At 40.2% G+C, this 248549-nt stretch overlaps 1 protein-coding gene, 1 non-coding gene and 2 pseudogenes across 3 annotated transcripts; 1 reads left to right on the top strand and 3 right to left on the bottom strand.

The window, feature by feature from the left end:
• Positions 1 to 24917: 24917 nt before the first annotated feature.
• Positions 24918 to 217504, top strand: GSK3B (glycogen synthase kinase 3 beta). Of its 2 annotated transcripts, XM_056109321.1 has the most exons (12): positions 24918 to 25859; positions 85789 to 85982; positions 117864 to 117947; positions 138962 to 139072; positions 151338 to 151468; positions 154286 to 154392; positions 159898 to 159995; positions 177227 to 177322; positions 186449 to 186487; positions 189097 to 189283; positions 201278 to 201376; positions 216721 to 217504. In XM_056109321.1, exons 1-12 carry the CDS (start codon positions 25772 to 25774, stop codon positions 216786 to 216788), a joined length of 1302 nt encoding a protein of 433 aa, XP_055965296.1. In that variant the 5' UTR covers positions 24918 to 25771; the 3' UTR covers positions 216789 to 217504. The 2 variants fall into 2 exon arrangements, with proteins under 2 accessions (XP_055965296.1, XP_055965297.1); XM_056109322.1 differs by lacking the exon at positions 186449 to 186487.
• LOC130018419 (keratinocyte-associated transmembrane protein 2-like) lies at positions 70571 to 76356 on the bottom strand (annotated as a pseudogene).
• On the bottom strand, positions 108087 to 108159 carry LOC130018746 (uncharacterized; annotated as a pseudogene).
• Positions 114119 to 114223, bottom strand: LOC130018727 (small nucleolar RNA U13). The gene has a single exon (XR_008791614.1). It is a non-coding gene; the product is annotated as a small nucleolar RNA U13 (small nucleolar RNA).
• Positions 217505 to 248549: the final 31045 nt, after the last annotated feature.

A 248549-nucleotide genomic window follows, 5' to 3' on the forward strand; every position in this document is an offset into this window, starting at 1 on the left:
CAGAGAGAAAGGGCTGCAAAGTTTAAGAAGAGAACTCCCAGAACGACCACAAATGGGGAGCTCTTTGGCACTATTGCGGCAACATGGGAAGATGCCATCTCGGCAAGGAATACGATAGACTGGTTCAGCACCTCCATGATTGTGCAAGGAACACCGAAAGAGAGAGAAAGCCACAAAAAGATGCCTATCTTCGGAAACTCTCAAGCTCATTCACCAACATGACTTGGCGCAAGTCTCAGGCAATCACAAGCTAATGTCTGTGCTCACAAAGGAGTGCAAAGAAGTGATAAAGGAAGACCTCAGAGAGAAGAGCAGCAGTGCTGGCCGATGCAGCAGAAGCCGGGAAAAGTATTCGCAGTGCCCACCTGTCCTTCTCCAACTACAAGACCAAGATGACTGCCCTCCAACATCCTGATGGATCTATCACATTTCCAGAAGGGCAATGGAGAATATTATCCATGACTTCTACTCTGATCTCTTTGATATCCATGTCCACCTGCCCACATACCAAATTCTGCAGGATGGATATGTCATTCCCAATGTTCTCCATTCCGAAATCCAACACACCATTTTGTTGGTAAACAAGCGAACAGCACCCAACCCAGACAAGGTCAGACCCGAATACCTGAAGAACCTACCATTAGTACTCATCAATACACTGGCTTGGCTCTTCACACACTACCTGTCTGAATGCAAAGTTCCGTCTCAATGGAAAACCAGCAGGACTGTACTACTGTGCAAGAAGGGAGACATCCACAACATTAGCAACTATCGCCTGATCTGCCTTGTTGTCTGTTGTCTACAAGCTGTTCACTCGAGCCATCCTGAATAGGATTGGCAGAACACTAGATGAAGGACAACCATGCGAGCAAGCGAGGTTCCAAAAAGGATTCAGCACAATCGACCATATCCACATGGTAACTATGCTCATTAAGATTTCTCAGGAGTTCAAGATGCCGCTCTGTCTAATGTTCATCGATTTAAAGAAGGCCTTTGATTCTGTTGAGACTGAAGTGGTCATTGAAACCCTAGCCAAACGGGGTGTTCAAACTCAATAAATCAGGATCCTCCATGAGCTGTATTATGGTTTCACTACCAGGATCTCACCATTCTACAAGGAAGTGATCATCAACATCAAGAGAGGGGTTTGGCGGGGTGATACCATTTCATAAAAACTCCTCAGTGCCACCCTCGAGAACGTCATGAGATGGCTTCAGACCCTAATTATTAAAATTTTAGAATTCCTGGAGTGCACAGCCACTCTTGTGGCCACACGACATTATATTATATCCATAAAAAGCAATAAAAATTACATCATCTAGTATTGCCTTTTCGGCAGGTATGAGTGGTGGTGGGACTGGTCTCAAAATATCAAAGGTAAGTAAAGTAGAGAAAGAGAGTATTGTGCAAATTCTCTGCCACGCAGATAGGGGGAGGTCTGGAATGGGAGGATGAGGGATACTGGAGAGTATGGTGATAGAAAGTGTGCATTGGTGAAGGGATGGGTGTTTGATGACTGGATGATCAAAGCTCAAACATGAAAGCTTTTTTACTGTACCTTACGGCGAATTAGTCAAAAAAAAAAAGAGGCAAGGAAGGGGTGGCATGGGAGGGGGTTCTGGGGACATTGATGGTGGAAAATGTTCATTGGTGGAGGAATGGTTTTTCGATCATTGTTTGACTGAAACTAAAACATGAAAGCTTTGTAACTGTATTTCACAATGATTCGATTAAAAAAAAGAAATTAATGAAAAAATAGTCAAATCACTAAAATAGAAATTGAAGTTTTAGATATACCTCATGAACATAGTGATGATGATCTTCAATAAAATTATAGACAAGCAAATAAACAACACATGAAATGAATCATATACTACAATGAAATGAGATTTATTGCAGAGATGCAAGGATGGTTCAATATACACAAATCAATTAACAAACGTACCACATCAAAAAAAGAAAAGCTAAAATCCACATGATCTCTATAGATGCAGAGAAACTTTTGATGAGAGTTGACACTCATTCATGATGAATACCTTCAAACACTATCTTATGCTTTACACAAAGTTTAATTTAAAATGGTTTCAAGATTTCAATATCAGACTTATTCCTGTGATTTTTACTAGGAAAACAAAGGCAGAACTCTCCACAATACTGACCTCAGAGGAATCTTTAATGAGGCTCAAAGGAGTCTTCACTGGCAAAGAAAACACAAATGAGGGGCTTGAGCAATAGCACAGCACGTAGGGCATTTGCCTTGCACATGGCTGACCCAGGATCGATTCACAAGAACCCATATGGTCCCCCAAGCACCTCCAAAAGTAATTCCTGAGTGCATGAGCCAGGAGTACCCCTATGCATCTTCAGGTGTGGCACAAAAAGCAAAAAAAGGAAAAAGAAAACAAAAGTGACATTCAAATCACAGCTTTTACATTATGAAATAAATAAAAATTAGAATAAAAGACATTATTGGTTTATAGGAAATATTAATGCATTATAAATTATACAAAGGTATAATACACAAGATATAAAAAGTATTTCCAAAACTCAACAAAAGAAAAAAAAGATCAATAAAAGCAGAAAGATGAAAACCTCCCTGAAGAAAACATAAAATGAACAACAGACATGTGAAAAAGTGCTCAGCATCACTGATTATCAGAGAAAGGCAAATCAAAGGCATACCATGAGATATCACCTCCCATCAGCAAGAATTTTTTCTACTAAAAAGAGTCCAGAAACAATAAGTTCTGGTGGGGATGTGATGAAAAAAGGAGCATTATTCACTGTGATCAAGTACCTATCCCTCCACCAGTGCGATTTCTCCACCACCAATGAACCTATTAGCCCTCCCACACCTCATCCCCTCCCAACCCCAACCTCACCTCTAAGGCAGGGCATTCCCTTTTGCGCTCTCTTTTCCTTTAGGGTGTCATGGTTTGAAATAGAGGTATGGAGTGACCATCGTGTTCAATCTATATTCTACTTTCAGTGCGCATCTCACATCCTGAGTGAGTCCTCCAAACACTCTTTACTTGGTGTTCCCTTCTCTATCTGATCTGTGTTTTCCTCGAGCATGTGCTGATGGCTTCCAAGCCGTGGAGCAGACCTCCTGGTACTTATCTCAATTATTCTTGGGTGTTTGTCTCCCATTCTGTTACTTTATATTCCCTAGATGAGTGCAGTGTTTCTATGTCTGTCCCTCTCTTTCTGATTCATTTCACTTAGCATGATACTTTCCATGTAGAACCACGTTTTGCAAATTTCATGACTTCATCCTTTCTAACTGCTGCATAGTATTCCATTGTGTAGATGTACCAAAGTTTCTTTAACCAGTTATCTGTTCTCGGGCACTCGGGGTTTTTTTTCCCAGATTTTGGCTATTGTGAACCAGGCAGCAATGAACATACAAGTTCAGATGTCATTTCTACTATACTTATTTACCTCCCTGGGATATATCCCCAGGAGTGGTATTGCAGGGTCAAATGGGAGGTCAATTTCTGATTTTTTGAGAATAATCCATTGATTTGTCAGTGGCATGTCATTTTTGAAGAAACCGTTAGCCTCAATATCGTGGAGGGTTTTGCCGACCTTGTCTTCAATGTACCTTATGGATTCTGGTCTGATGTTGAGGTCTTTAATTCATTTTGATCTGACTTTTGTGCATGGTGTTAAGTTGAGGTCTAAACCCATTTTTTTTTTGCATGTAGCTGTCCAGTTATGCCAGCACCATTTGTTAAAGAGGCTTTTCTTGCTCCACTTCATATTTCTTGCTCCCTTATCAAAGATTAGATGTTCATACATTTGGGGTTGTGTGTAGGGATATTCCACCCTGTTCCATTGGTCTGCGACTCTGCCTTTGTTCCAGTACCATGCTATTTTACTTGTTACCACTTTGTAGTAGAGTTTGAGGTTGAGGAGGGTGTAGCCTCCCATCATCTTTTTCCCCAAGAATTGCTTTAGCTATTCGTGAGCATTAGTTGTTCCAAATGAATTTTAGGAGTGCTTGATCCATTTCTTTGAAGTATTTCATGGGTATACTTATAGGGATCGCATTGAATCTGTATAGTGCGTTGGGGAGTATTGCCATTCTGACAATGTTAATTCTTCCTATCCATGAACATGGGATATGGTTCCATTTCCTCATATCCTCTTTTATTTAGTGGAGTAGAGTTTTGTAGTTTTCTTTGTAGAGGTCCTTTACCTCCTTAGTTAGGTTGATTCCGAGATACTTGATTTTCTGGGGCATGATTGTGAACGGGATTGCTTTTTTCATGTCTCTTTCTTCTGTCTCATTATTTGCGTACAGGAAGGCCATGGATTTTGGGGTATTTTATAGTTGATTTTTATAGTCTGCGACTTTATTGTACAGGTCTATTGTTTTAGGGCTGGAGCGATAGCACAGCAGTAGGGCGTTTGCCTTGCACGCAGCCAACATGGCCGACCCGAGTTCGATTCCTCTGCCCCTCTCGGAGAGCCCAGCAAGCTACCGAGAGTATCTCGCCCGCACAGCAGAGCCTGGCAAGCTCCCCATGATGTATTCGATATGCCAGACACAGTAACAACAAAGTCTCCAATGGAGACGTTACTGGGCCCGCTCGAGCAAATCGATGATCAACGGGAGGGCCTTTACTTTTTTTACTTTTTATTGTTTCTAGGAGTTTCTTGGCAGAGGCTTTAGGATTCTCTAAATATAGTCTCATATCATCTGCGAATAAAGAGAGCTTGCGTTCTTCCTTTCCTATCTGGATGCCCTTAATATCTTTTTCTTGCATAACTGCTATTGCAAGTACTTCCAGTACTATATTGAACAGAAGTGGTGATAGTGGGCATCTTTGTCTTGTCCCTGATCTTAGAGGGAAGGCCCTTAGTTTTTCCAAATTGAGGATAGTGCATGCCATAGGTTTGTCGTAGAAGGCTTTGACTATCTTGAGTAAAGTTTCTTCTAAGCCCATTTTGGTGAGAGTTTTCATCATAAACGGGTGTTGGATCTTGTCAAATGCTTTCTCTGCATCTATTGATATGAGCATATGGTTTTTATCTTTGCTTTTGTTGATATGATGGATTATGTTGATTGATTTCCAAATGTTAAACCATTCTTGCATCCCCCGGATAAATACCACTTGGTCGTGGTGTATGATCTTTTTGATGAGTTGTTGGATTCTATTTGCTAATATTTTGTTGAGGATCTTTGCATTCGTGTTCATCAGAAATATTGGCCTATAATTTCCTTTGTTAGTGGTGTCTTTGTTTACTTTTGGTATAAGGGAGATATGTGCCTCATAGAAACTGTTTGGGAGAGTTCCTGTTTTTTCAATTTCCTGGAAAAGCTTGAGGAGAACTGGCAACAGGTATTCTTTAAATGTGTGGAAGAATTTGCTAGAGAATCCATCTGGGCCTGGGCTTTTGTTTTTGGAAAGACTTTTAATCATGGTTTCTATTTCCTTGATATGAATGAGTCTATTCTGGTATTCCAAGTCTTCTTGGCTCAGTCTTGGTAGATAGCAGGAATCCAGGAATTTATCCATTTCTTCTAGGTTCTCTTGTTTTGTAGCATAGAGACTCTCAAAGTAGTCTCTGATGATCTTTTGAATTTCATTGGTTTCTGTTGTGATGTCCCCTTTTTCATTTCTGATTCGGTTTATTAGGGTTTTCTCTTTCTCTTTCTTTGTGAGTCTTGCTAGTGGTTTATCAATCTTGTTTATTTTCTCAAAGAATCAGCTCTTGGTTTCGTTGGCCTTTCAGATTATTTTTTGGGTTTCCATGTTGTTAATTTCTGCTCTAAGTATTATTATTTCTTTCCTTCGGCTGGGCTTGGGTTCCTTTTGTTGGTCTTTTTCTAAGCTCTTGAACTGTGAATTCAATTTCTCTATGTACGCCCTTTCTTCCTTTCTTAGGAATGCTTGCAACGCTATAAATTTTCCTCTTAACACTACTTTAGTTGCATCCCATTGGTTCTGGTACCTCGTGTCTTCATTCTCATTTGCTTCCAGATATCTTTTGATTTCTTCCTTGACTTCCTTCCTGATCCACTCATTGTTCAACACTGAGTTGTTTAATTTCCAGGTGTTTGATTTGGTTCTCTGTGACTGTGTGTGATTTGCTTCTATCTTTAGCGTATCATGGTGTGAAAAGATAGTTGATACAATTTCTATCTTCCTGATTCTATTGAGGTATGTTTTCTGACCCAGCACACGGTCTATTTTAGAGAATATTCCATGTGTACTGGAAAAGAATGTGTATTCTTTCTTTTTGGGGTGTAAAACCTTGTATAGTTCTGTTAGCCCTCTCCTATTTCTTCTTTCAAAGCCAGTGTTTCCTTGCTGAGTTTTGTTCTTGTTGATCTATCCAGAGGTGATAAGGCAATGTTGAAATCTCCGACTACTATTGTCTTGCTGGCAATGTCCTCCTTAAAACCTGTTAGCAGTTGTTTTAAGTATTTAGCTGGTCACTCATTAGGCGCATATACATTTAAGAGTGTGATTTCTTCCTGTTGTATATCCTTCAATAAATAGAAAATGGCCTTCTCTGTCCCTTCTAATCTTTATCTACCTGAAATCTATGTTGTCGGATACTAGCATGGCTACCCCAGCTTTCTTGAGGGAGTTGTATGCTTGCAGGATTGTTTTCCATCCTTTAACTTTGACTGACTATTTGTGTTTTCTTTGACTGACTGTTCAGATGAGTTTCTTGTAGGCAGCAGAATGTTGGTTTCAGTTTCCGGATCCATTTTGCCACTCAGTGTCTCTTGATTGGTGTATTTAGACCATTGACATTGACAGAGATTATTGTCATGGGATTTTGTGTCATCTTTCTGTAAGGGTTTGTTGTGCTTATGTGTATTTTCCTTCTTGAATTATAGGATCCCTTTTAGTCCTTCTTTTAGGTTTGGTTTTGAGTCTATGAAGTTCCTGAGTTGTTTTTTTATCTATAAAATGGTGTATTGTTCCATTGAGTTTGAGTGAGAGTTTAGCTGAATAAAGTATTCTTGGTGAGGCTTTCATTTCATTGACTTTTTTCACTATATCCCACCACTGTCTTCGGGTTTGAAGGGTTTCCTCTGATAGGTCTGCTGTAAATCTAAGGGGTTCTCCTTTGTATGTGATTTCCTTCTTTGACCTTGCTGCTTGCAGTATTGTGCTGCTTGCTCTATCCACAGCATCCATCATTCTGACTATGATATGCCTTGGAGTGTTTTTATTAGGGTCCCTTTTATCTGGTTCCCGTCTGGCTCCTTGGATCTGGATGTGTGCATTCTTTAACTCTGGGAACTTTTCAGCAAAGATTTCTTTCACTGTGGCTTTTTCATTGGGGTTGCCTCCCTGTCCTTCTATTGTATTGCTGGCAATGTCCTCCGATACTGATACTCCGATGAGTGTAATGTTGTTCCTCTTGGAGTCATCCCCTCGTTTTCTGATTCACCTTAGAGCTATTCTGAGGTCTTTTCCCATTGTTTGTTGTTGCCTGTACAATATCTCTTGCTCATCTTCAAGATCACTAATTCTGTCTTCAGCTTTAGACATTCTACTGCTGAGTTTTTAATTTCATCTACCAAATCCTTTATTTGGGACACTTCCTTTTGTAGCTTTCTTATTACTGCTCTCACTTCTTCCTGTATTTTCTTGACTATCCATTCCCCTGTTTCTTTCATTTCTTCCTTTAATTTTCTGGATGTCTGCTCCATTGATTCTTTGAGTAGATCCTTGAACATCTTCAGCATTTCATCTCGGAATTCTTTATTGGAGAGATCGTATTTGTGGGTAACCCCTGTTGAGGGTTCGGAACTCTTTTCTTCGTCCTCTCCTCATAGTGGAGATTTGTGCTGTTTCTTCACGCTGTTGTGGTTGTATGGAGGCAAAACCTTGAGGTTCAGTAGCAGTGTTCCCTCTCATTGTGGGAAAGGATTCTGAATAATGTCAGTCGATGGTGCTCAACCTTCTCCCCTTCTAAAATATGTCCTTCCTCTCAGACATTAATCTGCGGCTTATGATAGGCATCTAGTAAAATGCTCTTTTATATTGGGCTTGAAGGGCTTCTTGAGTACTGGTCTTCCATTGGTACTGGAGTAGGTCAGTGGATTATTATCGTATTGTGTTTGAGGTGGCCAGGACTTTTTCCAAAGAATTAGGTGATACAGGTTGGGATGAGAGTTGAGAGTGCTGGGAGTGGGAAATATAACTGTGAGCTGCATGAGAAGTCGCCCACCTCAGAGAAGTCCACGCCCACTTTGAGGGGTCCACGCCCCCTACATGGAGGCCACGCCCCCAGCCGGTCTATTACTAGTCCACAGATCTGGGCCTAAGGGCCTGTGAGGAGGAAAGGCCGGGGCTGGGTGGGCACACGCACTGGAATTCCGGGGAGTGGTGTATGATCTTTTTGAGGAGTCATTGGATTCTGTTTGCTAGGATTTTGTTGAGGATCTTTGTGTCTTATGTTCATCAGGGACTGTGTAATCATGAGACAACTAGGTAAAACCCGCGGCTCTTTCTCACCACCAGCGTCAATGGCCTTGGGCCACTTCCCCACCCAGGTTAGCTGATGCCATGGCTGGATGAAGGAGGAAACAAGGACCAGGCTTGTGGTGATCAGTTGCTGTTGATTCCATTCTCCCCACGCGCCTGTTCCAATCTCATTAAGCTCCCCATTCTAGTTCCACACTGCCTCTTATTCCCATCTCTTTCTGTCCCCCATGCTAGTCTCTGTGCTACAACTTGCTGCCTTGTTCTCTCTTTACTCTCTCACCAACCCCTTTCATTAGGGGTAGCACAATCAACATCTCAAAAGCCCTTCCTAATCACCAATCTGGCTCAAGGGTGGAAGTACCACCTAGCGGTGTTTCTCCTTTCCTTAGTCCAATAACTTAATTAACAGCATAATTCTACTTCTTAATATTAGTTATTTTTCATGGACACAGTAAGAAATCCATTAAGCTTGTAGGGTGGCTCTACTGGGGACATCTTGCTATAAATCTCAGACTACTGTGTTCAGGGCTGATTAATCTTTCCTAACCCTAGCAGGATCCTAATTCAGTTGTTACTTTTTGGATCATGATAGAATTTGTCCATTACGGTGCTCTTATAGTTAAGTATTATGGCACTTTGGCCTAGCCTGGACCATTTCTATGCCAGGGTAGCTCACAGTTTGCCCTGGGTCCATCCATGCAGTCCCTCATTGGGACCCTGCTTTTGGAATGCTAGGAAGTAAGGGTAACTGAGGCTTAACTTGAGAGGACAGATGCCCAGGAGTGAATATCAGCCAGAGTTAGTTAATTCCCAAGTTACAAAAGCATAGCATTAACTGTCTTCCTGTGTCCATATAAAAAGGACATTGTTCTTAATTAACTAAACAAAGGACTTAAGGAGAAGAGAAAAGCAATGTTACAAATTAACAGTCTGATTAGGAGATAAAGGTAATTAATCACTTGGAGAAGCAGAGCATAAAGAGGTTACAAATAAACACAGAGGAATGGGAGCACTGTGATGGGGGGAACTGAATAAACCTAAGCTCCCTGTGGCAAGGCAGAAAGGACAAACCTATGTTGTCCTACAAGGGACCTCAGCCTGTAATTATCTTTCTTTGTGGTATTTCTGTCTGCTTTGGGTATCAGGGTGATCTTTGCTTCATAAAAACTGTTTGTGAGTATTTCTGATTCTTCAATTTACTGGAAAAGCTTGGAAAGGATTGGGAATAAGTCCTCTTTAAAGATCTGGGAGATTCACTCGTGAATCAGTCTGGGCTAGGATTTTTTGTGGGGGATGCATTTTATTACTGTTTCAATTTCCTTGATGGTGATACATCTGTTCAGGTACTCCAGGTCCTCTTGATTCAGCCTTGGGCGGGGGAGGTATAGGAATCCAGGAATTTATTTATTTCCTCAAGATTTTCTTGTTTCGTGGCATAAAGATTCTCAAAGTAATCTTTGATGATTCTTTGATTTTCTGTAGTTTCTGTTTGTGATGTTCCTTTTCATTTCTTATTCTTTTTATTAGGGTTTTCTCTCTCCCTTCCTTTGTGAGTCTTGCTAAAGGTTTATTGATCTTGTTTATTTTCTCGAAGAAGCAGCTCTCAGTTTCATTTATCTTTTGGATTGTTTTTTTGGCTTCCACCTTGTTAATTTCTGCTCTAAGTTTTGTTATTTCCTTCCTCCTGCCTTGGTTGGGCTTCTTTTTTGGTCATTCTCCAAGCTCTTAAGCTGTGAGGTTAGGTTACTTATGTGAGCTCATTCTTCCCTCCTGAGGAATGCTTGTAGAGCTAAACTTTCCTCTTAACACAGCTTTTGCCATGTCCCATAAGTTATGGTAACTTGTGTCTTCATTCCCGTTTGTTTCCAGGAATCTTTTGCTTTCCTTTCTAAGACTTTTGTTTTTCACTGGTAAACTGCTTAATTTCCAGGTATTTGTTTGATTTGTTTTTCTGTTTGTGTGTGTGATTCACTTCTATTTTCAATACATCGTGGTCTGAGAAGATCGTGATACAATCTGTATCTTCTTAATTTTATGGAGATATATTCTGTGGTCCAGCATATGATCTCTCTTGAAAATGTCCCATGTGCACTTGAGAAGAATGTGTATTCAGCTTTCGAGGGATGAAATGTCCTGTATATCTACTAAGCCCCTTTTATTTCTTCCCTCAGATAAAATACGTCCTTTTAAAACTTGAGTCTGGTTGATCTATTGAGAGATGATAAAACGGTGTTGAAATCTCCAACTAGTATTGTGTTGCTATTGATATCTTTCTTCAAGTCAATGAGTGGTTGTTTTAAATATTTTGCTGTTCCCTCATTAGGTGCAGATACATTTAGGAGTGTGAGTTCTTCCTGATGTACAGATCCCTTGATCAATAAGTAATGACCCTCACTGTCTCCTGTGACTTTCTTCAGTCTGAAATCAATGTGGTCTGACACCAGAATGGCCACCCCAGCTTTTTTGAGGAAGTTGTTTGCCTAGAATTGTTTTCCAGCCTTTGATTTTGAGTCTGTGTTTGCTCTGACTGTTCAGGTGTGTTTTTTGAAGGCAGCAGAATGTTGGGTTCAATTTTCTGATCCATTTTGCTACCCTTTTAACTGGTGCATTTAGCCCATTGACACTGAGAGAGATTATTTTTGGAGAGAGATGGGTTTGCTCCATCTTTCTGCCGAAGTTTGGTGTATTTGAGGCACTTGTCTTGTCTTAAAGTAGCCTGTTCAGTTTTTCTTGTAACTATAGTTTTGAGTCTATGAAGTTCTTGAGTTGTTGTTTGTCTGTGAAGATGTGTTTTGTTCCTTCTGATCTGAATGAGAGTCTAGCCGGGTAAAGTATTTTTAGTGAGAAGTTTATTTCATTGAGTTTTTTCACTATATCCCACCACTGCCATCGGGTTCTGAGGGTTTCATCAGATATGTCTGCTGTAAATCTTAAGGATGTTCCTTTATAAGTAATTTCTTTGATCTTGCTGCTTTCAGAATTTTGTCTCTGTCTCTGGTTTTCATCATTCTGATCAGGATGTGTCTTGGAGTATTTTTATTTGGATTTCTTTTAGCCTCCTGAATTTGTTCACATGTGCTCTTCAGCTCTGGGAACATCTTAGCAATGATGGCTTTGACAATTTCTTCTTAATCAGGGTTCTATTCCTGGTCCTCTGGGACTCCAGTGATTCTTACGTTATTCCTCTTGGCATCATCCCGATTTTCTCTTGATATCTGTTGGTTTATTTTGAGGCTCTTTTCCATTTTCTGCTGTTATCTGGTGATTCTCTGCACCTCATCTTGGAGCTCACTGGTTCTGTCTGTAGCAGCTGTTACTCTGCTGCTGAGGCCTTCCACTGAGTTTTTCAATTCGACTACCAGATTTTTCAGATTTGTCATTTCTGTTTATAGTTTTGTTTGCATTTTCCACATTTCTACTCTTAAATCCTCTTATATTTTATTGGCGGTGTGTTCCATTGTTTCTTTTAGCTCCCTATGTATCCTTAATAGCTCCCCTCTAATTTCCTAGTTAGAGAGCTTGTATAGCTCACTATTACTGGTTGGGTCATCTGGGCTAGCTTCTTCATTCACAAAGCCTGGTGGGTTTCTACATTGCATTACCATTGTATCCTGTGAGGTTTCTACTTTAATACTCACCATTACTATTCTGATTTTGGTGTAGTATTAAATATTGAGGTAGGGGCTAATGAATTATTGGCCTAATGTGTTATGTTTCAATTTTAATGTAGGAACACTTCTAATTATTCAGCCATTGATTAAGCTGATTGAATTGACCATGAATACAACGTTACTTTTTAAAAAAAAATTTAATTGAATATTTGTGAGATGGGCTGGAGCGATAGCACAGCGGTAGGGCATTTGCCTTGCACGCAGCCAACATGGCCGACCAGAGTTCGATTCCTTCACCCCTCTCGGAAAACCTGGCAAGCTACAGAGAGTATCTCGCCCTCACAGCAAAGCCTGGCAAGCTACCCATGACGTATTCGATATGCCAAATACAGTAACAATTGTCACAATGGAGACGTTACTGGGCCTGCTCGAGTAAATTGATGAATAACGGGAGGACCGTGACCGTGATTTGTGAGATAGACCATTTTACAAAGCTGTTCAAAATTGGGTTTCAGTCATACAATGATCCAGCACTCATCCCTCCACCAGTGTATACATTTCCCACCACCAACGTCCCCTGTTTCCCTGCCACCATCCCCCAACACCTCACCCCCAAGCTCCAGTTTCTCTATGAGAGGCAATTTCCTTCTTGTTCTCTCTCTCTCCATTTCCTTTTGTGCATTATGGCTTGCAATGCAGCTGCTAAGAGGTCATGGTATTTGTTCAGGGCATTTGGTATTTTTATCGGTATGGTAAGGCTAGATTAGTTTTAAATTGGGTGGCAGAGTGTGGATATGACTGCTGAAGCTTCCAGAAGTACAGGGAAGTTGGGGGAGGTAGCCCATCCTGACCCTGAGAAAGCCTGGATATTTCAGTCACAAAACGCACATACCAGAATTTTCAGCAGATTATGTCTCAGTGTGATCCATCCTGAGGCAGTGGAATCAAGACAGGGGTATGGTGGCAATTTTGGATTGTGGATACAAGTGTCTGCTGGGGGCTCTGGTTAGTTGGGCACCAGGCCAACCTGCCTCCTTTGATTTACCCCAGTCTGTTCAGCCATCTGCAGGTCTGAGATTAACTGCGGCTCTTGATCTTTTTCGAGATTTATTTATGGGTTTCTGAAGCAAGGCTGGTAGTAGAGCTTACAGCTTACATGGTGATGCTGGACTTGGTTTGTGGGGGTGACTTTCAGTGCTTTCAGGAGTATTGGAAAGTGGGGGAAGGTAGCCCATCCCAACTCCGAGAAAGCCTGGTGATTTCAGTTGCAAAACCCTCATACCTGAATTTTAAGCAGGTTATATCTTGGGGAAATCCATCCTGAGACAGTGGGGTCAGGCTGGGGGTATGGTGGCGATTTTGGATCATGGAAGCAAGAGGCTGCCGGGAGCTCTGCTTAGGCAGGCTCCAGGCTGACACACCACTTTCCAAATTACCCTGCTCTGTTCAGCCATGCAAAGGTCTGAGATTAATTGTGACTTTTGTTATCTTTGGAGATTTATTTGTGGGTCTCTGAAATAAGGCCACTAAATGAGTTTGTATAGCTGAGCCAGAGGAGGTTTGTGGGAATGGTTCCCAATTACCTAAATTTTGGCCATTTAATCTTGGTAAATTTGGCCCCAAGTTGTTGGGGTCCAATAAAAGGCTCAGCGGCAATTTTGAGGTATCAGTAAGCCTGAAGGCTCCAGTAATCAGACTGCCCTAGTGAACGTTCCACATCAGATGCTAATTTATGTTTCTTATGAGGTATGGAGAGGGAGATTAACTCTAAGCCGCCTTAGCAGCTGTGACTCCAGAAGCCACTCCCATGGGGCCTCTTACCTGTATTTGGACGTTTTAGGTCCTTGCAGCTCGAACCCAGAATTTGGGATGTCTGCTGCCTGGCTCCCACTGGTCCCATGGAATTCTGACCTTGTTCACCACCCTGGCCTGTGCACAGCTGTGGTTCCAGAAGCCACTCCCACCCTCTCTGTGGTTTTATGATAAATGGATTTAACTCTACTGAGGAAAGCTCTTTCTCCATCCACTCTACTGAGAGTTTTTTTTTTACTTATTTTTTAAATTATAAATGGGTTTTGGATCTTGTCAGATGATTTCTCTGCATCTATTCTTATTATCTTATAATTTTTATTTTTATTTTAATTGAAATGGTGTATTTATACTACTTGACTTGCATATATTATATTATCCTTGCATCTCTGGGATAAATCTTACTTGATCTTGGTGTAAGATCCTTTTTTTAATGTATTGATGGATCTTATTTAACTTGCTAATATTTTGCTGAGGATCTTTGCTTATATAATCATCACGTACATAAGTCTATAGTTTTGGGTATTATCCAAAAATACTCTTGACTCTGTGTTCAGAACTACTTCTGACTCTGTGCTCAGGGATCACTCCTGCTGATGGTCAGGAACTGAACTGGGCTCAGTTGCATGCAAGTCAAATGTTTTAATCTCTGTATTATCTCTCACATCCTGAAGTCCCTTCTATTAACAAAACATTTACATCTCAATCATAGACAAAGTTTTGACTTTCACAGTAATGAATGGTAATTTCATATTTTAGAAGTTTTTTCATGGAAATTTCAAAATATTCAGACCTACTTTTTTATCATTTTGATTAGCTTAAATTTTTATCTAGTCATCTGATTGATGGAGAGGTCCCACTAAGCATAGTACATCAGCCCTGCCATGTTCATTGTCTTGTTCACTTATCCTTTCATTATTAATAACATTTGTAAATTATATTTTATTTTCTGGAATTATTTTAAATCCACGAGGGTCAATTTAGGTAAAAGTCAAGTAACATGATCATATTAAATAAAATTTATTTAATTGAACACAAGTAAAGAGTCACATGTTGATGAAAATTTTCAATGTAGTAAAAGTATTTTTTTTTTTGTTAAATGCATTTATTGAATCACCGTGAGAAAAGGCACAAAGTTTTCAGGTTTAAATCTCAGTCATAGAATGATCCAACACCCTTCCCTTCACCAGTAATTATTTTTCACCAACAGGAACCCAAATATACCCTCCCTCCCAACCCTCCCGAGGCCTGTGAGGTAGATGATTTCTAATGAACTCTCACTCTACTTTGATTATATTCATTATTTAGACAAAAGATGCACCATTATTGTTTGGAATTTCCCCCCAACAATTAAAACTGCTGCAAAGGCATTGTGAAATAATTTGTTTTCTATTGCTGGTTATGAAAACCATATGATATCATGCGGCCGCAATAGCGGCCACACAATTTTGGATTTCAGATATTTTACTAGTCAAGTCTGGAGGAATTTCTGCCAAGAGCCGGATAATTGGTTTCTGTGCATCTGGTGCCATGGCTGTGCCGGAGAGCGGCTCGTGGGGAGCAACTCGTGGCCTTGGTAGGGTAGGGTGTGAAGGACGAGCCGGTTCCAACCCCCACCCCATGAGGCCGCAGTTGCCCCATCCCTGCTGGCTCACACCTGGCTTTCCAATAAGCTCTGAGGCGGAGGCCACTGTTCTGCCGGAGGGGAAAAAGGCGGAAGAGACAGACACCCTTTCTCTCCCGGGGTGGGGGGGGGGGTGGGGGTGGTGGCATGGCTCCATAGTTTAAAGGATAGTCCATTCACATTTCTGCCTCAAGCTGCTGGGCTCTGGATTAGGTCCGTGTGCCTTTGGTGCCATGGCCGTGCCGGAGAGCCACTTGTGGAGGCCAATATAGTAAAAGTACTTGAGATCACAAGTCCTTAAGGGCAGAGGAGTTTTCCTCTTCCTTCAGGATTGCTGTATTGTGGACCACATAGACAACAACTCTTGTTGATATAGAGATGAAGCAGGGCACTATTGTATACTAGTATATTAATCATTGGAAAGGGAAGTTACTGGTTTTGAGACAAAAATAAGTTCTAATAGCTTCAGTACTACAAAGGATCATCTCATACCCCTTTGGGTACAGTCAATTTATTGATTTATTTATTATGTAGGAGTACTGCTATTTATTCAGCCACTGATTAGCTGATTGATTTGGGCATGAACTCCACCTTACTTTTTTTTTCATAGTTTTATTTATTTATCTTCTTATACTTATTTATTGAATCACTGTGGGAAAAGTCACTAAGCTTTCAGGTTTAAGTCTCTGTCATACAATGATCAAACACCAGTACTCATTTTCCATCTGGTGAGGCCCCGCGTGTCTTGTCACTGCAGGCCCAAACCTTCACCAGTACTCATTTTTCACCACCAAGAACCCCAATATACCCCCCTCCCACCCCTCCCAATGCCTGTGAGGCAGATGATTTTCACTTAACTCTTCTCTACATTGATTACATTCATTATTTCAACAAAATATGCACCACTATTGTTTAGAATTTCCCACCCAACAATCAGAATTGCTAAAAAGGCATTGTGAAATACTTTGTTTTCTATAGCTGGTTATGAGAATCATATAATGGTTTTGGATTTCTGCAAAGAGCCAGATAATTACGAGATTGATTTCTGTAGTCTAGTGTTATGGCTCTGCCAGAGAGCCGCTCATGGGGGGCAACTCCTGACCTCAGTAGGGCATGAAGGACGAGCCGGTACCGCCCCCCTTCCCATGAGACTGCAGTTGCCCCATCCCCGCTGGCTCATACCTGGCTTTCCAATAAGCTCTGAGACGGTGGCCACCTTGTATGCGGTCCAGAGGCATTTCTGCCAAAAGTCACTGGGTTTCGAGATTTGTTTCTGAGTCTCTGGAATCATGGCTGTTAATCAGCTTGATCAGGAGCCAGAGAGGCCGTTTGTAGGCGGCAACTCGGGATCTCGCTCGGATGGGGAGGAAGGGGGCCGGTTCCACCCCCATCTGGTGAGGCCCCGCGTGTCTCATCACTGCAGGCCCAAACCTGACTGTCCAGAGGCCTCTGGAGGATGGCGGTCACCGGGCCACCAAGGGAAACAGGCCAAGGCACGAAACCTATTCCTACCTGGAGTGGCCCAGCCCCAGCAACCTACTGCAGGAACAGGACACATTTCTACCAAAAGCCTTTGGGTTCCGAGATTTGTTTCTTAGTCTCTGAGATCATGGCCGTTAAGCAGTTTGATTAGGAACCAGAGAGACCATGCCTCCAATTATATAGCTGAGCCGGAGGTGGTTTGTGGGTGTGTCTCCCACATACCTAATTTTTGGCCGTTTACTTTCTTGGTAAACTTAGACCCAAGTTTTTGGGGTCTGGCCAAAGGCACAGCAGCAATTTTGGGGTATCTGAAGGTCTGACGGTGCCATCAGGCTGCTGATGCACTCTCCTCACAGGTACAGATTGACCTGTTGGCGGCACCATACCCCCAGGGTTCAGTAAATGCAAGGTCAGGGAGATAGTATCGTGGATAATCTACTTGCTTTTCCACCTGTCAACCTGGGTTCTATAGTTCCATATTTGGCACCATACATGGTCTCTAGCACTGCAAGGAGTGATCCCAGAGCATAGAGCCCAGAATGAGTCCTGAATACTCAATATAGATACAATAAAATTTAAGATAATAAAAATAATACACCTTGAGGGCAGAAGATACAGTACAGCATGTGCCTTGCATTCTGCCTTTGGTTTGACTTCTGGTACCACAAATGATTCCCAGAGCATTGCCAGGAGTCATTTCTGAGTAGAGAGCCAGGGGGGTTAGCCCCTAAACACTGCAGGGTGAGATTATCGCCCTCCCCTACCAACCCCCACAGCTCCAATTTTTGAAATAATTAAATACACTTTTGAAAATGACCTCTTGGGCACTTTGCCTTCTTCATGCTACATCTAGATCTGTCTAGATGACATGTTTTACGTATCTGCTTATAACCTTCTATAAGAACTTCTCCAGAACTGAAGCAGGACAGTAGTTACTTTTCAATGGCTTTTACTTATCTTTACCCTCCTGTATTACTATGTCTGGCAAAGGGATCAGAAGCTTGATAAATGCTTACTTGTGGATTTGAGTGGTTTTTACTGAATTGTTTCTTCTGAATAGTTTTCTATGGAGAAGATTCCAGGGGTAGGTCACCAAGTTAAGCTGTAGGTCTGAAAACCAATTTCTAGTTGTGTAAAATTGAGTAAGCTATAGATCTTGTTCCTCAGTTTTAACACCTATAAAACAGAGAGAAATTGTACTTGCTACGTAAGTGGTTATGTGCCTCAACCACCCAGCATTGTGCCTGAGATGAGTTAACCTTTATTATTGATCAAATGCTTCAATTTATAGGATGGCTCTTGTTACTAATGCCAAATTAATCTCCTACTGATGATTTCTAGTACAGGTAATAGGTCACTTTATCTTCTTTACTTTGACATAAATTGACCCTTTTACATGGTACACTGTCAGTAATGGCCAATTTCTTTAAGGTATCAAAGCTGACCTGTGAAGGGGCAAATTTGTATTGATGCTTCAGAGCTTTCAGGCTTAATATTTTTTAGTTCTTAGACACAGCTTTGAAATTACCTCCTTGAATCCCTCTGAAAGTGCTTGTCTAGCTTCTGCTCCTTACCTTTGTAGTTGATTATTTTTCTGTGTAATCTATATCTCTTATTGACAAAAGCTGCTTTTGTAAGTTTTGGTTGTGTTAACTTCTAATCAAATTAAGCAGTCTTACACAACTATCTCTTTTATTTAGTATTTCTGCAGTTGTACCTTTGTCGTTACTTCTTTTCTTTTTTTGGGGAGATCTGGTTGTCACAAATTGGGGTACTCAGGAATTACTCCTAATGGAGCTCAGGAGACCATATGTGTCCTAGAGATTAACAGGGTTTGCCACGTATAAGGCAAGGCAAGTATTTTACCCTGTACTATCTTTCTGACCCTTTTTTATTTTCTTATAGTTCTCTCTCTCTTTTTTTGGCCACACTGACTACACTCACATCATCTCTGTGCTCAGAGATCATTCGTGGATGGTGCTGAAGTGTTCATTTGTGGTGCTGGGAATGTAACTCAAGTCTGTTACATGTAAGGCATGTGCCTTACTCAGTATACTCTCTGGCCCCTTTGCTTTATTTCTAATTTAAAAATAGAAAATGAAGATGGTAATGAAAAATATAAAGGACAACAAGGATCATGCAAAATGCTATCAAATTTATTATTTCTAGAGAACAATGTGTGCTTAAACTCAAATATATGTATATTTTACAAAAATGAGATAAACATCTTAATAACATCACAAAAGCATAAACAATGGTTTTTGATGGGGGCAGAATGATCTAATAGAAAGGGGCTCATGTGTCAATAGTCTTATGTGTCAAGTACACCCCAGCTCAGACATTACTAATTGCATTGCACCCAGTGGGAAAGGGGAGGTGTTCTAGTACAAATACTTGCTACTTTGAACAAATAATTTAGCAAGACATACACATGAAGTGGTAGGCAGAGAATTTATTAGAAGATAATAGATACTCTGCAAAGTAGAGTAGGCTGAGAAGAGAGTGATTCAAGGCACAAAGAATATATTTCAGGCCTTTTTACTATGGCTGGTGGCAAAGGGCTGCTCTAGAGAGGGGTCAAGGTGGTGTGCTGGTTGGGTAGGGACTCTTGTTGAGTCTTGACTGGTGATAGAACTCCCAGAGGCTATTAGAAATCTCAGTTTCTCTACCTTCTGGCCATTAAATGCATGGGATGCTTGGGAGAGGTGTGTCAGCCACAGTATAGCAGGTTCAGAAGTCTGGGACTGACATTTGGTGGTCTTTCCATTGTCTTTGTTCCCTATCTATCCTGCCCACTACTGACCTTAAGCAAGAAACATTCCAAAATTCATTCTATGTTTCCTTACACATCTATTAAAAGGGGGCAATAATACTGATCTCCTGGGGTTTGGGTAAGCATGAATAAGTAACTTAATAAATGTAAATTAATTTTTCCTTCCTTTTTTTTGGGGGGGGAGGAGGAGGAGGGGCTGTTTGGACACATTCAACTTGGTTCTACACTTAGGGATCTTTCCTGGCAGTGCTAGGGATCCAACTTGTATCAGTTGTATGTAAGGCAAGTATCTCAAACCCTCCTTGCACTATCTCTCCAGCTCCTTCCTTTTTAATCTTAACTTTCACCTTGATATTGGGCTTTCCTGGGTTCATGACTAAATAATATATGAGTCAAAGAGACCAAAGACATTTAGGTGTTTAATATATGTTGTAGCACTGTCCTGCCGTTGCTCATCGATTTGCTTGAGCGGGCCCAGTAACGTCTCCATTTTGAGACTTGTCGTTACTGTGTTTGGCATATAGAATACGTCATGGGTAGCTTCCCAGACTTTGCCATGCGCGTGAGATACTCTCAGTAGTTTGACGGGCTCTCCAAGAGGGGCAGAGGAATTGAACTCGGGCAGGCTGGGCCGGCCGTGTGCAAGACAAACGCCCTACTGCTGTGCTATCGCCCTGGCCCTAATATTTAGTTAAGTAAATAAATTCCTAGGAAGAGTTTGTTTGAAACCACTGTCTCTAGATTCATTTTAGAAACCTTTTCTTGTTTGTATTTGGGCCACACCTGGTTGTGCTCGGGGTTACTTATGGCTCTGGGCTCAGAAATCACTCCTAGAGTGCTCAGGGGACCATATGGGATGCAGGAGATCAAACCTGGGTCAGCTGTGTGCAAGGCAAGCACGCTGCTCACTGTACTATAGCTCTGACTCTCTAGATTCATTTTAATAAACTGCATCTCCTGACTTTAACCAGACTTTCATATGTATAGTAAGAGTAAAATAATCAAAGCAGTGTAGTAGTATTAGAGGAATTCACACAGATAAGTAGGATAAAAATTATGTACTTATGTACAATTAAATTTAATTTTCTATTTGTTATCTTCATGAGTAATTTGACTATATTTTCTCTATTTTTTTTGGGGGGGGAGAGGGTGTTGTGTATTGAACACAGAAACCTTATCTGTGCAAGGCAAATGTTCTAACACTGGGTTATGTTCCTGGCTCCAAATTTCCCTAGTTTTAATTAATTTTTACCAGGTTCTGAACAATTACTCCAGTGAGTAGCTTCTTTATTTTGTAAAAAACACTATGTTCATAAGGTACTGCCTAAACTTCATAAACACAATAGTACTTCTAAGGTGCAAAATACTTCTCTAATCATACAATACCAGTTTATCCTGAACGTTAATTAAAAAATCTTTTATTTTAGTCACCGTTGTGACTACAATACTTATAGTATTATAGATTTGTAATACTTAAAATGATAGGGTTTCATGAATACAACATTTCAACACCACAACCCATCTCCAAAGCATCCATTTTCCTCTACCACTGTCTCAGAGCCTCCCTTCTTACCTTTCCTACATTTATTTTCTTTCCTTTTAAAATTTATTTGGCTTATTGTTAGTGTGATATTGAATCACTGATTTCTCCAAGGTATCACTTGATGAGTCTTAGAGAAAACAAGAGTGTTATAAACGAAATTAAAGGATATGTTCACAAGTACACACTCATTATTTAACATATTAGTATCAGAAGTAAGCAAGATATATTATACAGGTAGAGATAGAATTAGAGAAGCATGGAGTAGAGACTGAGAACTGGGTATCTGAGTTCTGGCTGTGGCTTCTTTATTTTTTTTTTTTTTCCTTTTGGCCACACCTGGTGGTACTCAGGGCTCTCTCCTGACTCTGAACTCAGGGAAGCTATAGGGGGTGCAGGAACCAAACCCTGGTCAGTGGTGTGTCAGACAAAATCCTGCCTGCTGTACTATCTCTCCTGGCCCCTAAGGCTTCTTTATCTAGGCAGATGTCAGGTTAAGTTAGATTTCCTTTCTGGGTTTCAGTTTACTCCTCTAAAAAAATGGAGGTAATTAACATTTTTTCATGGTATTGTTTATTTAGCAGTGCAAGTTAGTGTATATAATGTGCTAGACATGATTCTTAATTGTGAAGCAATTAAATTATTATAAGCAATTGGTGGTTGATAGTAGGTGGTGAAGTACAAATTTGAAAGTTCACAGAAACAATATTGTTAATTTCTACAGTTTAAAAAGATTTTCTCATAAACCTCTCTCCCCAAGTTCTAATTTTAGACTGAAATACATACTGCTTTTCCCTCGACTTCTCTCATAGACAGTTTTTTTTTTTAAATACCATAAATTCAAAGTATTTAAAAGGCAGTAACGGTACAGCTACTACCCATAACTTTAAGGCATACTTTTTGGGGGCTCGTGAGAGTGGTGGGGGAAGAGGGTTTGGTTCACATTCAAGTGTGGCTAGGGCTTACTCCTGACTTTATGCTCAAGTATCACTCCTGGTGGGGTTTGGGAGACCAAATGGGGTGCAGGGGAACCGAACTCAGGAGAGCCATATAAAAGGCAAGAACCTCTGTACTTTCAAGCCTCCAGTCTGTTGTATATACAAAAGAACAGCAGTGCTTCCAATTTGCATAACATAAGCGTTTGTTTTCCCAGCTAGTACAATCAGGAGTAGGATGGGGGAGTAAAGAGAAAAGTAGGATTTAAAGCTTTATCTCCGTTTACTTGTGGTAAAGGCCTTTGAAATTGGTTCTCAGGAAGAGGGAACGTCGGTGACGAAGTAGCCAGTACCGAGTTTGCTTTTAACATTCCTTACCCTCCTTCTCGATGTCCAGAGACTTCGTGTTCTCTTAATAGCAAAGAACAAGAGCCTCCACCGCTCTTGGGCTATACGGGCCATGCCCAACTGTAAACATTCAAAAAATCGAGAGGTTTCTCAAAAGTTTCCAGCGTTAGGGTTTTCCTGGAGGGGTGGGGGGGGGGGGAAGACTCCCAAACACTTGTACCAGCATTCCTTAGGCCAACATTTCACCCGAGCTGGCCAGCTGCTCCTTTCAGTTACTGCACCGAACAATCCGACTTGCCATGTTCCTTCCTTGTCATTCCCCATTGTCTTACACCAAGTCAGTTGCTTTAACTTTCCTGGTCCTCGCCGACATCTGAGTCTGCAATCCCTAACCTTTTCCTGTCTCCTAGGAAGGAATGCGTAATTCTCTTCCAAGTCCCTTACCAGTTTTTATCAAAGCAACTGTTAGGCAATCTGATGAGTATTTTTACACGTGCTTTCTGGATGGTGTCTTCAGGCATGACTGTGCAGGTGGAAGTTACCGGCCTCACGGGATCACAATTAGGACGGCAACCGTCCATTCTACTTTTTTTGCAGCGCTGACGAAGTCACACTCAAACGCCCTCACCCACCCCAGAGGATTGGTTCTCGGTCAAGCAAAGAAAAGCAGACCGGACTGGGTGTGAAAGCAAAAGCAGATAACATTTTTTGCAGATGACTCTGGTTCCAAAGGCCCGATCGCTACGAGAGAGGCTATTCCGACTCCCCGTTTCCTCGGAGGCTTCAGGATATCCGGCCTGACCGAATTTCCCCTCACCTGCTTTCGGGGCTGGCGTCGCGTCGGGCAGCCGCGGCCCCGGAGCGCGCGCGCCTCAAGCATGAGCTCATTGCTCAGGGGCGTTCCCAGAAGGCCGGGCCCGGTCGCGCGCAGCCGTCGCAATCGGCCCGACGCGAGGCTGCCGCACTAGGGTGGGGCGCTCCCTCCGTGGGAGCTTTGTTCCCGGCTTAGCCCGGGGAATGAATCTGCGCCCGGCTGGGGAGACGCCCTGGGCCCCTCTCGGGGAAGACACTGGGACAAGGGGGCGCGCGCGATCCCGGGCGAAGGGGAACCTCGGATATTCTGAACCAGTCGCGCCCCGCCGAGAGCTACTGGTGGGTGGGGGGAGCCCCTCAAACTCTGGACTCGGTTGAACGCGCAGGGCCCGGCCTCAGCAACCGCAGCGGTTTCGGACCGGCTGCACGGAGGGTCCGCTCTCGCCTGCGGTTTTCACACTGGTCGGGAGCAGCCACGGCGCGCCCGTCAGACAGGCTGCCACGACCCCAGCCGCGACCGCCCCCGTTCCCGGGACCGCCGCCGGAGGCCGGAGGCCAATCACTGGGCAGCGATGTCTTACGATTGGACGGTCCTGAGCGCTGATTGGCGACCGCTGAGTTTCGGGCTCCCCCTTTCCCTTCTGCCCCCACTTCAGCGCCACAGCGTCTGGCCAATGAGAAGGCACCTTATAGGCGCCCTCCCCGCACGTTCTCCTTCTCCCCACCGCGGCGGAGGAGGCGGCGTTCTGACTGGCCAGACTGTCCTCGGAAGCCCCCTGCTTTTCACCAATCAGCACGGGAGAGTCACGCCCAGCGGCGCTTTCGACCAATCACAAGGCTCCCGCGGCGCCCGGCCGCGCCGGTTCACCAGCGACGCCGCCGCCTTTCGCTGCCTCTCGACTCTCTTCAGGCGTTTTTTTTTTTTTTTCCCCCCCGTGAGGGCCCGCGACTCTGATTGGCCACTGCGACAATCGTCGACTTCTTTCCCTCTCGCCAGCCACCGGAGGAGGTGCGGCCCGGCCCGTCGCTCGGCCTTCTTCGGCTCTTTCCGCGCCTCGGGCGTGGCTTCCCAGCGGCGTCTTGCGATTGGTTCCTCGGGCCGCTCGGCTTTTTCCGGGCGCGGCCGCGAGCAGGCGGAGCCTGTGATTGGCTCCCCGGCGGGGCTTCGGCTCCTCCGCCGGAGCGGGGCGGGCTCGGGGCTCGGCCGGCGATTCCCAGACGCCTGTTACGCGGGCGGCGGGGCGCTGGGCGGTGGAGGCTGCGTGGGGGAGGCAGGAGGCGGAGGCCGCGGGGGAGGGGAGGGGGAGTGGACGAGAGCAGGGCGGCTGCGCAGAGCGCTCCTCGCACAGAGCAGCCCCCGACCCGGGCGAATGCAGGCTCGAGCCGCCGCCGCCGCCGCCGCCGCCGCCCGGGCCGAGTGACAAAGGAAGGCCGGCAGCAAGGCAGGGAGGCAGGAAGGGAGCGAGGAGGAGCCGGGCCGGAGCCGCTGACAGGGCTCTGGGCTGGGGGCGCCGCGCGGACGCTTCCCGAGCAGGCACCGAGCTGAGGCGAGCGAGGGGCGGGAGGCGGCCGCGCTGCTGCCGCGGACGGGGGAGGGGGCCCCGGGGACGGAGGCGGTTGCCGGGCTCCCATGTCCCCGGCGTATGGGGAGCAGCCGAGGAGCCGCCGCCTGGGGTCTGAAGGGAGCTGCCTTCGCCGCCACCGCCGCCGCCATGGCCGCTGGGTCCAGCCGCCGCCCGCAGCTGCCCCTGGCGCAATGAGGAGAGGAGCCGCCGCCGCCGCCCGCCGCTGACTGACTCGCGACTCCGCCGCCCTCCGCCGCGCCAGGCCGCGCCGCCAGCCCGCCGGAGCCCGCCGCTGCCCGAGCCGCAGCGTTTCCCGGCGCCTCCCGAGCCGCCCCTCCCTCCCTCCCATCCCCCCTCCTTGCGAGCGTGAGGCTCGTGATCCTTCCGCCGCTTCCCTTCTTCATTGACTCGGAAAAAAAATCCCTGAGGAAAAGATAATCTTCCGAATACTTCTTTTCAATCAAGTATCTGCCCCCGTCTCACGAGATCTCTCTATTTTTTAGGACCCTCTGCCCCCTCGTCTCCCCTCCAAGAAAACGGAGGGGGGGAAAGAATCGTATTTTTTTTCCCTCATCCCCAAATCATCTATGTGAAATATCCCCACTGATCTGTTTCGAAGGAGAACATACAGAGCTATTTTCTGAAAAAATAGCTATACAAAAGGAGTGCAAAGCCAAAAGGACGAAGCCTTTTTTTTTTTTTTGTGGGAGAACTTAATGCTGCATTTATCATTAACCTAACGTCCCAACCTAAAACAAAAGGAAGAGAAGGAGGAAGGAAGGAAAAGAAGGTGATTCGGAAAAAGAGTGACCATGTCAGGGCGGCCCAGAACCACCTCCTTTGCGGAGAGCTGCAAGCCAGTGCAGCAGCCTTCAGCTTTTGGCAGCATGAAAGTTAGCAGTGAGTATCGATTTTATTTTGCACCCCCTCTTTCGCCTCACCTGGAGACCGCGAATCCTTGAAGTGGCAGGATCCTAAGTTCGCTCCCCTCGTGAACAATCGGCTGTTAAAAAGCTGCCTTCAGTCAGGATGAGGCACTCCCTCTTGTCCCACACTCCCCCGTCTCATTAACCTTGAGTTGGGAGAACAGGATTTCTCTTGGGCAGATTTGATCGAAACATTTCTTTTCTTGCACTTTGCTCTTGGCAGATGGTCAAGTGCTTGAGGAATTTCCATGTTAAAGGTGGTAGTGCTCATCTTTTTGGTAAGAGGACAAGATTTGATTCGTAAACCATTCTATACGGAGTGTGTGTCTTTCGAAATAAGGGAATTCTCTTTTTTTTTTTAGTTAGCTCAGATCACAGGGTTATAATTTTTTGTATGCTTAACAGAGACAATGTCACACACTCTCCCCTCTCTCTTTCTCTCTCTCTCTCTTTCTCCCCTCCCCTCCCCTCCCCCCTCTCTCACTGTCTAAGTATTGGTTCTTTATCCAGAGAGATGAACTTACTCTGTAACCGGCAATCTCGTTCGGAGGCAATAAGATTCCCCTTTGGAAGGGGCTAGTGGGAGCTGATACCCAACAGTGCTACTATCTACATGCCTTGTCTTTAATTGGATAAGTGGTTTAATGTTATCTCCTAATCGTAACCGTTTTGACGTTACCAATCTAACACTGTATAATTTATATTTTAATCCAAAGGCAACTTGGAAGTTTGGGCCAAATTTTTATTGAGGTTTGTATAAGTCTGTGGGCAAATACCAAGTTAGTGGTAATGGTCACCGGCTTGTCTTTTAAGTTCATTTTTTGGTGTGCCATTGGACTTGGTCCGTTTGAAAAGATTCAGAGCTCAGGAATCCTGCCTTAGAACTGACGAGGCTTATATTGATTTCTTGGCAAATTTAGATAAAACTTGATTTGGTTGAAAATAATGCAGATTTAGACTTCACTTATGGTTTGCAGAAGTCTGTGGACTTGGTATATAATGATTTTTGGAGGAGGCAAAGAGTTGTTAGACTGCTCTAGTCCCAGATTTGTGCTTGAAGTTATGTTCTTAAGGAGATTGGTATACTGAATGTCCAGTGTTCCAGTCTATTTCTGTTTGTGGAACATGTTTTATGTCGTATATAGTAACAACTTATTTAAATAAATTTAACAATTAGAAAAAATTATACTTTATATTCTTAATTCTCAAAAAGAGTATAAAGGGCGAAGAGAAACTTTATTTTGTCTATAATGAGAGAACGAAATAACAGATTTTAGTGTGTAAAATTGGTTATATCCCTTAGCAATATAAAAGACTCACTTCTGATTGAACTCAGGATTTCATTTCATGTTGGCTTTGGAATTTGCCTAAAGCAGGGTAATAGTTGACTGGGAGATTATATTCGAAAAAAAATTTTTTTGGGGGGGAATTGATTAGCTTGTATAGAATGTTGGGTATGTGAAGAGTGAAACTTTTTTCAGGTAAAGGTCACGCTTTCTAAGCATTTAATGGGCCTATTTAAAAAGAGTATTTTAAATCTGGGATAATTTTCAGCTATGATGAAGCAAATCTTCTAAGCTGCTTTAGATCCTCTTGTACTGGAGTGTTTGTATGTTTTTTTTAATCTTGGTAATAAAGTTTAAAAGCCAATCGAAATCAATTTTAATTAATGCTATTCAGAGAACAGAATACAGTAGCTTATAATGCTAAATTTTTGAATATTTCATTTCATTTTGTTTCCAGATTTTCTTTGAAAATTGGTCCTTAGTTCTTGATAATAATGTGTCTGGAGTAGCTCTTAGAAAGTGTAGGTTAAAATGTTTAACGTTCTACCTTCTACCTTTAACTCTCTCTCTCTATATATATGCTATATATATGCTTTCTACCTTCTACCTTATAGGTTAAGGTAATGTTTAAAATGTTGAGTTCGGTGCTACTTATGTATTTGAGACATCCTTGACTGTAATAAGGTCACTTTCGAAGAGGAATGTAAGCATTTGTGAGTGTGCTAGTTTTCTTTGGGACCCCTGTTCACTTTAGAGATACACAAGTGATTATAGTTCTTGGCCTCAAAAGCTTGACATTTATTTGTAGAGGCAGATTATGGGACAACTATATAAATAATAGCTTGATGACTGTAAGATTGTAGATAAAAATAGAATACTTCATTTAGAGGGACAAAGAAGCGGAGGTGAAGCAGATGGGTTGGAAATGGAAGACTTCCTGCAGAGATGTTTTAAGACCATCAGTAACTGGATGGAGAAGCATTAAAAAGGTCTTAGAGGGAAGAAATGGATTGAAGCGTAGAAATGGAATTTTTGTATGACGGATATAAATGACTTTAATTTATCAAGTCGTTCAATAAAATATGAATGAATGGGGTATAAGTTGGAAAATAAGAAGAGATGGGATTTGAGAAATATGTTAACTGTTGCTGATGGGACTGTAGAAGGGGTCTGGTCTGTATAGTTCGGGTCAGGGATGTGGCTCAATATTAAAGTAAATGCCTTGTATGCATGAGACCTGTCTTCCATCCCCAGAACTACAAAAAAAAAAAAGTTTGGTTGAGATTTAAGAGAGATTGGAATTTGCTGTAGGTTACAAGATGATTTGTGCTGCTGAGTTGATGGATTAGAGACTTTGTATGTATATAGTAGTGTATGTGGCCCAGGGTGAGAGAACAAAGTGAAATGGGATGAAAGAAACACATTTGAGAAACAGTGTGAATCAAGAACTGGCAGAACTTCAGATTGGGTTGAAGGGGAATATTTGTGAAGGAGTCAGGAGTTAAAAATAAATTCTGATGCTATTAGTCTGGAAGATAGAGTTATATTGTTGATTGTAATGGGAATGTAGAGAAATGCTGAGATGAGCGGGTAGTTCACTTTTTAAAAGTTTACACACAATAGCTTCCCTTGAAATTCAGCAGATAGTGGTTGGTTACTGTCAATGATTGTAAATTCTCAGTCTGTTAATTATGCAGTTTCTAATATTTTTACATCTAGAATACTGTATTTGTTGTGGGGATCACAACTTAGGGTTTTTAAAAAAATGTGTTCTATTAAATTTCTAAAATAATGTTTTTATGTAGTTCAAAAAGCTCATGATTGAAACTTACAGTTCCAGAGTAATTTGAAATCAATGTAATAATTTCATAAAGATTTTTATGACTTAAATTTTGTTTGTTTTGGGACCATACCCGCCCTCACTCTGGGCTTTCTTCTGGCTCTGCACTCAGGGATCACTGCTAGATGGGCCAGGGCCTTGGGGAATGGACAATGGCAGACAATACAACATGATACCATTCTGTGGTGCTGGGGGATCAAACCTGGTTTCCACTGCATGCAGGGCAAGTGCCCTGCCTGTTTTTATTGCTCTGGCCTGTGATTTGAACTTTTTAGTATATATATGTATGTGTGTATATATATATATATATATATACATATATATACACACACACATACATATGAGCCTTTAATTTTTGGTGTTTGCTTAAAAAATTTAAAAATAAATTATTTAAAAAACTTATTATTATTATTATTTTGCATTTAAAGTAATTACATCTGGTACCACATGGTCACAAGAGTACTGCCAGGAGTAGTAACCCCTGAGCACCAGGGGGTGTGGCTCAACTTACCCTTCCCCAAGCTAGCAGTATGGAAATTAGCACAACTCAACAAAAAAGTAGTAATAATAGTAGCATTCTTTCCCTTGGTTTGTGAGGGAGCTCACACCCAATTTCCAGAAATAAATTGATTATAAAACACATTTTGTCCCTCTTTTTTAAGGCATTCTTTCTGTTTGAGTCACTGTATTTGAACTTATTTCTTTTTCTTTTGCTATGATGGAAACACATTTTTTCCCCCACATAGACTCAAGTGTTATTAGATAAGTAGTAATACCTATAAACTGTGAAACATGATTCTCAAAGTAGAGAAAGTAATGAACTATGGTAATTTTGGTTTCAAATATTAACAAAAAATCTTTAGTATACTATTAGTGAAAATTTAACTAATTGCCTAGGTCTAATGCCTAAGTATATGTTTCAGAAATGTATATAAGTTAATGAGTATCACATAAGTTACTTCCTTGTATGAACTTTCTAATTCTGTTTTGTTTTTCGGGGCTTCACTCTACTCCTGCCTCTATGCTCAGGGATTACTCCTGACAGTGGTGTCTTAGACTATATGCAGTGCTAGGATTGAACTGGGTTGACTGTATGCAAGTCAAGACTTTAACCCCCTCCCCCCCCCCCCCCCCCCCCGTACCATCTCTTCAACTCCTAAAATGTTTGACTAAAAATATTCTCAGTAAAGAGACTAATAGCATATGGTTTTGCAGTATTAGTTTATGGTGGTTAGAAATAGAATTCATGGTCATGGTCACGGTTCTCCCGTTGTCATCAATTTGCTCGAGCGGGCCCAGTAACGTCTCCATCATGAGACGTGTTGTTACTGTGTTTGGCATATCGAATACGTCTCTGATAGCTTGCTAGGCTTTGCCATGAGGGCGAGATACTCTCAGTAGCTTGCCGGGCTCTCCTAGAGGGGCGGAGGAATCAAACTCGGGTCAGCCATGTTGGCCTCTTGTAAGGCAAACGCCCTACCGCCGTGCTGAATGTAGGTGTCAATTTAGAATTCCTTTCCATCTGAGGGAGTTTAATCTCTTTGTAAAAATTTGCTTTTTAGAATTTAACAATTTCTGGATTAGAAGAAACTGAGAATTGGGACATTATTTTCATTCCTTACCAGATTTAGAGTTGTTAAAATACTAAGACCTTCATGTAAAAATTGTATGTCCTCTTATTGCATAGGTCCTTAGAGCTAATCATTAAATGATCTTAAGGCACAGGGAGTCTAGATTTCCTGAGATCAATTTATGATTGATTGAGAACTGCATTTTAAAAGTGAGATGATGTCTTATTTCACTGTTTGCATGTACACTCTGATGTTTGCCCTTTGTTAAAGATTTGAGTTGCAGGTATGAGATACACTATTTTGGAGAAATAGCAGAACTGGAGAAGCAAAAGATTTCTGTTGAAGTCCTGGAATAACTCTAGATCATGGAGTAACTTCTTGTGTATGCTTTATGCATAGAGAAAGCTGTGAAATAGGCATATATGCTCATTCTAGTGCCAAAGCTTCATACAGTTTGGTTTTTAATTAAAAGATTTTTTTGGGGGTTTGGGCCACATTTGTATGTGTATTTACTCCTCTGTGCTTAGAGTTACTTCCTGTGGGCTTGAGAGACCATGTGTAGTGCCCGGATCTAACAGGGTCGGCTGTGTGCAAGGCAGACACCCTACCTAGAGTACTATTGCTCCATCCCTTCGTGTGTGTATGTATGTGTGTGTTTGTCTGTGTGTATCCCATTCTCCCATACTCTCCCTTTTTCCTCCCACCCACTGGCTTCACTGTGGTTTTCAATACTGCTGTTGCCAGTATCCCCTGTATACTTAATAGGACTCCAAAGATTGGGAGACAGGGATGGGGAAAGCAGGATGTAAGACTAGTGTCTCCTGTGACACTCCAGTGAGGGGCAGAGCACAAGGGTGTGACAGGAGTGTATGCTCCTAATAACAGGACCAACCTGATTTCCCAGATACTGTCCTACTTCAAGAACATAATCACCATAAGTAAATGAATGTGTTGAAAAATTTGTTTTTTTCCCCGTCTTTTATTATTTTTGGTGTGTGTGTAAAGGGAATGATGCATTATTCCAGTGATAAAAATATTTTCACAGTTCTTTTTATTTTTTTGGGGGGAGAGGTTGTACGCCTGGTGATGCTCAGGGCTTACTCCTGTCTCTGCACTCAGGAATTACTCCTGGTGGTGCCCGGGATATATGGGATGTTGGGGATGAAACCTGGGTTGCTCTCATGCAAGGCAAGCACGCTACCTTCTATACTACCTCTCAGGCACCACAATTCTTTGATTTTTTTTCTTTCTTGGGGTCACACCCAGTGATGCTCAGGGGTTACTCTTGGCTCTACACTCAGAAGTTACTCCTGGTGGTGCTTGGGGGACCATATGGGATGCCGGGGATTGAACCCAAGTCGGCAGCTTGCAAGGCAAACAGCCTACCTGCTGGACTATTTCTCCGGCCCCCAATCGGCCCCCAATTCTTTGATTTTTAAATAGAGTTCCTTTGATTTGTTCCTCTCTCAGATTGTACAAATTTGTGTTACATAAATGGTTTTCGAAGTTGGTTAAATGTGAATGCGGAAATGTATGTATATATAAGGTCCTGTGTAAATATAACAGCAAAGTAAAAGTTAACATTAAAGGGGAAAAAATCTTTGTTATGCCAAAAATTTCCTACCACTTGGGGGCTGGAGAGATAGCACAGCGTGTAGGGCGTTTGCCTTGCACGCGGCCAACCCAGGTTCGATTCCCAGCATCCCATATGGTCCCCTGAGCACCGCCAGGAGGAACTCCTGAGTGCAGAGCCAGGAGTAATCCCTGTGCATCGCCAGGTGTGACCCAAAAAGCAAAAAAAAAAAAAAAAAAAAAAAAAATTAAAAGCTAAGTTTTTTTAAAAAAAAAATTTCCTGCCACTATATTGTAAAAGGTATTTATTATTTTATATTTGTTATTGGGTTTTTATTTTAGTTTCTAAAAAATGAATATACAGCACACCACATATCCATAAAATATTTTACTATATATTTGTCTGTAATATGCTTGGTGTAGTACAGCCATGTAAACTTACAACGTTGTAACTTTAGGTTTAGTTTCTCTTTAGTTTCTTAGTTTCTTAGTTTATAATCCCGTTCCCACTTTACATTTATGGGAGAAAGGTCTGCTTTTAAAGTGAATGAAAGTTAAAATTTCATGAATTTGAATCTTCAATTTGTATTGAATAGTTAATATTCTTGTTTGGGAGGCTAGAAATAGAGTGGGTAGGGAGCTTGCCTTACACATGTAGCTGACCTCAGTTTGTTCCCTGGTACTATATATATTCCTTAAGCCCACCAGGAATAATTTCTGAGCACAGAGCCAGGAGTAACCCCTGAACATCGCCAGGTGTGGCTCAAAAACCAAATAAAAACCCCAAAAAACAAATGCAACATTCTCATTTGTTAAGATTGAATTAATGATTTATTGTTCTTCCTCAAATGAAATCTGTCAGATTCAACTTTTTCTTTTATCTTCAGGGCACTATACCCTACAAAGGTACCAACAAGAGCTCTTACATATTTCCTTAGTAACTTGGAACTGTTACTTTTTTAACTTAGGATTGTTAATTTCTTGATGCATATATTTAATAATAAAATAGCTCTCATAAAGAAGAAATGTTCTAGAAATTTGTATTTTAGATGGTAATGTGCAATTTGAAAGAATTTATAGACCAAGTGTTAAAATAGACCTTAAAGCCAGAAATGTGGAAGGTAGGCAAAATATTAGTAACATTGGTATACAGCAGTGACATTAATACTCCATTTTAAAAATTGCCATTAATTGCTTATCAACATTCTTGGCTAATGAAGCTAAAAACAAATAGTTTGCTTTTATTAAAGTGACCATGAATAAGAGTGATTGACCTGTGATATGCCAGTTGAATGTTTATTGTGTACTAGGTAGTCTCCTAGATTTTTTATATGCAATGTCTCATTTTAATAGCAACTCTGTAAAATAGTTAATACAGTGCTCAATGCTCTTGGGTGAAATAAATGAAATTTAGATAGGTGTGAACAGTTTATCCATAATCGAGTCAGTGAGAAATTTGCTTTGCTAGGATTTAAACTCAGGAATTCTGATTCCAGAGTCTTATATTTATTATATATATATGTATATATATAGTTGACAATAAATTACTGTTATTGCAACACACAAAAAGATAAACTAAAGTGCCTTTTGCTGTGATAAATGATTATTCTTATTTTTTTTTGAGAATTTAGTAGTGTCTGTGTAAGACTTAATGTGAGCATGACTTTTTGGGTAGGGTGGTTTGGACCACACCCAGAGTGCTCAGTTGCTACTCAGATCTCACTCCTGGTGGTGCTAGGGGTTCAAATGCAGTGTCGGGAGTGAGCTCAGCTGCGTGCTAAGCAAGTGCCGTAACGTAATGCCTGTACTGTTTGGCTTAGAACTATTTTTGGAAAATAGCTTTAGGTATATCTGTCAGCAGAAACTATACTTAAATGCTTATAGTAAAATGAGGAGGAAAACCCTCGCTCGATTCTTTGAAGATTTTAGGGAAAGTTTTTTTTTGGTGGCGGGGGTTATGCTGAGAGGCTACTATATGGGATGCCAGATTGGACCTGGGTCAGCCACGTGCAAGGCAAATGCCCGACGTGCTGTATTATTGCTCCAGCCCCTGTTTTTGAAAAGATTTATAGAAGCATTCTTCAACATTTTACTTGTGTGGACTGATCTGATCTGCACACCACTCAATGGACTGGCAGTGAAAACCAAGGTGGTTAGATCAGTGGCTTTCAGCATTTTTGTGCTTGCTGACTTCTACCAATTTATACACAGGTTGTTGAAGAACGCTGATTTATATTGTCATAGTGTCAGTATATTATTTCCTTCTTGTTGGAAATAGTTACTTGATGGTAAAGGAAAAGACAAAGCAAGTAGATCTTTAACTTTCTATTTCCAATATCTCAGATGAGAAAACCTGTTCTCTTGAGAGATCAGAGGCGCAGAGTGCGTCAATGTCAATGAAGCCTGTGCCTTTTACCTCTTTAAGAGCGCACGGTTTCAGTCTACTCTTGATATAGGCATTCCTTAGTCTCAAAATTAAAGAAAATTATAAAGTAATACCTTGATAGGATTTAAATAAATCAAATGTTTTTCTTTTTTTTATGTTTTTGGGACATACCCAGTAGTGCTGAGAGGTTACCTTTGGCTATGCACTCAGGAATCACTCCTGGCTGTGCGGGGGGACCATGTGGGATACTGGGGATCAAACTTGGGTTTGCTGTGTGCGTGGAAAGCCGCCGTATCTGCTATCCTATCTCTCCAGTCCCAGCAATTAGATGTTAAAGAAAACATCATTTTGGAATCTAGTTTATCTCCCCTCATTTCTACTTCTCAGAGGCACCCTTAACTATGAGAGCTGTTTCCCTTAGCAGACTTCATTACATTTCAATACCAAACTTTTTGTCTATTTCTTGAAATTAATTTCAGATGTTATTACCTGTTTTTGTAGATGCTGTCATCTCCATCTTCCTTTTGCTATCATATTAGTATAATTTTAAGCCTTAAAACCATTACACCCGTAGTTAAGCCATTCCTTTATTTAAATTATCCAGTTGTTGGGGCCAGAGATATGATATAGCATCTAAAGACTCTTGCCTTGCATGCAGCCACCTTGGGTTCGATCCCTTGCACTAATTATGTTCCCTGAACACTGCCAGGAGCGACCTCTAAGCTCAGAGCCAGGAGTAAGCCCCAAACACAACCAGATGTAGCCCAACCTTCCACCTGCAAATAATTCAAATGAGTAAATAGTTATCTAGATACTGAATAGTATTCTTAGTATAAATAAGCAATGTACAGTAATTATCTTTAATTATTTAAAAATTTCCTCCCATTTTTATTTAGGCACAGTGATTTATAATACTATTAGTAATAGCTTTTTAGGCATATATTCCAACACCATAGTGTGAATGTCCCTCCACCATTGTCTAAAAGTCCCTTCCTAGCCCCTGTTGGTACAGTTCTGTGAGCTTCTTGTTCTCTTATCATTGGCCGTTTGTTATTCCTTACCATATTTCTTTATATTTCATGATCCTTTTGTATTTGTTCTACTCCCTCTGACTAACGTCACTCACCATGATACCCTTTATTTCCATTCATGTTCCAGCAAATTATATGGTTTCATCTTTACTTAAAGCTCAGTATTCCATTTTATATATTTATTACCACAGTTGCTTTACCTTCTCCTTTGTTCACAGGCACTTGGGTTGTTTCCAAATCTTGTCTACTGTGACTAGCATAGCATTGCAGTGAGCATAGGAGTGCAAATAGAGTAATGTCTGAGCATGACCGTGAGACAAAACCCAAAAATACTTTTTTTGTGTGGCATATTAATGAATAAAAAGATGGAATTCAATCCATCTGTGTGTTTTCTATCAATCTGTCTATTGTTTTTGGGCCACACTGGTGGTACTTAAGGATCACTTCTAGTTGATCCAAGTTCTGCAGCAAGCGAGGGAGCCTTACCTTGGTACTGTCTCTAATTTTAATAGCACCGTAGCACTGCCCTTCCCTTGTTCATCGATTTGCTCGAGCAGGCAGCAGTAATGTCTCCATTGTGAGACTTACTGTTACTGTTTTTGGCATATTGAATATGCCGTGGGGAGCTTGCCAGGCTCTGCCGTGTGGGCGGGATACTCGGTAGCCTGCTGGGCACTCCTAGAGGGGCGGAGGAATCAAACCAGGTTAGCCACGTGCAATGCAAATGCCCTACCCGCTGTGTTATCGCTCCAGCCCCTCTAATTTTAATAATATTTTAAATTTAACTCATTGTATTTAAAGAAATATTAATGTGACATGTAATGCAAAATTGTTTTCAATTATTTTTGGAGTTTTATAGCACAATTTAAAGGAAGTTGAGAGGGAACCGAGAGATAGTACAGTGCTTAGAGTGTATGTCTAGCATTCAGCCAACTGCTGCCAGCGTTACATAGTCCCCTGAAGGTTACTGGGTAAAGCTTTTGAGTCCTCAGCATTGTTGGGTGTGCCCTAGAGACCCCTAGCACTGCTGAATTGTCCTGGGTATACTGAGCATCACAGGATCCCCGCAACATCACATCCTTGCGTCCTTGGGCTTTTGGATTGAAACACTAGCACACTTGGCATAGAGTTGTCAGTGGAGCCCCTTGACTCTCCTGAGCACTGCTTGGGAAGTGCTTGTCATAGGAGGTAATGATTCCTTCTTCATATTACTTGTATTTTAGTCCAGCTGTTGAAATGCATATTTAAAATGATGATTGGCATCGGTGATTGTCATGGTGCTGATGGAATTTCTTGTCATATATTCTTACCTCTTGCTGATTCAAAGGCCTGTCCAGCTTTCTCTATTTCAGATGCCACCTCAACCCAATCTTGCATACCTTACCTCAGCGCTTGAGATTCATGGGCTTGTTACTACTTTAAGACTTACTCTCCGTTACTTACCCTTCTGATATTTTGCCTCTTATTCTAATTAATTAGCTTGCTCTCCAAAGGATATCAAAAACTCTAGTAATATACCGTTTTTTTACTCAACATTGTATTTCCTGCCTTATGGGTCACAGTGCTTTTTCCCTTGAGTCACTTAATATGTATTTGAGTTGAGGTGTTTTGTCATCATAGTTAAATGTGTTGAAGTTCCAAGGTTGCCAAACTATCACTGATGTTTCTAAAAGCCTTTAGCTTTTAATATAAGAAATTCATTGAAGAAGTTAAACTTGAGTCTTGTTAGACATAAAGGAGCAGAAACAGTAGGGAAAGATGTTAGACACTTTCACTATATGCTTTATTATTTAGCACGGAGTGGTTTTGAACTTTTTGAATGAATAGCTAAATAAGTGAAAAAACTCAGATGCTGCCCTGAACTGGGTAGTAAGCCTGTTATCTTTTAAACATTGAGCCTGTTAAATTACAATGGTAATCCTTTACTTTCTAGGATTTTCTATAAAGAAAGTAATTTAGGCTAGAAGAGATGTGACAGATCAAATTATTTTTACCAGTAATAGGAGTTTACCAGGAATGAGATTTTATTTATTGCTATACATCCTTCTTCATGTCTAATTGGTTTCATATCATTGTGTGCTATTAATTCAAGAGCTTTCCCAGAGAGAGGGTGGGGAGAGAAATAATATTAAATGAAAAAAGAGTCTCTTGCATAATAATCCAGCCTTCTAAATAAATGTAAAATATGGCTGTATTTGAGAATTCATGTTAGGATAATAGGTATTACTGATCAATATGGGTTGTGACTATGTATTATAAGATATCATGCTTGTCTTAGGACATGATGTTTAGACTGGAAAATATTTATTTTCTCTGTTAATAGCATATGCTTGCTTTGCCTTTCTTAAAATCCAAAAGATTGTACTGAAAAACAAATAGTTCCTTATAAATTTAGCTGAACATCTATCTTTATTTGTAGAGAAATTTTGGAGACTTTTCCATTGCATTTATGTGACATTTTTCTAGAAAATTAGAGAATGGGTCTCTATTTTTATAGGACAGAGAAAATGTTCTGGTGTTATATTTCTGCCCTACAGTGCAGAAGAATGCAAAGAAAAGTTATCTATGTCATGATTTCCAATGTGCAAGTGAGTATATTAATTTCTGGGGTTCTTTCGAAAAAAAGGGCTGGAGCGATAGCACAGCGGTAGGGCATTCGCCTTACAAGCGGCCAACATGGCCGACCCGAGTTCGATTCCTCCGCCCCTCTCGGAGAGCCCGGCAAGCTACCGAGAGTATTCGATATGCCAAACACAGTAACAACAATGTCTCCAATGGAGACGTTACTGGGCCCGCTTGTGCAAATCGATGATCAACGGGAGGGCCTTTACCTTTACCTTACCTTCGATAAAAAGAAGCAGAAAATGTTCCAGAAACACAAGATTCTCTGATCCTAGTGCCTTGTATATGTCATCAATTACACTTTTAGATGGTTGTTCAACTATCACGATTAATTTAGCAGTAAAATGCCTTTTTAAATGAACTTTCCTTTTTTTCCCTGAGTTTTGAAAATGTAAAAAATGTAAAAATAATTCGATTTGTTTTTCACATTTACCTGAGAAAGTCCATGTATTTCTAAAGTTTGGGGAAGAAGGAAACATTGCTACTATGGAGCAAAGGAGTGAGGGTCAGGAACAAAGTCTGTGGATGCGATGGATATTTCATTTCCCTGGATACTTATTTATAGTAACTCAGCTCTTAAAACTAGAGTGATTCAGGTTTGGCTATTCTTTGAGTATTAAGTGCCTGTAATTTTATTTTCATGCTTTTGAAACAGTGTTGGTACCATTTAATGGATGAAGAAACTAGGTAAAAGCTACTTGATTGATTTGCTGAGGCTCTAAGAGTTAGTGGGGAGGTCAGGCGTATAGAAAGACCACCAGGCCTCAAGTTAAAAAAAAACTGTCATTGTGCTGTATTAAGCAATTTATTTGTGTCCCTTTTAATCTTTACACAATCTGGCAGGGCAAATGTAATTTACAAATGACAAAAACAGACTTAGAGGATAGTAGCACTGTAGCACTGTCCTCCCATTGTTGATCGATTTGTTTGAGCGGGCACCAGTAATGTCTCCATTGTGAGACTTGTTACTATTCTTGGCATATCGAATACTCACAGGTAGCTTGCCAGGCTTTGCTGTGCGGGTGGGATACTTTCGGTAGCTTGCCGGGCTCTCCAAGAGGGACGGAGGAATCAAACCCAGGTTGGCCGTGTGCAATGCAAATACCTGCTGTGCTATGCTCCAGCCCTAGAGGATAGTATAGCTAGCAAATGTATATCTGAAATTGTTTTTTTTTGTTGCTATACTATACAGAAGCTTATGTAAAGAGAATAGGAAAATTCTATGTGAATTGGGTAAGTTAAGATTTCTATTGTAATAATGGTTTAGAAATTTTTACTTGATGTATTTTGAGACACCTTTCCATTTTCTGCTATTGTCTGGAGATTCTTTGCACCTCATTTTAGAGCTCACTGATTCTGTCCTCAGCAGCTGTTACTCTGTTGCTGAGTCCTTCCACTAGTTTTTCATTTTACCTACCAAGTTTTTTAGGTCTGTTATTTCTACTTGGATTTTTGTTTGCATTTTCCTTATTTCTGCTCTCATATCCTCTTGTATTTTATCAGCAGTGTGAGGAATTTTTACTTTTGTAGTGCTATTCTTAAGGAGAAAGTAATTGTCAATTATGTAAACTATCTGTTTTAAATAAATTTTTAGGGCAAATATCTTGCTTTTAAGATTAAGAACAGGCTGTCTATAAAACAGTGACTATAAGAGATGGATTTAAATACAGTTGAAATCATACTGAAAGTCCAGATGTTAGCCAGATCCTATTATCTTTAACTGAAGAAATTGAGACTTGAGGTAGGTGAATTGACATGTCAAGATTTCATAACCAACAGGTAAAGCCTGGATACCTACCCATGTAATTTAATCTAGAGACCTTTTTTTTTTTTTTTGGCTACACTCAGTTGTACTTGGGGTTTATTCCTGCCTCTGGATTTAGGGGTCACTCATGGCATGGAAGTACTCAGGAGAGCATATGTTGTTATGAAGTGCTTGAATTGAACCTGGTCTTAGCATCTTACCAACTGTACTTTTTTGTTCCCTTTTTGTTCTCTTTCTGTTCTCGTTCTTCTCCCTCCGTCCCTCCCTCCCTCCCTCCTTCCCTTCCACCCTCCCTCCCTCCCTCCCTCCCTCCCTCCTTCCTTCCCTTCCTCCCTCCCTTCCTCCCTCCCTCCCTCCCTTTTTCCCTTCCTTCCTTTCTTCCTTCTTTTTTGTAAAGCAAGATAGTTTTTATCGAAAGATTTTCCTTGGAAAGATGTGAGGGATTTACATGTTCAAGACAGAACATAGGCTTGGCCAGAGTGGGAAAACTTGGAGAGATGTAGGGTACATATTTGAGAAGGAACACGGGCATGAAAGAGCAAGCCTCAAAATGGCTTTTGGGGAGAGCTTAAATACAGTTCCTCCAAATGGTCGTGATATGGAATTCTCTGAATATGTAAATGTTATTTTGGGCCTAGTTAGAGGGAAAGCCTTGCACTGTTGATGTTCCTTTCATAATTTCATCATGTGCTTTAGATTCTTAATGTAGCTTCTCCCTTTCTGAGAGGCTAACCCTTCTCTGGATGGGGACTCAGAATTCTGCTCCCAGGAATTAAATCTGTCGTTATTTGGGAGACTATGTGTATGTCTGGAATAAGAGTTCTTTTTTTTTTTTTTTCCTTTTTGGGTCACACCTGGTGATGCACAGGGGCTACTCCTGGTTCTACTGTCAGGAATTACTCCTGGTGGTGTTCAGGGGACCAGATGAGATGCTGGGAATTGAACCCCGGTTGGCTGCTTGCAACGCAAATGCCCTGCCCATTGTACTATCGCTCCAGCCCCCTGGAATAAGAGTTCTTATCTCCTTTTTTTTTTCTTACGGTTTTTGGCTACACCTGGTGATACTCAGGGTTACTCCTGACTCTGCATTCAGGAATTACTCCTGGCAGTATACTGGGGACCACATAGGATGCCAGAGATTGAACTAAGGTCAGCTGTATGCAAGGCAGGCTCCCTACATGCTGTACTATCTCTCCAGCCCCAGAGAGCTTTTATTCTTACCTACTTTACTATTCTCAGAGAATGAAATAATGCAAAACTGGTGCCTTGCTACCTCTGGCAGCCTGATGGCACTGAATGTGAACCTGATTAACACATCTCAGCTTGATTTAAATATTGAATTGAAAGTGGTATACTGACAAATGTAAGAGAGCAAATCAAGACTTTTTTTGGCCACACCTGGCCTTACTCAGGGCATATTCCTGGCTCTACATTTGGGGATCACGAGGTTCTGGCGAACTTATGGGGTGCCAGAACTTGAACCTGGGATCTAGGCAAGTACAATTCCTTACCCCTGTTATATACCTCTCTGGTCCTTCGAGACTTTTTAGACGTTATTTTTGGTGCCCTTGAAGGTGAAGGTAAGGTAAAGGTAAAGGCCCTCCCATTGATCGTCGATTTGCTCGAGCGGGCCCAGTAACGTCTCCATTGGAGACTTTGTTACTGTGTCTGGCATATCGAATACTCTCGGTAGCTTGCCGGGCTCTCCGAGAGGGGCGGAGGAATCGAACTCGGGTCAGCCATGTTGGCCGCTTGTAAGGCGAACGCCCTACCCGCTGTGCTATCGTTAAATATTAATATAAAATGCTGATTTATAGTTTTCAGAATTTTCTGAGGAGAAAGAAACTTTTCTATGCCGTTGAAGAATTTTTTTTTAGTTAAGTAAGTCATTTTTTTAGTTGTTTTTCTTAGTTAAGTATTTCTTTTTAAAGTTTTATATTACAGTTTTTTTAAGTTTCATGTTAGAATTCTGTGATAATACAAAATTTAGATACAGTATACTTGACTTATGTTAAATCCTGTCTCACTGTCTATAGGCAAGGAGACAGGGACATATTTGTAATTGGTTTATTTTATAAAATTCCAATATTTGAAAATGATAATATTGACTTTTCCTTCACTATTCCTTCTACTATGTAATTGGTAGATTAGTAGGAATTAGTAGGAAAATAATGCTTTCTTTTTAAATTGACACGCAATAAATAGCTTTGTTTTCTACACAGTTGGATTTTTTTGAATCTATTTAAAGGGAATATCTGAGTTTTATTTTGAAATATTTAAATTGTGTATTGATAAATCTAGGAGGCACTTATTAGCCAGCATAGTTATACAGAATAAAAGTAAAGTAAAGTAAAGGCCCTCCCGTTGATCGTCGATTTGCTCGAGCGGGCCCAGTAATGTCTCCATTGGAGACTTTGTTGTTACTGTGTCTGGCATATCGAATACTCTCGGTAGCTTGCCGGGCTCTCCGAGAGGGGCAGAGGAATCGAACTCGGGTCAGCCGCTTGTAAGGCGAACGCCCTACCGCTGTGCTAGAGTATTCGATATGCCAGACACAGTAACAACAAAGTCTCCAATGGAGACGTTACTGGGCCCGCTCGAGCAAATCGATACAGAATAAAGTCAGTAATTACATAAAGCATGAAAATGAGTACAAATGAACCAAAAAGATAAAATAAAATCTGGAAACAAGTCTCGTTTTTAAACCTATATAAAAGTCCTTCCATTAGGATTTTCTATACTAGTCACTTTATAAACATTTGTTCTGTGTAATATATATATTCAGTTAGGAAGTTTAGGAAATGATGTTTTATAGCATCCTTTGAAGGACTGGCATTCCTTGAATGACACTTTGGAAATTCTGCCTGAAGTATTTGGACCTTGCTTGTATTTTCGAGGAGAAGGGAGCCAACATTTAAAGAGCATTCTTCCACAAGGTTAGGTGATAATCCTTTACAGATAGGGAACTAGGGGCCTCTCTGGAAAGATGAAGGACAGAAATTAAGTTACCTCATTACCTTTTATTAGTAAGGCAAACCTGGGAATGAATCCCTAAATCTGATTCCTAATTCTTTGCATTTTGACCTTTCTATTACTACTATGTGATTGTAATGAGCTATCTATTTGGGCTTTACTCCTTAGAACAGCAATTTAGCAGTAATATTAAGAGTTTGAACTTATCCTCCTTAGGGAAGAAGGAAAGTAAATAAATTGGTCAGTGGAAATCTGTGTCACATCCTTTACTTTGTATATATGAGCTTGTGAACTTCATGTTTACAAGAGATAAAATTAAAGTGGTTTTAAGTGAGATTTAATGACATCTTCAGGTACCTGTATTTTTGTTTTGTTTTATTTTGGTTTTGGTTTGGAGCCTGTAAGTGGTGGTCAGGGGCTATTCCAGCTCTATGCTCAGATGCTCAGGAGACCATGCGGTGTTGGGCATTGAACCTGGACCTTTTGTGTGCAAAACATGTGCTCAGATGTAACAAAGACCGGAAGCCTCTTTCTCATCAGAATAGAGAACTTAATAGATGAGTAACTTGTTTTTGCTTTAGTTTTCTTATCTAGAGATGGTGATAATACCTATCTCTATGGGGGATTGTACTGTTTTAAGGAGATAATTTAATGCATGTAAGATGCTTGCCACTTAGTGGTCTTAGCTACCGTTATATTATTATTATTAGTATTAAAAATAAAGTCTTTAATATGGGTTGTTACCTCACTATCCCCCCCCCCCCCCCCGTGTGTGTGTGTGTGTGTGTGTGTGTGTGTGTATTGGCTTATGAAACTACGTTATGTTTTAGGTAATGATATGTTTTAGCTTCACATTCAAGTGTATGTCCCACATTATGCCCACTATCCACCTTCTGTTATCATTCATGAGTTCTTAAATAGGCGTGTAGGATGCTTCTAAGGAAAGCTTTCCACTTCATCTATGTTTAAAGGAGGTTTTTATTAAAAAATTTTTTTCTTTGTTTTGTTTCAGACCATACTTGATAATGCTAGAGCTTCTCAGGGGGATAGAGCATGCAGGGAATTAAATCTAGACCTCCTACACCACATAGTAACACATCAGATCATATACTCATTTCATTGAGCCGTTTATCTGTATCACTTCCATCCCCATTTTAATTTTATTTTTTAAAAATTTATTTTCGGGGCTGGAGTGATAGCACGGCGGGTAGGGCATTTGCCTCACATGCGGCCCACCTGGGTTCGATTTCCAGCATCTCATATGGTCCCCTGAGCACTGCCAGAAGTAATTCCTGAGTGCAGAGCCAGGAGTAACCCCTGTGCATGGCCGGGTGAGACCCCCCCCCAAAAAAAAAAAAAAACCTAAGGAAAATTTATTTTCATGTAGGTGTTCACAATAATGGATTGCACTCTATTTTGACACCAATTCGGCCACCATTATTTTGAATTTTCTGGCCACCACTCAAACCTGCCAAAAGGCAGTGTTAGAAAAGTTATTTTGTGTTGCTTGTTATGAATAGTATAAGATGTTGCACAACCTGGAGAGCTTCCTCCTGGAATTCTAAAATTTTAGATAATTAGGGTCTGGAGAATTCTCTACAGTGAGCTGTGTTCCGATTCTTTTGTGTGTCTCTGGATCATCATTAAGGAGCTTAAAAGGCTGCTGGAGGCAGTTCATAGGTGTGAGCTCCAGGGTTCCAGAGGGATGAGGAGATAAGAAAGACCAGCCCATCCCCTTTCCCTTGAGGCCTGGAGTTTGCCTTCTTTGAACCCACATACCTGTGCTTCTCATTGGGTTCTGGAAGTTGGCAGCCCCGGGGATTCTTAGGGGGCAGGTGGAAGGATGATGCCTGCTTCTATCCGGGGCACTCTTGGTGAAATCTGCCTGGCTTAAAGTCCGGAGGTGTATCTGCAGTGAGCTGCTCAGATCTAAGATTCTTTACTGTGTCTCCAACCCCATTTTTAAAATAGGGGACATGTCCCAGTATTAAGTAATACAGGGGATTGAATTCAGGGACTAGCATAGTACTCGACATGCACTCTCTTGTTTCTTGAGCTTTGCTGCTTATTCTGCAAATCATATTTACTCATGGTTGAAGAATAAAAGTATACAGGCGCCTTTTAAAGTGACGGAAATTATTATTATTTTTTCCAGCCACACCTTGTGGTGCTCAGGGCTTACTTCTGGCTCTGTGCTCAGGAATCACTCCTTGGCTTGGCTCGGGGATCATAAGAGAGTGCTGGGATCAAATCTGGTTCACCTGTGTGCAAGGCAATAACTTTCTTTCTCCAGTCCCCAGAAATTCCATTTTATTTCATAGGGCATTAAGAAGTTTTTAGTTTCCTAGCGATTTATAATCATTAGCGATCTGGTACGTTGTCAGTGAATAATAATCATAATCACATCTTGGCTTAGTGCACCCATACGTTTTGTCTTGTTTTTAAAGCAAGAGGAGTATTTAAGTAGGTCTAATAATAGATTAGTCAATCTTTTTGAATACCTGTGTTTTTTTTTTTCTCCAGAAGCTCTTTTCAGGCTATTATGTAAGCAGTGACAGTTTGGTTTTTGTATTGACTCTAAAGTATTAAATGTTTAACTGTGATTGGCCATCCAGATTAGTATGAAATGTGAATCACCTATCTCCTCTCAATTAGGACTGTTTATTCAGAAGAGCTTAATGGTTTGAGATGCCCTCAAAAAACTGAATCTTAAAGACTACTCAAAAACAACTCAAGATAGGGCTGGAGCAAGAGTATAGTGGGTAGGGCGTTTGCCTTGTACGTGGCCTGTATGTTTGAACCCTGGCATCCCATATTGTTCCCTGAGCACTACCAGTAGTGATTCCTGAGTACAGAGCTAGGAGTAACCCCTGAGCACTGCTGGGTGTGACCCCAAAAGCCTAATAAACACCCCTCCCCCAAAAAAAACCCCACTAAGACTTTTTAAAAAATTTTTTATTAGTGAAACACCATGAGGTACAGTTGTAGACTTACAAATTTTTGTGCTTGTGTTTCAGTTATACAGTGATTGAGTACCCATCCCTTCACCAGTGCTCCCAACATCCCATCCCACCCCTGTGGCAGGGCATTCCCTTTTGTTCTCTCTCTCCTTTTGAGTGCTGTGGTTTGCAAAAGAGGTATTGCCCACTAAGACTATTAACTGTGAATTGAGCTAATCAGAATGTTCTATGGGTTCCCCTTCTTCCCCTGTTCACTTGGTTCTGCTCAGGGCTTACTCCTGGCTGGAGATAAAATTCAGGCCGGCTATGTGCAAGGCAAGCACTCTTATTGCTGTACTGTCTCTCCAATTTTGGGTGTTTATCAACACAGTTTTTGTGGTTGCTCCCAGTGGTGCTCCAGGGACCATACAATGCTAAGGACTTTTTATCTCTTGCCTGCAAATGGATATTCTAGCCCTTTGAATATCTCTGATCTCTAATGTTTAAGATTTTATTCCTCAGTTTTGAGGACTTAAGGGAAAGAAAGCTACATTTTGCTTCCAGAATTTTTTTTTTTTATCCTTTTTACATTTATTTCCTGCTTTGAAATCACCAACTTTCTTGAGATTCATTTTTCTCCCCTGAGGCATTTTGGTTTTCAGGGGAACCCTCCCCCCCTTTTTTCAACTGTGCTGGGGAATACAGGTGGTGCTCAAGGCCTACTCCTAGCTTAGTGCTTGGGGTTTGTTCCAAGCAGTGCTGGGTGGGGGTGGGGGATGGGTTTTTGTCTTCTTTAAACTTTTTAATTGAATCACTGTGAGATAGACTCTCACAAAGCTGTTCATGATTGGATTTCACTTATACAGTGTTCCAACACCCATCCCTCCACCAGAGTACATTTCCCAGCACCAGGGTCTCCAGTTTCCCTCTCATCACTCCCAAGCCTCCCAGTCTGCCTCTGTGGCAGGCTCTCTCTCTCTCTCTCTCTCTCTCTCTCTCTCTCTCTCTTCCCCTCCCCCCTCTCCTCTGCCACCCCTTTAGGGCATTGTGATTTGCATTATTGATGCTGAAAGGTTATCAAGAATAGGGGATGCCAGAGACCAAATTGGGCCTCACATGTTCTTAGAGCTACTTTCTGGCCCAAGACAAGTTTTGAGACATGGTTCTTCTTGGAAGATAATATATCTTTCTAAAAGATAAAGATGTTTAAATTAAACACAACAAGGGTGCTATCATTTTACTTTTGGGTAATACTCAGTGGTGCTCAGGGGTCACTTCTGACAATGTCCTAAGGATCATTTGTGGTACCAGGAAAGCAGCTTAACCTACTGTAGTATGGTCTCTCCAGACTTACTGTTTAAAATAATTTTATGTCTTTTTTTGGGAGCCATGGGAGCGGGGGGAGAGGGGGGTTTTACTACACTCAGCAATGCTCAGGGCTTAAAATTGTATCTTTTTTAATCTTCTTAAAAATGGTTTGAATCGTGATCCAAAATAGTTCCCTTGTGTTATATTTGTCTGCAGTTTTGTTTGATCAAACCGAGGTTCTCCTGGCTTTGCACTCAGGAATCACTCTGGTGATGCTCCGGGGTACCATATGGGATACTGAGGATTGAACCCATGTCTGTCGTATGAAGGCAAACACCCAACCTGCTGTACTATCATTCCACTCTCTTAAAATTCTTTAATAGCACAGATATTTTGTTGTGTTCAAGTATCCATGATTGTATCTTTTTTGCTCGATTTGCTCGAGCGGGCCCAGTAACATCTCCATTGGAGACTTTGTTGTTACTGTGTTTGGCATATCGAGTACTCTCGGTAGCTTGCCGGGCTCTCCGAGAGGGGCGGAGGAATCGAACTCGGGTTGGCCATGTTGGCCGCTTGTAAGGCGAATGCCCTACCCGCTGTGCTATCACTCCAGTATCTTTTTTAATCTCCTTAAAAATGGTTTGAACAATGGAGTACTATGTAGCTGTTAGAAAAGATGAATTCATGAAATTTACATACAAGTGGTCCAATATGGAAAGTATCATGCTAAGCGAAATGAGTCAGAAAGAGAGGGATAGACATAGAAATATTGCATTCATCTGGGGGATATAAAGCAACAAAATATGAGATTAATACCCAAGAATAGCTGAGATCAACACCAGGAGGATTACTCCATAGCTTAGAGGCCAGCCGGGTATTCTAGGGGAAAGGGCAGTTCAGATAGAGAAGGGAGCACCAAATAAAGGGTGTTTGGAGGATCCTCCCAGGAGGGGAAATGCATGTTAAAAGTAGACTATGGACTGATTATGTTTGCCACTCAATGCCTCTCTTGCAGACCACAACACCCAAAAGGAGAGGGAGAACAAAAGGGAATGCCCTGCCATAGAGGCAGGGCGGGGGGTGGGGGTGGGGGGGAATATTATCCATGGTGGTGGAAAATGGGCACTAGTGGAGGGATGGGTATTCGATCATTGTATGACTGAAACCCAAGCACAAAGATTTGTAAATCTACAACTGTACCTCATGGTGCTTCACTAATAAAAAAAAAAATGGTTTGAATCGTGATCCAAAACAGTGCCCTTGTGTTTTATTTGTCTGCAGTTTTGTTTGATCAAACTGAGGTTCTCCTTTATCTAGCACTGTAGCACTGTCCTCCCGTTGTTCATGGATTTGCTCGAGCAGGCCCAGTAACGTCTCCATTGTGAGACTTGTTGTTACTGTGTTTGGCATATCGAATACGTCACAGGTAGCTTGCCAGACTTTGCCGTGTGGGTGAGATACTCTCGGTAGCTTGCTGGGCTCTCCAAGAGGGGTAGAGGAATCGAACCTGGGCCAACCGGGTCGGCTGCATGCAAGGCAAATGCCTTACCTGCTATGCTATCGCTTCTCTATGTAAGGCTTGCAATCTACCTCTGACATACATTCTCACTGCAATTGCTGTTTTGTTTGTTTTAGGTTTTTTTTTCTTCCTGTTCTTTCTTATCTAAAATAATGGCTCTACTCAAGGAATGGAGTGATAGCACAGCAGGTAGGGTGTTTGCCTTGCACGTGGCTAACCTGGGATGAGACGTTTCTGGTGCCTGCTGGAGCAAATCGATGAATGGGAGGACAGTGCTTCAGTGCTAATCAAGGCCTATTCCAGGTTCTGGCCAGATATCATTTTCAGTGCTTAGGGAACAATATATGATGCCACTGAATGAAATAGGATACATCCTTAGATATTTTTCAGATTTATTACTTACTTTGGACCATATAGGCTGTGCTCAGGATTTATTCCTGATTTTGTGCTTAGGGCTTACTCCTGACTTTGTGCTCCAAAGTCACTCCTGTTTGTGCTCAGGGGACCATATGTGGTGTGTGGGGATTGGACCCACTCTTTCTGGCATTACGCTTTTTTTTTTTTAAACCATATTGTGTTTATAGCTGCTGCATGTATGTCACAACGATAAATTGTGCTGTTAAGACAGAAACTATTCTGTTATAGAATGAGTATTATTATATCGTTAGAGCCAGTGGTAATAGTCTATCATTCCTTCTGTTTTATTTGATAACATTCTATGAAAAGCACTTCATTCAGGGATAATCTGAGAAATAGATAAAAATGATTGATTCTTAGTAGCTGATTCTTTTCTGAATAGTAGTTGATATTGGTGGCAAGTGGCCTGGCCTGGGAACTGGTAGATTTATTTTTTATCCATATATATAACTCTTGGTTTTGGTTCTGCTTTATTTTTATTTTATTTATTTATTTTGCTTTTTTTGGGTCACACCCAGTGATGCTCAGGGGTTACTCCTGGCTCTACACTCAGGAGTTACTCCTGGTGGTGCTTGTGGGACCAAATGGGTTGCCTGGGATTGAACCCAGGTTGGCCGCTTGCCAGGCAAAAGCCCTACCTGCTATATTATCACTCTAGCCCCAATATGCTTTATTTTAAACCATTGTGACTATTGTTTTTAAACAGTCTCATAATTAAAAAGTAGAAGTTCGTTTACATGGTTTCTAAATCCTCTTTATCGTCTCAGTAGTTCTGGATTATAACAAGATGTTCAGGCTCATTTTTTTTTTTAAGTTTTATTAGTGAAACACCATGAGGTACAGTTGTAGACTTACACATTTTTGTGCTTGGGTTTCAGTTATACAATGATCGAGTACCCATCCCTCCACCAGTGCCCATTCTCTACCACCACTAATCTCAGCATCCCTCCTACCCCCCCAGCCCCCCATCCCACCCTGCCTCTGTGGTAGGGTATTCCCTTTTGTTCTCTCTCTCCTTTTGGGTGTCGGGGTTTGCAGAAGAGGCATTGAGTGGCTGTCATGTTTGGTCTATAGTTTACTTTCAGGATGCATCTCCCATCCTGGGGGAATCTTCCCAACACTCTTTATTTGGTGCTCTCTTCTCTATCTGAGCTGCCTTTACCCCTAGAGTGTGCGGCTGGCCTCCAAGCCATGGAGTAAACCTCTTGGTATTTATCTTGGCTATTCTTGGGTGTTAGTCTCCTATTTTGTTACTTTATGTTCCCCAGATGAATGCAGTCTTTCTGTGTCTATCCCTTTCTTTCTGACTCATTTCACTTAGCATGATACTTTCCATGTAGTACCACTTGTATGTAAATTTCATGACTTCATCTTTTCTAACAGCTACATAGTACTCCATTGTGTAGATGTACCGAAGTTTCTTTAACCAGTCATCTGTTCTCGGGCACTCAGGTTTTTTCCAAATTCTAGCTATTGTAAAGAGTGCTGCAATGAACAAACAGGTGCAGATGCCACTTTGCCTATACTTTTTTTGCCTCTTCGGGGTATATTCCCAGGATTGGTATTGCTGGGTCAAATGGGAACTCAATTTCTAATTTTTTGAGAATCATCCATACTATTTTCCAAAAGGGCTGAACCATTCGGCATTCCCACCAGCAGTGAAGGAGGGTCCCTTTGTCGCTACATCCATGCCAGCAACGGCTGCTTTTGTTCTTTTGGATGTGGACCAGTCTCTGGTGTGAAGTGATATCTCATTGTTGTTTTGATCTACATCTCCCTGATGATTAATGATGTAGAGCATTTTCTCCTGTCTGGCTCATTTCTTGTATCACTTGCTTTCTGTGTAGGAATAATTTCTGTGAGGGGTTTTGATTTCTTGTAGTGGTATATAGTGTTTAAAGACCATAACCTAGATGTTTGTTAATGTGGTCTTCCTTTCGCTTTTTCTGCTTCCCTATCCACTGCCTTCCTCTGTTTTGGGTCTACACTTTTGCCATGCTCAGGAGCTACTCAGGACATTTTTGTAGCAGTATAAAGTACATTTGCGCGTGCACGCGCACACACACACACATTCATGCACTTTTGCTTTTAAAGAAAATTTTTATCATGACTATTCTTCATATTGAGTTTTTAATGTAATTTTATTAGGTGAGCCATTTTATTTTTTATTTATTTATTTGCTTTTTGGGTCACACCTGGCAATGCACAGAGGTTACTCCTGGCTCTGCACTCAGGAGTTACTCCTGGCGGTGCTCAGGGGACCATATGGGATGCTGGGAATCGAACCCGGGTCGGCCGCTTGCAAGGCAAACGCCCTACCCGCTGTGCTATCTCTCCAGCCCCCAGGTGAGCCATTTTAAAAGTCATTTTTTTGTATATTTATAAAACTTAAAAATATTAAAACTAATTAAAAATTCCACAGTCTCTTTTTTTGCCATTGTTAAGATGATTGAGAGTCATACACATACTTGATTATGGCACTAATAGAAGGATACACTCCTTCAGCTGTGATACTCACCTACTTTTCGTTTATGTTGTATTCTGAAGGTCACATACATGTTTGCATTGTTTGCTATGCTAACACAGTTGGTGCTATGGAGATTGCACAGTTGTTTTGTGAGGGATTCCATTGGAAGTTGTGCTGGGATCACACTCAAAATATGAGGTGGTACCAATGTCATTCGGAGATGGTGGTTCCGTTGAGAGCGAATGGAGCGTCAGGAACAAGGCTGTTTCTCATAAACATTGTCTGGTTTTTTTTTTTTTTGTTTTTTGTTTTTTTTTTGGGACACTGAGCTATACTCCAGGGCTCTAAATTGAACTTTTAATTTGTATAAAAGAAAGACTCCTGAGTACTTAATCACTTTAAAAAAAAGACCTAGCCACGAGCTGGCAAGATTGTACAGAGGTTAAGTGCACTCGCCTTGCATGTGATAGACCAGGGTTCAGTCCCTGGCACCCATATAACCCCAGCCCACCCCCTGTGCCCTGTGCCCAAGCACTGAAGGGAGTGATCCCTGATCACAGAGCCAAGAGTAAGCCCTGAGCACCACCTGTGTGGCCCAAAAATACAAAAAAGAAAAAGACTGTTTTCTTTTTCATTAACATTAGGTTAATGACTATTGCATATATAACTTTATATATATAGTCTAGATTGTAATATACTTTAAATTCTGGAAAGGTGTGTGTATTCCCTTTTTTTAAAAAAAAGTTTGCTTCCTGTGGGGGGCCTCCCCCCCCTTTTGCTCTCCCAGTTGTTGTGATGATGGGGAATGACACACAGGTTGGTTGTGGTGTTTGCCAGGGGTTACACTTAATTTGTAGGGGTTAACGCTTAATTTGTAATTTTTCACATCTGCCTGCATTATGTATTGGCCGTTACACATTCCAGCGCTGGTTGATCCTAGGACTGTGCTCATGTGCTCATTGTATGTGGAAGCACTGGGGATGGAAAGTACAATCCTGCTTGCAGGATAGGCACTTTTGCTTTCCGAGGCTGCCCCCCCCCCCATTCCTTTTTTAACTTTTTTCTTGAACTCCAACTTGCATTTGTAAACATTTTTGTTGTTATTGTAATCTATGGGCTGGAGCGATAGCACAGCTGATAGGGCGTTTGCCTTGCTCGCAGCCAGCATGGCTGACCCGAGTTCAATTCCTCCACCCCTCTCAGCGGAGAGCCTGGCAAGCAACCGAGAGTATCTCTCCTGCGCGGCAAAGCCTGGCAAGCTACCCGTGATGTATTCAGTATGCCAAAAACACTAACAACAAGTCTCACAACGGAGACTTGGGCCCGCTTGAGCAAATCGATGAACCACGGGAGGACAGTGACAGTGACAGTGATTTTAATCCATTCATTGTGATTTAATACTAACAGTTAAATTCAAAGCAAGTCCTGATACCTTTTACCACCAGAATTCAATGCATGAATAACCATTGCTTGTCTTGTTCATTATTAGTTTCCTAGTACCTAGGACAGCAACTGGTTCCCCATTCTTTCTACTCTATTTTTACCATATCAGTTATAATTGCTTTGTATTGTTCCTCTTTTTTCAACTTGTTAATTTATCAGTACGTGTGTACTCTTTTCAACAAATACTATTGATGGTGATCTCATATATATATAATAGTTTTAGGATTCTTTTAGAAAGAGCATTAGAATTAGAATACTCATTTGGTGACAAGTGTTTAGAGAAGTATACTGCAGAAGAAAAATATGTATAGGTATATGTATTGTCTCTGCAAAGCAGGTTGGCATAGTTTAGAAGTTGAACTATGAACTTAGTTCAACTTAGAAGTTTGGAATTTAAAGGGAAAAAGTTAAGGATAATGATTACAGTTTGGTATATATGAGTGCTTATGCTTATGAAAGTTTAATTTTGGGACTAAGAATAATAGTATTTAAGTAGTGCATCCTCTGAGCCTGTGAGTTTCCCAAAGAAAGGCACGGGGGCATACAAGACACCAGTGTTTGGTTGCCTCCCCAGGCTGGGTGACGGACAAAGGACCCAGACGAAGGACCTCAGGAACCAAAAGACAGGGCCTCAGGCTGATTGGTAGTCTGTTTATTTCTCTCCTCCCCAGCATGGTCTGATCACTCCCCTTACAGCACAATCATAGTCATAGTTTTGGTCATAATGCCAGTCATCATAGTTTCTTCATCCTAGTCTCCTCCTAGACCTCAAAGTCCTCTCTTCCTACTAGTCATCCTCTAGTCCTTCTCTTTCTAGTCCCCTCTTATTATCCCTTAAAGCATAGTTATTTAGAAATCGTGAAGGGTTGGGGTATACCACAGGTGGTGTTGAACATTGTCATAACACCAAACAGAGGTGAAGCCACTCCTTCAGGGGAAATTCTGGGAGATTAACTCAAGGACAAAAATCTCATTTGAGGGTTCAGTACACCAGATTACTGGGAGATCTGCTCAAGGGAGGGATTTCATCTAGGTTTTATTGGTTTCTCCTTTCCTTAGCTAGTAATCCATTTAAACAATCATAGTAAATTTACTTCTTAAAATATTTGTAGTAATTTTGTATGAACACAGTAAGGTATATATTAAGCTTAAAGGTTGGCTCTTCCTTGGGACATCTGGTTGTATTCCAGACCACAGTCCTCAGGTCAGATTAGTCTTTCCCAAACCCAGCAGGGTCCTTATGCATGACAGAATTTGTCCATGACCATGCTCTTAACCTCTTATACTTCATATGACACTTAGCTTGTCCCTTTCCGATGCCAGGGTAGTACAGTTTGCCCTGGTATATCCAGTTCCTTCGTCAGGACCCTTCTTTTGGGTGTGTTAGGAAGTAAGGGCAACTGAGGTTTAATCAAGTGAATATGGATGCCCAGGAGTAAATATTATTTTGGAGTCAATTAATTCCCGTGTTCCAAAGCATAGCATGAACTATCCTCCTGTGTCTGTACAAAAAGGACATTGCTAAACCATGCAAGTTACATAAGGAAAGAGAAACAATATAGGATTAGTAGTTCTGGTTGGAATTGGATGTGCCTCAAGGGCACTGTTGTGGGAGTAGCTCAATAAACCTAAACGCCTTGTGGGAGGAGCAAGGAAAACCTAGTGTTATCCAACAGAGCCTATACACTAAATCAGCTTAATCCTTAGAACTCCTGTGATTCTTAAGTAATAGGGTTTAAATCATGATGTAGAAATAAATAATGAGTGAAAATAGCATAGTGATCACACCACAGAACTTCCAAGACTGATCCTTGAGCATAGGGCCAGGAGTAAGTCCTGACCACAACCAGAAGTATCCCAAATACCAGAAACAAACCCCTATCCCTTCCCAATGTTGTGACAATGTTGTGTACTTTGAAACCTTACTAAAATCTTTTTCTAAGAGAAAAAAATTCATAAATTGATCTTTTTTCCTTTGACTCCTTATTTTCAAAAATTGTAGCTGCTGCCCTTCATCCTGTGCTTCAGTTCTTTTCTACATTGGTTTTCATTTTTAACATTTGTCATCTTCCAATATTTAATTTACTTGTTTTGTTTGTGTTTATTTCCCCTTTAAGATATAAACTTCAGGGACTTTTATTGAGTATATTTTATATTCCCACTGTTCCGAATAATACTAAGCATGTGAAAGGATTCAGTAGGTATTTTCTGGATGATGAATAGTAGGTACTCAGTAATTGTGGAATGATAAAATATTTTGTTTGGTTAATGTGGAGATGAAATTTATTCTGAGTGTTCAAGAAGAATATTGTGGTTTCATAGTTTTGTAGTATGGCTCTTTATTGTAGAATTAGTAATAGAATTGAGTTTAGAGAAAGACAAGTTGAATTTTTTAAAATTATAACAGATTAAATTGTTAATTTAGTGATTTTGCTTATAATGATTGTTAAATGCATAACAAAAAATTAATAAGGTGAGTAGGGCAAAAATCTTTTAAAAGCTTCCTCTGAGAGTCTGGCCTTTTAGGTCGTTTGTAAGGGAAGAGGATTAAAGGTTGTTTTAAGAGCTCTCTAGTAACTTTGACTAAGATTCACCATGTTTTCTTCTTCCTTTTTTCCCCTCCATCCCAGCTATATTTGGAAATATATTATGAAGAATTGAGTTGATTAAGACTTGCTTTAGGACTGCTTTTTTAAAAAATCAGAACTATGTTGAAAATGTTATAAGGTCTCCACATTTACTCATCGGACACATAAGGCCAACGATATGCTAATAGGCAGTCTGCTAGACTCTGAGGATACAAAAGTCAAGCACAGATATCAGTAATGAGAGACTTTATTTCACAGTGCTATTTCTTTATTGATTTGGGGCTTCCTAGGAAAGGCAGGATAATTTCCTGAGTATTTTTTTGGCGTGACAAATTGAAAGTGGGAACAAACCACAAAATATTGAAAAAGTGTATATTCACGTAATAATTTTTTAATCGATTAGTAAGCTAGTTTGTATGTAATTTTTAAATTAATCCATTATTTACTTGCATGCTTTACTATCTTACTATCAGTCTTAAAACAGGTTGATACAAATTACTAATGTTTTGAAAATAAGAAAACAAAGTTTGATGGAGGCTGTCGTTTTCTTAAGGTTTGTAGCTTATAGTTATAATTTTAAGTATGTTCTTAAAAATTTTTCGTTAATTTATTTTTATTGTTTATTTTTGACTGCACCAGCGATATTCAGGGCTTACTCATGGCTTCTGCACTCAGGAATCACTCCTGGTAGTGTTAGGGAACCATTAGGGAGAGTGGGGATTGAACCTGGGTCGGTTGCATGCAAGGCAAACACCCCCCACATTTGTACTGTTGCACCAACACGAAGGTCCTTTTTTTTTTTTGGCTTTTTGGGGTCACACCCAGCAATGACGCTCAGGGGTTATTCCTGGCTCTTCACTCAGAAATTACTCCTGGCGGTGCTTGGGGGACCATATGGGATGCTGGGAATCGAACCTGGGTTGGCCGCATGCAAGGCAAACGCCCTACCCGCTGTACTATCACTCAAGCCCCTCCACCAATGTCCTTTTTCAAAAAACAAAATAAAACAGGTCTTTTGATATGAAAGTTCAAAAATAATTGTGAAACTTCCAAGGGAAGTATAACATGTTTTAAAAAACAAAATGTTCATAGATGTTAAATAATAAGATGTGTTGATTTTGAAAATGAATGCAAAAATTATTTTGTATGTATTTAAAAAATATGTTTACTATATAAGGAAACAGAATTAGGATAAGGAGGAAAGAAAGAAAGAAAGAAAAAGGTAGCTAGGATGGAGCACTGTAGCACTGTAGCACTGTCCTCCTGTTGTTCAATTTGCTGGAGCGGACCCAGTAACATCTCCATTGTGAGGCTTGTTGTTACTATGTTTAGGATATCGAATAAGTCACGGGTAGCTTGCCAGGCTTTGCCGCGTGGGCGGGATACTCTCGGTAGCTTGCCAGGCTCTCTGAGAGGGGTGGAGGAATCGAACCCGTGTGCAAGGCAAACGCCCTACTGCCGTGCTATCGCTCCAGCCTTGCTAGGATGGAGAGACGTAGTATTTATCTACTGTTAACCTTTTGTTGTAAAGTTGATATTTAACAAAAACAGTTTGTGTTCCAGAGTCTGAGATGAATCATAAAAATCTGTAATCTTTAAACCAAAGATATCTTTCCACATAAATCACAACACTTTGAATCACCAGATTTAACCTCACCACACAGTGTAATATATATTCCAACTATATTATATTCAAGGATTTTCTTCTTGGTAGGCATTTATTTTTTATTTATGCTTTCATAATGGCAGATAATGCTTTTGATCATTTATTTATTTATTTTGGTAAGAGAAGGGGTCTTCCCAGCTACTGGCAATACTTGATCAGGACAGCGTTGCTTGGCCTGTGATGTTGGTGGCTACAGGTGCTTGTTAGGTTCACAGTATGAACTGCAGGCCTTGTAAATGTCAGGTATGGGCTAAAACTCTTTGAGCTATTTACTTTGCTCTTTTGTGAATATTTTAATAGTAAAGCCTTGCACATCCCTTACCGCAGTAGAATAGTGTTGGAGGTAGAGAGGTATAGGTAAAGGTAAAGGCCCTCCCGTTGATCGTCGATTTGCTCGAGCGGGCCCAGTAACGTCTCCATTGGAGACTTTGTTGTTACTGTGTCTGGCATATCCAATACTCTCGGTAGCTTGCCGGGCTCTCCGAGAGGGGCGGAGGAATCGAACTCGGGTCGGCCATGTTGGCCGCTTGTAAGGCGAACGCCCTACCCGCTGTGCTATCGCTCCGGAGCGATAGCACAGCGGGTAGGGCGTTTGCCTTGCACGCGGCCAACATGGCCGACCCGAGTTCGATTCCTCCGCCCCTCTCGGAGAGCCCGGCAAGCTACCGAGAGTATTGGATATGCCAGACACAGTAACAACAAAGTCTCCAATGGAGACGTTACTGGGCCCGCTCGAGCAAATCGACGATCAACGGGAGGGCCTTTACTTTACTTTTAGAGAGGTATATACACTTAAAATTTCTGATTCATGTTGCTTGTTTACCTTCTAGATAGGTTGTAACTACATATATTTTGAACAATAATTTATGTGGGTACCTCTTTCCCTACGTTCTAAGACATTAAAAATATTGTTGATTAGATTTAGTTTACATCGATTTGATAATAAGTTTGAGTTATTTTCCTATATCCATATTGATCCCTGTGTGTATTAGACTTTTTTCATTAGTTTTTCATATTCCGGTTCCATTTGGAATACTCTTCATCTTTTCTCTCAGTGATGTGAATATTACAAACCCATAGTGCATGTTGTATTTCCTATGGAATTGTTAGCTTTTCTTGTAACTTTACTTATGTTTTATTTTGCAGGTGAGAAGTTAAAAACTTTAAAGCACTATCTCTAGGTCTTAAAGCTGGGGATGGGGTGGATGTCATACTTAAAGGAACTTACAGGAACTTGTTTCTTCCCAAACTATATCAATGGGTAGTTCTCAATCTTTTTATCTCAAAACTTCATTTCATGCCCCATTGTAATTTGTTTTGTTGTGTTTGGGGACATCTTATTATGACATCTCATTCCTACTTTGACAAACTGGCAGGCTACCGAATGTAGCCTGCCCACACGGCAGAGTCTGGCAAACTCCCCGTGGCGTACCCAATATGCCAAATACCAGTAACAATGATGGGTCTCATTCTCCTAAAGAGCCTTGAATATAATCTCAGGGCTAGGATGAAGGAGACATTACTGGGGCCTGCTCGAGGCAATCGACGAATAACAGGATGATCAGTGATCTGTGATCTGTGTTTGGGGGTCATACCTGGTGTTACAAGCTACTCTCTGTGCAGTGTTAAGGAGTTGCTCCTTCTGTTTTTCAGGGGCTATGCAATGTATCAGGGATTGAACCATGCGCTCTGGCCCTTTGAAGTATCTTTACAGCCCCTCTATACTCTTAAAACCTGTTGAGGAACCCAAAGAGCGACTTTTGGGCCTGGAGAGGTAGTGCAGTGAGTAAGGGACTTCCCTGGCAGGCAGCAGACCTCAGGTTCTATCCCTGGCGCCCCATTTGGTACACTGAGTTCTGTTGGAGTAAGCTCTGAGCACTGTCAGGTGTGACTCCAGTGCCAAAACAAACAAAAACCCAAACCAAAGAGCTGTTTTTTGGGGTTATGTCTATAGATATTTGCCATATTACAAATGAAAACTGAGACATTTACAAAATACTTAATAATTTATTAAAACAGTAAATTACTGCATATCTTTTCAATAAAAATAATTATATTTTCAAAAATAATTACTGAGAAATTTTACATTCTTACAAATCTTTTTGACTTAATAGAAAATAGATTTTCATTTGCCTTTGTATTCAATCCTTTGCTCATGACATGTTACCTCTGGAAAACACTTTATATACACTGGAGAAAATAAGGGAAAAAGCTGATGTTAACTACTAATGAAAATAGTTTGGGATTAAAGGGATTCCCTAAAGGTATGATGATTTGAATATACTTTGAGTATATTTGATATACTGCTTATATATTCAGTTAATATTTCTTCTGTTTATATACTGCATTTAAAACTGCCTTAATTTGGGATATGCATTTCTTTCTTTGGGTCACACCTGGGTGTGTTCTGGGGCTCGTGGGATGTCAGGATTGAATCCAGGTCAGCTGGATTCAAGGCAGGTGTGCAAGGCAGGTGCCGTACCACTGCCCTGTCTCTCCGGTTCCTGAATACGCAGTCTCTTTTTTTTCCTTCTCCCTTTTTAATTTAATCACGGTGAGATACACATTTGCAAAGTTGTTCATGATTGGGTTTTAGTCATACAGTGTTATATGTTGTATAGTCATACATCATCCAACCCCTTCATTGTACATTTCCTACTACCAATATTCCCTGCCCCTCCTCCCCCCGCCGTGCCCCCAGTTACGAATTTTTAAAACCTTTGCACACCTCCTGTGGTTTTTATCTAACTTCCAGGATCTTTGTTGAAAGATCTCTTTTCTTAAAAACCACTGACTCACTGAATAGGTAACACTGTAAACCAGTCTGCCTTTTCTTACTTACTAGGTATGGCTGAATCAAGATAGCTGAGAGGTCCAAAGCATAAAACTCAATTATTGGGTAAACTTCCCAGTTTATTGAAGCATAGGTCTTAGCAGTCTTTTTAATGTTGTATCTCTAATTTGATATCTTCTCTTACATTCCTGATAAATATGCTCAACCCCAACTTGTAGTTGCACAAATTAGGGTTTTTCATTCATGTTGTTTGTGTCATGTATTTATATATTTTTATAAAGCAATGAAAATGATGTACGTACAGTGTAGGAAATTTAGTACATAGAAACATAAACGAGAGGAGAATATCTTGCCACTTTGGATAAAGACTTCTGCTGCTCAAATGCAATTTCTGTATTGTGATGGAGATTATTTTAGTATTGAATAAATGCTACCAAGTTGAATTATACACGAATTCCCATCTCATTTTTAGTAAATTACGTATCTTCTAATACATTGCTTGAGTTCTTTGGATTCTCATTTGCCAGACTTATGTCGACTACTCTTTGTATATTCTTAGGTGCTTTGGATAAAAAGAATAGGACACCGTCCACTAAGTTTGCAGGTTAATGACGAAATATACATGTTATGTGATAAGTATTATGGCCACAAGCAATTACAAATGTTATGAGAAACCTTTTAGGCAATTTATTCTTGATAAATGGTGGGGGAGTGAAGGGAAGGGAGTGATTTTTGAGAAGATTAAGGTTGTATCATATTTTAGTATTTGAGATTTAATTTTACTATCTAGCTTTAGAGGGGTAAGTTAAGAGTGACTTCTAGCTATTTGACCTGGAAGGCTGACTGGGTGGGTATATATTTATTAAAATGGTGTGTGTACCTCACAGCAAAATCAAACACTCTGTATATCCTGTACTTTACAAGCCTCTGTTCTTATTTATTTTCCCATTTGACCACGGTCACGGTCCTCCCGTTGTTCATTGATTTGCTCGAGCGGGCCCAGTAACATCTCCATCGTGAGACTTGTTGTTACTGTGTTTGGCATATCGAATACGTCATCGGTAGCTTGCAGGCTTTGCCGTGCGGGCGAGATACTCTCGGTAGCTTGCCGGGCTCTCCGAGAGGGGCAGAGGAATCGAACTCAAGTGGGCCATGTTGGCCGCTTGCAAGGCAAACACCCTACCCGCTGTCCTATCGCTCCAGCCTCCTCTAATAATGCTGGAGGAGGCTGGGGTGCTGGGGATCAAATTCTGATCTTTGTGCATGTAAGATATGCATCTTTAACTCCTGAATTTTCCCCAGTTTCAACAGAGTTCTGTTCTTTTACTTTTCAAGATGACTTGAATTGTGACTATGTTGAATTTGAGTAGAGATGGAAATACCAAGGTAGAGATGTGTACGAAACTTTGGAAAGCTGCCAGTAGAGTTGTGTTCAACCAGACAGCAATGTGCAATAAGTAGTTGAATTGAGTTTAAGATCATCCGTTGAAAATTTTTAATAGAAGTGAAGGCGGCCACAAACATTCCCAACATTTGAGGGGGACAAGCTAGAGGAAAGTGAATTTAGCAAAACGAGAGTGGTGGTGTAGAAGGCAAATGCCCCAAATTTAAAGGAGATAATGGGGAAAGGAACCTGAAATCATAAATTCTGCTACATGGAACAAATAAGACCTGAAAATTCTTTATTAGATTTACGACTGAGGAGGCATTGATGATTCTAGCAAAAATAGATTAACTCGGAAATTGACAACAGAAGCTATATGCAGGATATAGGTGAGGAAAGTTAAGGATAGTTTAACTTTCTATGAATCTGGAAAATGAATCTTAGAAAAAGACAAAAATAGGGATTTGGCAGTGGTTACATTCTAAGTAAGAAAAGAGAATAAGTTTATTGAATTACAGGAGATGGGGAAATTCCATCATCTTAAATTTTGTAGAGAAATGATTTTGAACTTTTAGTTGGCCCTTCTCAGATTAGCTTATTTTAGAAAATGCTGAATGAGGGGGTACAGCGGATAGGACTTTTGCCTTGAAGGCGACAGACCCAGGTTCAATCCACAGCATCCCATATGGTCCCCCAAGCCCACCAGGAGTAATTCCTGAGTGCAGAGCCAGGAGTAACCCCTGAGCATTGCTGGGTGTGATCCAAGAAGAAAAAAAAATGCTGAATGTGACTTTGATGTCTTAACATTTCGGGTGTTCTGAATATTGAACATAGGAATGGCTTATTCTAAAATAAAATAGCGTAGGGTTAAAGGTAAAATAAAATAGCTTAGGGTTATTTAATATAATTGTTTAAATATTCCTGTGTGTGCACATGTTTTTTTCCCCTTCCACTTCAAACTCATTAGTTTGTGGTTCTTAGTAATATCAAATATTCACAGATGTGCTGCACCTACTAACTGAACTGGGAAGTTCATGTCATTATTTGTTAGAATAGTGTTTGAATGAAATTGCTGATACAGTTGCTTTATTTTAAGGAAGATCTAGGAGGTTGTTTACTTAATGCTTGGACTGGTTTTTTTATATGTGGTTTTCTGTTGCTCCTTGATTTAGTTTTTAAGTGTTTGCTTTGTTTTGTTTTTTGGCCACACCCAGCTTGTGCTCAGCGCTTACTCCTGGCTTTGTGCTCAGGGAATACTTCTGGTAGATCTTGGAGTACGTGGTGTCAGGGGATGAATCTGGAGCTAGGTTTAAGAGAGGCATCTTATTTGCTGTGCTGTCTCTCCAGCCTGCCCTGTAGGATAACATTGGTTTGTCCTTTCTGCCTTGCCATGAGGGAGCTTAGATTTATTGGGTTACTCCCACCACACTGCTCCCATTCCTCTGTGTTTATCTGTAACCTCTTTCTTTGTGCTCTGCTTCCCCAACCAGTCAAGCACCATTATCTCCTAATCAGATTCTGTTAACTTGTCAATACTGCTTTCACTCTTCTCCTTAAGCCTTTTGCATAGTGAATTCAGAGCACTGTCCTTTTTGTATAGACACAGGAAGAGATACATTAAGCTTGTAGGGTGGCTCTCCTGGGGACATCTTGCTATAGATCTCAGACTACGGTGTGCAGGCCAGATTAATCTTTGCTAACCTTAGCAGGGTCCGTTACTTTTTGGATCATGACAGAATTTGCCCATGACCATGCTCTTAACTTATAGTTAAGTATTATGGTGCTATTGCCTGGCCCATTTCTATGCCAGGGTAGCTCACAGCTTGCCCTGGGTCCATCCAGTCCCTCATTGGGACCCAGATTTTGGGGTGCTAGAAAGTAAGGGCAACTGAGGCTTAAGTTGAGAGAACAGATGCCCCGGAGTGAATGTCATTGGAGTCAGTTAGCTTCCAAGTTACAAAGGCATAGCATTAACTTTTCCTGTGTCCATACAAAAAGGACATTGCTCTTAATTAACTATGCAAAGGATGTAAGAAGAGAAAAGCAGTATTTACAAGTTAACTGAGATTGATTAAGAGATGAAGGTGATTGACAGGTTGGGAAAGTAGAACACAAAGAGGTTACCAATAAGCACAGAGGAATGGGAGCACTGTAATGGGAATAATCCATTAGTCCTAAACTCACTGTGGCAAGGCAGAAAGGATAAACCAACGTTATCCTACACTGCCCTTTGACTTAATGCTCTTATTTTGACTGTTTTTTTATTATTTTTTAAATTTTAACACCAGTCTTACTTATTCAGAACTTGGAGCAAGTGGCTTACTTTCATAACTTTCTTCATCTTTAAAATGATCATAATAGTAATTACCTCACAATGCTTTCGTTGTGGAGGTTTAGTGATATAGTGCAGTAGAATAGTCTTGAACAGATTAGGTGGATTCAATAAATGTTAGCCGTTATCTTCTTTCTATCCCTAGGGTTTTGGTTTTCTAAACTTGATGTTTCTAGACTTCTTTTTTTTTTTCTTAAAAACAAGTAGGAGTACTGCTATTTATTCAGCCATTGATTAAGCTGATTGAATTGGGTGAACTCCACATAACTTTTTTTATTCAGAATGTTAATTTGATTAATTATTATTTTTTAATCACCATGAGATACAGTTAAAAAGCTCTCCTGTTTGAGTTTCAGCCATACAGTGATCTATCACCTAGCCCTCCACCAGTGCACAACTTCTACCACCAAGGACCCAAGAATCTACCCCCACAGTCCCACTCCTCCCCCTGCCTCTATGGCAGACAACCTTCCCTATCCTTTATTCTGTATTACTTGTTAGGAATTGCATAAGATGTTGCTCCTGGAATACTAAAATTTTAGATAATTAGGGTCTGCAGTGAGCTACTGATTTGGAAATTCTTTTGTGAGTCTCTGGATCTTTGCCCTTGAGGAGCTTAAGCAGCAGCAGGGGTCAGTTTGTGGGCGTGACCTCCAGGGTCACATGAGAGGGGGTGATGAGAAGGACTGGCCTGTCCCCTATCCCTTGAAGCCTGGAGTTTGTCGTCACTGAACCTGTGTACCTGCACTTCTCATTGGGTTCTGGAAGTTCGTGGACGCTGGGCTTTTTAGGGGGCAGGTGCAGGGATGATGCCTGCCCCTGTCTGGACCTCTGCTTGATCAGAGGTGTGTTACTGAAAGGGAATAGATCAGATAGAGTCATACTGTAGATTTTTGTGCAAGGAGGGTGATGACAACTGCCATGTGCATGAAAAAAGATTTCTTTCCTGACATAGGTTGGTTGGGAACTCAGATACATCCGGGGTAGTGACAACTATTTTTGGAAGAATTTTTTAAATTTTTTTAAAGAGACAGTTGGAAACACTGCATTTCTCAGGGTAGATATTTCTGTTGTCCCTTTATTTTTGGATTGAATATTGAAAAGCATTTAGAAGTGAAAAGTGGTCACTTAGCAGACTTAAAAATTTTGGTATGATGTAGTTTTACTTGGTGACAGAATGAGTGTGCATGAATTCGTGTCTGTGTGTCGGCATGTGTAGGCATGTGCAGTATCATGTTATGATCTAGCTATTTTAGGTAAAGAAATCTATGTTTTCTGGTGAGACTCATGAATATTGCAGACTTAGTATCGCAAACTACTGGGTAACTTGCATTTTAGCCCAGAGCAGTATTTGGAGGGTAGTAAGTCTGGGTTGGGCTATGGTCTGAGAAACTCTGTGTTCAGCTTTCTGTGTGAGACTTGGGCCATTAAGAAAGAGGTGGAGAATGCAATTATGTAGAATATTAGTCATCATTTTAGTCATTCTTTCTTCCTTATAGCAAATTAAATTCTATATTCCTCCTTTAAAAATTCTAAAGTACTGTTGAGAATATGTACCTTTTTGGTATAGTAAAATGTTACTGAATGGAAAATCATGTTTTATAGGCTTTGTGAATGTATGAATAAGGTAGTCCTTGCCACTAAACTTCTTTGATATCCAAAGACCCTCCTCTACAGAAGACAAGCATTCATTATGTTTAAAAATAGTAAATAATTTGGAGCATTTCTCTGGATGTGTTAATGGTTTTTAAAGTCTACACCCACACAGGAATTTCTACTTGTTTAAAATTTCACAGAACAGATTTACTTTCATTGATAGTTTAGTAAAAGACTATGTTAAATTAAGGAATTTAAGAAATTATTAAAGGTTTCTCTATATTATTTTCTTATTAAAGATTGCCTCTTAAAAAATACTTCCTGGGGGTTGGGGAGATAGTAGAATGTGTAAAGCACTTGCCTTGCATGTGACAGTCCCGGGTTTGATCCCTAGAACTGCATATGGTCCCCTGAACTGCTAGTAGGGATACTTGAGTACAACACCACCAGGAGTAAGCTCTGACCGCAGCTGTGTCTGGTCGACATTTACCCCCTAACAGTACTTCATGTCTTCATGTCTCCAGTCACACCAAATGATTCATCAGTATCTTGATTCCTATCTTGCATAAACAATTATCTTCTCAGCAATTGGTATATCATGTTGGCATTGATTGATGTGGTAATGTCAATGATAGGTCCCTGACTGAACATCAGAGCAGTGCAAGATTGTCACTGATAAAGAGGGCTAAGTTCTCGGTCATCTGCTGAAATTTGTAAGATATCTGTTAGTTGAAGGAACTGTTGTTGATGGGAGAGATTGGATTAATATAGCTATATATTTTTTGCTTGTTGAAGTTAAGTTTGATTGCTTTGTATTTAAAAGTTACTCTCAGAGGGGCTGTGGATAGCTCAGTGCAAATGGTGCCTACTTTGCAAGTGTGAGATTAGTTGGGCCACAAATTTTGTACTTGGCACTACCACAGATGACATGTTTGAGAGCAGTCTCAGTAACTGCTTTTTGGTCCCCAGTTCCTCAATGAAGAGTGTGGGTACACTGTAGCTAAACGTGCGTTTTTAGAATAAGAAAAACAATAACAACAAATTCTAATAATAGAATTAGAAAAACAGTAACAACAACAATATAAAAAGGAGAGTGGGCAGTTGTGGGTTGGAAGGAACCTGAGGATGCCGTGCAGAGAATTTGACACTGGCATGCCTGCTAAAACTCAACGATGAATAACTTTGTAAATCAGTGTCTTAATTAAAAATAAAAAAGATTAAAACTGGCCTAAAGAGAATTGACAATTGTATGTAATTTAATGAAGAAATGTAAAATTGCCAAATTAGGTACAAAACTGGTTAATAGGGGCTGGAGTGATAGTATAGTGGGTAGGACGTTTGCCTTGCATGCTGCCGACATAGGTTCAATCTCTGACATGCCATATGGTACTCTGAACACCGCCGGGAGAAATTCCTGAGTACATGGCCAGGAGTAACTCCTGAACATCACTGGGTGTGACCCAAAAAGCCTGGGCACATGGGAGAAAGCAAACGGTAGTAGCCAATAGGACAATGCACTGTAAGCTTTGTGTTTAAAAAACAAAAACAAAAGGAGAAAATGAGGGGAATTAAATAAAATGTACTGTTTTGATGTTGTGTTTCTGAAAATTAAAAGTAACACCTAGAAAATATAGACCATCCCATAGAATTTCCCTACTTAAACTACAGAAGAAAAAAAGTTTACATGTCCAATTTTAGTTAGACATAAATACGCATTACATCTAAGTTAAGTAGTGATCATGTGATTGTAACTTTCCAAAAATTGTTACTAAAATTACATTTGTTGAAGTGGAATGATAGACAGTTGATAAGATGCTTTCCTTGCACGTGGCCAACCTAGGTTCAATTCCCAGCATCGTATTTGGTCCCCCGAGCACTGCCAGGAGTGATTTCTGAGTGCAGAGCCAGGAGAAACCCTTCAGCATCGTTGGATATGGCCAAAGCAAAACAAATTACACTTGCTTTTTAATGGTTTTAAGTTAACATAATATATATTAAAAAAAAGATAGTGGTACTTGGTACATTAGTTTTCAAATTCCTAGTTACAACATATCACTGTCACTGTCCTCCCATTGTTCATCAATTTGCTCGAGCAGGCCCAGTAACATCTCCATTGTGAGACTTGTTGTTTGGCATAGCGAATATGTCACGGGGAGCTTACCAGGCTTTGCTGTGCGGGTGAGATACTCTTGGTAGCTTGCCAGGCTCTCCGAGAGGGGCAGAGGAATCGAACCTGGGTTGGCCGGGTGATGGCATTCAAATGCTCAGCTACCAATGGATCGTGACATGGGGGCACTTACATAGCAAGGAACCCAGTGTCCCCAAGATGAAATGCTCACACACACACACACACACTTATTCTCTCTCTCTCTCTCTCTCTCTCTCTCTCTGTTTCTCTCTCTCTCTCTCTCTCTCACACACACACACACACACACACACACACACACACACAGACACACACAGACACACACCCCATACACAACCCCCGGGCACTAGAAGGTTCCAAGACCAGACCCACTCTGGAGTCCTGCTGGTTCCAGTGACGGTCCCTGGTTCCCCAAACTGGCCCAATGTCCAGAAGGGGAGACCAGCACCCCAGGAGCGGGCGGTCTTGGGCTGACTTCCCGCCCCTCCTCACCAGGATGTCCAGGCTCTCCCAGCGGCTCTGGGAGTCCATGCGCTCTGGGGCAGGGGACCCAGCCCCGGCTGGCCACAGGATTGGTAGGCTCAGGGACTTGGTGTCCTTCACGCCCTGGTCCACCTTCCCCTCGTCCCCTGGCTTGGCTGGGGCAGGAGGAGAAACAAGGAGAGCCTGAAGGGACCCTGATCCCTGTCCCACTAGCTGCAGCCCCGACCACCGTGCCCCCCAACACCTGCAGGTGATGAGACTGCCCAGTGGGCCCCAGCCAAGTCACAAGCCCTCTGTGTGCCTGACCTGCCCTGCCACCTGCCTGGCCTGCCCTCCTACCTGCCTCGCCAACCGGCAGCTCACATTACAACATAATGGAATAGAATAATTAGTTTATGTTATATGTGTGTAACATATATAAAAACCAGACTATAAAAACCAGCTTCCAGAAGAGAACAGTGCGGTCTCCTGTCCCCACGCCTGACTGTCCTCGCCGCTGGGGCCCCTTGGAGGGGAGCGGGTTGAGCTTTCCTCCCCGCCCCGACCAGGGCTCCGGCAGCCAAAGACCTCCAGGACCAGCCACCACCATGCTGAGCCCACTCTCCGCACACATGAAGGTACTGGCAGAGGGACAAAGTCATGCGGGTTCTGGGGCCGAGATCTCCAAGCCTACTCAAATTTGGGCCGAGTATCCTCCACCCAGATCCTCCAAATTCCAGTAGGCGGGGGTCACACCCACCAACTGGCCCCCTGGCGCCGTGTAATCCCATCAATGGCCAAGACTCAGAGACTATAAAAACCAGCTTCCGGTACCGCGCGGCTGCGACATCCTATTATGACATCTTATTATCTCATTCCTACTTTGGACAAACTGGCAGGCTACCAAATGTAGCCTGCCCACACGGCAGAGTCTGGCAAACTCCCCGTGGCGTACCCAATATGTCCAATACCAGTAACAATGATGGGTCTCATTCTCCTAAAGAACCTTGAATATAATCTCAGGGCTAGGATGAAGGAGACGTTACTGGGGCTTGCTCGAGGCAGTCGACAATTAACAGGATGATTTGTGATTTGTGATTTGTGATATGTGTGTAAACACCTGAGTTATACTGAGAAAATTAGTTTTGATGACTACCCTAGCCATAATGCCATGTTAATATTCTTCCTGTTATTGTGTATATGAGCTGTATAACATGCCAACATTTGGGTTAAATTAAGCACCATTTATTACTGGTCACTTTTTTTTTTTTTTTTTTGCTTTTTGGGTCACACCTGGTGATACACAGGGGTTACTCCTGGCTCTGCACTCAGGAGTTACTCCTGGCGGAGCTCAAGGGACCATATGGGATGCTGGGAATCGAACCCGGGTTGGCCGCGTGCAAAGCAAACGCCCTTCCCGCTGTGCTATCTCTCCAGCCCCATACTGGTCACATTTTTGAATCAGCTGAGTAGTTCTGCTGTTGTAGGCTAGGCATAAATGGCCACATAACCTGCTTATATTTCTTGTGGCTCAGCTTATAAATTGGTTGAGACTACATTGTCACGTAGTTTTGTTCTTATGTTTGATGATTGACTGGATGTCAGGTGGGTTGAAGGGGTGATGTGGGCACATCTAGGTAACTGGCTGACTTGGGCTTATTTTTTAATTTTTTTTAACGCATACAAACACCTTTATTCAAGAATAATTTCAAAGTCCTGGATACAATATTACTTAAATGACAATAACCCCTAAGATTTATTGAAAATTATTATAGAATAGTAAAGTGAACAAATCTCATGATTCTAATTCTGCCCCTTGCTTGACAGTTTGGTGGGACAAACCTGTGCTATAATCAGTTGCTACCTAAAAGCAATTGAATGTGTAGTTATTATTTTGCTTCAATTTCTACCTCTAAATTGAATTCAGCAATCCAAACCAAAAACAATTTCTCTTTGTATGCCGTGACATAGCCAGTGTCCACTGCAGATTTCAGACTCTTATCTCCAGAATTCCTTAAACACATTATTGTGTTACCCAAAATTGTGGTCAGGTTAACAATGTCATTGTCTTATTTTAGGTTTAAATCATCCCCCGCAAAATAAAGCAATCTTCCTGAAAGGAAAAAACAAAAGTTACTTATATGGAAAGCATTATTATACATCCTTACACATTTCCATTTGGAAGCACAAAAAAATGTGTGGTTAAAAATAGTATCAGGATGGCAGAAAGAGAATCTGAATCAGCAGTACCAGATTTAAAATTTAGTTAAAAGTTAGGATCTTTTAAAAGTAGCATTACTAATACTTCCAGAAGAAGTATAATAAAGAAATTTAAATAAAAAGATTTTATTTGTTTGGTATTACTTGGCTCTACATTTTGGAAACCTGATTGAATTTAATTCTAAAAATGTAGATAAAAAATTATATACTCCTTATTTGTGATGTTTAATTTCCAAAGCACCAAGGCAAAATAGAGAGAGACCCACCTCTCATTAAATACCAGTTGCCCTTGGCATACATCTGTACGGTAGCATATAAAAAGTCAAGCAAATAAAATTATATAATAAGCAAAATCAAATCACAGTGCTTTAAAAAATATAACATCGGTGATCTTCAGAGATGGCAGTGCTTCATTAACATTCTGGGCTAAGCCATGATATTCCACTGTTTTGGAGCAAAGACTCTCATGCCATTTTCTGCTTTGAACTAGAAGGAAAATATTTCTTTTATTGTGATAGGTGATATAAACATCAGCGATACAAAAAACAAAAATAATAAGATGAAAAAAGAAATGGCTATCTTCCTCTTATACATTTGAAGATGGGGTCTTGAAGATGGGGTCTTAAAAGATCTCACTGACTGTTCATTTTCCATGTAGCCCCTGTTCTCTTCCAAGGCCTCCATGGACTCATCGTTCCGAGGGCTGGTGAGCCACTGATAGTCGGGCTCTTCATAGTCTCCGTTCTCCAGAGTGTCTTTGGCCGTGGGCTGTTCAGTGTGAGAAAGCCCTCCTCCTGGATGCAAGGGTCTTCATTGTTGTCAACTTCCTCCTGGAACAGAGATGTGCTGGGCGAGGGGTGTGGCGTGAAGGACGGCCTTCCACTTTTCTCTGTACTAGCTGGGATACGGAGAGTGGTGCTGGTTTGAGGAATAGGCTTGGTTTGGTTTTCATGTGTTGAAACATTCATGTTTGTAGGAGAAACTTCTGATCTGGGTACAGTTTTGTTGGATGAATTATTCTCTGCTAAAGCACTGACCACGGTGGCAGATGCTAGCAGGAGCGCCAGGACCAGCGGCCATGCCAGCTGGGTTCGCACCGCCAGTGGGCTTATTTCTTGGTGGCAGCATTTCTAGAACAAAAGTATGGAAATAGGCAGGTGTTCTTCAGATGCAGACTTGAAGCTGGCAAGTTGTTATTTTCACTGTCAACTTTCATTCAGTCAAAGCATGTCATCAATCAGTCAAGATACAAGAGGTGGAAAGGCTAGAAAGTCAATTGTGAATGGTGTAAATACAGGAAGAACAGACAATTGGGGGAACTTCTGTGTCAGTTAATCTTGATTTACTATAGTGCTTTTCATGATTCATCATACACAGTTGTAAATAAAGCTTTCTTAGTTTTTTGGTTTGTTTTTTAGTTTGTTTGTGCTCTATCTGGCAGTGCTCAGGGATCACTCCTGGTGGGCTTACGGGGACCATATCTAATGCCGGGGATCAAACCTGAGTTGGCTGTGTACAAGGCAAAGGCCCTATCATTTGTACTGTCCCTAAAATCTTTTAAAGTGCAGATCTACTCCAAATTGTGTTTCTCAATAAACCAGTTGAACTATCCTGAGAAAACGAAGGGATGCCTGAATGAATTTTCATTGATTTATTTAAATTTTTGTCCCATACCAAAAAGTGCTTGTTGCTTACTCCTGGCAGTGTTTCGGGGACCAGGTGCTATGCTGGGGAGTGAACTGTGGTCAGCTGCATGCCAAGAAGCCCCTACTTTTATTCCCTGTACTATTTCTCTGGCCCCTCTTGTATGTTTGGATCTGATTAAAATTTTCTTGGAAAATTTTTAATTTGGTTTCACACTGTCTAGTTTCATTTCGGTGTGGTCTATTTTCACTATGTTCTCTTCCCACTTTTTTCCCACTTTTTTCTCATTGTTTTTAAAAGTTGTGATGAAATTGATGTGAGAGAAAGTTAACTCCTGCAGTCTGTTCAGGAGTAGTGCAGTGGGTTGGGAGCTTGCCTTTCATGTGGCTGGGCTTCTGTGCCCTGCACTCTGTATAGTTCTCTGAGTTTTACCAGGAGTGATCCCTGAGCACTGCCAAGTGTGGCCCCCAAACTAACAAAAAAACCCTAAACAAAGCAAAAGTATGTTCAGTGGCATTTAGTACATTCTCAGTGTGTGCTACTGATTTAGGAGGTTCTATAACATTTCAGAAGAAAATTTCAGAAGATCTCAAGCCCAGACCTCTTCAGAATCATAGACCTGCTGGAATTACTTCTTGAACTACTACTCGCTTCTTAGTTACTTTAAAGTGAACATATTAGAGTTAAAGTGATTTTCACCCTCCTCCCTCCAACTCCTTTTTGTTTCCTAAATAAAATGTATCTTTAGTCACTTTTGCTTTTCCTTCTAGTCTCAAATGGCACCAGTATCTTATAGAAATTCTGGATTTGTTATAGAGATCTTAATACACCTCTAGTCATTCTTCAAGTACTCCCTTTTTCCTCTTCTTTGTTTCTTTTGGTTTGGGGCCACACCTGGTGGTGCTAGAGCTTATTTCTGGGTCTCTGCACAAGGATCACTTCTTGTGGGGTTTGGGGGAATCGTGTTATCAGGGATTGAATCTGAGTTGGCCATGTGCAAGGCAAGTGCCCTACCATCTGTACTATCACTCTGACCCTTTTCATTTTTATCTTCTTCACTTAATCACTTCACATCTCATACTTTGCCAAGATATGGTTTTACAAACAATAAGCATAGGCCACTTACTGCCATCTGCTTTAATTCCTCCCCCCCCCAAAAAAAATCCAAACAAGTACATTTGTAAAATAATATATTATGAGATGTAGCTTTGTTAATTTAGGTATTCAGAATACCTAGTTTAGATATTATATGAGACTTGTTTTCCTGCTACAAAGGCTGATTTGTGTGGCTGTAACAGAGCTTTTGGTTCTAAAAAGGTTTACTTTTTTTTTTTTCTTTTTGGGTCACACTTGGCGATGCACAGGCGTTTCTCCTGGCTCTGCACTCAGGAATTATTCCTGGCAGTGCTCAGGGGGACCATATGGGATGCTGGGAATAGAACCTGGATTGGCTGCGTGGAAGGCAAACGCCCTATCCGCTATGCTGTTGCTCCAGCCCCTAAAAAAGTTTAAATATTTATCTGATTCTTGATTACAGAAAATTTTTGCTCACCTTTGAACTATTGTCTATTTTCCATTTTTAGCATTGCCTATCCTAGTCTCTATCCCCAGGTATATATTTATTTGTCTGATAATTAATCTTTTTTTTTTTTTTTTACTTTTTGGATCACACCCAGTGATGCTTAGTGGTTACTTCTGTCTCTGCACTCAGGAATTACCCCTGGTGTGCTTGGGGGAATATATGGGATATTAGGATCAAAACTGGGCGTGTCATGTGCAAGGCAAATCCTCTACCTGCTGTAATATCTCTTCTGTTCCGTTTCTTTTATTTTCTATTCATCTCTTACTGAAGTGGCAATGTTGGGGGTATAGCATGTGATACGGGGCATTGAACTCAGGTCTCACACATGTTAGGGATATGCTCTATCACTTGAGCTATTGCAACTCTCTTCGCTCTCTTTTTGTAAACTTTCCTGTCTCAAAAAACCTACACAAATGTTTTCTGAAACCTGTCATTTCAGAATATTTTCTTTTTGCTTTCTATAGGAATACGTTCATTAACTTTTTTTTTTTTGTGGGGGGGGTCACATCCTGTGGTGCTCTGGGCTTACTAGGTCTGTGCTCAGGGATCATTTCTGGCAATCAACCATGATTTAGAAATTATTGATAGTTGAGTTTTAGTCATATAGTATTTCAGTGCCAATCCCACTAAAAGTGTTGGTGTCCCTCCATTAGTGTTCCCATCCTCTCCCCCCCCATCACCCCCCACTCCACCTTTACCCTGCCTTGTCACTTGGACAGGCACATTTCAAGGTTCACATTTCTAAGTTGCAGCTTAAGAGTTCATATTTTCAGTTCTTTTGAGTTTGTGCTTTGGATATGTAGTCATATCGTTCACTGACATCACCGGTGTAACCAAAACCCTTGCTCTTGCTTCACCATTATTTCCCTTTCTTATCTTCTTTTCCCCTTTGATTTTTTTTTCCCTCTTTGCCTTTTTCCTCCCTATATTGTGGGGTCAAGAGTCATGTAGGTATCCCAATTTTACTACATTAAATTTGTTCATTCAGTTACGTACTACAGATAAGTGAATTCACTCAACATGCTATCTTCCAGTTTCAACCAGTTTGCAGCAAATTGCATGATTTCATCATTCCTTGCGGCTACTTTGAACTGTATTGTGTATATATACCACATCTTCACAATCCATTCATCTGTTGTTAAACACCTAGTTTGATTCCATATCTTAGCTATTGTACTAGGCGTGACCATCAATAATGGTATGCACCTGTCGTTTTGCATGAGCATATATATTTTTTATTCTGTAGTCTCTTAGTTGATTTAAAACCAGTCAGGGCCTGTCTTGGAGACGGGTACTTAAAGTTTTTCTGTTCTTGTTGATTTGGGCTTACTCCTGGCTCTGCACTCAGGGACCACTTCCGGCAGATTTAGGGAACCTTTTCAGGTGCTGGAGATTGAACCTCACTCAGTCATGCACAAGGCAAATTCCTTGTGTCCTGTACTATTGCTGTGGCCTAAGCCCTAAATATACATATATATTCAGGGCTTAGGCCATATATATATCTCTCTCTATGTATATTCAGGGCATAGGCTATACATACATACACACACACACACACACACACACACACGGGCTCTGGAGCGATAGCACAGCGGTAGGGCGTTCACCTTACAAGCGGCCAACATGGCCCACCCGAGTTCGATTCCTCCGCCCCTCTCGGAGAGCCCGGCAAGCTACCGAGAGTATCTCGCCCGCACGGCAGAGCCTGGCAAGCTACCCGTGACGTATTCGATATGCCAAACACAGTAACAACAAAGTCTCCAATGGAGACGTTACTGGGCCCGCTCGAGCAAATCGACGATCAATGGGAGGGCCTTTACCTTTACCTTTATTCAGGGCTTAGGCCATATATATATATCTCTATATATATATATTCAGGGCTTAGGCTATATATACATACATACATACATACATACATACACACACACACACACACACACACACACACACGGGCTCTGGAGAGATAGCACAGCGGGTAGGGCGTTTGCCTCACAAGCGGCCAACATGGCCAACCCGAGTTTGATTCCTCCGCCCCTCTCGGAGAGCCTGGCAAGCTACTGAGAGTATCTCGCCCGCACAGCAGAGCCTGGCAAGCTCCCCGTGACGTATTCAATATGCCAAACACAGTAAGAATTGTCACAATGGAGACGTTACTGGACCTGCTCGAGCAAATCAATGAACAATGGGAGGACAGTGACAGTGCATATATATATATATGTGTGTGTGTATGTATGTATGTATGTATTTTTCCCCCTTTTTTGGAGGGGGTGGTGGCATCACACTTGGCAGTGCTCTGTGTTTATTCCTCGCTCTGTGCTCAGGAATCACTCCTGATGGGGCTTGTGGGACCATGTGGGTTTCCAGGGATCGAACCCTAGTCAGCCACATGCAAGGCAAGCACCCTACTCACTGTACTGTCTCTTCATTCCCCCCCTCATCCCTTCCCCTGCTCCAGGCACTGAATATTTTATGAGTGTTTGTTGCTTATTTTCCACCTTGGAGATTTATCCACATCTTGACTCAGCCTTTTTCAAACCCTTTGAAGAAGCCAGTGTTCTCTCTCAGACATGTATATCTTTCTTTCTCTCCCCTCACATTTTAAAAGTAAACTTAATTAAATCTATTTTACTTAACTTAAAAAATGTTGATGGAGTGAAGTGAGTGCTTTGGTCGTAGGCTCTTTATAACTGATCTTTTGAGCAGGAATCATATCTCATACATGTTTTATATTCTGTGATTGTAAATTAGAATCATAGTTGGTGCAGATTCTAGTTAAATCACTTATTTGAATATTCCTCTGAATATGAGAAGAGAAATAAGGGTTTCATTTGGGAACAGTGGGCACTACTGAAATAAGATTATTTAAAGCAGTATTCTTTAACCTTTTTCATACCTGTTGACCACCGTCTGTCCTGCATACCGGTCCTCAGCCCAGCTGTTATATCATGGGTGCAGACCAATAGTTTTCAACCTTTTTTACACCAGTCAGACTAACTGGTATCAGCCCATGTAGTTTAAGACCACTGATCTAGATAAGCTAGTTAGAAAGAAACAACTTGGGATTTTGAGGTATAGCACAGTGGTTAGGGTGCATGCTTGGCATGCATAAACTTATATTCTAACTTTAACATTATATGACCTGCCCTTCCAGCAGTGCAAGATTGCTGGAGGATCCCAGCACCACTAGATGGATGAGGTAATTCCCAGCAGTGTAGGGCTTATGCAATACCCAGGGTCAGTTCTGCATCCTCGGGGCCTTTGACATTGAACTATAAGCCTGGTTAGCAGAGAATCACTAATAGTGACCCTGACCCTACTGAATACTGCTTGGTAGCTGCCTCTTCACCCCTCCTCCTATAAATAAATAAAAGGAACTTAATTTTCCTTAATTACATTCCAGCCCCTTCTGCTTGTTATTTGTAGGTAGTGGTTTTTTTTTCCCCCTTTTTGGGTCATATCTGATGATGCACAGTGGTTACTCCTGGCTTTGCACACTCAGAAATTACTCCTGACAGTGCTTGTGGGATCATATGGGATGCTGGGAATTGAACCTGGGTCGGTTGCATGCAAGGCAAACACCCTACCCGCTGTACTATCGCTCCAGCCCCGTGTAGGTGTTCTTTTCTCTCCTGTGTTTCGGAATTTGATACTAATTTTATTATTTCGTACCTTTAAATAGGGATTATATAACCTGTTCTACATAGTGCATATTTAAGGATTGATTTAGGTGAAGTGTGCTGAGTTGATGCATTATTGTGGGATAGAGGATTCTAAAATTAATGTTAGTCTGCGTGTAAATGGGAACAGAAGTGGAGTGTTAGTCTTGCCATTAGCTGACTATACTTTTCTTCACAGAATTAATTTGTGTACTTGTGTCACCTCTATCCTAGACCTGGTAGGTCTAATCAGGAGCAGTGGCAGTACTGTTTTCATTATTCTTGAGGCCTCTGCCTTGCGTTTTTCTTGTGCCAGCCACTAGTCAAAGCATAAATTAACTTTCTTAATTCTCCATAATCAAAGTAGATCCAGTTATCTTGTCTCATAAAAGAATTGTCTGAGGCATTGGGAAATGGATTGGATTGATTTGGGTAACATAATATAGCTTGGATAAGTGGTAGCCAAAATTTTTAACCTGGTAGTCTGACTCTAGACTGCTTGTTCTTAGTTTCTATGCTCAACTGAGTCTGAATCATGGAATAATTTGAGTGCATAGTTCTTACATTCATTGTATTTGTCTCTTAAAACCAAAACTGTAGATACAGAATGGTGTCTTATTTGTAGGATTTAAAGATGCATTAGCAAGGAGAACAGGAGATCCAAACAACTGAGTTGGGGGGTTTTGAAAGAAGAGGGACTTTTTTGAGGTCCTTGGGGTAGGGAGGTGGGTACACTATTGATGGCTGTGGCATTGTACATGAAAAACCATCATTAACAATGTTGTAAATCACTGAACCTCAATCAGTAAGAAATACTAAAAAACAGAAAAAAAAAAAACCCACCCCAAACAGAAACTAACTGGAATTTTGGGTCAGAGGAAAGGAAAAATATTAAATGGGCTAAAGATATAAAGATAGGGTTTTTTTAAAAAAGGATATATATATATCTCCAAATTTATATTTATAGTGAGTAGTTGTTGAACTAGTTTTTAGCACCACTACTTTTTTGGGGGGTGGTGGGGTGGGTGGTAGGGTGGGCAGGGTAGGTGTTTGGGCCACACCTTGTGATGCAGAGTTTTCTCCTGGCTCTGAACTCAGGAATCACTCCTGACAGTGCCCAGGCAACCATATGGGATGCTGGGGATGGAACTTTGGTTTGCCATGTGTAAGGCAAGCACCAAGCCTATCTCTCTAGCCCAGCACCACTGCTTTTATCCTTTACTGGAAGATGAAGCAAAACTTTGGTTTTCCTTTGTCTAACTTCTTTTTGTCCAGGAAATTATTACATTGACTTGAAGCAAAGAACTATGGGACAAAAGAGGCAAACATATTACGATTTTGAAATTAAAAAAGGCACACCCTCCTACATAGGAGTTTGTGGGAGATATTTATCTTTGAAGACATAGAATTTATTATTTAGCTGTGAGGACATATAATCCCTAAACATGAAAACATAATAATTTGGTAATCAGGAAGATACCATTAGTTGAAGTTATGGTCAGGATTTGGACTTACAAGGTAGCTTCTGGAAAGTTAAAAATCACTTGGAGGTATAACTTTGTATTAAGACTACATGCAGCCTAAGTATACAGTTAAGTAAACACATAGAATGGTCCCTTCTGACCACTCCCAAGTCACTACCTTGCTGTATTGTTTAAAATTCATAACCATTTTATTGCTACTTGTCACGAGGAGTGTAATCTATAGTCTCCTAGTAGAATGTATGCTCATAAAGATAGGGGCTTGGTTTTACTCTGTTGCTCAGAGTAGTACCTTATATATACTAAATATCCAGTAGCAATTTGTTGAAAAATTAATTGAAGTACTTAATTATCCAGTGTAAACTATGTTCTGTGGTACACAGTGCTTTTGTTATGTATAAAGGTATTGAAGGTAGATGATAAATTTTAGTTTCCTAAAATTTTATAGTTTGCTTTTTGGTGAGGAGGGCACCCCCAGTGGTACTTAGGTATTGCTCCTGGCTCCATTAAATAATGCTACGGGAACCGTACGTGGGTATTGGGAATCTGAACCAGGATTGCAAACGCAATAACTGAATATAAAAGAAGTAATGTGGGGTTGAAGAAATGGCACTTACCTTGCACAAAGCCAACCTAGGTTCAATCAGTACCACTACTTTTGGTACCCTGAGTCACACCAGAAATGATCCCTGAGTGTAGAACCAGAAGTAAACTCTTGAGTACCACCGGGTATAACTGAAAAATAAAGCAATGCCAAAAAAGGACAAGTTCCTTACCTCCTATACTATTTTTCCAGCCCTGAAATTTCATGATTTGTGAGATTTTGACATTGCATGATACTTAACTTTTAAGGCAAGGAAATTAACCGTGCTAGCATTGGGTATAGGGTATCTTAATCTCTGCACATGAGAACGTTAGGAAATATGCTCCCAGTGGAAGATAATGACAGTCTTTCTATTGAGTTGCCTTCTTGAGAACATTTGATTTCCTACATCTTCTTAAATTGTTTTGTCTTTTGGTTTTTGAGCCACTTTAAATAGTGCTTAGGGCTTATTCTTAACTGCTCTGGGATCATTTCTAGCAGTGATGGGGGGGACCTTATGTAGCTGAGGAATTCAAGCATTCCAACGGTGATTGCCCTGTGCTATTCTCTATTATCTCAAAATTGTGATTTTTTAACTTACACTCTTGTTATGTTTGGTTTTTTTTGCCACATCCAGATGGTGCTCAGAGCTTACTCCTAACTGCGGTTAGGGATGGATAATTTCTGGCAGACTCGGGGAGCACATGGGGTGCTGCAAGGCACACATTACCTGCTGCACTCTCACTAGCCCCCTTAAATTACACTCTTGATTATCTCTTTGCATACTTCAAAGAGTTATGAGGAACTAAGTGGTTTGTTTTTGAGGGCAGAGAATTTTAATACAAAAGCTTCAATTTGTTCAAGTAAAACAGTTTATAGGTGTTGCACTTTTGTTAAAACAATAAAAATTCTTAAGTTTAAAACAAGTAAAAGAGTATGTGGTTTGGAAATCATTTAAAAAATACATTATGTAGAGGAGAAAGAAGTTTTGAGTTGAAAATGATTATAGTGTTTTGGTTCATGTTCTTACTGTCAGGTTTAACCCTCTCCCACTTTACATTTGTGGAATTCAGATACAATATAGTTAATAATGTTGCTTGTTAGTCAAGTACAAAGAAATAAACCTGTATGCTGGACCATGTCTTTTTCTTCATGTTGATAGTTGAATCCTTTAGGAATTTTTTATTTCCAAGTGATGAAAAATGGCTTTAAGCCATTATGCTATAATGCCTTAAAAAATGTTAATCTGTTTTATTTCTTAGAGTAGATTTAGGTTTACAGAAAAATTGAATCAAATTTATAGAGAATTCTCATATTTTCACAACCTCTCTTTCCCCTCTTTTTAAGGTGTTTTTTCTTTTTTTTTTTTTTTAAATTGTGGCCACACCCTGTGGTACTCAAGGCTTACTCTTGCTTGGGATCACTTCTGCTGAAGCTGTGGGACTTTATGGGGTGCTGGCCAACCCAGCTCAGATTGGCCCTATGCAAGGCAAATGTTCTACCCGCTATACTATCACTCTGACTTCTTTTATTTTACATGTTTTAAAATGTAGACAAAAGCCACAACTGTTTATGCAAATCTAGAGTTGACATTGATTAAAACAGGGCCATACCAGCATCTTATATTTGGACTTCCGTCTTCTAGAACTAATCTTGTTGCTTTTAATTTTCTGTCTTTGAATTTTCCATTTTAAGTACAATGTGTTTTGGAGTTTTCCTACTTTAGTCTTTTCTCTGGAACCCTTCAGGTCTCGTGGTTTCTGTAATCCTCAACTCTGGGAAATTCTTGTTGATTTCTTTAACTGTTGTTTCTTCATCACATTTCCCTTCCTGCTCTTCAGGGATTCCAATGATTCTTACATTGTTCCTCTTGGACTCATCCCGTATGTTTCTGATCTTCCTGAACTTCATAGTTCTCTGGTGTGGTCTTCATTTCTTTTCAGCTGTTTCCTACCTTTGGCTGTTCTCTATGGGAAAAAATCTGTTTGAATTTGGTCTGGGAATAACTTTGGTTCATAGTTGAGGAGAAGTAAGACTAAATGTCAGGATTCTATGTTTTCAGAAGATAATATTGAGAATCCAGAGTGTGTGTTGAGGACAAAAACCAAATGAATTCAATTTTAAAAGTTGTAACACTTTGATCTTTCAAAATATGTTTTGTGAAAGCTATTTCTAGCCTTCTTTTAAATTCATGACTATTCAAGATTGAAGTTTTCCTGAATACTTTCCTGAAGTTTTCCACTATATCACTGTTTCTTTTTTTCTGTTTTTTTTTTGGGGGGGGGGTGTCCACACCTTGCAGTGCTCAAGGTCTGTTCTGGCTCTCTGCTCTGGAAATATCTCTGGTGGTGCTTTGCTGACCATTCATGGTGCTGGAGATTTGGAATGTCCTACAGAATGCAAGATAACCACTTGAACCCCTGTCCTATCTCTTTGGCCCCTTCATTATATTTCTTAAAGTGATTCTTTAGTCTGTTTACTATTTATACTTTTCATTTACTTAGAGAATACTGATTTTTTTCTTTGGTAGTATGGTTAAATGTGCTTATTAAGAAAAACTTAAATGTATTCTTCCCTGCCCCAAAGTATGCAGTTTATAAATCAAAACAATTGGCATGTTTAACACTTAGGGATTCTTTTATAATCTTTTTTAAAATTAAGATACCATGATTTATAATGCTGTTCCTAATAGAATTGTTTCAGACATACAATGTTGCAATACCAATCCCACCACCAGTGCCCCCAGGGTCCCTGCCATGCCCTAGCCTAGCCCCTCGGCAGGCATATTTTATTGCATATTGTTTGCACCAAGGAAACTTTGAGGAATGGCAAATGGAATTATTGGAAGATAAATCAACAAAAGTCAATATGTAATGATTGATTGCTATATAATTTTAACTTATGTAAATAGAAAATCCAAATCATTTAATACAACATAGTATACTGCTTATTCTTATTTACACAGTTTTCAACTCTAGCATTAAAACATTGCATTAAATTTGATTTTGTGCTGGAACCATATTGCGGTAATCATATCTTTCCTGTCATAAATGAGACTTTTTTGCCCCCTTGGCAGGCATATAATAAATTTATTTTATATTATTTGATCCAAAAACTTTCAGACTTAGGATTTTGATATAAATGCCTATAAACTTTTCACACAGCTTCAAGTCTTTTTATTGTTTTTGTTTTTTTTGGGGGGGGGCACCCCCTGAGGTGCTTAGGGGCTATTTCTGCTGTAGGCTTGCTCCTACCTGTGCTCCAGGGTGATTGCACACTGGTGATCTAACAGGGCTTCTGAATGCAAAGCCTTTACTGCCTTCCTTTGAGCTAGCTTCTTGACTGGACTGGGTTTCAGACCTTTTTGACTTTAATAAGAAATAAACCTGTTTCTAAATTGCATATTGCAAGTGAGAACTTAGAACCAAGAGAAATTTTTTTCATTTTGGGAATAGGTTGATTTTTTTTTTCTGGTTCATTGGAATTAGGAAAAAGGAAAATATGCTTGATTTTATTTCATGGCTTATAGTTAAATTTATAATTAAGTTTAGGATGTAGACAGTTTAGTTGACCGAATTTTCATTTAGAGTAAAATTGGGGTTTTAAGGGAGTATTTTAAAATGAGTCAAAATTAGTTTTAAAAAGTATGCCTGGCTACTAAGGAGTAAAAATTAATATCTAAATATATTTATTGTTAATACCTAATTAAATTTCTGCCTTAGAACCACTTATAACAAATTTGAAAATTTAAATTTTTGGGAGAACAGAAATATAATTTTAGTACCTGTATACCTCTGTTTTTGCACCTCTGGGAATAGCACTCAGGACTTCACACATGCAGGGCTATATGTTCTATGTATTCTGCTGAGGTATGTCCCTAAACCCTGTGCTATACTTATTATTTTTATTCTGATGATTTTACTCTTAACTACAAATTTGCAGGCTGACTGTAAACTGCTAATCATCTATAAAATAAATCTATCTTTACCTGTGCTATAGTATTCCTAAAGACAAACATTAGTCTCTGAACACTGAAAATTCTAAATGAAGGGATCTAGAGATGAGCTCGAAAAAAAGATGAAACTTTGAGGCTGGAGAAACAGTACAGTGGGAGGGCTTGCCTTGCACGTAGCCTACATGGGCCTGATCCCAGCATTCCACATGGTCTACCTCTGCTCCCCAACCCCCTACCACCCAAGAACCAATAGAAATAATTCCTGAGTGCAGAGCCAGGAGTAACTCCTGAGCATTGCTGGGCATGGCCCAAAAGTGAAAAAAAAAAGAGAGAGAGAGGAGGGGGGTGAGAGAGAGAGAGAGAGAGAGAGAGAGAGAGAGAGAGAGAGAGAGAGAGAGAGAGAGATTAAAATTGAAGGTCTCTGCAGCCCTGGTGATTCCCAGCACTATGGACACAAGGAGCACATTCTTGAATCCTAGCATTGAGCCATTCAGCCTGATGAGCTAAGTATGGCTTCACAGGGAGCCACCCCTAACACACCCCACACACCACAAAACAAAACAGAGCACTTCCATTTTCAAAAGGAAAAAAATAGTTTCAGGGGTACAAGAACCAGTTGTGATGGATCAATTGGAATTTAACATTTCTTCAACCTCAACTATTAATCCCTGGGACTCTGTAATTCACCTGTTTAAATTATAACTATTCATTGCTTTTGTATCTTTTATAAAGGCTCTTATATAAATGCTCTGACAAGTGAGCATTCATCAGTAACAAATAATGACTTTGTCTCTACCTCTCTGAATTTAAATAGCTATAAATACTAGTTACAGGAGGCTAATATTTTGATGTTCATTTATCTAGCAATCTTATATTTACTAGGGGAATACTCGAGCCATTAGAAAATTAAATTACCTTTGGTGCTTTTATGTGTAAGGTACAAATAAATAGCCTTGGATTAGAATCTAGAGTTTAGTTATTATTTTCTTTTATTAGATTAGTATAAACTCGTTTGTATTTAAAAATTGACATGGAAGAATAGCAAAGGAAAAAAGATACAAGTGTGGTTTTGTCAGAGAGTTTAAGAATTTGTACTGAGAATTGGTTTTAGAATGTTGGGAAAGGATTGGAAGAAACATCATAATTGCTGCATCGTAGTATTTGTAGTCAGTAGAATCCTGTGGATATTCTAAAAGTAACAAAGAACAACGTCAAGACTTGTAAAATTGGTGCTAGATACAGTTTAGAGTAACCTAAGACTTCAGAGAACAAGATAATTGTGATTTTTGCTAGTAAAGTAGGAGGTGACTCTTGAGCTTGAACTGAAGAGAGTCTTTGGATTATTACTGGGGTTGAAGGAAGGTAAGAAGAGCCTGAGAGATAAAGTATAGTGGGTCAGGTTTTGCACAAGCAGCCAACTCAGGTTTGATCCCTGGCACAGGTTTTTTTTTTTAAACAGTTACCAAGGTTTACAGTAGCAAGGTTAGACCCTGCACACAGCTCAATATGGTCTCCCCAATTCTCCCTGAGCCTCACCCCAAAAAATAGAGTAAGAAAGAAGACCTTGAGTGGGCAGAGTCCCCAGAGCTAGAAAGCTGCTTGTGAATCAGCTACTCATGAGAAATCAATAAATTTGATTTTTATGGTTTACGTTTCTTACACCCTCAAGTTAGTATTCTTTCTCATGTTCCTTTCCTTGTCTGATCTTTTTTGGGGAAGGTACTCCACTGTGTTTTTGTGTGTGTAAGTTTAGTTTGTATGTTGATATATGTTGCATATGTGGATATATGTTATGTTTTAAAGAAATAAGATAACAAGAAGCAAAAATTTAATATACCTTTTAAAGGTAGAATGCTCTGAGTAGAGTCAGTGTATATTGATATTTTCAGTTGTACTTATTTTCAGGAAATTACTTACTTTAAAAGAAGTAAGACGGGCGAAAGCGATAGCACAGTGGGTAGGGCATTTGCCTTGCACACGGCCAACACGTGTTGAATTCCCAGCATCCATGTGGTCCCCCAGCATCACCAGGAGTAATTCCTGAGTGCATGAGCCGGGAGTAACCCCTGTGCATCACTGGGTGTGACCCAAAAAGCACTGTAGCACTGTCCTCCCGTTGTTCATCGATTTGCTCAAGCAGGCCCAGTAACGTCTCCATTGTGAGACTCATTACTGTGTTTGGCATAGTGAATATGTCACGGGTAGCTTGCTAGACTTTGCTGTGTGGGCGAGATAACTCTCGGTAGCTTTCCAGGCTCTCCAATAGGGGCAGAGGAATCGAACCCAAAAAGAAAGAAAGAAAGAAAAAGAACTAGGACATATAGAGTTAAAGATAAGGATTCAAATCCTGGGTGGGACCATTATTTGCTTTTTCATCATAGGATAATTTAGCAGTCTTGATTACTTTATATGGGAATAGTATTGTCTACCTCATGGAGTTATTTTCATTTAATGAGGTTGTGTATATAAAGAAAAGCATGGTGTCTGTTCTATAGAATGAATAAATGGTAATTTAAAAATTACTTAAAAGTGAAGCAGTTGAAGTAAGTCTGTATATCAAACTAAGATGAGAGCTTAAGAAACAATCTGGCAAAGAATATAGTTTATTATATGCACTTGGGCAATTTGTATAATTCTTTACAACTTATTTAAAATTTTTTTCCCCCCTCCTACAGGAGACAAAGATGGCAGCAAGGTAACCACAGTGGTGGCAACTCCTGGACAGGGCCCAGACAGGCCACAGGAAGTCAGCTATACCGATACAAAAGTAATTGGAAATGGGTCATTTGGTGTGGTATATCAGGCCAAACTTTGTGATTCAGGAGAACTGGTTGCCATCAAGAAAGTATTGCAGGACAAGAGATTTAAGGTAAAACTCACTCAGTATTTCATGTATTTGTTGCTATTAATGCATGTAAATTATTTTTCAAATGTGAATTTTGCTTTGTATTTTATGTTGTACAAATTTTTTTGTTTCAGTTTAACTACAATAACATAATCTGATTTGTACTTTGTAGGAATAAAATTTTTTGGAAGATGCAGTATTTTTGAACCTTTGCTTCAAGTCATTTATGTTGTGAAGGGCAGTTAAAATATCTTAATGGATATTTAAAAAAACAATGTAACATCTGCCTTCGTCCTCATTGCTCTCGGAGAGAGAGAGAGAAACATTGCCTTTAGAGAAACACTACTGATAACCTATGATCATTTGATAAAGTTAATTTTTTTTAATGTAGGAGTATTGCTATTTATTCAGCCATTGATTAGGCTGATTGAATTGGGCATGAACTTCACCTTACTTTTTTTTTTTTTCCTTTTTGTAAATTTATTTATTGAATCACCGTGAGAGCAGTTACAAAACTTTCGGGTTTAAGTCTTGGTCAAACAATGATGAAACACCCATCCCTTCATCAGTGCCCATTTTCCACCACCAAAAACCCCAATATACCCCCATCCCACACCCTCCCCCTACCTGTGGGGCAGTTGATTTCCACATTACTCTCTCTCTACTTTGATTACATTCAATATTTTGACACCAGACCCACCAGTATAAAGTTAATTATTCTTAAAAAGTTTGACTGTGTTTGGGCCAGAACAATAGTATGCAAGTCAGGCACAGAGTTGACCCCGGTTTAATCCCTGGCGCTCCATATCACTGCTTGTGCCCCACCAGAAGTGATCCCTGAGCACAGAGCCAGGACTAAGTTCTGAGCACTGTGAAGTGTGGCTCAGCCCCCCAAATACTGAATCTGTAATGCAGCATTATCATTTTCATATCATTGTCCCCCATAGGTCTTACTTTGGTCTCTTTTTCATCTGTCCCTAGGAACCAGCAGTTCCAGAAGTTTATTACTTAAAACTACTATTCTAGGCAGGCCCTTGCCATTATTCAGTTTAAAGCCACAAATCTCACTCCAATTCTTTAAGCTTATTGGCATTAATGTTCACAGTAAAGTTTGTTCAACCATGGCCATCGTGCTCTCACATCCTTCATTTTTGGTATTTTCCAGTGGTGTACGCTTTGGTTGGTGGTCACTCACCACAGGCGGCTGTGGTGCTATGGAGATCACATGCTACATTGAAGCATTGAGGGTTCTAGTCAGCTGTTGCCAGGGCTGTCTTGGTGCATGTGGATAGTACCAGGAATTAAACTCAAAGCCTTTAGCTGGTAAAGCAGGAATTTATCTATTTTTTAAATTTTATTGAATCACCGTGAGATACAGTTACAAGCTTTCATGTTTGGGTTACAATCATACACCGTGAGATATAGTTACAAGCTTTAATATTTGGGTTACTATGATCAAACACCTCTCTCTCCACCAGTGCACATTCCCCACCACTAATCTCTCTAGTATACTCCCTTTCCCCACCCTCCTCCTGCCTCTACGGCAGCCAGTATTCCCCATACTCTCTCTCTACTTTTGGGCATTATGGTTTGCAATACAGACACGGATAGGTCATTATGTTTGGTCCATTATCTACTTTCTGCACACATCTTCTATCCCGACTGATTTCTCCAGCCATCATTTTCTTAGTGATCCTTTCTCTATTCCATCTGCCTTTTCCCTTCAGCTTATGAGGCAGGCTTCCAGCTATGGGGCAATCCTCCTGGCCCTTGTATCTACTGTCCTTGGGTGTCAGCCTCATGTTATGTTATTCTATACTCCACAAATGAGTGTAGTTCTTCTGTATCTGTCCTCCGCTTTCTGACTGATTTCACTTAGCATGATACTCTTCATGTCTATTCACTTACAAGCAAAGTTCATGACTTCATCTCTCCTGACAGCTGCATATTATTCTTTTGTGTAGATGTACCAAAGTTTCTTTAACCAGTCATTTGCTGAGCAGGAACTTTTGCCTTGTAGCTATCCCCTGGACCCAAGTATAATTTTTTTGTTCTGTTAATTTTCTCAGAAAGTAGTGTCTTAAAGGTCCTAGTTTACATTTTGTTTTTTTTCAACTATAATTTCTGGAAATCATTCATATCAGCTCTGAAATTTTCTCACACTTCAGAAAACATTTGCATAGTATTGCTTAGTTGATTCAGCCATTCTCTCTATGGATATTTGTTTTTCAGTTTTTGCAATCTTCAGAAATGTTGGTATGAATAACCTCGTGCACATGTACTTTTCCCTAATTAGTTCAGAGTAAATTAAGATAAAGAGGACAGAAGTATTAAAACATAAACACATTTTTGCTTACTGTGACAACATTCCTATCCATAAATATTGTACCAACAAGCTGGCGAGGTAGTCCAGCAGTCAAGGCACTTGACTTGCATACAACTGACACTGTATCAATCCCTGACACCCACATGGCATCGTTTCCTAAGCGTGACTGGAGCGAACCCTGAGCACAGTTCGGAGTAGCTTCTGAGTACAGAGCTGATGGTAGTCTCCAAGCCATCTGTGACCCAAAATATGCTCTTATTCCCCTCTAAAACACAAGTTTATAATAACTTTCCTGTTTGCATTCTCTCAAGTAGTATATGAATGTCTCTTTCACTGTGACTATGACAGGGCATTGTTTTAATTTTTGCAAATCTGGATAGGTGAAGAATGGATCTCATTGTGCTTTCAGTTTACAATGTGCTATGTGTATCTTTTTTAGCATCTTTCATCTTTTCAAAGTCCATTTTTTTTGTATTTATGAGTATAGATGAATTTTCCATTTTGGAGAGCTGTTTAAAAATTTTTTTTGTCTTTCTCTCAAGTCTAAGGAACTCTTTATTTTATAATCATTATAAGTGAAAGAAATATTTAGTATTTTGTGTTCTCCTCAGTACTTTTTATGTGTAATCAAATTTGTTGTTCCTTCTTTGTACCTGTAGTTTATTACTAGACAGCCTTTTCCTTATAAAGGTTTTCATTATAGAAAGCCTTTAATCTCAGGCTTTTTTTTGACAGGGTGGGAGGGCACAGCCCGTGATACTCAGGAATTACTTTTGGCAGTGCTTTGTAAACCATATGAGATGCCTGGAATTGAACCCAGGTCGGCAGTGTGCAAGGCAATTGCCTTACTTGCTGTACTGTCTCTCCGGCCCTCAGGCTTAAGAGAAATCTACGTTTTGTGTCATTAGTTGAAAGATTTTGCCTTTAACATACAGATCCCTGATTGATGTGTGAGTTATCTTTATCTTTTTAAAATCATTAACTATGTCTCAGTGTAATGTATTGAAAAGTATAATTATTACAGTTATTTGATATGTTGCTGTTATTTTATGCCATATTTCCACATATTTTTGGACTTCCCATTCTTACTCATGACCATTTATATTTATATATTTGTTATCTTAACCACAATAGGGTTTTTTATAATTTGTTTTAATATTTATAGGGGTAAATTTGAATTTGCCCTTGTAGCTGATTTTTTTTTTTTTGGTGGTTTGCTCTTATTTTTTGTATAAACTTTGGCTCATTCCATAAAAAGAAACCTTGCTGATTTTTAAAATTTATCTAATTAGTATTTTATTATTTTATTAATTTTATAAATTGATTTAGGAAGAACAGATATATTTCTGATGTTGAATTACTTTGTTTCCGTGTAAGAGAAATCTTTTCAGTTGGTCAAGTGTACTTTGTTTCTTTTGAGTTATTTATATAAACTTTTGATATTTGAGTTATTTAATAGACTTTTGATATTTCTTACTTATTCCTGAGTGTTTGATTGCTATTAGTTTCATTACTATTTTCATTTATCTTTTATTCTTCTAGGTACCAAAAAGTATCATACTGTGCTGAATTCCCTGCCTCTTTTCCCCCACTCTACTACCCACTTACTTGGAACTTTAAATATTCTTTCTTCTTTTTGTTAAATGTTATATATCAAAAAATAAAAGTAAGGTATCTTGATTTAATAAATTAGCATTTCTCTAAATTACATTAAATGGAGGAATTTAATTTAGCTGTAAAGCTAAATTTCTATAGTTTTACATCTGCTATTTACAAAACTGCAATCTAGGAGTGCATTAAATAATTATGTATTCCTAGAAATAGGTTTGAATAGGGTCTTTTCTTTGTCCTATTAAATAATAAAGCCAAGCTGTTGACCCTGCTCTTGTTAGTGAATTCAGTATGTTTTGGAGTGAAAAAACAAGACAGAAAGATTAAGATAAAGAAAACTAGGGCTAATTACCTCAGCATTGGCAATTAGAGCCCGGCAAGCTACTGAGAGTATTTGATATGCCAGACACAGTAATAACAAAGTCTCCAATGGAGACGTTACTGGGCCCGCTCAAGCAAATCTATAAGATATTGAGCTTTTTCCCAAGAATTCTTTTGTACAAAAAGATTTATTTCAGTAGATTTTTATTGCATTTTCAGTTTGAAAATTTCTCTTCTGATTTCATAGCAGATAAATTAGAATAAATTAAATTTTTAATTTACTTGTTTGGAAGTAGTTATGACAGAAAATGCTTATGTTGCAAGGGTAAAGTCCAGCTCTGTACCTCATGTCGGAGACCTTTGGTAGTAGAGCAGGAAGATTAATCAATTCCAATATCTACTGTGTGTAATGAGACTGATATTTTCTAATTGAGGATATGTAAGTTGCATTTTAAATCAGTGATCTTAGCTTCATTAACTATTAATTTCAGTTCTCATTTGAGCTGAGTCACAGGTGTTGGATCTCCTGCCTGGTTTAATTTGCTCTGTTGTTGAGATGTGGAGGCGGAGGTATGAAATGTCATTATTGTGCTATTGTGAATGAGCTCTATTTTTTGATTATTTTGTTTTGGAGCCATACTCAGTGGTGTTCAGGACTTAATCCTGGCTCTGTGCTAGGGGATCACTCCTAATGGTGCTCTGGGGACCTTATACAGTGCCAGGGATCAAACTGGGGTTGGTTGAGGGCAAGGAAGTACCTTAACCCTTTACTATCTCACAAAGAGAGATAGTATCTAACTTTGTTTTCTTGATTTGGATTTTCATAATAATAAGTGAGGATGACCATTTTTTCCGTGTTGTTGACTCTGGTTGTCTCTTGGCCATCCATTGGTAGTCATCTTTTACCTACTACTTTTATCCACTTGAATTTATTTACTTAATGAGTATCAGTTTCATAATTCACATGGGAAAGGGGCACCTTTAAATATGCTTAATATATTTAGCCAGATATTTGCTGGAAATAGTCCATCCTTAGCTTGATTTGGTCCCATGATGGGGATAGCTTTGAGCGTTTAGTCTAGGACCATTAGTCGGTGATATTCCCTGTGTTAAATCTGAGAGGCAGAACTTCATAGTTGCTACAGATAGCTTTTATATCTTTAAAATACTTTTTAAAGGATATACAGATTCTGGCTACTGTGAAGAGTGCTGCAATAAACATAGAAGTGCAGATGATATTTCACTCTTCCACGATTGGAAGCCTGCTTCAAGTGCTTTGGGAAAAAGCAGTTGAGATGGAGAAGGGGCCACCATGACAAAGACAGTCTGAAATGATCACTGTCGATAAGAACTGTTTGCTGAAAGTAGGTAAAGGAACAAATGTAATAACCTCTCAGATTCTATATTGCAAACCATAATGCCCACAAGAAGAGAGCGAGAGAGGAGAGAAGGGGTAAGAGAGGGGGACAGAGAGAGTGAGAGAGTAGGAAAGTGCTTGCACTGAGGCAGGCTGGGGACTGCGGGATGGCAGGAGGAAAACTGGGGTCCTTGGTGGTGGGAAATGTACACTGTTAGAGGGATGGGTGTTGGAACTCTATCAGGAACAGCTTTGTAACTATGTATCTCACAGTGACTCAAAAAATAAATTTAAAACAAATAGGTACAGTATAATCTCTGCAAGGTCACCTGGAAGATAAAGGAAGTGTGGATTATCTGCAGATTGGAATTTGTGATCATGTTTAAGTCTTAGATATTAAGCAAAATCCCTCTGTTTACATTTGGAAGGAAGATGAAATTATACTGGCAGTTTTTTGAGTTTTGATGCTGCTGTCCATAATTCTAGATTAAGATTTCTCAAATTTTCTTGACTGTGTAGATAGTTCTTGAAGATTGGTAACTTCTGAGCCTGCAGGTATAGGTAGAGACTATAGTTGAATTAGCTCTAATTTTAGATGACTTGATTATCCACTTCCCAGCAGTCTACTAATTCAGTATCTATTAGCATATTTTAAGACTTAATGTTACTGGGCTGGAGTGATAGCACAGCGGGTAGGGCATTTGCCTTGCATGCGGCTGTCCCGAGTTCGATTCCTCTGCCCCTCTCAGAGAACCCGGCAAGCTACTGAGAGTATTTCGCCCGCATGGCAGAGCCTGGCAAGCTCCCCATGGTGTATTCAATATGCTAAACACAGTAACAAGAAGTCTCACAATGTTACTGGGCCCGCTCAAGCAAATCAATGAACAACAGGAGGACAGTGACAGTGATTTTAATTGCTAAGAACATTCATGAATTACTTTTGTATTTATTTCAATACATTATGGTGAACTGGACTGGAGCGATAGCACAGTGGGTACTGCATTTGGCTTGCATGCAGCTGACCTGAGTTCTATTCCTCTGCCCCTCTCAAGAGCTTTGCAAGCTACCGAGAGTATCTTGCCCGCACAGCAGATCCTGGCAAACTACCCGTGATGTATTCCATATGCCAAAAACAGTAAAAACAAGTCTCAGAATTTGTTGTGAGACATTACTAGTGCCCTTTCCAGCAAATTGATGAACAACGGGAGGGCAGTGCTACAGTGCTACATGTTTTAAAAATGGGGGCCACTGCTGGCAGAGCTCAGTGCTCTGGTTGCTTTACAAGCCTGATGACTCAGTGCTTAGTGTTCAGGTAGGTCATGCTGTGTTCGGGTGCTCGTGAGGGTCAGGGATTACTGGGGCCATATACATTCTAGATATGTGCTCTACTATGTGAGCTATCTCTTCAGCCAGTGATAAAACTGTTCTGTGCTACTTTCCTACCGGTCTATGTAGGACAACTGTTAAAATTTTAATTTTAATTGAATTGATCTTGGAGAAGCTGTGCAGAAGTTGATGTAGACAGGTTTTTTGGGTTGCTTTAAAAATTATAGTTTTTTATTGCCTCTATTCCAGAGAGAAAAATAAAATAGGAAAAAAAGCGTGATGTTGTATTCTTGAATCCTATCTGTCTTTCTGTGATTTAGATGGCTTGAGATTAAAACAAATTTTTACATATAAAACAGAACGTACTGTAAATTTGTCAGTTTTGACGCTGTTGGTGTCTAGTTAGCCTCACCCATGAAGGAACTGTCAGAGGAACCCAGGTATGTGGGACTCGTGGCGGAGAGCTCCAAGCCTGCTCGAATCAGGACTGGGCCTTCTCCATCTAGATCCCCAGGTTTCCAGTAGCTTGGCAGCCACACCCACAAACTGCCCCTGGTACCATGTAATCTCATCAACAGCCAAGATGCAGAGGCTGTAAAACAAAGCTCCAGGAAGAGAGCAATGCAGTTTTTCCTGGAGCAATTAGAGGTTGCCTCAAAAGCCTCAGTCCCCCTCAGAGAGCCCAGCAAGCTACCGAGGGTCTCCCGCCCACACGGCAGAGCCTGGCAGGCTCCCTGTGGCATATTTGATATGCCAAAAGCAGTAACAATAATGGGCATTATTCCCCTGACCCTGAAAGAGCCTCCAATGTGGCAGTAGGACGAGCAAGGAGAGGCTTCTAAAATCTTAGGGATGGGAAGAATGGAGACGTTACTGACACCCACTCAAGCAAATACAGGAATAATGGGACAGCAGTGATGCAGTGTACAATGACAGTGTGTCTAGTTGTTGTTTTAATTTATGTTTCCTGAATGATATATACCTGTTGTGCATGATTTTATTTATTTTTATTCTGTTTTCTTTTTTCTTTGTATTTTTAAATTTCTTTTGTTTTTTGTTTCTCTATTTGTTTTGAGCATAATTTTATATTCTCATTTTCATTATTACATTTTCCTTGGTGAAGTGTCTGTTGTCAATTCTTTTGTCCACTTTAATGACAGTTTGTCAGTTATTTAGTTAGTGATGCTGGGGTCTCACTGAGAAGCTCATACATGAAAGGCAAATGCTGTACCTCTGGGGTCCATATCTATTCCCTATTTAGTGTTTGAAATTGAGTGTTAAGGGTTCACTTGATCACTTGACATCCTGTTACTCATCAATTTGCTCAGGCAGGTGCCAGTAATGTCTCCATTCGTTCCTATTGTGTGCTAGTGTAGCCCAATGGCATCTGCTTGCTCCAGGAACATGAAGAGCCTCAAACCGTTTGTTCAGGGTCGTGACGAAGAAGTCTGACCATCTTGTCTGTAGGTGGGCGGCCAGGCGTTCTTCAAATGTCCTGTGGAATCTAGTCGGTAACAGCTCTAGCCCAGCTGTTGTCTTCAAATCGTATTGCATGTCCAGCCCATCTGATTTTCGACTCCTTGGCAAACAAGACAGCGTCCCTGATTCTCGATCGTCCATGGAGGTCAGAACTCCGGATTCCTTCTCTCACTTGAGTGAAGTGTGATATTCCAAGCAAAGCTCTTTCGATTGCTTTTGGGAGACCTGAATAGCGTTCTCATCCTGTTTTCATAGGGTCCAGGTCTCTGAGGCATAGGTTAGTGTAGGAAGAATGGTGGAGTCGAAGAGATGTGTGTCCTCTTAGCTATTTCTTCGACGCTTTTGAAGGTGTTCCACGCCGCTCTCTTCCTCTGGCACAGCTCAGGTGCCAGGTCTTTAGTCATGTTGAGTTCTCGATGTAGATACACATAACTGCTGAATTCGGAGATGTTTGTTTTGTTGAGAGCAAATGGAACGTCAGGAACTAGTCCGTTTTTCATGAAAATTGTCTTCGTGAGATTCAGCTGCAGTCCAACCTTTCCACCCACAGTCAAAGTTGGCCAGCATTCGTGCTGCTTGGCTAATGTTTGATGTTATTAGAACAAAGTCATCAGCGAAACAGAGATGGTATAGTTGCCGACTGTCTATCTTTACTCCCATTTCTTCCCATTCCAGTCATCGCATGACATTCTCGAGGGTGGCACTGAAGAGTTTCAATGAAATGATATTGCCCTGCCGAACCCCTCTCTTAATGTCAGTGATCACTTCCTTGTAGAATGGTGAGATCCTGGTGGGGAATCCATAATACAGCTCACGGAGGATCCTGATGTACTGAGTTTGAATGCTCTGTTTGGCTAAGGCTTCAGTGACCGCTTCAGTCTCAACAGAATCAATGAATGTTAGACAAAGTGGCATCTTGAACTCTCGAGAAACTTCAATAGCTTGGTTATCATGTGGATATGGTCGATCCTGCTGGATCCTTTTTGGAACCCAGCTTGCTCGCATGGTTGTCCTTCATCTAGTGTTCTGCCAATCCTACTCAGGATGACTCGAGTGAACAGCTTGTAGATAGACAACAGGCAGATTGGGTGATAGTTGTCAATGTGATGGGTGTCTCCCTTCTTGTACAGCAGAACCGTCCTGCTGGTTTTCCATTGGGACGGAAGCTTGTATTCAGACAGGTAGCATGTGAAGAGCCGAGCCAATGTATTGATGAGTACTGATGGCAGATTCTTCAAGTGTTCGGGTCCGACCTAGTCTGGACTGGGTGCTGTTCGCTTGTTTACTGATGAAATGGCATGTTGGATTTCGGAAGGGAGAACATTGGGAACGACATATCCATCCTATGGAATTTGGTATATGAGCTTTGTGACCTTGGAATCTGGGCTTGACGGGACCTGGGAGCAAAATACTTTCCCTGTCCCCCCCAATCTCTGGCGGCCCAGGGCTCACACCAATACGACACTCCCTGCCGGCTCCAGATAATCTCATTGGCCAACCTCCACTACCTAATGGCTGCCTCGCTCCAGGCCGCATCCCGGACACATCATAAGACACTTCCCATCCATTTTAAATAATTACCATACTGTACTCAATGGGTTTCAAATATGGTGTGAACCATATGTTTCACTGCCTCATCTTGGTGGGTGGTGGCAGTGATGCTGACCAGTGAAGAGTGAATCAAGAGGTGCTGCAGATCGTTACAACATGCTAGTCGACCAGACGCTTGCATTTGGTAGACTAGGAGCACCTGAGCCTCCACCCCACTTGGAGAGCCTGGCAAGCTACTCAGAGTATCGCACCTGCAGGGCAGAGTCTGGCAAGCTACCCGTGACGTATTCGATATGCCAAAAACAGTAACAATAGTGGGCCTCATTCCCCTAACCCTGAAAGAGCCCCCGATACGGCAGCAGTAAGAAGAAAGAGCAAGGAGAGGCTGATAAAAATCTCAGGTCCGAACTAGGCTGCCAAAACGAAGTAGGACTTAAAATGATAGTCTGTACTTTCAATGCACATACCCTGGCATCGGAAGCATCCATTGTGGACCTGATGGTGCAAGCGCAAAGATCAAGTACAACATTGGTCTGACCAAGACGAGAAGGCATCACCCACATCACGCTACTTTGACATTGGAGAAGAACTGTTCCTCGAAACATGTGACAATAGAGGCGTTGGTAGTGTTGTTGTCCTTGTCAACACTAACTTGGCCATTAGCATTGATTCATTCGAATGTCTAACAACCTAAATGGGATGCTTACTCTTGAATAGATGTGGCTTCCTGGTGGCAGTTTCTATCTTTGTCATCTATGTATCAACATCCAACTATGATGAAGAAGAAATTGAGAAGTTCTACATGGAGCTGGAGAAGTTCTATAAAGAAGATCACACCTTCACAAGGTCATTGTCCGTGATTTTAGTGCCAAGATAGGAACGAGAAAGTCGCCCGAAGAGCTCCATATCGGGACTCATGGTCCAGTATGGAACGAACAGGGTGAGAGACTGGGTCCATCATGTCGATCAGTACCATCCATGGTAACTCACAGTTCTAGAAGGCCAAATCTAAACATTGGACATGGGAATTTCCCGGTGGACAGTTCCACAAAGAAATTGACCACATCACATTATATCGACGGTTTTGCCTGACCAATATCGCCGTTGTCCCTAAACAGGATTGGACCACCATCTCCTTCGTGCAAAATTCTACTTCACGGAGCAGAGAGAAAGGGCTGCAAAGTTTAAGAAGAGAATTCCCAGAATGACCACCATCTGGGAGTTCTTTGGCACTATTGCGGCAACATGGGAAGATGCCATCACAGCAAGGAATATAATCGACTGGTTCAGCACCTCCATGATTGTGCGAGGAACACTGAGAGAGAGAGAAAGCCACAAAAAGACACGTCTTCGGAAACTCTCGAGCTCATTCGCCATCGTGGTTTGGCGCGAGCCTCAGACTATCACGTGCTAATGTCCGAGCTCACAAAGCAGTGCAGAGAAGTGATAAAGGAAAACCTCAAAGAGAGGAGCAGCAGTACTGGCCGATGTGGCAGAAGCCGGGAAAAGTATTTGCAACGCCCATCTGTTCTTTGCCGACTACAAGACTAAGATGGCTGCCCTCTACTTCCTGATGAATCTATCACATCTTCCAGGTGGCAATGAAGAAGATTATCCGTGACTTCCTCTTGAATCTCTTCGATTGCCATGTCCACCTGCCACATTTAAGGGTTATTTCACTATTTTTGCTAATGCTGCTTTGTCAGATGGGTGCTTTTGCAGAGATTTTCTTCTTATTTTGTACTGGGTTTTTTTATTAGTATCTAAGAATAGAAGTTTTAATTGTTTTGAACACACCTGGTGATGCTCAGGGCTTACTCCTGGCTCTGTGTAAAGGGATCAATTTTAGCAGGCTGAGGGGACCATAGGGGATGCTGGGAATCAAACCCTGGTTGGCCATGTGCAAGGCAAGTGCCCTACCCCAGTGTACTATTGCTTTTTTCTGAGAAGTTTTGAATTTAAATGAAGTCTAGTTCGTCATGTTTTTGTTTCATAATAGTGCTTTTGGAATATTACCTGAGAAGTCATTGCTGAATTAAAACCATGTTATTTTCTAGGCATTCTAATTTTGCATTTTGTGTTTAGATCTATAAATGATTTTGAGTTAATTTTTGTAAAAGGTTTTAAGGTTCATGATTTCATCACTATTTGATCGAAGATTACATGAATACCTTTGTTTCTTCCTAAAGTTAAGCGTGTCTTTGGTAGCTATTTGGAGGTAGAGGTTGTTTCAGTAGTCTGTTTGACTTTTTTTTTTCCACTGATCACATTGTTTTTATTGTAGTTTTACAAAGCAGGTCTCCTCAGTGTTCTTACATATTCTGTAGTTTATTTGTTATATACAAAAGTACTTTCTGGGATTTTAATTGGGTACATTGAATCTATAGATATGCTAGGAAGAAGTGGCATGTTGATAATATTGTCTTCCTAGCCACATACATGAAATGTTCCCCATTAAAAACTTGTACATTTCCTCAGTTTATAGATTTCCTCATCAAGATTTCCAAATCTTGTTGTTTTGTTTGATCTTATTCTTTTTTTTAAAATTTTTTTTGTGAGACATCATGAGGTACAGTTGTAGACTTACAAATTTTTGTGCTTGGGTTTCAATTATACAATTATACAGTGACCCATCCCTCCACTAATGCCCATTTCCCACCACCATGGATCCCAGTATCCCTCCCATCCCCCTTCCCCCCATCCCAGCCTGCCTCTGTGGCAGGGCATTCCCTTTTGTTTTCTCTCTCTTATTGGGTGTTGTGGTTTGCAAAAGAGGCAATGGGTGACAATCATGTTTGGTCTATAGTCTACTTTCAGCATGCTTCTCCCATCGTGGGAGGATCCTCCCAACACCCTTTATTTGGTGTTCTCTTCTCTATCTGAGCTCCCTTTTCCCCTAGCTTGTGTGGCTGGCCTCCAAGTCATGGAGTAAAATTCCTGGTACTAATATTGGGCATTCTTGGGTGTTAGTCTCCTATTTTGTTACTTTATGTTCCCCAGATGAATGCAATCTTTCTATGTCTATCCCTTTCTTTCTGAGTCATTTTGCTTAACATGGTACTTTCCATGTAGTACCACTTGTATGTAAATTTCATGACTTCATCTTTTCTAACAGCTATATAGTACTCTATTGTGTAAATGTACTAAAGTTTCTTTAACCAGTCATCTGTTCTTGGGCACCCGGGTTTTTTCCAGATTCTGACTATTGTAAAGAGTGCTGCAGTGAACAAACAATTGTAGATGTCACTTCGACTATACTTTTTTGCCTCTCTGGGATGTATTTCCAGGTGCTTGATCTTATTCTAATTATTTTATTTTTTGAGGTTTCTATATGAGTGTTTCTGTTTTAATTTCACATTCCTATATTCATTATTGGTGTGTAAGGAAGTGGGCCACTTTTGCATATTATACTGTTTTGCAACTTGCTAATTCCTTATTCCTTGAGGTTTTGGTTTATCTCATGAGGTTTTTTTTTATAAACAGCTATGTCATCTGTGCACACAGGTAATTTCATTTTTCTTTCCCTATATATGTATCATTCATTTATATTGTCTTATTTTATGTGGCATCTTATACAATGTTAAATATTAGTGAAGAAGAGTCATCTTTGCCTAGTTCCCATTCTTAGTAATAAAAATCTTTAATATTTACTACTAAGTTTGTTAACTGTGGATTTTGGAAGCAGATATCCTTTATTAAGGTGAGACTGTTTGCTTCTATTTCAAGTTTGCTAAAGGTATTCTTTTGTATTGCTAAATGTATTTTGTATTTTGTATTCTTTTGATAGCACAGTGGTAGGGCGTTTGCCTTGTGCGCAGCGAGCTTGGCTGAGCCAGGTTCGATTCCTCCGCCCCTCTCAGAGAGTCTGGCCTGCTACCTAGAGTATTCAGTATGCCAAACACAGTAACAAGAAGTCTCACAATGGAGACATTACTGGGCCCGCTCGAGCAAATCGATGAACAACGGGAGGACATTCTTTTGTTTGGGCTGGAGCAATAGCACAGGGGTAGGGCGTTTGCCTTGCACGCAGCCAACATGGCTGACCCGAGTTCGATTCCTCCGTCCCTCTCGGAGAGCCCAGCAAGCTACCGAGAGTATCTCGCCCGCACAGCAGAGCCTGGCAAGCTACCCGTGATGTATTCGATATGCCAGACACAGTAACAACAAGTCTCCAATGGAGACGTTACTGGGCCCACTCAAGCAAATCGATGAACAACGGGAGGACCATGACCGTAGATGAGTATACGGTAAAGTTTGTTTTCAAGTAACATGGTCTCATTTATTTTAATGAGACCATCAATGATTTCACTAATCTATGAGCTAATTGAATACATTATTGTTATTTGCTGTTAGGTGATTTGCTGTTATTAAAAAAATAGATTTTTTTTTAAGAATTGGAAAAATGTAATTTTAATTTCATTGTCTTTTCTGGCTTATTTTTGTTTAGTAGCTCCAACATATGTGGGTTTTTTTTAATGGATATTTAAAAAATATTAGCCCTTCAGGTTGTTTTATAGGTGTTTTCTTTCTCTTGAGTATGATACCCTTGCCTCTTTTCCCTTCCCTTCACTGTTCTTGTATTAATAATTAGGAACTTCAAGCATTCCATACTCTAATGCTCACACATTTTAGTCCAGATACTCTCTAGAGGTTGTGTATATCAGGTAGCAATGCTCTTAAACTTGACCGTAGTGTGTGCTGAGAGCTGTATTCCTTTAATTGTGGTGCTTGCACTAATACTTGCTGTCTGTCACACTTTTGGAGGAGGATTTTCCAGGGAGAGGTCAGGAGATCTAGGTTTCATTCTTGGTGATACTCTTCTTAGTGGGTACCACAGGGTCACAACATACAGTGCTTGGTAGCTATGTGGTACCGGGAATCAAACTCAGTACCTAACTCCTTGGGCGATTTTCTTAGCCCCGAACTCATCAGTTGTAGCACTCACGCACATTCTGATGTAGTGCTTGCCAGAGGTTGCTGCGGTGAGCGCACAGGTGTTGACCTGAGATCATAGTTTCTGACTTGATGGTTGCACATCTCTTTATGGTTCTACTGGTAGGCAGGGGAGTGGATGGTGGTGTCCTGTCCCCTCTGTTTTGGTGTTCTCATACACCTAGCTGCAGCATGGCTAGAAATCGCTTGTGGCGCCTAGGGATCACAGGCAGCAGGGTTTCCAGGATCAAATCGCAGAGCTGCCAGAATCTCTCTTGACAGCTATGTTGGGACCAGGGATTGCGCTTGAGACCATCCTTTACAAGGTTAAGGTATTTCTTTGGACCCTGGCAGATCTGTTACTGATAAGTTCTGTCAATTTCAGTTTTATGGCAATGTATTTCTTTTTCTTATTTAAGAGATACTTTTTTCCCTCAATTCAGAATTCTAGAGTAATGACTATTTTTCCTTTCAACATTTTAGATAGTGCGTGCATGTTTTTTGGTTTTGTTTTTGCTTTTTGAGGTGTGGTTGACACAGTAACCGCTGATTTTGCCAGGGCTTACTCCTGCTCTAAGATGCTTAGGGATTACTTCTGGAAGTACTTTAGGGACCTTACATGGTGCTGGGGATTGAACTGAACTTCAGCTGACTCCATGGAGGGCAAGCGCCTTTCCGACTGTGGTATTTCTCTGGCTCTTTGGATTTTTTTATGAGACCGCACCCAGAATTTCCTCCTGGGTCTGTGCTCAGGGACTACTCGGAGTAAGGTTTGGAGGACCATTTGAGTTGCTGGGTATCAAACCTGGTTTGACCATGTATCAGGCAAATGCCCTACTTGCTGTACTAGTGCTCTTTCCAACCCCCTTGCATGACTTTTTTTTATCCCCATTTTTTTACCCCTTGCATAATTTTTGAAGAAAAGTTAATATAATTTTTATCATTTCTTCTGGATAGTCACTCCCCCAACCGGCTTCTTTGAAGATTTTCTCTGATTTTTTGCTTTTTGTGTATGTGTCTAGTTGTAGTGGGGTTTTTTTTGTATGTGTGTGGCATTTTCCATTACATTCTCTGAATTTCCTGTATCTGGTTTGTTTGCTGTCTAACATTAATTTTTAGGAATTTTTCAGTTATTACTTTAAACGTTTTACTGCTTTTTCTTCTTCTGTAGTCTTTTCGTCATGTAAGCTACAGCTATTCCAATTGTCTCTCAGTACTTGCTGGTTCTATTTTTTCTTTTTTTTTTCAGACCTACTAAATGTTTCCTTGGCCATTTTCAGTGTATTAACAAAACCTTCAGATGCACTGTTTTTATAGTAGTGTTCTTGATCATTTCCTTCAGAATATTTCTTAAGATTGTTACCTCTCTGATTTACCAATCATTAGCCATCTGGTCTTGCACATTTCTTCACTAAATAGAGCATTTTAATCTAGTTGTATTCAATTTTCAGTTCGTTGTATACAATTGTTGAATACAATTGAATTGTATTCAATTTCAAAATCCCTAATATATTTAAATTGTTCTTCTGTTTTTTCTTTCGGAGAGCCTGGCAAGCTACCGAGAGTATTCGATATGCCAGACACAGTAACAACAAAGTCTCCAATGGAGACGTTACTGGGCCCGCTCGAGCAAATCGACGATCAACGGGAGGGCCTTTACCTTTACCTTTACTCATGCTCAGATTTTTGTCTTTTAATTTAGTATTCCTTGTAATATTTTGTTCAAAGATGAATGTGTTGAGTAAAAGTTAACTTAGGTGCATTGGCCTTTAATTTGAAGTTTTGTGTTTATTTAGCAGGAGTTTGACTTTTTGTTTGTTTTTAAACATAGGTGTCAGAAGCAAAAAATTTCTGTAGTGCCTTTTAATTTTGATTCTATGTTGTCTTCAGTTTCCTGATTATGACTTTAAAATAAAACCTGAGAAAAGCAGTTCGTTTCCGTGTATTTTCCTGTTACTGTACAGGATCCCTTTTGGTATGGTGGTAAGATGTGGTGGGAAGAGAAGCCTAAAATTAGATTTTAGTCTTTTAGTGAACATGTTAACATGCACTTGAGCTTTAATAATTGTTTTTGCAGATTTTTGTCCTTTCTCCCATTTTCTTCCAGGCTTTCTCCTTCCTTCCGCCCTAAGTGAGGCAAGAAGACTGGAATTTTATATTTCTCTTTCTGTACCTACAAGAGTAGAAGAAGTTGAGATAGAATGTTTTCTTTACCTCAATTAAAATATGTCTGGTGTAATATTTTCTTTTGAAGATAAATCTTAAGAGGTTTCAGTGGGTCACAGGCCTATTTCAAAAGTACTGCTTTTCTTCATCTTGCTTCCAGCATATTTTTCTTAGATTTTCATTGTGAGACCGTGGTAGGGCTCATGGAAGTGAAAGTGATGGAAGTTTTGTACGTGTATTTAAGAATTCCTGCCAAACTCCAAGGACACAAAGATTTGCAATGTTAAAGAATGTTATAGTCTATGATCTATGATCCACTTGAAGTTAATTTCTGCCTCTGGTGTTTAAAAAAAAGCAGGAATCTAATTTCAGTTTCCGTTGGTGAATATCCAGTTCGCCATGCTCATTTGTTGAAAAGGCAATTCTTGACACCTTCATTAGCAATCTGTTGGCTAGAAATACAGGCATTTTTGATCCCTCACTTTTATTTTGCTTATGTATTTCTCATAATACCGCTACTACTCTAGTTAGTTTAACTTTGTAGCAAGATGATATCTGGAAGTGTGAGTCCAACTTTTTTCTTTTTTAGCAATATTATATAGTCAAATCTCTTGCCTTTCATTGGAAAATTCAGTGTTGTATTTTAATTTTTTTTAAAAATGAGATTTAAATTTTGATAAATTTATGAATTTGCCTTTTTATCATTCTGTCCTCTAATCCCTGATTTGTAATATCTTTCTTTAACTTTTATTTTTGACCACACCTGGTAGTGCTTATGGATTATTCCTGTCTTACTGCTCCAGGTTTACTCAGCTCAGATTTTGGGTTGGAGGTGGGGTTATTTCTGGAGGTCTTAAGAAGACCAGGTTGTTCTGGTCTTTGAACCGGAGCCCTCAGTTTGCAGAGCATGTGTTCCAGTCCTTTGAGCCATCGCCTGACCTTATATGGAACTTCCTTAATTTCTTTCACAGTTTTCATGATGTATCTTACTTCCTTTTGTTAAATTTCTTCTTGATATCAGGTGGTTTATTTCCTTGTTTATTTTCAAAGTGTTCTTTGCTAGTGCTTGATACATACACACATACAAACATCTGTATAATTGTTTTCTCATTTTCCTACTGGACAGTACTCAGGGCTGCTTCTAGCAGTGCTGGGGATTAAATTTAGGTATCTGGCAAGGGCTGGAGCGATAGCACAGCGGGTAGGGCATTTGCCTTTCATGCAGCCAACATGGCCGACACGAGTTCGATTTCTCCGCCCCTCTCGGAGAACCCGGCAAGCTACCAAGAGTATCTTGCCCGCATGGCAAAGCCTGGCAAGATACCATTGATGTATTCGATATGCCAAACACAGTAACAAGTCTCACAACGTTACTGGGCCCGCTCAAACAAATTGATGAACAATGGGAGGACAGTGACAGTGACAGCGTGCAAAAGATGTACTCAGCCCTTTGAGCCATCTTCCCAGTTTTATGCTGTATATGATTTCAACTATATTATAAGCTTAATTTTTATATAAATTAAGTTTTAGAAATCATTACTCTGAGACTCTCATCCACTGCTGGGGTTGTGTTATTTGGTCCAACTCATAGCTCTTAGTATAATAGTTAAGATAATGGAATCAATCTAAGTTTCCAATGACAGAAGAATAGATCATGAAGATGTTGTATATATACACAATGGAATAATTCTATGCACCTGCAAGCAACATTGAAATCATATAATTTGCTACAACCTGGTTGGAACTGAAAAGTACATGTTGAGTAAAGTAAACCAGAAAACAGACAAACACAGGGTGATCTTACTTTACTTACAGTATCTGGATGAGGAAATGTAATTTAGTAAATGGAGGATGCCCAGATCACCCTTGACTCCAGAGCTTAGGGAGGAGGACAGAGAAGGACAGAAATCAAAGGGATAAGGAAGAAGATGAGAAAGGCAAGTAATGGGGGAGCAGGGGTTGGTGCTTTGGTTATACTGGTACGTTGGGAAAGTGATATAGCTATATACACCCAAAGGACAGACCTGTGGGTAATGGAGTATGGGAACACTGGAGTATGGTGGAAGGCAGTTAACATTGGTGGGGGGATTGGTATTGAAATAGTATGTGCCTAAAACTCAGCAGTCAATAACTTTGTAAGTCATGGTTTTTAAGTTAAATATAAAATTTAAAATAATGAAAGAAATGATTATCCTGAGATAGAAAGCGATAGAAAGCTAACCAATAGAGAGTAGTGTATGGTCTGTGATTCCTGAACTCGGGTATAATTTTTCACTATAAGTTATTTGAAAAAGACTTTACTCTTAAAGGTTTTTAGTTAACTTAAGTCATTAATACAGAGATGGACTTAAACTTCGTGTGTGTATGTGTGTGTGTATACACATGTGAAGCTAGTTTCTATTGGACAGAACTCTTAAGGGAAAGATATCAAGGGAGACAGAGAGACATACTTGTTAAAGAAAGAGCACAAGCTCCTACAGAATGGAAAAAGCAGAAATACAGAGATAGATGTGCAAGGGAGTATATGGGCTTGAAAGATCAAGCCAGACAGCAAGCAAAGAAACAGGGAGGTATATGTTCATTGGTGAACACGGGCTTGAAAGAGCAAATCAGCAAGATGCATGTTCAAGAGATAACAGCCCGAGAGAAGCAGGTGGATTAAATACTTTTTCAGTCCTAGTGGAATTGCTGATTTGTAGATGTTTGACTTATTCTCTTTGTTTTTCTTAATTCTTTTTAAAGGAAAGTCCCTTTTAAAGTTCATAAGAATAGTCTTTGAAACAAACTTTAAAACTTTAATTATTCTAAAAGTGGAGTTACTGGTAGCGGAAAAGATCCCCAGGTAGAATGAATTTTGCTGAAGAGATGATAGACAGTTTTATGCTGCCTACCATACACCCACAGCTTTAGGCTTGCTCGCTGTTACTTTACCTGAATTTTTTCTTAATTGAATTTTACATAAAGGCACATAAAGTATATTTCTGTGATTCCCTTGATTTCATGCACTTATCTTGGAAACCGCTTCCTCATCCCCCCAAATGCCCACCTTTTTTTTTCTGTTTATGTGTTTAATGATGTAAAAATAAAAGTCTTAATATTTAGTTTAGATGTGTCAGATATATGTTAATAGTTACTGCCTGAAACAAAATGATCATTTATTTTTCTTTACTTTTTGGGAGGAGCAGAGAGTCCTTCCCCCTAGCAGAGCTCAGGAGACTGGAGGCCATCCCCAGTGATACTTGACCAGACAGTGCTGTGCCTGACAGGTCTTGGGCATTACCATGCAGCAGTGCTTAAAGCCTTGCCTGTGCTTGGCTCTCGCTCTAGCCCTTTGAATTTTGAAGTGTACATTTCAGGTTTGGTAAGGTGTGATGTTTATTCCATATCGATAGTCAGGTTTTTGGGTTTAGATGGGAATAATTGATAAGAATTCAGTTTACATGCAGATTTTTTTTCCTTTGGGGAAATATGTCTGCAGGCAAGTTTATTTACCACGGTGGATTTCAAATTTTTGAATGATGCTGTAGTAAGAAATATTTCATATTGCAGCCCAGTGTCAAAAATTTTAACTGAAGTATGAGCACTGTAGCACTGTTATCCCATTGTTCATCGAGTTGCTCAAGCGGACACCAGTAATGTCTCCATTGTGAGACTTGTTACTGTTTTTGGCATATCGGATACACCACGGGTAGCTTGCCAGGCTCTGCCAAGTGGGCAGGATACTTTTGGTAGCTTGCCAGGCTCTCCGAAAGGGGAGGAGGAATCGAACCTGGGTTGGCCACATTCAAGGCAAACGCCCTACCTGCTGTGCTGTCTTTTTTTTTCTTTCATTTTCTTTCTTTTTTTTCCCTATATGTTGGAGGTGGCAGCCTGAGTAGTACTCATGGCTTACACCTGGCACAGTGATCACTTCTGACTGTGCTCAGGAAGCCGTATGGATTCCTAGGGGTTGAATTTGGATCAGCCTGTTGTACTACCTCTCTGGCCCCAAGATTTCCTTATTCTTACTGTGTTTGAATATCTAGCTGACTCTCAGAAGCTGGGAATTTAAACCCTGCAAAGCTCTGTACATGCTTTGAAAGTTCTGTGGGTGATAACGATTAGAAAATCAGGATGTGCTCTGAGACAGTTATTATATTAAGTTAGTTGCACAGATTGTATATCTCTTTACAGTGATACAAAGTATCTCGTTTCTACAAATGATTAAAAACTCATCTAAATAAACTCACTGATCTATAGTTGTAAAAGTAAAAATGAGTATATTTATTATAAGTTCCAAATATTTGTAGGTATAGGAATTTAAAGATTGTAAATGATTAATGTGACTTGGAACAGCTGGGGATGAGCTTATGAAAGAGGTCGGAATTAAATAGGCACTTCAAGGATGCGTAGAATGTGTGTAGGTGGAAGAAGAGTTGGGACATTCCAGAAAGTGTGATCAGTAGCTCAGAATTGGAAATGGAATAATATTCAGAAAGAATGAGAATTGGAATCTAGTTGTAATAGCATTGGTCATGACTGAGAGATATAGTTAAGTGAATAAGGATCAGATGCCCTTTTTTGGGGATGGGGGGTTGGTTTTGATTTTTGGTCAACCTTGGCAATTCTCAGGAATTACTCCTGGCTCTATACTCAGGAATCACTTCTGGTGGAGCTTGGGGTACAAGATGGGATGCTGGGTATCGATCCCGTGTCGGCAAGCACCCTCCTGTACTATTGCTCTGGCCCAAGGATCAGAAGGTTTTTCTGACATAATTTGTTTTCTTACCATTTTTACTAGGACATCATGATTTACAAAGTTGTTAATAATAGAGTTGTTTTAGGCATACATTGTTCCAACACTGTTCCCACCACTAATGGCCCTTCCTCTTTACCAATGTCCCCAGATTCCCTTCACACACACACACACACACACACCCCGCCCAGCCTGCTCCTTTGTTGAGAACACAATAAATTTATTTTACCTGTTCTAACAAAGCTTAATGGAGTGGAAAATGAAATTAACAGAAAATCATTAAAATCAATTTGTGAAGATTGGTTGCTATATGATTTTAACCTGTAAAAGTAAAGAAATTAAAATAATACAATATATAATACTACACTTGATCTTAGCCAAAAGGCCGAGAAGCGAAGCACAGCGGGTAGGGCGTTCGCCTTACAAGCGGCCAACATGGCCGACCTGAGTTCGATTCCTCCGCCCCTCTCGGAGAGCCCGGCAACCGAGAGTATTCGATATGCGAGACACAGTAACAACAAAGTCTCCAATGGAGATGTTACTGGGCCCGCTCGAGCAAATCAATGATCAACGGGAGGGCCTTTTTTTTTTTTTTTAATAAAGCTGATAAAAGTAAAAACTGTCCTCAGAAAATAGGCTCTAAGCTCCCAGCGGAGAACCTTAAACATAGCTAACATTGCAGCAAGCCCAGATTAGCAGAGTTAGCTAGCCACAGTGCCCAGATCTCTGAAATCTGGATTGGCATCCCACATCAAATACTCTGTGACATGCAGAAAGCTGGCTCTTGGGCCTGGAGCCATTGTACAGCCAGTAGGATGCTCGCCTTGCTCCCTAGGAGAGATTCCTGAGTGCAGAGCCAGGGGTAACCCCTGAGCACCGCCAGGTGTGGCCCCAAAACCTAGAAAGGAAAGAAAAATCTAGCTCTAGATACCCAGTAGATGCAGATCCAGAGCCATGGAAACAACTAACATGCAGTGGAACCGGGTAGAGTCAGCCAGCCTCTGCAGAGTGGCTGCATTATTTATCTCACAAAGAACATGTCTCCTGGGACCAGTGCAAAAACCCAAAACAAGTAATAACAAATTGCAGTGGATAGCTTCCACAGACAACCAAGCGAGCACCAGTTACCTGAGCTCCCAGTGGTGAAGAGTTACAAACTGGAGAGACCCACTCCCATTCTCCAACAGCACAGTGGGGAAGCAGCACAGAACTCCGCCATGCTTCGCGAGTGAAGATAGTAGCCCTGAAGACTCAACCAGTTCTAATCCAGATGTAGAACTTCTCAGATGAGGACTTTAAAAGTGGAAATAGGGTGCGTGCTCGAAGAAACAGTGGAATAGACATCCAATAAAATACAAGATATGAGAGCAGAAATGAGAAAACTATAGTAGATGAAAACAGAGTAATAGCAGCTGAGGACAGAATTAGTAAACTCCAAGATGAGTTGCAGAAAACTTTCAGACAACAGTGGAAGGTGGAAAGAAACCTGAGAATAAATGAGCAGCAGGCAAGGAAACTCTGTGATGAATTCAAGAGGTACAACACAAGAATCCTTATAGTCTCGGAGACCCAGGGAAAGGATTTTGATGAAGCATTAGTCAAATCATCTCTGAGGAGTTTCCAGAGTTGAAGAGTTGAATCTTCCATGCAGATTCAAGAAGCTTGAAACAATTCGCTGGTTTCTCTACACTCTGAAAGAGACCTAAATAAAAAGATTCAAAACACATCCTAATCAGAAAGACTAATGCCATAGAAATAGAATACTGAAAGCAGTAAGATCAGTGAAGGAAATTATAAATAAGGAAAGTCCTTAAGATTTATAGCATATTTATCAAACAGGACCCTGTCAGTCCAAAGACATGGTGGGGTATAATTAAAAAAAAAAACTCAATGAAATAAATGCCTCACCAAGAGTACTTTACCCAGCCAGACTCTTATTAAGATTTGAGGACGTGATGCAGAACTTCATGCATAAACAACAGCTCCAGAACTTCATAAATTCAAAACCATCTTGGCAAGAATTAAAGGACTACTTTAAGATAAGATAGATCTTAGAAACATCAGGCTTCTACAGAAAGATGGCATTAAACTCCCTGATCATTAACTTTTTCAACATCAGAGGCCTAAATGCAGCAAGTAGGAGACAGAGTGGCAGGATAAATTAGAAAATTGAATTCAACCTTCTGTTGCCTACAGGAAACACATTTGAACATTAAGGACAAACACAGATTCAAAATCAAAGGTTGGCAGACAATATTTTAAGCGAACATCTCCTACAAAAAGGCTGGGGTTGGTCAAACCAGGTATCAGACATCAGTGACATCAAAATTTAAAAAGTGTGAGACAGAGAGGGTCATTTCTTAATGCATCAGGAGAACTCACACTTCCAAACATATATGTGCACCTAATGTGGGACCAGCTAATTATATAAAACAACTACTAATAGAGTTAAAGGAAGATTTCACTAAAAACCAGTAATTAGTTGAAGACTTCAACAAGTTGATATATCAACTAGACAAAAATTCAGCATGGAAGTAGTTGGCTTTGAAGGAAGAAACAAGAGAGGGTCTTAGTGTGTAATACAAATACATATATATGTGTATCACATATACACATGTAAATATGTATGACTTTTTATCCTCTGAAAGCTGAATACACCTTTTACTCCAGTGCCAAGGGCATTCTCAATGACAGACAGTGTTAGAACACAAGCTGGGCCACAAAGCATATCTCCATAAAGTCAGCAAGCTAGAAACAGTGTAAACTATCTCCGTAGGCCATGATGCCCTGAAAATAGAAGTTAACCACAAAAAGAAATGGGGAAATAACTCAGCCACCTGGCAATTAAACAGCTTACTACTGAACAGCCGGTGGGTCGGAGAGGAAATCAAAGGATTTCTGAAAACCAACGATTATGAGGACATGAGCTGCCAGAACTCTGGGACTCAGCAAAAATTGTATTGAGTGGAAGTTCATAGCTTTCAGGTAGAAAGGGTCCACAGCCCACATAAATAGCCTAACTGCACAGCGTTAGAAACTGGAAAAGCACCAACAAAAGAAGCCCAAAGCAGGCAGTAGGAAGTAAATAAGAAAATTTAGAGCATAACACAATAAATGGGAATTTTTAAAAATCCAAAATATTAAAAAGCTGGTTCTTTGGAAAAATAAACACGATTGGTAAACCACTAGCAAGACTCACAGAACCAAATCAGAAATGAAAGGGAAAGCATCACAACAGATTGCACTGAAACTCAAAGGATTAATCAGAGATTACTTTAAAAACCTATATGCTATGACACAAAAGAACCTAGAAGAAATTAATAAATTCTTTGACTCTTGTAAACTCTCAATGCTGAACTGAGAAATATATTTATAAATATATATTGTTCAGGAACACCTGAATAAGCCTGTTACTATTGAGGATATTGACATGGTAATCAAAAGTCTTCCTCAAAAGCAAAAGCCCTGGCCTAAATAGATTCATTAGTGAGTTCTTTCAAACCTTTAAAGAAGACCCACCCCCAGTTCTTTACAGGAAATAAGAAACAAATACTCCCAAACAGATTCTATGAAGCAAACATTACCCTGAAACCAAAAGCTTACAGAAGACAGCACGAATCAGGAGAATTATAGACTAATGTCCCTGATGAACATGAACATAGATGCATGAGGATAACCTGGGGTTTGGCCCTGGCATCCCATATGGTCCCCTCAGCTCTGCCAGGAGTAATCCCTGAGTACAGAGTCAGGAGTAAGCCTTCAACACTGCCTGATGCATCTTCTTCCCAACTCCTCCAGACAAAGAAAAACAATTAAGTAATCTTCTCTGAAATGGCTCTTTTCCTGCTCTTTTCTTTATACTATTTGATGTGTGTAGCATGTTTTGTGTTCATAAACTGAAAAATACTTCGTACCATTATTTCATAAACTCATGTGTAGTACAGCGGGTAGAGCGTTTGCTTTGCACATAGCTGACCCAGGTTTGATTCCTCTGCCCCTCACCGAGAGCCTGGCAAGCTTCCCGTGGTGTATCCGATATGCCAAAAACAGTAACAACAAGTCTCACAATAGAGACATTACTGGTGCCCACTCAAACAAATCTATGAACAATGGGAGGACAGTGCTACAGTGCACGGTGATGAAGCTAACAGAAGAAAATACAGTCTTACTTGTTTTTCCATCTGTATTTACCTTTTGGAGTGCTAATTATTTCTCCCTTTATTTTAAATTACTTAATGTCATTTCCTTTCAGCTAAGAAACTTGCTTTACTATTTTAAGAAAACTAATTACTGTATGTGTGTCTGTACATGCATGTGTGTAGTATATATCTGTCTCTTAAAAGATATTTTAACTGTTTTAATTTTTGTGGGATGTTTCTGGGTCATACCCAATGGTGCTTGTAAGTACGGCCAGCGTACTCCTGGCCCTGTGCTCAGAGATTACACTTGGCAATGCCAGGGAGCAGATGAGGTTGGTTGTATGCAAGGCAGTGCCTTAACCTCTGTTGTCTGTCTTTAATCTTAAGTGTATTTTTATTTTCATTGACTTTCCTTTGAAAATTTTGAATTTTTGTCCCTGGCCATACGCACTGATGCTCAGGGGTTTTTCATGGCTCTGCATTAAGGAGTCACAGCTGGTCATGCTGAGACATTATATGGGATGCCAGATATCAAACCTGGGTTGACTGTGCCCAGCAAGGACCCTACCTGCTGTATTAATTTTTCCAACTCCCAGATTTTGAATATCTATTTTATCTTGCTTTTATAACTTTGATTCATCAATCATTAATTGTATTTCTCATGTTTGAGATGAGTCATTTTTCTGTTACTGTTTTCATGAATTTGTGTGTGTGTGTGTGTGTGTGTGTGTGATTATAGTTTGTGCTGTTCCTAGTTATGGGCTTTTTATTAGTTTCAGTTCAGTAAACTTGTGATTTATTAAGCTGCATGGTTCAGTGTTATTAGTGTATTTCATCAACTTTGGGAGGAATTTTAGTTATTCAAGTTTTTTGCTTATTTTTTCTCTTTTTTAAAAAATAATGTCTTTATATAAACTTTCGTTAGTAGATGTGTTGTTATTTTACAAGGGGTCTCAGATTATTTTAAAGCATTTTTTACTTTTTATCCTTCATATTTTTACATTTTTAGACATATTTCTACTTGTCCATTTTCAAGTTTACAAATTTTACTTACACCCGCCCAAGTTTTATTTTTATTGTGAATATTTTGTTCCGTTTTTCAACTCTAGTGTTTCCATTTCCTTTTGGTTTGTTTTTGACTATCCCTGGCTATGTTGAGGTGTGGACCAAAAACTTACTATGGACTCTACTCAAGGATGTTTTGGCAGGGTTTGGGGAGATCATTTGTGGTGATCAGGATCAAACTGGGATTGGCTGTGTGCAAAGCAAGTGTATATGACATTGTACTATCTCTCCTGCCTGTTTCAAGGTTTCAAAAGTTATCCTTTTCTTGAAATTTTCTGCTTACTCTCTGTCACTCTTCGGTTTGTGAGCAAAACTTGTTAGGGCTCAGGGGGCTGTTTCTGTTGTGGTGCTTAGGGAACCAAGAGCACTAAGCTGGGGAACAAACTTGGTCCTCCTTGTGTTCCAGCCTGTTAAGCTATCTTTTCAGTTCTAATTGTCTTCGTAATTTTAAAAGTATTTGAAGTATGGTTTCCTTATTTTTTTATTAGTGGTTTTCAACTTTGTTCAGATATGATTGCATATAATACTGTACAAGTTTAAGGTAGCACTGCACTGTAGCACTGTCCTCCCATTGTTCATTGATTTGCTCGAGCGGGTCCAGTAACATTAGGAGACTTGTTACTGTGTTTGGCATATCGAAAACGTCACAGGTAGCTTGCCAGGCTTTGCTGTTCGGGTGAGATACTCTTGGTATCTAGCTGGCTCTGCAAGAGGGGTGGAGGAATCGAACTCAGGTCGGCTTGTCCACTGTGTGCGAGGCAAACGCCCTACCCGCTGTGCTATCGCTCTAGCCCAAGTTTAAGGAATGCATGTTAATTTGATGCATGTTAATAACATTGAAATAGCACAGCGGGTAAGACGTTTGCTTTGCACACGGCCAACCTGGGTTCGATTCCTCCCCCCTCTCGGAGAGCCCAGCAAGCTACTGAGAGTATCTCGGCAGCATGGCTAAGCCTGACAAGCTCCCCATGATGTATTTGATATATCAAAAAAAGTAGCAACAAGTATCAGAATTTGTTGTGAGATGTTACTGGTGCCCGCTGGAGGAAATCCATGAACAACAGGAGGACAGTGCTATACATTGTAAAATGTTTACTTTGACAGTGTTACAGTGTTAGCTAATATTTATTTACTATTACTTTAATAAGTTCACTTCATATGAACTAATGTGCCAAAAGTGTAACAAGATTTAAGGAAGGCGCATGTCACATAGGTATGTTAACACCCAGTAATCATTCTTATGAACCAGAAAAGGATTCTACCATTTCTTTTTTGAAATAAGAACATTTGAAGATCTGATACTATCTTAACAATATTCATGTATACAGTGTATATTTTAGCTGTAGTCACCATGCTTTTATTATATCCCCAGAATTACTTTATCATCTGACTGTATGCCATATCCTTGACTTAGCATTTTTTTCTCTTGATTTTAAGTTCCAGGATTAATTTTTAAACAATTGATCGTTCTAGATCTTCTGTTGATATTTTGAGGCAACTCTGGACACACATTTATTAATTTTCCTAAAGATTGTTTTAAGTTTTGGGTTTTTTTTTTGTTGTTGTTGTTCTTTGCCTAGATCTGATCTCTAGAATCTTTCTGGCCTGAGAGATAGTGCAACAGGATTTGTATGCTTTGAGTGTCAGGACAAATTTGATTCTGATAGTATATGGGTCCCCCAACTTCTTTGATGGAGCACCTTGGGGTATGGCCTCAAAATGGAAAATAAAGTACAGAGGGAAAAGTTGGTTAAAAATCTTTCTCCTGCACATTTGAAAACCCCTGAATTCTGTGTTAAATTTAAATTTTTAGCCTGACATCTGATGAATGTATTGATTAATCTATAGAACTTAGTGGTCAGTCAGTTTCTGGTAATAGATTTCGCTCATATATCTTGAGTTTATAAAGCTTCTATTATTTTTTGCTTTCTTTGCATAAAAATATATTGCTCATTTCAAGCCGTCTTTCATTGATTGTGAGTTTTATGCAAATAGGAAATTTGTATTTATTTATTTTGCTTTTTGGGTCACACCCAGTGATGCACAGGGGTTACTCCTGGCTCTGCACTCAGGAATTACTCCTGGCAGTGCTCTAGGGATCATATGGGATGCTGGGAATCGAACCCAGGTCGGCCACGTGCAAGGCAAACGCCCTACTCGCTCTGCTATCACTCCAGCCCCACCTTTGTTAGTCTTGTTCACTGTCGTCTATTATACTAAATAATGCCTGGCACAGAATAAATGTCCCCTATTTGTAGAGAATAATAGTGTTATCTGTGGAATTGGTACACTTTTTGTGATCGCTTATGAGAATGATGTGCTAAAAAATGCATTTGAGATAGTTATCTACTTGAATGCATCTCAGGCATGAATTTTGCCTAATACTGGCTTAGTGCTTAAATTACTATTGTATTTTGTACTGTAGTTTGTTATATTTGGGGAATTTTAAAATGAGAAAATTAAGAATAGAATATGAACAGAAGAGTCACTGTCCCTGTCTCCCGTTGTTCATCGATTTGCTCAAGCAGGCCCAGTACCGTCTCCATTGTGACAATTGTTACTGTGTTTGGCATATCGGATATGTCAAGGGTAGCTTGCCAGGCTTTGCCGTGCGGGCGAGATACTCTTGATAGCTTGCTGGGCTCTCCGAGAGGGGCAGAGGAATCGAACTTGGGTCAGCCATGTTGGCTGCTTGCAAGGCAACCGCCTACCCGCTGTTCTATTGCTCCAGCCCAACAGAAGAGTAAGATTAGGTAAATATTTAGATTCATGTAGCTATTTTTCTTACTACATTATTTTTCATAGAAGATAGCATGCATAATTTTAGACAAAACTGTAAAATCTGGGAATTTTGTAGTTTTCTTTCACCTTGGTTAATGAATCTGGAGTGATATCTTATGTTAACCAAATTGTAACTTATCAGTGAATCAGTCAATCAAGCTGTAAGAGCAGTCATTCTTAATATCTGTATCCTATGAGAAGAGTAACTCTTAACCTTCTTAACTTATTAGCTCTTCTCTCACAAAGCTAGCTATCCAGATGTTAATTGGTTAATCGTAGATATAATTAGAAATAGCTTTGATTTGGAATGGAAGTGGACACAGGTTTGAAATTGGTAGTTTCTATATTTCTGGTCTCAGTGTCTGTCTCTATTTCTCTGTCTCTCTCTCTCTCTCTCTGTCTCTCTCTCCTCTCTCCTCTCTCATTAGTTTGTTTTGATTTTGGGCCACACCTGACTGTGTACATGCCTTACTCTTGGCTCTGTACTCAGCAGTCACTCTGGGTGGGGCTCAGGATCAGATGGTATGCTGGGACGAGTGCAAGGCAAGCTCACTCTTACTTTGGCCTCATATTTCTGCTTTCTCTAATTTTATTAACTTCAGAGAATTGTTCCAGATAGTTCTCCTTATTAAGGTTGTTTGTAGTCTGTTTACCTCTCTTTCTCATTAAAAAAACTTCTTTTGCCTCTTTCCCTATTTAAAGTTTTGTGCCTCTTCTGTATCATTTTTAACTATTTTTAAAAAAATTTCTGGCTATGTAGCTGACATTTTGATATTCTTTCTGTATTATGAAATGATTGTTTAGCTATATAATTTTGGTTTTTATGGCCACACCTCACACCTGGTGTTGCTACTCCCAGCTTAGTGCTCAGGGTTCATGATGAGGCGCCATTTTTAAAAATGTTTTCTTTTAATGAAGAAGGAGCACTAACTTTGAAACTCCCCCATAGCAAAATTATTTATGTGGTCAGTAAATTTATCAGGGTTGTTTCTAGTTTGCCTTATTTTAGTTCAGTATGCCTTATTTAGTTTCTAGTATGCCTTATTTTAATTCTTTGAAACTTATCGACTAACTGTGCTAATAGAGATAGCTCTCAGATTTTTCACTGGACCTTGGAAAATAGGGTTGTGATGATTTCTTTGTGCCTAAATTCATTTGTATGGTGAGAATTTTCTTTTTATTGTAGTTGCGAAAACTTACAGCTACTTTCAGGTATGTGTTACTTATGAGACTCTAGTAGTTCTCAAACTATTTGTGGTGAAATGCTAGATTTAAAACTTTATGATTGGGCTGAAAACTTTATGATTGGGCTGAAGAGGTAGGGTGCTTACATTACATGCAGCTGACCTGGGTTTGATTCCCCTGCATTGCATATAGTGCTTGGAGCACCACCAGAAGTAATTTCTAAGTGTAACCAGGAGTAACCCTTCCTGAGCATCACTTGGTATGGCCCCAAAACAAACCCCCAAACAATCAACTAAACAGACAAAAAACCCACAGTTATTTCAAGAGTTAATAATTATGTAAAATGCAATTCATAAATTACTGTAGCACTGTCCTCCCAGTGTTCATTGATTTGCTCGAGCGGGCACTACTAACGTCTTCATTGTGAGACTTGTTACTGTTTTTGGCATATCGAATACACCACGGGGAGCTTGCCAGGCTCTGCCATGCGAGTGGGATACTCTTGGTAACTTGCCGGGCTCTATGAGAGGAATGGAGGAATCGAACCCCGGGTCGGCCATGTGCAAGGCAAACGCCCTACCCTCTTTGCTACTGCGCCTCGAAAACTAAAAAATTTTAAATGCAAAATATGGGCCACTTTTTATTATAAGAATCATTCATGTAAATTGCTGTTTATTATATCAGTTGCTGTTTAATTGCCAGACATTTATTTTAAGTTTCTATATTTTTCTCACTGTACAGTAGTAATATATAGTTCATAGACTAATAACAAATAGTTTGCTTTTTACCTCTAGTGTGTGAATCCTACCTGTATTACCGTATTTATAGCCTGTTCTTTGTAGTGTTTAATGTTGTTGCAGAAGCATTTTCGTCATTATGATGAATAACAGTTATCCTGTTTAAAATATTTTCATGTGTTTCTTCTTTTTAGAACCGCGAGCTTCAAATCATGAGAAAACTAGATCACTGTAACATAGTCCGATTGCGCTATTTCTTCTACTCGAGTGGTGAGAAGGTAGGTGTAATAGAAAGTGTGTACCAAATATTGGTAAAACTTATTCTTCTAGAAACAGTTTTTATATACTCTGAATTCCTGTGATAGTTTTGCAATTAAATGAAAGAATTCCCAAACAGAGATCACTAAGATTCTGATGATTTATTCAGTGATAATATATATTATTAGTTTTATGAAGAATTTAATTCTATTAGGATCATTAATACAATCATATCAAGAATATGTTAATAAAAAGATAAGTGGATCAGATTTTTAAGAATTTCCACATTTGTTTTCAGTACTAAGGTAAATCAAAAATTTAAGCATCTGTGTACCTTATGTGCTTCTAGAGCTTCTGAATAGTTCATCTACTGACAGGATGGAGAAGAATAATTTTATTTTCTTAAGTAGGAGTGTTAGAAAGGAAGGAAGTTACAGGAAGAATTTTGTAGGACCAGTGTAAGATTTAAATATTGGGAAAGCAAGCTTAATATAGCATCAAAGAAAAGTTGTCTTATAGCATTTATCTTAGATAAATAAGTATATACTATTTATAATTATGTTTAATTCTGTGAAATCAGAGACTAAAGATTTTTGTACTATGAGTACATATGCATACATAATACTGCCAACAACAGCAGACCCTCAACTTTTCAGAAAAGCATGTAATAATTAAATGTCATTATACTCAATGGAGTTGAAAACAGAATTTCTTCTGCTTTACTTTACTTTTACCCTTTGTATACATTCACTGTCTTTTCTTGTTGCATTAATTGACTCTTGCATCATTTCTCACTGGTTTGGAGCAAAGGCATAGGACAAGTGATAGACCACTTAAGATTTTTGTTTTTTTCTAAGTACATATGAATTAGGGTAAGTTCATTGACATTTGGGGTGCAGATTTCCTTCATAAAGTCCTTAGATTCATGATGCCTCTTGATTTCTAGTTCTAGTTTCACCACTTACTGCAGTGTTTTAAGAATTTTGTATTATATTATTTTACTTTTGAAGGTTAAAGAGTTTATTTTACAGCATGTTGTCACTACCTGGGTGTCCAGGTTCTGCTGAATCTGAAATTTCCTGGGCGTCTGAGCCCTGCCTGTGTTCTGCGCCTCTCCGGGCTGCCTGTACTTGGGTATCTGTCCAGGGTTTGGGGCTCTATTCGATCCATCCATCCTGGACACTTGTGAGAGAGTGAAGGAAAGGGGTGAGGGGAGAAGGGGAGAGAGGAGGAGAAGAAAAAGAGAAGGAAAGGGAGAGAGGGAAGAGAGAGTTCTGTTAAATTTTAGATTATTTTTGCTGAGAAAAATTAAATGACAGAGCCTGTGTACCTAAATACTAATTTTTAGTTGTGATATATGTGCCTACTGATCCTATATAATTATTGCATATGTACATGGGAGTTGTAACTAATGATTTAGCAGCTATAATTAGCAATTAGCCCTTTAGTGACACTTGTTTCTGAACCTTTTTTTTCTTTTAAAGCTTTTAAATAATGCCTGTGCTTGTATTAGGGACTATAGATCCTCATAAGTATTTACGTTCTTTTTCTAAAATTTGTTATTTGGTTTAAGGCACTGTTATGGTCTTTAATCTACCTTTTTGGGCTTATCTTTTTTCCTGTGCCTTCCCAAGTAATATCATGGAGTTTCATATATTTACTGCATTCTTACAATGGAATTTATTATTAAATGCTAGATATTGTAATGTCCTAGGGAGAAAATACCTGAGAACTGTTTGTTTCATGATTTACTGGATTGTATTTGGATTCATTTACTGAAGCCTCCTTACAAAGTGTCCTTATTTTTGTTTACTTACATAGCTTACATGCCAGACTCTGTCTTATTGCTTTATAAATGTTAGCTCATTTAACTCTCATGAAGGTAAAGAACAAACAAGGGGGTCAGAGTGATAGTACAGTGAGTAGGGCTTTTACCCTGCATGTGGTGGTCCCCAGCATCCTGTATGTCCCTCAAGCCTGCCAGGACTAATTCCTAAGTGCAGAGCCAGGAGTAGCCCCTGAACATGCTGGGTGTGGCATCATCCCCCCCCTCCAAAAAAAAATCAGATCTTCTAAATGTAAAGTTTTGTTTGGTTTAGTGGAAATCCCCACCACAATCTGCCCTCACCCTCACATAATCCTTTCTTAGGATGACTATTAATTGTTCCTTCAGCATGTCAAACTTTTCCCCCCAAATTATTATCTGTTTTACTCAGTGAATTCTTCCTTACTGCTGTTCAGTGTTGCTTACTTATTTTAAATAGTCTTGACATTTAAGGGAAGTCTTTGAGAAGAGGGTAAACAAGTACAGTGAATGTCTGTTTTGAAAAATACTTAATATTTTGGGCTGGAGCAGTAGCACAGCGGGTAGGGTGTTTGCCTTGGACACGGCCGACCCGAGTTCGATTCCTCTGCCCCTATTGGAGAACCCGGCAAACTACCGAGAGTATCTCGCCCGCACAGCAAAGTCTGGCAAGCTACCTATGACATATTAAATATGCCAAACACAGTAACAACAAGTCTCACAATGGAGACGTTACTGGGCCCACTTGAGCAAATTGATGAAGAACAGGAGGACAGTGACAGTGACTTAATATTTTATCTTAGCTTTACAGTGAATGCTGTGAAATCACCCTAATAAAACAAAGAATGGTGAATATGTGCCTCAGTGGTTAAGCCACATGCTGTAGATATGGGAAGTTCTGGGTTTGATCCCCAGACCCAGACCCCCACCCCCCACGCACATACCCCCCATAAAGAAAAGTTGTTATATACTGCTGGAAATTTTTTCTTATTTTAAAAAAAGTGGGGTACTTAATGAAACTGTACAGAAATACACATTCAGATACTGTTTTCACTCTACCAAAAAGATAAATTCTTCTTAACCTTTCATATTTTCTTTCTTCTGAATCAATCTGACGGGACAACTTTACTATATCACTCCAGAACCTATATAGTAAATTAATGCTTTCCCCGCCCCCCGCATCCCAACATCACTCCAGAACCTATATAGTAAATTAATGCTTTCCTCTCCCCCCACCCCAGCATGAGACAATGAATTCTGCTCAAGATTGAGAATTTAGGGTTATTATGATCAATTGTTACCCTCCAAGAATTGTTTGCAAAGAATGAATTTACAATTTATGCTAGAAAAGAATTAAATGTCTTAAGAAGTTCATAGAAATCTTTTAAAGTTTATTTCTGATTGTGATGGTTTGGATGGTCTTTAAAGAAACCATCTTTTCTAACAATAATTATTGCCTGAGTGTATATATTAGAATGGGCAAATAATAGTTTGAGATGTCTGTGAGACATTTGATAGAGATGCCCTATAGACAGATGGGCTGGAGCGATAGCACAGCGGGTAGGGCGTCTGCCTTGCACGCAGCCAACATGGCCGACCCGAGTTCGATTCCTCCGCCCCTCTCGGAGAGCCCGGCAAGCTACCGAGAGTATTCGATATGCCAGACACAGTAACAACAAAGTCTCCAATGGAGACGTTACTGGGCCCGCTCGAGCAAATCGATGATCAACGGGAGGGCCTTTACTTACTTTACTTACCTATAGACAGATAAATGTAAGACTTTTCATAGGTAGTGGTAGGAACAATAAGAGGAGACATGACATTGGCAAGGTTCTGTAGAAATTGTAGCCATGTGGTAAAACTCTTGAGATGTTGGGAAGGAGAAGATGGAGTGCTTAATTAAGATCGTCAGGCCAATAGCAGTTTGCTTGTATTGTCTTAATGAACCTACGATATGTTGAAGAGTAAGAGCAGACTTTATTTAAGAAGACTGCTGAAAGAAAAAACAGTTCTTTGTCTTGGATCAAGAAATTGTTTTGGAAAAGGTGCCCCCCCCCTCCAAAAAAAAAAAAGCCCAACTTTCAAGGAAGAGGGGTTCTGAACTCTGAAAGTTTCTTTGAAGGTTTTAGGAGAAAGTTTTGGACAGAGGATCAGTGATAGAACTTGAACCTAAAAGAGATTTGAGGAGACAGGAAGATGAGGTGAAGATACTGTGAGAATGAGAAAGAGAATTAGTTTTTTAAGGTTATAGAAGTGAGTTCCTAAAACGAGTGAATTTCTTTTAAAATAGGAATTTCTTTTCTTTATCACTTCTACTATATCATTGTTTCACTTTAGGGTATGGTGTCACCAAGGGTGACACCCTTGGGTTGCCATTCTTACCTTCTTGCTTGCAGTGTTTGCATACTTGGTTACAGCAAGTAATGTGAGTGAAGATCAAACTCATGACCCTATACATTCAAGACATTCAATATGACCATTGTATATTGTTTTTCATTTTTTATAATTTTATTTATTGAATTACCGTGAGAGCAGTTACAAAGCTTTCGTGGCTAAGTCTCGGTTATACAATGAAACACCCGTACCTTCACCAGTGCCTATTCTCCACCCCCAAAAACCCCAGTATACCTTCATCCCACACCCTTCCCCTACCTGTGGGGCAGATGATTTCCACATTACTCTCTCTCTACTTTGATCACATTCAATATTTTTATACCAGACCCACCATTATTATTTGGGATTTTACCCTAACACTCAGATCTGCTGAAAAGGCAACAGTAGACAATTTGTTTTCTATTGCTGGTTATGAATAACATGCGATGTTGCATGGCTGCAGTAGTGGCCGCGCGATTTTGAAATTCCAAAATTTTAACACTTAAATCTGGAGGGATTTCTGCCAAAACCTGCTGGGTTCCGAGATTTGCTCCTGAATCTCTGGGATCATGGCCGTTAAGCAGCTTGATCAGCAGCCAGAAAGGCCGTTCATGGGCGATGACATGGGGTCTTGTTGGGGTGGGAAGGACAGGACCGGCTCCACCCCCATCCCGTGATGCCCAACATGTCTCATCACTGCAGGCCCAAGCCTGACTGTCCAATGGCCTCTGGAGGATGGCGGCCACTGAGCCACCAAGGAGGAGTAGGTGGAGGAACAGCACCCTTTTCTCTCTGGGGTGGCCCGGCAATAGTAACCTATTGCAGGGTCCGGACACATTTCTGCCAAAAGCCACTGGGTTTCGAGATTTGTTTCTGAGTCTCTGGGATAATGGCCATTAAGCAGCTTGATCAGGAGCCAGAGAAGCCGTTAGTGGGCGATGACTTGAGGTCTCGTTGGGGTGCGGAGGACAGGACCAGCTCCACCCCATCCCCTGAGGCCCTGTGTGTCTTGTCACTGCAGGCCCAAACCTGACTGTCCAGTGGCCTCTGGAGGATGGCAGCCACTGGGCCGCCAGGGGGAACAGGCCAAGGCACGAAACCTATTCCCACCTGGGTTGGCCCAGCACCGGTAACCTACTGCAGGGACCGGACGCATTTCTGCCAAAAGCTGCTGGGTTTCGAGATTTCTTTCTGAGTCTCTGGGATCATGGCCATTAAGCAGTTCAATCAGGAACCAGAGAGGGCATGCCACCAATTACATAACTGAGCCGGAGGTGGTTTGTGGGTGTGTTTCCACATACCTAACTTTTGGCTGCTTACTTTCTTGGTAAACTTTGCCCCAAATTTTTCGGGTCTGTCCAAAGGCACAGCAGCAATTTTGGGGTATCTGGAAATATGAAGGCGCCATCAGGCTGCTGATGCACTCGCCTCACAGGTACAGATTGACCTGCTGGCGGTACCATACCCCCTGCCATTGTACTTCTGACTTCATCTGTAACACTCATTTGTCTGTTTCTCAAGAGTAACTTTTTCCCTCCTCTCTCACTTTCTAGATTTGTTCCTCTTTGATTTTGGATTCTGTATCTCTGCCTTTATGCCTCAGAATTTCTATCCTCTCTCATGGTCTATTCGTTTCCCTCAGCTATCCAAATCGCCTCCCCCCCCCCTTTCTTTTTTTCCTTTGAGCCACAAAAAGCTTTTGTGCCACACCTGGCTGTGCTAAGGACTTTGTTCTGTAGATCACTCCTGGAGGGTCCTAGGAGTGATCTACAGATGCTTTGCCTGCTCTGCTATCTCTCTCTGGCCCCAAAAGTGAATTTGTTTTTGCTTTTCTCTTTTCCTTTTTTCCTCTTTTCTTTTAATCATTCTTTTTTTTTTTTAATTTTTATTAGTGAAACACCATGAAGTACAGTTGTAGACTTAGAAATTTTTGTGCTTGGGTTTCAGTACCAAGCACAAAAATTTGTAAATCTACAACTGTACCTCATGGTTTTTCACTTTTTTCCTCTTTTTCCTTCTTAGGCCACATCTGGCCGTGCTCAGGGCTTCTTCCTGGCTTTGTGCCAAGGATGACTGCTGGGGGTATGGTGCCAGAGATTGAGCCCAGATTGGCAGCATGCAAAGTAAGCAATTTACCTGCTGTACTATCTCTCTGGTCCAAAAATCTTGAGAATCATTCTTTTGCTCTTGTTGTTTTGGGCCACATCTTACAGTGTTCAAGTCTTCTCCTGGCTCTGTGCTCAGGAACCATTCTGGGTGAGTTTTGGGGTACAGTATATAGTGCTGAGGATAGAAATCAAGGATACCTGTATGCAAAGCAAGAGTCTTAGCTCTTATACTGTCTTTCTGACGCTTCCTCAGATTGCTTTAATTCTGGTTTTTTATTTGTTACTTTCTCTAGAGATTGCTATTGACCTTTGTCCTGGCATTTTTGGTTGTTGCGGAGGAGGTGCACAGTTGGCTCCTAGCAATGCTTGGGGACCAGGCCACTAGAGATTTGACCTGGACTTTTGCATGCAAAGTATGCCCCTTAGCCTTTTGAATTATGTTTCCAACCCTGTCCTTTCTTCAGGGAGTTGGGAGGGAGTTTAGGTTTCTAGCCATCTTTTTTTTCATTGATTTTCTTCCTTTTACCCCTTTCTTTTTTATTTTTTTGGGGGGGTTGGGAGGGGATGCATTCAGAGATGCTCAGGGCTTACTCCTGACTGCAATCAAGATCATACCTGTTGAGCTCAGGGTACCGTGATGGGGTGCCAACAATTTATATATCTTTATGTTTTGTCTGTGTTAAGCCGTTCTGATTCTCTTTGTATCTCTTCTCTTAAAGCCTCCATTAATTCATTTAGGAAAATTTTAAGGAAGAAGAATAAAATTTCAACTCAGTATTTTGATTTTTGTCTTTAGTTATAAATACTTATTTCATGTATACCTGTTTCATGTAGTTGTATTAATAATTACTTACTATCTTATTAAATGTTTATATTGAAGACTCATAGAAATTGTCTTACAATGTTTGTAGTTACTGCTTATATAATTTCCATTGAGTTGTCCTATCACTGTCCTACCGCTGTGCTGGAGCAATAGCACAGCGGTAGGGCGTTTTCCTTGCATGCAGCCAACATGGCCGACTTGAGTTCGATTCCTCTGCCCCTCTCGGAGAGCCCGGCAAGCTACCGAGAGTATCTCGCCCGCACGGCAGAGCCTGGCAAGCTCCCCGTGACGTATTTGATATGCCAAACACAGTAACAACAAAGTCTCCAGTGGAGATGTTACTGGGCCCGCTCGAGCAAATTGATGGACAACGGGAGGACAGTGACAGGACAGTGACAGTCCTATCACTTAGAGCTTATAACTTGTCTCCCATTACTTTCTTTTCAGTTTCGGTATCATAGCTAAGCTATTTCAATAAACATTTTTTAGCTGGGATTAAGTTGAAGTTAGGATTGCTATATTTGGAAAATTTTCTGTCTACAGACTGATTTAGTAGTATATCTATTCTACTGTGCTTCACCCTGCCATTTTAATTATTTTGTAGTGGAGGTGGGGTGCAGTGATTGGGCCATACCCAGGCAGGGCTCAAGGGTCTATTTCTGGTACTGCTCAGGAAAGACTCAGTAGTGCTCAGGGGACCAGGGCTATAAGTGGTTCTGGGAATTGAACTAGGTGGGACTGGCCTCATGTAGACAAAAGCTTTACCACCTTGTATTATGTCTCTTCCACCCACCTCCCTATCCTACCATTTCAAAGACAGTTTTTTAAAAATAGGAATTATAAATATTAGCTTTCACCCTGGAACTGGGGAAAGGAGTGACCACTCTTACATCAGTACGGAAACTGGAGACAATGGCATTGTTGTTTGTACCACATATGTATGTAACATTGAGAGCTTCAATTGGTACACGTTTGTATTAATCATGCTAATCTTAGCTTCAGTCTTGTTTGAAATTATTCATGTTTGCCTTAGTAATTGGAGTAGTATATATCAATATAATCTTCATTATCCAATCATTTCAGTGATGCTGATTTCTGTGAGAGTAAACAGCACCGGAGGAAATACAAGATGTGGGGGAGCCTCCCCAGTAGTGACCTGGAGTGTAGGGACCGGTAAGGTGGAGGAGTGCTTTTAACTGTTCAGTGAGATTTTTTAAAAAATACTTTTAAAATTGGGCATATAATACTTTATGATTTCCAAATACCACATAGATTGTTTTTTCTTTTTTAAAAATCAGTATTAGGTAGTAGAAATCCTTTTGTCACTCTCTATTCCCAAATGAAATCTCATTAAAACTTTTAATGTTCTGTACAGAGAACAAAGTTTTTGAAGTTTATTGCATTTGAGATTAGGGTATGAAAGCGCCTTTTTTTTTTAAAACTTTCTTCCTTTTGACAAACATGTATATAAGCTAAATTATTTCTTTATAGGAGCCTTAAATGTTTTTTCTTTAAAAGTATTCTGTAGATAATTTTAGGTAATTTTATTTATCTACTTTGAGTAAATATATTTTATCTGTTCTTCAGAATTTGATTACTTTAATGAAGAGATGGCCTTCAGTTTTTTTAAAGGTTAATGTATGCCTACTACCCGTGCTCAGCCGTTTTACCCCTGGTTAAAGGCTAGTGACTTGCATCAAAGAAAAGAAAGCATGTGAAGCTTTGTTTATAGTCACCCCCAAACTGGAAGCAATCCAAACACCTATCAACAGACAAATAAGCCAATTATGGTATGTCAAAACAATGGAATACAACTAGTAGTGAAAATAGTAAACCCACACATGTAATAGAAACAAAAGAAATGATCTTCTTAAAATAAAACTCTTCTACTATTATAGGAGATAGTTTATATAAATGAAGATGGAAATTTCCTTTCATTTCTCATATCAGTTTTGCTGTATTGATATTAGCTATTCAGGTTGGGGATGTCATGTAGGAACAGTAGATTTTGTGTCACAGCCTTTTTCTTTTTAATTTTAATTAGTGAAACACCATGAGGTACAGTTGTAGACTTACAAATTTTTGTGCTTGGGTTTCAGTTATACAGTGATCAAGCATTCAAAAATAATTTTATATATTGAGCATGATAATAAAAATTAGCTCATATTTTAGATCTCTACCCCCTCCACCCTCACCTCTGCTCCTGAATATTTTATTTATATATTTTTTAATTTTTATTAGTGAGACACCATGAGGTGCAGTTGTAGACTTACAAATTTTTGTGCTTGGGTTTCGATTATACAATGATCCCATCCCTCCACCAGTGCCCATTTCCCACCACCATGGATCCCAGTATCCCTCCCACCCCCATGCCCCCCATCCCACCCTACCTCTGTGGCAGGGCATTCCCTTTTGTTATCTCCTCTTGCACAGCTTTTGCGTTCAAGGATAAGAATGCTATATTTGATTTATGCCTCATTTCCACTAGCCTTGGAAAGGAAAGGCTATGGGGGAATTTATTCATAAAAGTAAGTGCAATGCCTTTGTGACAGAAATGTTTGAATTTGAATTCCATTTCTCTTTATTTTTGAAAAAAAATGTCGTTTTTATGGCAGTTACCTGGGTTTACAGTGCTATGAACTTGTAATGCATACATCATTCCAGCATCACATCCACCATCACAGTGCCTGCTTCTCTCCGCTTTCCAAAGGCGGCTCCCGGCCACTCCCTCCTAGATAAGCTCAGTTCTGTAGGCGCAATCTCCAGTTCCAGTGATGTAGGCCATTTGTTCTTCTCTTACTGTGTTTCTTTATATCCCATGTATAAGAAAGATCTCTTAAAAAATGTTGTTATGGAGGTAGTGACACCTATGCATTTCATTTTTGTCAATTGATAGTTGTATGGCTGGATAGTTATTTTGTAACCCTTTCCACTCTTCAGCTATAGGGACTTAGTAAGGAAAAATGTAATATACCACTTGACATAATTAGCACTTAGTAAATAGTAACTTAGTTTTTGCAAATTACTGTTTTCAATAATTGAAAGTATATATTGTAATTTCTATTCATCACACATTGCTGTAATCCTTTTGTTACATATACTTTATAATTCATTTATGCATCACAACAACCCAGTAACTGGGTTGTTACTGTTACTAACTCCAATTTTATAGGAAAACTTAAGACAATAACAGGAAAGTAAATTACCTCGATAATTTAGAACTACTGTGAGTTAAAATTAGGAGTCAACTCTAGACAGTCTGTCTCCAAGGTCTGTATTATATGCTTCTGATGTAGGTTTTTCCAAAAAGCATTATAGTAGTAAGGTAGCATTTTTAAATGCCTTGGTAATAATTGTTGGACCAAATTTTGTTGTCAGTTTGTTATAGTATCTATTTTTTAGACTTTTAGAAGAGCATAAATAGCCTTTTGCTGGATGATAATAGTAGTAGTAACAACCAAAACACAATGATTACTGTATACCAGGTTTTGATTTGAATATACTAAATTTTACTCATCTGTTCCTTGAAAGAACTCAAGGACTGTCAAATGCTTGTTAGAATTTACATAGAAACCATCTGATGCACATTATTGAGTTGTGAATTTTATTATTAGTAATTCAGTATGTATATATTATATACATTTAGACATTTTATTTTGAGTCATCTTAGTAGATTTTGTTTCTAGGAATTTATCAGTTTCATTGAGATTGTCTAATTTGTTGCATATAGTTGTTATGAATCTTTTTATTTCTGTAGGTTTCATTTATAATGACGTCACTTTCTATTTTTAGTTGTCTTGTTAATTTTCTTGTCATCTTAAGCTTGTTGATTTTATTGGTCTTTTCAAAGAACTGATTTTTCATTTCACTGTTATTCTTTGTATTCTGTTTATCTTTGCTTTGCAAAACTTAGATTTAGTTTTCTTTTTCTGGTTATTCAGGGCTATAAAGCTAGATTATCGATTTGAGAGATCTTATAAGCATTTACAGCTGTAAATTTCTATTGGTGTTCTGCTTTTGTTGCATCCTATAACTTTTGGTAATTATGTATTTCCTTCCATTGTGCAAAACAAATATGTCCTATAATTTCAGTCTTCTTAATGTTATTCTTAATGTTATACGTTTTGTGGCCTACCATGATTTCTCTTACATAATACCCAAATGCACTTAACATTAGTGTCTTAAATGGATCATTAGGACAATGATAGAGGAAAGTAGTCACTGTGGACCAGGTCTAGATTCTAAAAGGAGATAAGGAGACATGCAAAATATACTATCCATAATAGTATGGTAAACCAAGTGCCTTAAAGTGTGAATAAGGGGAAGGTGGGAGAAGGATCTGGAGAGATAGTACAGCAGGGAGTGTGTTTGCTTTGCCTTTGGCCAACCCGGGTTCATCCCTGGCACCCTGTATGGTACCCTGAGCACTGCCAAGTATAAGTTTTGAGTGCAGAGCCAATAGTAACCCCTGAGAATTGCCAGGTATAGCCCCCAAATAAAACAAAACAAAAATTAAAAAGAAAAAAAATATTCCCTGCCTTATAGGCAGGCCAGGAGTGGGAGGGAGACTGGGGACATTGGTGGAGGGAAGCGGGCCGTGGTGAAAGGGTTGGTGTTGGACCATTGTCCACTTAAGCTCAATCATGAATGATGTTGTAACTCTGTAATTCATGGTGATTAAATTAAAAAAAAGTTTTTTAAAAGAGTAATATCTGTTGTGCTATTTTGTTGTATGTTAGGCCCAGTTAGCATATGTTATATAATTCCTCTATTTCTTTATTTCTATTGTATCTAGATATCCTATCTGTAATTAAAACACTATATTAGTTATTTATATCAATCTGGGTTTGTGCTTATTCCTTGGGCTATAATCTAGTACTGTTCTATTGATCAAGGTGTTTCTATTTTAGCCATTGGGAACTTTTTTTTAAACATAGCCCCTATGTTCTTTTGACAACCTCCAATTAATATTGGTGTTTTGTTTTGGTTTTGAGCCTGCCTGTGCTTTCAGAGTGTGTGATTATTAGTTTCTTGAACGGAAGTCTGTGTTTGTACACACACAAATGTTTTTATAGGCTTAATTCTAGAAATGACATTGCTGAGTCAAACTGGGTGCTTATATGTCTTCACAGTGGAATGACTGTTTCAGATCATTTACCTCCCATAAGATTTGCATGTGGTTAGGCTTTCTCCAGAAGCTATTTTGTGTGTAGTGGACAGCGATCCTGTTCCAATACTTGATCAGTAGCTTATTGTTTTGTGGGTTTTTTTTTGTATTTTTTAATTGAATCACTGCATTATAGAATTACAAAGATATTTATGATTGTTTTAAGTGTAGTTGTTCCAACACCAGTCCTTTCTCTAGTGGCCACTGCCCTTCACCAATGTCCCCAGTTTCCCTCCTACCTCCCCAATCTACCTTTTGTGGCAGGTTTTTCCCCTTCCCCATTGCCCAGCGTCTCTTACTTGGTCCCACCCTGTGACTCTGCCCCAGTGGCAAGCTTCTTACTAAAGACCAGGTCTCCTGCTCTTCCTTTCTGTTGCTGTTAGGCATTTGATACTCCTCTACGAAGTATATTCCACATATGAGAGAGAGCATTCTGAGTCAGTTCCTCTCCCTCTGACTAATTTCACTTACCATGATACTCTCAGATCTATCCACACTGTGGCAAATCGCATGACTTTAACTTTTCCTATTGCCAAGTAGTATTTCATTGTGTTTATGTGCTCACTTTTATTATAACATTTTTTTAATGTAGGAGTACTGCTATTTATTCAGCCACTCATTAGGCTGATTGAATTTTGCAAAAACTCCACCTTTTTTTCCCCGCATTTTTTGTAATTTTATTTATTGAGAGCAGTTACAAAGCTTTCGGGTTTTTAAAAGTGTGAATGAGGTTGAGTATTTTACTACATGTTTGTTTGATCATTTGTATACCCAGATATTCATGCTTCTATTGATTGTTTGAATGTTGGTCTCTTATTAACTTATAAGAACTATGTTTTAAACAAAATAAATTGACCCTTTGTTTTGTATAAAATATTTTTGCTAAGTTGTCATTTTTCCACTGTTGTTAATATATATAGACCCTGTAATAAATTGAAATTACTCTCCCTAGTAACTTGATTATTTTGTTACCTAATATTTACAAAAGCACATTTTTTTTATGGTTGTTGCAGTTAAAAAAATCTTTCGGTAATATTCCTTTTAATTGAAGTAAGAGAAGATGAAATTTGCCATAATCATTATTGTATGTTAATAGTCTTTCTCTTTTTCTCACTTATTTCCCAGAACCCCCCCATAACAGACATTTCTGTTTTTTTCTAATTTATACTCACATTGTTGTATAATCTTCCTTTTCTGCAGTTTCAATTACCCAGAAATACTATATGCAGTACACTATATAGAAACCAGGTGCATTCATGTACTTATTATAGAATATTATTATTTAGTTGTTCTATTTTATTAATCTCTTATTGTGCTTACTTTATCAATTAAAATTTATTATATGTTTGAGTGAATAGGATATGGCATAGTTTGTGTAGTATTTGGTACTGTCTGTGGTTTCACGCATCCTTGTCCTTAGTGGTCTTGGGATGTAACCCCTGAGGATAGGAGGGTAGGAGTAATTACTGTATTCCATCTTTCAACAGCCTGGCACAGCCTTCAAAGAAAAAAACTTACTTTTGTCAGCTGCCTCCCCTAGTTTTATTCTCAATTCTGAAGAGAATCCTTGGTTGTTGAACGTCTCATACTGGGTCCTTTAATAAGGGGGAAGGGAATATTTTTTGTTTTTGGTGGACGGTGGTGTTTGGACCCACAATTGGCAATGCTCAGGGATTACAAAGTTGTGGTGTACATACACATAATGGAATATTATGCAGCTGCAAAGAATAATGAAAGCATGCGATTTGCTGCAATTTTTTTTTTTTTTTAATGAACTGGAAGATACCATGTTGAATGAAGTAAACCAGAAGAAAAGCATAGGATCTCACATTCTGGATGAGGAAATATACTACAGTAAAGCCTGAGGGTGAGGGGAACACTAGATCACTCTTAACTCCAGAGTTTAAGAGAGGAGGACAATCAAGGAAAGAAGTCAACAGGGAAGGGAGAAAAGATAGGGAAGTATTGATGAACAGAGCCCAGGACTTCAGTTATACTGGTGATGTGGATGAGTGGTGTAGCTGTATATCCGAGACACAGAGTCAGCAGCAGTGGAAACATATGATCTAAGCTACAACCTCCAGAACTTTGTAATGTGCCTGTCAGGGTGACAGGCAGTTGGGGGCTGGGGTGGGTAGAATATGAGAACACTGGTGATGGGCTTGGTGTTGAAATTTTATCAGCCTGAAACTCAGCAGTAACTTTGTAAATCATGGTTCTTTGTCAACTGTCGTATTTCATGGAATTTTTATAATTTTAACATAATTTTATTTAAAATTTAGCCAAAGCATTCTAGTTTTCTTGACCTCAAACATCATTCAGGGATAAACACATCCTAGTAGTATCTGTTTTCCAAAGAGGGAAAGTTATTCTGGCTCTTGAGTTTTCAGCTGTGGTAAGTCTGTCACTTAGTGGGGGCCATGAGACAGAACAATGGTATGAGCACGTGCACCAGACCCAGAATATGATCCATGGCAGCACATGATCATCCCTCACAGCATTCCCCAGCACTCCCTGAAGTCCTCATACGGGGCACTGGAGGTCCCTCAGCACTCTGAGTTGCCTGGGTCATCCCCAGCACCTATGGCTTAAGTAGCACCACATCCCAGTGCCCATGCAACACTACCAATGTTGCACAAGAAAGGCTAGTGAGCCCTCTGGACCTCTTGCCATATCAAGACATAAGGCACTGGTAGAACTTTACAAGAAAAAACATCCAACCCCATCAAAAAATGGAGAGAAGACATGAACAGTAACTTTCTCAAAGTAGAAGTTCAAAAGGCACATGGAAAAGTGCTCTATTTCACTAATCATCAGGGAGATGCAAATCAAAACGATGAAAAGTCATCTCACACCACATAAAGTGGCACACATCCAAAAGAACAACTAGTGCTGATGCATATGTGGGGAGAAAGGTGCTCTCCTTCGTTGTTGGTGGGACAGCTGACTGTTCCTGCCTTTTTGGAAAACAATATGGACATTCCTCAAAAAACTAGAAATTGAGCTCCCATTTGACCCAACAATTCTGGGAATATTTCCTGGGGCCCCCAAAACACAGCAGAACACCACCCGCACTTCTATGTTCATTTTATCACTATTCGCGATAGCCAGAACCAGGAAACAATCTGTGTGCCTGAGAACAGACAACTGGATTAAAGAACTATGGTACATCAGTACAGTGGAATACTACACAGCTGTTAGGAAAAAATGAAGTAATGAAATTTGCTTATAAATGGATGACAGGAAGAGTATCATGCTGCGTGAAATGAGTCAGAAGGAAAGGGCAGGGATGGAGCGATGGTACAGTGGGTAGGCCATTTGCCTTACACGCAGCTGTCCTGGATTCAATCCCCGGCATTCCATATGGTCTCCTCCCCTCCCCCCCCCACCTCCCCAGTACATCCAGGAGTAATTCCTGAGTGCAGAGCCAAGAGTAACCCCTGAGCACCACTAAAAAGCAAAATAAATAAAAATCAGATTCCCCCCTTTTTTTTTAAAAAAAAAGGGGGGGTGGGCATATACAGATATAGAATGAACGCATTCATTTGTGGGATATTAAAAATATATATAGTATGAGACTAATATCCAAGGCCAGGAGAAACAGGAACCAAGAGGACAGGTCAGTGGTTGGAAGCTCAAGTGTATGGGGAGGAAAAAGGCAGTTAGAAGGGACCAGTATAACAACAATAGTTAGATATGATCACTCTGGACAAGAACTAAGTGTTGAGAGTAGGTAAAAGGGTACACGTGATAATCTTTCAGTATCTGTATTGCAAACTATACTGCCCAAAAGGGGAGGGTTGAGGGAGGGTGGGGAAGATAGAAGGGGTGGGAGAAGGAGAGAGGAAGAAACTTGCCTGCCGGTGGGAAGGGGGGAGGGAAACTGGGAAGTTGGTGGTGGGGAATGTATACCTGTGAAGGGATGAGTGTTGGAACATTATATTACTGAACCCCGATCATGAACAGCCTTTTAACTGTGTACCTCACTGCGATTAGATTAAAAAGTTACAGAAAAAGAAAGTTGCCAAATGGGATTTCAAAAAAAGAAAAAAAATGACAGGTGTTGTTTCTGAAAATGAGTGAATAGTGGGGAGAAAATTGTACTGAAGGAGTAGAAAGAATAGGGAAATTGGAAGTATGGTGTAGGATCTCGTAAACATTTCTAGTAATAAATTTTTTCAAGGACAAATCCCCTCCCCCATTTTTATTGAGTCACCATGGTTTACATGGTTTATATACTGCTAATGATAGTTTTGTGCATGTAACGTCCCTCCACTACAGCTACCACCAGTGTCTGCTTGCTTCACTTTTCCAATATCCTAGGCACCCCCTCGTCTCCCCCCTTGCTCAGAGAAAGGTCAGTTCTATATACTGAATCAAGTTCTGTGCCTTTGGATATTTATTATTCTCTTACTATGTTTTGTTTTTTTAAAAACATTTTTATTTTAAAAGGTAGTCCACAATATTTGATTACATTTAATATTCTAACACCAATCCCACCACCATTACACTTTCCCACCACCACATTTGGGATGTTTCCATCCCAGGCCCCAATCCTTGTCTCAGAGCACAACCGAAGTAATATATTTTATATTGTCTGTTATGAAAAGCTGGAAATGCTACAAAAAAGTATCCAGAGAGGAAACAGTATCCATAGAGGAAACAGTGTGAAGATTGTTCTATTTTAGCAGGAATCATTAAGACATTCCTTAGGATATCACTAATATGTTGTTAAAGGTTGAGTGATATGAGCTTTCGTATATATATCTGAAACTATTTATATATGCATATTTCCCTCTTGATTGGTTGCCTTCTATTTGTACCCCATCATATGTGGTATGGTACTCTTGGAGAATGGGTAGGGAGTGTTTTATAATGTGTCATGTGGCCGCACAAGGTCCAGGAATATGTTCACTTGTGCCTGAGGCTTGGCTTGAGCTTGTGGGGAGTGGCCTTGAGCATGGTTGAGTTGTGGAGGTTTTCAACTTCCGGGGATGGGTCCTTTGGTGCTCCGAGTGAAACAGCCTGGCGTAAGGGTCGGTGGCATGGCTGTAGGGGGCGTCATGTTGCTGACGTCTGGGAGAAAAAGCCATGCGATCTTTATATCCTATATATCGGAGGGGAGATCACTCTATGTCTGTCTCTTCTAATTGACTTCGCTCACAGTATCTTCTAGTTCCATTCATATAGTGGCAAAATGTATGATTTGTTTTTTCTAATAGTTGAGTAGCATTACAATGTGTATATACCACAGTTTCTTTACCTAGCTATTGTTCTTGGTTATTTGGGTTATTTCCAGATTTTGGCTATCATTAATAGTGCTGAAATGAACACAAATGAAAACATCTTTGTCTTTGAAATGTGTTTTTGGATCCTTAAGATGGGTGCCATGAAGTGAAATTACTAGGTCATTGGGTACCTCAAATCTTCATTTCTGAAAAGTGTCATTTGTTTTCCAAAGAGGTTAAACTAGTTGACATTCCCACCAACAGTGGATAGGATTTATTTTTTCCCACCATCATGCCAGCACTGGTTGTATTTGTTCTTTTTGTTTGATTTGATTCTAGGGGCCACTACTGACTGTGGCCAGGGATCACTACTGACAAGTTTTGGGGTATCAATGGGATACCCCCTATAGATGCCAGAGTTTAAACCTGGGTCAGCCACATGCAAATGGCCTACTGGCTGAATCATCTCTCCACCCTGATTTTGTTCTTTTTTTTAATGTATGCCATCTCATTGGTGTGAAGTGATAATTATGTAACTGTTCTATTTTCATTTTCCTGATGGCAAATCACATAGTGTTTAAATCGTAATGGTAGAGTGGAAGAAGAGCCGTATTCTAACTTACATTTTGTTTATATTAAACTGTCAAGGGGTGATGATGGAATCAGAAACACCATCTCATAAGATGGTGTACTCTACAAGAGAGTTTACTGAACTGAATGGCAGTGAAAGCAGTAGTAATGTGGTTGTGTTCTAGATGAATTTAAAAATGGAATTATTAGGGGTTTTTTTTGTTTCTGTTATTTTGTTTTTGAGATGTGAATATGAGGAATGTATGAGAGAAAAGGCAGAAAGAAGTTAATGAGCAAGATTTTTATCCCAAGCATGTAATATGCTGTATATTAATCGGACATTAATAGTAGAAGTTCGAGAGTAGACATTTTGAAGTGATAAGTATACAGTAGCATTGAGTCATTGGACTGGATTAGAGATCATCAGAGAAATGAGTTCACATAAGTAGGACCATGATAGCCGAGCTCTGGACTCCTCCATTCCTTAAGGAATAAGGGAGAACAGAAGGAACAGAAGGGAGAATGGTAAGCCACAGCTATCTTCAAGGTAAAATGAAAACTTGTAGAGTGCTATGTCTAGAGCCCAAGCAAAGTGGGTATTTCAAAGGAAGGGGCATGATCAACAATGTCAAATTATAGTTTTAAGTTGAAGGGAGGGAGAGGGATAAGATAATGATGAAAGTTGGTATTGGATTCAGTAGCAAGGATATCACTGGTTTTGGTGAACAATTCTGGTAACAAGAGTGGTCATTAAACTAGACTGGAGTACGTTTTAGAATGAAAAAAAAACAGATTCTAGAGAAAGTTTAGGTACCTCTTTTGAGAAATTCTACTGTAAAGGAGGCCAGAAAATATGATAATTAATGAAGTTAGACATTTTTATAACCATGAGAGAAGTACTAGCAAGTTTCTGTGCTGGTTTTAATATGCCCTGGTAATTGATATACAAAAGGACAGGAAAATTTCTATATTTTATTAAGAGAAACAGATTGGTGTCTTTTAAAATAGAGCAGAATTTGTCTTAGAAAGGAGTATGGTTAATACTGCTAGTTAAAGAAATAAAGCAAACGTATATGAGAATGGATGCCTGTAGGTGGCCACATAAAACACAGTCAAGGTCATCAGTTGAGAAGTGAGAGTGGAAGTAGGAGATTGAAGAGGAAAGATTTTGTCAAGTTTAGAAAAGTGAATGTACTAGGAAAATATTTTTGTTGAGTCAGTGGGATTTCTTGAAGATTTTTTTTCTTCTTTTTTTTTTTCTTTCTTGGGTCACACCCAGTAATGCTCAGGGGTTATTTCTGACTCAGCACTCAGGTTGTGCTCGGAGGACCAGTGGAATGCCAGGGATCGAACCCATGTGGGCCAGGTATAAGGCAAACACCCTATCTTTGTAGTATCACTCCAGCCCCTTCTTGATGAATTTAATGGGAGGCCAATTGGCACAATTTTGTTTTTATGAAACAGTTTTCAGCTCTTTTGATTTAGTCATGGAAATAGGTGAATGGAGTGTATTCAACTCATAAGTTTGTGGTTTCATCAGACATGTAGGACACAGAAAATGATATATTTATTCTGGAACAAACACAGTCGATATTTTCCTAAGTAGTTTTGTTTTTGCATGCTGCATGATTTCTGGCATAGCTGTCTGCCAATATAGCCCCAAAGCAGCCAGTTAATAAAGTGAATGCCCATGTTGTAGTCCTATAAAACTGTTAAAATAAGCTGCAAACCTTTGCTGTTGCTCACTGATCCTGATGTTAAAAAGTGAGGTCAATAGGCTATGGAGCTTAAGATTTTATGAAAGGAAGGGCAGCCATGGAAACGATCAGGATTGGGAAAAAATAGATCAGTGGCACGGTATCTCACTAAACTGTTTCCTGTGCTGCGTGCCCTTTTACCCTCCTTCTTGAGTATAGTTTTCTTTCTGCCTGATACGGTCCTTTAGATGTCATCTTTCTATTATATCTGTACCTTTACTTCCTCTGTAGTGCTACTAACATGCAGAAGATTCTCAGTAAATGCTGAAAATTGAAAATTATACACTTCAGTGTATGGTAGGTAAAATGGTTTCAAATTTAGGAGGATTATGAAAATTTAATTTCAGATTGTTCCACACAGTAGCCAATTCTAGAGTTGAACACAGTGATACTCAACTTTTTTTTCTGCTTCAGTTACCTATCTGATATTGTTCACAAGAACAGGGTAAGGTAGTACTCTGTTTCTCTTTCCTACTTGGTACTTAGTTGGAATTCCCTTCTTTCTCTCCACTGATCTTGGATTGGTGTCTTTATGCTGCTGAGAATGGATGTTTAAGCATATGACCTGCAATAAACTTGTGAGTATGGTAACTCGCTGCCTTATAAGTTACTGTTTTCTTTCAGTTAATTTTACAAGTGGTTTTCAACTAATTGTACATTATAAGATAATGAGTGGAACTTCTTTGTAGATATTTGTCGAATGTCTAGTTCATCTTTTCATAATATAGTTGAAGGAAATGAAACCTGGAGAGATTTAGTTACTTGCTTACATTGCATACATGAGTTAGCAAAGCTAGATTTAAAAATTCACATATTTAGCTCCTAGTCTAATACTTACTCTCCTGCCACTCTATTCTTACTGATAGGACATGAGGAAATTCTCAAACCAGAAAAATAAAATTTTAGAAGCTTTATTATTCTAAAATCATATTAGTCATCAGTACTGTTTAGATAGGGTTGGGAATCATAACAGTGTTGAAATGGTTATATTTTTTTTCCATAAAGTTACTGGTAAAAAAGGTCTGGTAGATTATTTTACTCTTATGTCTATATTCAGAATTAAGTCTTGCCCCATTAAAGTTGAACGCATGAAACTTTAATGTGTATAAATAATTGTATGGTTTACACTGATGTGAATATTTTTTTAACATTAGTTTTTAATCTTGTTTTTTTTTTCTTTTCTTTTTTTTTTGAATAAACTCAGAAAGATGAAGTCTATCTTAATCTGGTGCTGGACTATGTTCCGGAAACAGTATACAGAGTTGCCAGACATTATAGTCGAGCCAAACAGACGCTCCCTGTGATCTATGTCAAGGTACGTAAAAATGTAGCATCTCTTAGAGTTCTCAGAGTCAGAGAGAGTGAGTTTTAGCTATTTATTGCATCTAAAACCAAGGGATAAAACTGTGAAGATTTTGCCAGCCTTCATTCAAATTTTGTAGTTTTACAGTTGTGAAACCATCACCTTTTAAACTTTGATTTTTAGATATATCCACATTATTGTCATCCCTGCCACTTCATGGTCCCCAGAGTACCTCTGGAAGTGACCCCCAAATGCAGGTCCAGGAATCGCTCCTGAGGATCCGTCCCTGAGTGTGGTCCAAACCGCCCTCCTTCTCATCCTCCAGAAATTGTCATTTTGTGACAAATTATTACTTTTTCCTTCTAGTGTTGGGAATTGAACCCAGTTCTCATGCTTTCAAGGCATGTGCTTTACAGATCTGCCATATCCCCAACCTAATGACAAGTGAATCTTTTAACAATTACGGATTTTATTCTGTTACTATATTACTTTATTTTGCCACAGACTGAAATAAGAGCAAGCATATCATGTAAATGTCAAAATCAATTTCAGTGTTACATTGCCATTTATAGATACAGTTATGGTGTCTGCTGCTGATGTTCAAACTCAGATAACATGAAATAATCACAACCTGCATTAAAGTGTTAATTTTGGTGAAAAATAGCAATATCATCTTTTACTTGATAGAATTTATATTAGAATGGAGCGATAGCACAGCGGGTAGGGCGTTCGCCTTACACGCGGCCAACATGGCCGACCCGAGTTCGATTCCTCCGCCCCTCTTGGAGAGCCCGGCAAGCTACCGAGAGTATTCGATATGCCAGACACAGTAACAACAAAGTCTCCAGTGGAGACGTTACTGGGCCCGCTTGAGCGAATCGACGATCAACGGGAGGGCCTTTACCTTTACCTTGAGCAAAGAATGTAATCAGCATAATTCTGAGAAAAATTGTGATTAGAAACATTAATTCTAGAGCATTGTAAAAATGAACGTGGAGTTAAGTTAGAGTTTTTAAGATATCTAAATATATTTTGTTATGTTTTATCCATAATAGAAATAACTGAAAGTGATTGTGATTTAGAAATGCTAACACTAAGTTGTATCTTTTACTTAATATTTGCAATGGTTAAACTTACAGTTATAAAATGAGTACCATGGCAAGACTTCAGTAGCTAGATGATTTTAGCAATGAGTTCATAATTTCTATTGAATTCATTACTAGAGATGTAAAATTCTGACTTTTGTAATTTTACTTGTTTGAGAACTTGGTTAAATTGGTCTAATAGGAACTAAAAACAGTTTTAGTTTTAGTTTTGTTTTGGTGCCACTACTGGTGGTGCTCAGGAATCATTCCTGGTGGACTTGGTGGACCCCATACGGGATGCTGGAGAATCAAATTTGCGTCAACTGTGTGCAAGGCAAATGCCCTATCCTCTGGACTATCCCACTGGCCTCTAAAAACAGCTTTTTTACTATCTATTTGCTAATTTTATGGTTTAAAATAGTAGGTTCCTATTTACTGTAACCAGCACAATAATTCCTCAGCTCCCTAAATCTGGAGTAATTTTTGAGTTTTTCACTTGTGATCTTAGTTATGAGTGGTGATGATATCATTTTACCTGTTTGTGGCTTAATTATTGCCAGTTCAGAACACTGACACATTTTATGAAGCAGAAAAGCCTCTAAATTTAGGTACTAAATACCAAGTCTCACAATGGAGGAAACATTACTGGTGTCCGCTCAAGCAAATCGATGAACAACGGGAGGACAGTGCTACAATGCAATCATTTTATATTCCTGTATAACCAAGTTTGCATCCAGATTTCTTGGTTGAAAAGTGCAAGTGGAAAGGTTCTCTGAGAAGCCCTGATCTAGACCACCTTTTACTCCCTGGTTCTTTCATTTTGATATGTCACATGCTAGTTTTCATCTGCAAATATTTCAGCTGCATATGCATCTAGATAAATGCTTTTCTTTAAAAAATGAAATCAAAGAGTTGAAGATGTCAAAGCTGTACAAAACATGTCTTTTATGCATAAGACCTAAGTTTCATCCCTGGCATCACTTGCTTTCCTTCTCCCTGGAGCCTCCAGGTGTACACCTGGTGTTCCTGAGTAGCTCTATAAATGTATTAGCTATGGATTTTATAGGAGTTAAGAGTGTTTGCTTTTTAGGGCTGAGTGCTTTCCTAAGAATATAATATCTTTCTTCATGTGTGTAACTGGAGCGATAGCACAGCAGGTAGGGCATTTGCCTTGCACGCAGCCAACATGGCCAACCCGAGTTCAAGTCCTCCGCCCCTCTCAGAGAGCACGGCAAGGTACTGAGAATATCTTGCCTGCCGGCAAAGCCTGGCAAGCTACCCGTGACGTACTCGATATACCAAACACGGTAACAAGTCTCAGAATGTTACTGGGCCTGCTCAAGCAAATCGATGAACAACGGGAGGACAGTTACAGTGAGAGTGATGTGTATAATATGGCTTGTGCCTCTTGATGCTCCTTGACAAAATTCATTAATTCACTGGGGGTTTGTGTTGATATTCTGTTGTTGTTTCTTTGAAATTTTTAAGTTGGGATACTTCCATAAAGAGAAACTTAAAGTTTCCTTATTTTAACTACCTATCTTTTTTTTTTTTTTCACCTTTTTGGGTCACACCCAGTGATGCTCAGCAGTTACTCCTGGCTCTGCACTCAGGAATTATTCCTGGCAGTGCATGAAGTACCATATGGGATTTTGGGAATCAAACCTGAGTTGGCTGCATGCAAGGCAAATGCTCTAGCCTCTATACTATCGCTTCAGCCCCTTAACTGCTTAATGTCATTTTTATAAAAAGAACTTATATGTTTTGATTTGCTTATCAAATTTATTTCATGCCATCCTGCAGAGGTGAGCAGTTAAGGTTTTTATTTTTGCTCTTGTGTTTTGATGTCAGGTCAGACACTTGCAGTGTTTATGCATACTCAAGTTTTGGTGCACCCGGGATGGGACAGTGCTCTTATTGCATCTTTGGGGATTACATCTGTGTTGCTGCTGGGGATTGGATAGCTGGGTGGGGAGCTACTAGGGGTAGAATTTGTGGCCTTTTTAGAACCTGCACATTTACCAGGAGGTACATTCCCAGGTCCACTTGGATGTTTGTTTTAAAATCTTCTTTGTCTTTTTTTTTCCCCCTGCTTTTTGGGTCATGCCCAGCAAACATCCTACCCACTGTACTATCGATCCGGCCCCCTTTAAAAGCTTCTTGAATAAGTCAATAATCTTTCATTATTTTCTGGCTTTGTAGCATGACAATATTCTAGATTCACATCTACATTTCTTCCCCAGACCTGGAATCAGTCTTTTCTTACAGGAGACTTTTATTTAAGTGAAAAATGATATTTAAAAACTACAGTATGGTTTTTAGTGATGATAATTACTATAGAGTTGGTTACTGTTTCTGGGGTTTTTTTTAGTGGGCAGAGTTAGAAAATATGAAGATAACTATTTCAAAGGACAGATGCGTTTTTGTAAAATCTGAAAGTGTATGTAATATATACATAAGTTTATATTGATATTTTCAATTAGAAATAAGACATACGGACAGAGAGATGGTATGGGGGTAAAGTGCACATGACCAATATAAGTTCAATACCTGGCACAGCGCATGGTCTTCTGAGCACCTTCAGGTATGGCTCCCTCATAATACAAATATATATATGTATATATATTTAAAAATATAAGGGGGAGTGATCTTGTCTACCTTCATTTCCATTCTCCTACACTAAAAGTTCCACCTTTTCTTGACAGTGTGATTATTTGTTATGTCTCACACTGTAGTCCTAGGATAGTGATACTGGTATGTCCACTGTTAACTGAAGATAACTTAAGGTCTTGTGGCTTGCTTTATTCCCAGGGTGTATCCCGTTGGAGTGAACAGTCAAAATTCTGTTTCAGAGAAACAGTGAATGATTTTTTACAATGTGATCTTGCTTCTTGGGATTTTTCTTTCTTTTTACTTTTTATTAGAGGTTACATTTAAGAATTTTTTATTTTGGTGTTTTTTTTTTTTTGGTCTTTTTGGGTCACACTCAGTGATACCCAGGGGTTATTCCTCGCTTGCAAGTACTCCTGGCAGTGCTTCGGGGACCATATGGGATGCTGGGGATTGAACCCAGGCCAGCTATAATCAAGGCAAAGGCTCTACCTACTGTACTTTTATTCTGACCCTCAGCAGTCAAATAACTGTAACTGTTTCATTTTTGATAGTGCCAGGGAATCAAACTTAGGTTTTACGCATGCAGAGTATCGTTGTGCTGCACCTCCACCTTAAGTTAAAAGTTACAACCCTCGACCTTATTCTTTCCCAGAGTTAAATATATTTTTAAAATTTTACAGCTGATCTTAACACTTTCAAATAAGCAAATATGTATTAATTGACTTCATCTAACTACTTTTTTTTATTTAAATACTTGCATATTGGGGCCGGAGCGATAGCACAGTGGGTAGGACGTTTGTCTTGCACGCGGGCGACCTGGGTTCGATCCCCGGCATCCCATATGGTCCCCCAAGCACCGCCAGGAGTAATTCCTGAGTGTATAGCCAGGAATAACCCTGAGCATCGCTGGGTGTGACCCAAAAAGCAAAAACTAAATAAATAGTTGCATATTATGTGTAGATTCCTCTACCTCATTCTTAAAATTTTACCCTGGAGATTATTCTATATTTATATAGATAAACAGATGAAGATAGTTTTTCCTTCCTTTTTATTGTATGTTTGTATCCTGTCTCGTTCGTTATCGGAATTAACCAGACAAAGCAATAGCAAAGCGATAGGGCGTTTGCTTTGCACGCAGCCAACATGGCCGACCCGAGTTCGATTCCTCCGCCCCTCTCGGAGAGCCTGGCAAGCTCCCCGTGACGTATTCGATATGCCAGACACAGTAACAACAAGTCTCCAATGGAGACGTTACTGGGCCCGCTCAAGCAAATCGATGATCAATGGGAGGGCCTTTTTATTATCCTGATTAATTGGCATGTAAACTGTTAGGAACCATATTTTCATTTCACTGAAGTTGTATATTGTTCCAAATAAGGTTGTTGTAATGGATTTTATGCTCTTTTCTTCCTTTCCCTGCCTCCCCCCCACTCTTCCTTCCTCTCTCCTTCCTTCCTTCCTTCCTTCCCTCCTTTTCCCTTTCCTCTATTTAGATGAAATTTTTGGCATCCTATATTTTTCCCATTTTTGTAGTATTGTTTTTATTAATTATCCTCTTTTTAAAAGTTTTATTTTTTTAAGTCACCATTATTTACAAAGTTATTCATAGTTGAGTTCCAGTTATACAGTGTTCCAGCACTAATCTCACTACATAGTATCCACTTCCCTCCACCACTGTCCCTAGGTTCCCTCTTGACAGGCACATTTTTCAGTTTGGTTGTTGTAGTTTGGTTATGCTGCTTGCTTTCAGTGTTATTGACTCTATGGCTTATATGCATATACATATATATTATATATACATATATATATATTCAGCACCCTCTACCCCACTGATGTGCCCTAGAACCCTCACCCCTACCCCTGTTACTTCATGTGCACCTTCTTACTTCTCTTCTTTATATTTTATATCCTTCCTTCCTTGTTACTCTCTTTACTGTACTCTAGGGTCAAGAGTGAGAAGACAGTTGGGTGGCCAATAAGCACATGAAAAATTCTCATCATCACTTGTTATCAAAGAAATTCAAATCAAGATAATGCTATAGCATCGCACAGCGGTGATAATGGCACATATCAAAAAGAAAAAAAAACTAAGAATAATTTGTGCTGATGCAGATGTGACAAAAATAGAACTCTCACTGATGGTGGAAATGTTATCTTGTTCATCACCTACAGAAAACAGTATGGATCTTTAATAGAAAAGTAATAATTGAACAACTATATTAACCTGCAGCCCCTTTTTTGTATCTGCTCCCAGAACACAAAAGCGTTGTTCAAAAGAATATATGCACACCATCTTTTATTGCAGCATTCAGAACAGTAGCTGGGATATATATGGAAAGTGCACTATACATAAACAATGGAATACTATGGAGGTCCAAGCAACATGCAGTCATGCAACATGGATGGAACTGGAGAATATAATTCAAATAAAATAAGTCAGTAGGACAAAAACAGGATGATCTCACTTAGCTGTGATATATGAAATAACAGAATGAGGGGAAAACAAGGCAGTGTGTGTGGGGGGCATCCTATATATTTATTTGGTGGGTATATCTGAGTGGTGTTTTAGATACTGCACAGGAAATCTGGTCATCCTTCCTGGTGATTTTTGGCCAGCCTGTCTGGCAGTTCAATCCAAGGGCCCAAAAATGTGGTGCTGCTTAATTAAGCCCTGTGCTATTGGGGATTACTTGGTCCATTCCAGTAGTGCTCAGGGGCCTTGAGCATTACATCCTGCCATGCAGAGGGCACCGTGTGCCAGGAATCTATTTGGGATTGGCTGCATGAGAAGCATGCATCTTAAGTCCCGTACTATCTCTCTGACCCCTGCCATCTTATTTTTTTTTTAAAAAAAGTTGGTGTACCATGAAAACTCTAACACTTCTTTTCCCACTTGTGCAAAAATAGGATAGTTCTTTTTATATAACCACAGATCTTTCAGAATAGAGCTACTGTCCTTAAACATTATTCTTTGAGGTCACAGATCTGTCCTTATGTTTATGTACTTGAAAAGGTAAAAGTAACTGGCAAATTGTTTTGTTGTAGAAAATCTTGAATTGGGAGAGAGAAAAAAGTGATAAATACATAAAACTTGTCTTTACAAACCTCAGTCAAAACCTTTGGAGAATATATGTTACCAAGATAGAACAGTTCTTTGTGACTGTTAAAGTTGCTTTTTCTGAAATAGTTCAGTATGTTCTTTAGACCTTATTCCTTCTCACCTCTTTTGAGAGTCCTTACTAACGCTTCTTCAGTACTGTTCATTCTTTACTAACCCTTTTTTATGCTGTTCGCTTAGGAGTTTAAAAGTTTTTGAGTGCCTGGGCTTCTGTGATAAAGAATGTTTTATAACTGAGTAGTCTCTAGAATATAACTGAAACATAGCCACAGGTGAAAACACTGGACTTGAGGTCAATTTGGTAACTTTTTTTACTATATTTGAATTGTATTCAAACTACTCATTTGGGCCTTGATCACCTTTCCTGTACAATGTGTATTCTCATAGAATGATTGCAAGAATTAAATTGGAAAAATATACTTGATAGGGAAATGCTGTTAAATCTCACGGTCACGGTCCTCCCATTGTTCATGGATTTGCTCGAGCGGGCCCAGTAACGTCTCCATCGTGAGACTAGTTGTTACTGTGTTTGGCATATTGAATACATCACGGGTAACTTGCCAGGCTCTGCCGTGCGGGCGAGATACTCTCGATCGCTTGCCGGGCTCTCCGAGAGGGGCGGAGGAATCGAACTCGGGTTGGGCATGTTGGCTGCGTGCAAGGCAAACGCCCTACCGCTGTGCTATCGCTCCAGCCCCACTGTTAAATCTTGAATTTAAAAATGAATTAGACAACACCTGATAACCTCTCAATGTCTATATAACAAACCATAATGCCCAAAAGAAAGGAGGAAGGGAGTGGTGCTTCAAAGTGCCTTCCATAAGGGGCAGGTGGCTGGCAGGAGGGGAAACTAAGGACATCACTGATGGGAAATGTACACTGTGTCAGAATATTGTATGACTGAAATCCCATCATGAACAGTTTTGCAACTCTGTCACTGATTCATTTAAAAAAAAATAAAAAGACTTAGAGGCCAGAGCAGTAGTGTAGTTGATAGGGCATTTGTCTTGCATATAACCAGCCTGGGTTCAGTCCCTTTTTGGTCCTTTGAGACTCACAGGAGTGATGCCTGAGCACAGAGCCAGGAGTAAGCACTGAGCACCACTGGATATGACCAGAATTTAAAAAAAAAAATAAAAGAGCATTTCTAAGATTTCATCATTGTAGTTTTTACTTGGTGAGCACCTTATTTTATTATTTTTAATTTTTATTAGTGAAACACCTTGAGGTACCGTTGTAGATTTACAAATTTTTGTGCTTGGGTTTCACTTATACAATGATCGAGTACTCGTCCCTCCAACAGTGCTCATTTTTCACCACCACTGATCCCAGTACCCATCCCACCCTGCCTCTGTGGCAGGGCAATCCCTTTTGTTTTCTCTCTCCTTTTGGGTGCTGTGGTTTGTAAAAGAGGCATTGAGTGGCAATCATATTCAGTCTATAGTCACTTTCAGCATGCATCTCCCATCCTGGGAGGATCGAACTTTTCCAAACATTTAAAGAAGATCTATTGCCAGTTCTACTCAAGCTTTTCCAGGAAATTGAAGAAACAGAAACTCTCCCAGTTTCTATGAAGCCCATATCTCACTAATACCAAAAGGAAACAAAGACACCACAAGAAAAGAAAACTACAAGCCGATATCCCTAATGAACAGGAATGCGAAGATTCTCAACAAAATAATAGCAAGTAGAATTCAACAACTCATCAAAAAGATCATACACCATGACCAAGTAGGATTTATCCCGGGGATGCAAGGATGATTTAACATTAGGAAATCAATCAACATAATCCATCATATCAACAAAAGAAAAGATAAAAACCATATGATCATGTCAATAGATGCAGAGAAAACATTTGACAAGATCATCACCCGTTTATGATGAAAACCCTCACCAAAATGAGCACCTTATTTTAATGATTACCTTTTATACACTTCTCTGTAAAAATTAAAATGAACCATAAATTGGAAACAAACTCACCTGAATATACTATATATGATATTGAACAAAATGACTACACTCTCTCTTGTCTCACTTTATATATAAAATTGAAATAATTGGAATGCCTATTACATGATTATGTAGAATATTACATGCCAAACAAAAAAATGACTGACATCCAATAAATTATATTATCCAATAACTACCAAAATAGATACAAAATTTTATTTCTTACCCATGACGTATTCGATATGCCAAAAACAATAACAACAAGTCTCACAATTTGTTGTGCAATGTTACTGGTGCCTGCTCAAGCAAATCAATGAACAATGGAGGACAGTACTACAGTGCTACTTTTCAAAAGATAAAGTGAAGAGAATGGAAAACAGGGTTGAAAGTTTCTCTTGTCACATAGATCAGTTGCAGAGTCAGGTACTGATTTATGGCTCAGTTGTATCCAGTGTTGGCAGCATTGTATGATTTCTTGGTATAGCAGTAAGGCACTTGCCTTGTATGCAGCCAACCGCGTTTGATCCTTGCACTGTCTGTGGCCCTCAGGAACCTCAAGGACCTTGAAAACCCCAGAGCAAAGAGCTTGGTATGTTTACAAAAAAAAGAATTCATTGTTACTGTAAATATAATTATTAAAAAACATCTTAACCTTTTTCAATTCCTAACATTTTGGGTTTTGTTTTGGAACGACACTGGGCTGTGCTTGGGGCTTTCTCCTTGCTCTTTGCTCTGGGGTTTTCAAGGTCCTTGAGGTTCCTGAGGACCACAGACAGTGCAAGGGATCAAAGGCGGTCAGCTGCATACAAGGCAAGTGCCTTACTGCTATATTGTCTCTCCATCCCCTTTTAACCATTTTTTGATTACAAAAGTGTTTTTCTTATTGATTCTTGTTGAACTAGACATTAGTGGCCTGACATAGTAAATAAGATCTTTCTTTTAGTAACTTCATGTCTGTGAACTGTTTCATATGGAAGCTCATTTCTTGGAGTATTACAAAAAACTCTTTGAACTCCTGAGAGTAAAACATTAGGACTTGAAAGATTGGTTTTGTGACCAGAAACACAGCAAAAAAAATAAAAGATTTTAAAAATGGCATAGATACATAAAATTGCTTGTCTCTCTGAGGGTCTTTTATGTACTTTTTGTTTGGGAACCCCACCCAGCTTTGCTCAGGGCTTAATTCTGGCTCTGTATTCAAGAAATCACTCATTGCTATGTTTAGGGGACATATGCAGTTCCTGGCATTGAACTGGGGGTGGCAGCAAGCACCTTAACATCTGTACTCTGTTCAGTCTTTACTTACACATTTTCCAAAAATGCTTTGTATTTTAAGTCATAGACCTTTCCAACTTTAGTTCAGCATAACATTAAAGATGTACAAAATTCAGCTGTCTGCAGTTTTCTCTGCGTCTGTTTGAAAAGAAGTTAGGTCTCATGTTGACTTTCCCTTTGCAATAGGCTTTGAAGATGGTGCCTAATGTCAAAGCTTTGCTTGACCATTAACTGTTTATTGTTTCTAATCAAGATAGTTATTGTTGAACCCTTAAAATAACTTTTTTTTTGTTTTGGTAGTATGTAATTTAGAGTAGAGGCAAGAAAGATGAGTACACAGAAAGCGTTGTGGGTTTTGTTTGTTTGTTTGTTTGTTTGAAGGAGGTATTTGGACTGGTGATGCTCAGAGGTGTTTGGACTCACTCCTGGTTCTGCACTCGGGAATACTCCCTGTGGTGCTTGGGGAACCATATGGGTGCCAGAGATGGAATCCCTTTTGAAACCTCCTACCCACCATACTATTTCTCTGTCCTCTTCCCCACTTCCCCCCCTCCACCACACACACACACACACACACACACACACACACACACGCGCGCGCGCGTAGGAAGATTAAAACCAAAACACTAATCTTTTGACTTTTAAACAGAAGGTCTGAGTTTGGCTCTTTCTTCCATGTAGGCTTAAGATCTATTTTTAAATTTCATTTTATTTTATTTTTGCGTTTTGGGTCACACCCGGCAATGCACAGGGGTTAACTCCTGGCTCTGCACTCAGGAGTTACTCCTGGTGGTGCTCAGGGGACCATATGGGATGCTGGGAATCAAACCCGGGTTGACTGTGTGCAAGGCAAATGCCCTATTCGCTGTGCTATCTCTCCAACCCCTTAAATGGCATTTTAAAGTCTGTAATTCTGAAAAAAATTAACATGAACAGTAATTAGTCCCATTAAGTTTTACTAATGTCTTGCTAGATCACTAATTATAGATTTTCTCAGTCCTCTCTGAGTTCTTCGAAGTCTCTTGTAACCTCTGGGGCTTACTTCTCAGAAAAGTTTTGTTATGAATGTTGAAACTGCAGATACTTTTGGGCTGGAGAGAGAATACAGGGGTTAAGACTTTTTGCCTTTTAGGGCCAGAGAGATGGTACAGCAGATAGGGTACTTTCCTTTCTTGTGGCCACTTTAATTTGATCCCGAGCATCATGTATGTGTTTGGTCCTCTAGTATTGGCAGGATGTGGGCGTTGCCAACAAAAATGGGGCGTGGCAGAGAGAAACTGCAGGTACTTTTAAGGAATCATGGTCTGGGACAGAAAGATAGAACAAGAGGTCAGGTAATTAATTGCCTTGTATGCTGCTGCAGTGGCTGTGACCTTCTTTCAAATTCTTGTGTCCACGAATGTTCCCCTGAGTACCCAGGGTTGTAGCCCAATATACCTGCCCCCAAAATGCAAGTCTTCCCTCTGGCATCTGTAGCACTGTCCTCCCATTGTTTATCAATTTGCTCAAGCGGGCACCAGTAATATCTCTATTGTGAGATTTGTTGTTACTGTTTTTGGCATATTGAAGATGACAACATAGGTAACTTACCATGCTCTGCCTGGTGGGATACTCTCAGTAGCTTGCCGGGTTCTCCAAGAGGGACGGAGAAATCGAACCCGGGTTGGCCATGTGCAAGGCAGATGCGCCACCCACTGGACTATCCCATCAATATTGTTACTTGCTAGTCCACTTGGTTTAGAATATTTCTGTGCTTTTTAATCTATATACTGAAATAAGAATAGCCTATCGTAGAGATATTAGTAAAATAATTTGTAAAGCACTTTGTAAAATTTTCCTCTCCTTTCCTCACCTTCCTTCCTTTCTTCCATTTTTGGGCCACCCCCAGCTTGCTTAAGGCTTATTCCTCTCTGTGCTCTGGAATCCTCCTGAGCGGTGCTTGGGGACCATATGCAGTGTCACGGAGTGAACCCCAGTCAGCTGCATGCAAAGCAAGCAACGTACCCACTGTGATATCTCTTTGGCCTCAAATTTATTTTTAACTTACTAAAGGATGTTTCATACAACACATTTTATAGATAATATAAGTTAAAGTTACGGAAATTTTAATAGAAAAGTAACCTGAAATTTGTTTTTGGAAAATTTATATGTTCTTTTCCTGAAGCTCTATTACCTTGTACATAAGATTCTGATTTGTTTGGGTTAAAAAAAATTCCATTTTTACTTTTCATTCCAGTTGTATATGTATCAACTATTCCGAAGTTTAGCCTATATCCATTCCTTTGGAATTTGCCATCGGGATATTAAACCACAGAACCTCTTGTTGGATCCTGATACAGCTGTCTTAAAACTCTGTGACTTTGGAAGGTAAGCTAACTTTATTTCTTCTCCCCTTACTTTCCTTCTTTCTTAAACTCTTATGCTTGCACCCCCTCTACCCTCAGTAAGTTCTTTTAGAATATTCAGGTTTTATAAATAATATTAGTATTCTTTAAAATAATATTAGCATTTTAAGAAATGCTGTAGAATTTGTCCCGTGAGAGTAGTTTTGGCAATTTCTGGGTATGTATAAGAATCTCTTGCCCAGGAATTTAAACCCTGGAAACTATTCCCATTAAAATATTTATATGTTTATAAAAGAATATATATGTAGGTAACTTTTATGGCCTTGTTTATTTCCACATAAGGAAATTTCCCAGAAAAATTGTGATACACATAAATGTCGTACCTACTGCTGTGGGAAAAAATGAGGCATCTTTTTATGAGTTAAAAGGAGTTATCTGAAAGAGATATTAAGTAAAGTAAGGTTAAGATGCTATAGATCGTATAGATGCTTTTAAACACAGTCATGTATACAAATAATTCTTGGTTTATATATGGAATGATAAATGACAAACTCTTAACATGGATTGCACCAAGGAAGGCAAAGTGTAACTATTTGTAATTGAGAAACCTGACCTTTCATTGATGTGCTTTTGTATTCTTTGAATTTTTGTGTGTGTGTATATATTCTTTAGCTAATAAGACTAGTTAAAAAAATTGTTATTCACTCATCAGGCAGTCTGCCCTGTTGTTGACTCAACTTTTTTGTAGTTTTTCTAATATCAGATACCTATCACGCGATCCAGCTTAATTGTGTAGACTATAGCTTTGTCCTTTCAACTGTAAAAAAGAGTGAAGGATATTAAATCAAAACACATATTGGATGTTTGAAACAAAGCATTCATTATTATATGTAAGACAAACTTTCCAAAACAGATGAGCTTTATTGTTAAGGCATGTCTTTCCCACTGAGAATGACTTAACTGATACAGACTTTATATAAAAAGACTCCTAAGACATCAGATTTAAGAGTTTTTGTTCTCACCATTGTGTCAAAACAATCTTGTTGTGGACCATTCTGTTAGTACACAGATATCACTTTATTCTAATATATTTGTAATATATTTGTAATAGTAAATTATGCTATAACTGTAGAGGAGACTTCACAAGTATAGTCATAGCTCACTTTTATTGCACTTGATTATAGTGCTGTCTCTTTTTTTTTCTCCATAATACTTGTTTTGGACAAGTTGAGTCCAGATTTTCTTTTTGGGTGTGGGGACCACGCCTGACAGTGTTTGGGAGTCTGGGTCCATACCTGGTAGTGTTCGATCACTATTAAATGGTGGTAGAAGGGTTCCTCCACAGCTGCCCTAAGCAGTACTTAAGGGAGCCCTCAAGTACCAAAGATTGAATCCTGAGGCTTGGCAATGTAAGGCCCGCTGTCAGTCACTTGAGCCATATGCCTGGCCCTGAAGACTCTAGACTCTTAAGTAGGAGGGAGTTTGTAGCAACTTGAAACAAAACAACTCAGTTGATAACAATTCTTTCTTGAATAAAATGAAACTCTTTTAAGTAAGTGGAGGTGCTTTCTTAGGACTTTATATGATTGCTATGTTGAACTCCTTTGACCGTCAAAGGGTGGGAAGTTAACAGCCAGGTAATTAAAGAGTAAAACAGTAGCTCTGTCAAGTAGGAGAAATTTAAAGGCCATTGTTATTGTTATTTTCTTTATCTTACAATGGTTGTTCTGACCATATCATTGGAACCCATTGTTTAAATTTAAAAAGATCCTTTTATAAGATAGTTATTAATTATACTAAAATTATCTCAATGAATGCTATCTAAAAATGGGGATTAATATATATTTGTGAAGTAGTTGTATGAGTGCTCAGAGAGAATTCAAAACTATAAAATGTTCATGTCTCTCCTTCAAAAATCCTTGATCAAAAATAAATAGAAGCCTCGTATTTTGATATCCTTGTGACTACTTTAATCTCTCTTCTCTACTCTGAAGTATTTTCTTATACTTCATCTCAAAAATTACTCACCTTCTTTGTCTCGTTACAATTTTGAGCTTTTTGTATTTTCTGTATTTATTCACTATTAGTATATGTCAGTGGTTCATTAGTATATGTCAGTGGTAGCTTATTATTTGTCTTCAGTTTACTTTGAAAGATGTCAGTAACTTATTGTAACATACGTAAATGCTAAAAATCGTGTAACACAGTAAGAAGGGGAAGTTAAATTAAGAGAATATATAATTAAGCTCTTGGCAGCAGAGTTAGAATTCATACCTCTCAATAATCTCTTCCCCTAGAAGGACAGGAACAGTCTTTTTACTGGGTAAAGAATGATTAGACAGCTAATAAATTAACAAAGATGGAGGGAAAATTAAGTACATTGGGATGTAAGTCTTCAAAATAAGTCTGAATTACTTGTCATTATAATAGTGACCAGTTTGTTACCCTTAAAGAAAATCTTACTGGGTAAGAAGTATTCATTCTTGTATATTTTGGGTTTTGATGATGGAAAGATACCTCTTTACCTCTCTGTTATTTTAGAGGTAAAATTCAAGAAATTCTGGAGCAGAAGAAATTCAGCATCTATCCCTTTTTATGACTTTTAATCTTTTTCTTTCTTGAGTAATGCTTTCCTAAAAATTAATACTTTTTCCCGAGAGTGATATAGTTTCTTTTGTCAGAGACTATTCTGGTTCATAGATTCTTGCTTATATAGTTGAAATCATCTGAATCTTGTTATAAGTGATTAAGTTCTTTAAAGGTAAAGATCCAGATTAAAGAATTTTTTTTCTTTTTCTTCTCCTACTTTTATTTATTTATTTGTTTGTTTGTTTTTTAGTGCAAAGCAGCTGGTCCGAGGAGAACCCAATGTTTCATATATCTGTTCTCGGTACTATAGGGCACCAGAGTTGATCTTTGGAGCCACTGATTATACCTCTAGTATAGGTAAGTATTAATTTTAATATAATGTCTACTAATTATTGGTTGCATCTTGGTTTTAATGTATATTTTTTCCTAAAATACTATGAGTGGTCCAGAGAGATAGACTGCGTTCAGGGTGCTTGCTAGCCTTTCACATGTGGACCCTGGTTGATTCCTGGCATTACTTATGCCTTGTCCCTCCCCCAGCATAGCCAGAGAGCCAAAAAGACAAATACAGACATATATATATAATATATATATTAATATATATATATTATGTAATATATAAGAAGCAACTGCGCAACTTCTTATTGTCTAGTTCTTGCTCTCGGAGAACCTGGCAGGCTACCGAGAATATCCCGCCCGCACGGCAGAGTCTGGCAAGCTCCCCGTGGCGTATTCAATATGCCAAAACCCAGTAACAATGATAGTTCTCATTCCCCTGACCCTGCAAGCCTCCTATGTGGCACTTCTAAAATCTCAGGGCTAGGACTAATGGAGACGTAACTGGTGCGTGCTCGAGAAAATTGATGAACAATGGGATGACAGTGACAGTGATCCTGAAATATACTTCTTAAAGAGTAATGTGCGGGGCTGGAGTAATAGCACAGCAGGTAGGGCATTTGCCTTGCACGTGGCCAACCCAGGTTCGATTCCCAGCATCCCATATGGTCCCCTGAGCACCGCCAGGAGTAATTCCTGAGTGCAAAGCCAGGAGTAACACCAGCGCATTGCCAAGTGTGACCCAAAGAGCAAAATAAATAAGTAAAATAAAGGGTAATATGCAAATATATGTTGAATTTTTTAAATTCCAGCTTATAGAATATGAGCTTTCATACCTTTTTTAAAGGTAAAGGTAAAGGCCCTCCCGTTGATCGTCGATTTGCTCGAGTGGGCCCAGTAACGTCTCCATTGGAGACTTTGTTGTTACTGTGTCTGGCATATCGAATACTCTCGGTAGCTTGCCGGGCTCTCCGAGAGGGGCGGAGGAATCGAACTCGGGTCGGCCATGCTGGTCGCTTGTAAGGCGAACGCCCTACCCGCTGTGCTATCGCTCCAGCCCTACCTTTAGATTTCTTAAATTGTTAGAACAATAAAGTTTTTCTTTTATGACTATACAATTTGTTTTTAACGTAAGACCTCGCATGTCTCCACATCTTTTCTGTTTTTGTGGGGGTAGTTTAGGGGTTTGGGCTTGGTGCTTTGCTGAAGAGTGAGCCCTAGCTGTCTCTCTGTCCAGCCCCTCTTTTATTTTCTTAATTCTCTTGGAACAGTCACTTTGGAACTTGATTATCAGTAAGTTGAAGAACTTGCATCCATTAAGTTTCTAATGAAAGATAGTCATTCATCCTAACTTTAATCAGAAAGTTGAAACTAAATTTTGTTGACATTCCTGCTGTTCTGTCATAATTGCTTATTTAATTTTACTCAGCTCAAGTGCACATCCTCCCCTAATTTTTTTCCTTTGTAGTTTAAACTGATTCTTCAGAAGTCATCACCAAAAAACTTTATATAAAGATGAATTTAAGTACAGACAGTTTGCTTCAATCTGCATGCTTTTTGTTATCTTTTACCCTCTTTTAATTTATTAGTAAGAATGCTTGTATAGAACAGATGATAGACTAGACAGGAATAAGAAACTAAGAGAAACACAAATGGCAGTCAAAATTCCTTTATTGTTATGTTTCTTAAAATTACTAAAAGCGTACAGCTACTAAAGAGAAAGAAACAAAAAAAACACAGTAATAGAGAACAGAAACTTGGGACAAAAGATTTTGCCTTTTGAGACAAATAGAAATTTTCTGATATAAATTTAAGATTTTTAAACAGTAACATGCCACTTTTATTTTTGCCAAAAGGCAGAATGCCAAAAGTCATTTTGATTTGCCCCAAAGGTCACAGATTATATCCATTAAAAAAAATGCTTTCAGTGCTAATGTTAGGATAGTGAAGAAGGCAGATAACTCTTAGTATTTTATGAAAGTAGTTTTGTCATTTAGTACCTTTGTTAAGGGTTAGAGTGTCCAGAACTCTTTAGCTGCTTACTTTATCCTGTACTAATGGAGAGTGGGGTAGACAGAAATGTGTATTTATGATGTATGTGTGGTGTATGGATGTGTGTGTTGCAAAGTTTCATTGTGACTTTGTTACATTCCATCTGTTAAGGAGCTTAAAGTTCCTGAATGGCTGTGAAAAGTAACTAAGTTGCTAATCAAAGTACTAAGTAAAGTGGTATTCTATTGTAGTAGTTATTAACTTGTTTCTCTCCTAGAGCAAAATTTCAGTCTGTTATCATTGGAGAGGTCATGTATACGTTTTTTCACAGCGGTAGGGCGTTTGCCTTGCACGCAGCCAACATGGCCAACCCGAGTTCAATTCCTCCGCCCCTCTTGGAGAGCCCGGCAAGCTACCGAGAGTATCTCGCCCACACGGCAGAGCCTGGCAAGCCACCTGTGATGTATTCGATATGCCAAACACAGTAACAACAAAATCTCCAATGGAGACGTTACTGGGCCCACTTGAGCAAATCGATGAACAATGGGAGGGCCCTTTATTATCTGCTCTAATGCCCTGAGAGTGACATAACTGGCACAGTCCCAGGACAAGGATGCAGTCAAGGGTTCTCACTTGACACCAACTACCAAATCCTGATCCCATTTCTTGGAGGAGGACCTGTAAAGAAACATCTTCACAGGACCTTCTATGCCATCTATTTTCTAGCAGCTTTATTATCTGTACATACAATATTAAAATTTTACATACCAATTCACTAGTGTGAATTGTACCAGTAGTACCTAAACCCAATGGAATTTGGTTTTTTATTGTTTTTTGGACCATCCCTGGCAATGTTCAGGCTTACTCCAGGCAGGGATGGGGAATGCGGGCACATGGGCTGTCAGGGATGAAACCCCAGTTAGCTGCATGCAAGACAGGATCCCTACCTTCTGTACTGTCTCTATGGTCCTGCAGTCTGTTTTTTAAAATAGCAGTATACCAATATTATATGACACTTTAAGACACAGTTACATAAATCTTCGACCCTCTTAGGCCTGCATTACTTCTGTAAATATCCCAGTACCTGCTAGTTCTTTGAAATCTTTTCAGAAAAGAAAAGCAATGCAGTATTTTTTCTTTATTAGAAGCTAGTTCTCTGGATACAAATACCTGCTATCCAGTATCCTCCCCCTTTTTTTGCAGACAAAATTCTGACTTTGCAGATTTGGGATTGCTGTCACTCAATAGTTCAGCTGAGGCTTTTGTACCTTCATATTTAGATTTGATCTCTTTTTTAGATTTATGCCACTTACCTCTTAAGTTTATGGAGATTTGTAAACAGTCCTAAAACAAAGTAATTTAGAAGTATGCTAATATCGGATACATTTTAGAAATATGTTTAAAATAAGTAGTCGCTGGTTCTGGCAAAATTATTGCCATATTTGAAAATAAGACCTAGCTAAGTCTGATGACTGATTATTTTGTCTTATTGAGAAATGGTAAGAATGAAAACAAATGACGTCTTTATGAGAAGGAATAGAACTTGCAAGCACTCTTCTTCTGAGAAAATGAGGCAGTTCTTCAAGATAGCCATGTCTTATTTAGACATTGAAACCCAGGTATCTCTGAAGGATATAGGTTAAACTAGATAGTATTGGAAGATCATTTTTGCCATGAAATAGAGTTAAGCATGAAACGGTGCCATTTTTTTTACTTAAACTCCAAATAATCAGAAATTCAGTGGACCAAGGCACTTTATTTTTGTCCCTCCCCTGTCTCCCTCCCTTTCTCCCTCTCTACCTCTTCCCTTTCTACTTCTCTCCCACCCCAAGACTGTTCTGAGATCTGGGCTCAGGGATCACTCCTGGAGGGCTTAGGAGACCATATGGGATACTGTGGGTCAAAACTGGATTGGCCATGTGTCAAGCAAGCAACCTATGGCTGTACTATGACTCCAGCCCACCACCTATTTTTGTTTTATGTTTTACTATTCTGTTTTTAGAACTTCATCAGTTTGTCTTGTGAAGTATGAATAGAAGAAGTTTTGGTGTCTCCTGAAAAGTGAATGATAAATACTAGTTTTAGTAATTTGTCCTAATTCAAGATCACTAGTCTGGTTGCCACATGAATCTTTGGATTATTACTCTTCTGGGACAGCCAGTAAACAGTAGTATTCCTTATTGTTTACTCCTTGCCTCACATTTGTAACTAAATCTTGCCTTAGAAAGTGTTTCCATGTTTATTTTTAATGAAAGCGTAACTGAGAAATCGCAGTTTTTCAATTCCTCTGTGAAGAATTACTCTGTGATACAGAGGGAATAAGTAAATTCATGTTATCTTCATCTAATTAGCTACCAAGGTAAAGGACTTTGTAAACTTGGATCAAACAAAGCGTATACATTAATAATATTAATGCTCATATTTTAAGAATTTTAAAAGTTTGGTACCAGAGATACAGTACAGGAGATAGGCCACTCACCTTGCTTACAGCTGCATCAACTGTCACTCTGATTCAAATTATCATATAGAGTGCCTAGAGTACCACCAGAGATCACTCCTGATCACTCCAGAAATAACCCAGGAGCACCACAGCTGCAACCCCAAAATAATAAAAACAAAAAAGTTTTAAAACAAAAAGATTCTTCTCATGTATCTGTTTCCCAGTTAAGACAATATAATATTGACGACTATAGGCATATAGCTCTAGTTATGTTCAAATATGGCAACTGTTGGCGTTTAGTGAAGTAAAATTTCCTAGTCGGTATTTGCTTCACATATTTACAAAAGAAGTTGTTTTGATTATTAGTACTTAGAACTGGACACAATCAACTTGAATTTCTTAAATGAGTTGTGTGTCATTTCTCAACGTCAGTAAAATGTAGTCATTTCCATTCCTGCTTTATAGTACATCTAATCACATAAGGCCAACTAAATTGTCTCATGCCACTCATTATTCTCCTTCCTTATTAGATAGGGAGCTCAGCAATGTTTTATGTTTATGTCCCTCACACTTGACTGTAAGTTTATACAAAACCCAAAAATCCAGAACCTGAAAATTAGCTTTTCCACACAGGAACTCTTAATATGATGAGTTAGAAATCAAGTACCATATAATTTATCCTTTATTTGATAATACTCTTAACGAAATAAGGAAATGCAGCTAGTTATTATGCCAAAACAGTGGATTTAAACCAGGACTGTTTTGTGAAAACTGTGATAATATTTTAAGCTTGATAAATATCTGTTCAAGTTGATAAATATTCAGTACATAATCATTGTGTCTTGGTTGTTAAAGATCTTAAATACTCATTTTTTGATAGTTTACTGTATGAGATTATTCATACTGGTCTTATTTCCTTTGTGGAAGATTTGGTTTAACAATTTAAAAATGCAGTTGATAACTGTTCCTGTTTTGGTTTTTACAGTCTTTTGCTTGTGATGTTTACTCTGATCAAAGTAAAATAAAATGTATATAAACATTTATTCCGTGCACCTTAAACTACAAAGTATTAATAAAACCTTTGTTTTTCCCAGATGTATGGTCTGCAGGCTGTGTATTGGCTGAACTGTTGCTAGGACAACCAATATTTCCAGGAGACAGTGGTGTGGATCAGCTGGTGGAAATAATCAAGGTGAGAAGACTGAATCACAATTTTTGAGCGAAAAGGATTTTTTGCTATTGCATGAATCTAATGTAACATACATATCCGTAAAGAACTTTTTAAAATGGAAAAAGTAATCTAATCCTAGATAACAGAAATTTCAATTATCAATAAATTTTAAGAACCCAACCTTTGATTTCCGATCAAATTGTTATTCTGTTGTATGATCATAGAAAGATGAATTTGGATATCTGATTCAAAAGAAGTATATATTGTTCACTGCACTTAAGAGCCATAAGATCAATGTGTATATGAAGTATGAATAGCAATGAAAGCATGTTCATTTTTAATGATAAAGTATAACAGAAGAAGGAGTATCATCATGTACAGGTAGACCACTGATAGAAACAAAATTATGATTTAGGATTTATTAACATACTTTCATTAGCTCTAACATGTAACTAATATTTAAAGGGCTGAAATTAATTCTCTTAGAACAGCTAGACTGATTCTAATCGAGGTTTTAAATGTCTTTGATCCATTTTGAGTGAAATTTTATGTAGGAATTTAGTTTCCTTCCCCATCTCACATTTAGTATGTGGCTAACATGCAAAACGGTTTTCCCAGTACCATTTGTTACAAAGGTTACAGTCCTCTACTAAATGCACTTTGTGCATTTACTGAATCTACTAAATCTCCTTTGTCTTAATGAACTATCAGTGTGTCCGAGGGTTTCTCTTGGGGCTAAATTCTGTTCCATTGGTTTCTGAGCTTGCTTTTGTTCCAGTTCCACACTGTTTTCATTTATAGTAATAGAGAATGTAATTCCTCCCATCATCATTTTACTCAAAATTACTTTGACTCTTTGAGGAATTTTAAGGTTTCATATAATTTATAATAGTATTTGTTCTGTGTTACTGAAGAACAACAAGGGAATGTTGATAGAGAGTGAATCAAATCTGTATGATGCTTTGGGTGGGATGATCATTTCCATAGTGGTAATTCTTACAAGCCATGCATGTGTAATATAGGTCCACTTTCTTTTGTTATCTGCTTTTTAAGAGTTTTTTATTTTGAGCCGTATTTGGTGGTAGTACTCAGGAACTAGTGCTCAGGGATCCTGTAATATCTAGAATTGAATCCAGAGCCTTATGCATGAAGTGAAGTGCTCTACCACTAAGCTGCATTGCTGACTCTAATGGTTTTTAGCTCTTGACAAAATCTCTCATTTCTTTTGTTTAAATGATTCTTAGGTACTAATACTTTTGGTCACAATTATAAAACATGGTTTTGTTCTCTTCTAACTTGTTGTTTGTATGTGGTGGAAACGCAGCAGGTCTTTGTGAGGGTGGCACACCTTACTATATGCTTGGGGGTTACTATCTAGACAGGGGCCATTAAGACCTTTAAGATACCACTAACATGTTGATAAAGGTTGAGCCTTGTGAACTTTCATATATATATATATATATCTGTACGTACATATATCTGTGTATATATATCTTCACATATATGTGTGTGTGTATATATATATATATATATATATATACACTTCCCTCTATGACTGGTTGCCTACGATTTGAGCCCCATCAAATGTGGTGTGGTACTTTTAGAGAATGGCTAGGGTGTGTCTTATGATGTGTCCAGGAATAGCTTCATTCATGTTTGAGGTTCAGCCCGAGCTTGCAGGGTGCAGCCTTGAGCATGGCGGTGGTTAGGTTCTGGAGGTTTTTGGCTGCCAGGACTGGGTGCCTTAGGATGGGGAGGGCTCTCACCCACTCCCCTCTGGGGCACCCCAAGTGAAACAGCCTGACGTGGGGTCCAGTAGCATGGCTATAATGAGCCTCATGTTATGCTCCCTTCTGGAAGAGAAGGACATGCAATCTGAATGGTGACCAATGACAAGATTATCTGGTGCTAGCCAGAGGTAGCTTATGGGCATGACTGCTGGATCGCTGGAGAGAAGGCGGAAACAGGCAGGGGATCCCTGCTCCTGGTCCCGTTGAACCCAGAGTTCCCAGTCACGGATCTCCGCATACCTGTCTCTTCCCACTTTCTTGAATATTATCATTAATGTTGAAGCTTTTTCTGCATCTTTTGATATGATCATGTGATTTTTAGCATTCCTTTTGTTTTTGTGGTGTATCACCTTTGCATCCCTGGAGTGAATTTTACTAGATTACGATGTATAATCCTTTTGATGTTTTGTTGAGTTTGATTTGGTATTGTTGAGGATCATTGTTTGCACACTCATCAAAGATACTGGTCTGTAATTTTTTTTTTTAATATCAGCCTATTTTTCCTCTGAGGTTAACATTTGTAAGGAAGAATGCATGTTTCCTCCATTTTTCTGAAAGTGCTTGAGCAGTAGAAGTAATTGGTATTCTTTGAAAGTTTGGTGGAACTCACTAATAAAACCATCTGGACCTGGGTTTTTTGTTTTTGGTTGCTTTTGTTTTGGGTCCACACCCAGAAATACTCAAGGATTACTCCTGGTTCTGCACTCAGGAATTAGTCCTGGCAGTGCTCTGTGGTTGCCATATGGGATGCCAGGAATCCAACCTGGGTCCATTTGACCAGCTGAAGAACAAGCGCCCTCTCCACTGTACTGTCTCTCTGATTCCTGGGCTTTTGTTTAGGGGGAGATTTTTGATTACTGCTTTCTACTTACTTAGAAATGCAACTGATTTCTTTGTTAAGATCTTGTACTTAGTTGGTGTTATTTTTCCTAGGTTCTCCAGTTCTGTAGCATAAAGTTGTTCATGATAATTTTTTATGGTCTTTTATATTTTTGTTGTTATTTTTCTTCTTTAATTTCTAATCCACTTTTTTCCCCCCTTTGTGAACTTTAGCAAACGATTTGTCAATCTTCGTTACTCTTTTGAAAAAAGTAGTTCTGGGGCCAGAGCAGTAGTACAGTGAGTAGGTCATTTACCTTCCACATGGCCAACCTGGGTTCGATCCTTAGAATCCCATATGGCCCCTGAACAACACCAGGAGTATATCCTGAGTGCAGAGCCAGGAATAACCCCTGAGCATAGCTGGGTGTGATCCAAAAAGCACCCCACTGCCCCCCAAAAAAGTAGTTCTTTGTTTCATTGAACCTTTTTCTTTTCTATGGATTTCTGGTTTTATTATTTCCTTCCTCTGCTTATTTCTTTCCTTCTGTTTCCTTCAGTTGCTGTTCTTGCAGTTTTCTAAGATTGGCAGTTAGGTTATTTATTTAAGCTTTTTTCTGTTTCCTTATGTCTATATTATGCTATACTTCCCCCTCTTAGTACTGGTTTTCTGTGTTCCATAGATTATAATAGCTTGTGGGTTTTTGGCTTTTTTTTTTCCAGAACTCTTTAAATTTCTTCTCTTGTTTGATGCAATGGTTGTTCACTTAGTATGTTATTTAATCTCCAAATGTTTCAACTTTTTTTTTAAATATTCATAGCATTGTAGTCTAAACAGAGAGTTGATACAGGGTCTCTTTTCTTGACTTTGACTTTTTGGCCCAACATTCAGTCAGTCTCCTGGAGCGTGTTTGTTGGGCAGTGAAAAAAGACTACTGAGAACTTGTGGTCTCAAGTGGTTAGTAACAGTTGCAGCTCTGATAGCAGGTCTGTAGAGGCAAAGTCTAGCCAGCCTTAATAGCAGCTAAGGAATGTGACTCATATATTGAGTAACAGCTGTATAGTGAACTGATCTTCATTGCTACTCTTGGATTTGCATGTATTTGCCAACACCTGCTCCAGTTAGAGACCCAAAACTCAGCAGCCTCTCATAGCAAGCAACCATGGTGTTGTGCTGCGCTTGATTTGATAGGTCTGTGGCATCAAGTTTGAGCCTTCAGTGACACTGGATGAAGTAATTCATGAGTGCCCCAAAGTTCTTAAAGCACTTTGTATTTAAGTTGGTCTGAAAGATGACTAATGTGATGAGTTTGAGTTGGTCTGTTGGACTATCACCTGGTGTACACTAGATTAATAACAGCTGGAGGTTCCTTTTCAGCAGTTTCAAAATGAGGCCGTATTGACCAAGGAATTGTGGTGTGTGCATGTCCAAGGGTAGCAGTGAGCCCAGTTTGTTCAGCCTTTCTTAACTAGGTAGACCCTGTCTGTTCTGCTGTAGTTGGCAGATCTGGGCACCATTCTTGCTGCCCAGAAATGTTATGGAAGCTGTGGCATGTTTACTCTCTGACCCTAGACACCTAGAGGCGGGCCATGTGCTTAACTGAATAGACAGCTTAGCATCTTAACATTTACATCCCTAATGAAACTTTCAAGTTGTGTCCCCTGGCTTTCCAGGGACAACAGAGACTGTGTGTTCTTCCCCTCCAGCCCAGCTCTGTCACTCACTTCCCTACACACTCTAGAACTAGAGTTGGCCTTCTCAGGAGTGTCCTCTCCCCTTCATCTGTCTCATTACCTTAGAAACCTGAGTCTGCTCTCCATTTTAGTCCTTCAAAATAAAAAGTAAAGTAAAAGTAAAGGCCCTCCCGTTGATCGTCGATTTGCTCGAGTGGGCCCAGTAACGTCTCCATTGGAGACTTTGTTGTTACTGTGTCTGGCATATCGAATACTCTCGGTAGCTTGCCGGGCTCTCCGAGAGGGGCGGAGGAATCGAACTCGGGTCGGCCATGTTGGCCGCTTGTAAGGCGAATGCCCTACCGCTGTGCTATCGCTCCAGCCCTTCAAAATATTTACAGAATTACTCTCCCCTGGTAAAATAAATCATTTTCTGAGTTTATACAGAATATGAAGAACTACATAGCAAACCTGATGAACAGTATAATTTTGGAATTATTTTTACCTCATAATTTTATTAACTCAAAGCAGTTTTATTGTTTTAATAGTTCAGGGCACCAAAATAGTTTTCAATAAAGACTCATTGAATTATACAACCAGATCATTGTTTATTCATGAATTTGGAATTACCCAGAAATAAGAAAAAGCAGTGTGACTGATAAATATTTTGTATACTGATACATATTTACTGAAATATCTATCTAAATAATTTATGGCACTTTTTAGTATGATTTTTATAAGCTGAGCCAATTTTATCTCATTCTAGCTAACATTTTATATCTTCCTCCCTCCCCTCTGGGGTGGGGAAGATGAACACAATAAGTAGGAGCATTTACTTCATGTACCGGACCTGCAAATTTATCCCCTATGAAGCACAGTCAGGAGTGACCCCAGAGTTCAATCAAAAACCAGGGTGGGGGGCAAATCTTGCAAAATACTTAGAATAAAATTAAAATATGTTATCTGTAAGGTTAAAATATAAAGCAGAATAGAATTGAAAGTCATGAAAAAAATAATTTCTAAGCATGAAGAGAAACACTTAACTTTCTTATGCTGATTTTATTTGTAATATGACCACAGTAGCATGTTAATGTGTTTATTGTACCAGTTAGTATCCGAATGAAATATTTGGGTTTTCATGAATTTATAAATAAGTAGAAATTCAAGTCAGGGCTTCTCAACTGATAATTTTTCTTTCTTAAGTTCTTTCCTAAAAATATTGTAACTACAAGTAATACCTGATGTAGTTCAAATTGTCTGGTAAGAAATAAAATGTGGGCCAAAGCATTAGTGCACAAAGTAAAGCATTTTCTTTGCTTGTGGCCAACCCAGGTTCAATCTCTGGCACTGCATGTGGTCCCCAAGCATGCTATGAATGATCCCTGAGTGCAGAGCCAGGAGTAAGCCCTGAGTATTACCAGGTGTGCCCCCAAAACAAAACAGTAAAAGAAAAAAAATTTTGTCCTTTGATATCTCTACTATCGATCATAGATTTTAAAAAGGTGATCTTCTTGTTTTTCTTTATAATAGTGCTTTTATTTTTTCCAAATTTCATTTTACTAAAGCCCCCTGAGTTACAAAGTCATTCATAGTTGGGTTTTTGACATACACTGTTCCTTCACCAGTTCTTCCACCAGTGTCCCCAGGTTCCCTCTCCTACACCACTTCCACCTCCACCCCAGCTTGCCATCTTGACAGGCATCTTTTACATTAGGTTATTAAAGTTTGGGATCTGTGATTTCAGTGTTGTTGACTCTATGGTTTGGATATTTACACAGTAGTGCAGGAGACCAAGCAAACAACACAGGCACACTAATACAAAGAAAAAAGAAAAGCATTTACTACAGAGTCATCAATTTTGTAGGATTTCAAATGTTAAATGTATTAGTATTCCATGTACATACTTACAATGTAAAGACTGCCATAAACATTTGCAAATAATTTGAAAGTTGCTTTCTTTTTTTTATTTCACTTTGGTTTTAATATGGGTATTTTAAAATTTTGGGCCATACTTGGCAGTGCTTGGGGGTTACTCCTGGCTCTGCACTCAGGAATTACTCCTGGCAGATTCAGGAGTAATGGGATTCTTCGAATAGAACCTAGGTTCTACTTACTGTACTATCGCTCTGACCCCTAAATACGGGTTTTTAATAACTTATTTATTGGGTAAAGGTATAGGCCCTCCCGTTGATCATCGATTTGCTCGAGCGGGCCCAGTAACGTCTCCATTGGAGACTTTGTTGTTACTGTGTTTGGCATATCGAATACATCACGGGTGGCTTGCCAGGCTCTGCCATGCGGGCGAGATACTCTCGGTAGCTTGCCGGGCTCTCCGAGAGGGGCAGAGGAATCGAACTCGGGTCGGCCATGTTGGCTGCGTGCAAGGCAAACGCCCTACCGCTGTGCTATCGCTATTGGGTAGCAGAGCAATAATGCAACAGGTAGGGAATTTGCCTTGTGCGTGACTAACATGGGTTCAATCCCTGACATCCCTTACGTTACCCCAAGCCCGCTAGGAATGATCCCTGAACGCAGAGCTAGGAGCAAGCCCTGAGCAATGCTGGATATGGCCCTAAATTCAAAAAATAAAATTAAAATATCTAAATATTTATTACTTGATTTGGGGACCACTTCCAGCTTGGTGCTCAGGGTTCAATCCCGGGGCTACTCAGACTGTGGTTCTGGGACTTGGAATGAAATAAAATGCGTGCAGTTAGCCCATGTTTCTGGTCTTTTTTTTTTTAATGCTGTGTGTATACATGCACACGTGCACATTGTTCATGCCAACAATGGAAGTGGACCATGAGTTACCATGGGCACTACTAGGAAGTACTGGTATTCGCTGTACTACCTTAGGTATCTTCCCAGTCCTACCATTACTTTCTTATCAAAGAATTTAGAGTAGACTGAAGTAGTCTCACCTCTTGATGTTAGACTTTCAGTATATATTCTAGATTTTGGATATAGTCTTTTAAAATTGTATTTAATGTTTTAGAAAACCATGATGTAAACTTACTTATAGATACTTAAATTAATGTAGTAATAAACATTTTTTTCAAGGTAATTAAAGTTACTTTCCCTTGTAAAACACTTCTACTTAACTATTATTTAATTTTGTTAGTGATTATTGCTCAATTTAGATCTCTATATAGCCCTTACACAGGTAAGAGCTGATAAAATCAGATCTCTAGCAGAAGATACATGAATTTGAAAGTAGAAAAACCACAAAATCTATATATTTTATTATATTATTGCAACTAAGTAGATGAACTTTATTTCTTAAGGCATCTATTAGCAAAAATACATGTAAAATCATTAAACACTGGAAAGTTAGATTTTAAGAAAAGCGAAAGGGAAGAATTTTTATTTTTTTGCTTTTGATTTCTTTCTTTAAAAATTATATTGCTGTAATTTCAAAACCCTGCACACCACCACACCTCTCAGGTAGATCATTTGTCCAGCTGGTAGCTCTGGGGCCTTTTCAGGAAAAAAACCATGCAGGTTCCCCTCCTTTCTACTAGGTACACCGGTCCCCAAACCCCAACACTGTTGTATCAAGGGACCTAGCTCCACAAATCCTGAAGTGCTTGGCTGTGCAATAGCTCTTTCTAATTTCACAATACTCACAGCACAGTAAGAACACAGCAAACCTAGTGAAGAAAACATATAGAAGCCCACCAAACTCAGTGAGTGAACAGAAGAACAGAGGGCTCAAACAGCCCTAACCAGCTCACCATTGTGAGGATGTTTAATGAGATCAAAGAAGAGCACGGATAATCAGTATAGCCCACATTGCAGAAGAATGATTGCTGAAATGAAAGGACTGCAAGCAAAAGTGAAGAAAGAGTTTGGTAGGTGATTTAAAACACTTAACAGAAGCTCTAAACTACAGGTTAACCAAGCTGAGTAATTAGGAAACAGAAAACAACAGGAAGTGGTAAAGAGTCTATAAAAGAAATGTACAGTGTACCAGAGAACTGGGCTGGAGTGATAGCACAGTGGGTAGGGCATTTGCCTTGCAGGTGGCCGACCTGAGTTTGATTTCCTCTGTCCCTCTCAGAGAGCCCGGCAAGCTACCAAGAGTATCCCGCCCACATGGCAGAGCCTGGCAAGCTCCCCATGATGTATTCGATAATGCTAAAAATAGACACAACAAGTCTGACAATGGAGACCTTACTAGTGCCCACTTGAGCAAATCAATGAACAACGGGAGGATAGTGCTACAGTGCTACCAGAGAACTAAGGAATGAGCTCAGGAGGAACAATATAAGAATCATGGGAGTTCCTAAAGAACAGGACGGGGCAAATAAGATGAATAAACAATATTTAAAGAAATCCTAGGGAGGCATTTCCTAGACTTAAGAATTATAGGCACCGAGATCCAAGAGACCAGAAGGATCCCAATGAAAACAGACCCAACTAGGAAAACTTCAAGACACATTGTACTCAAAATGAAAAATTCCAAAGATTGAGACAGAAAATTAAAAGTAGCAAGATCAGTAAAGCAAGTTATATATTCAGGAAATCTCTTAAGATTTATAGCAGTCTATCAAATGAGACTCTACAAGCCAGATTTGAATAGAGTATAGTATAAAAACTCAGTGAAATGAATATCTCACCAAGAAAACTATACATCTAGATCATCATCCAGATCTGAAGGAAAGATACAAATCTTCAGTTACAGGCAACAGTTCAGGGAATTTATAGCCTTAAAACCAGTTTTGTTGATTCTTTAAATGACAGTTCAAATTTCTCAGAATGTAGCATTGAGTATAGCATTTACTCATGGTGCTTGTGGTTGCCCTCCATTAAGGGGCAACCTTACTCCTAGCTTGCTAAGGGAGTGTATACATTTTCAGTAATGAATTCATGTCTCATTTATATTGAATGTTCTATGTCTTAGTCTTTTCAATATTTGCTTTCTTAGGATAAAATTCTTTGTACTTTTATAAGCCTGTTCAGATTTTCTTATTTAGATTTTCTTAATTCTTTTCACTCTAACTAAATCTGTTTTCTCTTTTGTTAAAGGTTACAAGTTTTAAGAGTAATGATTAACAGTTGAATAGTAAAAAACAGTATAACATTGATTCTCTTAGAGCAATTTTTTGGACTGTGAAAGTATACTGAATGCCCTTTTATAAATTTGTGAAGCCAGTTTTTATACTTTTAATATAGAAAGAAAAAGTTTTGGCCTATAGTTTAAGGGATTCACATAGGACCCTGATCTTGGGTCAACTGTATATAAAATATTTACTTTTCTCAGTAAAGAGTGTAGCTGGTTTTGGTTTTGTTAAGTTTGGGAAATAGAGAGCTTTCTTCAATTCGTTTTTGGAAGAGATTTCACTGAGAAAGATGTTTTGAGTTCTCTAACTATGGATCACTAAAGAATTACTTCTATTTTTGTTACTTTGCAAAAACAAAACAATAGTCACCTAATGGCAGGGGATGGGAGGAGAACACCTTTTTCCAAGTATAAAATAATTCAAGAAGGAAATGATGACCATTAGTCTAAAAGAAATTTGGAGGACTCCTACTTTCCATTTGAGACATCATGCACTGTAATAATTGATTCAGTCATGAGAAAGAAGAAAATCCCGCCATTTGTGACAGCGTGGATAGACCTTGAGGATATGTGTGACGCAAAATGATGAGGAATGTTTAAAAAAAATAGATACATTGAACTCTATCAAAATCAAGAACTTTTTCATTCAGCATATCAAGGAAGTAAAAGACAACTCACAGAATGTAAGAACATTATTGCAAATCATGTATGGCAAGGGACTTCAATTCAGAGTTAATATAAGAAAACAAGCAATAGAAAGACAGTCCCTTTAAAAAACACACAAATTATCAGAAGGGAGGATTTACATTTCTCCAGGGAAGATTTGCAAATGACTAATAAAGCATAAGAAAAGAAATGATGGGAAAGAGAAATATAGTAAGTAAGGCTTTTGCCTTGCACGTGGCCAACTCTGGTTTGATTCCTGGGACACACCCCATTTGGTCTCCCTGCCAGGTGTGATCCCTGAGCAGTGCCTGTATGCCCTCCATCCCCCTCACAAAAAAAAAAGTAATAGCAGAGAAAAATAAGTCAGTATATTATATCACATTCACTAGGATGACCAAAATAAAAATATAGAGAGATTAAAATTGTCTTGTTTTTAATGGAATTATAACATGATATAAACCAAAAAATGATTTAAACTATTAAAACACTGAGTTGCCATATGACGTAGCAATTTCTTTTATAGGCATGTATGGCAGAGAAAATTGAAATTATTTTCACACAAAAACTTGTATACAAATGTTTGTAGCAACAAAAAAAGTAGAAACATTTCATTTATCTGATAAACTGATAAACAGGTATTTGAGCTGAATCTGGTTCTATCCCTAGCACTGCTATGGTCCCCTTATCACCAGCAGGGTTCATTCCTGAGCTTACAACGAAAAAATGATCCTTGTGCACCTTCGGCGTGTCTCCAAACCCCAAATACCAGATACAATAACTGTACAAGGGCTTGGGATATTGCTCAAAGAACTTGAGAGTGTGATTTGCATGCCATACCCCTATATTTGAACCACAGCATCACATGGTCCATCACTAGTATGCCTGGGAAAAGGGCCACATGCCATTGATGCGAAACGAACAGAATAAGCAGATCTCTGATGACATTTCTGCAGATGTCAGGATCTCGGCACGTAAAATAAACAGCTACATGTTGCAGGGTTCCATTTTGAGTTGTGAGCATATTCTAAAATTAGTATCAGAGATGTACATCTACAAGTACAAATACCTAAAAAAACAAAAGCAGTTACGGGGTTCTCAGCCTGTGGTTCACTGCAAGGGCCCAGAGATGTTGTACTACTTGGGCCATGTAGTGACTGATATTACCCATTCATTTCTGCTCAGGGGCCTTGAGAGCTGCGTCCTGCAGTGCTTGGGGAAATAAATATGTGACACCTGGATCAAAACAGGGTCAGCTTGCATGCGAGACATTCCACTTGACACTGACATTATCCCTCTGGTCCTGTACACTTCATTTGTGTATGATTTTTCAAATAGATATATGGTATTTGTCTTAGAAAAACAACACTGGGTTGTATAAAGGAACGAATTTTATAAGAAATTCATCTTGATAAAGCTGTTGTTTTTTAAAAATAGACAGTGAGAATGTTCTGCCTGTTGGAGCAATAATAGATTTGTTATTTCCACTATTTCTTAAAGAAGGCAGTATTCTCTGACCATAGTGTTGTAAAAGACTCTAGAGTAAATTTCTCATATTTGTATCTCTGTCAGTCTGGGCCCTAAAAGGGAGCAGGACCTAATCAGATTGACAGATGTCATAAGGTAAACGGAGTACAGTAAAAAAAAAAAAAGGATATTTAAAAGCATCCTTGCTTTATACTAACTAGTTCAGCCTCCCTGAAGTACTTTAACCAAGTTGTTTAGTGTTTTCAGATAACATGACAGCTTGCACATTTTTTCCCATTGTATCACTGAAGTTCTTAATGGTAGTTTAAGATTTGTTTTACTTTTGCTAGCTATAGCTTTTTTCCTCATTTTCCTTTGGAACTTCAAAAAAAAAACTCTAAGAAAGAAATGCACCACAACTACCACAAAAGAAAAGCTTCTATACCAAAACTTCAATATGTTATGGAGGAGAGGTACAAATTGGATAAAATCTGCATCTGTTAAGTATTTTGGTTACATATAATATGAGTGAATTTTCAAAAGGAAAACCTGCAATTTGGAGGTAAATACTAGAGTTAAAAAACATTTTTATCAGTCCTCTGGAAGTGAAAATATATAGTAGTATTTTCAGTGTTAGTAGAATAGTAATATTTTGAAGTAAAATAACTCAGTTTTGTAATTTTTCACATTTATCATATAGAAAGACAACCTGATAGTTGACCACTGTAGCAGTGCCCTCCCATTGTTCATCGATTTGCTCGAGCGGGCCCAGTAAAGTCTCCATTGTGAGACTTGTTGTTACTGTGTTTGGCATATTGAATACGTCACGGGTAGCTTGCCAGGCTTTGCCTTGTGGGCAAGATATTCTCGGTAGCTTGCTGGGCTCTCTGAAAGGGGCGGAGGAATCGAACCCAGCTCAGCCGGGTCAGCCACTTGCAAGGCAAACACCCTGCTGCTGTGCTATCGCTCCAGCCCGATAGTTGACCATATTGAATAAATAGTTATTTTGTGCCAGAAAAAGAATGAAGATGGTTATTCAACCATGCAACATGTTTCTTACTGTATGGTATACATTTTTTTTGTCTATTTTACTTTAAGTTTTTTCTTGTTTTTAAAACTTTCACAGAATTCTTTCATTATATATGTTGGGTCATCTTTCAGTTTACATACTTCTTAAAATATATTTAGTGAGCACAGGTTTGGTTGGATATTAGGCAAGATAGAACATAGAAGTACTTGCCTTCAAGTTACTGACAGAGAGAATGAAAGAAACAATAGTGTTATTCCAGAATTCTGAGCAGAGTAAAAAGCAGAAATGGTCTCTTTGGAGATGGTACTATCTGGAAAGGGTTTCATAGGAGAAGCTGAACCTTGAAACTTGAAAAGGAAAATTTCAAAAGAAGGGCAATGATGCTTAGGAAATTTGGGCTTATTCTGTTCCTTTTGGTTTGACCTTTAGATTCTGAACGTTTTTACAGGAAGAGACAAAGCCAGATCTGTGGGCATAATACATATTCATTAGTCTATAGTGCAGGTAGTGTAAATTACTGTACGGTTTTAAACAGAGAAGTAACGTTTCTAATGGGATTTGTTTTATTTCAGTCTTGCTTTAAAAACTGCATACTGCAACTCTATGTCTGATGTTTGGCGACCTCTAGTGTTAAGCCGTTAAAAAGCCAAAAAGACGGAGGAAATAGTTATATTTTAAAGATTATTCTTGATTACTTTTTCTCTTCCTCCCCTCATACTAATTTATGTTTTGATGTGTATCAGTGCCTTATAACTTCACATAATTTAGTGAAAAAAAAGTTACAGCAAATGTGGTTGAGGCCTGGCACAAATGAAATGAATGACTTTATCACAGGATGTGAATAGCATCTTTGGGAGGCATGGCAGCCTGAACTTTGATTCTTTATATTTTTCCACTGCCACTCCACCTGTATTCTATGATCGCATACCAAAAGATCAAATGTTTGGGCGAAGAAAGCAGAAAGCTCTTGTACTAAGAATAGAGATCAGAGAATACTCTCTCTTCTCAATTTTATTTATTTTTATTTTATTTTTTTGTGTGTGTGTGTTTTGGGTCACACCCAGCGATGCACAGGGTTTACTCCTGGCTCTGCATTCAGGAATCACCCCTGGCAGTGCTCAGGGGACCATATGGGATGCTGGGAATCGAACCCGGGTTGGCGGCCTGCTGGGCAAACGCCCCACCCGCTGTGCTGTTGCTCCAGCCCTCTTCTCAATTTTTAACACCCCCCCTTTTCATTAGATACAGGTAACATATCTTACTTATAGGGTACATAAACATTTAGATTCTGTTTCCTTTCCATTTCTGTTTCATTTACAGTAAGTTACAGAAAGTAAACAAAATCCAGAAACAAACATTTTACGGATGTTCTCTCTCGGTTCCAAAGAGTTAGTGGGACACTTGCCTCACATACAGTGGTCAACCCGGGTTTAATCCCTGGCATCCCAGTGGTTCTCCGAGCCCTGCCAGGAGTGATCTTTGCATGCAGAGCCAGGAGGAAGCCCTGAGTGCCACCAGGGGGGTGGGGGACAGCACCCCCCCACCCGTGCGCATGCACGTGCATCACACACACACACACACACACACACACACACACACACAAAGTACCCCTCTTTAGTGTAAGTTTGGAGGGAGGAAATGCTTTTATCTTAAAATCTAAAGAATTCTAAGATTTGTTTTTAGGAGCGATAGCACAGTGGCAGGGCGTTTGCCTTGCGCGCAGCTGGCCCGGCCGAGCCAGGTTCAATTCCTCTGTCCCTCGCGGAGAGCCCGGCAAGCTACCGAGAGTATCTCACCCGCCTGTATTCAACATGCCTAACACAGTAGCAGCAAGTCTCAAAATGGAGACGTTACTGGGCCCGCTCGAGCAAATTTATAAAATGAGCATACCATTTTCTACCACTAACATCTTTTATGTTAGGTAAGAAGTACTTTTTTGTGCTAGATAAGAAGTGCTTTTGGAATTCTTTATTTGGGGGCCACAACCAGAAGTGCTCAGGGGTCAGATCCCTGTGGACTGTTTGCAAGCAGTTATCCTACCAACTCTCTAGCCCTGATGATTCTCCAGCCCTGAAGGACTTTTTTGTAATGAAAATCTGGTGACAAACTCATCTAGCTTTTGTTTGGGGATTTTGAAGGATATTCTCACTGAATACGGAATCTCTTGGTTTCCAACCTTTTCTCTTTCGTTTTTCAGAAAGATTGAGTTTTTTTTTTTTACTTTTATGAGAACTCAGCTGTTCAGTCCTTTTCTTTCCTTCCCTTTTCATTTCTTCATTTTTTTGTTTTTGGGCACACTTGGCAGTGCTCAGGGCTTCCTTCTGGTTCTGCACTCAACGACCACGCCTGGGGGACTCAGTGGACTATGTGGGATGCCAGGAATTGAACCTTGGTTGACTGCACCCAAGGCAAGCCCCTCCTGCCTTCCTCTCTGAGAGGCACCTTTTGAAAAATAACTTTTGACACTAGTTTACAATACTTTGGCAATAGAGTTTCATGTATAACAACTGACTGCCTTTCATCCTCCTCTCTCCCTCCTGGTTCAACATTTCCCTCCTTTCATTGTACCTTCCCTGTCCAATTACCACTCCCACCCCAACCCCCAAGTGGCATGCTTTCTATTGAAGACCAGTTCTCAGGTTCCTTGTTTCTGTTAGCTTTGGGCATTTATTATTCCAGTATTATGTTTCATTATATCCCACATATAAGAGAGGTCATTCTATGTTGTCCTATCTCTGTCTTGTTCTGTCGTTCTGTCTCATTCTCTCTATTTTGTTCTGTCTCCCAGCATGGTACTCTTTAGATCCATCCACATAGCAGCAAATTGTATTACTTCATCTTTTTTATGGTCGAGTAATATTCCATTGTGTATGCATACCATAGATTTCTTTAACCAGTCATCTGTTCTTGGATACTTGGGTTATTCTAGATATTAACTATTGTGGATAATTGCTGCAAGAATATAGGGGTGCAAATGTCTTTTCTCTGTTGTGCTTTTGGTCCCTGGGGGTAGATGCCAAGAAGTGGAATTGCTAGGTCAAATGTAAAATCAATTCCTAGATTTTTAAGGAATGTCCAGAAACACTGGACTAGTCATATTCCCACCAGAAGTGAATGAGGGTCCCTTTTCCCCTGCACTGGTTATTTTTGTTCTTTTTTATGTTTGCCAGTCCTTCTGGTGTGAGGCATATCTCACTGCTATTTTGATTTTCCATTTCCCTGATTATTAATAATGCCAAACAAGTCTTTTGGGCTTTTGTATACTTGGATATTAACCCTTTATCAGATAAGTGAGAGCAGATATTTTCACCCAGTCTGTGGGGTGTCTTTGTATTTTGTTCCTGCTTACTTTGATGTGTAGAAGTTTCTTAATTTAACCTAATCCCATATGTTTATCTTTGTTTCTGTTTGCTTGGCCAATGGCATTAACTCCTTAAAGTTGCCTCTAGTCTTCCATTGAGTTTTTCATATCACTGCCAAATTCTTTAGTTCTGTCATTTCTGACTGTAGTGTTCTCATTTTTCTTGTGTTTTATTTGCTGTCTGTGCCATTGTTTCTTTGAGTTCGTTGAGCATGCTCAACATTTCCTCTCTAAAGCCCTCATTGAGAGTTTATATAGCTGGTGTTTCTGGTTGAATCTTCAGGGCTGCTGTCTTTGCTCATTAAGGTGGAGTTATACACAGGTTTCCCATAGTGCTTGTTGCAGTCTGGGTGGGTGAGTCTTTGCTCTCTTGGTTCTCTGTTAGAGCTGTGCAAGGAAGAACAGCAACTCCTGGGGTGGGGTTCCAGGCAGGGCCCTGACCCTCGGCTTTGCGTGACCAGGGCTTGAATGAGCAGGGCACAGGGTACCCAGAATAGCCGGGGAATTACTGACTTGCAGGAAGAAATACCCCTTTTCTTTCTTTTTAAAAGGAGTTATTTATTTAGGCTTGGGGGCCACATTCAGCGGTGCCCCCCTGACTCTGCTTACTCCTGGCTCTGAGTTCAGGGATCACCTAACAGGCTCAGGTGACCATTTGGGGTTGGCAGGGATCAAATTGAGTTGGCCACATACAAGGCAAGTGCTGTGCTTTCTCTGATGTTCAGCCATAGCACATTCCTCTTGGCACTTTTCACCTGGTCATTGGTGTTGATCTTAGTGAACTGATCCTGCAGTGAGTTCTTGTAGCTGCAGTCATCTCCCAGCAGTGCGAGCTCATCCATCCAATCCTGCTTCACCCTGGTGACCATTACTACTCAATATGTTGTTGTTATCTTATGTTGTAGTTGTTCCTTTTTCTGCACACAAATATGTAAACTCATGATAACAGGAACCCTTATTATTTGAATCTCCCATCTGTTGAAAACAGAAGACAATAAAATATTCAGTGATGAAATGGAATTATTAATGACTTCATTTGAGGAAGATTCTTCTCACTGGTTTATTGATAATAAAGTATTTATCTGAACATTGCCAAGTAAAATAAAAGATGGTCTCATTTCAGATGTAGTCTTTGCATCTTACCATAGAATGAAAATGTTTGTTTTTATTAATCTCTTTACAGTTCTGATATAGCATTATAAAAGTATAAGAGCTTGCAATCTATAGTAAAATATAAGTTAAAAGTATTTTCAAAATCTGTTCTGTTTAACAAATTACATATTTTTTAACTGTAATATATTTTTTCTATGAAACTAGTACATGAAAACATTGAATATAATTTGAGTGTACAGAAAATTGCAACAATAACTTGCATTTCCCCCTTAGGTCCTGGGAACACCAACCAGGGAACAAATTAGAGAAATGAACCCAAACTACACAGAATTTAAGTTTCCTCAAATTAAGGCACATCCTTGGACTAAGGTGAGTCATAAGAGGTTTTTTAATAAAGCATATTATCAATTAACTTGATCTTTCTCATTATTCTTAAACTATTTTGAAACTAGATAACTGCCTGAGTACAAGGTACAGAGTAGTTCTATATGAAAAGACAAGTAGTACGTCAGTGTTTCTTGACTGCAGTAGTTTATTTCTCTTGATTTCCTATAATCAGCTAGGTTATTTTCTTTTATGTAGAAGAGACAAGTATACTTCTATCACTGTGAAGTGAAGAATTTCTTTAGAAATAGGATCTTATATATAAATTTGACTAAAAATTCAGAAAGCAACTTTTTAAACATTAAAATGTTACTTTACTGCATATATATGTGAAAATAGTTTGCATATATTTTTATTTTAACTTGAAATGTATAGATATTTTTATAGATGTTATTTTGTGATTTATTTTTTCTTCATTTGTAGGTTTTCCTATTTTTGATTTGGAAGCAGGAACAGAAGTAGATATAATCTTATTAGCAGTATATATTGACGGCATTTTATATATTAATAAGATGTTGTTAGCAGTTGCAAACTCTTCATCTCAATGTTTTAAGACCTATATTTACTTATTTTCAGGAACACTTGTTTTCTTTTGATGTGATTTTGAAATGATTTTAAGAGATTTAATTAAAAGGGTTTATTTCTTTTAATCTAGTTAAATTTTGTGAAATTAAGAGTGTAGAAAGGAAGAAAGTCAACTGTTAATAAGATTAATAACTTAGAATATATATTTCTAGCTGCTACAGCTCTTTTGAATTTCTAGTTACTTGCCATGTACCTTTCTCGCCATATGCTTGCATTTCATTATACATTTTTGTGAGTTAGGAATACTCTTTTTAATGTACATTTGAAGTAAAATTTTCTGTATTTAAAAATGTGATCTAACTTTTTAATAGTTTGTATAATTGGTTGTAGATCTTGGATATTAAGAGGAAAAGTAATTTATGACTACAGATAAAATAACATTTTTAGAGTCAGAGCAATTCTCTTTCTCTCTTGACTTCTCTCTCGATCTTATTGTGATTTTAGTTACTTTTCTTCAAGTTGTAACTCTTACTACAGTTCTCTTTTTACTAATCATTTATTAGAGTCAGACAATGTCAGATTTTAGTACCAGGGTTTTAAGATGTAGAACCAAGAAAACAAAATATTACCCTCTCCTTTAAATTTTGTAATAACTCGGAATAGTCTAAAGTACTACTTCTTGATTTTTTTTCACTTCAATTTCATTTTGAATCTGGGTCAAAAAGTGTTTAATAACCTTAGTATTTAAAAAAAATACGCATCACATTTTTAAATTCAAAGAATTGTTGGATGACTTACAAGGATTTAGAGACTGGATAAAATTTTCCAAAGTTTATTCAAGTTTAGGTGTTTATAACAAATGATTTGTTGTGTACCATGATTTCTGTCATGTTAAAGAATAACAAAGAATTCTGTATATTAAATCAAGACATAAAAATATATTTCACACTGCTGACAAATAATATAGATGAGAAGAGTGTTGGTGATTTTGTTTTCTTGGTTCTGCATTTTCATATTCCATATTTTCTTTAGTAATCATGTTTTTTTAAAAATAAATAAAGCTTTTTGTTGTAGTCTAACCTCACTGTTTGTCATCCTAGTATTAACTGTTGATATGAACTTTATGACCAACATAAAATTGAAATTGAGGTCATAAAATTGTTTGTTTTCTCTCCTCTCTCTCTCTCTCTCTCTGTCTTTCAAGACAGTCACTAGTAAAAATGTGTTGTCATATTTGCCCTTTCCCTCACTTCGATTTTCCCTCTTCAGTTCAAGTATTAAACAGGATGGAACCTAAGGAATAGATTAAAATATGACTGATTGACCGTTTATAATGAATTTGTGTCTTAAAATTTCCTTTGTCCTCTAAGATTCCAGTGTTTCTCTATATCTTACACGAATGCTTTTCAGATTTGAATAATCTATATAAATCCTTTTCATTTGTTTTATCTAGCTTTTCATTCTAGTACTATGTGAATGACTCAGTTCTCATACCAGTTTTGTCTATTAAAACTTTGAACTCTTAGTTCATATAGTGTGCGTACACATATTTTGTATGTGTTGGTTGTGTAATAAGTATATTATGTTAGTTTCTCCTTATTGTACTCACCTAAGATATTATCGGGAAAATGCTACTATTTACATTGCTAGGGGAATTTTGTCTCCTTTTCCTCATTATGATAGTGCATAGCTATTTGCAAAATATTCCTTTATGTTTGACAGCCAATATTGTGTTTTTTAAAAAGCATGCTTATCTTGGGAGGTAAACAAGGATCCTGAAACAAAAGCCCTTTTTCCTTTTTTATTGTCTTCTTCTCTGACATCCCATGTCCTGAAGCTGTAGGTATGCTAAGCTTCCCATCTTCAGCACTGCAGTGTTTGTAGCATAGCTGTATCCCTCTAATTGAATGCTGGCCTTTTCAAGACGATAGGCAGTCATTGTAAAGATTGAGACAAAAATATGTTTTTCATGAAAACATTAAGGTAAAGGGATTAAGTTGTAAAGGAAAAAATAGCAAACAAAAATAAAACAGTGGGATGAAACCAGTAAGATGTACAGCAGGATCTCGATGATATAAAAATTCACTAAGTGGTCCTCCTATTATCTAATAGCTGGAGCAGTATAATTTGTTGACTTTTGGTTTAAATAGGGAAGAAAATAGATGCTTATGTTTTAAAGTAGGAATCTTTTTCAAGTGGGACTGGGAACAATAAAGATACCTGTTTGAGTTTATACTTAAAAGTATAAAAGACAGATGAAGGAGATAGCTCAGGGGACTGGCATACATAGTTTGTGAAATCAGTAAAATGTACAGCAGGGGGACTGGACCAATAGCACAGCGAGTAGGGCGTTTGCTTTGCGCGCGGCCGACCCAGATTCAGTTCCCAGCATCCCATGTGGCCCCCCTGAGCACCGCCAGGAGTGATTCCTGAGTTCATGAACCAGGAGTAACCCCTGTGCATCACCAGGTGTGACCCAAAAAGCGAAAAGAAAAAAAAAAAGATGTACGGCAGGATTCTTGATGATATAAAAATCCACCAAGTGGCCCTCCTGTTATCTAGCTGGAGCAGTATAATTTGTTGACTTTTGGTTTAAATAGGGAAGAAAATAGATGCTAATGTTTTAAAGTAAGAATCTTTATTTTAAGTGGGAATGGAAATGATAAAAACCTGTTTGAGTTTATACTTAAAGTATAAAAGACAGATGAGGGAGATAGTTCCGGGGACTGGCATACATAGTTTGTGTGTGCAAGGACCTGGCTTTGCTTTCATGGCCCCTAAAGCACCCCAGGATTTCACTGAGAGCACACCCATCCCCCACCCACTTCAGAAAAGTCGAGACGGGTAACAATTCCTGGGAAGCGAAAGGAAATGATTCAAAAGTAGACTGGGAATTTGCAGATTAGAAATTGTAGGTTGGGAGAAGAACGTTGAAGTTCTTCGTTTAGTGTATGAAAGTATTAGAACATGATATACATGAAAGTATATCAAACAATATCTACTAGAAATCAAGTAAGGGTCTAATTTGAGCACAACTGCTCTCTGTGCCTGAGGATTGGACTTGGTTTGGTAAGGTAAGAGCCTGTGTCTTTTTTCTGGGTTCTTTTGAAAATACACGCAAGATATGCAGTAAAAGGCTTCTTTCATTTTAGTTCTGAGTAATTGCAAATATTCTGTTATAGTTCTGCAGTTTTTCTTTACTGCCAGTTTACTTTAGGCTATCACATATCATAAAATTGTTAAAACAACCTCCTACCTCCTGGTTTCTGTCTTTCAGTTTACATCCTCATTGCTGCCAGTTACCTTTCTTCAAAGCATGTGTGATACTGTCACTCCTATTTAAAATTACTCTAATTCTTCTTGCTTTAGGAAATTTGAAATAATGTAACAAGATTGATCATAGGCCCGTGAAATTATTGATTGCATTCCTTCACCTCAAAAGTATCCCTATCCTATTTGTGTGATAGATTGTAGACATTCTTTCCTAATTGCCTCTACTTTTCCTTTCCAGAAAATTGAAATTTTAGTTCTTATCCTGTTTCTAACCCTTTCCTGAGACATCCAGTCCATAGAACTCACTTTCTGAATCTCCCTAGCTCTTTCATCCTCAAATGCATATAGGCAGAGAATTTATAGTTAAAAGGTAAAGGCCCTCCCGTTGTTCGTCGATTTGCTCGAGCGGGCCCAGTAACGTCTCCATTGGAGACTTTGTTGTTACTGTGTCTGGCATATCGAATACTCTCGGTAGCTTGCCGGGCTCTCCGAGAGGGGCGGAGGAATCGAACTCGGGTCGGCCATGTTGGCCGCTTGTAAGGCAAATGCCCTACCACTGTGCTTTCGGTCCTGAGGTCAATTTACACATGTATATTCTTTCAGAGTAATGAAATTCAAAGTGATATAATTGGATAGTGAAATAGAGATTAAAATCCCCTGGATCCTGAACTGTTTAATTTCGTACCTACATATTTGAGTGTTGCCCTATTTGTAGCTCATTTTGAAGGGGCCATACAGTCATGCTGAATAATTCTATATAATCAAACTGCTTTCCTAATTACCGGCCAGAGAAGTCATACCCATTTCCTCCTCTGCTGTCTCCCCCTTTCTCTCATTTAGAATGCTGCTATTCTGATTAGTAAGTCTTCAGCTTTTTCTTTTTTTCTTTTTTTTTTAAATTTTTATTAGTGAGACACCATGAGGTACAGTTGTAGACTTACAAATTTTGTGCTTGGGTTTCAATTACACAATGCTCAAATACCTATCCCTCCACCAATGCCCATTTCCCACCACCACGGATCCCAGTATACTTCCCACACCCCACACCCCTACCCCGTCCCACCCTGCCTCTGTGACAGGGCATTCCCCTCTGTTCTCTCTCTCCTTTCGTTAGCTTTTTCTTAAGACCTCATTTCTCCCATGAAATATTTTTTAATTTATCTGGGTTCTCCATGATTATTTCTATCATATAATTCAAGTCATATGATGAATAATATAGCTGCTTCTAACTTTTCTTTTACAATGGTAATAAATGGATATCAGTTACCTCAGAATGTGTTTATCAGTTTTTGTCCTATATGATCGTTACTTAATAGTTACATATAGGATATATCAGTAGAATATATGAGACTATAGGTCATTGGCTAAATATTACAGAAAGTATTGACAAAAATTAATCCTCACAGACTTCTTGAATGCAGTTCACATGCTTCAAAGTAAATTAATATTTCCAGCTAACAAAACTATAATTAAAATTCTGAGGTTATATCAGTCATCAGACTAGATGAAACAAGTTTTGATTATTATCCTCTGTGATTAAAGATAAATTTTAAAAAACTGCTGAACTTTTTTGTTACCATTTTCTCCAAAATCATGCGTCTTTTTCCGTAAGTCCTCGATACTATTTTTTGTTTTGTTTTGTTTTTGTTTTTGTTTTTTCCAAAATGTAATAAACTTAGCCTCTTTGAACTGTAATTTAACACGTAACTAAAAATGCCTTCAGAGTGTCTAGCTAACACAAAATAGAAATTGCTATCAAACTTTTTATGCAGGGTCACTCTCCTACTACTTTTTCTCAGCTCTTCCTTACTAATTTTGTTCACATGTATTCCAGAAAGCATAAGAATATGTTGGGGATTTTTTTCGGATTCTGAAATTGTCACTTGTCATCTGTTCTATTGCTTAGGTGAACCAGTTCCTACATTATTACTTACTCTGCCATGAACATTATTTTAGTCTGTTATCATTTGTTTCATTCATATACTGTGTTATTTATGATTTTTCTGCCTAGCATTTGATTAGTGCTAAAATAATCACGTACTTTCTAATATCCATTTTCCTACATGAGTTGGCTTTCTCATTTTTTTATTTATAATGTCTATATTCTCCCCTTTTTTTGCTGCAAACTGCACATTATAATCATGCTATTGGGGTGGTTAATGCATATGAGAGGGGTATAATATTAAAAAGAAAAATAGATTTAAATTTCCAGATAACTTTGTGGGAGATAGGAGACAGGGCTGGATGGATTGAAAAGAAGGCAAAAGTCTTTTCTTTTTTTCTTTTTTTAATTTATTATCTATTTTTTTAAAGTCGATTTCTCTATGTAACTGGTATTGTGCTGAGTACCAGAAAGAATACAAAAGAAGTGAAATGTGTATTTTTTGCTCTTGCAGAAAGCTGGTGACGTAGCTGACTCTTTTAAAGGAAGTGTTGAACAACATACTGATTGTGTGATCTGGATTTTCTGAGATGTGTAGATATTATGAATAGGTACTGGTGAAAGTGGTAGAGGGAAATGTCGGAAGCTGATTTAAAGATTATAAAGGATTAGGATGGATGGGCTCTAATAGTAGAATTTGATTTGGTCAGATGTAAATACAGTAGGAGTCATTGCAGTTCAGGGTAGTTTCTCTAAAATGAGGAGATGTGTGGGATGAAAGGAAATATTCCTGTAGTCTGTCCTGTTTTTTTGTGATGCTAGGGGTCAAATCCAGGACCTCGTACGTGCAATGCAAGTGCTATCCTGGCCCCATATTTCTGTATTCTTAAGAAAATAACCTGATTACAGTAACTTTTAAGAACAACAGAGAGTTAAATTGTGTAAATGGGCATTTAATAAGTCACATTTCAGTATTAGCCTTTTTATCAGTAAATGATAATTAGGTGGACAAATTTTACTGCAGCGTAATAGAGCTCAAAAAACAATAAACCTTTCAATTAGTGCAGCTAAAATTTCTAAGTGCTTTTTCAAAGCCAAAAAAGGATTGTTTTTCTTATAAATTGTGTTATAGATGTACACTTAGACTTGCATTTTTTTCTTAACATAATTAACTACTTAATAAACTGATAATGAATGTCTCGCTTTCGGTCCTGTTTTAGTTTTACAAATAATAAATAATTTATACAATTCATAGATTACTAAGAGCCAGTATTGGGTTTGCTCTATAGAAGTCACAGTTTATCCATTTATCCATTTTTAACATTGGGTGCTTGTATATTTTGTGTATGATCAGGGCATGGTGTCTGTGTTGTACGTTTATCACAGTGAAAATGAGAGAAGAGCACCTGTTCAGAGCAGGCAGAGCACTTGTTCTGTGTTTGCTTAGATTATTATTGTCCGTAGTATTTTTACATTCCTGTAGTTAGCTGCTCAATGCAGTAGAATTGTTGGGTGCTGATGGCCGTGAGAATCAATCATAGGTCTTACTATGATAATATATGTATGACTGTTTATAAATGGTTATTTTAAAGGGCTTAAATTTCAGTCCTAACAGCTAGGTCTGGGTTGAAATTTGAAACATGATGGCCAAGTCTTTTCTAGGATATGTAAGGAGAAAATTGCCTCTGTCATTGTTGTTATCCAAATGCAAATTTATTTTTAATAATTCTTAGTTTAAGGACTCATTTGGATTTGTTCAATACCACAGAGACTTTTTGAAAAACGTAACTTTTTTCTGTTAGTTTCATCTATGGACTAGTATTTGTGATGAGAGTTTGTTTTCAATTTAAGAAAATGAGTTGCTGCACAGGTGAGGTAGTAGTCGAATCACTTAAAAGTTCATGTCAGTGTTTTGGTTCTTTTCAGTTTTTTTCCTCTTTTCTTTCTTTTCTTTCTTTTTTATTTTTTATGTTTTGCTTTGTTCTGTTCTGTTTTCTTTGTTTACTTTTGTTTCTAGTTTTTGCAGGGGGTGTTTTGGGCTCTTCGTGGCCTAGCTGCATACTTGCCTGGCCATATTTAGTCTGCTCACTAATTGTTAGTTGGCCCACTTGAGTCTTACTTTGTGCTCTCAGTTCTTTTTAGTCTGGTTTTCTATTTTTGTCCACCTGGTTGTGTTTTAGTTCATGAGAGATTTTTATTCTTATGGGCCGGATTTTAATCCGTGTACTAAATTTTAGTCTGCAGACTAAAAGTAATCCGCGGATTATTTATTTTTTGCAAAATTTAATTCCCCCACTGGAAACTATCCTAAAAGAATGTAAAATTCTCTTAGAATAGCCAAGGGAATTCACAGCTACTGGTGAGTTCTGCCAATATCTGCTCTCAATACCTAGACATAATAGACCCTGCAACCTCCCTGGCGTACGTGGCTCCGTTGTGCCTAGGTGTTGGTATACTATATTGCTATGCATGTCACCTGTAACTGTGACTGTCCCTTAGTTGTATTGCTTATTGTGCATATTTTTGTTTAGCTTTTGGTGGGTGAATTGGGCATATTTGAAGATGGAACCGTGTTGAATTTGTAGTGCTCAGATAAAGGATTTTTTAGGGAGTTTTTCCAAAAAGGGGAAAAGAACGTTTTATATTTTTCATACGTAGTGGGTGCAAGGGTATAGGGGGCAAAGCCCACAATAGAAAAAGTAAGTTTATACCCGCACTCCTGAAGTGATTTGTCAATTTCCTGCAGAGTCCTAAGATAATGAGAATGTCAGCAAAATATCTTTTTAGCAGGGAAGTCAATCCAAAATGGAGAATAATCCGCGGTGGCCTGATCCTTCTTAGTTCTCATAAATTGAAAATATGTGGCTTGAATCTATAGTAATACAAATAAATATAATTATTAACTTCCTCCCATCACTAATAATTTAGCAAAAATGTTTATACTGTATAACTGGAATATATTAAGAGAAAAATTAGCATATTGGGATCTCTTATCTTTAAAAGTGGGCTACTATGTACCCTCCAAGCCATGTCAATGGATGATAAATCCAGGTCATAGAAGACCAAACACTTTACTTTGGGAACTTTACTTCTAGATTTCATTTTGCTTTTCACTTTTTTTGGTTTTGTATTTTTTTAATAAATGCACTGGCATTGGAACATATAAACTAAAATTAAAATGTTTCTTTACTGTGCCTCACCATTGCGCAATCAAAAATTTTTTTGCATACACTGTGGTGAAATAATTTTTAAAACTTGGACTTGCTACTGTGGAGACTGATGTTTAAAGTTTATAACTGTATAAACATTTTCTATGTCCCCCCCCACACGATGGATTTCTTATAACATTGGATATATTTTTCCTTGCTGGACTATTCTCTTTTGGATTGACTTCCCCTGTTTGGATTATTTCACTGCATTATCATCTTTAGGATTCGTCAGGAACAGGACATTTCACCTCAGGAGTGCGGGTATGTACTATATTTTTTTTCCCAAAATTTCAGGGCAGGTCTATAAAACTAGGGGGAGAACTTTTTTGAAAGGCAAAGCAGTTTAATCATTCTTGTTGTATAATAGTAAAAACAGCGTAGGTACCTGTATTTTTTGCTCTCGTTAACTGTAGGGTATAGGTTTTACATATGGTATATTGTCTGTGTGTTAAACAATATTAAAAAGAATGAGGGATGAGACAGCAGCAGGAACTTTCCATTAAAGAAAAAAATTCAATGTTACTGGTTTCCTTTTTTTAAAACCAAAGAGGTGCTATTTTCTAGTTTGGCACATAATTTTTGGAAGATGTCTGCTACTACACCCTGCTGTATTAGGGTCAGAAATGTGAACTTAGGGGAAGGCTTTGGGTTTTGACCCTATGTAATTTTTATGCAAGCTTTATGCAGAGTACTAAAATTCCAAGATTTTTCTCATCAGGAATCTATCAAAGAGTTGAAAATAATAATTCTTGATCTTCACATGGTTTCTTGAAGTCTTGTCTTTATTGTTTTTAACTCTGATTCCATGAGCTAGGATTCCCTGGAAAAATGGGCTGATGTATATCTTAGTACCAACATGAATATCATTTGTATCTAGTAAGATACCAAAAAAGAGAGATGTGGATAATTTTTTTGTAAGCATGTGATGCTGCTTTATTAATAGCTTTATCATAAAATCCCATTAATGTAATATTTTTTAAATTATTTAAAGTGCGCTTACTGTCCAGCATCTCTACAATTGAATGCTAATAAGAGATAATTATTCTTCCTTTTGGTTGTACTTTTAATTTTACTTAATGTACTTCATTTTGGCACAAAAGCGTTTTTTTATTAGGCCAACCAATAAATCTGTATTCTGTCACACAAATGCAGATTATTCCAGTGATAATATTTCAGTATTGCTTAATATTTTAATGAAAAGTAGTTTTTCTACTGGTTATTTTCTTTTTCATTTTGAATTTGACTAAGGACACAACAGAGGGGAAATAGCCAAGAACAGTGGAAGATCTGAGCATTCCAAGTAATGTAGTACTTTTAACGTTTCCTGACTGGTAAAAGCCAAATCCTTAAAAGAAAAAAGCAGTGTTTGACCAACCTTAGAGAGGTTTTTTTTATTTTTAAACATAGCCAAATTAAAAAAAAAGTAGCCGAATAAATTGACCAGAGATCTTTAGTGTTCTGAAATAAATTCCTCAAGTCCTACTCAGATTAACTTTCAGTTTACATGTAAAATATCTTTTTAATCATAAAATTTGTAGGGCTGGAGATATGTGGCTCGGTGGTAGAGTACTCCCTTGAGTGTGTGAGGCCCTGGGTTTGAGCACCAGCACCTAAAAAATGAAATTTATGTGAACACTAAAGCAAAAAAAAAAGATGGTTTTTGCTATAGAAAATACTCTTATAATGTCTTAAAATGTAAATGAGCTCTGTAGTGTGACTATATATACATATATATGTGCATGTGTGTATATATATATGTATGTATATATGTATGTTTACTTTTGCTTCACCTAAGTGAATAGCCAGATGTGACATGAGCCTTTCTCATTAGGAAATACTTAACCTGCCAGGCTCTTTGGTACCTTCTCACAATCTGCCTGTCCTTTTCTCACTCGTGGGGTCTGTTGCCATATCTTTATAATGCCTGCTTCTCTTTATGTGTCTGTCAACTTTTACACCTTCTATTTGATTCTGTGTTCTTTGTATCAAAAGATAAGTCTCATTTTTCTTAAGTTTCAAAGGCTTTTGTTTTCATGTTTCCTCTGTATCTGTTCATAACTGAAAATATGTTTTCATTATTTTATGTATTGATTGGGGGTTTTAAGACATAGATGAATAGAAAACTTCCTATTCTTTAGGCAAATTAACTTACTTGCATTTTTCTTTAATATAGTTGTCAATTGACAACTTTGAGTGAATGACTGATTGAAAAGTACATTACTCTGTTTAAAACCGTAGGTTGTTCATTTAAATAAGGATCATCTGGCCTTAATTATAATAACTATTTGAGGAAACAACTCTGGACATTTTTTCAATTTCTCAATAATCAAGGCTTCAGATAATAAGACTCTTTATTAAAGAGATAATATCAAATAATTAACACTTATAGGCCTAGTGTAAACTGTTTTTCTTTTTAAAAAAGATACTGCCAAATTTCAATAGTGCCATTATTAGCAATTGTTCCGCATTAATCACACAAAAGAAGCAATGTTTTATTTATGGCCACTGCAGTCAATACCCTAAATTTTTTATTGTAGTTGTGATTGTTTCTAGAATCCAGACTCTCTTCATCTGCCTATCATACTCTGTGTGCATGTTTGATTGTACCGCTGCTTTATGATTAGCATATGTGGGGTGGGGTTTTTTCCCCCAACTTCCCTAGTTTTTTATTTTAGTTTTTCCTATATAGTCTTCAGCAGTTCACCCTAGTGCAGTGAATCATATGCAGTTAACTCTTTTCATTCTAAAAGGTTCCTTTCAAATGCAGCCATGATTTTGTACATGGTGGGAATACACTCAGTATTCATGATGGTTTGTTAAGGTTATGACACCAAAAAATTAATTAATCTATCCCCTCTTTCGTTCTGCAGGTCTTCCGACCCCGAACTCCGCCAGAGGCAATCGCGCTGTGTAGTCGTCTGCTGGAGTATACACCAACTGCCCGATTGACACCATTAGAAGCTTGTGCACATTCATTTTTCGATGAATTACGGGACCCAAATGTCAAACTACCAAATGGGCGAGACACACCTGCACTCTTCAACTTTACCACTCAAGGTAATTCCAAACATAACCTGCTTTTTACTGTTTGGGGGAAAGCTACGTGTGAATATAAGGTGATAATTAAAATCTGCATAGTACTAATGGAGGTGCATTCAGTGCTCACACAGGTAGAGTACATTATTTCTAAGTTCTCATTAAGCCACCTCGCGTGGTTTTGAACACAATAATAGTCAATAATTTTTTTTTAATGGGTGCAGCTCTCTCCCAGGCTGTGGGATGCCAAGGGCCCCAGACCTGAGCCCACACAACCAGGCCTGACGGGGGAGGGACAGAGGACGCAGGCTGCGCTCAGTTCTCCCTTCCACCCACTCCCACTCTTTTCAGTAAAATTGTTGATCAGTTAAAAAAATGGGCTTAGCTTCTCTAATTTTAATAAATCTGAGCATTGAAGAAGCCATAGGGATTTAACTAACTTTGGCTTTTCACCAGTAAAAAATATATACAATAATGTCACCTTCAGGTTTGTTTCTGAAACTTAGAATATTAACATTCCTTGCATTTACTAGAATAATTATAGTATAGATACTAAATTTATGAAATAAATATAATTTAGATCAAGTTTTTTTAAATTAGAAGTGAAGTGGTTATATTCAGATACATTAAGAATTGTAATCCTGTAAACCTTGCATTAGAAGCTAGAGAAATTGACGTCCATTCTGGGGCGTGGCACTGTTGCTTGTTACTGAGGAAGTATTCAAAGGAAAATAAAATTCATGGCATGGTAGTTTCTGAAGTACCTAGGGATAATTGTTGTTTCTTTACTATTTCTTTGTTTTTCTCTGTGATTAAGATCCTAAGTGATTATTTAAGTCTACCACTATTTATGATTATTTGGTTTTCTTGTTACATTGAACATTAATACAATTTCTTAGAAAATAGCAACAAATAATTGATTTACTAGTTAGTAAGTTTAGGCAATCTGAAAGGAGATGGATAGTTTTCTACACCAGGATACAGATTTATTTCCCATTTTTGTGGTAAATTTTCCTTATATCTTAAGTAGCCCTAGGTTTAATGTGCAAATGAATTGTATTGTTGAAGAAGTATGTTCCAAATCTGACTTGCTAAAAAGTAGTCCAGGATATTCAATTGACTTTGATCTTAAGGAGTATAATGCAGCTTCTAGAAATGCTGATGCAGGCTTAAACTACAGCTGTGAAAGAAAAGTAGTTCAGATACCCTGAAACTGATTTTGTTTTGTGGTGTTTTTTTTTTTTTCCTTGTTTTTTTTACTCTGTAAGGCTGATCAGAAACTTTGCAATATTGTTTCATTTCCTGGCTAAGACATTTTAAGAAGAAATAGGGAAGTTGTTCAGTAGGGGAAACTCATAACTCACATGTATGATTTTTTCCCCACCCAAATATTAATAAATGGGATTAGAGGATCCAAATGGACAAAATTAAAAATTGAAAAGTAAGGTATTAATAGGGACCCCTGATAACTGCCTGAAGTATCTCGAAGACTACCTTCGAAGACATGGATAGGAAACCTTTTTCTCTCCCAAGTTTGTTTGGATATTTATAACATTATATGTGGGCCATTGAGTAAAGGTATATGGACCAGCCAATGGGGTGTTCATCCTGTCTTGTACAAAGGCCAGATTTCAAGGCCTTATGCGGCCCACACATCCTAAGCAAAGACGATAGATTATTTCCAAATTATAAGATTGAAAATAACAAACATATGACACATTAGATTTACTATAAAGACCCAGCCTTTCTTTCATACAGAGGTAAAATAATCACCAACAAATCAATGAAGACATTTTCTGTTGTTTAATAATAGAATATAGAACAAATGTTTGGATGTGTTTAGGAAAATCCTAGATAATGTCACATACAATAGATAAGATATATAAGGGACTGAAAAGATAATACAGCAGATAGGGCGCTAGCCTTGCACGCAGCTGACCCAAGTTTGATTCCTTTTGATTCCTCTCATCCCAAATAGTCCCCAAGCCCACCTGGAGTAGTCCCAAGCACAGAGTTATTATATATATATATATATATATATATATATATATATACATATATCTACAGTTTTGTAGGTTACCATAATTTACTGCATGTCAGCACCACCATGTGATTGTTAACTCTCATTTTGTTTTGTTTTTTTAAGTAGATTAGCACAATATTTTTAAGTTTCACATAATGGTCGTACTCAGAGTTTTTTTGAAAAAAATATTTTGACTTAAAATGAGTGATGATTGGGACTGGAGCGATAGCACAGCAGGTAGGGCATTTGCCTTGCACGCAGCCAACATGACCGACACAAGTTTGATTCCCAGCACCCCATATGGTCCCCCGAGCACCGCCAGGAGCAATTCCTGGGTGCATAAGCCAGGAGTAACCCCTGAGCATCGCCGGGTGTGACCCAAAAAACAAAAACAAAAAAATTAGTGATGATTATATAATGAAATATAGCAGACCAGGAACTGTTGATTTTTCTTGTGTGTGTGTCTGTGTGTGTGTGTGTGTGTGTGTGTGTTTTAACCTCTTTTACTGCAGTCAATGTCTTTTTTATTTAATTTTATTTTTATAAACTTGTTCATCAGCCAGCATGGCCGACCCGAGTTCGATTCCTCCGCCCCTCTCGGAGAGCCCGGCAAGCTACCGAGAGTATCTCGCCCGCACGGCAGAGCCTGGCAAGCTCCCCGTGACGTATTTGATATGCCAAACACAGTAACAACAAAGTCTCCAATGGAGACGTTACTGGGCCTGCTCGAGCAAATCGATGAACAAATTGGGAGGACAGTGACATTCATAGTTGTTCATAATAATTTATTACATTTAATATTCGAACACATCCCATCACCATTGCACCTTCCTCCCACCATATTTTGAATGTTTCCACCCCAAATCCCAAATTGTGCCGCCCAAAGCAGAACCAGAACAAGTTTGTATTGCTTGTTATGAATAATCCACTAAAAATGTTCTGATAAAGTTTCCTTAGAGGAAAGTGTGTGGAGATGGTTGTATTTCATCCTAGAGCCATTAAGCCCTTCTTTAAGAGATTACTAACATGTTTGTTAAAGATCAAGCCTTCTGTGCTTATATACATATATATACGTATATATGTATGTATATGCATGTATATATACATAGTGTATATATATACACACACACACTAATCTCATATATATGTATATATGAGATTAGTTGCTTTCTATTTTAAACCCCATCAAATGTTGTATGCTACTATTGGTATATCAGTGGTGTAGAGTATGAGAGCTCCAAGAGTTCTAAAATTTAGAATGTGATTGTACAGCAGATTCACTCATGGGTGAGGCTCATCCAAGCCTGTGGAGAGCGGCCATGAGCATGTAAATGCTGGAGGTTTTCAGCTGCCAGAGCTCTGGTGGGGAGGGAAGGGAAACTCACCTGTCCCCCTCTGAGTTGCCCGGTTAAGACAGCCTGGAGGCATCTCTTCAGGGTGTTCTGTGTTGCATGTTGCTCTCTTCTGGGAGCTTTATTTCTCAGGCAATGTCTTTTACAGCAGAGTCATTGTCACCTAAGTTTCAGACTTCTTGAGAAAAATAATTTTATTTTTTTAAGCCCGGCAAGCTACCAAGAGTGTTCGATATGCCAGACACAGTAACAACAAAGTCTCCAATGGAGACGTTACTGGGCCCGCTCGAGCAAATCGACGATCAACGGGAGGGCCTTATATAGATATATATATAATCAAGAAATTTATATATGTGTGTGTGTACATATTATATATATATATATATATATGTGAGGAAATCATCAAGATATGAAGGGATTATGGAGAAAATTCAAATCATAATCCAGGGGCTATAGAGCCAGAGAGGTAGCCCAAAAGGCTAAGAGTGTCCAAAGCATGCTATCATGTGGCATGCCCCAGTGCCACATGTCCCCCTGAGTGATCCCCAGAGAGCCAAGAGTAGCTGCAGAGCATTACTGAGTTTGCCCCCCAAATTTTTAGTTAACTAATTTTAAAAATGAGCGTTTTCTAAAAACATTTGAAATGTCATAAGATAAACCTTTTTAAAGTAAGCCTTCAGTGGCTGTACATTCATAATGTTCTTTAATTGCCGCTATCATTGCCCCATTAATTCCTCCTCTTTTAACCTCTGGTAACCTCCAGTCTACTTTCTCTCTCTGAATTTTTACCTATACCAAATATTTCGTGTAAATAAGATTGCATAATATATGACCTTTGGCATCTATCCTCTTTCATTTAAAAACATTTTGAAGATTTAATCATGTTATATTGCTTCTACCATTATTTTATTCTTTTTTATTGCTAATAATCCACTGCAGTATGTCTTAAAAATCAGTCCGTTCAGGCTGCTAAAGTAAATAAAGTAACATTGATGCTAGCACACCAACTGGTGTCTCACATTTGGATGTGGTTTAATTAATACAGAAATTGTAGCATCGGTATGCAAGCAGTTTTCAGGTTTTCTTAATCTGTAGGTTGGCACTGGTACAAGACTTAGACAATAAACATTTCTTCCTCACAATTCTGAAGTCTGCGTAGTGCAAGATCAATGTAATGGCAGATGCATTATCTCGTGAAGACTCATCGCTAGTCTGCACATGGCGTCTATTTTTGCTGTATTCTCTCTGATAATGGGTGTGACATGATGTCTCTTTGTGACCATAAGCTTATTGCAGTATAAAGAATCAGGACCCAGTAAATTCTGTTTACTTATTCTTTAATAAATTGCATTCTTAAATTAACATGAAAATAAAGTCTTGTATTTTAGATGATGGTCTGAAAACATTTTTATGAATGGTTTGTGTACTGTTTTCTAATAGAATTAATTAATGTCCTTTGAAACCTTCAAGGTTGTAGTATTTCAGTTTAACGTGTCTTTAAAAGAAAAAGTTTTGGGACTAGAGAGATAGTACAATAGGTAGGGCTCTTGCCATGCACACTTTCAATCCAGGTTCCTTCCCTGACACCACATATGATCCCCTGATTCCTGACAGGAGTGATCCCTGAGTGTGAGCCAGGAGTAAGCCCTGAGCACAACTGGGTGTGGCCCCAAAACAAAAGCAAAAAAAAAAAAAGAAATCCAAACAGGGATCAAATTTTCTCTTTATTCATCAATTCTTTGTCCCAAGGTTGAATAAGTTGGGAAGTAGATTGTTTTATATCTTTAAAGGTGAGTCTCCAACAAGTCCCGTCATACATAGGTCCCAATTTTCTAACCAACTTGTATGAATTTCTACAGAGTAAAATCATTTTAACATGTATTGCCCAAGGGCATAGGTTAGGATGGGGACTGGGCAGAGCTGAGAGGAGATTATCATCAATTTGTATTATTATAAGTAATTCTCTACCACTCTACTGAGCCATTAGAGAAAAGACTAATTGTTTGGGGGGGAAGAAATGGTACTTTATTGACTCTACCAGAAGGGGGGGAAAGTGCTTAAATAAATAACAATTAAAATAGGGCATTTGGGGCAGGCAGAGAGTATACGAACTTATGCATACTTATCTTTGGATTGAGGAGCAAAAATATTTAGACATTTAGGAAAGCAGATGAAGTAGAAAAGTGTTTCCATGGGGCTGGAGAGATAGTAACAGTGGGGGGAGTCTTGCGGGCGGCTTACCTGGGTTCAATCCCAGATACCCCATATGATCCCCTAACCCACCAGGAGAGATCCCTGCATATAGAACCAGGAGTAAACCTTGAGTTCCACTAGGTGTGTGTCTGGGGGGGGACCATAAAAGTGTTTCTAAGAAGCTAGTGGAGAAAAAGTTGTAGTAAGAAGAAGAGAAAGAAAAAATGAAGTGGGAATAGGATAAGAGCTAGATCTTTAAAAGAATATAGAAATGTGTTACAGAATAGAGCAGGATTGAGAATAGCATGACAAGCAACAGAGTCTAGTACTCTAGAAATGCATTTCATTGAATGTTATAGTTCCTTGATTTCAAAACATGGGCTGGAGTGATAGTACAGTGGGTAGGGTGTTTGCCTTGCACGCGGCCAACCCTGGTTTGATTCCCAGCATCCCATATGGTCCCTTGAGCACCACCAGGAGTAATTTCTGAGTGCATGAGCCAGGAGTAACCCCTATGCATCATCAGGTGTGACCCAGAAAGCAAAAAAAAAAAAAAAAACAGTAGGCTACTTGTTTATAAAGTTTATTTTAACTCATTCTTGACGATATTGGGAGATTCTATGATCTTCAACCTATTTTCCTATTATAAAATAATGATAAATATAAATTTGGTCAGCCCCACCTGCTTATCTGGCCTTTATATTCCAGGTGTTTTCTTCTAGACTGCCTTATCCTCACACATATCTTAAATGGACACAGTATTTCAACCATCTGAGGTAGTGGTACATCTTTTAATATTCTCAAATACTGTGATAGGGATTTTGGGTTCATTAATTTGTCATAATTTATAATAGATTGGATAAACATTACACAATATAAGGTACATAGTTTATAAATGAGATCTTAAATAAATTTCATAAATGATCCTAAATTTGCATTGGCAATTTATGTTTTATTGTTCTTTTGAATGAAATGTCTATAAAATACCTTTATGACATTTGACTTGAGGAAGTTTGGGTTTGAATAAGGAGATTGTTGTGACAAGTGAAAGGTTAAGCTGTTTAATAGTTAGCAGAAAAAGTTTAGTATTTTGTAAGTAATCTAGAAGAGTAAAATGTTTAAGCAAGCTCTACTCTTTTAGATATTGAAATGCTAGACAATAGAAACATGCTGCAGGGAGAGAAAATACACATTTATGATAAAAGGGAACAATGACATTTTATTTAATTCAGTTAGCTAGAGTACAAATAGTGTTGACTTCAAGGTTTTAAGGTCAAAATTGTCTTCATTTTAACTAAGAATTACTCCTGGGCCAGAAAGAGTGCAGATGTTAAGGTACTTACCTGCTTTGCATGCAGCTGCAACCGAAACAGTGGTTCAAATCCTGGCGCTGCTTATGAAAAAAAAATTTTTTTTTCTTTGTTTAAATCCAGCACCTGCTAGGAATGGTTTTTAAAAGAAAAAGAATTAGTCTTGCTCACTCTGAGGGTATTTGGCCCACTTTTGTACTTTGACCAGAATGAAGTGGTATAGAAGCAATAAAAACTCAGGGTTCTAACAAAGTTCATTGTGATTCAGAGAGATAAGCTTCCGGGAAAATCAGCACATTGATAATATATATCACCAAGATAATAAAAATATGCAGTATTGTGTACGAAATAATTCAAATCTAATATATAGTTCCAAGACATTGGTCAGGGTGTGTGTGTGTGTGTGTGTGTGTGTGTGTGTGTGTGTGTGTGTGTGTGTGTAATACAGGTAAACATACATATATGTGTATAGTAGAACACATGCATTGAAGCATTTTAAAGTGACATAAATTGATGCACCTTTGTGGGTGGTTCCACATCAAAGTAGCATTGGATTTATATAGATGTCATGTAGTTCTCATACAAAATGTTGTGAATATCACCAACAGTGAGCACCTAGTAATTTGTTTACTAATTTTCTGAGTAGTGTTTAATTTATCTAAAACAAGATGGTGATACACCATCCTGGCATGGCAATTGCTGCTGGGGATGAGGTGATAGTCCTTAGTTGCATTTCTAGTTATCTACTAGTTACAGTGCTTGTCAGAGGTTGCTTTGGTGCTCACCAGGGGTTTCATTTCTTGGTCGATGGTGCTTGCATATCTCAGTGCTCATTGGGAGTTACATTCCTTTGGTTTTGGCACATCCTGACTAGTGCAGCTAGAAATTGCTTGTGGCAGTGGGATCACAGACAGGCAGCAGAGCTGCTGGTATTATGGCCCTGGGGAAAAAACTGTTGACCTTACGTGTTTGCTAGACTGGCACGGTAAGCCAATAAATATCTGTTCCTCTGGGCCGTCTTTTTTAATTCTTTCACTGTAGTTTATGTCCACATTCACTGTCTCAGGTTTTTGTTTTCTTTTGTGGTATACCTGGTGGTGCTCTGAGACTCTCCTGGCTCTGCTTATGCTGGGGTGACTCCTAATTGTGCTCAGAGATTAAACCTATACCTCTTGCCTGCTCAGAGATTAAACCTATACCTCTTTCTTGAGCTGTATGTCCAGCCCTGGCTCTCTCAATTTTTATAGTAATCATGGATAGACAGTATTGGGATTAGTTTGTAATTGCTGCAAACAAAAACCAATTACAGCCAAATGAGCTAGTTATGACAGTGCCATAGAAATAGACAAAGTCTGTAACCTCAAAAGGGAATAAAAATTAATGCAGAATATAGTACTTACTCTTCTTTAACCTGGGGGGATAATCAGATTTACCATCCTAATTAAGATTAAAATCTACTGTTGCAAATATACATGGAGGTTTACTTATTCACTCAGACAAAAACTGTTACAGCAAGCTTTCTGAAAGACAAGAGTAATAAATGAAAAACAAGCCATAAGGAATGCGTATAATTAAAAAAGAAGGAAGAACATTGAATTATAGGGGCCAAGGAATGTGGAACTGGGTGGTTGCCTTTTTATAAATTCTTAGCTTTATGGGATATTTGTCTCAAAACACAAACACCCCCTCCCTGCCAGCACCCCCTATCGATTAACTCACTGGTCCTACTAGGTTAAGAATCTTTCTGTTTTGTGGACTTCACTTAATCTCCCTTGGAGTCCTTGGATTTGGCAGAGCCTCCTCGTTCTTTTCTTGGCTTCCTGTTTTCTTTTCTCTTTCATTCTTTTTAATAGTTAGCTTTCTTTCCCTACCCAAGGGCCAAATGACTGTCTTCTCCCTAGGGAAAAGGATTACTGTTTTTTTGGGGTTTTTTTAAGGTCTCTATCTGTGTATGTGTGTGTGTTGTGTGTTTATTGAAAGTAGCTTTGTTAAAATGTTAGAGTAAAATATCTGGTCATCTTTTCCTTTTTCAGATTTTCTTTCAGAAGTTAGGCTAGGCACATTATATCTTTTTCATTTGAAAGTATCTTATTCTAAATAGATTGAAGGCCTTGCTTGCAATTTGTTTCTACAGTTATTCGTCCATTTTCATTTCAGTTGATAAAAACAATTGCTAGAACCTAACATACTGTGTTATGGTCAGTATTCCTAGAATAGGACCTATGTTGAGTGGGTGGATGAATGGATGGATGGATAGATTTTAAAGAAGTCTTTCTTAATCATAATTGTGGTGATAAATATGACTTTTTAAATTTAGGACTAACTACCTATAGATGACCAAAAGGCATGGGAAAAAATCACTTATCATCAGGGAAATGCAAATCAAAACAATGAGATATCATCTCACACCACTGAGACGGACATGCATCACAAAGAACAATAACCAGTATTGGCATGGATGTGGGGGGAATGGGACTCTTTCCCACCATTGATGAGAATTTCTACTGGTTCAGCATTTTTTGGAAGGCAATATGAATGCTTCTCAGAAAACTGGGAATTGAACATCCATATGACCTAGTAAGCCCACTTCTTGGCATCTGATTCAAGGGCCCTAAACTATTAAACTCTTTCAGAAAATGTATTTGCACTACTATGTTCATTGCAACACTATTCACGATAGCCAAATCCTGGAAACAACCTGAGTACCCAAGAACAGATGATGAGATGAAGAAAACTATGGTAGATATACACAAACAATGCTGCTCAGCTTTAAGGAAAGGTGAAATCAAGCAATTTGCTGCTATGTAGATTGAGCTGGAGAGTATCAGGCTGAGTGAAGTCATCCAGAGAGAGAGAGAGACAGAATGATATCTCTTACATGCACGACATAAATGAATGGAGTCGGGTAATAACAAATGCCCAGAGGCAACAGAAACTGAGATCTGGTCATCAGTAGAAAGTTTACCGTGGATGGAGTGTGTGTGTGAGGGCGGTGGGGGGTGGGGGGATGACAGTGGGACAGGGATGGAAAGAAGCAGACACTGGTGGTGGCAAGTGTGGTGCTGAAATGTTTCGTGCATGAATGCCTACCATTAGAAGTTTTAGAAGGCAGCTATGCTCACTATACCACCAACACTACCAACTTGTTTTGTAAAATAGAAAAGTGACCATAAAACCATATGCTGTATTACTTTTTATTACTAAAGCCAGAAAGTAATAGGTTGTGGTTCTATATACTTGTGATTCTAATACTTTCCTAGATATTAAATCATGTTAAAACTGCACTGACTTAAAGTGAAACAATATTAGGCACTTCCAGTGAAAGAGTGGAAATCAGAATAGCTACTAAAGCTGATTATAACAAAATAGCATCTCTTAGACTTCATCAGTCGGATAGTGAGGTTTATTTATTTTTTTTTTTGCCTCATTTCCAGGGAAGATTTATTTGATTTAATAACCTGTCTACTCATTTACATAGATAGAAACAGTAATGAAGTCCTCTCAGTTTGAAGATTTTACTATCTTTTTTTTACATAAGTCTTTTGTTTGGAGACCATACCTGGCAGTTATCCTGTGCTGCTCTTGGCTCTCCATTCAGGACACCATGCAGTGCCAGAGATTGAACTGGTTCAGCTGCAGATAAAGCACACACCTTAAACCTTGTACTATTTCTCGAGGCCCATTCTTCATAAATCTTTTTTTTTTATTTTAGAATCTGACATTGTTTGGGCTGGAGCAATAGCCTAGCAGGTAGGGCATTTGCCTTGCACATGGCCGGCCGGGCTGACCCGTGTTCTATTTCTCCGCCCCTCGGAGAGCCCGGCAAGCTACTGAGAGTATCTCGCCCTCACGGCAAAGCCTGGCAAGCTCCCCGTGACGTATTCGATATGCCAAACACAGTCACAAGTGTCACAATGGAGACGTTACTGGGCCCACTCGAGCAAATCAGTGAACAACAGGAGTGACAGTGACAGTGACAGTGAAATTGTTTGATATCTAATCACTTAGATACAAATTATAATATATATAATTGCTAGGAACTTGAGGGATGGACAGATGATTCATATTTAAGTATCTACTTTGGGGAAGATAAGAATGTTTTGAAACTAGATAGAGGTGAAGGTTGATGAACTTAACGCTTTTTTATTCCATACCATCCTTATTGTCAGAACGTATACTATAGCTTAGAGGATAGCATCTTCCTTCCTGTAGTTATTTTGGTCATAAAATTTTTCCTGAAATTTGTGACACTTGCTGTGAAATGAGCACTAAATGAGTTAACTGCTGCACTAACAAGAGTAAACTAGGATTTTGCCCAGCAAACGGGAAGAATGATCACAGTGCTTAAAGCTAAAACCAAACACCTATGTATGTATAAGTTCACTACCAGTGCTTGCTAACTGGTAGGTCACTAGAGAATAGCACCTGAAGTTTAATAGTATTATAACATCTTTAATTTAATTCTAAAAACTCATATTCAGAACTTATGCTCTTTTTCATTTTTTACAATTTTTTGAGGAGTTTTTTTGGCCACAACTGGCAGTGTTCAGGGAGCTACTCTCAACTCATTGCTCAAGGGTTGCTCCCAGTGGAACTCGGGGCCATATGGTGGTGGCAGTCAAACCCGGGTCTCTCAAACACAAAACATGTACTCAATCCATGAGCTTTTTCTCTGACATTATCATTTTTAACAAAAGCAGGAAATTTTTAAATAAGTATTATTATTTATCAACTCATTTCTTTTAGTATCTAGATATATTTTATCTGCCATTGATTTAAAAGTATTGAGTAGGTTGGTCTATGCATACCGTTATTCTCTTTGTAACACTATCAATTTTGGTTGTCAAATACTGTCACAGTAGTGCTGGAAAACAGTATTGGAGTTTGTGAAAAGCGCAAGTATAGCCATACTTATTTTCAAACTACTTTCCCCAGTCTATCTGTAGTTCTCAAATATATCCAAACTTTGGTAGTTTGTTAAGTATACAACATTTCTGTGGACTGTCCCTAAAAGTTGATTACTCAGTCATTAATTTTGTATGTTACAGGGTTTTTATCCTATGAAAACACTTTTAGAATTATATTTTATGTTTATTGTTAGCATGGACTCTCAACATTTGTCTTATCTTTTCTCTAGAACTGTCAAGTAATCCACCTCTAGCAACCATCCTTATTCCTCCCCATGCTCGGATTCAAGCCGCTGCTTCAACCCCTACAAATGCCACAGCAGCCTCAGGTAAGAGCACACAAGCCTTTTCTATGAAAACAATGTTGTTGTTGTTGTTTCTGAGACCCAGTTACCTCCATTTTATTTCATTTGATGAATAAGAACATTTTCTACCTTCCAGCTATGAAAAACAAAGTACAACCAAATGAACAAACATAAATAAAATGTTGATTTACTTCGCCCCAAAAGCACAAAACAATGGACCCCATAATAATTGTGGTGTAAGAATCTTGTTATACTAGTGAAGTAAATAACTTTACTTTTAAAAGTCATGCATTAGGACCATAGAGATAGTACAGGGTTTAGAGCACTTTTCTTGCACTTGGGCAACGCCAGTTCAACTCACAGCACCACGTATGGTCCTCCAAGCCCCGCCTAGAGTGTTTCTTCACTATAGAGTTAGAAGTAAGCCTTGAACACTCCAAACAGAAACAAACAGAAAAATCCCAGAAATTTTGCATTAAGTCTTAAGGTTGCGTGCTGTCATGAACTTCCTGATTTGTACTTACCAAATTAGATGCTTTGAGCAGAAAGCATTTACACAAATGTAATTAATGATACTGAAGATAATTCATTTTATTTCTAGTGTTCTGAATATAAATTATAACTATGGGAGATGAATTCTACATTTTATAAAAAGTATGAATTGTTATAACTTAATCGTTTGTGAGGGCCAAAACTGTAGTGCTAATTTCTTTAGGATTTTGAGCAGACCATAACAAGATCTTGTCTATCTAAAAAATCCTATAGTGTTTCCCATGGTAGAACTTGGGTACACTGCTGTTCCTTAGCCATATCAATGGCGGAGGATTTACTGAGTATCACTGTCTCACATTACAGATACTCTGAAAACACCCAGTTCTTGAGTGAATTGAAGCCTCTCTGAAGAATTGAAGGGTGCTATTTGTAATGAAGTTAGAAAGTAGGTAGCACCATCAGGCTCAGAGTTGCCCCTTTTTTCCTGTACAAAAGCAGGTGCAAGAGCTGATTTCATTTTCTCTAAATCGTCTTAATGTTATTGAGCTGAGCTGAATCAGACACATGTTTGCCTAAGTCTGGTGCCGGAAGGAAGAGCTTTCAGTATTAGTACTTTGCGTACTCCTATAATATCAAAACCACTTCCTGTTGTCTAATACAAAGTTGTTTTTTCCAGTTTTAGGCTTTTAGAACATTGCTAATAAAAATTAAAAACATTTCTAGTCCATTTGACTTACCTTTGTTCTAGAAAATCTAGAAAGATAGGTCTTTCATTAAGGCTATAGTCCCGTCAGCATCCTATTTCTGGCAGTTTCTTGAACTTGATTGGTTTATTTGGTCTTAATAGTGCTCTTAATGTATCTAATGAGTGGCACTGCTCTACTAGAGTAATATTATAAAAATCAAATATGTGCTAAAATGTGCCTTAAAGGTTTTAAGTGTTAATTTTCATTTTATAAGTTATTAGAATAAGGAAAATTACTTGGGTGAGCTATTTGTTTCACTAATTTCTAGTTTTGTTAGAATTACTTATGATTGTGAATAAAAATAAGAATTACAAGTTTGGGATTATATGTATTTCTTGTTTAATTTTTGTGATCACACCAGCTGTGCGCAAGACTTCTTCTGGTTCTGTACTCAAGGCTCACTCCTGACTGTTCTCAGGGCATCAAACATGGACCTGCTGGGTGGAAGACAAGTGTTCTACCCACTAAACTTTCTCTCTCAAACCAAGTTTTGGCTTATTTTAAATATTTTTTTTTTTTTTTTTTTTTTTTTTGCTTTTTGGGTCACACCCAGCAATGCACAGGGGGTCACTCCTGGCTCTGCTCTCAGGAGTCACTCCTGGCAGTGCTCAGGGAACCATATGGGATGCTGGGAATTGAACCCAGGTCGGCCGCGTGCAAGGCAAACGCCCTACCCACTGTGCTATCGCTCCAGCCCCATTAAATAATTTTTTTCCCTTTTTTTTTGTTTTTGGACTGTACGTCACCATGCTCAGGGGTTACTCCTGCCTCTGCGTTCAGGAATCACTCCTGGTGGTACGGGGACCATATGGGATGCCGGGGATCGAACACCTCGTTGTATGCGAAAGGCATAACACCCATAATAAAGTTGAGTAATTTTCTTTTGGGGCCACACTAGTAAAAAAACCAACTATAGGACCAGATACATGTAAGGATATGCTGATATCGATGAAGGGATTGATATATTGCCTTACTGTCTGCCTATATACATATGCATGGGTGTAAATAAGAGGTTAGCTGTGTAAAACATTAGAACAATGTTTTCTTTAGTCTCTCTTAGCTTTAGTCCCCTTATTATATGACAGGTGTAGCAACAAATGCCTGGCTGAGTTGTGAGACTTAGAATTCAAAGTGTACAGAGGGCTTTTATTTTGCCTAATCACCTGATCCTCCTTAGGATAGACGCCATTGGGCTACACTAGCACGTGACAGGGATGAATGGAGTTGTTACTGGCGCCCACTCGAGCAAATCGATGAGTAACGGGATGTCAAGTGATCAGTCACCTGATAGGCCTTCAGTACAAAGAAAACTGCTATACTGTTTTTATTGATATTATTTTTTTAATTGTTATTGTTACTTGAGGACAGAACCAAACATTAAGAACCAGGCAGATGGAAGGATTTGACATCCATCCTCCAATGAAGCAAGAGTAGCTCTTGTTTGCCAGGATAAATGGATACCCCATCTCTATCCAGGCAATAAGGGAATGCATGCAGACCTGGCTGAAAACTTTCTACACATAGCACTTCTGGGTTGCTCCAGGATACAAGTAAATAATTTGGGGGAATTTTGTGGCCAGGCATGGGGTGGTGGGAATGTCTCATGTAGTGCTCATGAGATCCCCAGGTCCCTCTTGGTGAGTCCTAGCCGAATAAACTGTCTTAAATAAGGAAATTCAATTAGTAGAGTATGGACATCAAATAATATTTTAGAACTGAAGCTACTTTTAGTTTTTGACTAAGCTTTATTAGCCTCTTCCCACTAGCTTGAAGAATATACCTTCTAGTCATCTAAAATCTAAAATTGTTTTGTTTTAAAAATGTAGAAAATTGGTTTATATAATTAAGATGCAAATTTCAGAAAGAGCATAATGTCCCTGAAATTTTCATATGATCAATTATAGTTTCCCCTGATGCTCAGCAACATTGAAGTACAGGTTCTGTCAAACATATTTATGTCTTGAATAGTAAAACCATAAGAAGACAGACAGGATCCTAGAAAGAAAACAAGGGGTGAGAAGAGAGTGAGGAAGTAATGGGTTAACAGGCATCAGTGCTTCAGTTATATCAGTGATATGAGTGAGGGATATAGCCATATATCCAAAACACAGACTCAACAGAACTGAAAACGAGATCTAAGTGGCAACCACTGAAACTTGATAATGGACCTGTCACGCTGACAGATGGAGTAGAGATGGCGTTGGGTTGGGGAGGAAATCTGGGAACACTGGTGGAGGGATTGGTTTTGGATTATAGTATGACGAAAATTCTACTCTCAGTAACTTTGTAAATCATGGCTCTTTGAGAATGATTTTTAAATTAAAAAAAATTATAGAATAACACCAAAATAAAAGAAGACAGGTTTTAGACAACTGGCACTTCCTGCGAAGCTTTTCATGTTGTTTGTAGCTGTCTTACAAAAGAATGGAATTTTCTTACTTTTAGGTTTTTTTACTGTTTATTATATAAAAAAAGTTCAGAGACTTAGGGGAAGCCAAGTATTTTTGGCCCCGCTGTTCGAGTGTTCCCTGATGCAGAGATAGTATTGGGCCCTGAACATCTCTGGGTGTGGCCAAAAACAAAAAAGTTCTTATTGTTAAGCCAGAGAAATAGTAATAATTAAGCCAGAGAAATAATTTTTGGCCCCGCTGTTCGAGTATGTCTTCTCTAAGATTTGGTTCTGTAAAAGATAAATAGTAAATAAAATTTATTTCCTCCATTGCTGCTTCCGGAAAAGTAAAGAATAAGTTAAGAAAATGAACTTTTTCTTATCCAACTTGTGACTTGAAAGTCATGTTGAAATTACTCCAGGAATACATGGTTAATTTTTATTCTCTGTTCTCTCCAAAAGAACTTTGACCAGTACAATAAAGTAATTTTTTTTCTCCTGTCTTTAAAATGGTAAAGATAGTGCATCTGCTCTAAGGCAGTGATAGTTGGAGGGATGGGGTCCGGATGGGAGATGTGTGCTGAAAGTAGATCAAGGACAAACATGATAACCTCTCAGTATCTATATTGCAAACCGTAATGCCCAAACAGTAGAGTTGAGAGAGTATGGGGGAAATTGTCTGCCGTGGAGGCAGGGGGAGGGTTGGAAAGGGGGAGTAAACTGGGGACATTGGTGGTGGGTGGTGGGAAATGTGCACTGGTGGAGGGATGGATGTTTGATCATTGTATGATTGTAACTCAAACATGAAAACTTGTAAATATATCTCACGGTGATTCAATTTTTTAAAAATTAAAAAAAGTGCATCTGTCAAATTTGAGGACATTAATACAGAAAACTATTCTTGCAGATATTTCAGCTAATCTTTTCTTGTATTGTTCTCATGGTTCTCGGGTAGTTTCTACAGGTGATGATAAGCATCTGTTGAAACGGGTTATAATGTCTAAGGGGTCATCAAAATTCATAAGTTTTTTTTATTTTTAACATTTCTCTCAATTTTTATGTTATTATTTTTTTTAGACTTACAAATATTTGTGCTTGGGTTTCAGTTATACAGTGATCAAGTACCCATCCCTCCACCAGCGCCCATCCTCCACCACCACGGGTCCCAGCATCCCTCCCACCGCCCATACCCCCCATCCCACCCTGACTCTGTGGCAGGGCATTCCCTTTTGTTCTCTCTCTCTTCTTTTGGGTTCTGTGGTTTGCAAGAGAGGCATTGAATGGCAATCATGTTTGATCTATAGTCTACTTTCAGCATGCTTCTCCCATCCTGGGAGGATCCTCCCAACACCCTTTATTTGGTGCTCCCTTCTCTATCTGAGCTGCCTTTTCCCCTAGCACATGTGGCTGGCCTCCAAGTCATGGAGCAAAATTACTGGTACTAATCTCGGCCTCAATATATTTGGTATTTTTTTTTCTTTTCGGGTCACACCCGGTGATGCTCAGGGGTTACTCCTGGCTCATGCACTCAGGACAAAATTCATAAGTTTTAATTCACTAATCTCACTTCAGGATCTTATGTTCTTGATATGTTTAATAAGGCTGACCTAGAATTTGCCTTCTCTGTGACTGTCATTTGATTCTGATGGCTGGGGGCTTTTCAACTTCGTGAAAATTATTCACAGCTGCCATAAGGTGGCACTGGTGGAGGGATGGGTATTTGATCATTGTATAATTGAAACCCAAGCACAAAATTTGTAAGTCTACCTCATGGTGTCTCACTAATAAAAATTTTAAAAATTTGAAAACGCAAGACCTGAATGGTCCCAGCCTGTTAGTCAATCAACAGTCATCGCTTCCAAGTGAGGGTTGGACCAGGGGGCTCAGGGGCTCTCGGGCTCATGGGCTTTGTCACCTGAGTCTGATTCTTGCTGCACAGCCACCTGAGGCACAGCAGAGACGCTTCCTGGGAAATGGCTCCAGGGCATGCAGTCACCCAGCCCCTGTGCCTTAGTTTCGCTTTCCTTTTTGTTTGGGAGCCGCACTCAGTACTCCGCCTGGCCCTGCACTCAGGGATGTCTCAGGGAACCGTAGGGGACGCGGAGTATAGAATCCAGGTAGGCCACATGCAACGCACATGCTCTCCCCACCATCTCTCCAGTGGGCCCCTGCCCCCCAGCTTCATTTTCTAAATGCAGCTCTCCCGTCTTTGGGGCAACCTAGCAATGGCTTCAGCCGTGCCCTGCCTGTTTTCGATGGGGTTCTCAGAGGTGCGGCTGGGGCACAGACTCTGGAAGAAGTCAGCTGCGGGAGGCCTTGCTCCTAAATGCACCGTCTTTCCTGGGCACGTGTCCTGGGGAGTCGCCTGTGGCCACGGCCCTGCAGTCCTAGCTCATCCTCCCACTCCCTGTCTCGCACACGCCTGCTGGCCTGGCCTCAGCTCAGTCGTCCTCTGCTCCTGCGCTCTTCCTCCTGCGCTCTGTCTCAGCCGCAGCCACCCTTGCTTGCTGCGCTCACCAAGTCTCCAAGCCTACGGTCAGTCCAGCCCCGGGTCCTGTCCAGTAGCCTTGGGTCCAGCCAGCCTCCCCTGCCTCACTCCTCGGGCCAGACTTTCTACCTTTTTTTTTTTTTTTGCTTTTGGGGTCACACCCGACGATGCACAGGGTTTCCTCATGGCTCTGCACTCAGGAATCACTACTGGCAGTGCTTGGGGAGTATATGGGATGCTGGGAATCAAACCCAGGTCGCCGTGTGCAAGGCAAACGCGCCCTACCCGCTGTGCTATCGCTCTGACCCCAAACTTTCCAATTTCTGACATAAGCTGATGTCTGGCCAGTGCTCCTTCTGGTCAGGGGTCCAACAAGTTGCCCGAGAACCTTGTAGAATGAGCAAGGTGGGAGGTCCCAGGCCTGGAGAGTTGCACGTGTGACCAGAACAGGGGTTGGGTGGGGAAGGAGCTTTAGCAGAGCCCCCAGGAGAAGATGCTGAGTCGAGCTGCCTGGGACCATGACCCCATAATCATCCGGTGAAGAGTGTTAGAGGCAGCTGTCATGCAGCTATTAGCCATTTGGGGGTTGGTTTGGGGGTCACTCCAGCAGTACTCGGGGGTTACTCCTGGCTCTGTGCTCAGGAATTGCTGCTGGCTGGCTCGGGGGAGCAAATGGGGTGCTGGGATTGGAATCCTGGTCGGTCACCTGCAAGGCAGGCGTCTTCCCCGCTATGCTCTTTCTCTGGCCTGGATGTTGCACTTTTTTACTTTTTTTTTTTTTTTTTTTTGCTTTTTGAGCCTGGCAAGCAACCCAGAGTATCTCACCTGCAGGGCAAAGCCTGGCAAGCTACCCGTGAGGTATTCGATATGCCATACACAGTAACAAGTCTCACAATGGAGACATTACTGAGCCCGCTCAAGCAAATGATGAACAACGGGAGGACAGTGCTACCGTGCTACCGTGCTACCGTGCTAAATCTGTTGAGAAATATAACGAGAGTCAGTCTGATCTGAATGGTCAACAGTAGTAACTATTTGAATAAAATAATTCATTTCCATTTAAAAATACAGAGTAATTAACAAACTATGAAGCTTACATATTTATGGTAATCTCATTGTTTTTGTGGAGAAAAACCTTAAAATCCTATGAACTATGTATATAACTTGCTGGAGTGTGTGTTTCCATGAAGATAGGGACTTGATAGAAATATATGAAAACTAAAATAGATATGGTTACCGTAGGATGTTGATTTGGTTTTGGCAGAACAGTTCATTGTGGTAGGGGAGTTCCACCTTAGAGGTGCTTATGGAGCCCAGAGCCACTTTCAGATAAGATTCAGTGCTTGGACCAGGGGGTGTTGTGGGTCACCTGGGCAAGCCTGGTGCTGTGCTGGAGGTCATCACGGCTGTACCTGGGCATGTTAAGGGAGTGAACTGTTATGGGAATCGAACTGGTATCACTGAACTATCTCCCTGGCCCCCCAAACATCCATTTTCTTTTAAAATTATTCTTTAAATGCTGTGTTACCTGGGGTATCATTGTTGATTATGACTCTGATTGTCATGAGAAAACTCTTAAAATGTATGTGTCTCAGCTCTCAGTCCCTAAAGTGTATATACTGATTCTTTCTCCATAATGCCAGTGGATTGTCTTCAGTCTATTTGGAAGATCTTTCATCTCCCAGCAGGAGCTGGAAATGGTGTGGGGGTGCGTGACATCCATCCCACAAGCCATAGAGTTCATGAAGTTATATGTTCTGTTCCTGGTACATGTCAGGACAGACATTGGTTGCCTGTGACCCACAGATGATGTGTTAAGTATCCAAATGGCCCTTGGCAGAAAAAAAGTCTCGCCAACCCTAAAGACCAATGTAGAATTAAATCTTTAGATTTACCACAAATCACATACACACCATTTTAGAGATCATTTCTTCCAGAGGAAGAGGAACAAAGGCAAGCAGGTCCCGGGGCTGAGATCTCCAAACCTATTCTGATCGGGGCTGAGCATCCTCCACCCAGATCCTCCAAATTCCAGTAGGCGGGGGTCACACCCACCACCTGGCCCCCTGGCGCCGTGTAATCCCATCAACGGCCAAGACTCAGAGACTATAAAAACCAGCTCCCGGGCTGCACGACATCTTATTATGACATCTTATTATCTCATTCCTACTTTGGACAAACTGGCAGGCTACCGAATGTAGCCTGCCCACACGGCAGAGTCTGGCAAACTCCCCGTGGCGTACCAAATATGCCAAATACCAGTAACAATGATGGGTCTCATTCTCCTAAAGAGCCTTGAATATAATCTCAGGGCTAGGATAAAGGAGACGTTACTGGGGCCTGCTCGAGGCAATCGACGAATAACAGGATGGTCGTGATTCGAGATTCTTCCAGTACAAGTTGATCTAAGTGGGGACACATGATATCGGATATCAACTAGACAAGTTTTCCTCTTAACTGCTTTGTACGTTAACCTTCTGGGTTTCTTTCAATGTGAAGGTTCTTCCATTAAGACAGATTTGAAAACCACTGATAATTACCTCTCTTACTGCCTATTGAGAATTAGACTTCTCTTTAATACTTAACTATATAGGATAACTGGTAGCTCGTTATTGTAAGAATGACTACCTTCTGTCATTGTAACACTTTGTTTGAAAATTTATTTATTTTTACCCTGATATTTTCTACTACCTTCCATCTAGTGACCCTACAGAGAACCAAAACAATCCTTGTATGCCAAGTCCTTTGAGTTTAGCCTCCATACTAATGACAGTTTTAAATCCTGAGCCTAGATTTCTACTGTGTAAAGGTATTAGGTTTTCTATAAATTGCATATTTCTGCATATTTTATAAACTTTTTTGTCTTATAAGAACTAATTAAGTATATAGCAAACAAGACAAAGCAAAGCCTGAGCCATTTTTTTTAATTAGAATTTTCTTTTTTAAAATTTTTTTTTATTTTACCAGTTACTGATAAAATGAGATTAGGCAAGACTTAGTAGGAATGAATCTGGTGATTCCTGAGTAATTGGTTATCCTTGTGATTGTCTGCTTAGCTACAGACAAATCTTAAATATATTACAAAAAAAACTCTGGAAAATGCTTTATTGTTATCAAGAAAACTTTTCTTTAGATTTCTTACATCAAAAAAGTTACTATCTGGGCCAAACGATAATACAGTGAGTTAAGGCATTTGCCTTGCACGCGTCTGACCCAGGTTCAATCCTCAACACCCTTATGGTCCCCCAAGCACTGCCAAGAATAATTCCTGAATGAAGAGACAGGAGTAACCCCTGAGCATCTCCAGGTGTGACCCAAAAAGCAAAAAGAAAAAAGATTACTTTCAAAAATGGCTGGAGCAATAGCACAGTGGGTAAGGTGTTTGCCTTGCACGTGGCCTACCCAGCCGACCCGGGTTCGATTCCTCCGCCCCTCTCAGAGAGCCCAGCAAGCTACCAAGAGTATCTTGCCCACACGGTAAAGCCTGGCAAGCTACCCGTGACGTATTCGATATGCCAAACACTGTAACAACAAGTCTCACAATGGAGACATTACTGGGTCCCCGCGTGCAAATCGATGAACAGTGGGAGGACAGTGCTACTTTCAAAAATAAAATCAAAGTTTTTAGGGTTTAAGGAAATCCACAGTGCCTGAATTTTTGTGAACATCTAAAATCTATTTCAGAACTTATTTACTGAATTAGAGATTTGGGTTTTAAAGACACTTAAATTTGTAGCTTGTCCTTGCCTTCCTTAGGCTGCATTTTGTTTATTGGGAATTTTTGTTGTATCCTTTCCAGGTTGAAAACCCTTCTAACTGAAAAGGGAGTCATGATAGGAGTTGGACACAGTCAGTCTTCTCTTTTTACCTACTCAAGAACTTTAACTTTCAAAACCTTCTGCTATTAACATATTAAACCAAATCTGGCTTATTCGTACAAATTCCCATGATTAGTATCTACTCTTCCTTGAATATCTGCCCTTCTTAAAGTTATTACTTTTTTAAAAAATAATAATTGCAATTATTTGCAGTTGCTTGGTCAGAATTTTTTTTAATTTTTTTTTTTTTAATTAGTGAAGCACCATGAGGAACAGTTATAGACTTACAGACTTTCGTGTTTGGATTTCAGTTGTACAATGATCAAGTACCCATCCCTCCACCAGTGCCCATTTTCTACCACCAGTGAACCCAGTAGCCCTCCCACCCCCACCCCCACCCCACCCCACCTCTATGGTAGGGCTTTCCCTTTTGCTCTCTCTTTTTAGGGTGTTGTGGTTTGCAATAGAGGTATTAAGTGCCCATCGTGTTCAGTCTATAGTCTACTTTCAGCACACATCTCGCATCCTGAGTCCTCCAAACATCCTTTACTTGTTCCCTTCTCTATCTGAGCTGCGTTTTCCCCCAGAATTCTTTTTATGTGCCACACCTAGCACAGCGGTAGGGCGTTCGCCTTACAAGCGGCCAACATGGTCGACCCGAGTTCGATTCCTCCGCCCCTCTCGGAGAGCCCGGCAAGCTACCGAGAGTATTCGATATGCCAGACACAGTAACAACAAAGTCTCCAATGGAGACGTTACTGGGCCCGCTCGAGCAAATCGACGATCAACGGGAGGGCCTTTACCTTTACCTTACCTTTACACCTAGCATTGGTCAGGGCTTACTCCTGGCTCTGTACTCAAGGATTAATTACTCCTGGTGGTACTCAGGGAACCTTATGTGGTGCTGGGGATCGAACCCAGGCCAGCAGCGTGTAAGGCACATGCCCTACCTGTTACACTGTTGTTCCAGCCCCTGTTTTTATGTTCTTTTTCTTGTCGTTTCAAGAAATAAAACGACACAGAATTATACCTATTCTCTGAACTTTCTGAACCCCATGAATAAAGTCACAGTTCAGATTCAGACAGGACCAGGATTCCTTTTCCTCACCTTTAATCCAGAAGTTCTGCCACCTTCTGTATATCTATCACCAGCTAATTCTTCATAGGTAAGCAATACTAAATCTAGAAGAATTTATCCCATTGTTTGTTCCCACTGATTCTGACAGATAAAAGTTAAAGTCAGTTGAAGTCTCATATGCTTATTTTTTAACCACTTCCTCATCCTTTCTTGGAATCCATATTTATCACTTTTAAAATGTGCGTTAGGAAGACTATGTTCTTACCCTGCTTGTGGAATCTGAGGGGAATAGTAATTGCCTCAGGTAATTACTGCCGGCCATAAACAGTCAAGCCTCTTTCAGCTAAAATACACTCTACCAGTAAACTTCTAGCAGCTAACACCTCTCTATCCTTCTGTCTTCACTGACAAGCTCCCTACTGTCTGAGGCGATGCTTTTCCTCAGAACAAATGAAGAGGTGGTGATACTTTGCTGAGTATGTTCCCCCTTTTCCTTTGTTGGTAGATAAACAGATTTGTCAAAATCATAATAGACAATATGAGAAATAAAATCTGAGTCTTGTTGTTGTTGTTGGTATTGTTGTTGTTTTGCTTTTTGGGTCGAACCGGTGATGCTCAGGGCTTGCTCCTGGCTCTGCACTCAGGAATTACTCTTGGCAGTGTTCAGGGACATCAGGGATCAAACCCAGGTCGGTCGCTTACAAGGCAAATGCCCTCCGTTGTACTATCACTCTGGCCCCAAGAAATCTGAATCTTCCTTACAAGAAATACTTTGCATTTATTAATGTAGGCTATGATTTCAGTTTTTTTATTCTCTGAGTAATGATCTTATTTGTTCTCATGCCAGTTAACACTAATATCTGAGGCATATTGGTAGAAACATTTCCATGGAGAGCAGCTTTAACAGAAATGTCATGAATTTGCATACACTGTATAAACATTCCAGGATGTGAGTTTTTTTCTTTTATGCTACCCTGAAACATTTCTAACTTTTTTTATTAAAACACTGATTTTAAAAGTTATCCATAGTTGATTTTTAGACATACTGTGTTCCAACACCAGTGTCAACATCACTCCACCAGTGTCCCTAAGTTCCCTCACCCTCTCTGCCTCTAGCCCCCACCCTAATTTGTTTAAAAATTAAATATTTTTTAAGCTTGGTTCATGTGGTTTGAATCACCTGTTTTCCTATTTAATAATGTAATATTTTCACTTATTGAGATAGTTATTTTGATTTTACAGGAGTATAATGTTTTAGGGCTACAATGTTACCAAACCATGCCCACCACCAGAAGAGGATAGGTGGTGAATAGAAGCATGTAAAATGGGAGGCCATGATAATGTAAATAAGAAAATTAAGGTATATTGAGTTATCTTTGTTTTCCCCCTGCTTTTGGCTTTTTGCTTTTTGGGGGGTCACACCCAGCAATGCACAGGGGTTACTCCTGGCTCTGCACTCAGGAGTTACTCCTGGTGGTGCTCGGGGAACCATATGGGATGCTGGGAATCAAACCTGGGTCGTCCACGTGCAGGGCAAACTCTACCTACCATGCTATCACTCCAGCTCTGAGTTATTTTTTAATGTATTTTTATTCTCTTTATTTTTTTAGTTGAATCACTGTGAGCTACAGTTATAAAACTTTCATGTTTGCATTTCAGTCATACAGTGATTGAACAGCAGTCCCTCCATCAGTACACATTTTCCACCACCAATGTCCCCAGTATCCTTCCCCCCTACCCCATCCCATCCCCACCCCCCAATTCCCCACCTCCCCCTGCCTCTATGGCAGACAATTTCCCCCTTATTCTCTCTGTGGTCATTATAGTTTGCAATACAGATACCGAGAGGGCATCTTGTTTGGTCGTCCTTTATCTGCTTTCAGCACACATCTCCCATCCCAAGCGATTCCTCCAACCATCAATGACTAATGATCTCTTCTCTATCTGAGGTACTTTAATGTAGTATGGAAACTAGTTTTGGGGATGAAAATATCATAAACTCACAGCTAGAAGCCAGTGAAATAACAGTGCAGATTAATAGCTCTGAATGGGCTTTTACCTAGGAGCAGATAAACATAATGAGCAGACTAGCCATGAAGATGCGCCTTTGGTGGATGCCGGGCATCGTAGCAGATGGCTCGAGTTCCAACAGTGTTGGAATGGATACTGATGACCAGTGGCTCTCGGGGCCTGAGGAAGACCAGAATGTGACAGATAGACATTTTTCTATGCTAAAAATAAGAAAAGAATGTTTGATGACTATGCATATGTTCTGAGCATCAGCCAAAGCACAGGAAATGCTCCAGTAAGCCTGGATTTGGAAGGAGTACTGCCATTATGAATAGCTCTATAGCCTTCCAGGCGTGCTCTCTGGACCGTTGTTTTGTTGTTTCTCATTGCAGCCTGTGCCTAAATTAGGGGAAAACTTTTTGTTTTTCCTGAGGAAGGACTGGTGGCCTGGACAAGGAGTGATATTAGGTTACTGTTGATGAGCAGAATTTCAGTGATCTTTGGGAGAGTAAACACTTGCTCTGCAAATTCTCTCTCTCTTTCTCTCTCCCTCTCCCTCTCCTCCCCCTTCCCCCTCTTTTCCTCTCCCTCCACAAAAATATTCCACAAAATTCTAAATCAGTGATAAATTGATAGAAAATCTCTTTCCAATTTTTCCAAATCTAATTAGCTAAGTCTTCTTTTCTTTAGTTTTTTTGTTTTGTTTTGGGAGCCACACTTGATCCTGCAAGCAAAGTTCAGGTCTTGACTTCAGGCTTAGAAATTATTCCTGGTTGTAATCAGGGCGAGCGCCTGATCCATTGTACTCTCTCCTGCCCCAAACCAACTAAGTCTTCTAAGAGTCCTTGTTTGTTTTTTTTGTTCCTCGAGCTAATGTAAGTTTAAAGTGGGGGTTGACAATAAGAGAGAGAGAACAAAAGGGAATGCCCTGCCACAGAGGCAGGGGGGGCCGGGGAGAATGGGGGGTGGGAGGGATACTGGGATCCATGGTGGTGGGAAATGGGCACTGGTGGAGGGATGGGTGTTTGATCATTGTATAATTGAAACCCAAGCACAAAAATTTTTAAGTCTACAATTGTACCTCATGATGTCTCACTAATGAAAAAATATATATATTTTCAAAAGCAGGACCTGAGCTGAAAAAAAGTAAATAAAATAAATAAAGTGGGGGTTGAGGAGATAGGTAAAAGGGCTAGAATTCCAGGTTCAATCCCTGGAATGGCCCCCCAGACACTGCTGGGCGTGACCACTGAAAATGAACACATGTGCCCCTCCCCCAAACGAAGATAAAGCACAACAAAACAAAATAAGTCAAAGTATGACAATTTCAAGGACCAATGTTGCATTCGGTCATGACATTATTTACTCATTTTAGACTAATAGGAGAATGACAGTTTGTATAAAGGTAAAACTTCAAGGTGTTTTTTAGTGTCACCAGTATTGCTGGCCTAGGGTGGTGTGATTTTTAGGGAAGGTGAGTCTTAGATATTCCTTCTAAACAAGCCACCTTTCTTCTTGCTCTGCAAGTTAGTGTGAAGTGTTTGGGTAGAAATTTGTTCTGCGATATGTGTAGTGAAAAGATACAGCTTAACTTACCACTGAAACAACACAGCACAGTGTTCCTTTAGACACAAATGCTTGCTTAGTAATGGGTGCTCCAGAATAATAAAGCACCTCCAGAAAGGAGAAAAAGGGACCAAATTCAGTTTTAATTATATGACATATTTTCAAAGGATTAGCAAAGTTAGCTCAGTGCCAAAATGATAGCCAGGACAGACTTTATTGAATATGTGCATTGATCACAGCAGTGGCTATATTTTGCTGTTTGCCATTTCCATGACTAATGAGAAGAGACTGTACTTAGATAGCAAGCGACTGAATTAGACTATATAGAGTGCTTCTGCTTGTTATTCACTGACCCAATTTCATTGCCTCTGCCTATTCACCCACCTAAGCAGATGGTATATTGTAACGGGCCGCAGAATTTTAGCTGGCTTTTCACCAGCTGTGCACTGCTCATTTATCTTCATGAGCTAGTTTGCAACTGAGTGTGTATGTGCTGCCATCGTAGCTGTTGCCAAATTTGGACAAAAAGGGTCACTTGCTCCCCGAGTCTCTAACTTGCACAGAGATGTTCTACTCTGACCAGGATCAAGCCAAGGCTCTAGCTCTAAGCTCCCAGAAAGAAAGTCTGATTGCATAGAGCTGGCCATAGTTCAGACAGTGTTCTAGATCCAGCTTGGAATGCCACAGCATCAGCTCATTGCTGTTGAGAGAAGTGTACTTTTCTCATTGGTGTGTATTCACAGCATTGCTTATGCTCTCTCTTGGGACTTTTAATTTGCAGATGCTAATGCTGGAGACCGTGGACAGACCAATAATGCCGCTTCTGCATCAGCTTCGAACTCCACCTGAACCGTTTGGGCAGCCAGCTGCACAGGAAAAACCACCAGTTTACTTGAGTGTCACTCAGCAACACTGGTCACGTTTGGAAAGAAAATTAAAAAAAGAGGGAAAAAAACAAAACCTGTTCATTTTAGTGTTCAGTTTTTTTTTTATTATTGTTGTTCTTATTTAACCTTGTAAAATATCTATAAATACAAGCCAATTTCATTGTATTCTCACTTTGAGGGAGATCCAGGGGTGGGAGGGTTGTGGGAAGGGAAAGCGGAGCACTAGAACACATAGTCTCTCTCCCACGACAATCTTTTTTATCAAAAGTCTGCTGTTGTATACTTTAAAAACAGGACTCCTGCCTCATGCCCCTTCCACAAAAGAAGACAATTTTTTTCTATGCTGAAGTTTTTTTGAACTTTGTTTTCTTTTAAAAGTGAAGTCAAGACTTCGGTTTAGTGCACAGCTTGAAATTGGTTGGGAGCTTAGCAGGTGTAACTCAGTGAGGACTTAAATGTCACTTGTAAAACTAATCCATATCCTCGGGTTTTAGCAGTCTTGCCTTTGGCATTGTGGTAGCAGGTGTGGCAGACGAAAAGGAAAAGAAATGTACGTCCTTTGTAACCCAGGGAGGTCAGTAATGTTTTGAAATTTATTCGAAGGGGAAGATTAAGATGCTGAATGGGTTTGCAAAGGTTAGGTCTTGCTCATGATCAACGCTAGCTGTGAAGAAACTTGAGGAGGAAACTGTCATGGAGGAGCGTGTGCTGCAGTGGATCTCTCCCTGACCAACGGTTCTCTGCAAATCTTAGTGGAGTTTAAAACTAGTGACCCAAGAGAAAAGTGAAAAAGTCATTGAGCCAGCCACTATGACTGTAGAAATCCAAAGCTGAAGAACCTAGAGACAGAGGACAGGCCAGGGCCAGATCTTACCACTGTGAATGAATTTGTTCAAAAAAAAAAAGTTTTAAGTTGCTTCCCTTGGAAAGATACATTTGAGAGGATGTTGTAGTTAAATAATGTGAACTGTAATGGTCTACTGGTTGGTGTTTCATATTTTTAAATTGCAAATTGAGCTTGCAGAAGATGCCACATTCTGCACATTGTTCTCATTTTAAATCCAAATCTAAGATTTGTTTTTAATTTCGGCTTGTCTTGTTTTAACCTCATGCTCTTTCCATTTTATTTATTGATGTATGTCAGATAGGCCATTATGATTTTAAATAGTAGGTATACTAAAAACTACACATCAAAATGATATAAACAGTTACTTGTACCTGCTGATTTATAGAAAAGCTGATTATATAAATGTGTGTATATGTTATATATACATAGATTCAGTACTGCCCCCTTTTTTTTTTTTTTTTTGGTTTTTTTGTCCATACTATCAGGTTTGACTGGTTGAAGCATGAGAAGAATGTTTCTTCCCCCCTCCTCCATATCCAGTTTTTATTTCTGTTTTGTGTATCAATGAACGGTGTAAGAATCAGTCTTTGTTTTTGAAGAAAAAGCAATATTCCTTGGAAAGCAAAGAAGGATTGAAGGATTACATTTGCAATGAGGAAATAGATTTTCACAACTAGTTTGTTTTTTACTTTCAAGGTTAACATCTATGTGGGCCTTATATACTCTAAAATGAACCTTAGTCACCTTGGTGCTTATGGGCCATTACTTGACCTATGAATCTTTAAGGCACAATCAGTTGTTCTTTACATGTAAAGATCCCTTGAGTGATGGCCGCCTTCCCCTCCTGCCTACTCCTTCTCCACATACCTTCCTAGGTTAGCTGATAATTGTCAGGCTGTAGGACAGAGCCCTCAATTACGTAAAACCTCCTTCTCCCCATCTCATTGCCACCTTAGGTCATGTTCGGGGTCTCGCCCTTCAGATCATTTGAAAGTGGAGTCTCTTCGCAGCCCTCACGCAGGTCCTGTAACCTGTCCTGCTTCTTAGGAAAGTGTGTGACTCCAGGCGAGCACTGCCTGCTGACTCACCACGTATCCAGAAAGACAACTGTGAACCAACTCGGTTTTTACTCACTGTTCAGCTCAACTTAGGACACAAGAGGGGTTTCTCCGACCTCTTGTTCATGAGAAGAGAAACACACTCAGTCAAACCAAATTAAACAGTCCTGAATTTAATTTTTTTTAATGAGCTTTGAGAGCTACTTAAGATTTGAGAGAAGTCTGCAAAACATTTGGCAGCAAGATTCCTCAATGGGATGGTTTGAAGAGACCATTTTTCAAAAAGAATTTATAAAGAAGCTAAACCACAGGCCTGTGGCAGGGAAATGGACCTGCTTTCAAACCAAACTGCACAGTGAAACAATTGAACACAAACACTACTCTGGACTTGGTATACTTCCCAGAATCCACAAATAATCAGCTTGTTTAGAAAACACTTCCTCCCACCCCCACAAAATAGGCTAAGAGAAGAGAGAAAAGTCTGATATTTTCTTTCTTTCTTTTATAGTATGAATATGAGGGCTGAGGTGCATGATTTTTCTTTTCTCAAGTATCATGGCGGGATCACAGAACTCTTTTATACAAGTGAGATTCAGGTCTCTGAATATCTTTTGTAAATACTAATAATAAAAAGCTCCTCACCAAATTCAAGCTTGTACATTATATTTTCTTTCAATGTTTTTAAATTTTAAGTTTTATTGTTTTGTATGTAAATATGTGGACCCAGGAACTGTTATTAATGAGCAAAAAGTTACTGTTCAGGGCAGTGATTCTGTTTAATAATCAGACAAAATGTAGACGAGCTTTTTAAAGCCATATAGTTTTAACTCTGTACAGTAGGTACCGGCCTGTATTATTGTAACAATAACTCTAGCAATGTATAGTGTATCTATATAGTTTGGAGTGCCTTCGCTTCCATGTGTTTGGTTATTTTTCTTTCTTAAAAGTTTTTTAATTGGCTTCTTGATCCATGTCTTCCTGTTTCCCACCCCTTTCCCTTTGAAGTGATAGCTCACTCTTAACAAAGTGTCTTTGCCCCTTCCACAGTTAGGTTGGAAAGAGGAAACCATGTTGATACTCTGATTTCATTCAAGCCCTGCCTTCTCTGTTTTGGTTTTGAACAACTGTTTCCTCTTCAGTAGCAGTGACCGGGTTTTTTTCTTCCTTCCTTCTGCCAGGAACTTCCTGCAGTGCCGGAACCCTGGCCCTGGAGGTTAGCGAATAGATTAGATTTTGCTCGTCTCTTTCCCCAAAGTCTAACCACAGGTCTTACATGCAGCAGACTCCAGGAGCCTTCTGTGCTCACTCTCCTCTCCTCCTCATTTCCTTCCCAAACGAGAGAGAGAATTGGTTTCATAAATCGAAGTTTCTTAATGGTCTCGGGTTTGGATACTTCAGTGGTTTCAGCTGCTGGCACCTGAGCGCACTGTGTCACAGGACTTGCTCGGTAGGGACACTCAGCGCCTTCTCACCTCCACCCCATGCCAGGAGATGGCATTGTTCTTATTTTTTGAATTCAGTTTCTTTCTTTCTGTGTGCCTGTTCTGATGGCCTTTTTTGAAAGGAAGAAAAGTGAAATTATGTGTTTTGCCTCCAAGTACTCCATTTAAGATGTCTTGAGTAGGGGGGAAAAAAAAACTTTACCAAACCAAAGGTTGCTATTTTTGAAATAACATGTATTCATTCCAGCAAAGCAGAATACTGCACCTTTTTCCAGTGACATACATCTTTTTTTAAGTCCTTTTCATTTGTTCACATATTTTTGGTTTGTGTTTCAACAAAGCCTGCCTGACCAGTCATAAGCCTGCAACAAAAGCTAAGGTTTCTGAGAGGACAATTGTATTCTCTATCCTTGTGGATAAAAAGACACTGGCCTTTCATTTCTTTTTCTCTTTCCTTTTCAAAGGATTTAACTTTGGAATCTTCCAAAGGAAGTTTGGTTAATCTGATCCCCAGGAGTTCAGGGGGGGTTTCCTTTGTTTTAAACCAAATTGTATCTGACTCCTGTTGTTCATGTTAGTGATCACCTAATCACAGAGCCGAACACTTTCTCCCCTAATATAGAAAAATTAAGTAAGCATGCTTTACAATAAAAACTGTCTGGTAGAAACTTGAGCCACTGGAAATGAGAGACAAGTAGAAGCACAGTAGAGTCCCAGACTAAGGTCTATGCTTGAAAGTAATCCCTTGGATTTGGATTATTTTCACAAGGTTATGACGTTTTATTCAAGTTTGATGCTCCGTTTTGCACCTCTGCCAATAAAAGTAAAATGACAACCAATACATAAGGGGTTAGCTTAACAAAGTAGACTTCCTTGTGTTAATTTAATTTTTAAGGTTTTTTTTTACTATATCTGTCTACAGGCAGATACAGATAGATGTATGAAAATGTGCTTGCCTGTAAAATTTGCATTTATAAATAAATGTGTTGCCGATGGATCACTTGGGCCTGTACACATACCAATTAGCGTGACCACTTCCATCTTAAAAACAAATTTTAAAAAATCAAAATTTATTATATATATATATAAAGGACTGTGGGTTGTATACAAACTTGCAAACTCGTGTGCAAATCTGTCTTGATATAAAGGAAAAGCAAAATCTGTATAACATTATTACTACTTGAATGCCTCTGTGACTGATTTTTATTTCATTTTAAATATAAACTTTTTTGTGAAAAGTATGCTCAATGTTTTTTTTTCCCCTTCCCCCATTTCCTTGTAAATACATTTTGTTCTATGTGACTTGGTTTGGAAATAGTTAACTGGTACTGTAATTTGCATTAAATAAAAAGTAGGTTAGCTTGGAAATGAAATTAAAATTCACAAGTGTGTGGTCTTTATTTCAGAATCCACCCTCTTTTCTTCACCCTAGCTATTTTGCTACTGCAATATATAGTCACATCTCCATCTCTGTTTCTCCAACTAGAAATACATAAATCTTTGTTATCAAGTCAAGATATGAACACTAGTTCTTGTTCTTGCTAATGATCTTATTTCATTGTAAAGCCCAAGAGGTGCAGCTTCCATCTTGGGAACCTTTGGATTTGATGTTGAGAAAGCTTTTAAGCACTGCTTTAAAAAGAAAAAAAAATCCTCTGAAAGAAAATTTAAAACATGTCTAAGCTGCTGTCTGATTACTGTGTTCATGGTTTGGTGTAGCTGTGTTTTCTTTTAACTATCCCATTAAAACGGTCTTTGGGAGTATATAAAACGATATGAACACCACAAACAGTGGGGCTGTACCTCCCAGGTAAACAACACGTTGTGTTTGAGTCTGCTCATTTCCAGTACTGGATGATGTATGTAAACATGTTATGTCTTAGTGCAAAAAAGAAACATCATTTTTTTAGGACTGGCTCACTCTGTCAGGCCTAATCTAAAGGCTAGATATAAAGTCATGTGACTGCTGCTTCAATAAAATCAAATTTATATTGGATACAATCTCGTCCTCTATTTCTTATGGGGGTGGCTAATTCTACTAATGCTTAGAAAATAGTGTGATACGTTTGCTGGGGTGGGAGGATGGAGGGCTCAACACGTCACTTGTTGAATGCACCCACTGGCACTGAATGGTTTTCATGATGATCTTATTTCCTGCTCTGTTTGAACTGGGATTTAACAGGATACTATGTGCCCTGCAAGGTGTCTTTCAAACCAGATGTGAAGCAGGCCTACACCAGGAATTTTTGTTTTTGCTTTTTGGGTCACACCCAGTGATGCACAGGGGTTCCTCCTGGCTTTGCACTCAGGAATTACTCCTGGCGGTGCTCAGGGGGCCATATGGGATGCTGGGAATTGAACCCTGGTCAGCCTCATGCAAGGCAAACACCCTACTATTGCTCCAGCCCTACACCTGAAAGACTGTGTTTTTTCTTGTCCCAAAACAACTGGTTAAGCAGTGTGTGAGGATATTTCATGCGTCGTGATAGATGTTGCAGCTTTAGATGAGGTTACAGGTCCCCTTCATGGAGAATTTGTGAACGAAGGTGAACCACGATGATTCTCAGTTGTCACACAAGTTTACCAACCCATTAGCACCATCAGATTCAGGAGAGCCATGGGTATGGAAGGGGATTGTCAGGGAAAGCTATGTGGAAGATAACATGATGAGATCTACAAGGTGTCATCTGATTGTTCATACCCAGAGCTGCATAGGTATAGTTACTGAAGCACATTTTCCCTATATGTTCTATTCTCCAGAAAGGAGATGTCACACTGGGCCTTCCCAATGAGACTGGTGCTGTAAAGACTTTAATTAGATCCTTAAAGTGACTAATGGGTAACTTATCTCGAAGACTGACTTTCATCACCTGAGTTCTGTATTCACCACATCTAGAAAAAGAAGTGTAAACGCGGAGAGACAGTTCTAGGCACTCAAAAGCTTAGAGAAGGGAGCAATAAAATGTTTTGAGAATCAGATCTCGCTCCTGGTCTTAAAAACTTGAGGTCTACAGTGCTAGCAAAAGAAAAGATCCTGTGTGAGCTAGTGCATTTAATATTGAATTTCAGTTATACCGGGATTGCACTTAGTTTTTGTACTATATAGAAATCATATGATCCTATCCAATATTTGGGGAACTTCCCAGATGTTTTTTAAAAAATCAAAACAGTAATGGGAGTTTATTGATAGCCTATCATAATTTCACCTCACTGTGACCCACTTGTAACAACCATTTCAGGCTCTTGAAAGGGAAGTCCAATCAAAATTATTTCAGTGGGGGAGGGGAGATGGGTAGGATTTATTGTTTCTTGAAAGAAACATTTTCAAATTAGTGTAATTGGACAGTTATTGGAGGCAAAAGCTGTATTCATTGTGTTTGGAGAACAAACCTCTTCATATAAGCCCTTTTCTGCAGATAAGTGCTTCATTGATGAAGAGACTGATACATCAGAGAGCAAAAGGGAATATGTTTGCTCTGATTCATGGTGCATATTCAATATGCCAAACACAGTAACAAGTCTCACAATGGAGACAATTACTGGGCCCGCTCTGGCAAATCAATGCACAGGAGGACAGTGCTACAGTGCAGTGATTCGTGGTGTTGAGTGTTGTGCGTGTGAAATGATGAAAGCTAAAATTCCCGTTATCTTGTAGTTGCCTTTGCAGCAAAATAGTGCCCATTTAAAATTAATTCAATTTACTGTATTTTAAAAGTAATATGTAAATATATGTAATAGGTAAAATTCAGGAAAAAATATATTTTATGAGTGAAATACATTAAAGCATTTTTATGTTCTTACATTAAAAATCCTCAATAACAACATGCAGCTTTTAAAATAAAATTTGGAGCTAGAGATAGTACAATGGGGAAGGTGCTTGCTTTGAATGCAGCCAGCCTGGGTTCAATCCTCAATAACTCACATAGCCCCCCCAAGGATATATGAAATTTTGAATTTGTATGTTTTTTTTTTTCCCTCCCGTTGATCGTCGATTTGCTCGAGCGGGCCCAGTAACGTCTCCATTGGAGACTTTGTTGTTACTGTGTCTGGCATATCGAATACTCTCGGTAGCTTGCCGGGCTCTCCGAGATGTTAATAAAAATATAGAAATTTATAATGTTCCACATTTTTTTTGCCCCAGAAAATCCAAAAAGTCTAGTCTCTAGTCAAAAGCTAATTATTTGGGGCCTTGTGCTTTAACTTAACATTCAAATCACCAACACTAGCTTAATCCACTTCTTAGGTGTGGATTGTACTAGGTAAAATTAAGATATAATTTGCAAAAAAATAATCCAAGACATTTTTAACTCAAAATGCCTACTACGGCAGACACTTTCAGACTTTTTAACTCAGAAAACATGTGTAAATAGTACAAACAGATGGTTCTGCTCTAGCTTATTTATTAACTTGCCTATGGACATGGCCTGATCAAAGAATAGCATACCCCCTCACCACCTCCACCAGCAGCAAATCCCAAAACTTGCAGTTCAGACATGGAGAGCCGACATGCACCAACTTACCCCACTGCACCCCACCAGGTAGTGCCCATCCTCCCTGGGCACAGCAGCTAGGGAACCTTATTTGGGTCCCTGGGGGATGCAGAGCCCCAGCTGAGCTCTGCTGGCATGTAAGAGTGGCGGCTCATCTACCACAAGCCTACAGCAAGCATCATCCTCAATGGGGAAAAACCGAGAGCCTTCCCTCTAAGATCAGGGACAAGACAAGGATGCCCACTCTCCACTGCTGTTCAATATAGTACTGGAAGTACTTGCAATAGTGATTAGGCAAGAAAAAGATATTATGGGCATTCAGGTAGGAAAGGAAGAAATCAAGCTCTGACTATTCGCAAATGAGATGATACTATACTTAGAGAACCCTATAACCTCCACCAAGAAACTCCTAGAAACAATAGACTTACATAGTAAAGTTGCAGGCTATAAAATCAATACCCAAAAGTCCATGGCTTTCCTATATGCAAACAGTGAGAGAGAAGAAAGCAACATGAAAAAAATAATCCCATGCACAATTGTGCCCCAGAAAATCAAGTACCTAGGAATCAGCTTAACTAAGGAAGTAAAGGACTTGTACAAAGATAACTATAAAACGCTACTTCAGGAAATAAAAGAGGACATGAGAAAATGAAAAGATATCCCCTGCTCATGGGTCGGGAGAATTAACATTTTCAAATGGCAATACTTCCCAAAGCATTGTACAAATTGAATGCAATCCCTATAAGGATACCCATGACATTCTTCAAAGAAATGGAGCAAACATTCCTGAAATTCATATGGAACAATAAGCCCCCACAAATAGCTAAAGCAATTCTTGGGAAAAAGAAAATGGGAGGAATCAACCTCCCTAACTTCAAACTCTACTATAAAGCAGTAATAATAATTTAAACAGCATGGTACTGGAACAAATTCAGAGCTGCAGACCAATGGAACAGGCTTGAATATACTGACATCTCCCCTCAATCATATGATCATCTAATCTTTGATAAAGGAGCAAGAAATGTGACGTGGAGTAAGGAAAGCATCTTTAACAAATTGTGCTGGCAAAACTGGACAGCTACATGCAAAAAAAAAATGGGCTCAGATCTCTGACTAACTCCATGTACAAAAGTAAGATCAAAATGGATTAAAGACCTTAACATCAGACCGGAATCCATAAGGTACATTGAAGACAAAGTTGGCAAAACCCTCCATGACATTGAAGCTAATGGTATCTGCAAAGATGTCACACCACTGGCCGAGCAAGTAAAAACAGAGATAGATAAATGGGACTATCCTAAACTAAGAAGCTTCTGCGCCTCAAAAGAAACAGTGACCAAAATACAAAGACAATTTACAGAATGGGAAAGGATATTCGCCGAATACACATCTGACAAGGGGTTGATATCAAGGATATACAAAGTACTGGTTGAACTCCACAAGAAGAAAACATCCAACCCCGTCAAAAAAGTGGGTCAATGAAATGAAAAGAAACTTTCTCAAAGAAGAAATCTGAATGGCAAAAAGGCACATGAGAAAATGCTCTACATCATTAATCATCAGGGAGATGCAGATCAAAACCACAATGAGATACCATCTCACACCTCAGAGACTGGCCCACATCCAAAAGACCAAAAGCAACTGGTGTTGGCTTGGATGTGGCAAGAAAGGGACCCTCCTTCACTACTGGTGGGAATGCCGACTGGTTCAGCCCTTTTGGAAAACAGTACGGACGTTTCTCAAAAAATTAGAAATTGAGCTCCCATTTGACCCAGCAATACCACTCCTGGGAATATACCCCAGAGAGGCAAAAATGTGTAGTCGAAGTGACATCTGCACTTGTTTGTTCATTGCAGCACTCTTCACAATAGCCAAAAACTGGAAGAAACCTGAGTGCCCAAGAACAGATGACTGGTTAAATAAACTTTGGTACATCTACCAATGGAGTACTATGTAGCAGTTAGAAAAGACGAAATCATGAAATTTACGTACAAGTGGCACTACATGGAAAGTATCATGCTAAGCGAAATGAGTCAGAAAGAGAGGGACAGACATAAAAAGATTGCATTCATCTGGGGGACATAAAGTAACAAAATAGGAGATTAATGCCCAAGACAGCTGAGATCAGTACCAGAAGGATTACTCCATGGCTTAGAAGCCAGCTGGGCATTCTAGGGGAAAGGGCAGCTCAGAAAGAGAAGGGAACACCAAATGAAGGGTGTTGGGAGGATCCTCCCAGGATGAGAGAAGCATGCTGAAAGTAGACTATAGACCAAACATGACTGCCACTCAATGCCTCTTTTGCAGACCACAACACCCAAAAGGAGAGAGAAAGAACAAAAGGGAATGCCCTGCCACAGAGGCAGGGTGGGACGGGGGGATGGGGGTGGGAGGGATACTGGGATGGTGGTGGAAAATGGGCACTGGTGGAGGGATGGGTATTTGATTATTGTATAATCGAAACCCAAGTCTACAACTGTACCTCATGGTGTTTCACTAATAAAAATTTAAAAAAAAAAAAAAAGAGTGGCGGCTCATGTTGTTTCGGTCACCTTTTGATCAAAGATGTATTTCTGCTTCTATTCATTTCCTAAACCATGAAGTCCTTGGGACTGGGGTCCGGGTCTGAGTCAGGGCTGCCTCTCCACTGCGGGTTTCCCAGCGGAGCTGTATTGGGCCGGCAGCTCACATGGGGACCAGAGGGGAAGAACAGATCCAGAGGGCCATGGAAAGCTTCCACCATTGGGTGCAGGCCTCCTGGCCTCACTCTAGAATGCTCCCATGTTGACACCAGTGCACTAGCTGAGGGCCATGGGCCTGGTGGTGGCTGTCAGCTCAGGCTGCTGGTTGGGGATGTGGGTGAAGAGGGAGCAGAAAAAGCACTCAAAAAGCCAAGAATCTCGGGCAAGGGTAGAGCATCTCTGTTGGCCCTTTCCTTTCTCCTCTTCCCCATGACACTGGATCCCCATCACAGGGCCTTCTCTCAAGGGAGGGTGGCCTCACCTCTCAATGAATTAGATCTGTGCATTCGCCCCCAGAGTGTCTGTTGCTTTGCTTGGACGGGGGCCTGGATGGACCCAAGACCCTTTCTGGAGGAGAGTGGACAGCTGTGACCATAGCTGTTGTGAGTTCCCTGCCGAGGTGGGACTCCTGGGTGCCGCTCTGAGGGCTCTGGCTCCGGCTGCCCCGTGGAGGTTGGCTCGAGGGGCGCCCTGAGCTCAACTGTGATGCTGAACAGTTTCTGCATGAGGGGCAGTCAGGGGCGGGGTGGGGGGGGAGGGAGGGGTCCTGGATGCGCAGCCGCAGCTGGGTGTGCTTGGGTGTGCTGGGCTGTGACGCTGCAGAGCTCAGTGAGCATGGCCATGATCTTCAGGAACAGGAAGCCGCCCCAACCAAAGGAGAAGCAGGCGGTCAGCCTGTTGCCCTTGCCTGAACCCGCCAGGTCTGGGAGGATACTAGTTGCATGAACTTGGAGGTGGTTGGAGGAGCCCTTTCTCTAGGCATCCTTCTTTTCATCCAAGAGCTGAGGCCTAAATGAATTCTTCATGCTCTTTAAGCATGTGAACACGGATGGTGGAGCAGCCTGGGAGGACTGAGATGCGGACCCCTGCCGCCCACTCCTATCTGCTTCTCTGGGCTTAAGTTTTGGTGACAGATTTCTGGGCACTGCAGGCACTGTGCATCCAGGGCCAAATGGGGACAAGTTGCTGCCTGACAAGGGGTCTGGTCCAAACAGTCACTGCAGGGTCAGCGGCTCTGGGCCACAAATCCCTGCCTAGATCTTGTGCCTCAGTTTTCTCATGACACCTTCAGGCTACGTCCAGGGTAGAACTCAATAAATAAAGATGATTCTGTCCCCACAGGCTGCCGCGAGCAGCTTAAAAAAATATTGAGGTTCAAGTTCATACTCGCGCCCCCAGTGCTGGCTCTGGTCTTCACTCCAAGTGACGCAGAGCGGGGAGCGCTCTTCAGCTCAGCCTGGATCACCGAGGTCGTGTACATCCTGCCCATCCTCTTTTGGGTTGTGACCAAAACAAATAAGGAGCTCCCTCTTGACTGCTGGTTTCTTGCTGGGGCTCTCCCAGGAGATGTGAGGTTTGTTCATGAGCATCTCTGTGGAATTTTGGAACCCGGCCTTCTCTGTCTCTCTGCGAAACTTGAGCTATGCCCCGGAGCCCTTAGTCCCTTGTGGGAGGTTAGTGATCCCACAATAGGGGTCAGAATGATACCACCATCAGAATGAAAGGTGCGTCCACATGTAAACTGCTTGGCACTGAGGCTCGCACTGGCCCTTGAAGGGTGGCAGTTAGATTCATTATTTTCACTATTCTTTTGACTGGCCTTATTGATTGTTGCCTCTTGCTGGGTGACCGTGGAGGGGCCTCAAGAGAATGCCCGCCTATCCTCAACCCTCAGGGACAAGAGAAGGGCAGTGCCCTCAGGCTCACCAGGGAGAAGGCCTCTGTGGAGATCCCAGGATAGTGCCCCCCACAAGCTTGATAATCAAGCGCTCTCCACTCAGCCCTCCCAGAGCAGCCCAGGACAGGCATTTGCCCGCCTGGGCACCGGCTGGGGCCTCCTGCATTTATGTAGGCCTGTAGCACCCTGGCAAAGCGCTCCTGCAGCTGGTCCACTGTGCGCTGCTGCACCACCCCTGGGGAGTCTGCTGGGCAGAGGCAGCTGGTTCAGGACCCCCATGGGCAAAAACAAATCCAGTCCAGTACTGAGAGGGCAAACAGCCAGCCAAAGACCTTCCAGGGCCAGAGACACCTCACAGCAAAGTGGGCAGTTAGGATGGGGTCACCCTACAACATGGAAAGTATCATGCTAAGCGAAATGAGTCAGAAAGAGAGGGATAGACATGGAAAGATTGCATTCATCTGGGGGATATAAAGTAACAAAATATGAGATTAATACCCAAGAATAGCTGAGATCAGCACCAGGAGGATTACTCCATAGCTTAGAGGCCAGCTGGGCATTCTAGAGGAAAGGGCAGCTCAGATAGAGAAGGGAGCACCAAATAAAGGGTGTTTGGAGGATCCTCCCAGGAGGGGAGATGCATGTCGAAAGTAGACTATGGACTGAACATGTTTGCCACTCAAAGCCTCTTTTGCAGACCACAACACTCAAAAGGAGAGAGAGAACACAGGGGATTGCCCTGCCACAGAGGCAGGGGGGATGGGGGGGATGGGGGTGGGGGGATATTATCCATGGTGGTGGAAAGTGGGCACTGGTGGAGGGATGGGTATTTGATCATTGTACAATCGAAACCCAAGCACAAAAAATTGTAAATCTACAACTGTACTTCATGGTGTTTCACTAATAAAAATTAAAAAAAGAATGGGGTCACCCTGACCGCAGGGGACGACAGGTCCTTGTAGTCCTTATTTCCTGGTCAGGGACTACCCTGCTGTCTGCTCAGGCTGAGCAGCTGTTAGTGTGGGGCAGCAGGATGGGGCTCTCGCCCAGGGAGAGGACGAGGGAGGGGCTGCATCAGCACCCAACTCCTCCAGGTGCGGCTGCAGCTTCCTCGGAATGCAGTGGAACTTCAGCACCGGCTCCAGAAGCTGCTGGAAGGCCCCTGGAGGAGATCAGAGAGGGGCAGCTGGCCCAGACCCCGACTTCCCTTCCCCAGACCTCCTGCCCCACCCACAGCCACTCCAGACGCCCGGGTTTGCTAGTTCTGCTCTTGCTCTTCAAGCAGCTCAGAGGGAGGTTTTCAAACGGTCCCTTTTACTTGGGGCTGGTGTGGGGAGCCTGAGGCAGACCCAGCGGTACTCAGAGCTTACTCCCAGCTCTGTGCTCAGGGACAGTTTCTGGTGAGGCAGTGGATGCTCTTCTCCCACTTTCCCTTGGATAGTGGCTGTAGGGTCTGTGCTTTGAACCTGGCCTTGCTGATCACTTACTATCCTCCCTGGAGAATGAAGGTGACCACTACATCTGCCTCTTAGGGTGCTGCTACTCCAACCTGGGGGTCACAAGACAGAGCGATGGGGCCGGAGCAATAGCACAACAGGTAGGGTGTTTGTCTTGCATGCGGCCAACCAGGTCTCGATCCCCAGCATCCCATATGGTCCTCCGACCACCGCCAGCAGTAATTCCTGACTGCAGAGTCAGGAATAGCCACAAAGAATTGCCAGGTGTGACCCAAAAAAGCAAAAAAGAAAAAATAAAGCGAAGGACTCCCCAACTCCCACCCCTGAGTTAAGCTGTGGATCTGCAGTGTTGGCAGAAATCAGCCCATGTGTGTACCCAGGCCTGACTCTCTGGCCCGGTGGACCACCTCTGCTCTCCCTCCAGCCCTGCTGTCACCTTTGCTGCATTCAGCAAGTCATTCATAGGGCCTAGTGTACCCCATGGGTTCCCAGAATATGACCTGCCCTTCCTCCATGCATGAACATGGAGCCTCCTATGCAGGACCTGCTCTGCCCAACCAGGTCGGGGGCGCACGGGGGTGCACTCACACACACACACACACACACACACACACACTTCTGTTTCCACCATGGGTAAGGAATCTCAGAAGCATCCCTGACCTCGGACCCAAAGTCTCTGAGACAGAATTGAGGAGTTATAAATACAAAGAACAGGTTTGGGTGTGGGGGAAAATAGACAAATCAGTTCTCAGAGTAGAGCAGAGCACTGAGGTCCTTGCAGTTCAGAAGTGGACAGGCCCTGGGCTCAGGCATGGCTGACTTGACTGAGATCCCATCTAGGGGCTGGAGAGACGAGACAGCGTGCAGGGCATTTGCCTTGCATGCAGTGGACTGGGTCAGATCCCTAGCACATCAGACGGTCCCCCAAGCCACCAGGAGCTATCCCTGAGCACAGAGCCAGGAGTAAGTCCTGAGCACCAACGAGCCGAGCAACCTCAAATTCTGCAATAGCCCATGAGTCTGTCCTCCTGGAGCCCTGGGGAGGGACAAGCCCTCTCTGACCCTTCCCTTATCGTGGTTGGGAAGGACAGAGCAACGACCCTCGGGCCTGAAGGCCGCTCCAGCTCCCGTGACAGCTGGACCTACAGTCCCATTTTCTGATTCAGGGCTGGGTCTTTGAGGGTCGACCTTCCTAACAAGCTCCCAGGGGCCTGGGAGCAGTGAAAACCCAGGAGAGGGGAGAGGAGAAGGATGGAGGTTGGGGGAAGCGCTAACGCCTCCTATCCGAAAGTTCTTGAAATGGGAGAAGGTGGTGTGGAAAGTTCTGGTCTGGGCATCCAGAAACTCCCTGATCACGTCTGCTGCTCTTCCATCAGTGCTCGGACAGACCCTGCTGCGCTCTTCCTGCTCCTGATCCAAGAGCGTCTCTGGGGCACCAGCGCAGAGCTCAGAGCTCGCCCCGGAGGGAATATGAGGGGAAAGCACCCTGAGCCCCTTGATGTGATCTGAGGGTACTAAGGCAGGCGACACAGCCGGAAAGGGACCTTGGCGTGTGGTGGAAGGGTCCTGGGACCCCAGCGGGACACGCAGAGCAGCAGTGCAGGTATAACTAATATAACGAATGTGCCCCCACTTAAAAATCACAAGGAGGGGCCCTAGAGGTAGAGCAGTGGGTAGGGCATTTGCACAGACATGACCCACCCGGGTTCGATCCAGAGCATCCCATCTGTTCAGGGTTATTTGGGTCTATGAGTTAATTCCTGAGCATCACCGGTGTAGCCCGAAACAAATTTTAAAAAATAATTATTTTCATAACAACAAAGGAAACCTAGTAAGGGACTAGACGACAGTGGAGGAAAACAAACCTGGTAAAAGCTGGTGGTGGAGCCTGACCTGAGGCAGAGGGAGGGGGCCCTCAGGGGGTGCAGAAACATTCTCTGCTTCAGACATGGAGCTCAGGGCTCATAGCAAATCATGGTGCCCAGGTTAAAAATTGGAAAGAAAAAATTTGAGCCTAAAATTTTTTTTTAAAAACAGTTTTCATTGGCGAGGAAGGAAGCAAGCTGCTGTTTCTGGACCAGAAGGAGGATTTGGCACCACAGCTGTGGAGCTGCAGGAAGTTGCGGCCTCTCAGCAGCCGTGTCCCCAGCAGCGGGGAATTGTCACCTTGCTGTCCTCCCTAGCCGTCTGCAGCCACAGCTCAGTCGCATCCCACGGAGACTGCATGGGAGGAAGGGGGCGCGGGGCAGCGTGGTCCTAAGCGGCCCCAGCGGGATTCTCTTTGGCAGATTAGGGGCCAGTGAGGCTCTTTCTGGGTCTCCAGTCTCGGGAGGGCGGGGCTGACTCTCGCTGGCCCTCCGGGACAGCTTCTGCACCCAGGCCCACGGGGTGGTCTTGAAAGATGCTGCCAGGTGCAGGGCAGCTGGAAGGTGGGGGCAGGGGCTCCCTCCTTTCCTTAAACCTCCTCCTCACCCTGAAGATTCTTCCCGCATGTGCTCTGTCTACTAGGATGGATCTTGGGGTCGGGAGGGCTCCTGGCCCTGGCTGGGAGAGCAAGAGCTAAGAGCCTTCCTCCGCAGCTGTCCGCCCTGGTCATCTTCATCTTCATCCCGCGCTCCAGGCACTTTGCAGTAGCCCTGCCAGAAAGGGCACCTCTGCCAGGTGGTGGACTTCACGGCCACCAGTGAGAGAAAGGACACAGCCCAGGTGGGCGCGAGAGCACAGCTGGCCTCCCAACACGAGGGACCGCACCTACCCTCTGAGTGGGATGCGGGCCTAGAAAGGCTGGGCGCCTGCCTGTAGGGGTTTCCTGAAGAACCAGGAAGGCCTGGAGAAGCAGCCTCAGGTGGGAGTCCACCGTGCTTTCACAGGAGCCCCCCCCCCAGCCTACTCCAGCCCAGTCCCCTCCTGCCCCCTACCTCTGCCATGTATACCTGTCCCTGTGAGCCAGGTGAGGCTTCCACACAGGTGGGCTTCTTTCTGGATGTCTCCTTCCTAGTGAACTCTGGTGTGTGAGAACCCCAAGAGGCCCACCCCTTCCCAGGGACCCATTCAGGAAAGGGGCAGAGGCAGCTGGAGGAGTCGGGGAGCAAGGAAACTCTACGAACTTTCTACGACAATGGAAGTTGGATTGTCCTGGTAGGTGAGTGTGGGCACAGCCGCTGCCTGGCCCTCCCCTCGGGAGACTGAGGCAGGGATGTGGCCCATCCACCTGCTTTCCGGAGCCCGGGAGCCACAGGAAGAGAGAGAGAGAGAGAGAGAGAGAGAGAGAGAGAGAGAGAGAGAGAGAGAGAGAGAAGAGAGGAGAGAGGAGAGAGGAGAGAGGGGGAGAGAGAGGGGAAAGAGGGGGGAGCGAGGGGGGAGCGAGGGAAGAGAGAGGGGGGAGAGAGGGGGGAGAGAGAGGGGAGAGAGGGGAGAGAGAGGGGAGAGAGAGGGGAGAGAGGAGAGAGAGGAGAGAGAGAGGAGAGAGAGAGAGAGAGAGAGAGAGCGCTTGAAAAAAAAAACCATAGAGGGCAGGAGACATGTTACAGCAGGTGTGGCTGACCCGTTTTGACCCTCAGCATCCTAGATGGCCCCTTGAGCTCACCAGGAAGTATTCCTGAGGACAGAACCAAGCCAGGTTTGATTCCCAGCACTACATATGGTTACCCCGAAGTCCCACCAGGAGTGATCTCTGAGCGCAGAGCCAGGAAGGAGAGAGAAGGACAAGCAGCAGCCACTAGATCACAGATCATCACCACTAGGCAGCCGACAAAACGACCTTTGGATGGAGACCTGCACATGCCCGAATCCAAGCCCTTCCCACTAGGCTCGAGCCTGACAGCCGCCCCGTTCGGGAGATGGGAGCAGGGTCTCTGAATCCATATTGTGTTCAGGTGTTCCTCCTGCTCCAGGAATCTCTCCAGCGTTCTCTGCAGACGACTAGTCCATGAGCAGAAAGCAGGTCTTGGTGGGGCCTGAGTGCAGGTGACAGGGATGATCAGAGAGCACCCCTTGAGCCCTTCAGGCAACCTCACCTTCAGAGCATGCTGGAATTTGTTGAATGGGCATGGAAGGTGATGAGTGCTGTCCTTTGTTCTTCCAGAGAGTTCTTCCTTCTAGGCACTGTTGGTTGAGGACCAGCCATCCCACAGCAGCGAATTTTTACTTCTAAAACCCAAAACAAAGCTTTTAGTAAAATTTCTATGCAAAAGAGTTGTTTTAACCTGTGTGAAGATGACCTCTGACAATTTCACCTGTAAGGATGAATTAGATTTTTTTTAAATAAAAAAACCTCTGCAACCTCAAGTTTCTAGAAAACACCAAATAAACTGAGTGACTGAAATCTTGGGTGAATGTATAAAGGAGCGGGGAGTGAAAAAAATCTCCCTAATTTTTCAAATCAAAGTCCCAACTTCATATAGAAGTTTACAGACAAAACATATACTCTAGATCTTCACAAAAAGAATGTCAGCCAAGAACTTGATTTTAAGTGACCTTGCAATTCAGAGAGATAAGGTTTAGGATTAGGGTGAGGGTTAGGGTTAGGGTTAAAGTGCTTGCCTTGCACGTGGCTGATCCTTGTTCAATCCCTGGCAAAGCAGATCGTCCTCTGAGAACCACCAGGAGTGAACCCTGAGCACCAAGCTGAGAGTAGCTTCCCTAGTACCTTGGGATGTGCCCCACCCCCTCCAAATAAATAAACTGCTCAGAAATTGATTGTGCTCCTGGCATCCACAAAAGCAAACAAAAATCCCCTTTAGAGAAATCTCACTTTCCACTAGACATAAACAATTGTATGGATTATGTTTAAAAAAAATACAAGCAACTATCTACAAATCACTGAAGTTTCATACAGCATAATGACCAGCAACAGAGCCAACAAAAATCTAATACCACCAGAAAAATCAAGAATTAGATATGCTAATACTCACCCCCTATCAAACAGAATACATTTAAATGAATGGAAGAAAAGGTGAAAGATAAAAAAAGGAAAAATACCATACTCTGATAAGACAGAGTAGCAAAATGAATACAGCTATGCAATATGAACAAACAAGGATTATATAAACCAACAATAATAATAGCTTAAGATAGTAGAAAAAGGTAAACACAAATGAAATGCATCTATCAGAAGATGGGTGATAACAGTGAAAGCTTACTAAAGTTCTATATTGGTGAGAAATGAAACTGAAAACTCAGATTTCACCTAAGTGTATTTGTTTAATAGGTATGATAATCCCTGTAAATCCAAAGAAATAGATTTTATATCTTGGAAATTAATATGAAGTGGAAGAAAAAATCCAACTACAGATAAAAAAATGAAAAATGTTGTATAGAAAACTCAAGATGGCAGAACAAATATATTGCTAATTCAGTATAAATATATTCAGTGTCCCAAATTAAATACACTAGCACAAATGGTTTCAGCAGATGGTTTGGGCAATCTAAGATTCAGGATAGTATTTGGAGGTTTGGGGTGGAGCTTGACTTTGTTAGGACAATCAGGAATGGGACAGATACTAAAATAGTAACCAGCAATTATTGAAACAGACTGTTCCAGGTCTTTTGCAAAAAATAACCTATTTAATCTATTTATCCTTTGCAACAATTACCAAAAGCATCTATCATTTCACTTAATAAGCACATGTTAAACATCTAACACACACTAAATTACCTTGTAATGTATGAGTCCTTTACTGATTACAAAAGCTGGAAGTCATTTATTTGGCAAAAAAAAAAAAAAAATAGGACCTGCAATAAAGCCCTCAGATGAAGAAGCAAAGAACGTAAAATCATAGACTCCCACAGGAATGGAAAAGTTATTATCCAGAAGCTATGATAAAGAACTGGTAGATGTGGCAGAAGCCGGGAGAAGTATTCGTAACGCCCGCCTGTCCTTCGCCAACTACAAGACCAAGATGACTGCCTTCTGATATCCTGATGGATCTATTACATCTTCCAGAACGGCAATGGAGAAGATTATCCATGACTTCTACTCAAATCTCTTCGATAGCCATGTCCACTTGCCGACATACCAAATTCCACAGGATGGGTATGTCGTTCCCAACGTTCTCCCTTCCGAAATCCGACACGCCATTTCGTCAGTAAAGAAGCAAACAGCACCCGGCCCAGACAAGGTCAGACCTGAACACCTGAAGAACCTGCCGTCAGTACTCATCAATACACTGGCTCGGCTCTTCACTCGCTACCTGTCTGAATGCAAGGTTCCATCTCAATGGAAAACCAGCAGGACCGTACTACTGTTCAAGAAGGGAGACATCCATGACATTGGCAACTATCGCCCGATCTGCCTATTGTCTGTCATCTACAAGTTGTTCACTCGAGTCATCCTGAATAGGATTGGCAGAACACTAGATGAAGGACAACCATGTGAGCAAGCAGGGTTCCGCAAAGGATTCAGCACCATCGACCATATCCACACTTTAACCAAACTCATTGAGGTTTCTCGGGAGTTCAAGATGCCGCTCTGCTTAACGTTCATTGATTTAAAGAAGGCCTTTGATTCTGTTGAGACGGAAGCGGTCATTGAAGCCCTAGCCAATCAGGGCATTCAAGCCCAATACATCAGGATCCTCCGTGAGCTGTATTGCGGATTCACTACCAGGATCTCACCATTCTACAAAGAAGTGATCGTTGATGTCAAGAGAGGGGTGCGGCAGGGTGATACCATTTCACCAAAACTCTTCAGTGCCACCCTCGAGAACATCATGCGACGATTGGAATGGGAAGGAATGGGAGTGAAGATAGATGGTCGGCAACTACACCACCTCCGCTTTGCTGATGACATTGTTTTAATAACACCAAACATCAGCCAAGCGGCACAAATGCTGGCCGACTTTGACCGTGAGTGTGGAAAGGTAGGACTACAGCTGAATCTTACGAAGACAATGTTTATGAGAAACAGCCTTGTTCCTGACGCCCCATTCGCTCTCAATGGAACGACTATCTCCGAATGCAACAGCTATGTGTACCTAGGTCGAGAGGTCAACATGACAAATGACCTGGCACCCGAGCTGCACAGGAGGAAGAGAGCGGCTTGGAACGCCTTCAAGAACGTCGAAGAAATAGCTAAGAGGACGAAGAACCTCCGGCTCCGGGCACATCTCTTTGATTCCACTGTTCTTCCTGCATTAACATATGCCTCAGAGACCTGGGCCCTACGCAAACAAGATGAGAACGCCATTCAGGTCTCCCAAAGAAGAATAGAAAGAGCTATGCTTGGAATATCACGTTTCACTCAAATGAGAGAAAGAATCCGGAGTTCTGACATCTGTCGACGATCAAGGATCAGGGACGCTGTCTCATTTGCCAAGGTGTCGAAAATCAGATGGGCTGGTCACGTAATGAGATTTAAAGACGACCGTTGGACTAGAGCTGTTTCTGATTGGATTCCACGGGATGTCAAGAGACCGCGTGGCCGCCCACCTACCAGATGGTCAGACTTCTTTGTCAAGATCATGAACGATCGGTTTGAGGCCCTCCATGTTCCCGGAGCGAAGAGATGCCATTGGGCTACACTAGCACGCGACAGGGACAAATGGAGACGTTACTGGCACCCGCTCGAGCAAATCGACGACTAACGGGAAGTTAAGTGATTAAGTGATTAAGTGATGATAAAGAACATCTTTATGTTTTCAGCATCAAGGAACGGTAGAAAATGGGATTACAGAGGTGGCCAGCAGAGATTCTGCAGAGAACAACATCAGTATTGGACAGTGTCAGACACAGAGAGAGAATTTCTGAGTAATCAGTGTCGAAGCTGTTACCTCAACAGGATGTGATCATTGCCACAGGATCACAGGAGAATCTCGGGAGATGGCATACACCAGGAAGCTGGAAGAATTGGCTCCAGTGGGACAGAAACAAGACGTTCAGCTGAACCACATCTATCTCATCAATCACCCGCCCAACTCCTCCATGAAGAGGCTTCAGAATGAAGGCCTTTTTCACTCCTGGGCTGTGAAATGGTATCTTGTTTGTTTTGCTTTACTGCTGAGTAAGGGGGCCTGGTCCAGCATCTGTTCCCTATAATCGTCATGAAGCCCCAGGCAGAGAACTTGTGGCAGCTGTTCTCCAGGGATGACCCCCAGAGAGAGCCCCCGTTTCCTCAGTCTCCTCCTATAATGAGTCTGGGCTGGTCTCTACCTTGCTTTGGCCATTAGAGCATGGGGATTTGACTGACCGTTCTAAGCCTCAACCAGAAGCAGGCGTGGCGATTTCTGCCTCTGAATTGCAGAAATCCCTAAAAGACCTGGTTAACCAGCTGGTCTGACCACCTGAAGGGACCCAGGGGGCAGTCACAGGAAGAGGAAGAGCTATTGGATGCTGCTGCTGAGAGATCTCCACACATCCCAGCCTGCAGCCCCTCAAGCTGCTCATAAGCATGAGCCTTCTTCTGTTTATGATTTGGGGCCACATCTGGTGGTACTCAGGGCTTTCTCACTAACTGCTCAACGGTCTCTCCTGGTGGTGCGCAGGAAACCATAAACAGTTTCGGGGATTGGGAAGCGGCAGCTGCATTAAAGAAAGTGCCATCACCCCTGAACTGTCTCTCCAGCCCCCTTCATTTAAAGTAAGCCCTCTACTTTTCAGCACCCTTCTTGAGTCTCCAGTCAAAGTCACACAAAGCAGAATTTCTATCAACACGCCAAGCATTCCAGAAAAGGACATGGTGGTCGACTTAATCCTTTAAATTCTGGGCAGGTTTGTTACACAGCCAGAGAGAATAGAGAAAGAACCCCTGGAGTTTGGTTTGCGCTAGATTTGAATGGGGGTGGGGCGGAAAACTCCGGCAGACACAGCTGTTCTGAGTCTACTCTACTTTTGCATCAGAACGGTGCCCTATGGGCAGGAAAACGGCAGTGATGGGGCAGATGGTCTGTGCCAGCCACATCCCTCTTTCATGTGAATTTAATAAGACCAATTGGACATGCAGTTCTAATTGAATCCAGCTGTGTTTATCGGGAGGGTTGCACCTGCTCTCACTGTGCTTGGCAGCGTGTGAAATGTAGCCAGCAGAGGGTTGTAACGCCAGCCCCATGCATTCAATAAGAGGAAAGTACTTCTTCAGTCAGCCTTTGCACAAATAATTAATTGTAAAATCCAGTATTCAGACTGAATACCCAAGAGGACATATTCTCAGCAGGGAAGAGCTGTCAATGAGTGAATGTTTTATTTTTATTTATTTTAGACTTTTGGGCCACACACAGCAGTGCTCAGAATTATTCCCAGGGGTGTCTGGGGAACCTAACGCAAAGGTTGGAAAATGAGGCCACAGCCTTGCCTTAGCCCCTGCACTGTCGCTACCTCGGATGAATGAGTTTAGTACTAAGGTGGATCTGAGGCTCGTTGGCCCGAGCAAACATTCCTACCCTCTCTGCCTGTGGGCCTGGTTGATCCCCGAAGCATGTCTGCACAAACTGGCCAATAGTTACTCGCCTCAACAAGCAAGCGACTGGCCACAGACAAGCACCCGATCTACGTGTATCCCCAACTCAGCTGTCCTCAGTCTGACTCCTAATGTGCCTATGACTAGTTTTCTCCATCTGACTTCAGGGAAGATAAGACAGAGGCAGGAGAATATCCTTAAAACAACTCTGGATAAGTACGTTTTTAGGGAGAACATCTCCCGAGCAGTGTTCGGGGGAGCAAGAGGTCATTGTTGCGACACTAGGCCCTGCTGTGCTAGCCAGATGGGTTGATGCTCTGAGATGACCCCTGCTATGCCAGGGGCTGGGGAGAGGGTCATACAGGGCCAGGATCAACTCTGGGCGGCTTTGTGCATGCCAGGTGTGCACTCCAGCCCTTTGCACGATTCCTCTTGCCTCTAAATATCTTACTTTTGGCTATTTGCCAAGTCTATGACCAGGCAAAGGAATCATGGCAGCAAATGTTTATGAGAAACAGCCTCGTGCCTGACGCCCCATTCGCTCTCAATGGAACGACCATCTCCGAATGCAACAGCTATGTGTACCTAGGTCGAGAGGTCAACATGACAAATGACCTGGCACCCGAGCTGTGCAGGAGGAAGAGAGCAGCTTGGAACGCCTTCAAGAACGTCGAAGAAATAGCTAAGAGGACGAAGAACCTCCGGCTCCGGGCACATCTCTTTGATTCCACTATTCCTCCTGCATTAACATATGCCTCAGAGACCTGGGCCCTACGCAAACAAGATGAGAACGCCATTCAGGTCTCCCAAAGAAGAATAGAAAGAGCTATGCTTGGAGTATCATGCTTCACTCAAATGAGAGAAAGAATCTGGAGTTCTGACATCCGTCGACGATCAAGAATCAGGGACGCTGTCTCATTTGCCAAGACATCGAAAATCAGATGGGCTGGACACGTAATAAGATTTGGAGACAACCGCTGGACTAGAGCCATTACCGACTGGATTCCACGGGACGTCAAAAGATTGTGTGGCCGCCCACCTACGAGATGGTCAGACTTCTTCATCAAGACCCTGAACAATTGGTTTGAGGCTGTTTGTGCTCCTAGAACGAGCAGATGCCATTGGGCTACACTAGCATGCAACAGGGATGAATAGAGACGTTACTGGCGCCTGCTAGAGCAAATCAATGAGTAACGGGATATCAAGTGATCAAGTGACTTTATAAAATAAAAAAATTAAAATAATATAATAAAGAGAGGGCTGAGTTCCAGTAGGTCAAATGAAATTAGGTTGAATTCTATTCCAGTCTTAATGGTGTCCTCATAAGAAGGAGAGATTTTGACACAGAAAGACAGCAGGGACACACACACACACACACACACACACACACACACACACACGCCAAGGAGTCTCTGTGGGGACACAGAGCGGATGGCCATCTGCCAGCAAAGAAGAAAGTTGCCAGGACAAACCAACCTCACCAGCACTCTGGTCTCAGGCTTCCCTCTCCAGAACATCGAGAACATTTCTGTTGTTGATGTCAGTGGTTTCCCTTTTCATGCTGTCAACTGTCTCTTGTCTAGCCTCAAGTTTGGAAACCACAGGGTTAAGTCATCCTGTTTGTGTTTTTTTGTATGTTTGGGTATGTCAGCTCTAGCAAACAAATACATTTGCAATCACAAAGTTTTCAGTGAGTGAAAAAGAGTTACTATTTTCTCTCATACACTTGAAAAGTAATAAAATGTTTTAATAGGGAGCAGAGGGAGAGCTTACCAGTGCATCCTTGGCCTTGCAAACACAGGACAAGCCGAATCTACTCCCTGCACCACAGCCCTGAGCAATCCCAGCACCTCTGAGGTCTGGGACCTCTGGTGCACCACGACCAAGTATGTTCAAACACCACAAATAAAAGTGTGCAAGCACTGAGACCTAGTAGGCACCCCTGGTTCCCTGAGAAAACAGCCACAGGAAGGCAAGGTGAAAAGTTAAAAAATAGAGAGGACTCAAATCAGAATGTTTAATGAATAGTAAACATCGGAGTATAGAAATAAAAGACAACGAGCCACCACTGGCCTGAGTATAATTGGTACAGGCACTAGGGGCGGGGCTGACGTGCCTGAATAAAAGATTAGAATGCACAAATCCTGTGATACAGCAATCCAGCTACTCAGTGTCTCCTCAGAGGAACGCTTGCATGTGGGTACAAGGAGAACATGACATACAAGAGTGAGAAATGGGAAGGGCTTAAAACACCCATCAGAAAGATCACGGCTATATAAGAGGACTGTACTCGACTCATTTTTTATTTATTTATTTATTTATTTATTTATTTATTGAATCACTGTGGGAAAGGTTACAAAGCTTTCAGGTTTATGTCTCAGTCATGCAAATATCAAACACATTTCCCTTTACCAATACTTATTTTTTACCATGAAGAACCCCAATAAAACCCCACCCCCCACCCCTCCCCGTCCCTGTGAGGCAGATGAATTCTAGTTAACACTCTATCTGCTTTGATTAGATTCATTGTTTCAATAAAAGATTCACCACTATTATTTAGAGTTTACCCCCCCCCCCAAATCAGACATGCTGAAAAAGCATTGTGAAGTGATTTGCTTTCTACAGCTGGGTTCAAGAATTAAATGTTGGTTTTGGATTTCTGCTATTTTACCTATTGACCCTGGAAGTATTTCTACTGAAAGTCAGATAGTTAAGAAATTGGTTTCTGTGTTCTGGAGTCGTGGCCGTGCTGGAGAGCCGCTCGTGGGGGGCAACCGGTGGCCTCGGTAGGGCGTGAAGGGCGGAGCGAAACGCCCCCCTTCCCATGAGGTTTTAGTCACCCCCACACTCCCGGCTCATACCTGCTGTCCACAAGGCTCCCATGTGGCCGCCATCTTTCTTTCCAGAGAGGAGAGGGTGAATGGGGCAACACCCTTTCCCCTCCGGCAGACTTGATGGCCTGGATCAATGCATAGTCCGTTCACTTTTCTGCTCCAAGCTGCTGGGTTCTGCATTAAGTCCTTGTGCTTCTGGGGCCATGGCCGTGCTGGATTGCCGCTCGTGGGGGGCAACTGGTGACCTCGGTAGGGCGTGAAGGACGGACCGGAACGCCCCCCTTCCCATGTGTACTCGACTCATTTTATGTAACCAATAAAATCAATGAAGTTAAAGCAATATAGATATGAGAAGTCTCCCAAGTCGTGTTGCTGGGGGGAAATACCAGAAAGACTAAGCCAATATACAGCTCATTAGGACAGCTGTGTGCTCAGGAATGCAAGGGAGACTGGTAATAAACACATTGATTGGCTAGAGTTGTAACTTCTAGGCAACGGGGAGTTTGCACTGTCAGGATGGCTAAAGGAGAAGTAAGCTGCGTTGCTTCTGCCTTTTTATTTCACAAGGAAGATGTCTTTGTGTGTTACACTTTGTAATTATAGAAAAGGGCTATTATCTACTCATAGTTTAGTCGGCTCTGTGGTTGTCTGTTATGTTTATGCCATCATAATTGAGGCACAAGCTGATAGCTGTAGACTCTGAGTTGACAGACGCCTTCTGGAAAGGCCAGATAGTTAATATTTCAGGCTTTGGGGTCCCCACTGGCTCTCTCATCGCTCGGCAGTTCTGCTGTTGGCCAGGAGAAGCAGCCACAGCTCATCCATATTGAATGAGCTGAGCTGTGTTCACGGAATGTTTATTGACCAAAAAAAAGAGCTGGTAGGTCAGCTTTGACCTGTGAGCCATAGTTTGCCAACCCCTGTTTTGATTCAATTTGTATTCAATTGTATTGCATTGTATTCAGTTGTATCCGGCTATTGTATTGTATTCAATTGTATGGTATTCAATTGAATTGAATTCAATTGTATTCAATTCCATATACTTCAACAAGGTATTTTTGGTGCATGGAAAAGTAAGCTTTTTGATGAGCCCATTAACAAGACAGGCGGCCCTCTCCGGGCCTTAAGATCAGATACTGGCCTCCCGGTTGGAGACCAGACTGCCCTCTCAGTAGGGACTATCCAGTCCCCTGCAACCTAGAAGGAATCCCTGGTCAAGTCGGAGATAACAGCCACAGGAAAGAAAGGTGAAAAATTAAAAAACAAAGAGGACTCAAATCAAAATGTTCAATAAATAGTAAACATTGGAGTATAGAAATTAAAGTGACCGTGTGCTCAGCCCATGCTTGGACAGTGACTGCGAGTCCTCCCCGCAGCCATGCATGCGTTATGGTGTGGCACCTTAAGGGGACTGCTGACCATCCCCACAAGAGGAGTCATCTTAAAGCAACGGCCCTGGCTACTGAATTGCCTCAGTTTGCCCCCACTCCGAGTAAGAAAGAGTAGAAAAGGCACCAGGAGCAGGGTGTGGAGAGCCCCTCTGACCGCCGTGCCTCTGCCTTGGTCTGTGTTTGACAGGGAGGTCGGAGGTGGAAGATGCTAACATCGACCCAGTTGACTTAGGGAAATGGTTGCCAAGGTAGGCCGGGGTGCTGGAACCATCCAGGGCAGGGGTAGCTGCCTGGGCATAGCTGGAGTGGGGGAGAGGAAGGGTTTCTGTTGGTTTGCTTGCAGCAGATAGGTTTCCAGTGGGGACAGAGTGATCTTTTTTCTGAAAAGGGAAGGGGAGGTGAATTAAGTCTGCGAGCCCGGGCCTAGTGCACTCAAGGCTGGCGCTGCCCGGTTCTGAGTCCCCAGCAAAGCTGCTTCTGGGCCTGGAGACTCCTGGCCTGTGTCAGACACGTAGGTGAGTGACCCTGTGGCACCATCTCGTCACATACATTGATATTTCACTGAGATTCTTTCTCCAGTGCAGAATCTGAGTGCACAGATACTAGGGCTCCCTATCAAGTGGCTGCCATCCTGGTCTATACCAGGTGACTGGGACAGGGCAACACCCATAGCCACACACCCCATGGTGGTGCTGAACCTCACCCAGAAGGGACTCTCGTGCACCCACACTTCCATTGCACGGAGCTGGGGCAGCCAGGAAAGAAATGAAGGGGCATACCCGCTCATTGGCAGCTCCTTTGCTCTGCTTCCTCCACGGGGCCCACAGTCAACCGTTGCTTAACAGAAGATCTGTCAAAGCTCCTGACACCAGAAGGTGGGGCTGGAGGGATTTGCCTTGTACACCGCTGACCCAGGTTGGATTCCCAGCATTCCATATGGTCCCCCCTCCCCCCCCAGCACTGCCAGGAGTAATTCCTGAGTGCATGAGCCAGGAGTAACCCCTGTGCAACGCCAGGTGTGACCCAAAACCCAAAGGTACAGCTTAATCCTTCACTCTGGGCCAGGGGAAAGACTAGGTTCACCCTCCCCTTGCTTGTCCTTGGCTACCGTTTCCCTGGGCAAGAACCAGCCTCATCTGTCACCTCCATTTCAGTCAGGTTTACACTTAGCCTATGCTCCAAGATGACCCGGCCTGCCCTCCTAATGCCCAAGCCCACCATGGCCTGAACTAGAGCGGGAACAGATTACCATATTTCCTCGGTTACACAGACCCCTTGTTTTCCCTCAGATCTCCCTGTGAAAGGAATGTTGCTGGTAGCCACTTAGTCAAATTAATCCTGAATGTTTCCTGCATCTGAGGGGCCTGGTGCTTTAGCCACCAGGGAAAAGTTCATTTGTACTTAGAGTTCCTAATGCTTCTTCCTTTGTCTGAGCCACCTTCCTGGACAGTGTCCCTGGAGCAAAGCAAAGGACATAAAGGATTGGAATCTGATGGTTGCAGGGAGGGCTGGGATGCCCATGGAAGACAGGGAGGCTCAGAGTAGGACAGAGTTTAACTCCGCCCTCAGCAACTGCTGATAGCAGGGGGGAAGGAGGCAGAGGAAGGGCCTCCCTCTGCCCCTTCAAGCCATTTGGGGAGCTGCAGCTCTTTCAGGGCCCCAGAGTAGCTGCTGGCAGCTATTCTAGTTTTCAAGGGAAAACAGACAAAAAGCAACAAGCTGAAGCTTCACAGAATATGTCTCTCTATATTTTTTTAGAAATTTTTTTCATTTGGTTTTGATTTGGGCAGTGTTCAGGTGTTACTCCTAGCTCTGTGCTCTAAAGTTGCTCCTGGCAGTGCTCGGGGGACCATGTAGTGTGGGGAATCAAATCCAGCCTCCCTTTATGCAAAGCATGCGCTCAGGGGTCTGAACTAGCTTTCCAACTTTCTTGTTTTTGTTTTTGTTTTTGTTTTGCTTTTTGGGTCACACCTGGCCATGCACAGGGGTTACTCCTGGCTCTGCACTCAGGAGTTACTCCTGGCGGTGCTCAGGGGACCATATGGGATGCTGGGAATCAAACCCGGGTCGGCCGCGCGCAAGGCAAACGCCCTACCCGCTGTGCTATCTCTCCAGACCCCCAACTTCCTTGTTTTAAGTGTTTTTAAAACTCCCCTTTTATTAAACAGTGTGGCTTACAAAGTTGTTCATGATGCATTTGTTACAGACATTCAATATTCCAACGCCAATCCCACCACAAATGTAACATTCCCTCCGCCATTGTTCCCATCTTCTCAACTGCTCCCAAGCCTCCTCCCTTAGCAGGCATGAAATAATTTATCTTACGTTGTTACAAAGAAATGACTAATTAAATATCAGAAAATATTCAGGGGCTAGAGTACAGCTAGAGTACAGGGAGAGTGTTTGCCTTTTGTGGGGCCAACCGGTATTCAATCCCCAGCATCACATATGTTGCCCCGAGCACTGCCAGGAGTGATTCCTGAGTGAAGAGTCAGGAGTAACCCCTGCGCATCACTGGGTGTGACCCAAAAAGGAAAAAAAAAACACTTCAGTAGAATAAAATTTGTGAAAATTTTTATATCTCACAATGGGGAGAGTAAGTTCTTGTCTGTGGGCTTACTAAGCTGTTGTTGCTAGTTGCGCCTTGCTTTTTTAAAAGGATTCTTTATGGCAGATGTGGGGAGTCGGGATCATCCCAAGAGCAACAGTAAAACCACAGGGAAAGCCGGAAAGGAGAGAAGAGAGAAACTGATTCCTTGGGTTAGGAGTATTAGGACTTTTCCCAGTATATCCAAATTTGGACTTCCTTATATAAATATTTTTCATTTAGATATTTTAACCAGTCCCTCAAAGAAGAGCAAGACTAAATATTGTGTGTGTGTTTGTTTCTATTAATATGTTTCTTCTCTTTCAGTCAGTTTGACTTTCTAGGAGATGAAGAATAATAGTCTGGGGCTTCCTGGGAGTGTCGAGGTTTTTCAGGTGACTGCTTGCTTGCTCTTTCCAAAAGCAGAAAATGATGTGACTCACACAGCGCCAGCATAGACCTGTAGCCAGAGGCACTAAGTTTATGGGAAATTCTGCTGCTAAACACCACCGGGTTGGGATATGGACTTACACTAGCAGCAGAGAATAAGGGCCCCAAGAATACATGAAAGACAGGACTCAGATCTCAGTGGCCTGTCTACATGGCCCAAAGAGGAAGACCACTGCTGGGCCTCCTGGCCACCCAGTACCCTCAGTTTGGCTGGGGAGTTTTCTAAGAGTGAGTTCATTTCATGCTTTACCTCAACCAAGGAGTATTTATAAAGAGTGGTGCACCAATCGAAGAAGTGTTGCACTAATGGAAGCAATAAAGGGAGAGATGCTAATCAAACCACCTGGCAGTCTCAAAATGCAAGACACGCCCTGTGCCAGGCAAGCGCCCTTACTGTATCTTGGGGCCCTTGTGGGCAATCCTGGAGGAGCCTTTCCCATGTGTGTTCTGAGCAGAGGCTGATGAGAGATGTCAAGATGACAAAGTCAAACGGGCAGCTGTTTACTCAGAGGGTCCCTTGAAGACAGATGGAAACAAGAACTTTTCTTTCCTGTAAATGGTGGGTTCCAGCAGTTGGCAGTTGGGGAATAGGGTACTGCAATGGAGTCACAGCTGTCCCAGACCCTCCACAACCATGCTTTCTGGAAAATAGTTTTCCTTCGACTTTTCCAGTCTTCATGCTCTCTTACTTTACTGAATCTATTAAAGCTCACGAATAGTAGAATAAGTAGAATCTACTCTTGCCATGGTCCCCTCTTAGCTGTGTGTGCCAAGGGAGGGGGCCATTGTTCATCATTTCACAACTGGCTATGAGATGTGGTGTAGATAACAGGTGCTACTGTCAGATTGTTCTAGTGTTTTCTACGGAATCATAAATTCATGCAGAATTCTAAAAATGAATAGAATGCATTTTTCCCTTCCCTATGTGGTAATTTTTGAATGTTGAACTAAGTCTTTGTTTTGTTTTGCTTTTTTAATTTTGCTGGTTTTTTATTTGGTCTCATTTTAGTGACTTGTGCATCTATATTCATAAGCGTACTGTTCTGTAATCTTTTATTATCATCTTCCTCAGGCTTTGGTTTCATAATACTAGCTTCTAAAATGTGATAGCAATACTTTTTTTTTTTTTAACTTCTTTTGGGCTGGAGCGATAGCACAGCGGGTAGGGCGTTTGCCTTGCAAGCGGCCAATCTGGCGACCCGAGTTCGATTCCTCCGCCCCTCTCGGAGAGCCCAGCAAGCTACTGAGAGTATCTCGCCCCCACGGCAGTGCCTGGCAAGCTCCCCGTGATGTATTCGATATGCCAGACACAGTAACAACAAAGTCTCCAATGGAGACGTTACTGGGCCCGCTCGAG

Source organism: Sorex fumeus, unplaced genomic scaffold, assembly GCF_029834395.1.
Source record: "Sorex fumeus unplaced genomic scaffold, SorFum_2.1 ptg000265l, whole genome shotgun sequence".
Classification (NCBI taxonomy): Eukaryota; Metazoa; Chordata; class Mammalia; order Eulipotyphla; family Soricidae; genus Sorex; species Sorex fumeus.

Bases quoted from the DNA above. Each gene is read 5' to 3' on its own strand.
- GSK3B (XM_056109321.1), top strand. From the start codon at position 25,772: ATGTCAGGGCGGCCCAGAACCACCTCCTTTGCGGAGAGCTGCAAGCCA. The intron at 154,393-159,897 runs GTAAGTATTAAT...TGTTTTTCCCAG, and splicing joins TGATTATACCTCTAGTATAG to ATGTATGGTCTGCAGGCTGT. The intron at 159,996-177,226 runs GTGAGAAGACTG...TTTCCCCCTTAG, and splicing joins AGCTGGTGGAAATAATCAAG to GTCCTGGGAACACCAACCAG.